General features: G+C 33.8%; 6 protein-coding genes across 7 annotated transcripts; 2 read left to right on the forward strand and 4 right to left on the reverse strand.

Moving 5' to 3' along the window:
* Nucleotides 1–6,885: 6,885 nt before the first annotated feature.
* On the forward strand, nucleotides 6,886–21,617 carry LOC129222816 (transmembrane protein 237B-like). Its single transcript, XM_054857367.1, has 4 exons — nucleotides 6,886–7,279; nucleotides 11,408–11,720; nucleotides 18,771–18,948; nucleotides 21,346–21,617. Exons 1-4 carry the CDS (start codon nucleotides 6,967–6,969, stop codon nucleotides 21,517–21,519), a joined length of 978 nt encoding a protein of 325 aa, XP_054713342.1. The 5' UTR covers nucleotides 6,886–6,966; the 3' UTR covers nucleotides 21,520–21,617.
* Nucleotides 21,618–22,368: 751 nt separating this feature from the next.
* Nucleotides 22,369–38,192, reverse strand: LOC129222298 (proteasome subunit beta type-3-like). The gene is made up of 6 exons (XM_054856785.1): nucleotides 38,067–38,192; nucleotides 33,738–33,922; nucleotides 27,355–27,462; nucleotides 24,716–24,893; nucleotides 22,598–22,692; nucleotides 22,369–22,508 (listed from the first exon to the last, which is right to left on the reverse strand). The coding sequence occupies exons 1-6, from the start codon at nucleotides 38,067–38,069 to the stop codon at nucleotides 22,460–22,462; spliced, it is 618 nt and encodes a 205-aa protein (XP_054712760.1). The 5' UTR covers nucleotides 38,070–38,192; the 3' UTR covers nucleotides 22,369–22,459.
* Nucleotides 38,193–38,810: 618 nt separating this feature from the next.
* Nucleotides 38,811–105,804, forward strand: LOC129223337 (choline transporter-like protein 2). Its single transcript, XM_054857904.1, has 23 exons — nucleotides 38,811–38,859; nucleotides 47,254–47,302; nucleotides 49,536–49,609; nucleotides 52,618–52,696; nucleotides 54,592–54,673; nucleotides 58,312–58,425; nucleotides 61,457–61,517; nucleotides 62,639–62,689; nucleotides 69,190–69,310; nucleotides 71,885–71,968; nucleotides 76,905–77,017; nucleotides 77,135–77,257; nucleotides 78,354–78,453; nucleotides 82,521–82,613; nucleotides 83,430–83,523; nucleotides 87,139–87,374; nucleotides 88,417–88,545; nucleotides 88,624–88,693; nucleotides 95,099–95,172; nucleotides 95,270–95,340; nucleotides 98,072–98,157; nucleotides 100,296–100,380; nucleotides 103,663–105,804. Exons 1-23 carry the CDS (start codon nucleotides 38,811–38,813, stop codon nucleotides 103,776–103,778), a joined length of 2,154 nt encoding a protein of 717 aa, XP_054713879.1. The 3' UTR covers nucleotides 103,779–105,804.
* A 2,296-nt stretch (nucleotides 105,805–108,100) lies between these two features.
* LOC129222116 (splicing factor C9orf78-like) lies at nucleotides 108,101–132,342 on the reverse strand. Its single transcript, XM_054856563.1, has 11 exons — nucleotides 132,210–132,342; nucleotides 128,463–128,522; nucleotides 127,353–127,407; nucleotides 123,091–123,155; nucleotides 121,341–121,424; nucleotides 119,510–119,584; nucleotides 119,198–119,254; nucleotides 116,578–116,706; nucleotides 115,660–115,793; nucleotides 114,599–114,700; nucleotides 108,101–108,352 (listed from the first exon to the last, which is right to left on the reverse strand). The coding sequence occupies exons 1-11, from the start codon at nucleotides 132,335–132,337 to the stop codon at nucleotides 108,258–108,260; spliced, it is 984 nt and encodes a 327-aa protein (XP_054712538.1). The 5' UTR covers nucleotides 132,338–132,342; the 3' UTR covers nucleotides 108,101–108,257.
* A 13,271-nt stretch (nucleotides 132,343–145,613) lies between these two features.
* Nucleotides 145,614–147,776, reverse strand: LOC129222311 (guanine nucleotide-binding protein-like 3 homolog). The gene has a single exon (XM_054856801.1). The coding sequence runs from the start codon at nucleotides 147,772–147,774 to the stop codon at nucleotides 146,137–146,139; it is 1,638 nt and encodes a 545-aa protein (XP_054712776.1). The 5' UTR covers nucleotides 147,775–147,776; the 3' UTR covers nucleotides 145,614–146,136.
* A 13,112-nt stretch (nucleotides 147,777–160,888) lies between these two features.
* LOC129222161 (alpha-crystallin B chain-like) lies at nucleotides 160,889–231,673 on the reverse strand. 2 transcript variants are annotated; one of them, XM_054856618.1, is made up of 3 exons: nucleotides 231,583–231,673; nucleotides 175,077–175,488; nucleotides 160,889–165,336 (listed from the first exon to the last, which is right to left on the reverse strand). In XM_054856618.1, exons 2-3 carry the CDS (start codon nucleotides 175,440–175,442, stop codon nucleotides 165,136–165,138), a joined length of 567 nt encoding a protein of 188 aa, XP_054712593.1. In that variant the 5' UTR covers nucleotides 175,443–175,488; nucleotides 231,583–231,673; the 3' UTR covers nucleotides 160,889–165,135. The 2 variants fall into 2 exon arrangements, with proteins under 2 accessions (XP_054712593.1, XP_054712594.1); XM_054856619.1 differs by lacking the exon at nucleotides 231,583–231,673 and adding an exon at nucleotides 229,255–229,431.
* Nucleotides 231,674–255,302: the final 23,629 nt, after the last annotated feature.

Genomic DNA, 255,302 nt, shown 5'->3' on the forward strand with positions numbered 1-255,302 from the left:
TTCACTTCCTATATTCAAAACTATAGATCATGTTTTTATTTTTTGTCTTTTTTTTTATCCAGACTAACTTTTCTCTGCACACACCCCACCTCTTAGCCGTAGGCCTCCGGTTCCATCTCACGGGGGGTCCGCGTAGCGCCCCCCCCCCCCCCCCCCCCCCCCGCGGGACTGAGTGCGGCAGTCGATAGTCGTCTGTGCTACGGACGGCCTTTATTTTGCTTTAAGCTCACTCCTTTTTCCCTTCTTCACCCTGTTTAGTTCCTGATTCCCCCTCTTTTTTTTATTACCCCCCCCCATCATAAAGTTTCATTTTTGATTGCAACTCAGTGCTCCAACCCCATGAGTTTGGAATTGGCACCAAATACTTATCTATACCAATTCACTTCAGGGTTGGCAAAATTTCAAAGGGCAGGGTTTGAAAAAAGAAAAAAAAAACCCTTGGAACTAGGGTTTTCTATTTATGTAAAACAAACAAAAAAAAGGTAACTCAGCTAAAACTAGCTTTTTTAAGGGAGGGGGGATTTTCAATGAAAAGGTGAGAGTATTTTTTAGGAAAAACACAGTAAGAGTTATTTTTCGAAAAAAAAAGTTTTTTTTTTAAATCAGGGTTGGTTTAAATCAAGTGTTTTTTTTTTTTTTTTAACCATGTGGTTTTTTTTCAAAAATATTTTTTTTTTTTTTAAAGTTTCATTGTTTCCCCAAAAAGTTTTCATAAATTTTACATGAGTAAAATCTAATTAATGTACAGTAACTAGCAAAGCTGTACAGATAAATTACAAATTTAATAAATTTAGAAAATTATATTTTTTAAGGTAATGCAAGTTTTCCAAATAGTTTTTATTTTGTTTTTTATTTTTTTTAAATTTATGCAGCTTTCCTATTAGGCACATAAATATAAGGCAGACTAACTAAGTTTTCTAAATTTACATGGAAAAAAATCCAATTAGCACTTTTCCAATTTTAACTATCGTTGTTTTTCAGTCTCTTGCATTTCAAAATACAGTAGAATACCTTTATAACACTGACCTGTATAACGCAATTCTCTATAAACCGCACAGTTTTTCAGAAGTAAACAATAAGTTTTGAAGTTTAAAAAATCCCTCTGTTTTGCCTTGCAAACATAAAAATTGTTAGGAAAATTAAATTTTGAATCAGTTTTTCATCTTAATTCAAAGCTTTTAAATGAAAATTAGCATTCACAGTAAAATGAAAATACCAGATGGTTCTTGAAAACGCAGCTGTTATGCAAATCATGAAGCTGGCAGAAGTGCAGGATATTTCACTTTCTTGTAATAAAGAAACGTATTTTTTTGTGAATGACTCATTGTATAATTAGTGCTTTAATACTCACTACAGATAAAACTCATTCTAAAGTGCTAATATACAGATATATTCTGAATATTAGTTTAAAAATTTGTGAACTGACCTATATAACGGCAAAACCTGTATAATGCAAAAACTGGTCCCAAGGTGTGCATTTTAATGGTCTTCCACTGTAGTCCAAAAAACGTATTTCAAACAAAACTTTATATGCTACCTAATTTGCTTGATTACTTAAGATATATCTTAACTCTAGAATATTGACAAGATAAAAAAAAATAACTAAAGAAGTCTGAAAACACTTAGAGTAGGTATAAAATTGCGTTTATATCTGCACACTTTTTGCATCCCCACAGATGATGCAGTCTAAGCAAGAAAAGAAAATGTTTAAAATTATGAAAAAAGAAAACATTCGTGTAACTAATGTGTTTTATAAAAGAAATGTAATGCCAAATTTTCACCTTTCAAAAAACTTTTTTTATCCCAGTACAGTGAAACCTGTGTAGAACAGTAATGTCTATAACAATAAACCTGTCTATAACGATAACCTGTCTGTAACAATATTTTTTTCGGTCCCTACAGTATCGTTGTAGATAGGTTTTACTGTATAATAAAAAAAAAGTGAGTATGAATGGTGAAAGAATCAACAAACATTATTTTTTATGAATCTTCATTATTAAAATATGTTTAAAGAATATATTAATTTAAGTTTGTACTGAGGCTTTTAATTAAAATGATGTTTTTTTCTTTGAGAAACGAATTGTGTTCCTAAATGCATTAAACTAGGAGAAATAATGTCTACAATAGAAAACATAACACTTTTCTTAAAACCTATTTGCCCTATTTCTATAATTGTTGTCACTGATACATTAGGTAAATAAATTACATGATTTGTAACTTTTTTAAAAATATTTAAACAAAATGTGCATTGATCTTTGATATTGCTCAAAATATGCATTGATCATTGTTAAAGTTGTATAATGTACATCAGACTTATGAAAGTATTTGTAGATACTGCAAAATACTTTCCATGGTTAAGAATGCATGATTTTAATTTTAATTATTTTATTTATAGTAGATAGCTATGATTATGAGGAAATTTATTTGCAAGAATTTATTCTTGGTTATTTGTAATTAATAATGTCTGAATTATCACAGTAAATTATTTCTTTGATTATATTCTTTGATACCAAGACCCTTTTACGTTTTGTATTTTTTATAATACTTGAAGATTTTCAAACAATATTCTCCTATAGAAGTCTCCAAATATGTGGAAATGAAATTACAAGATTTTACTCTCAATTATTTAATTAATGGCAGTGGTTGCAGACCCGACCGCCGGAAATGTAATGAAGCACCGACCAACTTCTGCGCATGCGCAGAGTAGAAATTACTGCCTGGGGTCGGGACTGTTTTATGAACCCGACCAAGGGGGCGTTACGATGGGCGGGATCTAATTCTAACAGCCGACCAATGATATTCTATGCGGTCGGACGAATTATGTATGGCCGACCACACAAATTAAGATACTTTCCCAATGACATTCTAAGCGGTCGGACGCGTAAGATATGGCCGACTACGCAAATTAAGATGTATACGCCGAGCAAATGATAGTTCTGGAAACAATATAGATATTAAAACAGCATACACGATCTGTAATTATGCTTTAATCATAATTCAATTATGATTAAAGCATAATTACAGATAATCATAATTATTATTATTTTTTTTTTCCAAAAAAAAAAAAAAAAAAAACGTTATACCAACCCTGTTTGAAATAAATGATAGTCCTTACCATAATTTCTGCCTCAATCAAACGGTATTTTCTACTTTCGAAAATAGATGGACAAAGCTAAGAATAGTCTTGGTGTAAACTTTAGCTTAATTGAGATATTTTTTACTTTGCATTTCCTGTTTTTCTGTTTCTTTGCTGTTTGTTAAAACAGCTGTCCACACATTGTTTTCTGCCACCACCCCCCCCCCCCCCCCCCCCCGTTTGCAATTTCTATTAATTTCTGAAAAGTCGGAAAAAATGTATAAAAAGTCTGTTTGTTCTTGATTTGGTATATTCCCTGGTTTGCAGCAAATAAGTCAGATCAAAGATTTTTGGATAATTCAGATTTCACTTAACAATTGCAAACTTTCAGAAAATAAGTAAGCATTTCTTGATCAAATACAGATGTGTTTTATTTATTTTTTTGGGGGGGAGGGGATCTATTTCATTAAGACTCTGGTATGTCACGTGAAAAAGCAAATAAAGATGAATTTTCACTCACTTATTTGCTTCTAGTTTTTTTGTTTTGTTTTTTTTAAGCAATCACGATTGCTTATTGCTTTCATTTGACTGTTTTTGGCGTGCTATCATTTTTCCCACCGGCGCGACGCCACCCTCTGCCAGCGATGCTGCTCCTCTAGCGAAAACAGTCTCCAGGTTGCGTCCATATCCTACACACACACACGCATGCGCATACATGCACCAACACACACGCACACACAAACACATACACCACCATACACACACATACCCCTACACACATACACAAACACATACGCATGCATGCATACAGACACCTACACACACACGCATACATACATACACCCCCACACACACACACACACATACCCCTACACACAAACACACATATCCCCCCACACACGAACACACACGCCTACATACACACACTCGTGATTGCGAAAAACATAATTTGAATTCAAGATATCAAAATTCAAATTATTATTTTTTTTTTTTTTTTGAGCAATCACGATTGCTTATTGTTCTCACTTGACAGTCCTTGATGTTCCGGTTCCTTTTTCAGCTTGGACCAGGGCTGCTGCAGCACCACCGTCCACCGGCGGCGGCGCGGCTGGTCCTGACCACTGTCCCCCGGAATCCACTTTTGCTGGGCGGTGGCGTCCATGTCCTACACACGCATGCTCATATACACTCCCCTACGTGCTCACACATTTACACACATACACACGCATACGTGCACACACGTAAGCCTACACACACAACTATATACACGTAAGCACCCAGGAGGAGGGACATGCTTGGGCGGGGGAGCCATTTCTAGAAACAATAACTCTAACCAGTAGAGTCTTGTCGCAACTCGTGATTGCGAAAATCATAATTTGAATACAAAGTTTCGGAATTCAAATTAGAGTTATATATATATATATATATATTTTTTAAACTATTATTTTATTTTTCTGTTTTTTAGTCTTATGTTGGAGAATTATCAAAGGCAAAATTGCAATTACTTCTTTTCGTAAAAGTCTTAGTACTGCAATATTTTTTTTTCTAGTCGATTAAGCGACTTTACGTTTTCGCACCGTACACTGGGGTAAATGCCTCAGAGTATTTTCTACGATCTTTCCAACTATACCAAGCTCAAAGCACTAAAATGAATTTTTCGTGTAAAAAGGGTAAAAAGGTTTAATTTCAAAGAAAAAACCATTGAATTTTTGAAGCTAAACTAGCATACGGGGGGGGGGGGGGTTATTGGTCACCTCTACCTCCAATTGGTCATGGGCGTGGAGGATTATGAGGCGTGACCAACTCGAAAATCCGACACTCATGAAAGGCGTTTTGAATTTCAAATTATTACTTTAAAAACACTTTACAAATTATCTCCTACTTCCTCCCAATTTTTTTTTATATCGAAAGAGTTAGTGAGCTGTTAAAAAGAACTAGTTCTTCAAAATAAGTATATTTAGATTAAAAAAAAAAAAACTAAAATTCCTTATTGCGAGTTTCAGTTTTACGTAACTGCGTATCCAAACGCTAAGCACACTGTTTAAATATGTGATAATTTTGACATGCAGGCAGTGACAGTAAACAAAACGACACTGAAAGATATGTTAATGAATTTTTTTTTTCTGCAAAATTTGCTGCTTGTCAAGCGCTTGTGACGTCAAATGGCATAGGAAGTGACGTCATGCGCTCTTTCGATAGGGGAGAAACCGAACGAAGGACGTGCATTCGACTTCTGAGACGAAACGTAAAAGGCTTATCTGCTCGCATTTAACTCCTTGTGTTTCTGGAACATTAAACCTCTCATCCTCTCGGAAATATTCGAATATCGTCATTGATGTTACTTGAGGAAGATTATTTAGATTGTGCTTTAATGAATCCGGTCTCCTTAGTGTGTTCAAAAGGATTATTGAATTCCTAAAAAATAAAAATATCAGCGCGCTCAAAATGTCCCTAAGAAAACAAGGGATCTTCGGCGAAAGGCTGCCCTAGAGCCCCTTTAACTGAAGAGGCCGACGCATCCGCCATTTTGGAGCAAGAGTACAACAGGGAAAGCTACCTTTATTGGCAATCTTTCGCCAAAAAGGGAACATAGTCGGAGAGCGAAGGTGAACATTGGCAAAATTTTGGAAACAGTTGGCGTCGTTTCCAAGCTGCAGTCACTTCGCGTGCTAGGCCCGTGTCCAGATTTTCATAAAGGGAGGGGTTTTAATCTTACCAGTAGGGGAGGGGGAGAATTCAACCCCCTTACAGCTTCTAGTTTTGCGACAAATTGCCGATCCCAGTATGGCGTTTATTCACATGTAAGGACTGCTGTATTCTTAAAGGATACCTCTAGCTGTACAAGTTACCAAAGTATTCCTTCGTTTCACAGATTCGCTTTAATCAAACTTTGCTTGCTTCTTTTTAATTAAATCTGTTTACTATGTAGTATATTGCAATGAGTATTAAAATCTTTAAAAATTCTTTTATAATATAGAATGTATATCAGGTTGTTATGTTCTGAAATAATGCTTAATAAACTAAACAAGAAAGAGCTCTTTGCCGATGCAAATTACATAGCCAAGCACAATCACTAATGCATCTTCATAGATGTAACCTATGCCAAATTCACCATAAGCTCCTTACAATAAGCAATATTCTTTCTTTGCATTGGTAGATCATTCAGCGGTTCGTCCGGCATACTTTTTCCGAAATATTACATCAGTTTGTAAGGCTTTAGCAGTTGTAAATCACAAAAAACTTCAGAGAGAAAATTAAAATAAAATAAAAACTCTGAACGCAAACTTTCTCATTAAAGTAAATTTAAGTCAAATATACATTTTCTTCATTTTGCTTCTTTTTTAAACCCATGGGAGGGGTTTAACCCCTAAAACCCTTCCCTTGGACACGGCGCTGTCGCGTGCCATCATTTATCCATTTCTTTTTTCTTCCTGCATCTCCAAAATGGCGGATGCGTCGGCTCCTCCACTATAGAGGCCTTTTATTAGTCACAATAGCATCGGTCGTTTTTCCACAGGCACTAAATTGTCACGTGGGCTTTCCCTTTCCTTTCCTCTATTGGTTGCGTCGACGAGAGCGACCGGTTAGTTAATCACGTGACAGCTAATGATCACTTGCTCCAATCAACTGCTTAGAATGGTAACCGGTTGATCATAGAACGATTCGGTTAGTAACCAGTTACTTACCGGTAGACCGGTGAGTTTCGTCGAACGCAATCATTGCTTCTACTGAAAATATAATTTTGTTGGCAACATTGCGATTGTTGCTATGACAATATATTTTATCATTTGTAAACAATCTTTCCACAATGTGTTTTTTCTCGCTTTGTATAGAAACAAATTAATGAAAATTTTCGTTATCAACTTTCGGATTACTAATTACGAATAATAATGAGTTCAACGAGCATTGCACGTCAAAATAGGAGAAAAAAACTGAAACAGCTTCCACCAATAACATCTCTAAAGGTGCCACAAGTGTTAATGTTGTCACCAGCTGCACTGGATTCGAGCACTGATTATGATGGATCTCCAAATTTATCGCAGTGTGATAGTGAACTGGATTCTGAAAGGAAATTGGAACAGAAAATTGATCAAGAGAAAGATTCTGAGGAAAAAGAAAACTTTAATGCTTCCACAGGTTGTAGTTTTGTTCAGTGCGACGTATCCAGTAGACCAGTTGGAAAGGTATTTATAGAAGAAGAAAGTAAGAATTATTGAACTTTATTCCCTTTTCTTTGGTTTCAATAATTTATAAATTTAGATAACTTGAAATAATTACTAAAGCTAGTCATTCGAACCGCCGATATTTCCTCTCTCTCTCTCTCTCTCGGGCTTTCAGTTAAAATTTTATTGGCTATCTTATTTTATTTCATACTTTTTAGTGCAGATCAGGCTTGAAAAATATTAAAGAATTAAAAAGCATGTTTCATATTTTACTTTTATTGGTGGATAATTTTATGTTTTAATGGCTTAATCCCTGACATGTTTTAAAAATTTTAATGCAAGTATTGTTTGATGTGGTTAGTTTTGTTTAAAATTAAACATGAAAAAAATTTAATTTCAGCAATAGGGTAATTCCACCATTAATTTGTGTGACATTTTTATCTTTTTTCTTTTTCAAATACTTTTCAAATTTCTTTTTCACCAGCTCAACTTTAAAAAATCAAGCATCGGTTAGTTTTGTTTTTAATTTACATACTTTTATGAAACAATTAGATTCAGTTTTTTATATGATTAGGGATTAAATCTATGAAATTTGAAACATGTGTGACAGCTGAAATCCTACATTGTTGCACACCTTACAAACTCTATAAAACTAATGATTAATTGCAAAAAAACCTTAAAATAATTATTTTGTGTATGCAGTTGTTTTATTAAAGTATGCAAATAAGCAGGGTTGCAAGTGGACTCAAGTAAAATTTTCTGAAGACAGTAAAATTTTTGAAAGCTCGTCCCCCCCCCTCCCCTGTGAAAATATGCACACAAAAATCACTGAAAAAAAAACATTTTAAAAACTTTTTTTTTTTTAAATAAAATTCTTCAGTTTAGAATTTTTCCAAACACAAATTTTCGGAGACAGCAACCCAAAATTTTCAGAAATTTCAGATCACAAACACTCCTCAAAATAAGATAATATTAATCAATGCTTGATTGTTTTTATTCTGAACCAAGGACGGATTCAAAGAATGGGGGCAATGCAAATCAAATTGTTTCTCTGAGGTTAGCAATCCTGCTATCAGAACGACTTCGGCAAAAACCAGTTAACCGTTAGCTCTATTGGAATGCTACGGTTAGTCACCAGTTAACCGCGATCGACTGGTAGCTCTATGCAAACATAACCAACATTTCCTGAAACAAATATTTAAAAACCTTACTCTTTTTAGTCAAATGTGCCAAATTTGTAATGTATAATTTTTGTTTAATGAAAACTACATGTAATGAAAACTATATATCTTGTGACAGAAATATAGTATAATGTTCCACATTATCTTAGCTTTGATTAAAAAAAAAAAAAAATGAATATTTAACATTAAACATTTAATAGTCATTTTATATTGCAATTTGTCACACAGTAGTAAAGGTTTTGTTGCAATTTCTATATCACAATTTAAAAAAAACGTTTCTATTTGTATTTTTCAGCATTAGCAAACCTTTGCTGCTGATTTCTAAAAATTAATTCATCTACCTACTGTATTAAGCAAATTATATCTATTGTATTAAGCATTTAAAAACTAATTTATCTATTGTATATATCTAATTTCATGTAATTATAAAAAGCATCAACTGACCTAGGAAGCTTGTATGTAGTGGTATTGAGCTTATACCTAATAACAGATATGAGTCACATTATTAGCACCACTGTAACTCTCATTTGAAGATAAAAAATATTATCTTACTTTAATAAACCATAGGTATGCACAGCCTGTCTCCTGTTCCACCCTTCTGCTTTTCTCAGATGAATTTTCATCCAGAAGCTCACAATTCTTTGCATTGAAAAAGGTGTTCCTTGTAGTGATGTTCCGGATATCCATATCTGTATCCGCGGATATCCGAGGAAAAATAAAGATCTGTATCCATTACTTTTTTGACGAATCTGAAACGGATCTTTTCTATTCTAAAAATTTTTAATATTTGAATAAGACTCTTAAATTCCGTTTAAATTAGGTTTTATTCCCTATTTAAATTTTAAGGTATCATTTCAGAAGCTAACAACCCTCTGAGACATGTTTTCTTTTTTAATTTTTAGTTTAATATTAGTTTTTGTTATTGATATGGGGTTTCTTTTTTTCTTCATTTTGGTTTTTTCCCGGTATCCTTCAAAAAAAGTGAGACAAAAGTCTCTATTTACTGTTTGTAAATGTGTTCCCGGCTCTGTTATTCCGTCGGTCGGAGTAATTTGGGTGGAATGGGTCAGTGCTGCATTTATGCTGAAATAAAATGCGAGAAATTATTTCTAGCCTATCCAGTAGCAACTTTACATTCTAGCTCCTGTATCCTACATCTACCGAGCAAGCTAGAAATAATTTTTCATTCTATTTAAGCATTAATGCTGCGCTGACCCGTTCCTTATAACTCTTCATCAATTTTAATGGAGATTTCTTCAAAGAGTAAATCATAGTCTTGATTATATTTTCGCCGCAGATGACATTTTTTGAAGAAGCAGTGTTATTATTTTGACGGGAATACCTTCCGCAATAAATTTTACACTTGGATAGTTGAATTGGGCAAAAACATTTTGAGATCCGTATCCGTATCCACGGATCTTGAACTAATGATCCATATCCGTATCTGTGGATCTACATTTTTAACGATCTGGCACATCACTAGTTCCTTGTAACACTGAAACACATGTCTGCAGTAATTTTGCAATTTTTGCGCTTCAAACGTTGTTTTATTGATTATTTTAATTTTCAGCACAAAGGTATTTATTCGTTATTCGTTACATGGGTAAAAAATTGCCACATGTGGTAAACTTATGTTTTTCAATTTTTCTTTGTCAAAGAACTTGTGGTCATTGCTTGAGTTGCATGTGCAGGGCCGTATTCGTAGGGGGGGTCAACGCCCCCCCCCCCCCGAAATCCAAAATGTTTTGTACCGTAAAACAGAAGAATTTTTTTTTTGCTTTCGAATGTCAGAAAAGGAAAATAACGGAAGTTTCTTACTCTTAATTTGGTAATTATTAAAAAGTGAAAATTTGAAGACAGAAAAAGTAATTCTAGTTTTCATTAGCTAAAAAGCATACTTGAAATTTAGACCCTTATTAGAACTTCCTTCTCTCTTTCCCAATTCAATTCAGGGCCGTCTAGGGACAAGGCAAACCCCCCCCCCCCCCTCTCTTACCAGTTTGGTAGATTTGCACTCCTCCCCTAAAACTTACACTGCACGGATTTGAAGCCGGGGACTCTCCAAGAGCCTGGCCCCTAGTTTCCGATTAGGCTAGTATTTGGTTACCAAGATGTGTCAGTTTCAGCTCCTTGACCTTGATACATCTTGAGTAAGAAGTGGAAAAATTATTATTCTCGCATTTTTAAGGTTATTTTTCAAAATAATTTTTTGTGACTGACACCTTCCATATCTTGCCATTTATTTAATACCGAATTCAGTATTTTCGAAGTTCTTTTGTTATTACTTGTTTTTATCTAAAGTCTAATGCATCTGTTAATATCTTAAGCATGAGTAAAAATATAGCACTTACTCTCTATTTCATTTTCTGCACTACTTGTGATTGAAAGAAAAAAAAATTTCTTCATATTATTCTTCTATAAGGCCTCAAAGTATAAATTTTTGTATCTATTTTTCAAAAATTTCCCCTGGACCCCCTGAAATTATAGATGTTCTACATCCCACTTAAAGGCCCACTCTCCTGTTATCCAAACCACTACAAGGTTAAAAAAAAAAATTGAAGGAAAAAAAAGGAAGAAAGAAATATAATAATAAAAATAACAACAGTGGAAAGCATTAAAAATCGAGACAAAAAACATCTTCTATGTTAAATATTTTTATGTGTATGTGTGTCTATATAAAGATATATACATATATGTGTGTGTTAGGGCAATGTATGACACTGGGCCCTTATGCATTATACAGGTGCTATTAAGTGTTAATATTATAAAAGATGAACTGATCATTAGTAAAAACAAAGTTCAAACAACTGTATATGAATTATATTGCAGACTTCTATGATATGCAAGCTGTTATATATATATTTTTTTGACTGTTGTTATGTTTTAAACATAGGAAATAACTAAATCACAACAAAGAAAACGTTTTATTGCATTAAGAATCATTTCCTGTTGCACTGTTTAAGACTTTTTTTTAAATATTTTTTCAGGAGGTTTTAAGGCTATTGATTTGAGCGAAAACTTCCAACCACATTTTACCAATGCTCCTCATCAGACAGAACTGAAGTCTGAATTGGGAATTGATCTTGCGTGCAGGACAGCCAGGTACTTTCATGGTATCAGTAACTTTTTACATGGAGTTCTTGGTGGCATGTCCCTTTTACATATTCTTCTGTTATTTCATCTGATATATTCTGAAAATTACGGCGAAGATCTGCTGAACCACTACAGTTTTTTATCACAACCTGTTCACAATGTTTTCAACTTTCTCTGTATTGTGTGCTGCATTTCTGCTTTTGACAGGTATGCTTTGAATATTTTACTTTGAAATTTTAGTTGAATATGCAATTATTTCAAAATTAAAGTGCGCAATAATTCTCATTTTGTTGGAAATGTTAAATGCAGGTATTTTTATAGTGAAAAAAGCAATGTATTAAAAAGAGATATAAGAATACTAAAATTACGAATATTCTTGTAAAAAAATAGCTTTTCCTATGAACTTTTTAATAAGAAAATCGAACTGCAACTGCTGAGAAAATCTATTACTACATGCTTTCATACAAGCTTGCAAAAAAAAAAAATAATAATAATAATAATAATAATAATAAAATTTAAAAAAAAAATAAATAAATAAAATAAAATAAATAAAAATAAATGAATAAAAAAAGTGCTAATGTGTAAGAATGAAAGTTGTTAAAATAAAATTTGCAACTTATCAGTTTGTTGCAGAACATGCAATATTACGAGCTGATTGTCAGTTGCAAAAGAAGAAAAACTTCTTATGAGAGATGTACCGAATATTCGGTTGCTATCCGGTATACTGCATATTCAGCAGACAAACTAAAGGTTCGGTTTAGCGGAATAGAGTAAACATAACTCATTTAAATATGACTTTAAACCAGAAAAAAAAACCTTATGTTAAACAGCAATAAATATCTAAAATCAATTTATTATGACTAAACGTTAACTGCTATTTTTTTAATATTACATAGGCAGCTTAAAAAATGAAAACAATTGGATATTAAATTTTGCAGTACTTTCAATTCTAAAGTTTCCAGGGAAGTTTCAAAGAAAGTTTCTCAGAGAACTGAAAGTTTCTCATTCAGGGTTTTCCAACTGGCGGGCCATGAGCTTAATTTCTAGAAAATAATTTGCACAGTAAAATTTCATGCTCGTAAGCAAGAAAAATAGTTTTTCGAAAATCTATATCAGCTAAAAATGCTGTCAGCAAATGAATACCACTCACTGTAAAATTCAAATCCATATATACGAAATTGTTGAGACTCTGAATGACACAGTTTGATGTGGACATCGTCTTTGGTGGTAGCAAGCCAACAACCTCTGTTGAATACATTTTATATTTTTTTTGAAAAAGTTTCTTTTTTACTTTATTTTGTAATTTATATTCATTCTGGTGTCAAGGATTTCCTCCCACAAAAAGTATTTTAGTTTTGGCTACAGTTATGTTGCGGCTAGCCTAGTGAGCCTTTGTTCTCAGCTGTGGTGTTTAAATACTCATAAGTGCGAAACCCCTGTTTTACACCATATGAAAAATTACAAATTGTTTAAATATAACAAATTAAAACTAACCAATGTAATCAAAGTTGAAAAATTCTGCTTTGTACTTAATGACAAAAAATAAAAATATCTGGCAATTTTTTAAAATTCACTCTTTAATTTTAATGATGATAAAATTATTTATCAGTTACTGAACAGTCTAAAATAGAAAAACTCACTAGAATTAATCGTAATTTGTAATAATATTTTAAACAATTTGAGTTTGTATCTGTATGTAAAACGTAAGATAAAATGCAAGATTCCCCATTTATGACACAATGAATACCATGATTCTCAGTGATCGAACCATACAGCAGGAAATAAATTCATTATTCCTTTACGCAGAATTGCAGATAAACATAAACCAAAGTAACTATTTACTTTATTTTTATTTCTTTTAAATTAATAATAATACTTTATGTAAATAAATTTATAATGTTAAATGGAAATGCATTTACATTTCACAAAACAGATGAAAATTTTTTATTTTAGTTTGCTATGAAATTCAAATATTAAAGTTAAAAATATTTAACCAAATATTCAGTATTCGGCCAAATATTCGGTACTTGTCGACTTTTTATGGTGATTTTATTCAATTGCGATTATCTTTGTGGGACATAAATTATTAAATGAAGGGATGTACACAGCGGCGTACGCAGACAAATCAGTTCGGGGGGGGGGGGGGGCTGAGCTCGAAAGTCTTTGAGCTGGGGGGGGGGATACTTATGAACTGTAGCTAAGAAAAGTTCATGTATCGCTTTTCTGATATCAATACGAATGTAAGATTTCAAAAATACATCATAAAAAAAAACTTGTTCTTTATTATAATTTTTATAATTAATTTTGAAAATTTCGGGGGGGGGGGGGCTGTAGCCCTATCAGCTCACCCCCTGGGTACGCCACTGGATGTACACAAAATCAATTACTGTAAATACTTGCATTATAGGGGAGCAAACGGACCTACCCACCTTCGAAGGTCTGAGATTGTTACACAGAGAAGTTATTTTAGAAATGTTTTCTTTTTTACAACTCACTTGAGGTTTTTATCAACTGATATGTAAAGTATCTTCTATGGTTAAATTTGGTTTTGAAGAAGTTACACATCAAAAAATTTTGGTTTTTCATCTTAATTTTTGTAAAATATACTTTTTAAAATTAACTTTTTCTTGACTACTCTATGTATAAATTTCTATATTTAATATTTTATGTAGAGAAATTAAAGTGGGGCAGTAAGAAAAAAAAAGAACAATAGAATGATATAAAGCGAGCATAAGATATAAAATTACAATGTTTTGCTCGTTCATGTGGCTTGTCTAACTGCTAGGTGCTCTTCAATAGTTTATTCCCTACAGGGATATTTATTGCATACTATTCTTATTCATATAATTGTTTTTTTTTTAAATTTAATATTTTAGTTTGTATAAGGATATAGATTAAATGATAAATCACATGATTAAATGCTTCATTGCCATTCCACATAGGGATTTTTCTTGTATTATATGAAAAATGAGTTGCTAGCTTTGTTTCTATAATTATTATTTTAAATTCATAGGTTAATATTTTTAAGAGGAATCCTCCAGCACTAGGGATTGCAATACTGTACCAAAAATGCAATACTGATATTCTGTATTTTTTTAACGTGATACCGGAATACCGGTATTAAGAAATCCCCCCCAATAACCTCCTTCAAAAACAATGTTTCGTTGCCATACTTTATTATTTTGTGCAAAAAGTGTATTACAGTTAAGCCTGCTTATTGGAATATCGGTTAAAAAAATATCCCACTTAATGTAATACGTTTTCAATGTACCAAACCATTGTAACTTGTAATTTTTATCCCGCATAATGAAATATCCCACTTATTAGAATACTTTTCAATGGCGAATTGGCTATTCCATTCAGCAGGCTCGACTGCATTTACTTATTGAACAAGTACAAAAAAAAAGAAATCAATATTATCAAGAAACATAATGTATCTTTTTGTCACTAAGTCTGGAGCACATTTTAGTGGAAAAAATTTCTGCAGTTGAAAATATTCTTTCTGAATTCAGGCAGGTGATACTGTTAATAATGCATAATACCCTGTAGTTGCCTTTCCCTTGAAATTCTTTATCTTCAAATAATTCGGTCCTTAACTTGTTTGTTTTGAAAAAAGCATTTTTGTAAGTGTTTTTTTTTTTTTTTTCATTATTATTTATAGCTGAACAGTTACTATCATGTATATAGTAATTGTTCTTCGAGCGACAGTCCTTTTCTAGTATTAACTGAAAATATATCCCGCAACTGATTATACCTTACCTCTTTACAAATGTTGAAGGTTTTATAAATATTACCTCGTTTGGTATAAAGATGAATAAGGAGACAGAGACAGAAAATTTCTGTTTGCTATACTAACAAAAAAACATTTTTTTTTCAACATTCAGTACAGAGACAAATATTTAAAGAAAACATCATAAAGAATTGCTGTCGTTGATGGTTCGAATGAATTGCTCATAGCACCAACATATTTGTAATTGCACTTAAGGTTAGTTTTCACTAGAGGGCAAGTCAAGGAAATTGAGAAAATAAAGACGTAGTTCACATGAACATAGTTTCATTTTGTAATCTTTCCACTACATTTATTCATTGATATTCTATAAATTAGTGCTTTTGAAGCCAAATTTTCACTTCAATAGATTGATTTTGAAACTGTCTCATTGAAAAAGAAATTTATATTTAAAATAAAGTAGATATCTAATTAGTTAAATTGAAAACTCTCAAATTAAAAACTATTTATTTTTTTTAGCTAATACCAAAAATACCGGCATTACAAAATTGCAAAATGGCTCCCCAGGGGCGCCGACTTGCAAAAATTATTGAGGGGGCTAGACGTCGCCGGTAATCCATGGGTTATGTAATCCCACGGCGTCCCCCCCCCCTCTTTTCCAAAAAAGAAAACAGTTCAGATTTTTTGAACCTTGAAAATGCCAATTTACATATTTTCTGGTGTATATGATTTATATAGACAAACAATATGCGGCATGGCGTTTTCAAAGTCAATCTAAGAATTTGTATACAAATTTTCTGGTTCAATTAGATCATGTCACTTGTCTTCACTGTGGGACATTTTTACAGTTCTATTTTGGGAGAAATCGTGCTGTTCCGTGGCTAGGCATTGATATAAGGTAGGGCACTTGACTTGCATGGAAGGGCACTCCCAGTGCGCCCAAATACAAAAAATATTGGGAGAGTGGGGGGCATACCACGGGTTTAACCCCGGGACATTTTTTAAATTGGAGATGGAAAAAGTAAGTTTTACAGTTTTTTAAGCATTTTAGAATAATATATTATCAACATTAGAATCCCGAAAACTCTACTCTCACTAACTCAACACATGTTTTGGCTTTGAAAAACGAAAAAAAAAAAACCACATGTACGGTATTTTTGTAAAAAGTTAATTTGATTTATAGTATTATAATTTTGTTTTTAGTCTATTACAGAATAGTGAATATATATCTAAAAAGATTGAAATTATATTTAAATAAATCTTAAATCATCATTTAAAAAATAAAGCATAAGATATTGCTGTCGCACTTTGATTAATAAGTGAAATATAGCTAATTTAAACTTGCTTTAAATAAGGCTCAGAGTTCATTAAATAAAAATAATATCCCACAGTTAATTTGTTTAATAAAGTTAATATAGTATGTAAATAGCGGGTTTTTATAGGGTCTTATATCCTAACTATATTTAAGTATTTGAAAATAACTAATGCAGTACTATAGTAATACGGTAATAAAATAGTACTAATATTTCGAAGTTTTATAAATCTAACATTCTATATGTAGTTAATTATCTATTTTACAGAGATTTTTAAAACTGCTTTAAATACCAATATTAGGGCTGTCTTTAGAAAGGTGCAAATGTCGACCACCTGACCACCACCTTTTATTACTGAATTTTACTGAATTTGAAGTCGTTGACGACTGGTCGAATATCCAATTCATCCAAAATATCTGGGTGGTTATGAAGAACAGCGAAGTTGTTCAATCGCTTCTGCCCCATTGTTGATCGAACAGACTATTCGCAGGTTCACACACTGGGACAAATTCTAAGCGCTCGCAGCAACATTACACTATCATTATTCACACAACTCGTTTTCAGTTAACATGCTTTTTACCGTAAAAATTATTTGTTGTAACCCATTACTGAATGTATTTTACAAGGTAACTAACTATCTTCAAACAAGGAAAATAAAAAATACTGAGACAAATTTGTGAGTTTTTAAAGCATTAAATAACTAATAATTTTCTTAAATTATTGAGAGGGCTCTGCCCCTCAAAATTTTTTTTTGAGGGGGCTCGGGCCCCCTCAGGTCTCATGGAGTCGGCGCCACTGTGGCTCCCAAATACTGGTATTCAGTATACCAGTATTGCAATCACTATCCAGCACAAATTTTTCATTAAGCAATTTTGTTTAAATAATGTAAAATAAGAGTTTGAAGCTTATAGAAAATTAATGCATTTTGATTTGCAAAAAAAAAAAAAAAACTTCCCTAACATCTCGTAATTAGCAAAATACATTTGATTCCACTTTTATAAAATACAAATGGATAAAAGGAAAAAAGATGAATAAAATATCTTTGAGGCAAATCTCTCATCCACTTTTCTGAAATTAGGAGCATTTGTTGGTAACTTGCTATTTGTCTGCATGCTGCATGAACCATACATATATTTATCAATAATGAAACTAAATACTTTGTTTTTGTAGGACTATATTGCAACTGCAATTATTAAAATCACTATAAGAACTTTTTAAAAGTACATATAATAGTTGTTACATTTTCTTACATTGAAATAACAAAGAATTTTAAACAAAATTAGTGTTTCAGGAATTCAAACTAAAATTTTTTACTTGATTCATAAAAGTTATGACAGTAATCTGCTTTACAAGATAAAATAACTTAGTACTGATTAACTCTCTGATGGTTTTGAATGTCTTATCAGGCCCTAGCGAGCATGTTTGAAGAATTTTACATTTCTTTTTTTTATGTTCATTGTCAAATAATCAGAGGCACAGGGCAATAGCTAGGCATTGATAGAAGGTATTGACACTTGATTTACATGGCAAATTACTCCAAAAAAAAAAAAAAAAAATCACAGGGGAGAAGTTCACACATCCTACTCATGACTCAGGACTGTCAGAGGGTTAAGTATATAACATTATATTACACAATTTCTGTTTCTAGGTTATTAATATTTTTTTTACTTGATTCTATCATAAAAGTATAAATAACATTTCCTTTTAAAAAAATTGGTGGTCAGGGCAACAAAAAGTTATAAAATTTGCCTTTGTAAAAATTGTACAAATTTAGGACAAGAAAGAGGGAACCAATAGTATATTTTCACCAAAATTCTACAAATTGATGACAAGAAAGTTAGAAATGTGCTGTTTTGAAAAATGTATGTCATGTCGCTTTCACAAATAGGTCTCCAAATAATAATCAATCATCAAGTAATTATTGTAGGATATTTCAAACAAGACTTTTTGAATGCATTGCTTATACAATGTTGAAAAAAATTCTATTAAAAAAAGTGGTAAACAAAATATTAAAAAAAAAAAAGAAGAAAAAAATCCCCATAAAAATATGTAGCTCTTTAATATTGCTATGACAGCCACACAAGTAAAATTTCAGGGGTATAGCTACATACTTGCTGCTCAATTAAACAAAAAACAATACAGTAAAACCAGAAACAATTATTTTGACAATTCATTACATAATGTAGTTTACATACAACTATGTATTTTTTTTTTCAGGTATGATATTGGTAACCCTAAGCAGTTGTATCATTCAATTAAAAGGTGTGACATAAAGGTTTTAGTGCTCATCATTTATCCCATTTGTTTAATTCTGAGTCTCAGCACAGCCAGTGTGGATGAGAAATTTTGCTTGCCACAAGCAAATTTAACAGCTTTGGAATTGCTCAAAGTGATGGTAAGTACTTATAAGTACAGCGTTAACAGACTTTCAGGGCTGTTAGAGTACACCTAAACGATGGGGAACCACTTAGCAATGTATGGTTGGAAACGCTTTCCTGGCGCGGTAGTGATGACACAAATCACCAAACGAACAAGACACGAATAAGAGAAGAAAACATATTTTACTATCCTTAGAAGAGTAAAAAAACTAAGAAAAAAGAACATGAAGAAGCCAACGATCGTCATCAAAAAAGGTGTTTGAAATTACGACCCCAAGCCATGATGCATGCCTCACATTTCCGGTTCACTGAAGATCGCATGTCAAAGGAAATGTCATGTGAAGTTGCGCATGCACCGTCATCTGATGCTTCGGTTTACGTAACAACATCTATCGTGTACACCAGACAAAAACTTACCATCATTTTTGCTGTATTAAAAATAATAAACATGTTTTCTCCTCTTATTCGTGTCCTGTCTTTGTGCTTGTGTCGTCACTATCCCGTCAGGAAAGTGTTTCCGACCATGCATTGCTATGTGTTTTCCCATCGTCTAGGTGTACTCTATCTGCCCTGTAAGTCTAAACGCTGTACTGATTCACCCCGTATAAACTAATAATAAGCATGGTTGGTTATTTTTTCCAGACGCAGGCAAAACTGGTAAAAAAAAAAATTAAATTCAAGTTATGTCTTTTCCAATCATGAATTACGATAAAACCCTACTCGTTGAGTTTCTTGTTTTTACCAATGGCTCCTATCACAATTGTAATTGCAAAAAAAGTGTGTGTGTAAAAACAATCGGCAATCATGGTAGCTCGAAAGGGAGAAGGCATCAAAATTCAGCAGTCTCCTAAATGAATCAAGAGTTTTCGCAGCTATGGCTGTACAATCGACTGCCACTGCAACGCAATTCGACTTATGCGAAATGGCTATGACGCGAATTTTTCGAATTCCTCGTCCACAACACGAATTATTTTTGAAGGAAGTATCGGCTTTGTTATTGGCTACTAAATACTGATTTCCTGAATATAATTACATATGTTTAGCATCACCGACAGCAAAAGTTCCCACACTAAATTATTCTACACATCGCGCTGTTAGTGCACCAAATAACTACTCAGTATCTTTCATTTATCTTTTTTTCATTATAAATATTAAAGTTGATGAAATATAATGGCATCTTAGTGCGCTGTTTTATCTAAAATTTATAAAGATGGGAGGAAAACCAAAGTTTCTGACAAAAAAAGGGTTAAGATTCTCAATATGCTTGAACAATTGCCAAATGTCAACGGTAGCACGACACAAATGAGTGAATCTAACCATACATACAATTAAAAAGTCGACCGTATTTTAAAATGTATTAGATAACAATCTGATCATGAAGCATTAATCTTCTTCATTTTTTACTCATAAATATTATTACTAATCCATTGTACAGTACTGCTGTAAAGCAGTATTTTATTATTACTAAACACTGTGCTTACCGTGTTGTTTTATTTAAGTCTTTGATCATTCATTTTGTGCACCTTAAAGTATTTCAATTAAAGTTGAATAAAACAGATTTTTTTTTCAAATACGGAAAAGATTACTTAAGATTAGTTCTTTAAATAAGAAACTGTAATTTACCGTTGAGGAATGCTTTAAAGCAGTTTGAGGGGTGTTTATAAGTTTCTAAAGGAATTTAGTATGCTACTAAAAAAAATTTATACCTACATTTTTCCAAAAGGCAAAATTTAAACTTATGAGAGGAGTCTTGGAATGTATCCCTCGTGTAAATCGGGACTCGACTGTACTTTGGTTAATTTTGTTTACTTTATCCTCTCTGATGTCCAGCATTTTTCTTTTATAGGAATGTCATGGTGCATCTTTAATTTTAATTGTTATTGCCAGGTTTGTTCAGTAATATAGAAAAAACTAATTTGGGAACAGCATACAGTATTTTTTTCTTTATAAAGGACTTGTATGCAAAACTGAAAATTTTGGTAAAATGAAAAAGTAATTGGCTAAATAACTAAATTAAGCCATTAAAAGGAAAATAATTTTCCAAATAAAAAAACAAGCTAGTACATAACATGGAAATTATCATTGAAATAATTTGCGATAAAACTTAAAATGCTCCTCTAACACATAAAATAATCAGCTAAATATGTATATTGAGTCACAAACATTAAATGGACAATTAGAATAAGAGGAGCAAATATTGCAACGATGAAGCATAATTTTTCAACTTCTGCCAAGGTAGAAAATAAACAAGCACCAAACCAAGTGTTCCAGTACCCATACTGGAAAATAGCTGAATTAACAAGATCATACTGTACACAGCTACAAACTAGCATTAATGCAATTTTAAATTGAATAACATTATTTCCTACAAGATCCTTTCTCTTTTCCAACAAATATTTTATTTTTCTTTATAGGAATCCCAAGATGAACTTTTTTATTGGAAAACATTGAGCCTGAGCAAATGTTTTGGAGTTCTAATAGGATGGATCATTATATCTTGGGATCCCAATAGCAATTTATTTTATAAAAAGCTCAAAGGTATTAAAGAACAGAGCCGAAAGTCTGGAGGACATTTGAGAAACAGCTGATTTAATATATGCTTTTATTTTTGATACTGAGTGAGCAATGATTATATATGAATGCAATATTTTAATTCATTATAACATCTCCGATGTTTTTATCTCGACATTAACCACCTAAAAAATGTAAATAAAATTTTATTCATTTGGATTTTTCCTGTAATAAATGATCATTTTGCATTTATTCGGTAATCACTTTCTTTTAGCAATGCTGTCCTTATGAGTGTAAAATTTTGTTTCATTCTGACAAATGATTTTCAGTGCTTCAATTTTTTTGCTATAGTGTACTATAAGGTGGTCCAAAATTTTGAAGATGAAAATATTTCTTCTTAACTCCCCCCTCCCAACATTTAGTTTCAATAAATTAGAAAATAAATGGGACAACATTTTAAACCATTTCAATGATATGAAGAGGAAGCTCAAAGCAGAAGTAGTTTTGTATTATTGTCAAATAATGAATTGACAAAGAAACTTAACTAAACAAAAATACAACTGCGATTACTGCATTATAAAATTGCTATTTTATGTACAGTTTTTTTTTTTTTGGAAGATGTTGTAGTTTATGCAGCTTTGCAGGATAAACTGCAACTTTTTGCTTTAAAAAAAATTGTTTGAATATACAAATGCCCCCCCCCCCCCCCCCACAAGATATTAGTTTGGGGCAAGAACATCAATCATTTTTCGCCATAATAAAATTCAAATTTATTTTATAGTTAATGGCTGCAACTATTATAAAATGAGCAAAATAATTAAATGGTATTCTTTTTATTAAGCAAAAATCAATTGATATGTATACCTATTACAACTCTTTCACTGTACTGTTCCTTCTAGTCTTTCATTAATAAATTTCTTACAAAGTTTATAAAAAAAGGTTTAATGATACTTTGTACATTCTGAAAACAGACATTTTTCTTCAACACTTTTGAATGCAGAAAATAACATAACTTGCTTAATCCATCCTCGTTTTTAAAATCTTAGTTGTTATTTTGTCTTTTTCACTGAAAATAAAATATAAAGAATCAATAAATAGTAACTTTAATACTGAATTTTGTTAAATAATGATAAAGAAAAAAGTAGAAAAACTTACATTACATGTACTATACCTCCCCAGCCAGAAATAGCATCCCTATCAAAAGCATTTACTAAAGCTTGAGATATTTTTTCAAAAAGATCTTCCGGTTCCTAGAGGTGAAAAATTCTAGCTTAAATAATCATAACTTGATAAGCAAAAATTAGTAACATTTACATTCATTTTGAAAATTTCACAAAAACTAGACTGAGCTGTAGAGAGTTTTAAAAGTAAAATAATTCAATGGTTTACTATATGCACAACCATAATTTTACATAATATGGTCATTGTGGTCCTTACATGTATATTGTGTTCCAGGGTATGCACTCTAGGGTGCAGGATTGCATAATTTTGGCAACGTTTCCTATAATCCCACTTAATAAAAATCCCTTTGCATGCTGTTCACCATTAGTGGACAAACATTGAAAGATTGAAAATTCTCATCTCAGGTTTTCCTATTTTTCATGGATTACAATAATTTTCAACTGTTATGAGGATAAAAGTTTTCAGTATTTTGACGGATTTCCATTTAAAAAAAAGAAAAGAATAGAAACTGTGAGAGATAGAACAAGATAAGAATCAAAAAGTAATAAATAATCTATGAGCGAGTTAAATCGGGGAAGCTGAGTTGTATTTTATGTTCATGCTTGAAAGAAATTTCTACTTGTTACCTAATACTTTAAAAAAAATCTTAAATGAAAAGAAATTTCTTATAAATATATTTCTTAAAAAATCATTTCTGCAGTGCATTTGTTAGTATTTTCTTTCTTTCTGTTGAACATTTTTCGTAGAAAATAAGTTAGAAAAAAAAGTGATGCATTCAATATTTTTTACTTACCCTTGAAAATTAAATTTGGGACCAATTAATCTTTTTGAAAAACTTCAGTCGTGAGAATTTTTGCAACTATTACCCTGACAACCACTTCATTATTGTCAATGAAAAGAAAAATCTAGCAATTAACAGGAAGAAAAAATTGAGAAGAGCTTTATTCTTTTAGTTCACTGAATGCTCTTAACACCTTTGGAACTGAGTTAATCTTCTGCTCTTTCTCGTACCAAACAAAATTTTTTTTAAGCAAAACTTTTTTGGAGGCATCAATACATTTTTTCATAACAATTGAGAGTCTTCATTAGCACACAACTCAGTAAATATTTGGTTTGCAAAAAGTATCTTTCCAATATATGAGATATTGAAAGAGAATTTCATGTTAATCATGTTAATGTCGATATGGAGAGAATAAGGGAACATTCTCTTTCGATGCTAAGCTTATTAAATAAATTTTGTGCCACATGATACGCAAATGGTTTGTTCAACTAAATATTTAAGTAAAAAAGTTTAAACAATACTTACTTTAAACAAAACTTTTGTTAAAGTTAAGTTTAAACAATACTTAACTTAAAAAAAAAAAAACTACTCCTACTTCAATTTAAAAATTTCAAATTTCCACTTGTTGGTCAGGTTGAGAAAGTCTCACCTTACTTTTTTACATAGAAACTTTTGCAGTGCTTATAATAAAGTTAGTAGTTTACAATCTCTGGCCAAATGTTTAGACGCACCATGGGATTTTATGGAAAACATTAATTATCAGGTGATACTGTACAGCTATTTGGTTTTAACAATATGGTGAAAAATATGAAATGTATTTTCATATTATTCACCACGTAAATATCTACAGGTAACATCAATGAAACATCGTAATTATAGGAAAAATATGTATTTATTAGAGTTTGAACAAAAATGAAGAAAATAATGAACAGTTAATATTTTGTTGAGCCACCTTTAGCCACTATGAGAGGTTTAATTCTGTGTGGTATGCTATCAATGCAAGACTGTACTGTCTTATGCATTTCAGGATGATGATTCCACACATGAATGATCGTTTCTAAAAGTTCAGTTTTGTTTGTAATCACATCTTTAGCCATTTCTCTTTTCATCAGCTCCCACACGTTTTCAATTGGGTTCATACCGGGGTTATTTCGCGGCCAATCCAACATATTTTTAATATCACAATACTGCATATAAATTCGTCCAAAACGTTGTTTAAAAAAAAAAAAAAAAAACAACGGAGCGTCTAATAAATTGGCTAGGGACTGTAAGTTACAGAATAAAACATTCAAATAACAATAAAAATATACCATATCAGGTTCCCACAATGCTTCACACATTCCCTGAGCTTGTTCAGTAGCTGTACCAGCAACAACAAAATCTTCTGTCATATTTATGCACCCAATGACATCCATGGCAGAGATATAAGGTTCATAAGTGATTGGGTGCAAGCCAGCTATCACGGGTTCCACAAAAAAAGGTCCAAACCTTTGAAAAAAAAAAAGTCTATTACTTCACAGAAATAATCCAAAATTAAGCATTTATTACACAAACTGTTAAATTGGATTGTATATTCAATTTAAATATGGTGCTCTATAGTGTGTAACCATTTTACTGAGGCACTGGACTAGCAGTGAAATGTGTACTTTAGAGCAGGGATGCCCACAGGGGGGGATTATGGCGCAAGTTGCGCCATCAAAATTTTTGGAAGGATTTTTAAAATTTTTTTATTGATTTATTTTTAAGTTGTTTATTTTATTTAATTTTGTTTATATTTCATTTCATTTATTTATTTAGTTTGAGTGTGTGTCTCTCATTGGTGTAGCACTGAACGTTTTTAATAAAATAATAATAATTAAAGGAGTAATAATAATAAAAAAAAATAAATAATATATATTTTTAAAAAGTAAATACAATAAAAAAGAGAACTAAAAACTAAAAAACTAATATTTTAAAAAAGTAAATAAAATTAAAAAAAAAGAAGCTAAGAATAAAAAAGGGAAAGAGTGTTGAGATTTTTTTTTTTTTTTTTTTTTTTTGGGAGGGGGGATAGGCACCTCTGCTTTAGAGCCGACTAGGCATGTTAAATTTCCGTGCAGTAGGAAAGGTTTTTCTAGAAAAATTGATTTTTTAGAAATTAAAATGCATTCAACAGCTATATTTGCTTAAAAAATATAAAAATGAGTTATATGCAATACATGTTTTATCTCCTTTTTAACAGATACATACATAAAACTTATACTATTTAAAAATTAGCCAGTAAATTTCTTTGCTCAGAACACTAAAAGTTATTGATGTTAGTCAGATCATCAGTCAACCATTAATTTTGAGTAAGGTGTGATTCTTGTATATTGTTAAATCAGATTATATAACTTTTTTTCTGCAAATTTTAAGGTTTTAAATACAGTTTTTTTTTTTTTTTTTTAAGTTGGTTATGTGCATTTATATATGTATGTTCTTGGGCTGAATTTGTAAATTTTCCTGTACCAGAATGCCAATTGAGTGCCAAGTAGTGACCAATTTAGTGTGAAACATAAATTCACTTAAAATTTTTGCTAAACATTTCTACTGATTGATATTATTGACATGCTAATTCTGTTCTGTATATAAATCTACAGTGAGAAAAGTAGCAAATAATTTTCAATTTTCCCCCAATCGGAAATCAACCCCTCTGGAAAAAAAAAAAAAAAAAAACTGGTGTTTCCAAAATTAATGGGGCTTTTCCTCGACCATTAACATCTCCAGAGCAAACCAATGACAAAATCAACTTATCAAAATACTAAAGAACAGAACTTGCAAAAAGAAATAAAATTAATAACATTGATTATAAATTAACCATATAAGATCTATATTCCTATTATGGTAACTGTATTAGTACCTAATAATTTTCTTTTATGCTAGGTTATGGCAAAGTCTAAAACGTTCATTCATGCCTTTTTTATTTCCCCAATTAAAGTACATAATTATGAGAATTCCAATCTATTTGTTTTTTGGCTTTTGTCGTACTTATATTACAGCTGGTTAATTGAGAGTCTACTGCACTTTTTTCCTTCCCAAAAATTTGTGATCCCTTCAACATATAAAGCTTGAAGGAGTACCTAACTTTTTTAAAAATTTGAATTTTAGCTAATCTTTACATGGTTAAGATATTACTATCACTATTACAGGCTGCAATTGAAAAGTAACTGAACATTTGCTGGAACAACAATTTTATTAAACTTTTTAACAAGTGCATTAATTATTCTTCGAGATACGTCCCTTGAGCTTTGATACACCAATGGTAGCGGTCTTTAAACGGTTCACAGACTTTTTAAACGTTCTTCCGGGATGGCATTTAGATTGTTGGTTACTTTTTTGAAATGTTTTTTGAAAAAGAAGTCCAGAGAGACATGTCTGGACTGTAGGGGGTGGGGAAGCACTGTGATGCCATGCTTGGCCAGTTAGGAGCTGCAGACGAACACAGTGTCAAAAGGAACCTGAAGGGAAGGCATGTCCAGTCGATAGCAGACATTCCAAAAAAAGTAACCAACATTCTAAATTCCGTCCTGGAAGACGCATTCAAAAAAATGCTTTGAACTGTAGAAGGACTGCTATCGCCAGTGTATCAAAGCCAAAGGGATGTATCTCAAAGAATATTAAGTGCATTTGTCAAAAAGTTCAATAAAATTGTTGTTCCAGCAATTTCGATCACTTTTCAATCCCACCCTGTATGACCATTTTCAAAAGCATTTTTTTTTTCAATCAACAAAATATCTGAACTGTAAAATTAAAGGAAGTATAATGAGGGTCCCTCTTTGTTGGAACATACAAAGAACTTTGCCACTGGGTATGTTGCAGCCGACGCTTTTTCTCTCCTTTGACAAGTGCAGGTGTAAAAATGTTTTTTGAATATAAGAAACTTGCATAATTTTTTTAATTTAAATAAATGTGAAGTATTGCAACAACACACCTTTGTTCATAGAGCATATTTGACACAACAGAAGCAAATGTTTTAGGTGTCATCTCTCTCCCTTCTCTAAGTTCATACATATTCAGTCGAAATTTTAGCTTTTGAGATCTGTAAAAACAATAAAGTACCTTTTAGAATACATACTAAAAACAAACATGTTATAATTTTTACATTACTAAAAATAATTACATAATGAAATATTAAAGAAAATAAATAACCAGGAAAAAACAATTTTGTGCCAGCAAAGTCATTTTTGAGTCTCTGGAGCAATCTAACTTTTATAAACAAAATAAGCACAATTTTCAGAAAAGTTATGCCAGAGAAACACATTACTAAAATAATTTTCAATATTTTTTGATCAAAATTATCATTTAAATTGGGACCAATCAAATTTTTAAACTCTTCCCAACACTTTTTAATTTGATACTGCCAGTTACAAAAAAGAAAAAAAAAATTGCTGAATGTATTGTATATACAATCTAAAATCAGTTTTAGGAGTCTGGAGATAATAAAGAATTTAGATCCTAAAAGAACTGCAGAAAGAAATGGACTAAAAAACTTTTTTTTTGTAACCATGAAGATGATTGGAAAAAGTTGCATGCCAAGTTGTAAACTCGAGTTTCATAAATTTTAATAATTTGATTTGAAAATTTTAGCATCAAACTCCATTCACTGCTTTATTATTCGTAAAAACATTGTGGTAACAACTACAACCTAAGATTTACCATGTATAGGGTCAGGTGGGGTGGAAAGGGTAGTTTATTATTCTTTGAGTTACAGGAAAAAAAATCCAACTTAAAAAAAAAAAAAAACACTTATCTTATTTACAATTGTTCACTTTAATGGCAGTCTTCTTGAAAGTTGTATTGTAAAAATCAAAACTAACTGATATCGTTGAAACTTTGTTACCAGGATTTTGTTTGAATTTAGATTGCATTCTATTAGTTATTTTCATTTAAGGAAGTCTCCTTTGTCAACTGAAAAAAATCAGAAAAGAAAAATTCTATTCATTTTAAGAAATACGTTTAAAAAAAATTAAGTGGGGTGGAATGAGTATAATATTAGGTTTAATGACATAGGCTGTGGAATTAACACGTTTTCTCATTAAAAGTTTTTCTCTAAAGTAAGTTTTTATATTCTGAAGTCCTTATGTTATGGTTGCTTATGAACCATATGAATAAGCAACTTATGCTATGAGTTGCTTATGGTTGCACTAAATCTGGTTGGATGGAATACAATCTTTGAAAAATGGTTCAAACTTTTTGCAAGGCATCTGAAAAGACATGCAAGCTGTCTGACATATGAAATGGTAAAGCATGTTATCAATAATGAAATTATCATTTGCCTAACCGCCTAATCCGAGTCATGCCCTTCAACCACTAGACAAACCCAGAGCCGACTAAATAAATTCAAAATCAGCCTGATCAAACTTCCATTCCACAAAGCTATAAATAACTAATTATGTACCAGTACATTATCTACAGGAGATTGGGTGCTAGTTGAATACATTGCTAAGAAATTTAAAAAGTATTTTATTGCTCAAGTTATAGAATCTTTAGATACTTGTGCTGATGTTGTAAAAATTCTTAAGAAGATGGGATATTTTTTCACCTTCCCCAATAATGTGAAAATGGAGATTGAAGAAGAACAGATCATCAAAAATCTGAGTCAGCCTCAGTAATCGCACACATATACCTTCAATTTGCAGTGAAATTACAGACTATATTGTTCAATGGATTTTTACCCTTTTATTAATATCTCTTAGTGAAAAAATAATAAATAAATTCATGTTTTCACTCTGAAATTTAATTTAAATATTACTACCCATTTCCCCCCACCCCATGGGGTGGAATGGATATAAAAAGACTTTGAAATAACAGCTTTTTCACCTAAACAATAAAAGGTACAGATGTGATATACCCCCCCCCCCCATTTGGCGACATCCGATTTTTTGCACAAAATTGAAATATTTTTTCTCGCCAATGAGGCGATAACTTTTTAAGCATGGCATTCCTGGCGAAATTAACCCGTGTTTTGCAACCCGAAGCAATCTAGTTCAAATTTGTTTACTTGGTTTAACGCAGGAGAGATAGGTGTTGTTTCGTGCAATATACCTTACAGGAAAGCTTATTTTGTGTTAGTATAAATTCAGAAGTTGTGTTTTGAAGTAAAAACATTAGAAAATGCCAGTTTCTTCAAACGTCAACGTTAATTAAAAGTTAACTCCAACGTGGTGTGTATCTGTAACGTGTCATTGTCTTTTAAGTATTGTTTTAGACTGAGTGTGAGGATTTATATCATAAAAAGGTAAGTTCTTTATTTTAGAATTCGAAAAAAAACTCTCACTTTCGAAATTCTTTATTTTTACAAATCCTTGAGGGGTTCTTGTAGTTTTTAACTTATTTTTACGGTATGTAAATTAATTTTACAAAAATAGTACGGTTATTTTGCTCTAAAAGTTAATTCTTATCGATGCCACGAATTATTTAGACATTCTATGAACGTGCCTCCTTCAGGTACTGAATTTCTGAAAATAAGTTGACAGCATTTTATAAAAATATAAAGGTGTTATTTTATGTAAAATATAATAGGTATTTTGAAAGCATGTCTGGATAGCAAATAAATGTATGGTATTTTTGTATTGTTTATGTTTAAGATGGTTCTGTTGAGACATTTTTTACTTTTCATACATCATACATTTGAGTAACTAAGCGCTTTTTTGGCTGAAATAGTTATTGATTTTGGGGATGTTTTCCGCTTTAAACATCGCGATTTGAATCGCTTTGCTCTTTTTTAGCAGAGTATGAGAAAAGTTTTTGTTCGATGAAATGCATATTGGAAAATAGCTTTTATTCATTGGTGAGTTGTTATAATTTGTCAATTTAAGCATTTTAAATACTTTCTAGTAATTGTTCTTTGTGTACAAAAACTTTCTAGTTTCTGGTATTTTTGAAGCGTATATTCGTGAGGTTTTTTGTTGTTGTTTTTACAGTGGCGCCGACTCCATGGGGCCTGAGGGGGCCCGAGCCCCCTCAAAAAAAATTTTGAGGGGGCAGAGCCCCCCCCAATAATTAAAGAAAATTATTTGCTATTTAATGCTCTCTAAACTCAAATTTGTCTTAGTATTTTTGTATTTTTCTTGTTTGAAGATAGTTACCTTGTAAAATACATTCCGTAATGAGTGGACTTTCCCACTTAGATTATGATTCCAGGCTTAGAAGGCTAAAAATGTACAGTCTTGAGCAAAGAAGAGACCGAGGGGACATAATTCAGCTGTTTAAATTTATTAAAACGAAAGATGTTACGGGGCTGAAGTTTAGCACTGAAAACAGGACAAGGGGTCATTGTTTTAAGCTATTTAAATCTCAGGCTGACATGGATATTAGGAAAAATTATTATTTTATCAGGGTAGTGGAACCTTGGAACAGCTTACCGGAAGAGGTGGTAATGAGCAAAGGAGTAGGCAGTTTTAAGAGGGCCATTGATCTTCACTGGGGATTGTAAATTGACTAGGACCAGTCTAGCTGGGCCAGAGCCTGTTGCTGGTCGTCACTTTTGTATTTGTATTTGTATAAAACAAATAATTATTACGGTAAAAAGCAGGTTAACTGAAAACGAGTGGTGTGGATAATAATAGTGTTATGGTGCTGCGAGCACTTAGAATTTGTCCCAGTGTGCAAACCTGGGGATAAAGTCTGTCCGATCAACAATGCGGCAGAAGCTATTGAACAACTTGACGGTTCTTCATAACCACCGAGATACTTTGGATGAATTGAATATTCGACCAGTCGTCGACTTCAAATTCAGTAATCTAGTCAGGCGGTCGACATTTGCACCTTTCTAAAGACAGCCCTAATATTGGTGTTTATAGCAATTTTAAAAATCTCTGTAAAATAGAGAATTAACTACAAACATAATGTTAGATTTAAAATTTCGAAATATTAGTACTATTTTATTACTGTATTACTATAGTACTGCATTAATTATTTTCAAATACTTAAATATTTTTAGGGTATAAGATCCTATAAAAACCGGTTATTTATATACTATATTAAGTTTATTAACTAATATTAAACAAATTAACTTTGGGATATTATTTTTATTTAATGAACTCTGAGCCTTATTCAAAGCAAGTTTAAATTAGCTGTTTCACTTATTGATCAAAGTGCGACAGCAATATTTTATGAATTAGTTTTTAATGATAGTTTAAGATATATTTAAATATAATTTCAATCTTTTTACAGATATATATTCACTGTTCTGTAATAGTCTAAAAACAAAATTATTATACTATATATTAAATTAACTTTTTACGAAAATACCATACAAGTGGGTTTTTTTTTTCTTTTGCGTTTTTCAATCCCAAAACATGTGTCGAGTTAGCGAGAGTAGAGTTTTCGGGATTCTAATGTTGATAATATATTGCTCTAAAACGCTTAAAAAACTGTAAAACTTACTTTTTCCATCTCCAATTTAGAAAATTTCCCGGGGTTAGACCTGCGGTATGTCCCCCACCCAACCAATATTTTTTGTGGGTAGCCGCCACTGGGATGCAAGTCAAATGCCCTACTTCATATCAATGTCTAGCCACGGCACTGCACGAGGACTTCCCGAAAATAGAACTGTAAAAATGTCCCTCACTGAAGACAAGTGACATGATCTAATTGAACCAGAAGATTTGTGTACCAATTTAGATTGACTTTGAAAACGTCCTGCCACGTATTGTTTGTTTGTATACATCAGAAAATATGTAAATTGGAATTTTCAAGGTTCAAAAATCTGAACTTCTATTTTTTTTTTGGAAAAAGGGCGGGGGGGGGGGGGGGGGGGGGGGGGGGGGGGGTCCGTGGGATTACATACCCCCTGGATCACCGGTGACATTTAGCCCCCCCAATAATTTTTGCAAGTCGGCGCCCCTGTGTTTTTATATATATTGTGTTCTGAAGTGCTTTGATCATGTTTTTTTTATCTGATTTTTTCCTGTTGGCGCTAAAAAAGCATTGCTAAGAACGATGTATGACATATGTCGTCGTACATCGTTTTCTTGGCGACGCTTTCTTGGCGCCAACAGGAAAAAGTCGCCAAGGGTGGGGTATATCACATCAGTTCCCAATAAAATTATTTCAATAATAATAACTATGGATATTTAAAGTGTATTGTTGAAATGTAAAAACTCATCAGTTATAGTTTTTTGATTGTTAGATATCAGATTTGAATAGCTTGATAATCATTTCAAAAAAGTCTCTTTTTATAACTATTCCACCCCACCTGACCCTACTCACATAGAAATTGGGAAATTTAATACAAAAACTAGAATTAAGAAAAAAAAATTGGATGGTCAACTTATACCCGGGGCGCGATTTAGGCACATTTTCCCTAAAAACACTAAAAACACTCAACATTTTCACGATTTTGGTTCAACCCTTTTAAACAAGTGCTCAAGACGAAAGTATTGAAACATCTTAATATAATTTCACATGGTCTGGATGAAATAAAGAAATTACAGTAAAAAACAGACTACCCGAAAAATGCTGGATTTGCTATTTTTCTCTACAGTTGGTAGTGTGGAAATTAAGGCTCATAAAAAAAATTAAAGCAATATGGCTACAACAAAGAGTGATAGTGGACTCAAGTAAAATTTTGGACTACAAGGAAGCTTTCGATATTGTGTTAGTTTGTTGGCAAAGTACTTTAATTTGACTTTTAATGCTTTTATTTGATGGATTATTTTGTTTTAAATGCTTAATTTATTTATATGACAGATTTTTCTTCCTTTTGATGGAACTTCTAGTTTTGTTTAAAAGTTAATTTAAAAGAGAATAATTTTTGGTATCACCAAACAAGTAGTTTTAAATGAAAAAATGATCAAATAAGCTTCGTTCTACCATATGATTGAAGTGAAAAACCAACATAAAAAAAGCAAATTCTCAAGAAAATACTGCAAAAACAATACATTCTCAAGAAATGCTGTCTTTTCTCAAGAATTTATGCTTTATTTACATCGTTCAACTAATTTCTATGTAATTTTGATCAAATATGGCAACAATAAACTAAAAACGATTGTCAAGACTTAATTGGGACTTGAGTTAACCTATGGTCAAAAAGTACGTTCTTTGCAAGCATAACATTTTTTTTACATTTAAAAACAAGTTTCTCTGTAACCCTAAAACAATTGCATACAATTTTTTATTTGAAAGTTTTTTACTTTTATAACATTGTAAATCATCAGTTAACGGTACATTTTTAATTTTTTCTTTGACACAAATAACTTTAGTGCACAAACTCTCATTGTTTACCGACAACTACAGAACATGCATTAGAAAGGCAACAATTTTTTTAAGAGCAGAAACACAATAATAATAAATCTATATCAGATATCTTACACAGTTGCAGCATCTGTGGCTAATCCAGGCAGCCCCATGAATAACCTTGGTCCCATTTCATAGATCTTTTGAAAATCCATAGCAACAGTTTGAGCTCTGACACCAAGCCTTCTGTCAGCTGCAATAGCAACACAGTTCTTGCCAGTCATGGCAATGACTAAACCTCCATTGTAACTGAATATACTCTGCAAAAAAAATTATACTTTCAGTAATGAAATAGATAGATAGACTTGAAGGTCGGGCATTGGCTATTGATTTCAAAGCTTATGTTCGACGACCTTGACCGATAGGTTGATCAGGTGACAGCTAATGATCACGTGCTTCAATCAACAGCTTAAAACGGTAACCGGTAGATCATAAAATGCTGCTGTTGGTAACCAGTTGAGGTTGTCGAACCAACCAAATTGTTAGGGGCCATTTATTAATTACATAAGGTTGATTGTGACCATTTTTGACCAATCTCCCTCTACCCCCCTGTAAGGGTAGGTAAGATTTTTCAAACCCCACGCCCTATTCTTACGCAAGATTTTATTTTGTTTTTCAAAATTATGAAACGTTGAAATACACCGCCAGCTCAGTCAGTTCCAGCCGAGGACTGCAGTTTCATGCTTATTAGCACTCAGCACAGCATAGAGATGACTGAGCTGGAGATGGAAAACTTCTTAAAGAAGCCAAGAGTGCCAAACAAACTGGGAGCTAATACAGAATTAGCACTGACCAGACAAGTGACCAAAGTAATGGTTTGGTTCAACTCGAAGATTGAAGGCAAGGCATCAGGGTTGGCCGGATTGGACCCAATGTTTTTTTCAGGGTTCATACTCTATTTGGATGAAAAAATTCCATGACTTTTCCAGGACTTCATAAACATTTTCATGATCTTGTTACATGAAGAGAATAGTACAACATAATATAAAACTTGCCAATTTTTTCCGGAAATTAGCATTAGCCAGGGGTGCCCCCCCCCTTTAAGGGTACACCCCTCAATATCACGCGGACCCCCCTCCCATTAAAGTCAGAGCCCTCCCAAAGATGAGAAAAATACCCCTAAAACACCCCCTTAAAAATTTCAATGGTGTAGTCTGCGCCATGACCCCCCTCCCCCAGGTGGGTATCCCTGCATTAGCAAAACTTCTACGTGAATGCCGCTACCTCATCGAAGCACTTACTTGTCATTGAAAAAATATCAGTGTAAACCTAAAGTATTGTCTTCTTCGTATAAATTTAAGTAAAGTAATAATACAGTGAATGGAATATAATGATGCTTAAATGTCTAAATTTTTTTTTGATTTTTTTTTAATAAACAGACAGAATGATAATGAATGAGGCAAAGTTTGAATAACTCATTACTAAGTTTCCATAATATTTGCTTCAAAAGTTGCCTTTTAGTCTAAACTGCATTTAATCATAATAAATTCATGTTTCTAAACCAGATAATTATTTAAAAAAAAAACATTCCTCAGTAAATAAATCTTTTGATTCAAATCCACCTTTTCAAATGTATACATAAATTAATAGAATTAGAAATTCCAGAACAAGTGTTTTATACCTGACATTGAACGTAGCAGAGTGGGTCGCATGGATTCGTTTTGCTGGCTGTACGTTTAGCACTACTGTTTTAGAGTAAGTGTTAGAATTCCCCATTTTTGTATTTTATCGACTGCCTAAAGATCTTCATTTTCCAAAACCTTCAACCAATTAAGATAAACTCTTATAAATTTAATAATGAAGTTTTTACGAGTGATGGAAATAGACTAGGATGCAATTCAATTGCGTTATTTTGACTGGGCATGACAAAATCAAGAACGTGTAAGTTCGCTACTACAGAATATTAAATTGAGAAAGTGTTGAAAAGAATAAATTCAAAATGAGTGATATCAAAGCAATAAAAACATATTGGAAAAAAAAAAAAAAAAAAACAAACGAGCGGCTGCTACAGAAATGGATGCAATGAGATTTCAAAATTCAGTTTGTTCAATTTTCCAGTTTTAATAGCATTATGTGCATTAAATCACTCAAAATTTCTAATGCTCTTTGATCTATTGTTGTTTTCTCTTTACCCAGGACATTTTTCCATGACTTTAAATAATTTTTCATGATTTTGATTGAAAATTTCAGTTTTCCATGACTTTTCCAGGTCTGAAATTGGCTTAAATTTTTTCCATGACTTTCCAGGATTTCCATGACCCGTACGAACCCTGTTTTTTTTTTGAAAAAACACATTTAAAAAAAAAAAAAAAAACATTATTTAGCCCACTTTTGGATTTTTAAAATTTTCTGAGAAGTTTTAAAAAGAAATTTATTAATTTAAATATTTTCACAATTTAAACTTCTTTTTTATTTGTTCTTCACCACAAACAATGGACATAAAAAATGAATTTTGAACTTTGATAGTATTTCTTAATTCGTCATGGCATTAAAAAAATACTTCAAAGATTTTTAATAAATATATTTAACTTTTTTCTTTAACTAGTCAATAAATAACTCGAATTATCTTAAGTCCTGTTACGTCTGATTTTCTCAATATTTGTAGATTGTACAGAGGAAACTACTGAAGTTCTAAAACTTATTGAGAGAAGGCCTTCGAATTCTTTCCTTAGTCCCCAAAGATTACCTAAAGCCGAGTTCTGAATACTTCAGCTTCGAATTTTTTTCGGGGAAGGGGGACCCTGAACCCCAAGGTCTGAAGTTGCGCTTTTAAGATTCCAGTTTCAGAATTTCGCCTAAAGAGAGCCTCCTCCCCATTGACATTGCCAAAGACAGCCTAAAAGTTTTAAGACTTAATTACAAACACTTTTCGGGAAAGTATCCCAAACTCCCTTTCTCTTAAGAAACTTAAGTATAGCCTCAAATAGTTTTTACTACATCAGCTACAAAACATTTTCAGTTTAGAACACCAAAACAATCTCATCAATTCACCAAAGATTGCATAAATTAAGTGTTTTTTAGGACTCCAGTTTTCCCGTTTTTTTTTAAACCTCCCCACTTTTACATCATTCAAGTAGGCTCAACATTTTTGACTTTTCAATTTTTTTGCAGAGGAAATCCTAAACTTCTAGCTTCAAAAATGACTTTCAATTCAGTTTTTTGATATTTTATTCTGGAGCCCTTGAGTATCTACTCCTCTCCCTCGTCTTAGATTGCCCAAAATACAAACGTTTTATGACCTTAGAATCGTGGGCTAATTTACGAACTCACTCTTTGCAAGAACAGCGTTTTTTCGTAAATTCGTATTGCCGTTATTTTTCTAGTTTCCTTTTCTTTCTCTTCTTCCTTCCCCTCATATTTCCATTCTAGCGAGTGTTAGATTTAAAGATATTAGAATTTAGCGATTTCTCAAGTCTAAGAATATTTTACCAGAAACATGTCGAAAATGCAGGAACAGTTGCCCATCGGTGTTTCAAAACCAGCTTGAAAATTTTCCCTGATTCTTTCCAAAATTCCCATTTTCACTAAAATCTTTAAAGTCCCTGATCCTGATGGTTCCGGTTTTGCCTGGTGTGTGGACGCCATTTACTGTGCGTTTCATCCTGTCAGCAATCATTCTCAATTGGGGATTCAGATTCAACTCTAGGACATTTTTTGAAAAAAAAAAAAAACGAGAGGATGATCGAAAATGGAAAGAGAAAAGGCTAAATTTTCAAATAGAGATGATAATTTCGATAAATCATGGAGAATAATGAGCAACTTCGCGGTCTGCAATGCAGTGACTTGGAATTAACATTGCAACCTAAAAAAAGGCTAATGGCGCGAGTCTAAAAGCCACTCCTCCAAAAGCACGTTGCAAACAAAACAAGCCCATGGTGGAAAATCGAGATAATGTTGATGTAAATTCGTGGTTATGGAACGGTCCAGTAATTAAAGCATATTTTTTAAATACTGAATTTTTCTTTTTTAAGCAAAAACTGTAGGAAAATCATCGAATTTCTTTCCGTCCCGACCTCCATCTCCGAAAATTTTGTCCAAGATGGAAATCTATCCTGAGACGGAAGGTCATGCAAATATGGGTATGGTAGATGATGGCACATTTATATGTGCATTTTCGCAGGTTGGCATTTAATTCTTTGCATCCTTTAACTGCTTAGCGCCAATTGTCTGTTTTGCCTAATTTTTGAGGCATCAAAACACTAGAAATTTCAGATTTTACAAGTTAAAATTTAAATCAGAAAATGTCAAACATTAAGCTAATCGCAACCAAATTTTATTATGCTTTGGACATGCAATTTGTATTTATGATTTTAAATTGAAATGACATCAAAACAGAAAAATGATTGGAGAAAACACTGAAAGTTGCTGCCGATTTAACTTCAAATCAAAGAAAAGAAAATATACCATTCTTCTTTCGAGTTACAAGGCAGAACCACCGAATTTGTGAAACTTTTCTTCCCAAACACAAATCGCCGAATCACTCTTTAACTGTGATGAAACGTAACCGTGAGACATTATTGCCAAAAAAAAAAGTTAATCTTTGATTTGAGATGTTTTTGATCTCATTCCGGAAATTTCCCCGGAAATTGCTCAAAAATAGTACGATAGGAAAGGGTATGTTTGGTCTTAAGCATTATAATAGCAGTAAATCCCTATCTTGTCTTTCAAATGTCAATATTTTTAACATTTCCGTGCAGTATTAATATAGAGCAATAAAATACGATTTGAGCTGTACGAGCGTCCTCTTGTGGCTACTTTTTCAACTATTCAAACGGCATTATTTACGATTTTCAGAATCAACATCTTTCTTTAGAATGTTTATTGATGTTCGGTGGCTGTCATCGGTCGGTCACAATCAGATGATAATGTGATAAAATATTTTGCGCGTTTAGTTTACTTTTGAATAGAAAATTGTATAGAATATTTTTCTCATTGTAGTCTATATCTCAGTACCTTTAGAGAAAACTTTATTGTTAATGAACCGTTTATAACATTTTGTTTGTGAGTTGAAAATAATTCAACAGTTTAGTTGCTTAACAAATTAGATTCAAAGTAAAAGTGTTCTATGAATTTATTATTAAAACGTTTGTTTTAAATCCTTCAGATTTAATACATGTTTTTGCATAAACTGTACGACTTCTGACAAAGATGAAGTCTAGTGAAACACCTGTTGTTAATAATTCCGAACAAAACTATGGTATGTTAACTAATTAATTATTCTATTCTGACAGAATTTAGTTTCATTATAAATTAAATGTATTTAATGCGATTCACTTGCAAAATGTAGGTACGTTCTGTTTAGTTTCAATGCATTTTCTGCTTCTTTTTTTTTAAAATTCAGAATGATTTAAAAACTTATTATTATTTTATTATCAGTTTTTTTTTTAAATTATAGATTTTATTTTTAAACCAGTTATTGTTGAAAAAGAATCGTATCATATGCATGCTTTCAAATTATGGGTGATAAAATTATGTCCCATCTCCCAAAATTCACCAACTTTTTTCTGGCTTTTAATTGTAGGGGAAGGTGGGGCACCTTATGATACTTTTTAAATAATGGTTTTTAGAAATTTTATTTTCAAACCAATTTTCACCAAACTTAGCTGAACATGCAATTTAGACACTTTTGCTTCAATGAAAATTTATTTTACTCTATTACTTCATCAAAACAAATTTTTGTAAAAAGTCATTACAATGTCCAGACCTGCCCCACTAGGTGGGGCACATTGGGAAGCCAGAATTAATCCTAATAATTGTCATCTTAAATTTTTGAACTCTTATTACTTTTAACATTTTCTACTGCTATTTTGATATTTTAAAACTTTACGGAGAAAGAAAAATCAATTTTCCGTTTAACAGTAACATTAGCCATTTTTTCAATTTTAGTTCATTTAAACTCATCAAATTTATTAAGAGTACAATGAAATAGTCTTTTTCTGTGCTGGTGACTGTGGCACCAATCAGTCAATAGACTTGGGTCAGTGCCACAACCAGCCTCACCACTGTGTGTCCCAACCTGCCCTACTTAGATTTTTGTTATATATCAACTTTTTAAAAGTTAGACGTAACAGCACAATACATTTTTTAACTTTCAAATTATTCTGAAAGGACATATTTTAATTCTCACATGCTCAATTGAAATTATTTCATTTACAACTTAAAATTTTTTATAATGAAACCATTTATTAATGCGATTCCAAACCTTTCAAAACAAAGGGAGTATTTTACATTGATTGTTGATTGATTTTTATATTGTACATATGAACGATGATAAAATAGAAATGCTCCCAAGCGCACTTTTTCATCTAAAGTGTCAAGAAAAAGAGAAAGTTTCTGAACATTAAAGAAAAGGTCAAAATTCTCAATGTGCTTGAACACTTAAAAAGTGCTTCGAAGGTAGCCTGACAATTAGGTATGAGTGAATCTTCAATATGTACAATTAAAATTTAAGAAGAGGAAATCCATAAAAGTTCAGAACTTGGTTTTAATACTGAAGCGCACGGAGTAGTGTCTGAGCAAAATGCAAACATCATGAAAATGGAAGCTGCTCTTTCAGTCTCTTAAAGAGGCCAGAAAGAGGGGTGTTCCAGGCTTGCATATAATATAGACGAACGCCCAAACAGCGTTCGCAGAAATTTTTTGGCTCTGCAGAAATATTTTTATAAACTACTAACATTAATTTAAAAAAAAAAATCTTTTTTCAGAATCTTGTGCAAAATTAATCTACAAAACAATGATTTCTTCTTGACGCAGTACGTGATCATAGTACACTAGTTGCTTAAAGACAAAGGAGTAAACGGTTGCAAATGGAAACTGCTTCTACTATGACTGTGTCTTTTCTTTTATTTTACACAGTCTGAATCGTGTGAGAGGAAAATTCAAGCTGTGTAAAATAAACAACTTTACAGACTATGGAACAGTCTGTATTGGTGAATCCTGCTGTAAATTAAGTTTCAGTGCTTTGGAGAGAGAGAAAAAAAGAGCAGACAATCCACGGCAGCATATAATCCACACCTCATTAATTTAAAACTTTTTTAACAGATAATATGCGGGAAAATACAGTATTTGTTTTTGCAGAAGTACTGAATTTTAAACAAATAAGTAGTTTTTGTTGATTTGTTTACAAAATCAAATATCTTCATAAAATTTTCAAGTAAGAAGCAGGTAGCTTATGTTGTATCAGATCCACATAAACTTTTTCATTCAAAAATGAAAATAGTGATCATGTGATTGATATTGGGCAAAAAGAAATGGCTAAGGCTATTTTCTTCAGTTGATGAAAAGTTTGCGTAAACTATATGTTATTGCAAAAAAATTGTTTAAATGATTTTTAAGGTTTTTTCCCCACTTTTTTCCTATTTTAATATTAAATAACAATCAGGCTCACATTCTTAGGAAATATCTTGGATATATATAATTGTATGGTAACAGATAAAAATTGTGACTTAGGTAAAACCCACCAGGAACTCGCTATGATGGCTACCATCCATTTACAGCAGCTTCTAACTTCACTATTTCTGGCAGAAATGACTTCAAATTGTACAAAGTGTACTTCAAAACATGAATAAAATATCCTCCAAGTTTGAACAAATTCTGATTCTTCATTCCTTGTTGAAAAAATTCACGAAAAAACATTAAAATTTCGGCCTCCTAAACCGGTTTCCTCTCTTAATTTCTCTGTGAGCTCAGCTCCTCTACTTTTTTTTTTTTTGTCACAATTTAAACTATTTACAAATACAAATACTAAAGTGGCGACCAGCAACAGGCTCTGGGCCCAGCTAGACTGGTCCTAGTCAATTTACAATCCCCAGTGCAGATCAATGGCCCTCTTAAAATTATCTACTCCCTTGCTCATTACCACCTCTTCCGGTAAGCTGTTCCAAGGTTCCACTACCCTGCTAAAATAATAATTTTTCCTACTATTCATGTTAGCCTGAGATTTAAACAGCTTAAAACAATGACCCCTTGTCCTGTTTTCAGTGCTAAACTTCAGCCTCGTAACATCTTTCATTTTAATAAATTTAAACAACTGAATCATGTCCCCTCGGTCTCTTGCTCAAGACTGTACATTTTTAGCATTCTAAGCCTGGAATCATAGTCTAAATGAGAAAGTCCATTTATTAGCCTTGTGCAGAGGCGTAGCTAGACCCGACTTTCGGGGGGGGGGGGGTTACGTCTTTTATTTTTTATATGTATATATATATATATATATATATATATATATATATATATATATATATATATATATATATATATATATATATATATATATATGTGTGTGTGTGTGAACTTTTACATACTTTGGAATGGGGTGCCCCAAGTTCGATACTTGTGTCAAACAAAACAAAATCAAAGAATTTTTTTTTAAATTTATTTTTTGTAATGTTTTGGAAATATTTAACTTTTTTTTTCCTTTTTCTCCATTTAATTTAAAGTGAAACTTTCTAGCAACAGGTCTAGTCAAAACCAGTCTATCCAAATCAGGGGGAAAATCAAATATCTGATGAGCGTGTTCCGTTCATTTCAGTGTGACTGCTTAATTTAGAGGCTAACACACATCTACAAAAGCTGGCATCCCTGAAAGCTAATAGATGGATCCATTTCCGCCTGTGAACTGGATGTTTGACTTTCAATCTCATCGGTGGTCAGACTATTTTTACAAACTTGGTTCGCACTAAAAGCATGAAATAAAATAAAAAAAACTTCTTGATTATAACCTGCAAAAAATGAAATGACTTTTCATATCGTTATATTTATATGTTGCTTTTTATATGTATTTACATTTATGCTAGTTCTAAAGCAATTAATAAAATTTGAATTAAAAAAGAGGGAAGAAATATAGGCGGTAGAAAGTTATTTGCACAAAGCTGCATACCATCTGTTCTCCTTTCAAGTTTTTATTTTTAATTTTATTACCTGCTTTAGAATTTATATAAATATCTATTTGAGAGAGCAACAGCAATTTTCGAGTGTTATAAACAGAAATCTTGTTTATTTTCTACTTTTTAATGCGACCCAAGCTAACAGAAATAGTACAGAACAGTCTCGATTCATTTCGTTTTTAAACATTTTATTCCTGTAATGCTATGCAGTTTTTCTTTTAAATTAAAATAAAATTTCCTTCAGAAGGGTGTTCGATGGAATTAATGCTGCTTCAGCACTTCGTACTCGTTTTCTTCAGAGGACGTTAACTTTCTCTTTTTAGAGCAACCATTTTCGTCATTTACATTTTTTTGGGGGGGGGGGGTTAAAAAGCTTGTTATCGGTTTTGCTCTCTTCATTATACAACAACGTTCACTTAGAATATACTATTCTAAATAGTTCAGACTAAACGTTTTTAAAAGAATACGCAGTAAATATTGGCTGACATTTTCGACAAATCGATGTGATTGCGGTGGATTTTCTGGTTAGCAAAGGCCGTTTTGACTATCACAGCACAACGCCAACAAAAACCTTATGTCTCGAATTCCGGCTATGCTATCATTTTCGGATTCGAAGCCCAATGATCTTCAAAGTAGCAAGCAAAAGCATTTTTTTCAACTCGAAACAGAAAGGGCTGAGGGGGCAAAAAAGGGAGAAATGCGTTCCGCGAATAGGTTTTTTAGGAAAATTAACGAAAGGACAGTCGTTTCGAGCACTTTCTTGGAAGAAGAGTAAAGGGGTGAAATTCACAGGTTGAGTATTAGTTGCATTATGGATGAGTATTTCAAGTTCATGGTTAAAGGTCATTCAAGTTAAAAGCCATTTTGCTCTGTTATCTGGTTTAGTACTGTTCTGTGATCGCTCTCTTTCTTAAAATTATGATTCCTTAAAGAAAACCAAGATGATAGGAGGGATGTTTAAGATTTTTTCAAGTAAAGAAAAAAGGAAAATCCTAGAATATTGGCCAGGTTAGATTTGCAGCAATTGCTAACCTCAAGAGGATAAATAATTAATCAAAAAACAAGAAAAAGAAAAAAATCAGGCACCAAAAAGCAATAAAAGACGTTTTCTTCAAAAAGATATGCTCAAAGTTTCTTTAAACTGGCAATAAAGCACATAATAATGTAATAATAGAACAAAGACCTAACAAAACTAATACAGAGGAATTTTGATCAAGAGCCCATGTTCTCTATAGTATCGATTTCAAATTTTCACCATCATATTCCAAATTTCTATAAAGTTTCTTAAAGCCCCCGTATCTTAAAACCTCTTTATCTCGATTTTTTTCCTTCCTGTGAAATTCGAAACGTACAGATTCAACTGTATGTAATATTCCCACTGCGCTGCTCATAAAATTAAACATACTTAACAATTTTCAGAATCTATGACGAAAAAAGACTACATATTCGTAGATTTAACAAATCAATCTCATTTCTAAAGAGAAGTGTGAAATTTCACTCAATTATCAAAAAAATGTTGCAGCACAGTGAGGAGTGAGGCGTCTTTACGCTTGAGGGTCACTCATTGAGCTGATTTTCAATGGCACTGGAGGGGGGGGAGGAGAACGAAGTGAAGTTTTGACCACTGTTATTCGGAAAATTTTTTTTTTTATTTTTTTTCTTTTCTTTTCTCTTCTCTTTTTTTCTCTTCTCTTTTCTTTCTCTTCTCTTTTTCTTTCTTTCTCTCTCTCTCTCTCCTTTTTTTTGGGACAAACATTTCGGGGGGGGGGGGGGTTTGTCCCCAAAACCCCCCCCTTAGCTACGTCCCTGGCCTTGTGGCCCGCCTTTGAACAATTTTTAATGCATTTAAATCTTTCTTAAGATAAGGAGACCAATTGCGTGTGAATATATATTCTGTAGAATTTAGGGCTCTCCTCTTTTGCTAGAAATTAAGTGATGCTTCTCATCTTTGTGTTTCTTTTATGGAAGAGTGCTTATGAGAAGGTGAGAAACATGGTACACTGTGCTCCATAGGAAGTTTTAGGTTAAATCTTACCCCTAGGCCCTATGGCACCTAGAGGTGCTTGGCATGGAATTTCAAAAGAGATGGAAGTTTTCCCATATTAGCAACTAAATTTGTTATAAAAAATTGTACGAGTGCTTTTATTGTAGAAAGCTAAATCACAAGAAATAAAAAAATAATGAGAATAAATTCTAAATTCATTTCTGATTTTGACATTCATTTTCCAAAATTCATCTCATTTCAGACCAAATTGCTTCTAGATCACTCGATATTATACTGTGGAATTAAGTCTTTGTGTATAAAGAGAGCGAATTGTGATGTCACTAGTCTGAGCTTCATCTGTTAAGCACAAATCTCATAATTGGATTGCCTTTTAGGCCTATGAATGGCAACATCAAATTCTGTGCGAAAACCAGGTATAAAGTTGCACAAAATATTGGCATACTTGTTAGGGTTAATGTGATTAATTTGGTTAGTATCGATGACAACTGATTGTTATTAATAACAGCCACTAGTAGTTCTTAATAATAACAGGTTATTGTTTGTGTAATAACCTAATCTCATTCACCACAACTTAGATTGCAAAAAATCGTAACATATATTGTGAACTGACAAAAATTGTTAAATCTTAAGAGCCAGGAAGAAATTTTAGGGTCCAGACAAGTTATCTCTTAGAGTTTATAAAAAAATTCAGACTAACATTGTTTCTCATAGATTAATGTCTGAAAGAACTAGTTGGCTAGGTATTTTGTTAGTTGGGCAAAAGACCTGATGCTCATAATTTGTCAACCTATATAGGGAACAGGAAAAGTTTTAATTACTTGAAAATCAGTAAATCTCGACGGTAGATAAATTAGCCATGTCCTTGCAGGGGCGCAGCGAAGATTAACCATCTTGGAAGGGTGAGAGCACTATTACTTATAAAGGTTTACCTGCAATGGAGCCCCAAGAACCCTAGTTTTAAATTGTAATTGCCAATGTTAAAAAGTTTATAGATTGTGGGATGACTAATACTGCTAGGTAACTACAAATTGTTTTTTTTTTTTTTCCATACTGCTTGCAGGTAAACTCAACAAATTAAGTTTTTCACCATTTTTGGAAAGTATGAAGACTTGACATGAAATACACCGCCAGCTCAAACAGTTCCAGCTGAGGACTGCAGTTTCGTGCTTATTAGCACTGATCAGCCGGCATAGGAAGTGACTGAGCTGGAGGTGGAAAACCTCTTAAGGAAGTCAAGAGTGCTTTGCCTCCAATCTTCGAGTTGAACCGAACCATTGCTTTGGTCACTCGTCTGGTCAGTGCTAACTCTGTATTAGCTACCAGTTTGTATGGTAGTCTTGGCTTCCTTAAGAGGTTTTCCACCTCCAGCTCTTTATTTAAGTATAAATACAAATATGAGAACCAGCATCAGCTAGGCTAATCCTGGTCAGTTTATTAGTCCCCATGAAGATCAATAGCCCTCTTAAAGCTTTCTACCTCTTTACTCACTACAGCCTCTTCCAGTTAGCTATTTCAAGAGCTCACAACCCTACTAAAGTAGTAATTTTTCTAGTAATAAATTATATTAAACTATCATTTCTAAATTTTATTTAATTAGAAGTAGTTATGCTTTCTTTGAGGACACACACATGAAACATTCCACACAAATGAAACATTCTATTTTGCAAATTTGCAACTTACCTAGTTGTAGTACTCAGCTCGTGATAATAAACCAAACTACCTGGTAAAAATTCTAGCTCTATTAGCAACCCACTGGATTTGTACACTTCTCCAATACTCCTTCAATTAGGAAAATTTTTTGAAGGGCCCTTCAAACTCCTTCGTTTTGGTTTTAACTCCTTCAAAACTGCTTAATCCTCCTCTATGACTAACTTAAAATCCTTCGATCAACAACTTTAGAAGGGCGATTTTAATGTAATTTTGTATATGTGTATTTTTTTCTTAAAGATGTGATTTACAAATTGATCATAGAAGTCATAAAAGTTGAAGATGAAAATATTATTGGATGAATAAGAAACTTCCTAAGTGAAGTAATTCAGCTTAAATGGCGCTTGTCTGTTTTTTTTTTTTTTTTCATGTTTTATGATTATTACTTTTCCATCCACCACACTCTCAGCAGCAAAATTCAGTTTGTCTAATTATTTAAATATTTAAAAATACATAAGTAGACATACTATATTAAGTGATTGTGTTAAAAAACAATTGTTTTGTAAGTTGCAGCTATGATATTGTAAAAAGGGTTACCCACAAGTGATGTCATGCCTTGAGGAGGAGACGGAATTGTGATGAAGAAAGGAGAGAGGGTGACAAAAAGGGAAATCACAATTATTATAAAAATATGTATAAAACATATGACATGTGACAAGAGGAGGCGTAAAGTGAAGTGTGACACTTTGTGACAAAGGGGGAAGGGGGTCAAATATGTTGAAAAAAACTGCAACACCATTTATAAGGATAGCCCATTAGTAACTCCTTCAAACTCCTCCAAAACTCCTTCATTTTATTTCTGAAATTGAGTATGAACCCCGAACCCAGCATGTTTCACGTTTCAATAGCTTAGCCAGAATTAACCTTCTGTGTGGTGCAGGGTCCTAACAGTTTGAAAATATATTTAAATCTTATAAAACTTGTAGTGTGTGCTTGTAAAGGGTTTAGTGATTTACATCTTAATTTTTTTTAATAAGGATTTATTTTACTTGTCTAGGTGAAAGTTTAACCTACGACCCAGAGTTTAAAGGACCAGTAAAAAACAGGTAATTGTTTAAATTTTTTTAATAAAATTTCCGTTATAAATTGAACAAAAGAGATGGAATAAAAGTTAGTGTGCCATTCCTTATATAAGTACTAAAAGTTTGTATATGATTTACTATAAAAATTCTGTAATTTCAGTATTCATTTATTTTCTTTTCTAACACTCTTAACAGCAGAACCACTCTGACTCTATTGTCAAACGCCCTAGAGCAGTCCAAATAAAATTTTATTTGCTGCCAGGAGATTTAACCGTTGCTAATGTTAAATAATTATGATATTTGTGGAAAATGTGTTTTTTACCTTTCCTTACAAACTTCAATGCAAAAAGCATTATCAGTAGAATAATTTTTCCTTCTCCCTTTTTTTTTTAAAAATTTTACTGTAGCCTTCTGCATGCATATCAATATTAAAAAAAAAAGACTGAATGGAGAAAATGCTGAACATTTTTATAAGGTATATGGCTCAGCTGAGTCCAAACAATAAAAAAATGCCTTGTTCACAGAAATGGAATAAAAATAAAAAAAACTTTTAATATTTAAAACTCACAACTTTTTTAGAGCTGAAAACACATAAAGGGGCTCCCTTGTATCATGGAAAATAAAATTTGATTTCATTACTGCCACGTGTTAATGAGAAATGGCATTTTGTGTTCAGATAACGGAAGTGAGAATTTATTGTGTGACATGACTGCTTGTCCTACCGAAACGAACTAAAACGCAATATTTGAAAAATTAAATGTACTTAAACAATTAGTATTTGAGACATTTGTAAGAGGAATAATCAATAAATATGTATATACTTTCAATTAAACAAGTTATTAAGCAATATAAACAGTCACACAAGGTGTGTGACATGCCACGGAGGTGAGAATTCACATGTTGTGAACCAAAAATATACTAAAATGAAAATTATTACTAAAAAATTGTTGACAGGTTTAAATAGATACATTTTTGATGAAATTAAAAAACATTGTTAAATGAATTGCTCTTTAAAGATTTTACTGTAACAGTCGTGTGACAGAAACACTTTTTGAAGAATGACCCATATCTGCTGTGCACATTTTCTCATGAGTTATTGTCACGATGTGATTCTTTATAAGGTATTTTACCTGTGTACAATGTTTTATAGTCATTTGTGAATCGAAAATATTTTAAAAAAAAATTTTTAAAAGCAAAATCTAATTCAAATATGGAGGTGTAAAACTTCTCATTTTTTGAGAAGCTGCAGATATGACTTTTGTGCTTTGCATGGCAGACATAATTTGTTAATTTGTAGGCTCTTAATGAAGTTATAAATTTTATGACAAATAGACTTAAAATAAACTTCCTTTGGTATTTATGTCTGTTTAGTGAATACAATGAAATTCTGTTACAACGAATACAAGACAATGAAATATCTATTACAAGAAGCAAAATGTTCAATCCCATTTTAAAACTCATTATGATCATGTATAAAAAATTTAGTTTTAATGAAGCGACCTTTTTCCAAAATTTTTTACGACGAAATGTTTTTCTCAGCATTAGTTAGAATATTTTTTTTAATGCTGTTTTCAGAAACTAAAAAACGACTTTCAAAAGTCGTAACGTGAAAACTCTGTTTGTATTTTTTAAAACAGAGCCATTCAAAGTGGAAATTCATCTGTTCATGTTGGAACGTAAGTTGATGTGTGACAACAAAAACCAGTGTTTAGCCAAGCGCAGTCTATTTCTGTGCACTAAATGTAAGGCACCTTGCAAATTGGCAAAGGGGTCAACAAGTTTTGAACTTTTTTTGCGGTGTGAGTGACGTTCAGAAATTAGAATCCATTATAATGTCCTCCGAGACCAAATCTCTCGAAAAAAATAGCACTTTTTTTAAAAATCACCAATGAATAAAAAAGTTCATTCCACAGTATTTTTCTCATTGTTTTTTGGAATAATTTATGTGTTTAATATTTTTCAGATTTTTAGTAATGGTATATGTTGCAGATTTAATTATAAAAGAGTGCAGATTTGCAAAAAAATGACTTTTATAAAAATGAAGAAAGTTTTAAGGTGATTCCGTTACAACGAATACTCCATTACAAAGAATTTTTTTAGCGTCCCTTGAAGTTTGTTGTAACGGGATTTCACTGTATTTGAAATAAATAATAATAAATATTACTTTTATTGTAAAAAAAACCTACTTTTCAAATACTATTCGTTTCTAAGTGCAATAAATTAAAACTTTCTCTAACTCCTTTAAATTATTTTACAGATATTGTACAGATATCCTTTGTCTTTTCTTTTTCGTCGCATTCATTGCAGGATGGATCGTTGTTGGATATTTTGGTAAGTAAAGGGTGTTTTCATAACTGTTTTAACTTAGTATTCTTTTGTGATATCTTCAACAGATAATGCATTGTCCTGTACTTTTCAGTTGAATGTTGCACTTTCAAAGTGGCTTACAGTTACCCCTCTGAACAAATTATTGGGTATGAGTTGTAATTCTTGCAGTGTTAGAAATGAACAGTCGTTAAATGGATTTTACAAACAAAAATTTTGATTTGATGCCGTCATTTCCAACTTTATATACCAAATTTGACGCCTAAAGTTTTAGATCGCACTGTAGCTTTTCTTTCAGGATGACTCATTATGATTAAGACACATGAGTGGTTGTATAGGAGATATTTGTAAAAGTAATTTTCAAATGTAATCTGATTTTGTCTTTAAAAAAAATCATTTCTGTTGTGTGTGTGTTTTTTTTTAACAAAAATGCTATTAGCAGTGTGTAACATACAGCAGTGCATATCCACAGTGTGTTTAATGAAAAATATGTAAGGCAGTGGGATGCAAGTGGACTGTTTCAAGTTTCGAGTAAAACGCGTTTAAAGATCAGGTCCTAAGTAGGCTTTCATTGAATTTTTTTTTTCTAAATCCTGCTGTACAGCAGCACCTACCAGGGCTACTAGTACCATCTCTTGCCCCAAGACAGAGGAGGGGTTCACCTACCACTTGTACTGGTTATCTCCAAATTTTTAATTTTGCCACTTGCATCCCTTTTACTTCTCACTCCCATATGATGCAGTAGGAAGCAAAGGGATTTCAGTGGACATTTTAAAGTTTCCTATGAAACACATTTAAAGTTCAGATCCTAGGTTCATTGGAATTTTTTTTTCTAAGTTATGCTGTGTAGCAGCACCCACCCACCAGACCAGAGCTACCAGTACCATCTCTTGCCCTTAAACAGAACAGAGGTTCTCCTACCATTTGTACTGATTATCTCCCAAGTTTTTAATTTTGGGACTTACATTCCTTTGTTTCTCACTGTCTTATATGTATTTGGATACATATAGTGGATTCATTAAAATAGCCCCTAAGTTTGTTTTGGTACCTAGAATCTTATACTAGGTACCATGTTGACACCTTTTTTATTTCTAACACTGCCTCCTGTATGTTGGCATTGAATGTTGCTCTGTACCTTTCTTTTGATAAAAATTCCACTGCTGACGAGTGCAGTGTGGTTACGATGCTCATCTTTTTCTTGTGTTTCAACAAAGATTCTGTTTTTTTTTTACTTTGTTTGATTTCCTGCTATCCTTTTTTTCCCTCCTGGTCACACAATTTCATTTTTGATTGCTCTGAATGTTTTCTTCTCAATAACTTCAATGTGCTTCATATACCTGAGATTCTTTTTATTTCAATGATTAGTAAATTAATTCATTATTTGTAAACAGATCAACATTGAACACTTTGGTTGCAGGGAATTGCTTACTGTGTTTAAGATTTTAATCCTTTTGAATCTTGTAGAAATTTTAATATTGTGGATAGTTAGAAGTTATTTTAGCATTTATTATCTAGATGAACTTTTTTTATTTTAATGATTAATGAGTTAATTTAATTTTTGCAAAATGAGTAGCAGGATAGTAATGATTAGACACTATATTTTATTTACCTTGATGGGAGTAATATGTTGACTTTTCAGTTGAAGTTCTCTGTAGTAACTTAAATGAAGGCCTTCTAAACCTCTCAGACCTCTGTAGGGTTCACCCACTTGGAATAAAAATTCTGGATCTGTGCCCAATCGAGAATCGATTGTCATTTTTCCAATAAGCATTACAGTAGACCCTCGTTTTATGCGGATTTATTTTACGCAGTTTCGATCATACACAGTTTAAGATTTGACGCCTTTATCTTATTTTATGCAGATGAGTTTCGGTTTTACTCATGTTACTACGGTACGCAAATGCGACAATGCAAACAGATAAAATTTCCCCTCTTTCAAAATCCAAACTCCTAGAGATTGCAGTTTACACGTAATCAACTGCATTTTGGCGTGCTAATAATCGAGCTTGGGCCACCGGAGACAGTTTATGTAATTGGTTCCAGAGCTTTTTCCAGAAGTAAAGTTATTAAACTCACACAGTTCAGAACTCACCGGTAAAAGAGCTTTTAGGAGTGACAAAGGAGGCCAAAATCAACGAGGATATCAACGTCAGTGACGCACAACCAAAAACGTTCACACTGAAAATGTTGAGCCATTCCTAGACAATTGAAATGACCTTTCTGATTTGTTAGTGAAGGAAGATTCTATCGTGGATGCGTTAATGCTCTGCAAAGAATTACAGAGAAAAATTCTTAATGACTGCCAAAAGACTATCACAACCAGCTCCTCCTTATCAACAGGTCAAGAAATTACTTTATGTTTTCTTTAGCATGTAGTGAATAAAAATCGATGTAAGTACACAATTAAATTATTATACAATTAGTTAGTCATCACTAGAACGAAGTAGTTTTTTAGCTACGGGACCAAACCCCTATTTTAACACTACTATTAGGTCTCAATTTACGCGGCATTTCTGTGGAACGTAACCCCTGCGTAAAATGAGGGTCTACTGTATTTCACAAGATGGTGATTGATCTTCAATAATGTGTCACAAATAAGCGGATCTGCAAAATATGCATTTGAACTGAAACTCATTTCAATGGGAAAAGATGGATTTAACTCATTAACATTCTACCTTAATCACTTCTTGTCTATTTTCTTGATTGGGCAGTGACATAGTCAACATTCTACATTTAAGGCAGTGAAAAGCAGAGGGATGCAAGTGCCAAAATTAAAAATTTAGAGATAATCACTGCAAATGGAGGAGGTCCCCCCCCCCCCTCTGGTTTGAGGAAAGAAATTGTGCTTGTAGCCCTGGTAGGTGCTGTTATACCACATGATTTAGGAAAAATAAAATTCAATAAAAGCCTGCCTATGATCTGAACTTTAAATGCGTTTTGCTGAAATTTTATTAAGTCCACATACATCTCTTCACTTCTCACAACCTCATTTGTATTCTTTTTTTCTTTTCCAGCTTTTCGGGAAGGAGACCCCAGAGTTTTGCTGTACCCGACCGATTCTGAAGGGAATATGTGTGGCATTGGAAAGTTACAGTAAGTTAACATATTTGTTACTAAATATCATTGGCTGGTATTTTTCAGGCATCAGTCCTGTTGATCTGCTGCCATAATTATTTTTTGTTTGATAATTATGTTTGTCTGGGTTGTCGCTCTTCTGAGCAACAAATCCAGTGGCATTACTTTTTTATTTAATTAATGCAACAAAAATCATTCAAAAATAGTCTGCAGGTAGCTTTCAGGCGTCAGTGATTGTATGTGTCTGATGATGGGATAGAACCCATTTGTAATAAATATTTACTTTATACACTAAATGAGAGTATAAAAAAGATTTTAAACTTTTAAAAAGAATGAATAACTTTATTTTGCTACAAATATTTAAATTAAAAGCATTCTAAATTCAAATTAATATTTCAAACGATGACTAACAGTAACAGTTAAAAATTTTGCTTTAAATCCCGAATGTTTTACGTTGACTATGTCTAATATCAGCAGTTAAATGTTTAGTGTTAATGTTTTTAATTCCCCCAAATTCTAGTTTGAAGAAGGTTTTTTTTAATATGAATTTTTGTTTTTGAAAAGTATGTCAATGCTCTCAGTTAAGTGTTTCCCTTCAAAACCTATCACTTTGTTTTGGAAAAGAAAAAAAAAAGTTCACTTATTGTTTACAGTTTAAGATTGATTGAATAAAATTGTTTATAAGTATACTAGTGGCACCTGCACGGCTTTGCCCGTAGTAGAAAATTAAAAGGTCTTTTGTTTCGCCTGTATATTTACAAATAATGTAGGGTGAATTTTTCGCCAATTGGCTTGCCCATGTTACGGTTCCATATTATGATAATTTTGTAATTTACTCATCCATCTTATGATAATTTTGCTTGGGAAAATGTTTTTTAAATTGGAGTAGAAAAGGAACCACATCAAATTTTCGAACAAATCGCTTTGAGATGCACACCCCCATGCTACAAACTAACTCTGTACAAAGTTTCATGAAAATCGGCCAAACGGTCTAGGCGCTATCCGCATCACAGAGATCCAGACAGAGAGACTTTCAGCTTTATTATTAGTAAAGATTGCTTTGAATTAAAATTAGTCATTTATAATTTTAATATTAATGTTTACCAACACAGACGTTTGTTTGTTTTTTCAATGATAAGAGTGGGGGAAGGTAGGGGTCAGTCAACCTAGAGGTGCGCAATGAACCCAAAAAGGTTGGAAACTACTGGTCTAATGCAAGTGTCAAAAGCAAAGCAAACGATTCTTTTATGCTGCCCTTCATTTCCTTATGCATCATACAAGGTCATGTAAGACATAACGGCAACGCCCACATTGATCTTTAATGGCCTAGCTGGCATCAACGAGGTAAGTCACACCCTCAGGCAATAAGTATCCTGGTGGGCCTCAAAAGAAAGAAGGCACCATGACACATGTGTTCTGAATACATTTCAGCGGAGCATTTCTATTTAATATACCTCATTGACCAGAGGCACTAAAATCTGTTTTTTCTGTGGGTTTCTCTAATTAAGAATTCAAATTTGATACTTGTAGTTATTAAAATTACTTGTAGTTTGTTAAAAAGTCTTCAACAAAAAAATCCTTTACTAATAAAGTTTTCATAACTTGAATCATAAAATTTTTGTAAATGAGTTATACGAGAAAACTCTTAGAATTTAAATTATAGAACTTTGATAAGTTTACGTCTACTTAACTTGACATGCTGTCATGTTCCCATGGTTTTTAAGAAAAAAAAAACAGTTTGAATCATGATTTATATTATGATTTTTATGAAGACTTCAAAAAAGTTTAATAACCTCAGCTTCTGGATTAAATTTAAAAAAAAAACATTTTAAAATAATTTTATTAATTCTTCTATTTTGTCTGTCTGTAGCTTGTTGCAGTATCACTTATGAATTCTGTCTTACTTTTTTCAGGAACAAATCTTTTCTTTTCTACTTTGACTTAATGAAATGTGCCAACCCATCAGTTTTAATAAATGGTTGTCCTACCCCACAGGTGTGCTATTTCTTTCCTTTTTATTTTCCTTCAATTTATAATATCAATTGTTTAAAAAATACATCCTTTAAATTTACCATTGCATTTATAATTAAAAATTTACAGGCAATTCGTTGTATAAAAAAATAGATGTATATTAGCATTTTCATGTCAAGTGGACCAATGGTCTCTGCCAGACTATCACCAATCTCGACGAAATTTTGTACACCGCTTTGAGCAATGTGAAGCTAGCTTTCATAAAATTTTAGACCTAAAATAAATAAAGATCAAATGCTTATTGCAGATATAGCTCTGTAGCTCAATCAGTTTTTGCTTGCAGTGTGAATCAAGTAGCCATGCTTGAGTGACCCTGTAGCAAGGTTCATTGGTTTAAATCAGCTTGATATTAATCATGATTAAAATCATGATTTAAATCAAGTGATTTAAAAAAAAATCATTGATTTGAATCAGGGATTTTTTTTAATAAAATCATTAATTAAAATCAGTTGATTTTATTTTTATAAATTAATTTTGCATTTTTAGAATGTATCTCTAAATTTAACTACACTGCATTATACTATCTTAACTTCAACAGGCATAACTACATAGATCCCTCTTTTTGTGTGTTTACAGATTTTCACACTTGCAGTACTCAGGGGTGATTGTGTTCCGGTATTTTCGGACGTATTTCCGGTGTTTTATGTCCGAAAATACCAGAATTATGTTTTTTTTTGTTATGCTTTTATCTCCCTACCTCCGCAGTTTATTTTAAATTATATAATACTCGTCAAATATACCTGCAAGAGCCTTAAGATGGACAACTATCCCTTAAGATGGACAAATGTCAAGATAATTTTGTATAACACCAGCTCAAAAGTAACTTTGTAACCCATTAAAATTTTAATCAAATGTACACACACTATTTTGAACTGACTATTGAACTATTTAATACTATGGCATAGGTGCACTTAAGTAATAGGCGCCAAAGATAACCCCCCCCCCGCCCCGCCCCCCATTCTCGCTTCGAAACTTTCAGGTATTTTTTGATGAACTCACAATCACCCCTGAATACTGCTTTTACTCCAAAATTAGTTTAGAACAAAATAAAAATGTGCAGGTTTTTTTTATATACCATGACTAATATAGTTAAGAAAAGTAATTGTTCAACAGATTATTTTTCACTAAAAATGTGCACAATGATGGGAACCTTATCTTTGAGCAAAGCATAAAACATAATCATATCTTACCTAAAGTATTATAACATATTTATGAATCTTAAAAATGTATTGAATAGTTAAGACCTTATCTTAATTTAAAAAATAAGCTGAGTGGTTTCATCTATTGTATGAAATATATTATGCTTATAGGTGTAATTTTGAACATTTAAAAAAATTTAAAAATCTGATTAAATACAAAAAAATCCGATTTAAATTTTAAAAAATCCGACTCTTTTGATTTTTTTAAAAAAATCAAAAAATTCACGAACCCTACCCCGTAGGGCAATTTGTTTTCTTTCTAATGGGGTTGTTATTTTTAGAGACAGTAATCTTGTGCAGACTTAGTGTGATCCCTCAATAGTGGCATCCAGACTTTCATATGCCGTTATTAAGGCCTGAGACCAGAGGCCCTTTTTTTGATGGGAAAGTGCACTAGGTATTTAATTTTTCCTAGGATATTCAAAGCCAAAGGGATCTTTTACCTGTTGCATATTCATACGACATGAGCATCGTCAATTTTCTGCATCTTGAAAATCCACTGAGTGGTCACTTAGACTGCCGGTCAGAACGTAAGATCAAAGGCTTATGAGATCATACCGTCATGCTTTCCTTCCCACAAAACCAATCAATAAAAACACCAATTTGATGTTTTCTCTAGTTTGAGGTCATTTTGTGCTTGTAGTTTTAAACCTACTGTTTGACCAGTGATGCAATCGAAAGGCAAACATCCAATTAACAGGCAGAAATGGACACATCTACTAATTTTCAAGGATACCAGCCTTTGCAGATGCATATGTGCCTCCAAATTAATCAGAGTGTCATTAAAAGGAGCAAACGACAGGCCAGACCTAAATAAAACTTAATACTGAATAAAATATGACAACGTGTATAAAGTACAAATTGAGAATGAAAAAAAGGTTAAAAAACCAGCAAACAGCTGTTTCAGCACTCTAAAATACAAGTGCCACCATCAGTGCAGTAAAACGAAGACAGGTTCACCCGACTAAAACACAGTCGAGGTGAACAATGGAATGAGAGACGAGTTGTAAAAGATATGAGAGCAGTACCGGAAACAATGACGTCAAGGTTACGTCAGAACTCCAGAGGACAGTATGTATTTGATGGCACTTGTATTTTAGAGTGCCGAAACAGCTGTTTGCTGGTTTTTTAACCTTTTTTCATTCTCAGTTTGTACTTTATACATGTTGTCATATTTTATTCACTATGCAGTACAAAGTTTTCGACTACTTTTTATGTAAAACTTAATACTGTCTGCAAACTCAAATTACTTCTTAAAAATTTTCTGCCAAAAAACACTATAAACCACCCGAGTCTTATATCGTGATCAACAGAAAAAATTTAAAGTTGAGGGTGAGAGAGAGTACTTCTAAGCAACTAGAATGTTTTTTCAATTATATTTACTCCTTTTTCAATACTATTAATTGGGGGCAACTCAAAATTGGCGATCAACATTTGTTGCTCATCGAAAAAAAATGATATTACAGAAATTTGTTTAAAAAATCAAAATTTTCTGCAAATTTTCAAATTTTTCTGCGAACGCTGTTTGCGTGTTCGTCTATATTATCTGGATCTGCGACTGGCATCAATTTTTACTTTTCCCCAGATAGACTCATTCTAACTGGACGTTTGCCAACTCCATAGCAAATGCAGCAAAGTTAAAAGAATCACAAGCTGGAGGCTTCGGAACTCTTACATGTAACTTAAGGCTGAGTCATAGTTGTTGTTAAAAAAAATGTTTTAGCAAATTTTACCTTTCTTTACATATTCATGTCTCATGAATAACCAAACTAGTTTTGTTGCTTTAAGATTAAATCAGCCTCAGTCAATTTTAAAGCTTTTGTGGTGGGGTCTCTTCATGTGGTTGAGAAAACTAGGTGAACACTTTTAAAAATTGTGTGGAAATATAAGTGGGAACTTTTATTTTATATGTTAATTTAACTTGACAAAGACACATGTATTGGGGTCATTTCACAGTAATTTGGACATTTATGTAGAATCCGTAACGGGACCTTTTTTTGCCATAACTTTTTAATCTACTGTTTGATTTGCATATTATTTTCCCACCAACACACCAACTCAAATTAAAATAATTTGCAAATCAAACAGTAAATTAAAAAGTTATGGCAAAAAAAGGTCCCATTACGGACTCTACATAAATGTCCAAATTACTGTGAAATGATAAGAGTTGGGTTCAGAACTACCAATTTATTTTTACTAAGAAAGAAATTAATGAAAAAATCTATGAAACTTGAAAATGTCATAACATAATCTGACTTGACTTACATGCATACATGGAAAGATCACTGTTTTTTCAGTTGTGTGTATAAATGAAAAGGCTGGAATGCATTTTGTATTTAAAAGGTAGCTTACTCATTGCTCAAGTCAAAGGAGTATAAGTTCTTTCATCCTCATACGCTTTAGGTTTGTGTTGAACAATGCCCAAATGAAACCTTTTTGGCACATCCTAATGATCCTCAACTGGAATTGAAGAAACCAAAATTTATCTGCAAGTATGATGCCAGAACAGATCTAAAGGTAAGATAACCTGCTTTGAGCATACCGTCTTATAATTAGCAAGATGAAAAGAGATATAAAAACATTTTAATGCATTATTTACTGCTGCTTTTAATTTGATTTCCTTCTACCTTCTTATCTTATGAGAGAAATGCTTATTAAAGTTTGCAACATTACTTTTACACTATTTTTGTTGTGCTTTTCTCAAAATGTATACTTTTAAAATTTTCTTTTTTCAGTAAAATGTCAAAAACTAGACCATCAAGAATCCCAAAATGTCAAAAATCTGAAAGCACTCCTGTGAGGTTTTAATAAACTGCTCAACAATTGCTAAAGAATAATTAAATTCCATAAAATAAAGAATTACACACAGTGATTAAAGAAATTAATATAGTTTTATGATAGAGTCAGAGTTTTATACTAACCATGTAAAATGGTACAGATTTCATCACATCAGAAATTGGAGTAAGCAAAAAATACACAGTTGGACAGTAAAAATTTTTAGGGTTCTTTAGAAACAATAACTTTAAAATCCAGTTCTTTCCAGATAAAACAAGCTCCACTTTTACCACTTAAGCATATGTTTTTCTGGGAAGGTAGGAAAAGAACTTCTAAGTTCTCTGAGTTGAAAATCAGTATTTTTTAAAAATACTTTTCTAAATGAGTACGAGTTACTTTTTCCTTACAGAAATTAATTCATTTTTCTTTGTGTAAAATCGGTGTATTTTTCAGAAGTTCATTTAATTTCTTTGTTTAATTACTGTATAATAGTCCCTCACAGAGTACATACAGTGCTGTAAATAATTTTCATTTTTCCTTTATGTTCAGTTAACAATGAGAGTTAGTTTTTGTTGAGAAATGTAATAGCACATTTTAGTGTTATGTACTGTTTTGTAAGTTATGTGCATCCATATTGTATAACTACGTTATTTGAAAAAATGACATACTATTTTCCTAAACCATATTTTCGTGGGTTATTTTCAAAACGATTAACTACCTATGGTCCCAATTTGTTCACATTTTTGACATTCAACTGTATCTTGTAAACCGCAAGATTCTGCAAACAACTCTCATTCATTTATTATGTTGCTCTTTTTTTTTTTTAAAGTTACTGCCCTTAAACCAGGGCAAAAGCAGAACTACATGCAATGTACAGACAGCCCTGTTATGCCATTCAGAGACTGCAGTTTTGCCCTTGTTATGGACTCATCAGTCTGGAATGCTTTAGACCCTCGTTTTACGCAGGGGTTACGTTCCGCGAAAATGGCGCGTAAATTGAGGCCTAATAGTAGTGTTAAAATAGGGTTATGTTCCATAGATTAAAAAAGCTACTTCATTCTAGTGCTGACTAATTGTATAATAAGTTAATTGTGTACTTACATCGATTTTTATTCTCAACATGCTAAAGAAAACATAAATTAATTTCTTGTCCTGTTTATAAGGAGCAGCTGGATGTGATAGTCTTTTGGCAGTCATTAAGAATTTTTCTCTGTAATTCTTTGCAGAGCATTAACGCATCCATGACCACTTGCGTCATTTCCATGATAGAATTTTCCTTCATGAGAACAAATCAGAAAGATTATTTCTATTGTCTAGGAATGGATCAAAATTTTCAATGTGAAGGTTTTTGGCTGTGTGTCATCGATGTCGATATCCTCGTTGGTTTTGGCCTCCTTTGTCACTCCTAAAATACTCTTCTTGCAGTGAGTTCTGAACTGTGTGAGTTTAATAACTTTACTTCTGGAAAGAGCTTTGGAACCGATTGCTTAAAATCTCTCAGGTGGCACAAGCTCGATTATTAGCAAACCAAAATGCAGTTTATTACGTGTAATCTGCAATCTTTAGGAGTTTAGATTTTGTAAGAGGGAAAAATTTTTATCTGTTTGCATTGCCGCATCCGCGTAAAAGAAAATAAAGATGTCAAACTTTAAACCGCATATAATCGAAACCACGTAAAATGAGGGTCTACTGTAGACAATAACAGAGCTGGAGGCAGATGCCATCTCATTGAAGCTGAGAGTACCAATAAACTGGTAGCCAAAATAAATTTAGCACACCAGCAAGAGTTCGCCTCAATGACACTATTCAAATTGTCAATTGAAGACAAAGCTTGGGTATTAAGCAGTAAATTGCCGCCCTCTGGGAGACATAACTCGGCTGGGTTTATATTGAATGTAGTTCTGCCTTAGCCCTGGCTAAGGGGCTCTTGGTAACTTGCTGCGTAATACCCAAACTTTGCCTTCACTTTAGCAGTTGAACCGTGGAGTGTGATAATTTTACTTTAGTTACCAGTTTGTTGACACTCTCAGTTTCAATAAGATGACATCTGCCTCCTACTGGGCTATTGTCTGTTCCAGACTGATGAGTCCGTAACAAAAACGGAACTGTTGTCTTTCAATGGCATAACTGGGCTGTAGATATATTGCATGTAGTAGTCACAAATTGGTTCTGGATTTCTAGTCTACTGGTGGTGAGATCTCTCAGCATTATAGTTGTACAAAAAGTTATTCTCATACAAAAAATAGCAGCATGTGTACTGAAGTTGGCACAAAATTAAGATTTATTTGTTTGTATAAAAAGTTGATTCTGACTGATGCAGTTCACTGGGTCATGTTGAAAATCCTTTTTGCTGTCTTTGTGGACTATTTAATTATTGAAGGAATCGAAGAAAGAGAAAGTTCAGTCAAATAAGGGCATTTATTCAGCTGGAATATGAAAAGAAAAAAAATGTTTTAATCATTTTCAGACAACTTTGACTTGACAGATAATATTGTGTTATCTAAATTTTAAGATCTACTAACTAAATCTGGTGTATTTTCTGAAGTAGTCAACTATAAAAGTCAAACAAGTTCTTAGAATAAGTAAAAAAATTAGCAATCCAGTCTTGTTAAAAATTATCCCTTTGGAGATGTAAACATCTCTTTCATTTCTAGAAATGGCTTTAAGATGTTTTGATAAAACCTTTCTGTCTGTATTTATGATTTATTCATTGCCTGTTTAGTAAAAAAAATGCTTTTGTCAATTTATAAAGTTGTTTCTTTTCCCTCCACAGAGTGCAATTGATTTAGTAAAAGATGAAGACTGTGCTATGTTATATCTCAAGAGTACTTCAGGTATAAACAGTATTTAAATCTTTAATTTTTGTATTTACTTATTTTGGAATTAATTCTGTATGTTTCTTTCAAATGTGTTTAAAAAGGTTTTTGAAAATTCAAACAACTTTTTTTTAATTTGGAAATTTCTTAATCTGTTGAGTCATGCTTTTACTTCTAATTTTTCAACACTGAAATTCAGTTGTGATTACTGTGCAAGAAAATCATCTGGTTTATGAAAGTTGAATAGCAACTTACCGAAAAGTCACAAATGATGTGTTATTTCCGAAAAAATATTTTCATCAGTCAAAATAAGGGAGAGAGGGTGGAGTTTTAATTAAAAAAAATAATAAATGAATGCATTAATTAATGCAACATCATTCTACTTGAAAGTAATTGCTTTGACTGTCATCTGGATTAATGTCTCATTCATTTGTTTAGTTCAACAACCATCAATTTAATTTCCTTTCAAAGGAAGGGAAATACCTTGCGTTTTTAAGACTTTTTTGAAATAATATGTGTACCACTATTAAAAGTTCGACTTTGTAAACTTGAATTGCTCATCAATTCTAGGACTTATCTTTTTTTCTTTTTCCATAGCATGCTTTTTTTTTCTCTTATTTTTTTTTTTTTTACACTTTAAAGAGCTTGATCTACTTTTAGCAAATTATTAAAATGTGTCATCAGCATAACAAGCTAATTGTACTTTGTCTTTCAAAGTAAAAATATATAAATTAAAATAAGATTTTTAAAAAAAAGTAAGGATTGCCTCTCAATATAACATGTTCTTCAACAGTGGTAATTTTATTGACCCCCTATGTCTTGTTTTGTCAAGATTTTACTGTATGTACATATCTCGTCGCCTCAGAGCAACAGTAGGATATCTTAGTGTTATTCCTGGGATTGGATGCCTTAGTGTTGCTCTGAGGCGACGATATGTATATGAGGGAGGAGATAGAAAGACGCAAAAGAAAAAATCAACTAATATGTTGAACTTATTATATGTTTTTTTTAATACAACAAGTAAATTTATAAATTTGTTGTTTAGCTTATGCTTCTATACAAATTTTCAATTTATATAGCGAAATATATTTATGTATAAACATGTATTATCATGTGTTTTCTTTGTATTTACCTGTCAGTGGAAGCAACACATTTTGCAGAAGATTTGCCTCATGGCATGAGAGATATTTGTGAGTAAAGTCTCTACTGTCAGCATGTGTTTTATGCACATTTTTGCATGGTTGAATCCGTCTTCATATGTTTTTTTTTTCTCTTTGAAGTAGCTATTAGCATGTTAAATGTAGGCAGTTTTAAAACTTGCACATGTTTTTTTTTAAAATTAATTTCACAAAGTTTTTAAGCAGTACTTCTTAGATTTGTAATGTACTAATGTTTTTAATCGAAAAATTCCATCAGATTGTTGTTTTCTTTGAGTGTTGTGTATTTTTTAAAACATTCTTTTCATGCTGCACCAAGTTTTATTTTACTAAGTTTATGCTTAGTATTTTTCTATTTAAGTCACCAAAAAATAATGTAACAAAAGTTGCTGTATTTTCACTTTGTAATTATCAGTTTGAATCATACAAGGTATGAAAGATGTAAGAAAAGAACTATAATCATGTCAGATATCATTGAATCATTTTTTTCATTGTTGAGGAACATATTCTTGTGAATTATTTCTTATTTTTATCAGTGTGTCATTTTTTTTTTTTTTTTTTGTGATGGTTCTTTGATACAGACAAAGTTTATTTGATAATCACTATTTGAAATTTGAGTGAATATTTATTGTGGAAAAGTAGAAAATACATACAGTACTAAGGTTTTTATTTTTATATTTTTATTAGTATTAAAAAGTGATTTCAACTCTCTAAATTGTCTCACTTTCTGCCGTTTATTGATCTTTTAAATCTTTTGTCATTGCATAATTTCCTTCTCTTAAAAAATTACATTCTCTCATACTTAATATTGTATCATGTTAAAACATATGACTGAAGTATATTTTGCCAATTGTGAGCAAGGAATTAATTTCTTTTTGGATTGGGTCTTGCCACTACCAATGGTCCTTGCGTAGATACTTCAATTTTTTTTCCATAAGGGAAGTTTTCAAAACTACCTTTTTCTTTTTGATGGGAGTGTTTTGTTCGCATTTATCTTCTATGCGTTAGGTCATACAGTTGGTTCTCTGTTTAACGACTTTCAAGGGACCACAAAAAATCATCCTTAAGTAGAAAACGTCCTTAAATAGAATGCTTTTAACACTAGTGGATCATCTGGGACCGTGAGAAGCCATCGTTAAATAGAGAAACTCGTTAAATAGAGCGTCGTTAAACAGAGAGCCAACTGTACTTTATTTCTGTTAGTTAGCATTAAAGTAACCGTATACCTGTACCCTCTTTTTAGGGGTTAGTAAAGCCTTACTATTAATAAAAACCAACAGATCTCTGCATATATTTTTTTATTATAAAAATTCTACTTTTGAAACTATTCATTCAATGTAATGTTATTCCCTAAAATAACTTTAGTGAAAAGCTTCTTTTCTGGTAATCAAAGGGGAATCACAAGTCTGCACAATCCATTTGGCTGTAGGATAAAGTAATACAATGTAGGAATTCCAAAATGTATTTTTAATTCGTTTTCAGTCCTATATTAAACATAGGCGGATTTAGGACGAAAATTTTGGGGGTGCAACAATAACAGGGATCTGGGGCGTGGGGATTTTCAACAAGGCAGTGGCGAAATCAGAAAATAATTGTAGGCCAGGGCGTACTTTTAAGTCTAAAAAAGCGAGATGTAAACCATATTTAGTAACATTAGGAGATCAGCAGTTCTTAACATTTCAAACTGCAGAAAAAGTTTTAAACAAAAGTCGATGTTAGAAGCAAGGGGCGAATCCAGCTTCTGGTTTGAAAGGGGATTCACGCCCAATAAAAAATTTGCAATAGTAGTTTTGAAAACGCAGTTTTAGAGATCTTGGTGATATTTTAGGGGAAGGAATGATACGTGGGGCTTCAAGGCTGCTTTTAGAAATTTAAGTCTTATAAAAGTAATCATATTCCATATTTATAGTTTGGGTTAGGAATGACACTCACGGACTGACCCCAATCGATTTTTTGAAAAACAGAGAGAAATATATGTCCCCCCCTACCACTACCTCTTTAATTTTTCATATTTAAAGTTCCAAAAACGCTATGGTGGACAATTTTTGATGCTGTTTCCGGACGATTTTACTGAAGCTCTTCCCTGGAAAATTTTCGAAATTGAAGTCCTACAAAGGAAGTACTTATGCAACACTCCATGGCATTAAAAAGAGGATTTCAAAGACTACTGTCCCAAAAAAAAAAAAAAAATCTTCTACTTATCACGAAAAAGATAATTAGAAAAAGGGGGTGGGAGGCCCTTGTTCGAATATTTTCCAAAATTAAAATCTTAAACACATGAGTGGAAGACAGAGGCGTAGCTAGACCCGACTTTCGGGGGGGGGGGCTTCTTCTTATATATATATATATATATATATATATATATATGAATATATATAATGTGTGTGTGTGTGTAAATTTTTTTAGTATTAAAAAAATAAGAGGGAGGTGAATCTTACATACTTTGGAATGGGGTGCCACAATTACGATACTTGTGTCAAACAAAACAAAAGCAAAGAATTTTTTATTTTTTTAATGTTATGGAAAATTTAACTTTTTTTTCTTTTCCCTCCATTTAATTTAAAGTGAAATTTTCTTGCAACGTCTTGTCAAAACCAGTCTATCCAAATCAGGGGGAAATCAAATATCTGATGAGCGTGTTCCGTTCATTTCAGTGTGACTGCTTAATTTAGAGGCTAACACACATCTACAAAAGCTGGCATCCCTGAAAGCTAATAGATAATTTCATTTCCGCCTGTAAACTGGATGTTTGGCTTTCAATCTCATCGGTGGTCAGACTATAAAGATATATCTATAAAGATATTTATTTTTAATTTTATTAGCTGCTTTAGAATTTACATAAATATCTGAGATAGCAACAGCAATTTTCGGGTATTATAAACAGAAGTCTTTTTTATTTTCTACTTTTTAATCCGAACCAAGCTAATAGAATTAATCTAGATTCATCTCGTTTTTAAACATTTTATTCATGTAATGCTATGCAGTTTTTCTTTTGAATTAAAATAAAATTACCTTCAGAAGGGTCCGATGGGACTAACGCTGCTTTGCAGACTGTACTTCGTTTTCTTCAGACGACGTTAACTTTCTTTTTTTAGAGCAATCCTTTTCGTCATTTTAATTTTTTTCTTTGAGTTGAAAAAAGCTTGTTATCGGTCTTGTTCGTTTCATTATGCAACAACTTTCACTTAGAATGTACTACTTTAAACCGACTGTACGTTTCCAAAAGAATACGCAGTAAATACTGGTTGAAGAATCAATGTGATTGCAATGGATACTCTGGTTAGCAAAGGTAGTTTTGACTATGACCTCCTATGACACACACGAGACCAGATGAACAAAAACCTCTATCGTCTCGAATTCCGGTTATGCTATCATTTTCGGATTCGAAGCCCAATGATCTTCAAAGCAGCAAACAAAAACATTTTCTTCAACTCAGAAACAGAGGAATTGTCTTCAAGAGCTGAGGAGGCAGTAAAAATGCGTTCCACGAATAGGCTTTCCAGGAAGATTAACCAAAGGACAGTCGTTTCGCGCACTTTCTTGGAAGAAGAGTTAAGGGGTGAAATTCACAGGTTTGGCATGTTAAGATGAACATTAAAGTTCATGGTTAAAGGTCATTCAAGTTAAAAGCCATTCAAGTTTATTTCGCTCTGTTATCCGGATTAGTACTGTTCTTTGGTTGCTCTCTTTCTTAAAATTGTGATTCCTTAGAAAACCGAAATGATAGGAGTGAAAAGAAAGTATAAGTTTTTTTTTCCAAGTGATGAAAAAATTAAAATCGTAGACTACTGGCCAAGTTAGATTTGCTGCAATTGCTAACCTCAAGAGGATAAATAATGAATCCAAAAAAAAAAGAAAAAAATCAGGGACCAAAAAGCAATAAGACTTTTCTTGAAAAAGATATGCTTAAAGTTTCTTTTACTGTCAAAACGATTCCTTAAACTCGCAATAAAGCACTTAATAATGTAATAATAGAATAAATACCTAACAAAACTAATAAAGAGGAATTTTAATCAAGAGCCCATATTGTCTTTAGTATCGATTTCAAATTTTCACCATCATATTTCAAATTTATGTACAAAATTTCTTAAAGCCTCCGCAATTCAAAACCTCTTTATCTCGATTTTTTTAAATGTGAAATTCGAAATATACAGATTCGACTGTATGCAATATTCCCACTGCGCGGCTCATAAAATTAAACATATTTAACAATTTGCAGAATCTATGACAAAGAAAGGCTGCCTATACGTGGATTTAACAAACAATCTCATTTCTAAAGCGAAGTGTGAAATTTCACTCAATTATCAAAAAATTGTTGCAGCAGATTGAGGCGTCTTTATACTTGAGGGTCACTCATGGAGCAGATTTTCAATGGCATTGGGGGAGGGGGGAGCGAAGTGAATTTTTGACCTTTGTTACACAGAAAAAAGTTATAGTGATTTTTTTTTCTTCTTTTTTTCTTTTTCTTCCCTCTTTTTCTCTTTTTTTTTTGAGACTAACGCTTCGGGGGGGGGGGTTGTCCCCAACCCCCCCCCTTAGCTACGCCCCTGGTGGAAGACCATAATTGTGAACGTTAGGGACACTGCAGTTTTCCAAAACTGAAACTCCGAAAACGCAATTTTAAACGATTTTCGATGTTTTTAAGTGATTATAGGATCTTCCTTGGAAATGTTGCGAAATTGAAGCCCAAAAAACGAAATTTAAGATACTCCATAATAACATTGGCAAGAGAGAGGGCATCGGTGGGAAAAAATTGAGGACTAATGGAAAAAATGAAAACGAAATAGAAAGAATGAAAAAATGAAAAAAAAGGAGGGGGAGTATGAAAGAAAGAGGATTGTGCGAGGAGGAGGGGGGAGGGAGGATACACACAATTCTCCGTCAATAATCTGAAGCTGTTGAAAAATTTAAAGGTCAATATTTCTCTTTTTGAAATAAATTAAGGTTTTTCCCCAATATTATTTATCTTTTTCTTAAAATAACTGCATTTTCCTAAAATGAGATCTTTTTTTCTCTTCAATAATGAAAAATATATTTTTTAAAAACATCAACTCAGCATTCTGTGGGAAGAGTCACAAGTATTGTGCCCCATCCCTCCTGAATGCACCACTGCAGCAAGAATTCCGGGAGTCCTCCTTCAAAATTTTTTGAAAATTTACCGGAAAAAATGTTGGTTTTTAGTTGAGTTCGGAGTAGATTTTATTAATTAAGTTTGTTGCAATTTTGTCTTTTTTTTTTTTTGACTTGATTATCTATAGTTGTTTCAAAGTAGCAGAATTCGTATTGATATACCAATAAATACACAATTACAGAGCAAACAATTATTCTATACTATAACACAGCACTAGTATAGCAGCTATGAAATTTTTTTTTACCCAACTGCGCTTCTGAGTGACAAATACTACATTAAATTTTTTTTTTTAACTCAGCCAAAAATTTGGGGGTGCGGCGCACCCCCTGGCACCCCCGTAAATCCGCCTATGATATTAAAATTCTACTTCAGTAAATTTTAAGAAATTTTTAACCTATTTTGATAATTTTTTTTTCTTGATTTTGTAGAATGCATAACGGTTAATTAGGACTTTTTTTCTTCCTCTTCTAGATATGAAATTCTAGTATATGAAAAAATGTAATGCTATTAGAATGCAGTAAAAAATGATAAAAATGTGTTTACTTTATTTACTTTTTGTCAATACTGCTTTTAAATGTTTATTGACTTGATTTTAATTTAAATCTTTTCTATTGGTTGTTTCCATACAATAGTAGATGGTGGTAAAAATCTTCCAGTATGATCTCTCATCTGCTATGCTTCCAGTCTCTTTTTTACTTCCTTTTTCAAAAAAGGAAGTATTGTATTCGCGAAAAAATTTTCACTCAAAAATCGACCTTAATTTCCATTTTACTCACCTCTGAATGAATATTGAGTTTTTTTTCGATTCGACCACACGTGGATAAGTGTCTAAGAACGTAGAGACACGCGAAATATCCATAATGACGATTCCCGAGTTAATTACAACGACTTTTCTCTTGACGTCCATATATACATATGTATGTGCGTATATATGTCGCACAACTCAAGAACAGTGAGTCCTAGAAAGTTTAAATTTGGTTCATAGACTCCTAGTGGGGTCTAGTTGTGCACCTCCCCTTTTGTTTGCTTTGGGGTGTTTCTAAAGGGGTCTTTTGCCCCTTTTTTGGGGGGAATCATTGTTAATTTCGATATACACTCAAGTAGTGTTACAATTTGGCGGACAGTTGACGATATATCGCCAGTCTTTTGGTCGCCAACTTAGCGACAATTTTGGCGATTTTTTTTAAAATCTGGTTTCAATTTGGCCACTGTTGGTGATATTTAGAGAGCGAACTATTGAATCACATTAAAATTGCCAATAATGGGGAAATGACATTAAATTGGAGTAAAAGTATTTCATGTGATGCACACATCAGCTCGTTTTCTTTCAAAAAATATCCTGCGGAATTGAATGAGATGAAAGATGTTATATATTTTCATTAAATATGAAGTTCCTTTTTAGTTGTTGGACGATGTGTTCCTGAGATTTTCTTAAAAGCTGTTCCTGATCAACCCCTCAGAGATGAATTTAACCGAACAATATCTGAAGAAATAACTACTGCGGAAGTTAAAAAAGCAGTGGGGTGAGTCCCGATCACAAGTATTCAGAATGTTTCAAAACGTAAAGCTTCATGAACTCCTTTCTATTGATCAATATAAAAAATAACTTTATTACAGGTGATTGGAACTGCATGTGTTGTGAATAAAGTAGAGGGTTCGCGCAAAAGAATGATTGGGTTTCAAACTTTATACATTGAAAACTATTATAGGTGTTAAAATAATTCATATGCAAAACTAAAGAAAAAAACACTTTTTCTAGTTTCAAATTTTAATTGCCAGAGCCTTTAGTTTCACGTGATACATTTAATCTATAATCTAGTTTGTTCCTTTAGTTTTGTGTTATTACATTTTCAATGGTTTGTGATGCTGCACATTTGCATTTTTGAAGTTCATGTAGTGTTTTCAGCGTTGGTGGTTGATAAACAATATATTTGATGTAACCCCATGAAAATAAATCACATGGTGTGTCGAATGAACAGGATTCTAGATTACATGTTAATGGCATAGCGAAAGGTCTGCACATGCTGATCATGTTTAGCAAGGGGATAATTAAAAGGGGTGCCAAAGGGACCTCTTCCTCTCTGAAATAAATTTAAAACTGCTCATTGTAAACAAGAATTTTAACTATTTTCAAACTTAAATTTGGAAATTTCCAGGAGGGACTTTGGCATCTCCCGAAATAAATTCCTATGTGTGATATGTAGCCAGAAAAAAAACTTGTGATATTTTTCATGAATTTCATGCATAAATTATTTTGTTCTGTAATAGCTTCAAAAGTGTAAATTTTAAAAATCCAGTCATTACTTTTTGCTAACCATGTCATTTAAAGACTATCATCTTTGTTGAAAAGTTACTTTTTTTCTTCATATTTTTACAAGCTCTTATTCTGACCCCATTTTACAAGAAGTGATGGTGGAAGTAAACATAAAGGGTTACTGTTTTATCCCCGATATTTTCCACATCTATCGTTCCTTGCTAAGCGGATAACTGAATGGAGGTTATTTAGCCAAATGTTTTGTTTCATTAACACCGGATTATGCTTAAGCCAATGCTTCCTCACTTTGAGAATTTACACAACTATAAAACAACTCATTATTATTTCAATGAGAACTTTTAAATTATAATAATAATGCTAAATTAGATTTTTGAATGAAATTGCCAAGTCAAGAAAGTTATATACCCTCACAAAAACAACCCTAAAAACCACAACTAAAACCCCTCAACTTCATGTTGCGCTTACGCTTGCCCTCCCTAAGAGGAATCCCTTAGCTTATCCCTGGCTATTCTTATGCTAATAGTCTTACATATTACAATTAAATAAAACAAACCAAAAGTGCTTAAAATGTAAGATTAGAGTGTTTCATAGCAGAATTAAATGCCATTCATTAATTTTTTAAAAATGCTAAATATAAATTAGGTAAGTTATGTATAAAAATTGGGAAAAAAAGCATTATATCATCAAATAAACAGTTTTGCTGTGAAAAATTGTAATGACATTTGAATATCTCTCAAGCATGCCAGTTGACTAAACACAAACCATTAAACCTTATGTGGTTATTATCTATATTTTACATTTAAAAGTAAAATAAAAGCATTGAATTTCCAAATTTTATTCACCGATTAGATTGATCAAAGCATGTGCCTAAATTGTTCTTTAAAACGTCAAAACTTGCCAAAAAGGAAAACACAAAATTTACTCCTATGAGGAGAAAGTTTCTAATATCTGAGGCATAATTTGCCCTTCTGAAATGAGGATGTAGAAAATTTGCTGTAGCATTTGTGCGAGACGATTGCAGTCTACTGTAGAAGAAGTTCAAACAAGGGCGCCCATATGCAAAATTTTTAGGGAGTGGGAGCTCAAAAATTTTCCCCATGGTTTAGCAGACTATTTTCCCCATGGAAACTGATTTCAGTAGAGATTAGAGATATTAAAATTTGACATTTTTAATCTTATTCATTAATGGCTGGAAAAGAAATTTTTATACATTTTTGCAAAGAAAAAAGCATTAAAAGCAAGGAAGTTCTCATTTCTAAGGGGGGGGGCTTGAGCCCCCCCCCCTTGCCCCCCTATATGGGCGCCCTTGAATCCAACATGGCTATGGAAATTCTATTTTTTTTACATATCTTTATTCCTTATTCCTAACTTTAAAATACATACATAGATGTAATTTTCTTTAAAAATTTGTATATCGTTGCCACAGAGCAGCAGTAAGATATCTAATCCCAGAAATAACTCTAAGATATCTTACTGTTGCTCTGAGGCGACAATATTACCATAGAACGCTTTGTTCTGTTGTACAATGAGTGCTCAAATGTAATGATTTAAAATTAAAAGTATCACTTGACCTTGATATACATCAATTTAAAATAACTTCATATGTATTTCACAAGTTTTTAATCAATTATCTGTTAATCAACAGTCTGAGAGGAAAGGAATAGGGTGGTTATTAATTTTTTTATGACTTAGTTTTTGGGTTGTTGCTTTGCTTAAAAATACACATGCAAATCAAAATGCCAACAAATGTAACTGTTTAATTTATGCTTGTATTCTTCCACAATGAAATCTTTTTTTTTTTTTTTTCTTTTTTCTTTTCTAGCTTTTTGGCGAGATTTTTAAGTGTACAAGAAGTTGGAGAAAAGTTATTTTATGATTTTAAGCTTAGCTGGTACTTTATTGTAATGTAAGTATCTTTGTTTTACACTTTTAGTTCTTCTCGGCACTTTAAATGTCAGTGTTCAATAAAAGCCATCATTTTCATTATTTGTTAAACATTATTAAAATTTATCTCACAGCTGTTATGTATAGCTGTTTAAACATAGTTGATGTTCAATTGTTGTTGTGTGCTAAAAGGATTATTAAAGTAAAGGCAACTGTCACACAACAGTGTTAGAAGATCCTTACATGCTCATTCGAATTTGGAGACGGCACTCAAAAATCTTGATATTAGTCTCTAAAAATCCTTACTTGGTTATCTAATCCTGGCAGTAAAAAAATTAAGAATTCTTGAAAAAATACCCAAAAAGGAAAATTTTTAAATCCCCTGATTACAGGGAAAGTCACAAAGCAAAAGCAAGAATTTTATTTGCCCTCACTCACAAGAAAAAATGGCAACAGATCTTTTTTTTTTCAATGATTTTATTCATTCTAATTAAAACTGAGGCTTGTGCAGAGGACAAATATCCAAATTAAAACTGATTTTTATTTACTTAAAAATGCTTACAACTTTTCTCTTGCTGAATTTAGTCCCTTGCTGGTTTCAAAACCAAAGGAAAAAAAATCTTACAAAGGGATATTTTTCATGGAATTTTGAATGAAACTAAAATTGAGATGATTCAATAATTATTTCGGGTAGAAAGAGTCATTTTAAGCCATTGTTTGGGTCCTGAAATTAAAATTTGGATGATCAATTAAGTCGTGAAGACATTACAAACATACGAACTCACTTTCGCATTTATAATATTAGTAAGGATGCTGCAAACCATGAAACATATTGAAGTACTCAGATCAAAAACGTACAAATGTGCTTATTGTACTGAATTAGCACCCCCTTTCTTAAAACAGGAAGAGCTTCTGCCTGCTCTCTTCAAGGTTTCATAACAGGAATTTTGAGATTTAGTCACATGTGACATTTCTTAACTCAAAAATACATCCAATTTAAACTTTTTAAAATTAGAGAATATTTTGGTGTTTTAATTCAAAATTTTAAGGCAGTTCTCCTCATAGAATGTACAAAAGAAATCCCGTTAATGTGCATCCCTGCAAAGCATGGGTGCAAGACCTTCCATCTTGGACAAAATTTCTGAGATGGCGGTCAGGACAGAAAGAAATTCGATGACTTTCTTTCATTTTTTACTTAAAAAGAGAAAAATTGAGTGTTTTTAAAAATTTAGCCTTATTTCTCTCTATTTTTAATCATCCTTTCATTTTTTTTTTTTTCATTTGATTTTTTTTTTTTTTTTTGCGAGCTTTGCGTGCATAAATAAACTATGTGGACTCTTAAAATGTCTTAGGGTTGAATCTGAATCACTGATTGAGAGTGATTGCTGACGAGATGAAATGTTTACACCACAGCAAAGCGTGTCCACATACCAGAAAATTTCTCCATGCTGAAGTATTGAAATGCTATATTGGCTGTTTTTGAGTGAGTTAAGAATTAGGGAATCAGGAGTCTTTCTCGAAACATTTTCGAAATTGATGTCTTAAAACTTTTGGTTGTCTTTGGCGATGTGGGAGGGAAACTGCACAAATAAATTAAGGAATCAATCTAAGTAAATAATTTTTGAAAAAATTTCAATGAATCAAAAATGTTTGATTCATTGAACAAAATGTAAAGGCATAAAACATTAAAATAAATAATTTTCAAAAAAGGACTCAATTGCATTTCTTGAAAGCACCATTATAAAATTTATTTTGTTTGACCAATCATTTATGGAAATTATGAACTCAGAAAGGCAGCTGTTTCCTTTATTTTTAACTTTAATTTAAATTGACAAATGAAGATTTTTCCTCCAACAATTTTTTTAAAAGTTATAAAATTTGTTTGGTTTTTTTTTTTTTCATTTAATTTTGCATAAAGAATGGAAAACACTGGGCAAAATGTAGAGCTGTAAGAGATAAAAATAGGCACTTAAATATTCACGTATATGAGCTGCTAATTAAAGGTTGCATCATATTTAATCTTATTATTATGTCTGAAACAAAGTAAAGTCAATGGTACAGTATTAATGTAATATTGGAATGAAAAGTACATGTGAATAGAGATAAAGAAATGTCAGATACATTAATAAATGACTCTCTTTGCCTTTTCTGGTATGGTTGTCTCGAAAAAGGACACTAATTTAAAAAATTGTTTAAAAAAAATATTCTCTTTAAAACCAAAAAAATTGCTACAGAGGTAGTATTTCGTTCCTTTTAATGCTCATAAATGACAGCATTACAAAAATGGCTTTTTCTGATGACTCAATTTCTTGTTCAAATCTCCCAATTTTCAAACCCAAAAATTGGAATTTTTGTAACATTTTTAATTTTTTAATTTGTTCTGAAACAGTCGACCATGTTTCTTCATTGTCCCTGAGGTGTTCAGTGACATTATTATAGAAGATTTAAATTCCTTTTTGAATGGATAAACAGGTTTTTTCCTGAACCAGGTGGGCGGTATCAACAAATGGCGATACCCCCCACTGCAAAAAAAAAAAAAGTAAATAGTTGTAAAATCTATGTCTAGATGATCAATTACACCCATTTATGGTGTTATCGTCTCACATTTCAAATATTTCAATATCCCATGCCAAAACGGGAGAAAATAACTCATTTTACTTTGTTTTTCACTTTCCCTATGAAATATAGTGTCCAAAGAATTTTTGTTGTATGATACTTGACAATTTTTAAATGTCACTTAAAATGTACTAGAGTTTCGAATCACCAAACCAGTAGATATTAGCTGTGCCGCCCGGCTTTGCATGGTCTACCTCAAAAATAAAAGTTATGTTAAGTTACGTGTGTTTAACAATCAGGCTTGAAGAGGGAAAAGAAAAACAGTAAAAATTGTGGCAGATTGCAGAAAAATAACCGAAAAGGAAGCATTTTAAATCCCACAATGACAGGAAAAGCCTTTAAAACAAAAGCATGAATTTTATTTGTTCATATTTGAAAAGGGTCATTCCGATGAACATGGTACTTATCAGTTTTCAAAACTTTTTTTTTCAAAGTCATCTAATCCAACAAAAATTAATGTCAAATAATGGCAAAAGGGTTTAATTTATCTGAACTATAAAAATTAATTAGCTCAACTTGGTATTAATATCCAATTTTCTCAGTTCTTTCATCAGAAATGAAAGATTTTGTCCACTCTGTTACACATTAAAAACAACAACAAATTAAAAATTTTAAATTATTTTTTGAATTTTTTTTGTTTAATATAAACAAATAGAGCATATCTTTCATACAAATGCTTAAAATGTCATTGTAAAAGGCACATTTAAGTTTTATTGCTAATTATCTTACTCAAAAATAAAAAAAATTAAAAAAATCATTTGCAAAAGTTATATGAAACAAACTTGAAAAAAGATTGAAGTTGGATTATTCTTGTTAGTAATTGTGTAGTTCTATGCAAATTAACCTTTAAATTAAACATTAAAAAAAAAATTACAGTCAAATCAGTTAAAATATTCCTGTAACAGAGTGGATATACCTGTAACTGAGTGGACACTATTATTGAAGATAGAAGTAATCTCTATGTTTAAGCATAGAAAATAGATAGACAATGTTTCATTTTTTAAAATGTTTTATTTAATTCAATTTTTCTATAACTTAGTTAAGCTAAGCTTTTTGAAAAACATCAAGAGCATATGGGACTTGTTTACTATTTCCAATTTCCATAAATATTGTCCACTCTGTTACACAAGAAGTGTAACAAAGCGGACAAATAAGTAGTTAAAAAAAATTTCTAAACCTAAACATAAAGTAACAGTTAAAATAGTAATACAAAAGCAAAGAGTAACTCTAAAATTACTACTTTATATGTAATTTAGATTTTGTTTTTAAATTTTAATTAGTAAAATTAATGTAACAGAGTGGACATTTTGTTACTCAAATTTTCTATCACAGACAAAGAATGAATCTTACCTTGCTTGTTGACTGTTGAATCCACTAGGGTTAGCTAAACATGCAGTTTTTACCATCTGGTCATCTCAAAAGTATTGCTAGTTTTTTTGTAAAAATATTTTTTTATTCTTTAATGATTGTAACAGAGTGGACATTTCAAACTTTGTAAACTGTAGGGACAATTGTAAATTCCCTGCATTTTCATTAAAAAAATATTTTTCTTAAAAAAATTTATTGTTTAAATTGTTACAATAAAGGTATGGCAATATAATTGGAAATTTTTTTTGTTATTGCATTTAAGCAATTACTTAAATCACTTTTTAACTATCTCTGTTTTGAAGCTACATCAAGATTTTGCCTTTTCGACTAGCATAATTTTTTTAAAAAAATTCCTAAACCAAAATATTAAGAAAAAAAATACTTCATGATACAAAATTGCATGAAGAATACAGAAAAAAATATGATTAATTCATATTAACTATCAAATTTTCTGTAAAAAATCCAAAAGTGCCGGACATGAAATGTACCATTTTCGTCAGAATGACCCAGAGACAAAAATGGCAACAGATGTTTGGTCTCAATGATTTTCTTCTTCACACTAAAAACTTTAATAAAAGCATTGTTACAGAAAGTTGAGATGAAGCACTGAATAATAATTTGAATGGAGGAAAGCCTTGGAGAAATAGGGATTTTATGTCGAAATCCAAGTATCATATAATTGATATCTCCGCTAATTATTATCAGAGGATAATGTTAAATAGCCAAATATAAAGACGGGAAGATTACGAATCCATTGATACTTGGTTTGATGGTCAGTTCACTGGCGCTCGGGAGAAGTAACTTGGACATGGATACATAGATACATCTGCTCAGTTTTTAATTATATAAGATAGACACCCTGTTCAATCAAGCGTGATAGAAGTGCAGATCGATTCCTGAGAAGATTTAAATTTTAATAGATGTGTTGTCTTTCTTTTTATACAAATATTAATATAGATTTTATTCATTTTTAGTGGCTTACTTTTTGCCATGCTGGTATCACTCGTTTGGATTGTCTTGATGCGATGGATAGCTGGACCCATGATTTGGTTGAGCATCGTTATTGTTCTTGGCTTCAGTGCATTTGGTATGTAAATGATTGGCTGTAGATGTTATTCTTACAGCATTAGCTGTGTAAAATGGCAAATATTTATGTGAGAAATACAAGTTATGTTGATGCTTATGTAAATTTAAATTTTTCTAGCTTGTTACTACAGCACAACTAGATATATTGCACTGAAAGATGACCCAGCAGCAGGAGGGAAGTTTCAGATAACTCTAAACCTTAAAAGTTATTTGGCCAAGAAAAACACATGGCTTGCTTTTGGTTTGTATTCTAGGGTGTGATGCTTTTATCAATTTTAATTGTTGCTTACAAATATTTTGAGTCATTGTTGTGAGTTTAAGCATTGCTAAAGTTAAATATAATAACAAAAATAGAAGTAAATAATAACAGTAATTAATAATTGTTTAAGTATTTAAAAATTAAGTTCTTTAGCCTTTATTGTTTACTAGCAGTACCCGCACAGCGATGCTTGTGCTAAAAATTTAAATAAAATCCGTTGAATTAAAGAAAAACAAATCACATCAAAGTTACATTTGCAGTAGCTTTCTAATGTAAAAAAATCCATAATTCATCACCAAATTCGCCAAGCGACTTTCTAATTAAAAAGAAAATCAATTAACGTATGCACAATGAATTTAAAATAAGGTAATAACAGTAAAATATTCATAAGCAACAGAGGCAACATTCTCCAAAATGTCCAAAAAGAAAGTAATTGAAAGATTGTCTGGAAAATGGACCTAGTGTTATAGTTGAAAATTGTCTGGAAAGTGGACCTAGTGTTATAGCAATTTCTCGAAAGAGAAGCCTTGAAAATTGGCTCAATTAGAATCGCTTATATTTCCGGTTCTAATTAATTGAGAAAAATGAAACAAACATCTTGTTTAAGAAGGAAAACCCTTTCCAACGATATATAGTGTTTGGGGGTGGGGGGATTTTTTACCCCCCAATTAGCCAAAATGTAGCTTAATTAGTAAATTAGAAAAAACTAATTCAAAATTTAGAATTCCGGCTTCAAGGTGCACGGGCCCGGGGTATGTTCGAATTTTTGTGCCATGTTTCAGGCCTGTAGGTGCTATGGGATCTTCTGACCATTGGGTACAAACAAAGAAATACCGTCACCTTTATATATATATATAGATTGTAGTTTTGAAATGTATTAAGTTTGATTTTCTATGATTTTCAATTTACATAGAAGGTTATGAAGGTGTAGGGAAGAGAATATTTATTTTGATTATTAACTTGAATATTTTTAAATTTCTTTTGAAACTGCTATGTTACTTCTAAAAACGAAATGTGCTCAGACTTTGTCTGCCCTTTCCAAGATTATTATTTATATTGTTTTGTATTTTCCTTACAGCAATTATAACAGGAGCTGTGTTTACTATATTCCTTTTGATATTGTGTTTCTTGCGAAAACGCATTCTGATTGCGATCGCACTCATCAAGGAAGCAAGCAGGTAATATTTTCCATAAATTACGTATTATGGTTAACTTATGTATTTGCAAAATCATGAAATCTTGAAGTGGTGCTTGCAGATTACCTTATTTTTCACATTCCATTACCTTGTAAAGACCTGCTAAGTGTCTGGTTTTCACTGCAGATTCCGACTTTCACCAGTTTTTTTTTTTTTTAAATCTTTGGATTATTGTTAAAAATATCTGCTGCTTCCTGTTTTGAACACTAAAAGCTGAAAAAGGAACCCCTAAGGGTGGGAGGATATTGTTGATGATTTAAAAAATATTTAGGAGGGATACTCAAATGGGATCAATAGTTCCCCCATAAATCTCCCTCATTGCTACAAAAACTTTTAAACTTCGCACCTCTACCTGTGAGAATGTTAATGGTTAATTTAATGCTTCCTTCCCCTCCAAATAAAAATAATGGTTATGAAACTCAAAAACTGATCACAATTGGATGTGCTATATCCAAAAAATGTTAGTGATGGCTAGAAATGAAAACAGTCGAAAAAAACCGGAAAATTTATAAAAAAAACGGAAAAAAAAACCGTTTTTTTCCCGAAGAAGTTAATTTTTGAAAAAAATTATTATTTTCAACTTTTCAGGGTTTTAATTGAAATTTACTGCCAAAAGTGATTAGAAATTTCTTCACTTAAATTCCGGTTCAATCCACCCCCACCCCTCTTTATGTTAAAATACCTGGACGACCGAGCCTAGCTCGGCTTTAAAAGAATTGTTTTTTGTCAACTCGTGTTTTTTTAAGGTTCAATGCTTTACCAAATATACTTGAAAAGCTTCACGTTAACGAAATATTAAGAACTACCTTCTTCTAACACTAAAGTACCAAGCAAAGAAGATTCTGAATGTAATTAAATCAACATTTTGCTTTAAAATATCTGATACATTTGTCCACTATACAATTTTCTTGTCAGTAATTAAAATATTTTGACCTTGGAGCCAGTTTTGCTATGGTGAAATCGGTTTTTAACCTAATACTTCCTTTCATACTGTGATGCGTTTCACGATTTTATCCCAATCGAGATTTTCTTTTCGAATAAGTACTTTTAGTATAGTTGGTCACTTTACGCCAGAAAATGCTACATACAGCATGATATCCATCCAAACTGATGATCCACAAACCATTCCAACAAATGATAACAACTGTCTCAACAAAACATAAACAGTCTCAAGACATACACTTCTTCGAAATAAAATTTAGATGCGTGATTTAAAAAATATGTTAAACTATTTGAAGTGTAAAAAGAAAATAAATAAATAAAATAAAATAGGACGGTCAAGCAATAGTTTCACTTAAAAAAGAAGAAAAAACCTTACATCGCTTTACATAATGCTTTTGAATTTGTTTTCAGCCAAGTGTATTTGAAATTAGCCAAAATGGTCAATATCAACCAAACCTGGCAACCCTAAGCAAGTTTGGAATTTTAAAGCAAGAAGAGACAAATTTTCATTCTTATGGTTGCAAATCGTCTGCCTGATGCGTCAATTCACAATTTACTTCAAGGCTTAACTCAATTAGACTTTGTTTTAAAAAACTTTTTTTTTGTAAAAAATCGCATTTTTACAGAAAAAACACTGATGTGGATGAACTTAAAATGCTAAACTACAATTAAATCCAAAATTTCATCCAAATCGTTAGAGCCTTTTCCGAGATAAGAAATATATATATACCCACAAGAATTGCTCGTTTAAAGATATAAGATACTGTCTAACATTAATGCAAGTTTTTGTATGATAATATAATTTGCATATAGATCAAAAAACGTTTAATAATACTTTTTGCAAAAAAGCTTAAACCAACAGCCTTAGTAAAGAATTTATTTTCCTTCTTCATGAAACAAACAAGCATAACTTTAACCACAAAACTATGTTTCTGCTGATTGTGCGAATCAAATGTACAGGGTGTGACAAAAAAAAAAAAAAACCCGGGCTATCAATTTTCTATGAAACTTGATTAAAAATAAATAAATTAACAAAACACAAAAAATAATATGAGTAGACCTTTAGCAATCAATAAATTTAATTGGTTTCAAACTAGCAGCCTTTTGCAGTAATACAGAGATGCAACTGCTTATTGAAATTTTCATTCAAGGGTCACAAGTCCTTTAATCAATCCTATAAAGCAATTGGTTTAGAGAGTTCAAACTTACGTATAACCTAGGGTAGACCTTTGCCTCCTAAATAGCCCATACAGTGTAATAAATGGGATTGAGGTCTAGCGAGTAAAGCACCCACTCAAAAGATGATATCACATTGAACAATGTGCCTTTCACCACTTTTGTCTTTTCAGCCAGCCATATGAATCGGTGTGGAGTTAAAGGAAAATGTCCAGTCTACATTGCTAAAGTGCTCTTAGGCCCACAGAAGTGCAATAACTTTTGAAATGTCCTTCTGGTTCACTTTTTGATTCATTTTACGGCACTCATCCACAAAAAACTACAGATTTTTTTTTCGTTTGTGCTGATTCCATCGCAGACCAAGCCTGATTTCGGATTTTGGCAATATTTAACATTTTCTAATGTGCTTGGCGTGTCTACAGACCAATTCCTATTGTTCTGGAGGATATGACCTGGTTCAATGGTAAATAAGTGAAAGGTATCTCTTCCAGCGTGTACTTGCGGCCCGTCTCAAACATTTCTGGCATCTATGGAGTCATACGAATGCCTGAACTTTTTGGAACTCGTAAAGCTTCTGTTTGAGCTGTTTTTTCCCTTAGTCGCACCTAATCGGTCACAAATTCCCCTCTTACGAACGACTGCTCTCGTGGAAACCCAAAGATTTCATTAAACTCACTTTTAGATGGCTGACGATTAACTCAAATATTCATTGTTCGTTTTTATGGCATACTGTTTTAAAAACTGTTTGCCGAGGCACAACAAGCAAATGAACTGTCGTTCTACTCGGTTAAACAACTTAAAATAGCAGTTATTTTGCTTAAAATTTTAAGAAAACCGAAAAACAATTCATAAACTAGGAAATATACTGTAAACTATTTTCTAAAGTGAGAAACAAAAATAAATTAGGCACTCATTAAAATAAAATTACGTTTCTTCCATTTGATGATACAATTTTTGTCAGATTTTTTTTTTTTTTTTTGCTGCACCCTGTATACTGCCGTGCTAAACAAAAAAGTGGAATTTGTAGTTGTGCACAAGCTTGTGTTCTAAAGTTTGACTTTTCCATATATTTGATTCAGATGTCTTTTTTTTTTTAAAAAGAATTTTTAAAAAGAATAGTTCTTGATTAAATGACCCTAAAACATTTTATTTATTAAGTAAAATACGAAACAGAGAACAACTTGGTTCTACTAACTCAGTTTTGTTCAAAAGTGCTGGTATGACTGCTTTTACTACTGTGCTTAGCACGGCTTTATGAATAAACTGGAGCTCCAGTTAAAGTTTTGGTTCAGCTTAAGAAAAACCAATTTAGTTTTTATTTGGACCTTTATGTGTATTTCTGTCAAACAGAAAAAGAAGATGTGTGGATAGCATATATTTTTTAATGCTTAACCCTTTATACGTTCCAAGAAACACAAAGCTGTTTATTTTATTCATAAAAAAATCAAAATTTCCATTTTTTCTAATTTTTCCCAAAAAAAAACCGTAAAAAAACCAGTTTTTTTCACCACTTCAAAAATTCCGGAAATTTTACATCTCTAGTGATGGCAAAAAATTTTGGTCATATTTGGATTCAAGGAGTCATTTTACATAAGAATCAGCAAGAATGGTGTCAGAAGCTTTTGTGGGTTTTGTTTTGAAACGCAGTGTAATTTGATCATTGAAAAAGAAAAAAAAAAGTTTTGTAACAGTTTGATTTTTGCTAGCTACCTCAATATTAAAGTTTTGGGCTGTAAATGTTTCTTTAAAATAAAAAATCCATGCTTTTACTGGTAATTACAAATCAATTTATTCATGTGTGAAATAAATTACTATACTATGCTTAAGATATTATCTAAATTAATTTATAAATTTGGTGTTGAATTTACTACAGTATACAAGTAAGTTTATATGTGTGTGAATGTTAATATATATTTACTTTTTTCTTGCAGGGCTGTGGGATCTATGTTTACAGCCTTGTTGTTTCCAGTGATTCCTTATTTATTTATGTCGGTGTTCATTGCTTTTTGGATTGCAGTGGCTTTGTATCCTTGTCTTAATTGTGAAATAAGATGAATCCAGAGCATTATGCCTGATTGAATACATGATTGTGTTTAACTTTGCATTGAATCGTGAGTTTTCAGTTGAAGAAGAATCCAAAAACTGCTTTTTGGGGAAAGTTAAGGAATATACATGTTCCCCTAACTATTAATTTCTCTTAACGTGAATAATACCAGATACCCAATATCTTTACTTGAATTATACATATATATTAAATCATATGTTCCATACATAGGGAATTTTTTTAGCATCTCAATGTAGTCTTACCCTTTTCTAGTAAGTATCAAAAACGAGTGCTTGTTAAAACAATCTACTCATTGGAAAGTTCAAAAGCATACTCTCCCACCACCCCCATTATTTGTGGTAAAAAAGAAACTAGTTGTCGTCCGTTGGTTTTAGTTATGCTCCCTTGGTTCCTTTTTTTTTTTGGTACAAGACTTCACTGCTCCCAGGGAGCTGGATTAAAGAATTTTATATCTTCTGAAAATGTATATATTCTTGTTAATAAAAAGGTAATTCATTTGCCAAAAAATAAATAAATTACAGGAGTTTCTTTGTATATAATTCATAATTTTATTCATGCTATTAGTTTATAGATGAGACTTCGGTTGAAATGTTGTTATGCTATCGATAAGTTGGTTATTAAACATCGATTATTAATGAATTTTTAAGTCATTCATATGAAAGTAAGGTATTTGTTTACTCCAAGATAACTTGAGATGCCATATGTGTAACTGCAAAACCCATTTAAAAAATGAGAATGTTTCATCTGGAATATTTATCTTTAAATGAAACCTCAGATATATTGCTTCTTCTGGAAAAGCTTCTTTTATTATTGCTGATGCTCCTGAGGGATCAGGTGTTGAAAATGGAACCATATGCAACCCAAGCAAGGTAATATTTTTTTTAAATAAATATTAATTCATTGATAGATGCATTAATTCTAAATTGAGTGATTATAAATGACACACATACACATAAATATATCCTCATATGTGTAATAGCCAATTTTCAAGTAACGCTCCTGAAATCATCAACAATGAAACTTGCGCCATGGCATGATAATTTGAGAATATGTGTTTTGTAATATTTAACATGCAAGGAAAGGCTTTATTGTGACAAGGCTGAACTGGATCCGGTCACTTAACTGTTTTACTGGTAAGACTGTGTCATTTCAGAGGAATAAAGACACAAAAAAGTGGTCAACAATAAACGCTATCTACTGGAGTTAAGGGTTAATCCACTGGAGTTAGGGTTACAATTTCAACTATCAAAATATCACCAAACAGGTAATTGCTTCATTCAAATGTAGAAACAATTTTCACCCATCATATCTCGACGAGTGATTTTCTTTTGTGTGTGTGTATATATATACTAGAGGACCCGACAGACGTTGTTCTGTTCAAACTTTGTAAATTGAAACGTTAAAAAATTTCAATAAACTATGAAGTGTTTGAACCGTTTTGTTGAAAAAAAATAAGTAAAAAGAAAATGTTTTAAGCTGCTTGGTGTCAAAATGCGTATATTTATTACAACTTGATTTATCTAATGTCCACTGAGCAGTTGTTTTATTAACTATTTTTTCCCCTGTATTTGATAATTTATTCCTTCAGCCATACTCAAAGGATAAAAAGCGTCCTCATAGATATTAAGTGTTAAAAAAATGATAAAGGTAAAAACAATTCTCTGAATAAGCGAAAATCACTCATCCCTCCCCCCCCCCCCCCAAATATTAAATAAACACATTCTTCAACTAAAATGACAAAACTCTTTAAAACAAAAAACAATTATTTGCAATTTGAAATATTTCACCAAATAAACAAAAAACACAATAAATTACATTATCAGCAACTTTAAAATGTAAACAAATGATCACACAACTCTATTGTTTACGGCCAAATTTGCCAAGCCACCACGTTACTGCAATCCAGCCGATCAGTGAGCGAAGCCAACTCCGACCGATTAGCGGTCCGATCTTTTGAACGAAAACTTTTAAAACTTCATATATTGCCTAATTTGTTCTTTCCACCAAAGATAAAGTTCTTCCACTGCACTGATCTTTTGTGTACAGAACTATACCCTGTTGTAACTTATCTGGACGAAAATAAAATTTGTCTCACCTTGAAATTCCATCTTTTCCTTTAATAATATAATGATTAGTTGGTTAGATAATCCTTAAAGTATTCTTGGCATCGGTGCCAAAACTCAGATGGATTTTAGCCAAGAATCAAATGTTGCTAGCTACATTGCTCTCTGATCATTTGGTTAGGAAAACCAGAAGCACTGATCCTGTCACATGGTTTAACTACGACGACAGAACACTCGTTTTGCGTGAACCTTCGAATACTTTACTTTAAAATATATCACGGGACCCTAAAATCGTTGCTTTCAAGAAATGAAGGGGGGGGGGCTTCACTCTCTCTCTCTACGTTTTATCTATTCCCAATTAACATATCACAGTAGGAAATTTCATTACAAAAAGCAGAACTGGCTTTCTTATTGTCCTTTGGCAACGGGTTAAATATTTATTTCAGTTCTCGCTCAACAATAGGTTAAAATAAATATTAATCATTTGGGAGGTATAACCATTCGATGTTTAAATTAATTAATTAATTAACAAAAACGTTTCCGACTCTATCCCTCGCGCTTCGAAACTATGCTTGCCACAACTTAATTACATACAAAGAATTTGATCAAAATCGGTCCAACCGTTTAAAACCTTATGGTGACAAATGTCCGCACAGAAGATTTTTATATATTAAGATATATATACATGTTATTGTGAAATTATATAATCTAGCACTTTTTTTAATTGTTTTTATATGCTTAGTTTTTTGTACTTAATTTTTCTTTGTTTTCTTTTTACAGCGGTTTATATATGTGTATAAGGATACGTATATGTATATTTCTGCATCCTTCATTTATTTATTTATTTTTTTACTGCAAGTTGACTGTGTTCATTATCCAAATCCCTGAACTTGAATTTTCTCTAGAACAAAACCACCTTTGCGACTTCAGAAAACATTTAATAAATTTTATCTGCATAAAAATGTCATTGATACAGTTTAATGCTTATTGAGTTTGCATTCAAGTTTTTTGATTCATTATTGTTTTCTTTACTTTACCCGACTGCTCACCCCCTTTTTTTTAATATAAATTCGGTGTTGAATAAGTTATATGTAGCATTTCATGGTTTAAAAAGGCATATTATAAAAATATTTGAAAAAAACATTTTTTAATTTTCATAAATTAAGTTTCGCTTGATGATATTTCACCTGATTAACTAATCAGGTTACTAAGAATAATGTTTAAGATTGCTTTGAAAGCAATCTTGAAACATTATTGAGATGTTGATCACGATTGCTTTTAATCCAAGAGTGCTTCTTTGTTGAATGTTTAGATGCATACAAATTAACTTGCTTTGCATGTTTTTTATTTATTTATTTTTAAGATTGTTTGGTAAAATTGGTTTATAAACATTGCTGGTGAGGGGACATCGTCAGTCCAGAAAATAGAATACCGCATTGTAATATGTATGTTTGGGACGCATTGTAATATTTAAGAAGAAAAGAAAAAAATTGTATGCACTGCCAATATTAAGCAGTTTAAACTTTGCTTTTTTTTTCGGATCACTACTGAGAATTTTAGCACGACAGATGTAAAAATATAAAAAGATTGCTTCAATGGGTTTGATAAAAAGTTATGAACTGTCAGTGAAATAATTACGGTATGTTTTCCCTTAAATTTGAGCAATTTAGTCAAAAAAAAAAAACTGTGTTTATAGTTGGAGGCTCGGGCTTATTTGCGAGATAAAAATTCCGATAAGTTTTACTCAAACAACATTTGAAAATCTGAGCGAAAATCAACATTTTCCTCATTTTAATTTATTCCTATTAACTCAATGCTCAAGAAATGAAACATACATCATATAGTTAGAAGACTTTAATTAAAGTGAAACCTCAACTAGGTGAAAAATGCGGGAGCACCGAATCCTGGACTCCTCAATATTTTGCAAAGATGATTGCTTTGAAATGAGCTTGATAAATAAATGCACATGAAATAATATTACAAGAAATTAAATAGGAAAATCTTAATGGTATAAATTCAGATTATAAGCAGCAATTAACATAAAAAAACAAATCGCTGAAACTACCCCATTTCAAAAGTTAGGAATTTAAAAAGTAAAACCTTGTCACAAATAAAATTGAAATTTGGACTCATTTTCCATCATTTTTGAAACAAGTGCATTACATTTCCAAAACTTAGCAAAGAGTAAAAAAAAAATCATTGTATTTGCCACAGCCACCGTATCCCTCACACTAGCAATTTTTAAATTTTATCTCACTAGTCGCTGTTGGGCTTGTGCCAAAAAAATATGGAATATTAAGAGCACTGAGCATTATGATTTTTAAATACTTGATCATTGCAATAGTCAAAAATTTTTTAAATGTTATTTTATAATTTTTAAGCTTTGAATAATTACAACTTTGCTCTTTTGGTTTATTTCAGTTCATAAACAATGCCACTACAGAAGGCATGAAATGTTTATTTCAAACCTATGGATTGAAAGACAATTTATTTTCTGCTCATGTGTATAATACTTTTGGCTTATTTTGGGGATTGTTTTTCTCGATTGGTTTGGGCCAAGTGTCGCTTGCTGGAGCCTTTGCCTCGTATTATTGGACCCAGGATAAGAAAAATGTCAGCAGTTTTTCGTGGGTTGTTGGCTTCTATCGGTGCATGCGGTAAGAACCCCATTACTTATATTGCAAGTTTTTTTGTGTATTGAATCTTTTATTGTAATTTTTGAGTAGTAGTTTTTAAGAAAAGATTAAGTTGTGGAAAAAATGTGGCATTGAACACAAACAATTACTTTTTAGGAAGGCACAGAAGGTAAAAAAGTCCAAAAAATATTGCTATTTTCTTTCCCTCCCTCAAAGTTCTCTCCAAAGATAAGTCTTGGAGATTCTCTAATGTTTGAATTTTGATCTCTGTGTCTGATAAATACTATGTTTGTGAAATGTGCAAGTACACAGCTTTTACTTTTCTGATCTTTGCAAAAGAAAGATTCATAGTACACTCAAACCTGATTTTTTTTTTTGTGCAGTATATGAAAATTTCAATCAGATTAGGACTGAATTGACAAACTTATTTATAAAACTAGTGGCGAGGTAGTATGTTCAAGTGGCAACAAGGGCACCCCGATAGGAGCTTACTGTTACCTCCTAAAATGTTTCTTATTTGGGAAATTTTGTCTGACAATTCAGCAAAATTATCATCACTTGGTTTAATTTGATTTCGTTTAAAAAAAAACAATTCCTAGTTATTTCGCAAGTTTTTGGGTAATTTTCTATGTGAGACTTTTTTTATGCCATCCCTAACCACTGCATAAAAAAATATTTTTAAATTGTGTTGCGAAAACAACTTTTTATAGCTACACATGAAGTTTCAAATGATAATTTTTTTATGCATTGTTTTTATGAAGTCCCTATCCAATGCATAATAATAAGTTTGAGTGTATAAGCATCAACTTCACAATTTTGTCACAGCATATTTATTTGAAAAAGAGGCAGTTGAAATTGACTCTTTTGATTTGGAAGCCTTTTATTCAGACTAAGCTGAATTCAAGCATGCAAAATCCTAATTGATTGTTGTAACTTTCTAGCTGGTGGGATATTACATAAGATCTGTACTACATTGCTCAAATTTTTAAATGCAATAAAAACTTAGAGCAATAGACATCATCTTTGCGTATGACATTAAATATGATTTTTTTTTTTCCCGTAGCTATCACATGGGTTCTGTGGCTTTTGGATCTTTGATCATTGCTGTTGTCAGAATGATACGTGTTATGTTAGAATATGTCGATCAGAAATGCAAGAAATATGACAACCAATTCACTAAAGTCATTCTCTGGTAAATTGCTTTTCGATAATTTAAAATAAGATTACCGTCGATGAAGCAAATGACCATTACTTTTTCTTTCATTTTCAGGTGCATGAAATGCTGCTTTTGGTGTTTAGAGAAATTTTTGAGATTTATAAGCAAGAATGCTTATATAATGGTAAGTTAACATCCAAATATTTTTCATAGAACAGTTACTTGTAAAATTCATCTTCTAAACTCATACCAAGTTTTGAGACTTTGTCTCTTAAATACAATGAAATGAATTCTGCAGCTTGTGCCGCATTATTGTAAAAATTTGCTCAATCCTTTTAACTCTTTTCCAATTTTTTTTTCCTTAATTCAGTTTTACATGCTTTGTCTTCTAAAATGTCGTTTAAAGTTTTTAAAAATATATTTATATACAAAGAGACTACTGAGTGTGCGTGTTAGGATGCTGTTCAGTTTTGGTCTCCTTATCTGTGTACATGTTTTTAATCTCAGAGCAGGAGTTTTCACCCCTTTTCATTATCTTAAGTCAAATCTGCACTTTTTTTCAAAATGGAATTACTGTCACAAGGTAGTTCTTTATATCATACAGTGAAACTTCAGTAAGCCGAATTTTGATGAGTCGAAAACTTGGATAAGCCCAAGTGAATATTTATTCCCGTCTAACTGAATGGAGAATTCATGTATTTATTTTCAATAAGCGGAATTTTGTCGAGTCGAAATATTCGATAACTCAATTTCATGATCAAAAAGAAAGAAATTGGCGCCATTGCGTAGCATCAAAAGGCATCTAGACAAATTGAATCTAATAAATGTCTGTAACTGATTATTTGCACATAATTTGGCAAGTTTTATTTTTTATTTCTTTTCATTTTAAATTATTGTTTACTTCCTTTCTTTCGGTAGAGAAGAAAAACTCTGATTTAGTGCAGTCCAAAAATGGGATGGGAAATAGAGAAGGGGATATATTCGGGCCTGTATATGTGAACCTGTACACGTTTGACATCAAATCATAGAGGTGCTGAATGTCGCAATTGAGAATAGCGTCCCATATGGCTTCAATCTGAAGCCAAAGTTCGTCTGTACCAACTTCTGGACGAGACACATGGGCGAGTTTCCGACCAACGCAATCCGAGACATGCTATATGGGGGTTATGTTCGGAGAACGGGCTGATCAAGGAAGTAGCGTAACCTGTTGTGCACCGAAAAACACTTGTACGTTACAAGCGATATGTGGACGTGCATTATCCTGCTAATACACTGCACTAGGAAAGCTCTGAAGAAACGGTAGTACTTCGCCGTCACAGAGCTCACTGAAGTAGCTCTCGCTTTTGAGGTTACCCGTAATTCAGACCAGAGGAGACTGCTCTTGATATTCAATGTCGTTTCAGACCATGACACCTGGCGTTATGCCAGTATGACGTTGGATTGCACATTCTGGGTGGTGACGTTCCCATGTGTAACGTCTGACGTTAGGGTGGTCCTTAAAAATGAAGTTTTGAAATTTGAAGGGGCCACCTTTCCATTTTTGTTTACGGTCTTAAATAAGACTACAAAAATTTCAGGTAAAACAAATGCATTTTAGGTGTCGCTACCAAGTTTCAAAGTTGTCTAAAATTCAGAATTTTTTCCCAAAATTCAAATGAACTTTACTGTAAACTAAAAAATGCATAAATAAAAATCGATACTGCCTTCTATTTACACAGGACGTCTACCTTCCTTCTGGTACAAGGTAGAAGGGAGCCAAATTCAAGTTTAATGTTTTGATATGATATTTTGCGACCATATGTTCAAAGAGCAAGACTGGTGAATTTTCTTTTCATTCATTGGGGAACAATACTGATAATGTCGCCGCTGCTCTTGTTTTTTCATACTTGAACCAGTTGACAGTATTGAAAGCAAAAGCAATTGTAATGTTAGTTCTGTCAAACACCATTATTTTGCGGATTTTTTTTCTTTCTTACTTTCTTTTCTTTTCTTTATATGTAGAAAAATTAAGGTGACAAAAGCAAATGTGCTTTAAATTTGACTCAAAAACAGATTCGACTGCAGTCTGATACTTTATGTAGTTGAATATATGTCTCTGAAAGTAGATTTCCAATATTCTTTCTTAATTTAAGGTAGACTTAATCAAAGGTTATTTAAAAATTGTTAGTCAACTGGTTTGAAATATTATCAAAGTGATACCAATGTTTTAGCTTACAACACTTCTTTTTAGTGGTATCAAGCAGCAAAACGCCCGTTTCAACAAGAAAATCTACAGATGTTTGGCTTGATGGTCAAATGTCAGCATCACTGTGCCAAACAAAACTGCCATCTATGACCTATTGAGCAATTACTTACGCTTCCGAAACTCCAATGGGGGACAGGAGAAGCAATAGCTTCGGTTGTTTGCGAAAGCATAGATTCCTGGGAAATCAGTGACCAAGTCAAATGCCTGTATTCAGGGCCGGATTTGGAAGTGTGGAGACCCCGGGGCAACGAAGGAGTGGAGGCCCTTAATCAGGGTTTGAAAAAATCATATTTTTGAAAATATCTGATAATTGGATATATATCCGAATATTTTGATATATATGTATATATCCAATATTTTCGATCAGCACTTTAATAGTAAATACATCCTGAAGTTATTGCTATTTATTTTTTATATTATTGTTTTTATAATTTATAGACTTAAAATTACTGTTTCTTATTTATATCTAAACATACATTTCATTTTAAAAGTTATGTACTTTTAAGGTTATTTTAATTTGATATTTACAATACATCATCTCTTTAACTCATAGGTACACATTACAAATTAAATGAATAAAAAAAAATATATATATATTGTCTCTAAAATGCTGGATCAAATAAAAAATTGATACTTGCAATCAGGGCTTTCTGATATATCGATAATAATATTTTTTTTGTGCAAGCATTGTTAGTAGAAATACAAAAAAAAAAAAAATGTCTGTGAGAAAAGACGTAAAATTTGCTGACCCGTGAAAGTTAGGATATTTTGTAAAAATTTTATTGTGAGGGCCCCTTTGTTGTGGAGGCCCCAGGGCAGTAGTTCTGCCTGCCCTTTCTTAAATCTAGCCCTGCCTGTATTTTGATACAACTTGGACAAACATAGGACCACAAAAAGGAACATGTGTCCTCATTGAGAAAAAATTTAACGGAGAATCACTCTGGATGGCTATCATGTTCTTGAAATAATGTTTGAGGTTGTTGTAGTTAAATCTATTGGATCATCAACAGGACCTGAAATACTAATATTAAAACTATTTAAACATTTTTGGAGCACAGTAATTTTCAAACTGCCGTACCTGACATTTTTATCCACGAGAAAATAATGCAAAATGCACCAGATATTGTTGAGTTTGCCAAGAATCAATTTGACCAATTCAAACGTCGAGAAGACTACAAAGAACTTTTTGAGTTGACCATCATATTTCTTGGAGGAATTCTCAAAGGGGGAGTACGCTTCAAAGGTCCAGGGGGTTAAATCGTGCTCAATGGTTGGCAAAGGCAATTGACGCTCTTAACATTTATTTATTTAGAGATCAATTTGAACTTTCCAAAAATGAAAAAACTGGCATTCCCAACATATGCTTGTTTGTAGTCAAATGCTACGTAAAGAGTTGGTTCAAGCAGCAACTGCTTGTTTTGCCCCAAAAAATGATTTGCAAATCTTAAAAAGCATAAAAAAGTATGAAATAATTTATTGTGAGACTTCAAAGTGTGCAATGAACAAGTTTGTTCACCATTTGTGGTATCTACTAGAGGAGCTTGTCGCTCTTGCATTTTTTCACGATTGTGTTCCTTAAGAAATGAAAGGGAAGATGGTGGACGCTTTAAAAAGAAAAGGTAATGATGAGCCTTTAAAGGGAACCCAAATGTATCCAGATGCAACACTTAAAAAGGGTTTGAATGATTTTGCATCGAGCTATGTACACAATGCAGTTTTGTAAAACTTTGAGCATATCTTTAGAAATTCTACAAAAAGTTATGACAAAATGGAAAGAAGACGAAGCCTACAAGCAAAGTAAAGAAATGATTAGTTCATTAAAAATTGTAAATAATGCAATGGAACATGGAGTTACACTAATGGAAGAATACAATAAACTTCTTACAAAAGACGAAGAACAAAAGCAGTATTAGTTGCTGCTAGTAAAACAGTTCAGAGGCAAAAATCCGGAATCACCTTTTTTGAACAAAAAGCACCTTTTTGCCTTAAGAGGTAATATACTGTGATTTGGTTTTTTATTTATATTGACTGAGAGTTTTTTAAAATCTTAATAGATGTGTTTAATTTTAATTGTAAGAAATGTTTAATAAATACTGTTGTTTTTACTGAAAATGCGAAATTTCGAAATTTTTAGCAAAAATTCAAAAGTTTCAGGTGCGGTAGCAACTTCTAAAATTTGTCTTAAAAATCTCAAAAAATTACAGTAATTCTTTTTATATGCTAGATCAAAACTAGGGGGTGGCCCGTTGAAAATTTACAATTTTATTTTTCAACCTCATATAAGGACCACCCTAGTCTGATGTGAACACATCCATCGTTAGAGCTCAGATTAAATCTGGACTCATTGGAGAAGATGATCTGTTGCTAGTTCGCAGACCATTGGATGTGTTGCTGGGCACACTGAAGCCGGAAGTGGCAATGGTGGAGAGTAAAGGGAATCCTGTATAGGGTAATCCTTTCATGCATGCCCTGGAGCAGTAGACGTCGACTCTTAACTGTGGATACAGCAAATGTGACACCTGTAGCCATCTTCAATGCTGTGCTAGCGTACAAGAGGACGCTATACAATCCATCACAGCTAGGGGGTGAGGTGTCAAGAATCCCGTGGCGTCGTTTGGTTGCGTGGGCTGGTGCGAGCCCTTTAGCTGATTTCATCGTCCTCTGTCCAATCTTTTACCAATTTGCATCACAGTTGAGTTATTAGGCCACGTGCGGGCATTGATTTCTCTCTACATAAGTTCATCCTCACACATGCAGATCATGAGGCCCCATTAGAATTCTGTCACGCGTTTGTATGACGCTCTGCGTTTTTGACAAGGCATATTGAGTACTAGAGAAACATCTACCATCAGCAGATAATCATACAATGATTCCAAAAAACCTTTACAGCCCTTTATATACAGTCTACGCCGCAGTTCAGGGGGCGTAACTCGGTCCATGCATGCGCGACGTCTCTGTTGTTAGGCATAAATGCCTGTTAATAACAACAGTAAATAATTCTATCTCATCACCTCACAACACCAATAGTAAAAGAATGCTTGTCCTTACTTATAATGTATTACCAATCATCCTGTTTGACTGGGGTAAAAGATTCTTATCAGCATTCATTCACATTGGTCGAATCGACCGAATGTTTGGTTTCACTTTCGTCCACCTTTGTCGGGAACTCCGTAGATGTCACATGGATGCTTCTAGAAGGGATCTGATGGCACGTGTGCTTAAGGATAGCAGTGATGAGTGTCCGTTCAGGTGACTCGGATATGCTTATGACCATGACCCGGGGGGGATATTTAAACTGCTTGCGGGTTGTGTTCTCTCTCTTTGATCAACTCTCGTCGTTGTAGGTGGTCGCTAGATCGGTATTCGAACTTGCTTGTTTGTGCCGCTCACCTTTTATTGAAAATGATGATCTGGAGTTAGCTTATTTCCAAATGGGTTTCTTCGTCCAAGTTTTTAGTCGATAGTCATGCAGTTTGCATTGAAGTATTAGTTATCTCGTGCAAAAGCAGCATGTGGAGAGATTATGTTCTTAGTATTTATTTTTATCATTTACAGAGTATTTTAACTATTTACATTATTGTTTAAATAAATGTCATACAAGTTAGAAATAGTTTATTAGTCGTATTTCAGAATTCACTCTACTAGTATTAAAGAAAATATTGGGGAGATATTATGAGATTAGAAATTCTCCCCAACATCTGTAATTCTAATTGTTTGCATCTTATCTTGCTATACATTTCCTGTTAATATCAGTTCATTTGCACAATTCCTTTATGGTGTTGCAATTTTCAGACATGAGTGTACAACAAGTTCATACATCACTTAAAACAACAAAAACTGCTGCACTCATATGTACTGTTTCAGTCGAAAAGTTTTGTGTAAGAACCATACCATGTTGAAAAAATTATTTAAGGTTTTACTTGGAAGAATTATATCATTAATTTTACAATCATGGCTGTGTTTAAGGGGTGGATTTTTAGGGTTTATACCCCTCCAAAATTTTTCAAGACTGTTCCAAAATATGATTTTATTATACTTTTTTTTTGTTGAAAGACATATTTTTACTGATTTATTATTTGATTTTTTTTTTCAATTTTATTTAAAAATTAAATTATTATTGATAAGTTGTACAAATTCAGTGCTTTAACTACAGTACTTATTTTTATTGTAGTTATTGCAAAGTAATTTCTTACAAAACAATAAAGCGTTTTCGTTCAGATTTGTGAGTACCTGAGACTAACAAAAACACCAAAATTCTATAAATTTGAAAGTGCCTATACATCTTTTTGTTCTTATCAAATGTTGTTTTTTAAATGTTTAAAGGTCAATTAATTCTCATTTCAGATTGCTGTTTATGGGAAAAATTTCTGCGTCTCAGCTAAGCGTGCCTTTATGCTGTTAATGAGAAATGTTGTTCGGTTAGTATATGTTCTAGCCAAATATTTTTTTTCTGCAAATTTTTTTTTTTTTTTTTTAATGTGCAATGAAGTTTGTTTTCTTGTTTTTTGTCTTTAGAGTTGTGGTTTTGGACAAAATAACGGATTTTCTGCTATTTATTGGAAAACTTGTCGTTGTTGCATTCACAGGTAAATTATTGCTGTGACTATTGTATTTTTGTGTGCTTATGAGAAGAAAGTTAGAAAATTGCTGATGTGTGGCATGCAAACTATTTTAGAAAGAAGGAAAACATAATGCAGTGAGCATGTTTGAAAAACGATTGGAAATGTTTCCAGTTTTCAATCTTTTGTATGAAATTGTTTTATTTTTACAACCTTGAATATTGAAACTGATTAGTTTCTGTGATTCCTTTCTTATGTAATCGCTGCTTTTAATCTGAGTTAATATTGTTAAAATTTTCTATTTAATTTCTTTTAGCATTGTATGATGTACATTTATTTAACAAGCTCATTTCCTAGAGATCAACTCTGCATAAAATTGATGAATTCAAGATTCAGTGTTTTTCACATTTTCACTGTAATTAAAGTATTTTAAGGATTGGGCAAGCAATATGCATTTTTGATAGATTATGTTGGTATTCGTTTCTTTAGTGCTTAGTTAAATAGAAATAAACTAAAATCGGGAACATGTTCATATTTTCCATTATTGTTTGGAAAAAAATTTCGGAACTTTCATCTTGCTACTAAGTCCTATGTTGTTAGTCCTAAGTCCTATCTTGTAAGTTTATACATTGATTTCTGAGCTAAATTGCTAAAATTTAAACTAGTCGTCATCATCAGAGTCAGCTCGACAGCCTGCTGTAGGATTTGGCCTTCTTTTAAAATTTCAGCCAGGCTGTTCTCCTGGCCATGGACCTCCAGCTTTTGATTCTGCAGGGTTTGCATGCTCTTTCAATATCCTTCATTTAAGTTTTTTTTTTTTTTTGAAGGGCCCTTCAAACTCCTTCATTTTGTTTTGAACTCCTTCAAAACTCATTCTTTTTTAACTATATAGTCTTCCTCTATGACAGTAACTTAAAATACTTTGATCGACAACCTAACTTCGTCACAAGGGTGATTTTACTGTAGTAATTTCGTATATTTATTTTTTCATAAAGATGTAATTTAGAAATTGATCATAGAAGTTATAAAAGTTCAAGTTAAAAATATTATTAGATGACCAAGACATTTTGTAAGTGAAGTAAAGCATGCTTAAATGGTGCTTGGCTATTTTTTCATATTTTATGATTATTGCTTTCCCTCCACCACACTCTCAACTGCAAAAGTCAGTTTGTCTAATTATTATTAAATATTTTAAAATACATAAGCAGATGTGCTATATTAAGTGATTGTGTAAAAAAAAAATTGTTTAGTTAATCGCAGTTATGATATTGTAAAAAGTGTCATCCACAAGTGATATCATGCCTTGAGGGGGAGATATTCATGAAATTGTCACAATGGGAAAAGAGAGGGTGACAAAAACACCACACAGTTATTATAACAATATATTTATAAAAATATCTAAAGGGGAAGGGGTCAAACATGTTGAAAAAGAAAAGTGCAATCATTTAAGGACTGCCCATTAGTATTCCTCCAAAATCTCATCTTACTCCTTCAAAACTACTCCAAAACCCCTTCATTTTATTTCTGAAATTGAGTACGAACCCTGTCCTGAGTCTTGACAGTCAACCCGCCTTTTTTACCGTCTACTCGTTGGTTGTTTTCTAGAAGGGAAGACATTGAAAGTTTCAAAGCAGCTCTGTCACTTTCGATTCTAAGATGACTGGCCCGCCTCATTCTGTTCAGCTTAATAAATTTTTAAAATCAACTTACCTAAAGAGTTTGTAAAGTTCAAAGTTGTATGTTTTTTGCCAATTTTCACTGTCATTGATACCACTAAAAATAGTTCGTAGCACTTTCTTTTCAAAGCTTTCCGACAGTTTCTCTTCTCTTGCTATTAGTGACATTGTTTCAGACGCAACTGCTGAAATCAACAAGAGTCTGCAAGCTCGATGCGGCTCATCTCGTTCAAGAAGATGACTTTGAATTTTCTGCCACTTTATTTCATTCGCCGATTTGTAAGCCGCTTATGTTTAGAGGTGTACGTACATTCACAAAGATTGGATTGCTTTATCTAAAATATTTACGAAACTATGAAAGAAGTTAATACTTTTGTATAGGGTAGACTGAGAGGGGAATGAATTCTCTTCAGTGAATGAACAGATTTTTTTTAAAGTTAGGTTTCAAAAGTTTATGCTTAGATAGAGGGTGCCCATATAGGAGGGCAAGAGGGACTCTACCCCCCCCCCTTAGAAATTAGAACTTCCTTGCTTTTAGTACTTTTTTCTTTGCAAAAATGTAAAAACATTTCTTCTCCATACATTAATGAATAATTTATTTAAAATGTCAAATTTTAGTGACTCTAATCTGTCCTGAAAAAGGTTTCCATGGGGAAAATATCCTGCTAAACCATGATTAAAATATTTGAGCCCCCCCCCCCCTCCCTTACAATTTTGCATATGGGTGCCCATGCTTAGATAAACAGCAGTTAGTAACTTCTTTCTATTCATGTCCTAAAAGAAAAGGACTAAAAAAAATTTTTTTGTCTACTAGTTAGAGGTGTTCACTCACTGGGATGATGTTATTTGTTTCATTATCAACACACAAAAATTTGACACAGAACTAGAAAAGTGCTAACGATTTTTCAAAAATAATAATTTCTTTATCAATTAAATACTTTTACGCTCATTCACCTAATTCTGCATTTTTTAATGGTATTATCAATACTTGAAAATGAAATTGTGCTAAAATGTTCATTCACTGGTCAGTCCACCCTATTTGAAATAAATTGCATTATCATAATTTTAATTAAATTTTTCAGCCACTATTTCATTTTACTTGTTTGCCACTGAACAAAAAATTTACAAAGGAATTCCTTCTCTAAACTTCAACCTGCTTCCACCTATAGTAAGTACATTTTGAAATAAAGTTATAAGTTATTATATAAGTTTACTATAAAATATAATATTGTCACCTCAGAGTATCAGTAGGATATCTTAATGTTGCTCTGAGGAGAGGATATATACGGTCGATTCTCGATACCTCGAACGTTTCATCGAATCCCAAACCCTTGAGAAGGTTGAGGACCTTTCCATAACTCAAACTCGATCAACAACTCAAAGGTTTTAGCTGGTCCTTTGGCACTTCAAGTTATCGAGAGTTGGCTGTAAAATAATAATAAATCTGCAATTTATTTGCATCCGCATATATCTAAATTCAAATAGAATGAAAACCAAAGCTTAATATCAATGTGCAATCTTTTATTTTTTAAAATAAAAATTAGGTGATCATTATTTGCCCCAGAATTATAGTTATAGTAATTAGGAATCATACTGCACTAACCTAACTATAAAAAGAAGTTGAAAAATATTTTTCCTACTTTGTGTATATTGTAAATATATTAAAAAATAAATAATTACTAATTACTTGTATGTGGTGATTGCACTTAGCAAATTTGGAGGTAGAAACATGGCAAGATTCACTTACTTCAGAACAGCATCTGTGTTGACATTTTCACTGAAGTTCATATAGGCTTTTTGATGCGCATGTTGTTGTGAATCGGGAAACACCATACTGTTCTTATGTAAAAAGGAGAAATAAGTACTGAATGAAACACATTAGGAGCAGTTTTTCAGAGCTTCATCTCATTCACTTATCAGGACATGAAAATGTGCCTTTGTTCATTCTTGATGACTCATATAAATCCTTCATAAGCATTTAGCAAAATGTATTTATGACATCATTTATAGTATTAATCCCAGAAAGAGGGAGTGTGAAAAAATGATTTAATGAAGTTCATGTCCTTGAACTTCTCCTGGCCACTAACTCAGTGTGGAAGAGGTCATTAATTCCAGTAGAATACCCATTAATTCGGTTTCCCCTGGATTAAGTATGAAAACATATGAGGTGATAAAATGCAAATTTAAAGTGAACTGCAAAAAATTTATGTTGCATTAATCTAGTTGCATTTTTGAAAATGTTCTGAATTTTTTAAAGAAATCTTTTATTGTTTTTTATGATAATGATTCTCCCCTCCCAACAACTATGTTGTAATAAAATAATTTCTTAAGAGAAAATGCTTACAATCAAGAAAATGCTGATGTTGTCAGTAGAAACTAATTATGAGGGACATTTATGAAATTCTAATAAAAGTAATGCAATGCATGAAACTGAATATGATTTCCCTTCTGTTCCTTGGCAGTGCTGTAGTTAGAAAATTTTTTTGGAGGAATTTAGCTTGGGGTTTGTGGGGGGGGGGGGGGGAGAGCTCACCTAAAAAAGTGGTTCAGACCCAATTTACATGACATTTTCATTTTTTTTTTACAGTAAAAAACTAAATATTTTAAGGGAGGACATCCCCCATGTATCCCCCCCCCCTGAACTACAGCACTGCTTCTTGAAAAGATTTTTCCTCCTTGCATGTTTTATTTTTAACAAAGACTAAAAAGTCTAATTATGTGATGCTATCCAACCTCACAGGTGAAATTCCTGAACAAATAAAAATATGCAGGAATGGCAAGTATACAGAGTGCTTGTGCCAAACATTGCATGCAAGAAATTTAAAGTACCAATAAGTTAAATATTAGCCAAAAATGTTCCATAGGTCTTGAAATAATGTAATGGTACTTTATGATACTTTTAAAGGGTTAAAACAGCTATTATGGAAGATTCAACAGCATGTATTACCTTGTAATTGAGAACATCCCAGCCTAAAAGTCTTGCTAACAGCATGCTGCAAAAAGCTGACAACTAATCATAAGAATAATTTGTTTGAATATTAATTTTAAAAAATCCATAATGCTCTGAAACATTTGTGTTATCGTGATGTCTCAATGTTTTGTTTTTTTATCACACAAAATTATATGAATACTACATAAAAGGAAACCATTTGGTTGACTCCTGTAAAAATAAAAATACATTTTAATTTATTTTAACGAGACACTATTAAAATCCTGTTTGCCATCCATGTTTCAATGTGTGCAATTATTGCATTCATTCACTCTAAGATGATTGATAGAATGTTTTTTTCTTCTAAATTTCTTTAGTTTATCACTCTTGGCTCATACCTAATTGCATCTGCATTTTTTAATGTTTATGGAATGGCTGTTGATACCCTTTTCCTATGCTTCTGTAAGTATATCTTTAATTTTCTTTTCTAATGAGTTTTTCTCTTTTCATATATGTGCATACACTGTATTATGTGACTTTGTCCTGAGTAAGGGGTGGAGATTATGATCAGAATATCCCAACTTTCATCGAAAGTCGACACGAGCTCAGTAACAAAATAAGTTTATAACATCCGTCTACAAATATAAAAAATAATATGAACAAAAATTATTTTTGTTCATATTATTGGGGGGGGGGGAGAATTTGACTTATAGAGTTATGTCAGCAAGGAAAATCTAACGACAGTCTTGAAATAAAATTTGGCTTATCAAATATATTGATTCCACAAAATTCAGCTTATCCAAAAAAAAAAAAAAACATTAATTCCCAATTCACTCAAACAGGAATCAAGAATCGCTTCTGTTTATCGAAGTTTCATTATACATGTAAAAAAATGTATGTTTCCAGATGTGCAGTAAATGAATGAATAAGAGTAGAATTTAAAATGTTGGAAATTATAACGTTTTTTCAAATATTCAGTTATGAATATGGTCGAATTTCGACCACTGGGCGAACGCTAGTATATATTAAATGACATGCCTATTGATTCAATCAGATGAAAAAAACATTCATTTGAGAAGTACAGTCAGACCTCCATATATCAAAGTAGCAAATTGTAGGAAAAAATTCGATATATAGAAATTTTGATACATAGAAATGATCTTATTTTATCCTAAAATTAAAGCTAATTTACATGTATGAAACCCAATTTCAAATTAATACGAGCATTGGATTAAATAAAAGTTAATAATTAAAAAATAATAGAAATTACATTCTTGCGCCTTCATACATACATCTTCATTATTCTTCAATTCAACTTGATCCGCAACATGAGGGGATTTTCGTTTTAACAATGTGATCGGGAGAAAAGTAAACAATCAATCTACTTAACTTGAATGATTTTTACTGCAGCTAAAAAGACTAGAATGCAACAGACAAAAGGGAGAACTTGAAACTGATTTTACAATGTTACTGGTTACAACTAAGATTTGAAATAAACTTGAGGGAATTAAGAACTCCAGAATGAAACAATGGCCTATCTACACACCCCTCAACCCCAGATTCCTTATGAGTTTCGTAGCAACCTTTAGTGAACATAATTTTCTCCCCTAACCTTCATTTTTCATGTGACAAAATGGAAAAAAGTCTAAAAGTGGAAAAAAAATCTACAAATGCCTCCAAAAAAAATCGATATATGTATAGAGATTAATTCGATATATAGAAATAATTTTTCTATGTAATGAACATAGAAATTTGCTGGGATTTCGATATATAGAAAATTTTGATATGTGGAAGTTCGATATATGAAGGTTCGACTGTACCTGTTTTTTTTTTTTTTTTTTGCATAACATACTTTTGTATTGTCTACATATAAACATATCTGCACTAACACACTCACCCTTGCATTTCTTCTTTTTTGTTTCATAGCAACCTTAAGTGAACATAATTTTCTCCCCTAACCTTCATTTTTCATGAGACAAACAGTCTAAAGTGGAAAAAAAATCTACAAATGTCTCAAAAAAAAATCGATATATAAAGATTTTTTCGATATATAGATACTATTTTTCTATGTAATGAACATATGTGGAAGTTTGATAAACGGAGGTTCAACTGTACTTGTTTTTTTTTTTTTTTTTATTTGCATAATATACTTTTGTATTGTCTACATACGAGGCGTATCCGGAAAGTAAGTACCGTTTTGAAAAAAAAGCTATAATTTTTTTTTCTTTAAAGATTATTTAATGTTTACCTGAAAGATCATACCTTAAATTATTTTCAACATAGTTTCCACCATTGTTGAGGCACTTGTCGTAGCGGCTCACCAGCTTATTTATACCTGCCTCAAAGAAACTTGCTGCCAATGAAGAGAGCCATGAATTTACAGCGTTTTTTGCGTCGTCATCACAAGCAAAGCGCGTACCTCCAAGTTCTCGTTTCATGTGCAGGAACAAGTGGAAATCAGACGGTGCCAAGTCTGGGCTGTATGGCGGGCGATTAAACTGCTCCCAACCGAACTGTCCAATTAGTATTCGAGTGTCACGAGCAGTATGGGGCCGAGCATTGTCATGCAGCAACACAATTCCTTCACTGAGCATTCCTCTACGTTTGCATTCAAAAACCGGATCACAGAACGAATTTCACAGTCGGCGGGATCATCGATTTTCTTTAAACATTATATACGGCCACAGTAAACGCAAAACACAAGACAAATCAACCGTAATGGCGCGAGTTTGTAGCCGATGAACAGAGGAAACATGTACGCTCTTGACCTAACAAATTTTGTCTAACTCCCGCAAGGAAGGTAAACACTAAGTTTAGCAGATGCCTTCTGTTTCACATTACTGTAGCTATCAAGTGAATGAAATGTCAGAATTCAAGTTGTATGGCTAAATCATTTTATTTATAATTATCCTATAATTAACAACTGTAAAACAAACTATAACATGAGTAAAATGTATAAACAAATATGAGGAATTTCAACTCTCAAAAACATCCTTCATGTTCCAAAGGAACATCCTCCAAAACAACACATTTGACACCCTAACTTGACTTATCCTAAAAATGTTTCAAAAATTTTAAGTCCCTAACTCTCATGGTGAAACTCTATAAGCCATCCCCTAAGTGCAGGACGTCGCCACAACAGCGAACGATCCTCTCAAAAATACGACCATCGTCAGTCGAAAATGAGAAACGCGGGCAGAAGAAGTGATCTCCTTCTCATTTCCCCCCGCTTATATAATACGGCGCACTCAATGCACGTCACGCCGGATATGCCTACGTAAGAGCTCAGTCTGGATGCTTCCAGAACATTCGATTTGCCGCGGAGCTATTCGGGAGATTACATCATTTCCGCTCGTGCTCTGACGTCACATCCTTCTTCCTGACGAAACACGTCGTTCGAAGTCGTTCCGATGTTTACAGGTTGATTCTCCCGTACGCGAATTGAAACAAGCGTCCTTTAAGGGACAAGATTAACTGCCTTTTCATTATTAAAGAAATACAAGTGAGTAAAAACATTTACACTTAGCTTTCACTTAGCTTTCAAATCGAATTGTTGAGAATATTTCTCAAATAGACATTTTTGGCTATCAAGCCGATGAACAGAGGAAACATGTACGCATGCACTGAGCGCCGACAGTAGCGCTGCAGCGGCATTAGAACGAAACGGTACTTACTTTCCGGATACGCCTCGTATAAACACATATCTGCACTAACACACTCACTCTTGCAATTCTTCTTTTTCAGTGGAGGATTGCGAAAGAAATGATGGCAGCCCAGAAAAACCTTATTACATGTCGAAAGAACTGATGAAGATATTGGACAAGAGGAATAAGTTCAGAGACCCAAAGAGCTCTCCTTGAGCTGAGGAAGGCAAAAGAACCATCCAAAGAGCATCCTGTTCGAGCCACTCATACAATAATGCATACATTTTCCTATTTATATCCAATGGCGGTAGTTTAGTCGAGAGATTTTCGCAATACCATTAACTTTATTTCTTTTACTTCATACATATTTTGATATACTTTATTGTGATTGTACATATGCTTAAAACATGAGTTTGACGTCTTTTACTTTTTTTAAATTTTGTGATTGAATTCTTTTCCCGCATGTTCCCAAGACGTTTTAGTAAACAGTTAGAAAATTGTTTTTAAGAATCTCAAGTACTCCATTTGCATCCATTCCCCCTCTCATTACTTAAAATGTTAATTTTGAATATATGCTTACATAAAAAATAGCATGATTTAATTGCGAGATATATAAATATTTTTTTTTATATTTAATGAAAATCATGTCACCAATATGTTTCGTAAACATATAAAATGAAGCAAATTGAAACAAACTTGCAAATAGGGGCGAAAGTTTTCAGTCTTTCGACGGATTTCCATCTTTTAAAAATAATTCAAAGCTGAGTGAGATGGTTCAAGACCAGAGCAATCAGTAAACAAGATAATTCTGGTAAGTTGAAATAGCTTGGATTTTTTATTCAATTTGTATTTTATTTAAAAGAAAACTGCTACTCATTACCTAATAATGGAAAATGAATTATGTTTAAATTAATTTAAAACAAAGTTTTGAAAAATTTTATAATTTTATTTCTAACAAAACACCACATTCTTCGGTGTATTTATATATTTTTTATTTTTGAGCACTTTTAAAGAAAATATGGTTTTTTGAGTATAAAATGCTGTATTTAAACCTTTTACTTTCTTAAAAACTAAATTTTAGACACACCCACTAGTTTTTTAAAAAGGTTTTCATCCTTATAATGAATTTTTCAAACTTTCACCCCTGCTTACAAATTTGCTCAATGCTTCAGATTATCTTGCAACTATGTCTCGGTTTCATTAACGGAAATATGTGATATGTATTATACACTTTTTTATTTGTAATATATCCATGTGTTCATTTGCACCCGACCTCAAATAACACTTTGACGAGAGCAGATCTAATATTATAAATGAATTGTACAAAGACGAACAAATAGTTTTGATTAAGAAGTTCTCTGCTTTTTATCGCACAAAATGTTTTAAATCTCTAGAATAAGAGAGATTTCTCCTAAACCTGAAATTGTGCTCTATTTCTCACATTTCTTCTCACAAAGTGATAACGCAGTGCAGCTACCAGAGGCCTTAACTTAGCAAGTTTATTAATTGTACTGCCAGTTGTGAAGCACAATTTTCGTATGATTAATATTTTCTTTAATATTTAGCAACGCTGTGCTTTTGCACAATTTTTTGCGACTGCACAAGCTATAAAACTTTCTATTATAGCAAGCTATTTAAATTTTGTACGTATTTTGCTATAGGATTTTTGTATATAATGCACTAAGCGTTCACTGCTGTGTCAGAACAATACATGCATTAGATTTTATAAGCATTCATGCTTTAAAAGCTTTATACATATATATACGTACATTTTGAAGCTGTTGAGTGTTGCTAATTTACAGATTTTTATATTTGAAATGCAATGAAATTTTTAACTGTAGCTTATGTTTCTAGTTTTATTAGCTTTTTTAATGCATTTTCTATATTACCTTTATAAAGATGCCAAATATTTATTGAGTACAACATACGGGTGATTATAAGTAGATTGGTTTTATTCTAGAGTATTTATAGTCTCAATGAAAGTTTACTTTAAAATGTACGAAAATACTTATTTTAAATATTTTAATAATTCATACTTTTGCTTGTGAAAAGATAAGTGATTTTCATTGAACTGTAACACAACTTTAATTGAGAGAACTTGTTTTGTATATAAATAGTTTATGGCATTGAACATTTCAGTATTATTTTTTATTCCATATTTCAAATATTCGGATATTGATGTTTGTAACCTTAAACTGTTGACTCTAGTGTAGAAATAAAGTTTTCTATTACTAGTGTTTAATGAATTAATTTTCTTCGTGTATGTTTGACTTTTTTTTTTTTTACAAAGGAATACGTTTTTACAAAGAAATCCGAAAAAGAACAATAAAAGGAGCTAAGTTTCTTTTAAATTAGAAGCTAGATCAAGAACATCATGTATATATATATATTTCCATCAAGTTTTTTATTTGAGGGAGTGTTGTGAATATTTTTATCGCAGTAGTTCAGATATCAAATAAAATAACATAAGAATAAACTAATTTAAAATTTATTAGAGTAAAACAACAAAAATCTAACTCTGCTATATTTACTTCAAAATGTGGATTTTTTTCTGTCCTTGTTTGTTTAATATCTAAGATACAGTAATTTAAAAATATAATTCAGGACACTTGCATTCTAAAATATAACAAAAAAGACTGTAAGTCTTGATGTATTGTTTCTTCACACATTCCTTTGTAGGATCTCTAAGAAATTGCAGTACTGTACTTATCTTTCACGATTCTGCGTAACAGAAAAATCACCATAACTTTGTTTTAGAAATATGCAAATAGGTTTTATGAAGATGAGAAATAACCCAAGTAAACCATTGCTAATTTAATATAATATAGACTTAAAATACATCAGCGCCTCAGAATACTGCCGTGTGCAGGTAAAGAGCAGTAACTGCAAATTTTGCATTTTTGTCATCTATTGTATGTTAGTTTTAGTGTACAAGCTTACTTATTCAGTTTCTGCTGGAAAAAAGGCGCGAAAAAAAGTCTAATTCCAAGATTTCCCTATGGTTAATATTGATTTTGACACACATTTCTTTAAATACAGTAGACCCTCGTCTTACGTGGGCTTATTTTACTCGGTTTAAGATTTGAACCTTTATTTTATTTTAGGCGGATTAGTTTCGGTTTTACTCGGATGCGGCAATTCAAACAGATAAAATTTTCCCCTTTTTCAAAATCCAAACTCCTAAAGATTGCAGATTGAGTTTAATCAACTGCATTTTGGCGTGCTAATCATCGAGTTTGGGCCACTGGAGACGTTTTATGCGATTTGTTCCAGAACTCTTTCCAGAAGTAAAGTTATTAAACTAACACAGTTCAGAACTCACTGGAAGAAGAGCTTTTAGGAGTGACAAAGGAGGCCAAAACCAATGAGGATATCGACGTTGGTTACGCACAACCAAAAACGTTCACATTGAAAATTTTGAGCCATGCCTAGACAATAGAAATGATCTTTCTGATTTGTTTGTGAAGGAAGATTCTATCATGGAAATGACACAAGGGATCATGGATGCGTTAATGCTCTGCAAAGAATTACGGAGAAAAATTCTTAATGACTGCCAAAAGACTATCGTAGCCAGCTCCTCTTTTTAAACAGAATACGAAATTAATTTGTTTTCTTTATACATGTTGTGTATAAAAGTCGATATAAGTACTCATCAAACTTATTATGCAATTAGTCCTAGAATGAAGTATTTGTTATTTACGGAACCAAACCCCTATTTTAATACTATTATTAGGTCTCAATTTACACAGCATTTCCATGGAACGTAATCACGAGGGTCTACTGTATCTCCAAAACTCATTCTTGCAGGTACTGCCGTTTACCTGCACACGGCAGAACGATATTGAAAGGATGTTGCTCTGAGGGGGAACGACATGATTGGTCCATTTTTTTCTTATTCGGGCACTATGAAAAGTCCTCTAATGCTGATGTACAATGCACCCAGTTTATGAATTTTAAAGCAGTCAAAACATATTTAGAGCAATATGTGACCTAAATAACATATGGATGCCACACTTACCACAATATGTGACCTAAACAACATATGGATGCCTCACTTACCAAATTGACTAACTCCTTAAAACAAAAAGTAGAGAATAGTTCTGAAGAAGACGGTGTTATTCATAGAAGTGAATGGGCCCTCGTGTTACATTTTCTGCCATCACATGGTCAGAAATATTCTGAAACAAACTTTAAAATATAAATTCACATGCATTCACAAGCATTGATTAAGTTGTATTGAAGCAAAAATGAGGATTTTTTTGAAAAGTGGAGTTAATCGATTTGGCAATTGAGGCATCCATATAATAAATCTTATTAGCAAGAGCTAAGTGTACAACAGTGCAATCACCCCTGTCCTTCTGGTAACCCCCATGATGTTATAATTGTTTATCACAATTTCATTTGCTTCAAATGAGGAGGGCAAACATTTAGTCTTTTTGTTTCAAATACGAAGACTTGTACAAGAATTTGATCCAAGTTTGAACAAATCCACTCTGCCTGAAAATAAGAGGCCAGAGAAAGTATGTAATAATGTTTTTTTCTGAATGATTTTATACATTGATTATATACATTATGAATTTCTGATGAAGGCAAATATTTACAAATATAACAAAAAGAATTCCTTCAAGTACACAATCACCAAAATGCATGATAGCTTCTATTTTAACTTATTTGATACAAACCACCAGCTTAAATCTAAAACCTTCGAAATTGCTTCTTGAATTTTTCAAAATGAAAATCGTCAGTAGCTTTTTCCTCATCTTCTGCCTTGCCTTTATTAGATTTTTGACCTATAAGAAAATTGTTGAAGTTAGGAGACATTCCCTGCCAGAGTCAATGATAAAAGTTGCTTTTAGGAGCGAACCACTTTGAATTAAAATACAACACAGAAAATAAAAACTCCATGAATGCCAGGTTGGGTTTGTCGTAACTATAATTATATAACTGCTACTTTGTTGGAGTTATATTGTTTTTAGAAGGAAAAAGAAGAAATGTATATAGCAGGCTTCTCAAACTGGGTACCACAGCACCCTGGGGTGCAGCAAGAATTCATTAGAGGTTCTGCGAAGTGTCCGGGTTTTGCGACAATTGCCTCCCAACTTGTACAATGTAGTTTCATTCTCCAGTAAAGTCAGCATTGTTGTTGAATTTGTAATACATTTGTTTCAATAAGGCTTCCAAACCACGGAGGGGGATTTTGATATGTCAAGTGAAACCTCTCTCAGCGGCCACCTTTCCGTTCCTCAAAATTTCGGCCCTTGTGAGGAAAGAAAAGGGTGGCCGCTTTAAAGGGGTTTCGTTACAGTTACAATATAATTCTATAATACACAATATAAGCAAGTCTAATACATAGAAGGAAGACTGAGACTGCTCTAAAAGGGAAATAGTATATTATTCAATTATTGTTTAAATTTTTCAAAGAAAGGATACTATTTGTGACTTAAGTTTTCAATCTTCTCCAACAATTGTTTTTAAAATCGAATCCAAATTTTTTTTTCGACTCAAAATGATAAATAAATTGCTCTAACCAATTTATCACATCTGAATTTACGACGACTTTATTTATCATCCCCAAAATCACTTCAGTTGAAAGTTTAGTTTGCTCATGATTACAAAGCGTATTAGTAAATTGATTTTCAAAGACCGAATTAGTGCCTGAAAGGCATAAAAATGTATTTGCTCAAAAGATATTACAGTCGACAGCCTCTACAACGTGATTCAACTTACGCGAAAGGGCTATAACGCAAATTTTTCACGAGCAACGAATTTTACAGCTAACGCGAATTCCTCTTCGAGAACATGAATTCTTTTGGAAGAAAGTATCGACTTCGTTATTGGCTACTAAATATTGATTTTGTGAATGTTATTGCATCTCTTTAAGCATCACTGACAGCGTAAGTTCTCACACCAAACTAGTCTTACGCATTGCGTTGTTGGTGCATCAAATAACCACTCAGCATCTTTCATTTTTTTATCTTCTACCTATTAAAGTTGTTGAAATATACTGACACCTAAGCGCGAAATTTCATCCAAAGTTTGAAGATGGGAAGAAAAAGAAAGTTACTGCCAAAAAAGAAAAAAAGGTCAAGACTCTCGATATGCTTGAACAATTACAAAACGTCGACGGTAGCACGACAATTAATATGAATGAATCTTCCATACTTACAATTAAAAGTCAAAACAAAAAGATATCCGTAAAAGTACAGAACTTTGTTTCAATATTGAAGCTTGCAGCATAATGTAAGCAAAGTAAATATGGATTATGAAAATAGAAGCTGGTCTTGTACTGTGGGTTAAAGAGATCAGGAAGAGGGGCTGTTGCCATAAATGGAAACGTTATAAAAGAAAAGGGGAAGTGATTTTTAAAAAATGTATTAGAAAAGAATAACGATCTGATCATGGAGAATAAATCATCACCACCTTTATTTTTCAACTCATGAATATTATTACTATATCTATTCTACATTACTATTATAGCACAGAATTTTATTATTACTACATAGTGTGCGTGCCATGTTGTTATGCCTTCCCCTCCCATTGATCATTCATTTTGGATCCTTAAAGATATTTTTTAATAAAACAACTTTTTTTTATTTAAAAAAAAAATAAAAGTTCAGTTCCTTATGTAAGAAACTGTAATGTATAGTTGAGGGATGCTTTAAAGCAGTTTAAGGGATGTTTAACAGTGTCTAGAAGTTGGTATGTTTCTAAAAAAATTGTATACGTACATTTTTCTACAACACAAAATTTTGACTTAAGCGAGGAGTCTTGGAACGCATCCCTCGCGTAAGTCGGGACTCAACAGTACACACAGCGAACTGATTAGTTAATTTAAAGCAATCCCAAACAAATATTAGATTTTTATTAAAAACACTTCTTTTTGCTAGCTCATTAACCAGAAAATGATTCTCTCAGTTGGCAGTGTAATTATCAAAGCTCTTCATTGCTGTTTCCTGCTGAAAAGAATTCGAAATAGTACTCTATTAACTCTCTCGCCAATTTTCCGCGTTCACATTGCTTAGAATTTCAATACGTAGTTCGAAATTCATAAAATGATCTCCGACAGTGTTTTTTGCAACCCAGATTACACATACACACTGACCAACTAATAAAATAAACATGAGTGACACTTTTACTCCAAAATTATCGGAATTCATCAAAGGCCAATAAGAACTCTCCTCTTTGAACTGAAAAGCTGCAGATTCATACTTGCAACCTTCAAAGGAAAAAAAAAAAAACAGGACATTCCACTAGAGGTATATAGATGGTTCACCAGCAACATATCTTCACGACATAATTATTAATTGTGCTCTTAAATAACATAAATACTAAATTTAAAGTGAAATGGGGATTTTTTGCAGGTGTAAGCTAATTGGTAGCAGCAAGGAAAACATACTGCAAAGGAAAACCTAATAGTTAGTAGTGAACTTGCTTAAAAAGTTCTACACATTCCCAAGTCTATTCCAGGAAAGTAGCTACCAAAATTTAATTCCTAAAATCTGAAAAAAAAAAATCAATATATAATGAAAATAATATATATAATAAGTAGGTATAGGGTAGCACATGTTAAAATAACTTCAAACTTTGAAAATAATTGAAATATTTTCAAGATGCAAAAAGATTGAAATCTGTTGCAATTTTCGGCAGAGCACGTGCTTTGTTGAACGTCCAATGTTAAAAACAGTAGAGTTGGCAAGTATGAAGATTAGAAACGGAAAGTGAATAGATTTTCCTGAAAAATGGAATGGGCGCATCCATTCGGTGGGCGTTCAGAAGGGTTGGATGGCCGTTGCAGGGTTGGATTTGGAATTGTGGAGGCCCCTAATCAAGGTTCGAAAAAATCATCATATTTTCGAAAATATCCGATACTTTGATATATATCCGAATATTTTGATATATATGCATGTATTCAATATTTTCGAACCGTGAACGCTAGGATATTTTGTACAAATTTTATTGTGGGGGGCCCCTTTGTTGGAGGCTCCGGGGTAGTAGCCCTGAATGCCCTCCCTTAAATCTGGCCCTGGGCCGTTGCTAGGGGTGTTTTTAACATTAAGTCTATGGGCTAAAAATGTAGCCATTAAGAGGGGTGGCTGCTCGGATAGGTTTCACTGTATATAATAAAGATTGACTAGTGTGCTATGAAAAATTCCATTTCTTTAAAGGGTGCTACGAGAAGGAAAAGTTTGAGAACACCTGATATATAGAACAATTTTTGGACAGAAAATTCAGGGAAAAAAGTTCCCCTCATATACAATTTAATAAATAACTACTTTTAAGTGTAAAAAAATTGATAATTTATAAAATTCACAATGACATTCTATTTATACCGAAGCTTTCAGTCTTTTGCACTCCCAAGCGAACGGAATTTGTCACTTAAAATATTGAGAGTTCTCAAAATACTGAGGAAAAAAGACATCCATAAATTCTAGTCTATCTAAAAAACTGAATGTCTAATACACTAATGCAAAACAGACTACTTACTTACATGTACTTTAGGGGTGGATGCAGACTACTATTTTAGGGGCGGGGGGGGGGGGGGGGTCATGCTGAAGAAGTTTTAGAGGGTTTGTAGCAGTTTTGTATTGAAAAAAATTAGCTAAATTTTAAAAAGGAAGAAAATCATACTTAAGAGAGAAACCCGGAGACAGCCTAAAAACTGGAAGCTCTTACAAAAAAAAATGTTTTTGAATATTATAAGTATATAAATATTTGTGAAACTATTTTTACCACAACCATTATCCTTCTATAGATAGAGCAATAATTTCTAATTAAATTTTCCTTTTTAGAAAAGGAATGATAAGCCTTATGAGAATGGAAGAGCATGACTTCTTGGTTTGTTTTTACGTCTATAAGAAGGGTAAAAAGGACAAATGATGAAAATTCTATAAAAGCCTGAACAATCTCATCCTGCACGAAAAAGAGAGAAAGAAAAGGAGACATAAGGAAGAAAAAACTTTTAAATTATTTTTACATTTCCAAATATACTTCAGATTTCAAAAATTAACCTAGGCAAAAAGCCTCTATGAATCTATGTCTTACATGGTATGTTCAAAAGTAAAAATGGTCACCCAGAAAAAAAAAGGAGAAATTAGAAGATTATATTAAATAGAAAAGTATATAATGATTATATTCTGCTTTTCTATTACTCTTTAAAAAAACTAAGAAAAATATTTATTCTCTTAGAATTTGGGAAAATCTGAAAAAAATTGAAAAATTAACTACCATATCGGCTTTTTGGTGTGTGTGGTGGTGGGGGGGGGGGGGGCTGCTTTATTAGGGTTTTTTAAGGGTTTAATTTCCGATCAGGAAAAATTCAAATTTCTAGCACAAAATAATGTGTTTAGAAATTTTAAATATTTACATTAAATACTTTTTTTTATTTTTTATTGAATGTAATTTTATGTTCAGCATCCTACATAAAAGAAGCTCAGCGGCAGCGCTTCCAGGTTGGGCATGCTCGACTCAGCTATTCATCCCTTCAGTGGGTCGATAAAATGAGTACCAAGCGTGCTTGGGAACCAAACACTGGGGGTTCCACGTTAGGCTGACCACCTAACCGGAACATCTGCATAGCACCCCGGAGCCCTTGGACAGGAAGACTGAGATGGACACAGTAAGCCTTGGCCCCAATGGGCTGTTGTGGTACTGGGTTTGGTTTTTTTCCCACATAAAACACTAACTTTGAGAATACAAGCTTCAAGTTAATTCCCCAGTACATTAAAAGCACTACATTCAACCTTTCTCACTAATACAGTAAATACAGAACCAAATAATATCAATTAGTAGGAATGTTTAAGATAAATATTCAATATTTTTTTAACAGTTGAATGATGATTCGAATAATTTGGAAAATTTCTGGTGTTTCGAACCTCAAAAGCTGCAGGCAGTTAAGAAACAGAAAGGCTAATTCTTTAATAGTAAAAATTTGATGTATATACCCTTCTGTTAAGCAAAATGATATGGATAGCATTTTTTTTTTTTAATTAGCTTTTTTTACGTTTCTGAAAAAACTTAAGTTTTTTTTAATTAAGGGGTCTAAGGACCTTTAATCTTCAGAATTTTCGATTTTCTGGAAAAAATATATGTTATGCATATTTTTATTCTGAACAATTTGATACCTTATTTATTACCATACGCCAAAAACTTTTCGAGTTATCGTAAAAATGCGTAAACTTTCCCCGTAGAGATTTATGTTAACAGCAGCTGTTTAAGCCTCTTTTTCTCGGGTGCCCATTTCTTCGGTTTTCTCGTTTTGCGCGCATGATATTTCAGAAAGTTTCTTATATATTTCCGTAAAACTTTTCATGCATGTTTTTCTGATACATCTTAACGATCTGAACCTAAATTTCAACTAAAAAATTAAAGTTAATATTTAAAAATTATTATTTTTTTACCCAAAATTTTGGAAATTTTCGATATTAACTTACCAAATTTCAAAACAATAAATAAATAATTTAAAAAAAATAAATAAATTTAGGTTCAGGTCATAAATATAAACCAGATAAACATACATTAAAAGTTTTACGGACATATATAAGAAACTTTCTGAGATATCATGCGCGCAAAACGAGAAAACCGAAGAAACTGGCACCTGAGAAAAAGAGGCTTAAACAGCTACTGTTAACATAAATATCTATGGGGAAAGTTTAGGCATTTTTACAATAACTCGAAAAGTTTTTGGCGTATAGTAATAAATAAGGTATCAAATTGTTCAGAATTAAACTGTGCATAGCATATATTTTTTCCAGAAAATCGAAAATTTTGAAGTTTAAAGGTCCTTAGACCCTAAAAAAATTATTTTTTTTCCAGAAAAAACATTTTTTTTCTATGGCTTCTAAATTAAAGAAATGTTACGTCTCTACTATTAAGTGAATCATATCTATGTTTTTAAACAAAAATGAAATCATATTTTTAATCAAACTTTATATTACACCCACTCTTTAAGGCGTCCACAATTTGTAAATAACTGCTGGTGACCATCTTAAAAACATTTCATCGTATTAATTAATGAATGAAATTTGTTATTTACAAACCTGGGTTAGGAATTACAATCCTGGCAGGGCTCTGCTTTTCAGGGGTAGCCACTTCTGTCTTTATTTTCTTTACTTTAGGTTGGTCTGCTTCTTCAATGTTAACTACAAAGTCAGAAACAGTAAATTTCAGCATTGGTTTAAAATTTAACCAGCACAGGCATTTGTTAAAATACTGCATGGATCATTAAAATTAATCCTATCCTTTACTTTTTCTTCCCGAAGCAAAAAGTCTTTCGAAGCAAAATATGAATTGAAAATAATTTAAGAGTTAAAAATGTTCATACATATGCAATAAATTACAAATAAACGGTGAACAAAAGTTAGAACAAGCTTAAATTTAAATGATTAATTTTGAGCCAGCTTCAGACAGGAAAATCCAACATCATGCCCGAATTTATAATGAAAATTGGAAAGTTGAATCAAGTTTTTTTTAATTTGCACTAGACATTTTTAAAATGGTGAATAAATATAAAACTAATTCAAGTCTCTTCTAAAGTAACAAATATTTATATTAAAAAATGATAAAATGAGGGATAGACATTTTTGTTTTTAAGAAATAAATTACGACTACACAAAAAAGTGGGTCAGAACATGGCCTCACTAGATTGTGCTGACACTTTCGGGCCTTGACAATTTAGGACTGTTCTGTGTTAAACCGATGCAACTATGATTTGCTCTGTGCATCCAAGAATCAATGACGAATTTCAAAGTTTGTTTATTTTCGATTGGACGTTGCCCATTTTGAGCGCAAGAGGCGCTAAAAGAAACCCATGCATCCACTAATCAATGGAAAACAGGGATTCCCTGTAGCGCCCTCTTTGTTGCCATGAGTTTCAGTGATTGTGATGGCCTATAAGCGTAAGTGAAATTTAGTGGGGGCCATAGTCAGAGCTAAGTGAAAGCTTCAATTTAAAAGATTACTTTTAAGCTGGCAACAGATTGAGAAATTCAACATTTTCTAGCCCAAATTTACATTAAAAATAAATTTGAGTCTAAAAATGGAGTTTTCTTTTTTATCTTACAAACAAATAAAATTGGATTGATTTAAATGAGCAACTTACATCTGTTGTGCTGCACGAAATTCACTGCCATGTTTGTAGGCACAAAGGACATACTTTTCTCTTTTTTCTTCATTCTTTCCCTCAGAACTCTTAATTTGGCTTCCTCTGTAGCTTCAATGTTACGAATTCGCTCCCTGAAAAACAAATAACTTTCAATTGTTCTATATACTAAGTAAAAACTTTTTACAAATGTATATTTTGCTAAAAAATACATTTAAAAAAATGATTTTAGAACAGTGGTCTCCAAACTTTGTCAATGCATAGAAAGCCTTAGTAAACCTACATCTCACACATTGAAAAAAAGTCTTTTTTTTTTTTTTTTTTTTTTTTTTTAAGGATAGTTAAAAATCATGTTATAGGTATTTCATGTAATTAAGTTAAAAAAAAAAACAAATTAGTAATGAGAAGAAATGTTGCATTTAATTTTCTATCATTTATATTAATACTACTATCATGAAGTATCATTCCCTTCTAAAAAATTTTTCATTTTCAGATGAGTTTTATATTATAACTACATTTGCAGGTTTAATTTGATAATAGTGTTCAATAAATTTTATAATTGTGTCAATTTTTTAAAAAAAAAATTATTAGTTGTAAATACAGGTAAAAATTTTAATTAATTTTAGATTCATACATTGGTGCATAAATTATAATGAGCAAAAACTAAGAAAATGAAAAATATCAGAATAACAGTTTTGATTTTTGGAAGATTTTATGCATTAGAGAAAGTCGATGAAATTTCCTTTAAAAAAGACATTGAAAATAATATTGGCGATGTTTGACCTCAATGATCTTGCACTAAAGAGACAACAATTCATTACAAAATGATAAAGCAAAATAAACACAGTAGTTTATGAAAAAGATTTTGATTTCTACTTATTCTCCTTAAACACAAAGAAGAAAGAAATGAAATCTCACTCTATTCCTAAATCAACTTCAGGGATACCGGAAAGCATTTGGTTAGACAACATCTCTTCTGATTTCTTGGTTGAAGGACGTCTTAAATGTTCAGGAACTTCAAACAAAACATCATCTGCTTTTAGAGGCCTTTGATGGAGGTCAAAAGAAAAAAAAATCATTAAGTGTTTTAAAAATTTATGCATTAAAACACAATTTCCTACCATCTTTAACAGTTTATTATTAATGCAGAACACATTTTTAAGAAATGTAAAATTTTCAACTTTCAAGTAAAAAAGTACATAAATTTTGTCAGCGAAATTATATGAAGTGTAATTGAAAATTGATCAGGTATTTAAAAGTGAAATAGACATTTTCAAATTAAAATAGTGAACATTATTCAAAAAAAAAAAAAAAAAACTCATGTATCAAGGTACTTTTAAAAGTAATTTTAGCAAATAGGTTAAATAATAATTTAATTATCATAATAGTTATTGTTTTGTATCTAAATCATGTAGAGGGCGCAGTGCATGCACGGTGCCCTCTACATGATTTGGATACAAAATAGGTATTACCATATTTGTCACTGCCGTAACTGACAGCATAACTATCCATTACTCCCCAGCTCAGCATATTTGTAAGAAAACCTTTCAAGTTATGCTTCTATAGCTTTTTTTTTTTTTTTTTTTTTTTTTTTTTGAGCATATTGATTTTCCAGAAGAGGACTTTTAAAGAAATAATAACTTAGTCCTGATATTTTTTATCATTAAGTTACAAGTTAATTAGGTACTAAATAAATACAACTCAAAATAACTTTAACTTTATTCCTTTCTGAAAGTAGCACCTTTATTTTATTTTTCAACTTGGATAAACATGCAGAACTTTAGGAAAGACTACCCCCTCCCGTTCCCCTCAACCGGTTCTTTTCTCGCATCTGGGGTGAAAGTTGCCAAAATTCTGAAGGAGGTTTTTTTTTAATAAAAAGGGATGTGTCTCATATTTAATTTTAAAGAAAATAAAAGATTAAATATAGAACTTTACAAAAAAGAAAAAATTGTCAACAAAATATTTTTAAACAGAAAAGATAAATGAACACACTGAAAAATTACTGTCCATTTTCAAAAGCTAAGATTAGCACTCAGGATAGATTCTATTTGAAAAAGGGGTGACAGGTTGAAGATGGACCCTTTCTGCTCGCACTTGTCATCTCTGTCTTTTTCGATGCTACTTTGGAAGAACTGCTGAACGTTATTTCGCATTTTTTTAATTCCGAGTTTGAATCCCTATTTTGATAAAATCAGCAGACCTGTCGAATGCACAAATTGGCGGGAGGTTTCGGCAAAAGAAAACAGACAGTATGATGCTTGAGAAATTAAATTATACCAACCACTAATGCGCTAATGAATTCCAGACAAATTTTCGATTCAAATCTAGCCACCCTGGTGACTACTTTTTAAATAATTGTTGTGATTATATTCAAATGTTTTCAAACAAGTCAACTGAGTATTCCAGAAAGTTTTTTGAGGTTGAAGAAACAGAGTTATTATATTATTCTAGCCATAGTGATATTTTATGTTGAAATGTTTTTCAGAGGAGATTTAAAATCATCGCCATCACAATTACATGCATTATTTCATAAATTAAAACAACGTTTTTTCCGATATTGCCGTGGTTTTTCCCACTGTCCCAATAAGAACACTTGGTCAACAAAATTATCAAACCTGATAAAATAAAATTTATCTCATTTTATTCAAGAAAAAAATATTTTTAATCATTAGGAAATGTTAAGAGTTTTAGTATTCTCTTTCATATGACTGAATAATACAATTAAAATAAAAAGCTAATTTGTATGGAATTTTCAGATTTCACTTATTCAGATTATTTTTTACTATTTTTACTTTGTTCCGCTTCAAAGTTTTTTTTGTCTTCTTTTTTTAAGTGGAAATCCCTCAAAAGATTTTCAGCCATTTTCTACAGACATCTCAAGCATAAACAGCTATGGCTTTCTAAACTATAACTTACTTTCAAAAATTTGTAAAACAGAGCACTGGGATTGTTTCCTTCAGTCAAAAGTGCTACTTTTAGTCACTGAAATTGATAGAATGAGTAAAAAAATAACAAGGACCAAGAAAATACTTTCATTTTCCCAACAGTTATTTTTTAATTAATTTTTTTTAAATGTCCGATTTTTCAAACAACTCGTGGTCTTCATAACGTCACAAATGATGCTCTTTGCCGCATCTTTCTACTGTGTTACCACGTTATGATAATCAAGAAGCGAATTAAATATTGCGCTCGACGCTTGCTATCAACCCTTTCGTTGTCAATAGACGTGAGTAAAGATGCGAATTAAATATTTTTCTCCATGAATGGCAACAATGAATGGCATTTCATCATTTGTGATGTCACACGACAGAAACGTAAACAATGAAAGTGCACCAATTTAAGAAATTTTTTAAAAATATTAAACTTAACAAATTATTCAAAAAATGGTCAGATCTTATACTTTTAAGCATGCTCTTTCAGAAAAAAATACTTTTAAATTTTTGGAAACGACCCCATTGCAGCATTCAATAAGAAATAATCAATTGTCCAATGAGCTGTAAATGAAACACGTAACATATAAAAAAAATTATCATACCCTTCACTATCAACACTATCTTCACTTTCATGAGCATTACTACTGTCAGCTTGCCTCCTAATTGGGAACAAATATTAATTACAAATATCTATACCATAAAAATTGGCTTTGTTTTAATTAGCATTTTGCATCAGAAATATACTGAGAAAAAAAAAAAAAAAAAAAAAAAAAAAAAAAAAAAAAAAACAAGTATCTTATACATGAAATACACCGCCAGCTCAGTCATCAGCACCCATCAGTCCAGCATAGGAAGTGACTGAGCTGGAGGTGGAAAATATCAAGTTCATTTCTATTATTAAACATGAAACTTACAGAGCTTCTTTCTTAGCTTCAGGAATGCTTGACAATCCTTTTCTTTTTCCAAGTTCTTCTTCAATATATTTCATCCTTTCAGAAAGAACATAAATTTAAGTGACTGTCAAATTTTAAAATAGAGTGAATTCTTTTATTTGGTTGAAAACATTTGACTGCATTTAATAATTTTGAAGTAGAAATAAATAATAACACATTGCTATGCTAAATAGTTTAAATAAAGTAAAAATTTTGTTTCAATGGGTTCAAAAAAAAAAAAAAAAAAAAAATACAAATTGTTATGAACACATAAAAGGCACTCTGACATTTCGAAATAAATTTATAAAGCAGTTGAATTTGACAATTTTCCTGAAAATGGTGTCAAAATTAAACAGCTATTTTACATAATAAGTATTTAAAAATTCTCAGTCATATTAAGGCCTATATTTCATCAATAACTGCAACAACTATTTAATTTATAGTATTTTAGTATCAGGATTAGTATAATCAAGCATTATCACTGTAATTATTTGTTTTTTTTCCCTAGAAAACAAGGTGGTACATAAGCATATAAATTGCAAAACATTAATTAAATTTTTAAAAAGAGCTTACTAACAATTGATATATTAAATGATGGAATTGTCACCAATAAAATCTTGCAATTTCTGAACCAATAAAGAAGAAAAAACTAAATTCTAAACTAAATTTAAATTTCCCTTAAAAAATAGGAGCTTGAAACAAAAATAAACTAAATACTATTTTAAACTAAAATATTCTTTTTATTATGAATTTATTTGTTTTTATTTATTAGTAACAACAATATTTATTTATTTTTTTATTTATTTATTTTTTTTTTTAATTTTAAAGAACATAGATATTTTTTTTTTCAAGCAAGTGCTGGGTTTAGATTCACACACCTTCTTGTTTTAGAAAACTAATTCAGTTGAAGCAATTTTTAATTTCTGATATAATAAATTTTCAGACATAATTTCAATAAATTCTGTCAATTCCTACTTATATTATAATACAAATAGTATTAATTTTATTTTAAATTATAAATTTTCTAAAAGCTTTAAAATCGAAAATATCTTTGCTTAATTCCTATGGAATTTATTAAAACCATAAACACGATTTTTGCTGTGTGTTGCCTTATTTCAAATTTAAAAGAGTACACATTAAAAACATTTTCAAAAATTGGTTTTTGAAATAAGTTTTAGGAAAATAAAACGGTAGCACGCAACCAACATAAACATCTTTTACATATTCTATTAACACAGTTCAAAGAGAAATACACAACTACTTCATTTCAGTTCAAACACAAGATAATAAAAAAATATATTTTTAAAATAGCAGTAAAATACAAAAAGACAATATAATGATATCTTAATAGTGAGAACTAAGCCCAATGTTAGAAATAAGAATTTAAATCTAGGAGTTATGACGACACCTAGAATAAGTTTTGAAGTGTCAAAATGAACAACCTCACTGCCATTTTTAATGAATTAAATATATATCCAAACATTAAAAAAATATATATTAAACACACTGTCGAAGCTTATTTGTAACTTATCCAAAGGAAAATTATTTTTTAATGACAAAACTGATTGCATTTGAAAATTACTTTTATAAATTTATACTTCTGGCATACCTCAGGTCTTTATCACAATGAATCAGGGGGGGGGGGGGAGTTTCAGTGTGATCCAAAAATTAGGCATCTAATTTGGCACCTAGGGTTGTAAATCTAGGGGTCAAATCAAAGCTTTTGGTCACAAAATGCGACTAATGACTGCTCATTTCTAACACTGACTTAGCCAGTAATGTGTAAAATATATATAACATAAAACAAACTTACATATCTGCGTCCTCATCCCTACGATTGGTTTCTGCTGAGAAAACACTGCCCAAATGCACTGCATCTAGTTCATCGCCACCAATCCTAGGAAGTAATTTCAATAACATGAATACTCTGAACAATAAATTATTTTACGTCTTTGTTACTTGCATAAAATTTCATAAAGGTATGATTTAAAATACCTGAAAAATCAGCTTTTTATAACTGCATTCTGCATATCTAAAACATATTGATTGATAAAGCTGACAGAATCATTTATAAATATGTTAAGGGGAGAGTCTCTGCCTCAAAGTAAACCTTTGGAATGATGCCCTTATCTGTATACATACCTAATGGGAAAAAAGCAGGAAATAGGTGCAGTCTTTCAGGGTATCCTGAACAACAGCACTTATTTTTTGCCATCCTGGAAAACTTTGTGCTACTTCAAATTTTTTTTACTATAATTTCAATCAAATTTTTTTACTATGCAAATTAAAAAAAAAAAAAAAACTAGAAGGTCCACTTGCAGCATTCAGCTGGAAAGGTTATTAAATCACTTTTATATTACATCAGGGTTGCCAACTGCTCGGTAAAAATGGCAAAACTCCGCGACTCCTCAAATAAGGTGTTTTGCTCTGCACTTCCTGGCTGAACGTTTTCAAGCTTATATTTTGCTATTATCATGCCAAACATGTAAATATGGGAAATTAAACATGCTTATACTCAAAGATTGAAACAGTGTTTGAAACTGTTTTATTAATTTAAAAATAATTATTTTTATACTAGTACTTAAGATGATTTTTAAAGCTCTAAAACAATTTTAGATAAGTGGTTTTAGTTATTTTTATTGATACAAAATACCGAACTGCTCCGCAAATTTTCAAATTGCTCCTCAAAATCACCACAGATGATTCTCATTTTGTTCCTCCAAGGTTGGCAACCCTGTTACATAATAAGTTTTCAAAAAATGTACACAGCAAATGATAAAATACAACAAATCTCAAGTTGCTAGTTGGAAGCTATTTTAGAATGCTGATTTGAAGTGGTTGAAATCTCACTAATATTTAAAAAGAAGAAACCTTACACTCATTTATCGGGCATTTTATTTTACTTATATAGTGCATTTATTAGTATCTGTAGTAACGGAAACAATAAATATTTTTCAGTAAATAGATCGTAGAACTTTGAGGCTATTAATTTCAATGTAGAATATGCTATATATTTGTGTGTTTCCTTCATCTTTATCAATATAATTTTGTAGAAAGGTGTACTTTTTATTTTAATAATTTAAAGCTGTTTCCTTCAGCTTTTTATTTTCAACACATATAATAAAAATTTCTCTCCTGAATACTGATGATTTTTATCCTTCACTCTACTTACATGTAATTATTTATACAATATAAATTTTCAGGCATAATTTAAATAAATTCTGTCAATTTCTACTTATATTATATTACAATTTATATAAAGTTTGTGATGCTACAGAAGTAAAATGGAGAGTTTTTTAATGTTTATAAATCATGTATTTTTGATTTAAAGTTTAGAAGTTAAAATATTGTGATTTCCTTTAAAATAATAATTACTTTATTTGGGTATAAAATCATCATATGACAGTTAAAAACTGAAAACACTTTCAAGATACAAATGGCTCATATAACAGAATACTATAATTTCTTTTCCAAGTAGATTTCAAAGCGAAATTCTGTCTAATTCTAATATGACTTAAACGTAAAAAATTTTTTTAAATAAAATATAATGTGCTTCAACTTACTTTCCTTTCCCTTTTAATGATTTCATGTCAATAAAACCCCCTGTTTTCAATTTAAATGGATCATCCTAAAATAAAGAAAAAGGGAGAAATATTGAATTAAAATAAAATGCATCACAATTACAAGCAATAATATGGCAAAAATGTAAATACTAGTCAATAATGTACAAGGAAAACTGACTTAGGTCACAAACACTACTATATGTGGGTCGTTCTCTAGAAAGGTGCAATTTTTTGTCCAAGACTAATAGCAACCTTAGAAGGACGTTTAACATTTCTTTTTTATTACCATTTGTTTGTCATCTTAAAAAAGAAAGAAGCATTTAACACAACAAAATAACATTTATTTATGTAAAGGCTTAATATTTTTAGTAAAATGTCATAGACATCCACTGTCCCTAATCTGATTTTCTGTCTTAAACGGTCTGCCAGAACAGTGGAGAAAAAACCAACTAAAATGCAGGGCTAGAAAAATCTTTAAAATTTTACATGCCCTACAAGACATGTTTGTCTAAAAGACACATGCCTGAATTTTTACATTCCCAGTTTTCCTTAATGTATATCAATAACAGCATTTGAATTTGTCATACAGAATTAATCAGAGGAATTGTTTTTATATAAATCATAAAAAAAATAGTTTGAATAAATAGTGCATAATAAGCCGTCGTTAAATTTAACAAAATTTAAATTATATAAGGGGAAAGATTGCTTCCACACAAACCGGAAACAGAAAACCATCTTAGCAGTAGGACTTGAAATAAATTTTGAGCTCCAACTAAGGATATGGTAATTTTTCAATAAAATAGGAAATAATAAAGTTTTAGGAAAAAATATTTGATCAAAAAATTACATGCCCGGCCGGGCATGTAAGGGTAAAAGACTCATGCCCCACAGATTTTTTTCATGCCCTGGGCATGTCGAGCAGTATAATTTTTGAGCCCTGCTAAAATGAACTTTTACGATGCTTCAAGTATCCTCATTTGAAATCAAGTTTCTTTTCTGCTTGATTGCATACGTTTATATATTTCTTGCATAGTTAAAACTTGTTCCCAAAACTTTGCATCATTACCATCTAGCAGTTTTTACAGGCTTACAGACCTTATGATCACTACATGCAACTGGTAAATCAAAAAACTTTCAGTTTTGGTAGTAGTCATCAAACATTTGCTTGAAATAAGAATTTCTTGGGTAGAAATTTCTAAGCCTGATTCGGTGTATTTAACATCAAAGTAAATGAAAGAAAATTACGGCTGTCATAACCGTCCATACTCATAATGAGGGCTTTTAACATTATTGTGCAATTTTGTTCTTTCATACTTAATATTGAACCTTTACTCAAACTGCGTAAAATTTTAATGAAGATCGCTACATTTTGCGTCTTGCCAGGTGAAATACCTAAAAATGTCATTATCATTCAGCGCAAAAGTTATAAGCATGTGGGTGGAATGACAGACAGATGACAAAATGATACTAATGCATTATTTCTAATATTTTAGATACTTGATTCTTTTTTTTAGTTAATTTTTAAACTACAGTAAACTCCCGATTATCTGCGAGCGGATTATCCGCCGAGAGGAATATCCACGATTCAATCGACATTCAGGAACATGTAATTTCGCAGCAAAACGCAAATACTAATGGCTGTACTTTTTTTCTTTTGTCAAAAAATACTAATTTGAACTCAGTTGTTTTTGTTTTACTTATTTATGTTTTTGTGCTTTCTTCACCTTACATATAGTGCAGCGCTGGTTAGTTGAGCTGTGACCTTGAATATGTTTACCTGTTTTAGGGGAGTTCAGTAAAAAAAAAGACACGTTATTGGCTCGGATTTTAGTTAGAATATTTTTGAAGAACTACTAAGAAAGTTTCTCAACTCAATTTAGCACCAACAGGGTGGCGACAGAAACTGCGAAAAAAAGTTCCCTGACTTTTCCCTGATTAAGTTCACCAAATTTCCCTGATTTACGTTACCAATGATAATGGTTTTCTTTCTTGGATCTACTTGAAATCCATTGTATGTTTGTATAAAATGCAGTAATTTAAACGTTTTAGTTGTGTAAAGTTGTTGAACTAAAGATATATTTTAAAAAGATGCTACTTTTTTAATAAAATGGTTAAAAAAACATATTAAGTCAATTTTTGGGGAGGGGGGGGGAACCTACAAAACAGTGCATTAAATTTTTCTACAATGGAAAGATTATAGAAAATTTAAAAAAAAAACTTAGCACAAGTATTTTAAGAAACTATTAAAGTTACTCTTAAAACATATGTGTATTTATGATAGAACTAAAAAGTAATTAAAATTATTTTGAATTAAGTTTTCAAACAGTATAATAATTGTTGCAAGAATAACAAGTAATAGTGAAAGAATAGAAGTAATGTAGTTATTCTTATATAACTAATTGACATATTTATACAAAACAGATGAAATCATTTGACATCCATTCATAGGGATCTTTTCTCTAATCAAGAACATAAGTTTTAATGAATGAATACAGCCTTTTAACAATGAAAAAAATAAAGATATTTACTTAAGTACACAAGTTAACTCAGTATTTCAGTATGTAACGAAAAAAAATCTTAGATTGCTTTTGTAACAAATAACTTTGAAATGCAAGAAAAAGAAAAAAAAAAGCAATTGGTTTATTTCAAAATATATAAAAGAAGAATACAACTTGGTTATAAAATTAAAGAATCACTTAGGTCGGAAGAAAAGAAAACCTTTATAATCTGGTGACAACAAATAGTATAAGGACAAAAACAAAGTTTTTTTTATTGAAAGTTCAATTTTAGCAATTAAATTAAAAACACGAAGAAGTAATAACTTTAAGCTTTTATAGTATTATTCAAAAACCAGAAATCTTGATTACAATGCGCTAATTACTTCGGGACAATGGAATAAAGGCAGGGAGCTAAGGCATTAATGAAGGCTTCCTCTTTGCGTATATGGTTGTTTATTTTATGTAGCATTGAAAGCGTAAAAGGAAATTTTAAGCTAGGTAAAATAAACAACCTAACAGACACAGAAGCAATCTTAGGAAGTTCATCCTGTGGTTAATAAGTAAGATTCAATACTTTGACGAGGATACTTTGAGGAAAAAAGATGCACTAATGAGCGGCAGTGTATAATCGCATCTCATTAATTTTACTTTTTTTTGGAACAAATAATTGGCAGAAAATGCATAGGGAATTAGAGTACTTAATTTTGTAAAGCAAAAAAAAAAAATTTTTTTCTTCATAAAATCAATTTTCCCTGATTTTTTTGTTATTTTTTCAAAATTCCCTGATATTTCCCTGACTTTTCCCTGATTAATAAAGTTCCCTGACTTTTCCCTGATCTCCCTGATTTCCCTGATCTGTCGCCACCCTGACCAATTGCCCTTCCCTATTTGGCGAAACAGAGGTAAACATTGTCAGAGTAGGAGCTCAACCTTGCAGAGCCTCACAATACTTGTTTTTTTTAATGATGCTAAGTTCTGTTGTGCAAAAATACAGAACATTTGTTCTATTTGTAGAAAGTATTACGGATCAAGACAGCTAATGTTTTGAGGAAGAAGTTTTTACCTAAGGTGTTACCACATTTTAGCCTTTTTGCAGTTTATCCGCGATTTTTCTTATCCGCGGCACCTGTGCCACCCAATTCTGCAAATAATTGGGAGTTATGAATGTTTTAAAAGGTAAGTTTAATTGAAAATCATTAGAAAAATTAGTTCATCATTATTTTAAAAAGTTTTCAATACTTTAGCACTTTTAGCACACACACACACAATCACATTAAAATTGCAAATAATGGGGAAATAACATTAAATTGGCATAAAAAGAAGTCATATGATGTACTTTTTTTTTTTAAATTTGAAATAGAAACATTCTAAACTGCTACTGAGCAAGAATAACCATTAATAATGCATTTATGCTGCATTATTATAATAATTAAATTATGTCTTCAAAGTTCATGTGGATACCTATATTATGGCAATAATAGAAAAAAAAAATTCTTAGCATGATTTACCACCAACTAAAAAAACCCTGAGATTTGCAAACTAAAAAATATCTAGATTTCAGGGGTAGAACCAGAAAAAGTCTCGCTTCTGATAATGTCATCAACAATATCTTATACATCTTGTATCCCCAAACACAATATTTCATGGAATAATAATAGTAGTAAGATGGAGGAATAAGGACTGATATTAAAAGAAATAATGCTTCACAAACAAAGCAAGACATTTTTCAAGATATTTAAATTAAATACAGAACAAAACACATACCACAGTCAATTCTTCTTGCACAGTTAGTTTTTTTCCAAGGGCTAAACCAACAGCACTAAAAAGAAAGAGCATTAGCTTTGGCCAAATAAATAAAACATGAAACACATTGAAAAATGATTAAGCCCTTGCGTATGCAGCCTGTCCTCAATCACCTTTAAACTGCCTACTGAGTTCAAGCAACAAAAGCAAGAATTTAAAAAATAATAATATGGTTGTAGAAAATTGATAGTATCTATACCAGCGGTCAACAACCTAAATTGTCTGAAGATCTACTTTCTAAGTTTAATGTGAGCACAAGATCGACTTGTGTGGGGGAGAGGAAGGGGGGGGGGCATGATGCATAGATTGCACTTAACATAGATGCACACTTAAGACTGAAATGGATGTTTTGCATACAGGGTTAAGTTGAGACTATGCCGAGTCCGAATTGTAGGTTAACTCTTATCAAATATACTTTGATACGTATTAAGTAGTTGTTTTAAATTGTGTAAAAATAATGTTTTTTAACCAATATCAAAACATTTTCAGAAACAAGTATAATATTTGCTTTAAAATTGATAAAAATGTGACTAAAGAATTCCAATGACTATAAAAAGTCTGGAAATTTTTCAAAGAACTTTCAATTTAGACACTAAACCGAATTTTTTCCATAAATTAATGTTCAATAATTCTAGTCAGAGAAAAAACATGACACAAAATATTGTCGAGATCGACTCATAATAGGCTCGAGATCGACAGGTTGCCTGCCGCTGATCTATACTATTAAAACCTGTGTGCATCTGTGCTTGTGTCTCCTTCGGACTGTCAATATCTATTAAACCATTATTGTCACTGTTGGATACAGAGCATTCAGGGGAAACCATTTCGTCCTGTCTCATCCCTCTAAACCTTAAGGGGTCGGAGATAAAGGGTCGGACATCTAGTCCTGAGGACGTCAAAAGGTAAAAGCATCAATTGCCACTTTCTGTAGGAGGCATTGAGCCATCAAAGTGGTGAACGGTGGTTGGCGAAATAATGTTCAGCAGGGTTATTGCACTGAAAATATTTGGTTTATAAGTTCACATTAATTTTTAAATATGTATTTTTAGTAATTCCTTCTATGTACCATACCTTACACCATTTGCTCTTTTCCTCAGTTTTCTCAGTTCTTTAGCATCTTCCAATAAGGCGCTGGAATTTAAAAATAAAGATGATGTTAGTAAATTTTACTAAAAGTCTTTTCCATATGAATGACAGAATTTGACAACTTCATAAAGTTTATTTTTTAAATAATACTATCATTTTATTTTGCATAAAGCAACTTCTACCCCTCCCCCCCTCCCACTGTGCTATTCTTACGTAAGATTCAATTTTGTTTTCCAAAGTAATAAAATAATGAATCCATGAATCTTGTATCACTGGAATCGTTATTAAATTAAACCTTATTGTATCAGGAATACTAAGAAGTTGGAATCAACACTAAATGTTTTTTTTTTTTTGCCTTTTTTTTTTTTTTTTGTATATGATGCGATATTAGTTGAAAATAAAACATGCCATCCATAGTGTGAATTTTTTATTTTATTTTACACTATTCCTTCTGTGTAAAACAAATAAAAAACAGCTCATCCTAATAAGTTTTTCAACTTCCAAATGCAAATGAAATATGATCCTTGCCAAACCACTTGACTGCGTGATTTCTAATGTAAAACATCGACTTGAAATCTCGACGTAAGAATGGATTCAGCCCCCCCTCCCAAGTAACAGTATGTAGAGATTTTTCCACCCCTCCCCCTTCTGGACCCTTACGTAATAAATGAATGGCCCCTAATATGCATAACGATTTTTATGCATGTATTTTTACAGTAAAAGTCGTAAAGAAAATGGTAGGAACATGTGTGGGCTTGAAACTATAGCCTAATTTACAGTAGAGATGAGTTTGGGCTCATTTTCGGAAGCCCGAGCCCGCAAATTTGAAAACCGAGCCCACGGGCATTGCTTCGTGTCAAAATCCGAGCTCGCCCGAGCCTGAGTCAAAAGCTCTCAAAACCGAGCCCACTAGAGTCCGACATGGTTTCTCAGCTGTTGTTTTATTTTAAGTCAACCAAAAATGGGTTCTTATATATCAACAGCAATTGGTTCAAAACACTTTTTACATATCTGTCTATTAATAAAGATCATTTTATTAAAACTTTTCTCAAAATGCTCTATTTCAGATGAATTAGTATATTATGTCTTGTAATAGTAATTTCAAACAAACATGTTATAAATAACAGTTAATTACTTTTTTGTCTTATTTTTTAAAAATTTTCATGTGAGGCAACATTAATTCAAATATCCTTTTTTTTTTTGTTTTTGAAAAAAAAAAAAAAAAGTATTTGTTTATTGCCCAAAAAAGAAATTCTAAAATTAAAATTGAAATTTTTTTTCCCATGGTTTAAGTTTTATGCATTTTTACACTACAGCAAAGTAAAATTAAAAAAAGAATCAATTTTTCAACAGGAAAAGTATTTGTATGGACATGGAAGATTAAAAACCTTACCATGAGCTGAGCCCTCCCGAGCCTGAAATCCATTTCAAATTCTAGAGCCCGCACCCGCTTCGGGCCCGGACTGAGCTTGTCTTATCTCTAATTTACAGACAGGCACATTGCTACGAATTGAGCTAAATTATTTTTTTAAAAGTATGTCTGGAATTTGCCTTAGTTTAATCTCATTTGTCTTTTTCATTTTGCAGCAAATTCACATTAAATATCAGAATAAGCGAATTGCTGCTTGTACAGGGTGATTCATAATTAATGGGGCAAAACGAATAGTGCAGTGTGTAATGGATTTATTCGGTCGAAACAAATTTATTCTGAAAGTACAATTATACAAGTTTTATTTGACAACAAGGAAAATCATTGAATGACGAACTCACCGCTAGAGGCCCTTTTAAACAAAAGGGTGCTCCTCCACATTTGAATAACAAGGCATGCGAGTTCTTGAACAAACGTCTACCCCCTCGCTAGATTGGCCACGCTCAGCAACGGGATTTTACATGATTGCCGAGGGCCGAGGTCACTAGATCTAATGCGCTTTTTTCTCTGGCGTTTCTTAAAGACAAGGTGTTTGCGCCTCCACTTCCTCAGGACTTAGAGATACTGAAGCAGTGGTTCAACACTGCATAACTGCAGTGATGAACTCTATCACAGGGGATATGCTATCACAAGTGTGGCAGGAGCTTGATTACCATGTAGATATTTGTCGTGTAACCGGAGGGGGCACATATTGAACATCTGTAGAAACTTGAATAATTGTAGTTTTGGGGAAATTTTGTATTTTCTAAATATATTGATTATATTGTTCAAAAACATGTTTCCTTTTTGTCCCATTCATTATGAATCACCCTCTATTTACTGGCACTTTGCCCCTCTTTGGATTTTTATTTACCTTTCCAACAAAGTCAAGTTTGGCTGTTGTTTTAGACTCAGTTGTGTCTGCTTGATTTGTCAATAAGTTTGGCCAGCTTCTCTAAAAATGTGTTTTGTAGCTCGAAATGACAGGTTAACTTTAGTGCAACTTTATTAATGAGTGAATTAAAAGTAAGGCCTCTTAATAAAAATGAGCAAGTTTGTATTTTTTCGCCAATGCCCAGGTTATTCATCAGCAACAATATACCTTTTCTATGAGTGCATTAAAGGGGAGCAACATATGAAAATGCTTTAATAACAGCTCAATTCACAGCATTCCCTTCTGCTACTTCAGAGAATGGGACACCTCAGTATGTCTGGAACAACAGGATCTATAATCACTTGAGACATTATCCTAAATAAACAGCCATTTGGCTTACTTTACTACAGGGGTGCCCATCTCCCTCCCCCCCCCCCAAAAAAAAAAGTTTTCTCAATGCTCTTTCCCTTTTTTATTTTTTATTGTTATTTTCTTTAATTTTAGTTTTTAGTTTTTTTTTTTTTTTTTTTGATTTTTTTAAAAATATTTTTTGTGAATTATTTTTTTAATGTTTTTTTTTCTTCTTTCTTTTATTTATATAATTTTAAAAGAAAAGTTGTGTGCGATGCCAAAAACATATTCACATTGCACACACAAACTAAATGAATGAATGAATTAAAATATAAACAGAATAAAAAATAAATAAAATAAACAATTTAAATAAAAAATAAATCAATACATAAATTTAATTTTTTCCATTAATAAATTTAAATAAATAAATAAATAACTTTTAAAACCCCCCCCCCCCCCACCGAAAATTTTGATGGCGCAACCTTTGCCATAATCCCCCCTGTGGACACCCCTGCTTTACTAGATAATTTGCTCTCAAAACATCACAGTGCATATAAATGTAATTGTTTTTATTATACATGCATTGAGAACATTGTTTGTACCCTGGAAATTTTTTAAATGACAAGCTTGGTGAAGGGACACTTATTATTAATCAATAGCAGTAACTACAATGAAAAGTGGCAAATGAAAGAAAAAATTATTTCAGGTGCAGAGATTTATGGGAACTTCCCTTCTACTTTCTAACGCATATTGAGGGGGGTGCAAAACAAACCCGAACATATAACACTGGTGAAATATATACTTCAAAAAAAATAAATAAATAAACCAAGCAGTTAAGACGGCATCAAGAGTATAACTGACCTAGACCCTGATATCAGTAAAACGATCTACGGAAGGACGTCATTTATTGCTAAAACATTTCCCAGCACGTTTGCAATTTCAAATGAAATTCTACATTCACTTTGAAAACAAGATCTAAGATTTCAATATCGAATTGTGGACTGACGCTACATTAACGACTGGCTGACAGACAATAATGCGTTGGCTTAACTAAACATTAACATGAAATAATAACGACAAAGTATAGAGTCTAGGTAACCTCATATCTTCTTCCTTTTCATCTTCACTTTCAGATGATGCTTTCTTAGAACGCAAGCACTTTTTTCTGTTTTTTGCACGAATTTTTTCAATTTTGTCTTTTAAACTCTGATCACTGGGCGCATCCATGTTTGTTTCTTTTTGACGTTGCCATTAACGAAACATCAAATGACTCGCTGAATTGTAAGTTACGGTCATGAGCACTGAGGTATTAACCGCATAAGCTTGGACACTTATGTGAGTTTTTTGATGCAATGTTCCCATTCCCTAAAACAGTATTAGTACTAGGGACGTAAAGTGATTTGCAGTAAGTTTTTTCAAGAGAAAAAGAGTTAAAGAACTATTTCTCAACATTAAATTTGTTTTAATTTCTTATGTTAGACAGTGAGGTTGCGTTCGCCGAAACTCACCAGTCGACCGGTAGGTAACTGGTTACTTACCGAATCGTTCTATGATCAACCGGTTACCACGGCGGTTACCACTCTTAACAATTGATTGGTTGATTGGAGCACGTGATCATTAACTGTCACGTGATTAACTAACCGGTCGCTCTCGGTCGAGCTCGTCGAACGCAACCTGAATGATTCGGTTCCTGCTCAATGCTCATTTATGTTTGAGTAAAGTAGAGAAAGTTTTACATTATTGACACAATGCAGCTACCGGCAATGTATAATGGCTTCAGGGCCGCCGAAAAAGATATGGTGATGTGAGCAATCGGGGGGGGGGGGGGGGTTAAACCCCTATACCTAGACTTGCTAGATTTCTGAAATATTCAACCGGCACACGAAAACACTCCCCCCCCCCCCCCCCCCGCCAGCGTCTTAGATCATTAACATAAACTCTCAATGGATTAAGACCAGCGTAGCAAGTATTCAAAAGAGTACACACCAATAAAAATAAATGCTGCAGATAAAACTCCTTATTCGTATTCTTATTCAATAAGGGGAGGGTCAACTGACCTCCCTGTAACAATAATTTGTTGTGATTATTATTACTTCAATTTTTTCGATCTGAAAAAGGAAGTACATGGAATGAATGTTAACCCCGTAACATCTTTCATTTTAATAAATTTAAACAACTGAATCATGTCCCCTCGGTCTCTTCTTTGCTCGAGACTGTACATTTTTAGCATTCTAAGCCTAGAACCCTAGTCTAAATGAGAAAGTTCATTTATTAGCCTTGTAGCCCGCCTTTGAACCCTTTCCAATACTAATCCAATAAATTGAGAATAAATTCCAATAAATTGAGAATAACTTGTTTAAATGTACATGTTCATTTAGACAACTTTTTATAACATGAATAAGAATTTTGAATTGTTTTTCAATTGGAAACAAAATTTGCCTGCAATCTTAATATTATGGACTGGGTTATAAGTTGTAATATATATATATTCAGGTTTTGGACAGCTATTAAAGGAATAAATAAAATACATGTGAAAATGTATAAGCAGTTCAGGGGATGCTCCATTGTAGGCAAGATTGACAGCTAGCTCAAATAGTTTTAAATTGCATTACTAACACAGGGATTCAAGTGAAACACGGCCGATCGCAATGCACCGATGCGATCGCTATTTCCCCAATTTGAATTCAAGTGTAACATTGCGATTGTCTTCAGTCCCGATTCCCTCGCAAAATTTGCAATTGCTCTCGAGCTCTTGTAAGTCTGGAAAATCCCTCGCAAGTGCAGAAAAACATCAATGGCGTCTGTTTTGAATGCAAAGTTGATTTTAGAATTAATGGAATGTTATTGTTGAAAATTTTCAATTCTAAATTGGCAACTCAATGCAAGACTCGTTTTTTGTTTACCGTAACCGTTGCATTTTTGCAGTAGCCTTCATTTTACATTGGAAGTAAAATTGGTTTTATTTACTTAAAATATGCGATACTTCTTCAATTTAACATTGTTTTCATCCACAAATGCAGTACTTATTTTAATTATGACTTAATACTTGATGGCATAATATTCTGCATAGTCATTATACTACTTCGTCGTTTTGAAGAAATCAACGGAATTTTTTTCCGGCTGAACAACAATACAAGTTGAATTACGACTGTGATGAGAAATTATAATTAAATTCTCTTCATTGTTGTAATTTTACTAGTTAGTACTATACTAGTTGAGAAAGAAAAAGAAAAGGGATTGTTGAAAGTGAGTAAATTTGTTTAACGTTCACTATCTTACTAATATAAAATCTCAATTCTAGGCTAGTATTTTTCAATTATTTGCTAAAATTGCATTTACTTGCGCATTATGGTACAATAACAAAATGCATCAAACTTAGCTACATGGCCCCAGCATAAGTTCCTACTATGACATGCATTGTACTCCCATTAAAAGGTAAATTGTGAAAGTCTGAAATCTGGTAAATGTCGACACTAGTCAGTGCATATCAACATACACATACCAAAGGCATCGGTGATATACTTAATATTTCTGGTGAATCGTCAGTAAAAGTCGACATTCTTTAATTTTGGTGTTTTGCAGTAACATATATGTACTGCATATCCATGATTTTAAAAAAAATAATTGGCAGAAACATTTTGCTGTAAATAAATGAAAAAATAAATGACAATCCAAATCCCGTTGTTTATTTTTCCAATGAGGAAAAAAATAATGGCAGTACTTCACAAAGGTGCATATGCAAAACGTAGTCAGACAAGGGGGGCAAATTTCGAATTCAGTCGTTTAATACTGGTTTGGGAGGGGGTGATAGTGAAAAGCGAGCAGTGCCAGATGTTAAATTTTTCTGTTATTTTTATATGTCTGTGGCAAATGTTGAAACTGATGCCCTCACTAGTGATGGGCATTATCGAGACCTTTTGATAATCAATATCTTTCCAAATCGAGAACTTGAGCGATTGATAATCCAGATCTTTTGAAATCGAGAACTCCAGCTGAGTCGATCAATAACCAAGAATTCGTGACAATAAGAGTTCTCGAGTGATTCGATTATGCCCATCACTAGTCCTTACCCGTCTACCTTCAAGGTTTTATATCAAGTTTGAACAAATTTGAAGAAACTAATTATGGTGAATTTTGCCACCTTTCAGAAGTTGCCGCCTGTAGCAAGGGCTTGCTCCCATATATGTAGTACAGTCCAACTCACTAAAAACAAGCGCAAAGAGACCGCAGCATTTGCTTGTTATATATACCAGAGTGCTCGTAAAAAATAAGGGTTTGTGGAAAAAATCATGAAAATTTATACATACTGAGTTATTTTTATATTTCAATATAACACCAAAGTTAGCTATTTTCTTTGAACTGTCTTATTTCTCTCTTTCTTGTTATTTTTTCAAGGATTTCGTGATATGAAGAACATCGCCAATGGCATCTGCGGCTTTAAATAGTTCGAATTTTTTCTGCACTTTAGAAACTATTGAATACTGTAAGCCCTGCTTAATCGGGTAACAGATAAACGAATAACCCGTTTATACGAATAAAACCTCCTGGAACCGAATATTTCCCCATAGATGCAATACTAAAGATCCCCGCTTAATCGAATAATTTCCCCGGATAATCGAAATTAAGTAAGAACACTTATTGTTTGCATTCGACGAACCTCACCGGTCGACCGGTGAGTAACGGGTTACTTACTGCAATGTTCTATCACCTTTCGGTTACCATTTTGTTGATTGGCTGATTAAAGCACGTGATCGGTTAACTGGTTGAGCCGGTTGCAAGCAAGCATCGAGTTAAACTATAAAGTAATATTTATTGCCAACTGTCTTTACATTAAGAAAAATAGCGCAGTCGATAACCTGATTAAATAACAGAAATAAATATTGTACACAATTTAGACGATGATAAATTGACAAATATTTAATGTAAGATATGGTAGACAAGGAGGGGGAAAAGGGTGTCAGAAAGTGTTCTCAAAAGATCATGAGCGAGCAATCGCCTATTATGAAATTTTTCAAAAAACTATGTTGTTCTGAAAAAAAGTGCCAAAAATAAAGATTTCATAACTGAAGTTGTAAGCTACTTTTTATAATTTTCATACATACTTGTAATATACTTGTTTATATAAGAAATTATTTTGTTGTTTATTTAGCTTATTTCTAAAACTTAAGAAATAACACTAATTATTTCCCTTAAAAACTTGTTTTTTTATTATTATGTTTTAAGACAAGTTGTAAATTTAAAAAGGTAAATAAAATTTCCCCGCTTAATCAAATAATATTTCTTGGAACCGACGATATTCGATTAAGCCGGTCTGACAGTATGTCCAAGGCTTAAGGCTTAGAGCTACAATATCCTTGGAAGTATATCTCGGAAATGATTTAACATTCGCTTCAACAAATATAATTTCTAAATCCTCCTAAACTCCACAATTTTTTTTAAAAAAGGCTGTGTCACTTTTTCTCAGGATTTATGTCTTTTTGTTTTAATTCAAAATGTTAATGAAATTTTTCGAGAAATAGAATAATGTTTTCTGCAGTGGAAATTGACAGAAATTTTATGACTGACAAAAATATTGCTCGCTTGAAGTGGGGTTTGCTCAATAAGGTGAGTTACGCTCTTATAGGCTTAACATTGTACCAGCCAAAGCTTTTTGATTCCCTCGCTTAATCCAAGTTCTCGTTAAATCAGGGCTCGTTATAAGCAAATTCGACTGTATTAACCAGATACACTACAAGAAATGGTTCCGTAGGTAATTTAGACCTTTTAGTAAATAGACAAGTGCTCGAACAAGATGTGCAGAAACAACTTCTGCCGTAGCCTCTGATAGGATGGAAACAGCATTGTATCCTCGTTGACTATGTTTTTGCCCATTTACTTCAAAATTTGCACAGTTGGTGGCTGCAGCTGAGTTTTGCATCTAGTTATATTACAACATGCTTCCTTCGCCCTGGATCCGGCACTTGATGTACAAGAGAATAACCTGCAATTGTACCAGACAGTCCGGTTATCACATCCAAAGACTGCAGTTTGGTTCTTATTAGAGCTCATCAGTCTGGAATAGTGTGAACATCCGAGCTGGAGGCAGATATCAACTCATTGGAGCTGAGAGCGCCAACAAACTGGTAGACAAAGTAAATTTATCTCACCAGTGGGTGTCCGCAGCATGGTGCGGTTCGACTTGTGGCGGGTTATACAGCATGTAGCGCCGTAATACTACATGAAGTACATGGCTGGTTTTAAGGCCAATGTATGCCTTTACGTGCGGCGGTGATGGGAAAATTGTATTACAGCAATGCATTTGAATTTTTAAATCTCAGACTTGTTTACGCAGGGCCAACGAGAGACCATTGCAGCCTAGTCGAAAACTAGGGATCACAGCTCAGTTTTATGAGGAGAGTGGGGGCTGGAGACCAAATTAACAACAGGTTCGCCTTGGCTCTCAGCTGCCCTGCTTTTACCCCAAAAGCAAACCAATTCCCACTATTACTCCGTATCCCTGAAACAGCTATAGTCTAGAGGGAAAAAGATTCCAAATTCTAGAATTTCAAAGCTTCCAACTCGTATCTCCTAACCTAAAATTGGCCTGACACTGCAACCCCGGTTTTAAGTAAACCTTCACCTCCATATAAAAAATTTCTCGTTATGCTACAATGCCCAAAAACACCCCTTTGTGTCCATTTCCAGGGCTAGCAGGCCCCTTGTGAGCTAGCTTCAAAGTTTTTGCCTGGCACATGGCTGTCCAAAGAGAAGGATGAGCAGGGCATCCCCCGCCGGGCGGGAGTGAAGACATGACAGCGAGCTCTAAACTGAGCTTTAGCTGCATTAAAATGTACTCTTTTTACTTTTATTCAGTACTAGTGGTACCCACACCGCTTTGCCCATAGTAGAAAATTAAAAGGTCTTTTGGTTCGCCTTTATATTTAAGTAATGTATGGTGAATTTCTCGCCAATTCACTTGCCCATGTTACAGTTCCGCGTTATGATGATTTCGTAATTTACTATTCCACATTGTGATGATTTGGTCGGAGAAATTTTCTGAAAATTGGAATAGAAAAAAAAACAAAATTGATTTTTGAAATATCGCTTCGAGGTGCACACCCTCATGCTACAAACTTTGCTAAATTTCATGAAAATTGGCCAAATGGTCTAGGTGCTATGCAAGTCACATAGATCCAGACAGAGAGACTTTCAGCTTTATTATTAGTACAGATTTAATTTAAAATACTAACACATTCCTGTCATTTTTAATAAAAGGAAAGATAACATGGTCAGTCTCTTCGGACGGCCCTGCCCCTGCTTTCCTACCCTCTGTGCGGCCTTGGTCAGGCCCGGATCTACATACTCGCAGACCCTGCAGTGTGTGTGGGGAGGGGGCATGCCACTGAAAGTGCCCCCTGGCCCTTAGTGACATAGAAATTTAGTAGGCAGTTAGCCGCCGTGCTGATTTTTGGCAGGGGGCCTCAAAATTGATAGATTCGGGCCCGACCCTGGTCATACTGTGTTCTTTCATTGTTCGTATTACAGTACATGTAGGTGTAATTAGTTTTATAATTTTGTATTTGAATAAAATTTCTTTTTTGAAGCTACACTTATTTCACGGTAACAAGAAATTAGTTTACATTTTACTGGTGAAAAAACAACTGACTTCCCTTAATAACAAAGAAGATATACTGCAATCACACCTGTTTAAACGAAATCAAAGAGACCTATTATGATCTAGATGAACTAAAATAAGTAACATACAGTAAAAATGTTTAGTTGAAGTAAAAAGAACTTATCTCTGCACAATGTGTATCAGCATTTCAAAACTGGATGTATCTTATCAATGTGATTATTTGTAACTATTCTAGAAATTGGCTCCAACTTTTGAATTTAAACTTGTACATAACCCAAACTATTAACAAAAACTCTCATTTTGCTTCATAAGTAAACATATTTTTACTTATTACTTGTGCAAATGTATTCAACGTAGGGAAAAAAAACATGTTCAAATCAAACAGATATTACAATAGGCAGTTTAAATTCAAAATTCTCTAAGTATTATTCAATTGTCGTTGTGAGAAAATTATTTGAAAATCTTTGATCCTCATGAGATTCATTCTCATCGGATGATTATCAAATCGTAATTTTCCTTTAAACATCATGCGTTTTATTCAAAACAAATACAATGTGCATGTGGAACATATAGAGCATTTCTTAAACGGCAACATTTTTTATCCAGTTTGCTTTCTTTTCCAACTGTAGAACTGAAAGTTGGAAAAAAAAATAGCACGGAACATATCCATTACGCGAGCGAACATGATTTCAACATCAAAACAAATATTGCATCACGATTTTAACCATCTCAAACCCAGGGAGCTCAAATCTAATTCTCTCATTGGTTGACATCAGTTAATCGCTCCAAGTACATGCGATTATCATCGACCAGTAGCTCCTACCCCGACTTCTCACTTGCGATTGTCCAAATTGTTTCACTTGAATTCGACTGCCAACAGCGATTGCAAATCTCGGTGATTGCGATTGTGTGTGTTTCACTTGAATCCGGCCCTAAGTGGATTTTTTTCAAAAACCACTTGGTATACGAAAGTTCAAAAAAAAAAAAAGTTTCCCGTTGTTTAAAACTTGAAAATCTCGAATTATATGTTTAAAATAAGGACTACCTCTTTAAAATTTTTATCACACCGAACTAAAATTTTGCATTTTAAATTCGTAGGCCTGTGTCTTAATTATTCAGATTTTTATTCATCTTATATAATTAAAAACTGAGCGTATGTATCTATGTATGTATGTCCAAGTTTCTTCTCCCGAACGACAGTGAACTGACCATCGAACCAGGTATCGATAGACTTCTCAGAAATTGCATCATGTGCTTGAGATTTCAATCCTATTGCATCTTGTACATATTTTAGTATTTTTGGTAATCGGAAGTTGTTTCAGCATAAGCTACTTTAAATTAGCGTATTTCAAGTTTTATTTTAATAAATAATAAATACATTTACTCTTGGAAGACATGCCGCCATTGCGCATGGGATTCGGAAAAAATTACTTCCAGTGTTTGAAATTTCAATCCTTTTGTACCTTTCAAATATTTCAAAGTTTTTGACAGTTGAGAACTATATTTTAATATCTAAAAATGAATAAATTATGTCTTATTCCACTATATTTATTATTAATTTGCCTTTGCAGAGTTTTTAGACATTATTGCAAAAACATCTCAAACTTTGGAAAAAAAAAGGGTACTTTATAGCATTTTGCAATGTCAGTAATGAAAAATGTTGTGCAGTGACCAACTGGGCCACCTCAAAATAGTGCAAAAATTACTGGATATAATGCTTTATATTACCTCTGGCAATGATGAGGTGGAGAGAGTGTGGAGTTCGAGGAAAGATATCATAGACATGAAGAGCATATCTTTTAAACGAGACACACTTGAAGCAAGATTGAGAGTCACATTTAATGGCCAAAAAATAGCTAACAAGCATTTCAGTAAGGGCAATAAACTTACAGTGGCAGGTATCCATTAAAGCTAGTCAGTCTAGGCTTCAAATTTTGCAGAATTACATTAAATTATTCAAAATGTATTAATTCTTATTTTTTTTGAGTTTTTATCACTGTAGTAGATGCTTTTTAATATTAATGTTGTAAATCTATGCTTTAAAAATATTCAAAACTAACTATCAAAGAAAATAGCTTATTTTGTTGCATTTAACAAAATATATAAATATCCCCACTATTAGAACTTTCAATAATTTATTCTTTTTGAAGAGCATAAACTAATTATGTAAATGTATCACTCAGTTTTTTACATTTTGATTCATTTTTTGACTTAAAATATGCATTACAAGTTCGAGTGCTAATTTCTCCTTCAAAAATAATATTTATAAAGTACAATTATTTCTCAACATCCAAAATATGTAATGTGACAATGGTATTCCACATGTATATATTATCACAAAGAAGCTGATTAATTACGGCAGAATATTTTCCAAAAGATTACTAAGTAGATTTACACCTGCATACTGCATTAATATATCATGTTTCAGATTGAATGGATCTGTAAACTGAAATTTTAATTAGCATATGATATTAGCAACATTATATTCAATTCATATCATACTCCAGTGAAAAAAAAAGAAAATAATGACTAGTACTGATTTTTATTGGGTAGAATAAAGATTTTTAACTTACACGTATATAAATATATATAGAGATACGTCTGTTTGTTTGACTACCAAAGTTTTTGGTATTAGTAGCCACTGCCTACCAAAGAAAAATACCAGTCTACATCTCTACTCCGCATGTGCTTCCTGTTCGAAAGTTATAAAATGGCCAAGAAACATGATTCATACTAGTACAGTAAAAAAGGAAAAATGGCAAATAAAAAACTCAAAGTGATATTTATCATTTTTTTAATAAATTTGAGAGTAGAAATAAAAGCTTTTCATTAAGTTAAGACTGCATTCCTATCTTAGTCCAATGTTTAAGATATCGAACACAATGAAAGAAACAGGTTGTGCAACAAGGCATCCACTAACAACATCTACTAGGTAGCCACGCTGCACACTCGATATATCCCTTGAATCAGCGAGAGGCGCAAGTCCAAAAGAACCTATTTTAGGGGTGCGAATTTTGTAAACGGACCTAATTTTTCTCTAGACCTAAAGGGAGATATTTTTTTCTATGTAAATTTCAGTGAATTTTCTGTTCTCCAAATTAGAATCTTTTTCGCCGAATTTACGATTTTATCGCATTGGCAAATGCTTAACTCGATCCCTGGGCAGTATGCTAAAAAATTTAGCCTTAACTTTAGTTCATGATTGGGGTTTTACAGTAATTGATGAGAAGCACGTTCTTGTTTTTTTGAGTTTGCCCGAAGTTTAAAGTGCTTAAAGTGAATTTGCATCATGAAAGTGTAAAAAAAAAAAACTGCTTCAAATAACTTGTGGGTGCTTCAAAAATGAGTTTACCTGCATACCGATTTGTAAACTGCAATGGAAAATGCTATGCATCTGCATAAATTACTTGTTAATTGAAACGTTTTAAATTACCTTCTATATAACCATTCTACGCGTCAGTTCTTAGATTTGTATTGCAATTTAGTTCTAGTTTTTGTAATAGTGAGTTATATTTCAATAAATTACTATTTTATTAACTTTATTAACATAGCACTAAACTTCTTATTGGAGTCATTGATTAGTTCTTCCTCTTAAATCCTTTAAAACTATATAACAAATGCCTCAAATCGTCCAATGAGAAAAAACTTGAAATTCGTTTTAAAGTTTTTAGTAATAAATTTTGGAGTTGTATTAGAAAAAATGTCAATGCTCAACCCCCCCCCCCCCCCCATTTTGCAAGTGCAAATAAGACTTATAAAACTGCAGAATGTGAGTGAAACTTAAAAAAATATGTGTAGTTAATTTCAAACTGTTTGAAGTTCTCTTTTTTTGTCGATAATGAAAGTTCATTTCGTTTAAACTAATCAAGGTGTTGTATTCATTCTTAAACAACAATTCAGATGTTCGTTTCAAGTTTTGAAAAATTACTAGCTTTGTTTATGAGTTTTAGTTCTAGTTAATTCTTAGTTTTGTAATCAATTTTTATCAGTAAATTTTAAAACATATCTTTGGATGTTCTAATGTTTAAGATTTCTAGGGTTCAGATTATTGGGTTCTAAAGTAAAGGAATTGATTTTGTTTAATATGGTGCTTTAAAACACCCATAAAAAATTTTTTTTTAAATGACCCCTCAGAAAATGTTAAGCACTTTGATTTTTTTTAAAGTTTTTAAAGTTATTATTAAAATTAATAGGTTTCGAGATATTTTGATGGCTTTTTATGCTTTAGTAAGCATAATGGAACTCCCAAAAAAAGATACAGTGTCTTTTTCTCTAAAAATAAAAAAGAAAAGTCGTTTTCGATTTATAACAAAATATGGCCACCAGAGGGGTTGGGGAGGGGGGGGGGGATTTTGAAAGTCTCCCTTTTCAAAAATACTTGCTTGGGAGGATTGTCTATATTCATGTGCCAAATTTCATGATTTTATCACAAAATTCATTTTATGGCCATATTTTCTACAACAGTCCCTCTACTATGAGATTAAGTTAAAAAAAATTGAATGTGAATATAATTTAAATAAAAAACAGCGATTTTATCACAAGTGCATCAATACAATGTTCCAAACTGCTCACTGTTCAAAAGAACAGTGGTTCATTTTTTAAATTAACGAACGGATGCGTTCTTTTTGACCCGTTCATTCATGAACGACACATCCCTAATAAATACTATTAAACATTTAAAATACCTTATCTTTTGTGTGCAGAGTGAAAAACAAAGTTTAAAGATCAAAATAACATATTAAATTGATTTTAATTGACAAATCATCTTTCATTAAAAAGAGCAGTATAAGCATTCACCATTAGTACACAATTTTATAAACATCAAAAAAAAAAATCAATTATTGAATTTCATGAGAAAATCAATGCAGATTAAAGTTAACAAAAGATGTATCAAATGATATCTGGGCACATAAAAGTGCTACTTTCTGCGCTTTGGAAATAGCACATTTAACGGAAGGATATGTTAACTTTTATGCACAGGTACATCAATATTTGCTGGGGAGGAAAAGCTCTTTGTTTTCTTCCTTCCATTGCATGAAATAATACCAAAAAGTAAAAATCCTGCTATACTAATACCATATATCCATACGCGTGCGCAGGGCTTCAGAAATGGGGGTACCACTGTACCAGGAGGAAGAAATTACGCTTGCAAAGGCTCCCAAACTTACTCGCTTAAGGAAATTTTCCCAAATGTTGTGAGTAAAAAAGCACTTTTAAAGCGTATGAGGTAAGATATTAATGAACCTAAAAATGTAAAATGTTAGCCACTTTCGTATTAACTTTCATTTCTATGTTCGAATAGGGGTACCATGGTCCCCCTGGTGACTTCCATGCGCACCCCTATGTAACTATATCTCAATGAAAAATTACACTAAAATAGACAGCTTTAAGTTAATATCTTTGTGTTCCAAAATCAAATATAAAAAATGAAATTTGATAATTTTAAGAAAAAATATACTTTTTTTTATTCTTTTAATCAATGATTTGTTTCATGTTGTTTCTATGTAGAATGCTTATTGGTAGAGACGTACCGAGTAGCACTTTCGCCGAGTAGCCGAGTACCGAGTACTCGGCCTTTCACTACTCGGCCGAGTTACCAAGTACCAATTACGTTTTAAGAAGAACCACCGACACACATGTGATGAGTTTTGAACTCATTTTAATAGTAGTATAGACCTCCTTGTCCATATAATAGTTTTTAAAACTAAATTCCTGCTGAAATTCAATTACGCATTATATAAACAATTTTGTTTGTGTCAAAAATTTTACAAAAAAATTATTTTTAAAATTAAAAATTAATAAATAAAAGGTATGATTAATCAAGTTGGAATTAAAACAAATTACAGTAAAATCCCTCTAATGCGGACACTAACAGGACAATTTTTTTTTGTCCGCAACAGAGAGGTGTTCGCAGGATAGGGGTTTAATAATGCTATTTGCATTGGAACTGGGGAATTAAAAATTGTCAGCATAAGAGGGGTGTCCGTTAGGAGGGGTTTCACTGTATACCAATCAATTATAGCTTTAGTCCGCCAAACATAAATAATTTTTTTAATACAACAAATGTGCAGGAACACTTCAGACACGTGTTTCTGCCGCCCCCCCCCTCCCCGTTACAAGGAACGTCTTTTTCAGTGCATAACATGTGAGCTAAAGAATGTAAAGACATTCTACAAAAAAAATCCGACTTTTGTCGGATGCCTTTAAATCCACGAGCTCCCATTTTGTGCATTGTAGAAGGAATTCCTTGTAATGCCAAAACACGTGTCTGCAGTGTTCCTGCACTGTACTTTTAACGTTGTTTTATTTCCTTTTATTTTTTAAGCAAAGATATTTTTATATTTTTTATAACTAATTTTTGTTTGTAGCAAAAATTCATTTTTAATATAAAAATTCCATATTTTCTATACTTACCTTTTTTGCATAATTTTTAAAAAATAAGTTTTATTAACTTTGGGGACATTAAAATAAAGAGTTATTCCATTAAAGCATTACAAACTTCATTATTCTCAAAATTTAAATTTGACTTATAAATTTTAATTGTAAATGATTGCAGAATACAATGCTTGCTCTTTTTTTTTATAAATTTTAATCTGCCTTGGAGAATATTCAATTTTTTGCAACTACTCGGTATTGGCCGAGTACCGAGTACTCGGTACGTCTCTACTTATTGGGCAAGAAAAATATGTTTAGTACAGGAACTTTATTATAGCATGTATTACATATTTTACTCTCAGAAAACAACTGTCTGTAAAAATTTAGAAGTATGTTTGAAGATATAAGTAGTAAAAATATGCAGATATGAAATAAATCTTTAAGTTTTTATTATCACTATTTCATAACATGTTTAACATGAGATGAAATGAATCTATAATAGGTACACAAACACTTAGAATGATTGTAATATTTATTGAGATTTAAGAGAAGAAAAACGTTTTAAAATTACAGTGGGGTAGGTTGGTCTGGTTCAACTTGCCCCACAAAGAGTGGACCAGCCTACCCGATATTCTTGGTCTGAAAAAGGTGTAACAATTTTTTTCTTTTTGACGAAAAATTTAAAAAATGCCAATAATTGTGAAGAAAAAGAACTTACTAAAAGAGAGGAATTCGAATTGCTTTTCAATCTTCAATGAAAACCATTATAAAAAATCAAGTTTTCTGAAAATTTCTCAAGCGCAGCCCTTGGGAAACATTGCTTGATAAACGGAGTCCTTTCACACTCACTATAAGAACGTTGGCTGGACCCCTGTGTGATACTCTTACGAGTTTAATTACACTCCCAATTTGAAAATTATACTATCCCAAATGAGATCAACTACATTACTAATCATTTGTTGACAGGTATTTAGGAAGGAAAAAAAAATATGAGGAAGAGAAGAAATTCATATTGAAATGAATTTATTTCATAAATCTAATCCAAACTTAATGTAGTAGTTATTTTTTCAGACAACTCAGTTGCAACTTTATCAAGCTTCTTACATCTACGTTTCATTTGCTTAAACTTCTTTTTTAAATTTTTATTCTGCTGCAATTCATTTAAGAGAGCTTTTACCTCACATTTATCTTGCACAGGCTTCTTTTTCTCTTTACCACAAAGGACAAACGTCATTGAATTTGCCAATTCTGAATCATCAGCTTCCATTTCTACAGTCTCATCAGATCTTATGCCTTCAGTCGGTTCAGTGCTTTTTACAAGCACAGCCTGACCGGGAAGAACCTTAGGTGCTTTATCCAATTCCATTTGTTCTTCCATTGAAAAGACATCAAAAGCTTTTCCCATCTCTGCAACATATTCTGCGTTTATGTGGATGAATGGTTTGTACAGCTCAGGGGGATGCGTGTAATACTTGATTTTGCCAGAGTTCCAATCATTGATCAATCGTCTAGCTCCGTCTTCAATGTTGGGTACTCCGCCCCGCTTTTTACCCATTCGTTTCGATAATAGATATAATAAATGATGAGAATCAGTAAATTCTGAAACACCATAATGCATACACAAATGAGCAGGATTTGCTCGTTGTATTATAGCTTCTGCAGGCTCCATCACATCTTCGAGTGTCTCGACTCTCACGGCATTTCTCAGTGCAAGTGTAGTAGGAGATCCATCCTTAGCAAAAACAACACCAGGACTATCTATTATCTTAATGTGTTTATCCAAAGAAATTTCTTGCACTGTTTTAGTGATTCCTGGCGTTGCACCAACAGCGCAAGATCGTGTTCGTTTCAAACTATTGATAAGACTGCTTTTCCCAACATTTGGGAATCCAACAACACCAACTTTGATAAATGTTTGAATATCTTGGTTTCGGCAATAATTTCCTAAAACTTTCATCAGAAATGAAGCGCCAACACACCGACGAGATGATTGAAGACTCTCATTGAGATGGATTGCAGCAACTTTAGATTGGGACAGATGATCCTTCTGTGTTTGAGTGCACGCTTTGAAAGCAACTGTAGGGAGTTCTTGTCGAAGCACTTTCAACCAATCCGCTAGATTTTTTCTTGGAATTAAATCAATTTTATTTAGTACTAATATTAACTTTTTACCTGAACCAATAACTGTCTGCTCTACTTGCAAACATCGGCTACCTAAAGGATCTCGAGCATCTAACACCTCAAGAATGACATCTGCAGATTCAACAACATTTTTAAATTCTTTATAATAGGATTTAAATTTATCCGTAGATGACTTCAATGCTTTTTTTTCAGTAGCTGAAGCTACGTCTCTCTTTTCAAATTTCGCATCCTTCTTCTCGACTTCAGCAACTAAATCATCAATTTCCCGGTTTTGCATTTGTAACTTCAACCGACTTGCCTTCTGTGCTTCTCGTAAGTCTTTAGCTCGCTGTTTTCGCTTTAAGGCTTCATTAATAATTTCTTCTTTGAAGGGTAAACTGTTCGGTACGCCAGGATCTTTTGGCTTTTTGATTGTAGGATTCTTTCTTTGTTCTCGCCGGAGCTTACGCCTATGATTCTGTACCTTCTTAATGATTTTATATTTCTTTCGACAACTCATTCGCTTACTCTGTTTCTTGTGAAACTTTAGCATTCTTGGCTCGTACAGAATTTGACAACACAAGCACATGCAACCAACGCAAACGCAACACGACCGTGACCGTAACCGTATATGATAATTCATTACGGTTACGATCTGCAAAAGACACAACAAGGAACAGACAGAGGTTGCGTTCGACAAACCTCACCGGTCTACCGGTAAGTAACCGGTTACAAACCGCAGCGTTCTATCATCTATCGGTAACCTCACCGGTTACCATTTTAAGCTGTTGCTTAAAGAACGTGATCATTAGTTGTCACGTGATTAACTAACCGGTCGCTCTCGGTCGTGCTCGCCGAATGCAACCAGAGATTTCAAATTTTGCTCTGCAACTTATTGATAATTTTCCAATTATTAATAAAACAGTCTTGAAAATTTTTAAATGATGCAAATACATCATGATTTAATCGAAAATATTTTTATACTGTTGTGCGAGGAAGGAAGAATGGAGTGTCTTCGCTTTTTTACTTGATTTCCTTAGAGTCTAGATTTCCTTATCGTTTATGCTGCCATCTAGCGGACAGATATATGAGTATCGATCAATATTAATTATAAAAAAAGGTTGCAAAGCCCATTTGATGAAGGATGTCTTCTTTTTTTTCTTCGTATTCATTATTTTTTATAATTAGCCAAAATATAAATATTTGAAGAATTAAAAAGGTTACCATTTAGCTTTTACGATGGAAAAAAATGAAAAATAGACTTTTTCATTTACATACATAAAAATTCAAATTGCCTATAATAATTGTTAGCAATAATAAAATTATTCAAAGAGACAAGTTTTCGCAACTCCACAGCTCAAATACCCTACCTTGCGGTGATTAATAATACTGAAGAAAAAGGTAAAACATTCCATTCCACACGTGTTTTCTCTCGGGTAAATTACAGGCTTCAGACAGTTTGTGGTGAAATGTAATTTCAGAAGAATAGAATTGAAAGCTTCCCACAAACACGATGAAAAATTACTGTCATTCAATAAGCGTCAAAGCAAGTCATAAGTTACGGCGTGTGTTTGTTTTACGTTTTTCATCCGCCATTATACAGTGGTGCAGTGCCCCCTATAGTTTATTGCGAATAGCATTATTAAACGTTTTTCCATTCGGGTTATTCTGAATAAATACATTGCGCATTTGTGTGAAACAGACTTAGGATATATAAGAGCTACGATTCATAAAAAGATTAATTTAAAATTGGACGACAAACATTGGACGTTCTTGGGAAACGGTTATTTGTTACGTTTGGAGGATGTAAAATTAATCCTCTGAACAAAAAAATTAATGTAACATCAACTGATGAAAGTATTCAATAAACTTCAGTAGAAAATATTTAAGGAATAAATTTAAAAAAAAAAGCATTAATGGAATTATTTTCATCTTTTAATTTACTTTTTACAATTTGCATTCATATTAAAATGGTTGAGGTAGTGAAAAATAACTAAATGCAATAGAATAAAAGTTATTAAACTAGTTTGTTGATAATCATATCTTTAAAAAATGAAAAGGGTGCTGAAAAAATGTCAGTTAATTAAAAGTAAACAACAAAAATTTTTGATCGGAAAAAAGAAAAAATTCAAATTTGTTTACATCAAATTAATTGATGAACATTCAAATAAAAATATAGGTTTCAGTTTTACATCAAATACAAATAAAAGCACCGAAACATTTTAGTATGCAAGACGCTCATATCGTGTCGCGACCGATTTCATGGTTTTTCAGATTCCAACATTGTCAAATAAAGGTGTTGGATACGGGTTTAGTTCATAATGAAGATATTCCTCAAGGTTTTTTTCAGTTAGTTATTCTTTGAAAGACCAGTTATTCTTTGAAAGAGTAGCAATGGATCTACAGATACTCTGCAGTCGTTAATCTTCACAGACAATTAAAAGCGGTATAACTTTATCAGAGCGTTTTAACTTTATTTCATTAAATTTTAAACAAGTTATCATAGTTTTAAAGTGTTATAGCATGGTAGTAAATTCATCTTAAGGGCATGCTCTCTATTTCAAAAACGGTAAAATTTAAAAAACAATTATATTGCAAACAAAATGTATTTAAAAAAATTTATTTACACGAATAGGTATGTGTTATTAAACAAATATATATTTGATTAATGAAAAATAATAAATATGATGTAATAAAAAATGTAAATCATCATATATGTCATAAAATTTTTGAAGGTATACAAACTTTCTTTGACGACGTTAAGCAAAAAATGGGGTTCGAATTCAAATCTCCTCCTTGGAAACTTTTCTGAATTGAAGTTTTAAAGATACAATATCAGGCGATTTTTAGTGATGTTAGGAAAAAGGAGATGGAGGTTTTCCCGGTAGATAAAGATGCCTGCCCATCCCCCAAGCATGTATAAACCAGACACGTAGTTAAGTTAAAAAATCGACCGCCCCTTCCTTGAAATTTTTCTGGATCCGTCCTTGCCTGTAATCTTTATCATGGGATTATCTTACATATTATCATTATAACTAGAACCGGCAAAAATTGTTGAATCTTAGAAGCCAGGAAAAAGTTTTAGGCATCAGACGAATTAATTCTATCAGTTTCTCTCAAGTTCTCTGTCAGGAAAATTCAGCATCTGAAAGAACTAGACGCTAAGACTTTTTGCTAGTCGCCTGGACGACCTGGTGTCCAGGATTTGACAAACCCTGGTTGTAACTATTATTTTTACTTCAATGATTCGCTTAGGGGCGCCCCGAACTTAAATTCTTGGGGACAGCCTAGATTCCCAATTTTCCGAATGGAACTCCAAATTTTGCCCAATGATGATTGTTTTGCCGGATGGAACTCGTACTTTCGTCAAATGACGATAATTTCGCCGAATGGAACTGCAAATTTCATCGAATGACGAGAATTTTGCCGAATGATGACAGGTTTCCTTCAATCAAAAGTACTTCTTTTAGTCATTGAAATGGATAGGATGAGCAAAAAAAAACATGGATCCAGAAAATACTTCTATTTTCCCAACAGTTATTTTTTAATTATTTTTTTCAAATTATTTTTTTTAACTTCAAGAAAATGGTGACAAGAGTAAGAAAGGGAAGGGAAGGGGAGAGGGGGTTTGGAAAAATGGTACACAAAACAGTTTATTGCTTATCACAGGGATGACTTTATATATTGCAGGGTTTAATTTGATTTCTCATTCATTACATTACAAGAGTTCTCTCTTATTCAAAAGAAGTAAAGGGGATTTCTGTTTTCTCGCTTTTGAGAGTAGAAAATCTATCCAACAACTTTGAATCACATGTTTGTCTATTCCTTATGGAAGGTAAGCAAATTTCATCTTCAACATTTGGTTTGGTCCCTCAACTTGGCCAAGCATAGTCTAATATTGTTTTTTAGCGTATTCAGTTTCAAATAATTCCGGTTGGAAACCTCTCCCACCTCCACTCCGTAGTCTTAACAGCGTAAAAGTTCGAATGTTTTTAGGACAGAGAGCTCTGGAATCTTTCATCTCTTTTCCTGATATCACCAAAGATAACTTAGAAATACGGTGTTAATCCTCAATGTTTAAAAATTTCTGGGTAGAACCCCGAACCCTGTCCTCTAACGCAGCAAACACAGCCAAGAAGTACATATATAGGACTTTAATTCTGAAAACTTTCCTGGAGAAAACTCGTACCCTCTGTTCTAAAGCCTCTATATATATAGCCTAAAATTACGTTTTTAAAACTTTGATACTTCAATATCAATTTTCGAAAACAGTGCTTTAATCTTGACTATGTTTTATCTCCTTACGTGATTAAAGATAGCTTAAAATACGATTTTAGGACTTCAGTTTTGGAATTTTTCTGAGAATGGTACTTTAATCCCCCCCCCTCATCTAACGTCTCCAAAGATTAAAACTGCGTTCTAAAAACTTCCATTTTGAAAAATTTCCGAGGAAGGAAAACCGAACTCCTCGGACCTTTTCCTAACGTCCACAAAGACAGGCCAATATTTTGCTCACAGAAATTAGCTTGGGTGGGTCAACTCGCTAATTTTTCCTCCTCAAAACTCCTAAAATGAACTTCAGCTTGAAGAAAGGTTTTGAGAGGGAAACCTGCCTCTGCCCCCTTTTACTCCTAGCATTATCAATATCAAACAAAACCTAAAGTCGGGCGTCAATGACGGAAATTTCTCATGAGAGCGCCTACTGACTTAACGTCACCAAAGATAGCCTATAATTGCGTTTTTGAGACTTTGGTGCTGAACAATTTTTAAAGAAAGAAGCCGAACCTTCCGCTTTCCAGTAAATCACCAAAACTATCCTTAATTGATTTAAATTTAAAAAATACTTCAGTAAGAAACCTCAGCGCCCCTCTTTCTCCTAACGCTTTACAACTGCCTTAGAATACACATGCAATGGGGAAGTTGCAACCTATTAAATGTTCATATTTTGACTATTGGATATTGTTAATTGACCCTCAAAACTAAAAAAAATTCACCATCGCCGAATTTTAAAACACCGTGATTGGTTTTTAATGAATTTTTAAAAATCTAGTCGCAAAAGTGCGCTCTTCTGAAACGTTACGAGCTTACGTCACAGGGCATTAATGGGCAGCCTTCCGCCGAAGATCCCTTGTTTTCGCTACGGACATTTTGAGCGCGCTGATATATTTTTTTTTTAGAAATTCAATAATCCTTTTGAACACACTATGGAGGCCGGATTCGTTAAAGCACAATCTAATAATCTTCCTCAAGTAATATCAATGATGGTATTCGAATATTTCCGAGAGGGTGAGAGGTTTAATGTTCCAGAAACGCGAGAAGTTAAATGCGAGGAGGGAAGCCTTACGTTTCGTCTTCGAAGCCAACTGCACGTCTTTCGGCTTCTCCCGCGGCGGAAGAGCGCATGACGTCACAATCGCTTGAACTTTAAAAATTAAATTTAATAAAAAAGTATTTATCGTATCGCAAAATTTTTTTCACCTATGATGTTCATACATGTTATACTCTATCATATAAAAATAAAATTGAAAAATCGAAAACTTCCCTATTGAGCTGCCACAGATAGCCTAAAATTGCATACTTCAGGGCTGAAAATTTTCGAATTGAGTATCCGACCGTTCCCAATTTTTTAACCTCTTCACAAAGTAGCTTAAACTGCATTTTAAAACTTTGATTTCGGAACATTTTCTTGCGGTGCCCACCGGTCCCAACGTCGACAAAGAAACATTAAGAGAATTTAGATTTAAAAAAAAAAAAAAAAAAAAAAAAACCGGAAGCAACCCAATCCGCCTTTTCCCTTCACCTTACCAAAAACTGCGTATGTTTTCGATTTTTTTAACGTAAATTTAGCAATTTTCTCCAAGAGTGCACCCCCCCCCCTTCTTTTTTTTTCTTTTGCAAGTTTGTAGAAAAATTTTATGTCTTTTTTTTTCGAAATTAAATTTCTAGTTTCAATTTAAACACCCTTGACAGTTTAATGTATTGGCTAGGTATTTCCCGATGAATGGGTGGCGAAATGAGGAACCGCCCCGGGCGGCAAACACTGTAGCTACGCAACTGCACGTGAGTAAAGATGCAAATTAAATATTTTGTTCTGTGAATGGCAACAGTGAAGGGCATTTCATCATTTGTGATGTCATCGGCAGAAGCATAAACGATAAAAGCGCACCGATTCAAGTAATTTTTTAAAAATATTAAACTTAAACAAATTATTTAAAAACTGGTCAGATTCTATGCTTTTAGGCATGTTCTTTCAGAAAAAAATACTTTTAAAGTTTTGGAAACGACCCCATTGTTTTGATCGCCAAGGCTCTTTTTAATAAGATATCTTCCCTTTTGGAGTCCTCATTATCTTTTTGAAATGCTTCGCGAATCACGTAAAAAATATAATAGTCGGACCCCGATTTAACGAACCTCTATTTAACGAATTCCGCGATTTAGCGAATTTTTCCGACTAAAATGAAGGCAAAACCCCCTATCTACCGAATAATAAACCTCGAAATAACGAATTATTTTAACAGCAAAAAAAACTTTTTTTTTTTTTCAGTTTGAGCTAGGAAATATTGGATTGTTTTCTAAATCTTACATCCATCTCCATCCATTTATAATTATGGATATTTTTGTGTAGTTGCTTAATAGTACTTTAGACAAGGCAAGTGCATTTTTTAAAATTCTTTTTATAACCCCGATGTTACGAATAACCCCGATCTAACGTATAAAAGTTTCGGTCCCGATGAATTCGTTAAACCGCGCGTGACTGTAATAATAAATTGTATACAGTGGCATGGGCGCCCATATGCAAAGTTTTTAGGGGGGGGGGGGGAACCTCAGATATTTTCCCCATGGTTTAGCAAAATATATTTTACCCGTGGAAACCAGTACAGATTAGAGTTATTAAAGTTTGACATTTTTAATAACTTATTCATTAATGGCTGGAGAAGAGATGTTCATACATTTTTGCAAAGAAAAAAGTACTAAAAGCAAGAAACTTCTAATTTCTAAGGGGAGGGGGGGGGGCTTTAGCCCCCCTCCCCTTTGGGAAGGGGGGGCTTTTAGCCCCCCCCCCTCCTTGCCCCAATGGGTGCCCTTGTACAGGGGTGAGGGTGGTCAAATATGAGACAGTGGTTGTCTCATATTTGACCACCAAACAGATTTGATTGAGTAAAGATTTTTAAAAAATGACATTGTACTCCTTGCGTATTTTCAAAAGGCGTTGATTTATTAAGTGTTAAGAAACATTAAGAAATGAGGTTACTTGTGGAATAATGTGGGTAACATAAATTATATTATTTTTGCTTTAGGAAAACTTAAAAATGCGATGATAAAACCGAATTATAAATGAGAATTGGCGAAGCTTGAGAGTAAACGCTATATGTCTAAAAAAGGTTTGAGAGTATACGGCGTATCCTATGGGAACACCCCTGTGTACGATGAAGAAAGCACAATCCTCATATATATAATAGCGAATGATCGAGTAACGCTCCTTACGTCATCAACAGTGAAACTCGCGCGACGGCATGATAATTTGATAATATTTTTTTGATTATGTTTGACATGCTGGGAAATGCTTTATTTACAAAACTAAATTATTGTTTTATTTTAATTTTTGAACTGTGCTGCCGTGCCAACCACAAAAATAGAATCTGAAGCTCAACTCAAAATGTGAAACTGCATTTTAAAGTTTTGCGCTTCCATATGTTTGATTCAAATTCCATTTTTTTCAGAATTAGTAAAAAGTATTTCACATTCATAAACGATTATAAAACAATGAATATAGGAAAAACATATTATGAAAAAACAGTAACTCAATTTTGATAAAAAGTGCAATCGCGAGTTTTTTGATTATCACTGCAGTATACTGAATATTGAATTAGGATTATCTTTTTTTAATTATTCAACTTCAATTTAATAAAGGCAAAGTAAAATGAGTTAGATTGTGATTGAAAAACATTTTTTAAAAATTGGGTCTATAACTTTGCCCACTAGTAAAAAAAAAATTAATTGAAAGAGGAAAAGAAAGAAATCAAATTTCGTGCTTCTTAATGCTAAACGCCACGCCGCACAGTGGTTCAAAACAGCAAAAAAGCGGAAAAAATTCAACAACTTTGAATATTCTCAAAAAATGCTTTGGAAAATTGTTAAAATAGTTGCATGGTAACATTTATGCTTGCTGATCTTATTCACTGCGAAACCCCGATTTTACGTCCCTCGAATCTACGTTTTCCCCACATTTTACGTATTTTATCATCAGGTCCCAGTTTTTCCATACACTAATAATATTAATTTAACCCGGATGGAAAGCTTGTGATTTATGAATTTCCCGCATTTTACGTTTTCCCTCGGTAGTTAAAAAAAAAAAGAGAAAAGATGTTTTAAAATTAAGAAAAGTGTTTCCATCTGTGCATTTTTAAACATAATCCACTCTGTTGAAAATTAATCCATGAAAATAGAAACGCTTCTCCTCCATCCGTAGCTGACCTTATGAACTTTTCGGCTGCCAATGAAGATGAACAAGAAGAAGAGGAAACACAACTCGTCCCTTCTTTCAATACTGCATTTAAGAGCTTAATAATAGTGAAAGACTATTTTCTTTATCATAAAGAGCAGGAAAAAACTTTGCAAAGTGTTCCTGGAAGATGCTGTATTTACTTTAGATTCAATAACTCATTATTGCTGACTATTTTCAACCTAAACGCCCGAATTCGTTACTTATTGTGTTAGAAGGATCTAAACTGGTGTGTACAATAACGTTCTTTTCGTAAAATATCGCATTTTTACATTTTATAAACGTCATCGTAGCAACCTTTATTACTATTTTTGTTTCCTTATCTGATTTTTGCTTTTTATACATTTCTCGTATTTTTCGTTTTCCCATATTTTATCTTTTTGGATTTGAATTGACGTTTTCCCAAATTTTATGTATTTTATGTTTGATTCAGGTCTCTGAGAAACGTGAAATCGGGGTTTCTCTGTAGTTCAAATTCATTTCTGTTTTTAGTGAAAAATATAAATTAAATCAGTCGTATGCCACACGCAAGGCTTATTTATTGCAATTGATACCCTCGAACAATATTTTCTGGCAATGTTGACAAACTGAGAACAGTTTTATACTAGAATGATTTCGAAAAAGGAAATCAGAAATTTCAAACGTTTAATGATTTTCTAATTTCATTGTTTTATGGACAGAATGGTTATTTAACTTTTTATATAGAATTCTGTATGAGTTTTAAAAATTTCTTTCTTATATGTATCTTCCTTAAAGCCAAACGGGTCCGAAAATTGTTATTTTCAGGTTACTACTGCGTTGCATGTAGAATAATGCTCCGCATTAAGCCATAACAACGTAAATCTGTTTTTAAAAAATCCTTTATATTTATTGATGAATGTTTCAAAAGCCCCAACTTTCGGAAACAGTAAACAAACGTTTTTAGGCGCTCCTGCAAAGTAGTGAAACTGTGACATACGTTATTCTGGAGTATGTCAAATTTGATGACCAATTTATTTGATAAAAAAGTAATTTACCGCCGTCATACCGTTACGAGTTATTTTCTAACTTACTATATTGGAATTCGTAAATAGCGAAGATCAAACAAAAACATTTGCCACGACTGCAGTCGCAGGTGGTCGAAGCTAAAATGTTGTTGTTTATTTACAGGAGGGTCTAAACTATTGATACATGTAAATTTTAGCCCACCGAAAGCCGCCGATAAAAGTATATTCCACAATACTTTTCATTATATTTTTAAGAAAATAATGTTTTTTTTAATTCAGGTACTTTTCAATTTTGATGAATTTTTAATTTTTAATTAGGATATACTATGCATCCTATAAGTGTGAAAAACCAATCAGAAATGACTTTTATTAAATTTTAGTCCTCCTTATTGAACGAATGAATTAAAACTGAAGTATAAGGCGTACGTCCGAAAAAAGTAAAAACATAATAGTTCAACAATCTCGGCTTATTTTTGTAAAAACGAATTTTTTTTTTCAAAAAACTCTTATGGAGTAAGTTACAACAACTCAAGGGCTAAGTAATTATGGCATGAAATATCTTTTATCCTTAATTTGAAAAATGGCTATTTTTTCCTCCCTTGAACCACTGTGCGCCGTTTACATACGCGTGGGAAGTTTTTTGTCCTATATTACCGACTCAGGGACATACAAATCGATACGGCAAAAGAGCAGTGACAGGATCTGTCCGGCGCCAAGTGACTCACAAGGAGATACTTTGCCGGATGAAGATACATCCGGATTGGGGACAGGAGGAGGAATAAAAAATAAAATATTTCTCTGCTTGTGGGAGAAGAGTTGAGACAAATGTTCCAATTCCAATCGATAAAAAGAGAACTTTTGGCCTAAAGGGATTGAGAGAAGCAATACCTTTTTTTTAGTGGAATCTCAAGGTTTTTATTTTGTTAAAACGTTTAATTGCGAAGATACATTTTCTAATACTAGTCATCGTTATATTGCTCTTGTTGGGAAACAATTAAAAAAAAAAAGTGCAATATATCAGAGTACGTGATACAAAACCGAATAGTGATTGCGATACCGGTATATCGAACATCGGTATTTCGAGTGACTTTGCAGTTTCGTAATACCGGCCTTTTCGGTATTAGCTTAAAATAATAAATAAGTTCCAATTAAAGAGTTTTCGATTTATCTTGTTAAATATCTACTGTTATTTTAAATGTGTATTTCTTTTTCGTTGAGACAGTACAGAAATCAATCTTTTGATGTAACGAATAAGTAGAATATTAATACATATAAGTAACGGAAAGTTACAAACTGGTACTTTCACCACTAGATGGTGGGATGAATTGCATTTTCATGCATTTATGTGCACCATTTTTTAGTTTTTCAATTTCCTTGATTTGTCATTTGTCTTTTTGTAAATGTTAGTTTCAAGTGCAATTACAAATGTATTTGTGCTATGGACCTTTTATTCTAACCATCAAATTCAGCAATACTTTGTGACATTAAAAAAAAAAAAAAAGAAAGAAAGGAAAAATTAATTTGAATTTTGTCATCTTGAATTCAAAATTATGTTTTTCGCAATCACGAGTGTGTGTGTTTGTATGTAGGTAGGCGTGTGTGTTTGTGTGTGGGTATGTGTGTTTGTGTGTGGGGTATGTGTGTTTGTGTGTAGGCATGTGTGTTTGTGTCTGTGTGCAGGCATGAGTGTTGGTAGTTGTGTGTATGAGTGTTTGTGTGCGTGGGGGCGGGGTATGTGTATGTGTGTGTAGGCATATGTGTCTGTGTGCAGGCATGAATGTGTGGGTAGTTGTGTGTATGAGTGTTTGTGTGCGTGGGGGCGGGGTATGTGTATGTGTGTGTAGGCATATGTGTCTGTGTGCAGGCATGAGTGTTGGTAGTTGTGTGTATGAGTGTTTGTGTGCGTGGGGGCGGGGTATGTGTATGTGTGTGTAGGCATATGTGTCTGTGTGCAGGCATGAGTGTTGGTAGTTGTGTGTATGAGTGTTTGTGTGCGTGGGGGCGGGGTATGTGTATGTGTGTGTAGGCATATGTTTGTGTGCAGGCATGAATGTGTGGGTAGTTGTGTGTATGTGTGTGTATGTGTAGGTGTCTGTATGTGTGTGTGTAGGTGTATGTATGTAGGTGTCTGTTTGTACGCGCGTGTATGTATGCGTGTAAGTGTAGGATATTGACGCAACCTGGAGACGGCTTTCGCTATATGAGCCTGCAGAGGGTGCTGGTGGGAAAATAAAATGATAGCACATCAAAACATTCAAATGAAAGCAATAAGCAATCGTGATTGCTCAAAAAAACTATTTTCTCAAAATACTGTGCAGTTGTGAGACAATCTCTTTTTGTCTGTATAAAAAATTGCAATTTTTTGTCACCGTTATCGGTGACAACGAATCGTTATCGCGAGTGCGAAAAGCATAGTTTGAATTCAAAATATCAAACATTCAATTTTATTTTGCGCATCGTAGTTCTGTGTAAACCTCACTTGAGGGCGAGCATTTAGCTGCGCCACTGTTAAATGTCATTTGATTCATTTACCTCAAAAATACTTTCCAACGGCTTCAAGTCCATGTTTACTATTTCCTACTTCCACCACACCCAGTCATTCGAAACATAATTAAGATGTATACCACATAAAAGTAGGGCAGGATAACGGCGTGTGAATTGCAGGATACCTTGGAAAAGCCTATCCATTTTCTAGACAAACTAGGGCGGACCCCGCGGTTAACTATTACGGAGATAGCACGGCACCTAGTACAAGAGGCGTGTCAAGAATGGGTAATGCATGAAGTCCGGGATATAAAATGGTGTTCTCTCTTTATCAAACAGCCATAACTCTGCAGAACTGAGTCGAGACATGGTTATATAAATATTTGATGAATATTACAAGCAGACGTGACCCGAAGAAGTTTCCTCCTAATTAATTACAATGCAGAGTAAATTCTGTAGGCATTGGCGGTGTTTGATAGTCCATGAACCACCTGCTCGATGAGGGGAACTCTCGTATATTTAAAAGGATTAATAAATTCTTCATCTTTTAGTTCGGGCAAGATGTGTTGCAGAGAAAAAAATTGTGAAATCAACTCCATGACATTAGTCCCATCCCTGTAGGAGTTACAAAAATGCACGTGATAAATATTTTGCATTACTCCGTGATAGAAACTTGTAAATCCGTTGCTGTGTAGAAAGAGAAATTTTGCACTTTGAATATTTGACAAAAAAAAAAAAAAAAAGGAAGAAAAGAATCACTATTTCAGGCGTTTGCTACCAGATTTAGGACAATTCGTAAACTTTCAAAAGATATTTCATTTTATAGTTTGATACTGAAAGGGTTGCATCCTGCTTGATGTCGAAACATGCTGTCAGAATCCCAGCTCAAACTTTGTTTTTGCAAATTTTACTCAGGGGCGGACTGACCCGCCGCCCCATTGACCCGCGAGTCGATGCTGGTAAAAAAAACATTAAAAAAAAAAAAAAAAAAACCGAAGGCGCAGAGAGGGCGTTTGAAGCGTCTTCTTTTTTTCCTTTACGCTCTTGGAACTTGTGCGCCTTCGTGTTTTTACGCCCTCGAACCTATGCTCCAAGGATGTAACTAAAGACGATGCCGAAGGGGCTCTGGCACCTCCCAAAATAAATTCCAAACCACGTGTTGTGAATAATACTTTCGTGCTTAAATTTGAAAAGTTTTCATAAAATCCGGCTTCGGTCCCTCTCAAAATAAATTCCAATATACGCTCCTAACGTGCGTCTTCGTCTCTTTTACGCCCTCGAACTTGAATGCCGTTGTTTCTCTTGCGCACTTTTTTTTTTTTTTTTTTGCGCTCTTCTCAAATTTGAGCGCCATTTTTTTCGAAAACATGCGCCTTTTTTTCATTTCATTTTATTTGTGCCCTTAAACGTGCGAGTCTTTTTTTTCCCCCGCCTTAGAGCGTCCTCGAACGTGTATGCCGCTATCTTTCTTTTTTCTTTCAACCTCGAACTTCTACGCCTTCACTTTTTTTCTCCGCCCTCAAACCTGTGTGCTTTCGCGTTTTTTCCCCCGCACTCAAAATTGGGCGCCTCTTTTTTTTTTTTTTTTTGCCTCCTTTGGGAGTCAAGGTTGACGTCCTCTTAGGGAGCCTAGTTCGCCCTTGCTTTTACTGTATGTGATGGTTAGACAAAGAAAACTCAAAAATGCACAAACATTTAACACGTAAATTTACATAGAAATTTATTCACTTTCAAATATAATTTGAAATATATATATATTAAGATCACATTATAATACATCCAAGTACACTCGCTCACAGAGCAGTTGTCGTTTAAAAGCTACCAAAATGAAAAAAAAAAAAGCTCCAAAATTTGTCCAGCAGAATGATTAGAGCTAACATCGAAGAACAATGAACAGTTGTTGCCATTTTGTAGTGGAAAAGCAAAAACATCTAATGACAGAGCGTTATGTAAGTGGAGGTGTATTGGTGGCACTTCGAAAGAATATTTTCTTCATACATAAATCACGTGATTCTGTATTCACTATTTATTGAAAGGTTATTTTGCAGTAGCAAAGATTTGCTTAGTTTGAGATAAAAAAAAATGCTATACATTATTTAGGGGAGGGGAATCCTACGCTACTTTGAGCAAATTTTAGAAATAAAGTGGTTTTTACAGTCAGACAACATGTTTCGGCTCGTTAATATCAACTGAAGTAACAAAAACATTGAAACCACATCCCCCCCCAAAAAAAAAAGGTCAATATTACGGTCATTAAAAGTCACGCGACTTAGTGTAACTGACACCTCACAGAAAGAAGTAACGTACTAATCGCTCCACTCACATAAGCTCAGTTCATCTAACTTTTCTAATGTATGATTAGAGCATCTCCTTGAATATGAGCTTCGTTCCGTACACATATTCAACAGTTATTCAACTGGCCAATGCTACTCCAAATTCAAATTGTCGTGTGATTGTATGTAGAGATTCCGTAAAGCATTAAAGTGGCGAAAATGGCTTGTTAAATCTTATTCAAATTGTTTGTACCTGAAAACATATAACGGTAACTCTAGTCTAAGCAAATTGGCAATCAATTCCCACAGTCAACAATGCCATTTTTAATCCTAATATTTTCCATGGGAAATTCTTCAGTTCTGTTAATAATGATTTGTTAAGCAACACGACAAGTACCATGTATTCAACATCAAAAATCTAAATCCCTGCATATTTGAATCAATGTACCTTGATTACACTAGTTGGAGATTTTGACAGACTAGACGACTGACCATGGCCCCACTAAATGGCGCTGACGCTTAACGGGCCTTGACAATTTATGACTTTTCTGTGTTAAGCCGATACAGCTCATGCATCCACAATCAATGTCAACGTTTCAAAGTTCGTTTATTTTTGATTGGACGTCGCCCATTTTGACCGAAAGAGGCGCTGAATGGAACCCCTGCACCCACCAAACAATGGCAACGTATGGAAAACAGGGATTCCCTGTAGCGCCCTCTTTGTTGCCATGAGTTTCAGCGATTGTTACGGCCTATAAGAGTTAAGTGAGGCCATGGACTGACGCAACGAATAAGAGATTGGCGTGTACGAAATCTGCTGTTAAGTTTTGGAACGAAGCCCACAATCTCTACAGAGACTGCACCACAGCAAGAGAGTTCATTACTATGCAAAATGTGGGGCATGAAAATAAAATGCATTGACCTCCATAAGAATGAAATAAATTATTGCATTACGCTGAATGAAATAGGATTGTGTGAATAAACACGTTTCTGATATAATAGCTCGAGACATCAGATTATCTCCCTGTATTTCTTGTATCAGACACTCCCTTCGTCTCAAATTAGTCGCTATACCTCAAAAATTTTAACCCAATCTAATTGCTACATTTGAATACTTTTGTATCAAATGACTATTTTATGCGTTTGGTTAAACATTTTTCAAATCTTTCATGTTGCTATGCCATCCATCAACGACCATTATTGTGCATTCACAACGAAATGGCACTTCGCCCCGCCATTTCGATCGCAGAGTTTATTTTAGTGCAGGGGTGATCGGTGAATACGTCCATGTGCTTGAAAGTGCAACAACCTCTTCTTTGGCGTACAATAAAATGTACGAAAAAGTACTAGTGCCCTCTACGTCACATGCTTCGCTTGTCTGCTGTTACTTTCGTTATTCTAATTTTGTTAGATACATTTCAAAAACTGAGATGGGCACAGTAGGCCTTGGCCCCCACGGGTTGTTGCGTCACTGAATTTAGAATTAAACGCATTTCAAAATTTAAAAACTGCCGCTTTTACGGCAACATGCAATGATCATAAACCTTCTCCCAAAAATAGCAATAGAACCATCGGAAACCACGTGTCGAAGGCGGATCTAAGTGCCTTCTTCTGGTAAACGAACAATATCAAGCATTACCTCCTGAAAGATAAGTACCAAATTCATTCTCAAAATCCTGGGTTCAGACTGTCTCAAACCACGCCCCATTTTTAAGGATTCGTCAATCCGTAATCGCATAAAACTAGCTTCTATCTGAATCGTAATCTCAATAGAAAGTAAACTGATCGTTCTTATATACTGATGGTAGAGTCCTCACAAAATGGGGCGTGGCTTACTAGTGTGCGAAGTTTGGACTTTTGAAACTACAAGTAATTTGACATTGATGTAAGGATAAAATGCTTGGTAAGTTTGTGTGAATCGATAGCATAGTAACCCAGAAATCTTTAAAAAATATCGGAACAAAAAAAAAATCACAAAATCAATAGCATCAACAACAAGTGCAAAAGTATTCAAATTCAGCCACTAATTGGAGATGGAGGAAGTATTCCCAAGCAGCTCAAGTAACGTTTAACCGTTTCACAAACGTTTATAAATGTTCACAACGTTGACAACCATTTCAATAGATTTATAGAGCGTTTTTAGTGCTACCTGGTTGCTCCACATTGACAAGTTGAAAAAAATTGCACTTAACATTATTAAAAACTATTGAACTGTGAGGAAATTTTAAAGCATATGTAATCCTGAGTATAAAAAGCTCTTTTTTTGTTTGAAAATTATCTGTGCATTAGTGAATTAGCAATGTAACAAAATATTCACAGCATAGCAAAAAGTAGCGGACGGAAAATAGTTTGGTAAGCAAATTTCAAGGCCTATATAGGAAACTGTGGTCCCGTGTTTAACCCTGCGTAAATCAGCACAACGAAGGAACCTCAGTTCTAATGGCATACAATTAAAAAAACTTCTTAAAATATATATGCATCATGTAATAAAAGTACAAAAATCTATACTTGGCTTTATTTTACTTTTATTTATTTATTTATTTTTTATGGTAAAAAACGTGAGAGAAAAAGTGGAGAGAATCTAGCACCTGAGAGGAAAAGGTGGGAATATATAGAATGCGGGGGGAAAAAAGTGGGTGTCTAAAACACGAAAGTAAAAGGAGGGATTATAGAACCTCCATTTTACCTGAGATCCTATATTCTGATTATTTTATACCTGCAAAAAGATTATTCCACGAAATTCACAAAATTACGAGAAAAACTCGAAGACTTGGTCATTTCTTCACTTCCATAGGTTTTTCGCCTTGCTCTGAGTGCCAAATTCATTGACGATCATTAATTGTTATTAGTTTAATTATGCTGAAGTTGTACAAAATATTTCTCGCCAAAAAGCAATAATTAGCGTTTTTATTCCATTGAAGTACGACGGAAATGACATGTAACAAGTCATAGAGTAAAACTTTTTATGTTGGCGGTTGAGAAACTACTCTATGCCTCCTCCACTAATGTCTGTTCTAAGTTCCTAACGTAGTGTTCGACGCATGGAGCCGTGTTGGCCGATCAAAAATGGCTTTAAAAATGGGAAATAAGTTGTGAAACTTAAAAAAAAAAAATAATCTAAGGGCCTGATATTCAAATAGACTGCTCTATTCGGTCTAATTCTACCAGAAACGTAGCGAGAAATTTCCTTCTGGGTAGAGTAGAGGAAATTTATGGCATCGCTATTGGTCGATACAATTGATCGTATTCGATTCGATCAAGTTCTGTCAGAGTTGAATGTGCCCCTGGGTCCGGCAGGGTTACTGAAATTTTTTTGCGCTCTAACATAGAGTATAATCGTTTTACGCACCGAAAAGAAATGAGATGACATTCCACTCCAGGGGAAGCAAAATCGCATACGTACTTTGGTTGCGTTCGTTGATCAACCGGTAGTTTACCGGTCGGTTGATCACATGACAAATAATGACGTCATCTCCAATGCTTTAGCATGCGCTGACGTCATTAGCTGTCATGTGATCAACCGTTCAGTAGCGACCGCTCGAGGTCGTCAAACATATAAGCATTCACACAATCCAATTTCAAAACCCTACGGCGGAACGGATGATCTACATCTAATGAAGTGAAGCCGCTAAAGACTGCCATTATTCTGAAAAGTAGGAGGGGCCAATTCAGCACTTGTCGATGGGGATGGTTCTCTCTCTTCCGGCCTGCAGGGCGGGCGGCAGGGGCGCCTCCACGGTGAGCAGACCGTCTTTGGACAGGGCGGATCGAATGAGCTCTGGGTCTGTTCCGGCGGGTAGCAGGAATTCTCGGTTGTACTCTCGGTAGACTGTCTTGTGGGGACTCTTTTCTTCGTGCTTGGCACTCACCTAGGAGAGAAGGAATTCATTAAGAAAAAATAATGCAATCTTTTGACAAACGAGCTATATGGAGTGTTGACTCTAAAAATTACCTCAATATTGGAATGTATCAAACTGCATCAAATATTGACTGGATGGATAGGAAAATCTAGTTGTCGACCCTGTTTTCGACTCCTCAGTCTGGCATAGTCATAAAGGAGTCGAGACAGATGCCCTATCATTGAAGCTGAGATTAGATTCAAACTGATAGCAAAAACCAATTAATCAAACCCGTGAAAGTACGCCAGCAATAGTGCGGATTAACTAGTAAAATGTTCTATCACAACTTATTAATATTAGATTAATATTAACTACCACTTTGACTGTCAGTTCAGCTTCAATGAGGGGACATGTGCCTCCAACTCGTAATGACTATGACAGAGTCCAAACCAAAAACGAAACTGTAGTCTCGGTATGTCGTAACCGAGCAGCCGGTATGAACTGCCTTAGCCTCGGCTTAAGGGCGGTAACATACAGCTTATTATTTTGATAGCATTCCCTCTAACACAGAAAGACGAAAACTACGTCATCCATTTAAAGATGGCAGCACCAGTCTTCACTTCCATAAATTGGACACAATCCTAAAAACTTTATCCAGTTGCCTGCATCCATTGTAAACTGCTTAGTGAGCGACCACAGGACTTTCAAGCTCACAGATTTTCCGAGCACGAACCCGATGTGTCTTGGGGCAGGCCCGTCATTTCGAATTTTTCCGGAGGAAAAGAGGGGCAATGAGTGTATAGTTAATGCAAATTTTATTGGAAAATACCTCAAAACAAGCCCATTTTTATGTGAAAACAGTCTTTCAAAGCCAGGGGGTAACTGACCCCCTAGAATCCCTTAAATAACTGGCCTAGTCACGGGCATAGAGACTGGGATCCTACCAAACGCGAATACGATGCCTTATGCTCTTCACCACCTTCTTTGAAAACTGGAACTTCTGTGTTCAATGACTAAGTTTGTCTGCTACAATGTGGGTGCTCATAGCATGGCTCCTTTCGCCTGATAATTTCATAAAATCGGAGTAGTTTTAAGCTTTGATATTGCCTTCTTCTCGGGTCTTTCAAGAAAAGCATCACATTTTTGCCAGAATTTTAACCTTATCTTCCTAATTTAACCTTCAGCTTAAAAATCCTGCATAAATAGTGTTTTCAATATGAGCTTTTTAATTAATAGGGAAGTTTTCGATTTTTCAATTTTATTTTTATATGATAGAGTAACATGTATGAACATCATAGGTGAAAAAAATTTTGCGATACGATAAGTATTTTTTTTTTAAATTAATTTTTAAAGTTCAAGCTCTTGTGATGTCAAATGGCATAGGAAGTGACGTCATGCGCTTTCCGATAGGAGAGAAACGCTAGCGAACCGGTTCCCATGTCATGGGAGGAACCGAAGAACGTGCTTTCGACTTGGAAGACGAAACGTAAAAGGCTTATCTCCTCGCATTTAACTCCTCGCGTTTCTGGAACAGTAAACCTCTCATCCTCTCGTAAATATTCGAATATCATCATTGATGTTACTTGAGGAAGATTATTTAGATTGTGCTTTAACGAATCCGACCTCCATAGTGTGTTTAAAAGGATTATTGAATTTCTAAAAAATAAAAATATCAGCGCGCTCAAAATGTCCCTAGCGAAAACAAGGGATCTTCGGCGGAAGGCTGCCCATTCGCGCCCTTTGACGTAGGCTCGTGACGTTTCAGAAGAGCGCACTTTTGCGCATGGATTTTTAAAAATTAATTAAAAATCAACCACGGTGTTTTAAAATTCGGCGATGGTGAATTTTTTAGTTTTGAGGGTCATTTAACAATATCCAATAGCCAAAATATGAACATTTAATAGGTTGCAACTTCCTTATTGCGGAAAATAACTATCCTGTGTAGTTATCGGCCTCACAAAGAAAGTTTGTAGTTGATTATTGCAATAATCAGGCAACAAAGATTGCATTAATTTGTGCAATACATGCACACTGTTCACTTTTTTAATTCGTATTATGTCTCTCAATCCACTATAATTCCCCCCCCCCGTAACTATTCCCTCCACCTTTAAAAAATAATGCTTTTATAAAAGTGGGCGTGATTTTTGCTGTTTTCCGATTAAATTTGCATTGAGTATTTTACACCTTTCGCCTCTTCCCCGGGAAAATTCGAAATGACGGGCCTGTTTCCTCTAACTGTAAAATTTTATCGCTCTTTATAAACATATTTCGAGCCCTTAAGATAAATGAATGTACGTAACTTAACTTTCATTGCAAACCTAGATTTTTCAACGCATTCTTTATAGCAGGAAGCTAGATTCCCTTCCAAAATACTAATACCAATTATTTAATTTTGCAAAGACCAGTGAAGGCAACAATGTTCTAAAATGGAGGAATCGGTGAAATTTGTCCACTTTATGTACCAATTATACATGGAAGCATGTTCCTGCAGTCTCGTGAGTATAAATTGGAACGCAGCGGTGTTCATTTTTTTTTTTTTTTTTTCTTCAACAAAGGATACATTTCACAAACTAATCAGCCTTTTCCGAAAGCCTTGTGTTCAATAGATGGACGTTTCCACCGATTGTGCACTGCTGTCCTTGAAATATTCTTTTTTTTTTCGAACAGAAAAATGTCCACGTTCTTCCAACAATAAATGTTCTTTTGATGGTGAATGAAATGGAGGAAAAGGTCATACTGATATTGTTAGTTTATTTTGTCAGGAAATTCATCAAGTAGACTACTAATTATTAAGTGTATAACTGAAAATTCTGCGATTACTGTCAGGAGTTCGGAAAAATTTAAAACTTATGAAATTGCCAGACCCGATGAGAGGCTATGTCAGCCTAGTGGGAAACTAGGGACCCGGGCCTTGGGGGGGAGGGGGGGGGGACAGTGGAAGCAAAAAAAAAAAAGAAAAAAAAGAAGAGAAGAAAAGAAAGAAATAAAGAAATTTAAAAGAGAAAGGAAGAAAAAAAGAAGGAGGGAGCTCTGAAGAGAAAACGTAAATATTAAGTAAAATTTACTGTTTTGGTACTCACTGTTGTGGTACTTAACATAGAATTGTTTTCTAGTACGTACCTAGTGTTTTGATTTTTTTTTGCTTTTGTTCCCTCCCCCCCTTTTTTCTTTACCCTCGTTTCTTTTCTTTTTTATTTTAGACGGGAGGGGCCCGGCGACATAACTGACAAGGGGATCCCCTCCTTGGCTGTCTGCGGCCCTGGAAACAGCAATAAACTACAATACAATCTCTTTCATCGAGACTCACAGGAATAATAAAATAATAGTTTCAAAAACTAAAAAAGCACGCTTTCGTAGCAAAATGAACTAAAAAGTGAAAAATAATCTTTGGATGATAGTAGTTGACCAATCACTTAATTTTAATGTAATACAAAAAAGCGTGGGGTGCTGTCTATTTACATTTTTGCTTGGACAACAAATGGAAGAAATTCAAGACAACTGATAAGAAGCCCCCCACGCTTTTTTTGTATTACATTAATACCCGCACGGCTTCGCCCGCAATAGAAAAATCAAAAGGTCTTTTGGTTCGCCTATATATTTACAAATAATGTATAGTGAATTTTCTCGCCAGTTGGCTTGTACCGACATTACGGTTCCACGTTATGATAATTTCGTATCTCGCCAATTGGCTTGTGCCCATGTTACGGTTCCACGTTACGATAATTTCGTAATTTATGATACTTTTTTTCTTAAAATTGGAATAAAAAAAGAACCACATCGAATTTTCGAAAAATCGCTTCGAGGTGCACACCCCCATGCTACATACTAACTTTGTGCCAAATTTCATGAAAATCGGCCGAACGGTTTAAGCGCTATGCGCGTCACAGACATCCTACGGACATCCTACAGACATCCTACAGACATCCTCCGGACAGAGAGACTTTCTGCTTTATTATTAGTAAAGAAGAAGATGATAATTTCGTATCTCGCCAATTGGCTTGTGCCCATGTTACGGTTCCACGTTATGATAATTTCGTAATTTATGATAGTTTTTTTTCTTAAAATTGGAATAAAAAAAGAACCACATCGAATTTTCGAAAAATCGCTTCGAGGTGCACACCCCCATGCTACATACTAACTTTGTGCCAAATTTCATGAAAATCGGCCGAACGGTTTAGGCGCTATGCTCGTCACAGACATCCTACAGACATCCAGACATCCTCCGGACAGAGAGACTTTCTGCTTTATTATTAGTAAAGAAAATTAAGTGATTGGTCAACTACTATCATCCAAAGATTATTTTTCACTTTTTAGTTCATTTTGCTACGAAAGCGTGCTTTTTTAGTTTTTTAAACTATTATTTTATTTTTCTGTTTTTTAGTCTTATGTTGGAGAATTATCAGGAAACTTTTTTTTTTTTTTTTTTTTTGCGGTATATGAAAATTTGAATCAGATTGGGACTTAATTGACGAAATTAATCATATTTATATTACTATTAAAATTTGAGATGCATTTGAATAAAATTTTTGTTCAACAATGGTCTGATCAGCAATGAATTTCCAATTGAAGGCTCACCTAAATTTTTGCATGAAATTAGTTAAGAACAATTATATTTCATGTTCTAATTACCTTGGAACATTGGAACAAATTTTGTCTGATGCAGAAAAATTAAAGGTTTTTGTAGATATTTTTAAATAATTTTTGCGAGCATTTTTTAATGTATTTTTTTAAATTTTTCCTTTTTCACATTGTTGGATTTATGCCAAAATATTGATTAAAATTGAAGGAAACTAACAATTAAAAAGAGTTAATTAATTAATTTGATTATAGAATATTACACTGTCATCGGATCTGAGGTCGCGTGCCAAATTTCAAAAAAATCCTATTCCGGGAAGTGGGCGAAATTTGAGCTGCAAGATTCCGTTACAAGATACATACATACATACATACAGGTGAAGCTAATAAAAGCGTGTTAAAAAGCAATCCGGATAAAGGGTAATATGGGTAATAAACAAAACAAACTCTTTAATAAGCAGACTTATCTTTTGTAACAGCAAAAAAAAAAAAAAAAAGGTTTGTAACAAAATTACATAGTAAGTATCGTTTTTATAGCAAATACGTTATCATTTATAGCTACAATGGTGTCGAACTGACACGAAGCTCCAAAGTACGCCATGCTGCTTGTTGAATTAGTATATTGTACTTTTTTGTGCGTTTTATACATGAGTTTTACGTTTAATCAAAATAAAAACAGAATAGTCAATTCCCGATAACTCGAATCTAAATGGACCGAAGGAAAACTTCGACTTATGGGAGGTTTGACTTACCGCTAGTCTAGGTTTTTGACATTTCAATATTAAAAACAATCTAATATTTTAATAAAAATGTACATATAACAGACAAAATTACAGAACTTAAAAATTTTTAAGCTTAATATGCACAGCTTCACCGTGAAAAGTTCTGAAGACAAAGTTGTGTCTGGTCTTGAACTTCTCCAGCCATACAGCACTGGCGTGGAAATTTTCTATATTCAGTATAATAGCAAAAAATTCTTTGCTTTCTCACGCAGCTAACATCTACTTATAGGAATGGCATGGTCTTGAATTCGATACTGCTGGAACCACCTGAATAGAGCTGATTCCACTTAAAGAAAGGTGCAAATCTTCATTTGTTTCAAATTCACATTCATGGATTCGAACCGCTATTGAAGTTTCTCTGTTACAGTCGGATCCCGCTACAACGCGATCCGACTTACGCGAAATGACTATAACGCGAGTTTTTCAAGAGTAATGAATTTTTTAGTGCGGACACAAATTACTCGCCTACAACATGAAATTTTTGGGAAAAGAGCAGCGGAGAGTTAGAATGGGCTTCGTTGACATTAAATATTGGTTTTGTGAATGGACTTTCATCCCTTTAGCATCACTGAAAGCGGAAGTTCACCCACTGTATTAGTCTAAACAACGCTTTGCTTTAGTTTATACAAATAACCGCTCCGAATATTGACTTTTTTTTTTCTTTTCATTTTACCTATGAACGTTGATAAAATACATTCTGATAACATTCTGATCGCGCTGCATAAACCATCTTCATTTTTTAAATTATAAATATATTTACTATATCTATACTGTTAAGTGCTATAATAATGCTGTAGTGTACATACTGTAAGTACCATACTGCTTTAAGTTTCTCTCTCCCATCAATCATAGATTTTGTGCTAAATTACAGAATTTTCTATCAAATAATAACGCTTTTTCTAAAATACAGAAAAAGTCGGTTCTTTGTAAAAGATACTGCTGTATATAGTTAATAAATGGTTTGAAACAATATGAAGGGTGTTAACAAACGTCTGAAACAATTAGGTATACTTATAAAAAATTACTAAACATACCTTGTTCTACAACGCGAAATTAGGACTTACGCGAAGTGTCTTGGAACGCATCCTTCGCGTAAGTCGGAACTCGACTGTACTATCGTTGATCGAGTATTTGGAGCCATATTTCAATGCATTATCTTTCTTTTTGATTGTTGGATTCCTTTCAATATTTTAAATACGATTTACTTTACTTTCTAAATTCAAGGCCTTTAGCTTTCGTTTAGAGATCTCAAAAAATCTCTCTCTCGGGAATTTATCAGCAAATGATCGAACTAAAGAATGAAGGGGAATACATCTTTCCTTGAATCAGCCTTTGAATAAAGGAACAATAAGTTGCCTTAGCAACTTGAAGATTCGTAGTACAACAACATGTGTTAAATGTAAACAGTACACGACAACAAATGAAAACAAGCTATACCCATTTCCGCAACTCCTTTATAGTACATTGGCTCAACAGGTGTTCTCCTTGCTTTAGAGGTCTACTGCACAGGAATTGCAAATGAAGGTGAATGAATTTTTCTCTCATAATCACTTAAACTATACAATTTTCCTTTTTTTTTTTTTTCGTTCTTTCAAAATAAATTTCAAGTCACCTTTGAAAAAAAATTTCGAGTTAAAGAATGTTAACTTCGGGATATAGAGCATAATTAGCATGAAGTTCAAGACAAAGGGATCAAGACTTTAAAAACCTCGAGATATAGTAATATTCGAGTTATCGGACTTCGAGTTATCGGGAATTGATTATATTTGGCGTATATCCTTTGCAGGGGCGCACCCCTAAATATCGCAATGACTCCCCCCCAAAGCACCATGACCCCGTCCCCCCCCTAGATGGGTACCCCTGGGTGCAGTGCAGACCTTTTTTTTCCTGTTGATTACGTTCTTGTTCTATCTTCTGCAATAAAAATTCTAAAGAGTAAAGACGAAGGGGAAAATTTTTTCTTAGGTTAAATTCTCATCTTTAAAAAGCCCAGTCACTCGTCGCTAAAAGGATGTCAACCGTATTCTAATTTTCAAGGTCTAAAAAAAGTCCGTCCGCAACGGTTTATTTCCGCATTGCAGCGTAACGTGCAACGTCCACGTTACGTCAAGACAGCAAAAGCGGAAGTCCTTCTATTCCTGTCGAGCTCTTGAGATTCCAGATTGGAGCGATCCTTCACCACAGTAGACAGGTTGGTGAATAATTTGGGGGGGGGGGGGGGCCGCGACGAAATCCAACGGCTATTTTGAGGCTCTCGGTTGACGTCAGGCTCCAAATTGACAGGTACGCGTGGAGGGACGGGGAATGTCAGACCACCTGCATAAGTACTCGAGACAGATTTAGAAAACAGATAGGGAAATAAATAAACAGAGGTGTAAACTTGAGGGTGATTAATGAGCAAGGTTTAGTCTCAAGTCTAGACTTAAGTAATTTTATTTTAAACACTGATGAAAAGGAGGGAAATACTTTGCTGGGTACTTTACAGGAAAGATAACTGAAACCAAACACACAGTGACTGTATCTAAAACTTTGTTTCCTGAAGGTTGGCTCTGTCATTTCCAAAACTGCCATGGTGAAATTAAAAAGCATTCGCACATGCAGAACACATTTTCACGCAAAATTTCCCAAAACATTTCCAAGTAAAACATATTAAAAGGCAAAATAAAATATTTTTAAAGCTGTACCCTCTCCTAAAAATTCCCATGAAAAAAAACGCCAACTGTCGCTCCAATCCCCGATCCCAAAGAAAAAAGAATCGACTTAAGAACACACATTACATTTAGAACAAAACGGAAAACTCCCTCCTCTAGAACAAAAGAGAATTTGATTGAGATATGTATTGCCATTAGAACAAAGTGTAAAACACCTTGTTACAGATATCATGATCATGCATTGACAAACCGTGGTGACCGTACGCAATTATCCAAACCGTTAACTTATATAACCAGTACTATTCATTTAATTTCTCTTAGAAGCACAAACATACCTTTGGTTATTATTGTCTAATACCTTAATGTCCTTCTCGTGGGCTTCCTTCATGGTGCACCCTGGGTAATGTGAAATGGTACAATCCATCCGCAGCTGATCAGGCTAAGACTTTAGTACTCGAATGGATGAACAGAGTTGGGGTAGGGGGGACGAGTGGCAAATGCTATTCTCTCATGTCAATATACTTTAACCTTAATGAATACGACATCGAAATTGGTCGGAATCGACACACGGAAATAGGTTACGTAAACCAAGTCCTGAAAAATCAATCTATGTACTGACGTAAGAGCTACCAAGTAAGAGGTAAGTGAGCAACAACCGATTAGTCAAAGATGAAAGTTCTTTGTCAGATGGTTTTGTGATACAAATTGAGAGAGAATATCTGTTGCTCCATCTGTATCTTAACTTCTACGGAGAAAATCGTAAAGATCTCGATGCCATAGACTGGGACACTTAGTACCCCTGTTAGTGTCCTCCACAAATGTTGTCACGCTTTGAAGGGGAGGGATGCTCGCTAAATGGTGACACGGAGGAAAAAGGGGGTAACAAGAAGTGACTTTACACATTTTGGTTGAAATAAAAGCATTCTTTGTAACAATATGCTTATGTAATAATACAACGTGACGTGCGACAAGGGTAGGTGTAAAATAGAGTGTGACAGGTTGTGACGAAAGAGGAGAGGGGAAAGAAGTGTGACATTATTTATGGGCAGCCCCCCTTTTTTTGTGGAGTAATCGCTCTTTTACGTAACTTCTGTTCTCGTTTTTGGAAAGTTGACCGAAATGCTGTATAGACTCCTTGAATTGGAATAGTCTGGTATCTCCTATCTCGTGAGGAAGGAGAGGCTTTGTCATGGAAAGGCAATGCACCCATTGGAGAAAACGTTTTAACAGTTCATCCCGCATAGTTCATACCTGGACTGAAATGGCTGCATGTTTATCGAAAATTGCCTGTGGCACCAATGCCCCCGTAATTCTAAATGCCTATCACTTTCTCGATTTAACGCAAAAATTAACTCAAAATGTGGGAACGAGGACCAGTCAATGTTGGTACTAAGGGCCACTGCCATCTATGGAATGTGTGAGAATTAATAGCGGGTAATTTAACTTTTAGTCAATTTCTAAATACAAGCTTAGAAGTTACCCAATTATCTATTTGATTTGAATTGCTTGGAGTCGTCGCCATGACAATGCCATCGTTGGATGGCCGCCGGGTAGCGCTGTTTTAAGAATTATTACCACATATGGGTATTCAGGAGGATAATGCTTGAATCCACCTACATGACAACGCCATCATTGGATTGCCGCTAGGTGGCGCTGTCCTCTGTACCGGCCGGAAGTCAACGCGGGCGATGACGGAAGTTCACTCTTTGAAGCTAATGCGACAAGCATATAGTATTACGGGGACAAGACGGCTGATGCTTACCTTCAATTTGTTGTCGATTGTTTTGACCAGTATCTCTTCTGGGGCGTAGTCGCTGACGTCAAACCTCAGCTTGAGGCTCTTTTCCCCACCGTCTCCATTCTGGGTGATGAGGGGCGAACTGAAATCATCCATCCAGGAATCGCTCTTGCGTGTGGAAGACGATTCCTCGGTGGATGACATGCGGATGGACGCACTAGATTGGAAGGAGGAGGGGCGTTCGTGTTCTTGGAGGCGTGTCCGGAGGCGGGCCATCTCCTCCTCCATGCGCTTCATCTCCGTTTCAAATCTCCCGCGCATGGAGTGGAACTCGTCGTCCAGGACGTGAAAGTCCGACTTCTCCACAGGCACCTTCCTCTCAGGAGCCATCTCGTGAGGTTGCTTCGAGGCTGGTATTTTGGAAAAGCGGAATTTGCTGCAAAAAATTAGAAATAGTTTAACGTTTTATAGCATCAAATTTGCACGAATTAAGTCTATTAACATCAAAGGACACTTATGGTACAATTAATCTATTTTTGGGAAATCAAACTAGCTTCAACCATAAATCGAGAAAACTTCATTTGCTTGTACTACAGAAATATGTTGTTGTCGCACCGAAGCACGTCAATGCCGTTTTCATAGCAGATTTGTAACTGGCAGCTTTCAACCTGTTCAGTAGCAAAGTGATCGCAAAAGAAATCTTAAGCAGTGGAAGAGAAGTCCTGCTGTCATAAATACAAACTGATTCAACTAGACAACAAATTCAAAAACATTCTTGCTGTGTAAAGCACATACGATTCGTGTTAAGGGTGGATCCAGCTTCAGGGTTAAGGGTGGAGGTCATTGTTTAAACGAGCATACAAACTGGAAGAGGAGTTACAAGTGGTATTCGGAAACAACAAACAGTAGGGTAGCTTCTTGAAGGGTAAGGCAACAAGTAGGGTAACAAAGTTATTTCTTGGAATTGAGTACCCCAAAGCGCACTTTGAAGGTAAACCTTGGCAGTAGCGTAACTATGGGGTCTAGCGTCCGCTACGAACTGAAGAAATTGCCCCCCCCCCCCGGTTCGTCCACATGGGAAGTCACCGGAGGTCATTGTGACCTCCAAAAAAAATTTTTTTTTTGGAACATACTAATTGATTCGACAAATAGGAGCCAGCACTTTAATTTTTCTTTCCTTATTTTATTTTCCAGAATTGTTTTTAATGATGCTCAATGTTCCTTCTCAGTAGATGTTATGTATGTATGTATGTATGTATAATACACACACACACACACACATATATATATATATATACACACACTATATATATATATATATACACACACACACACACACACTATATATATATATATATATATATATATATGTATACAACCTCTTGAGCTCTTTTTCTTGCGAGTTTAAAAAAAAAAATTCAAGCATTTTTTAAATTCAAAAAAAAAAACTCTTAAAAATTTTTTTTTTCATCAGTCGAAATGCCGCCCCCCTGGCTGCTGCGCCTCTGGCGAGAGTCACTCCTGCCAACCCCTAGTTAAGCTAATGATCCTTGGTCTCCTTCAGAAGAGATGCATGACCTCTATGATCCTCCCCACGGATCCATGCTTGGTCTTATGTCGCAGCTCGTAAATCTTAATGGAGAAATTAAAGTTGTATCTCGGAAAAGTAGATAAAACTGACAGAGGACTTTCACCATAACTTCATTTAGGAGGTTATTTTGTGATTCAAACAATTCTCCAAGTTAAATATTTTTTCAAAAACGTAGAAGAACTGTTTTCGTTACAACTAGGAAGTTTAAAACGTTATCCACCTTTTATGACAGACAAAAGAATAATTAAACGCAATTTTCTGACAGCCCAGTTATGGAATGCAGAGACTGCAGTTTTCGTCCTTGTTGGAATCATCAGTCTGGAGTAGCCGGTAACCGAGCTTGAGGCAGATGTCATTTCATTTCTTGAAGCTGAGAGTGCCAACAAACTGGCAGCTAAAGTAAATTTCGCACACCAATGCTAATATCAGTGTTAATGATTGCATTGTAGCTTTGAAAAATGTGTTTAATTTAAATACTAAATTATATAATATACCAGAAAATCGCCCGTCAAGGTATTACGGGAGAAAACTGCTATATTTTAACGAAGCAACCGCCTGTTTGGTGATGTTTTGATAGTTGACATTTTAACCTTTACTCCAGTGGATTAACCCTAAACTCCAATTGGTAGCGTTCATCGTTTACCTCTTTTTCGTGTCTTCATTCCCCTGAAATGACACAGTGTTACCAGCAAAACAGTTAAGTGACAGGATCGAGTTCAGCCTTGCCACAATAAAACATTTCCCTGCATGTCAAACATTACCAAAACACATTATCAAATTATCATGCCGTGGCGCGAGTTTCATTGTTGATGATGTCAGGAGCGTTACTCGATCATTGGCTATTATATATATGATGATTCCTTACAAGCATTCAGACTCTGTTTTTCGGACTCACAATTGTGTGACAAGCGCTGAGAAATTTGATAAAGAGAAATTTTTCCTTCTATTCCGGTTAAAAACCAAGAGACATAAAATCAGCAAAATGCATTTTACAGAAAGAACTTTGTGCCAAATAAATGAGTTATTTCTCCTTAACATTTCCAATGTAAATCTTTTTAATAAGCGACGTCTTTGTATATAGAAAGAAGAGTTCATGAACCGCAAAAATACATGTGCTTGCTAATAGAAATTTCATCTTTACAGCACGCTCGGTAACGTTCTATACTCGCAGTGACGTCACGTGAATAGCGTCCATTAGACCGTTTTCAGCAAATGGAATGAACACCTAAACTTATTTTTACTTCTTTTTACAAAAAAGGAAATGTTGTATTCGCGAAAAAATTCTCTCAAAAATTGGCCTTAACTTCCCTTTTGCTCACCCCCAAATGAATGTTGAGTTCATTTTTCAACCCGACCACACGTGGATACATGCCTAGGAAAGTACAGACACCCGAAATATCCGTTTTGACGATCCCCGAGCTAATTACAACGAGTTTTCTCGTGACGTCTGTATGTACGTATGTATGTATGTGCGTATGTATGTCGCATAACTCAAGAACGTAACGTCCTAGAAAGTTGAAATTTGGTACTTTGACTCCTAGTGGGGTCTAGTTGTGCACCTCCCTTTTGGTTGCATTCGGATGCTCCAAAGGGGGTCTTTTGCCACTTATTGAGGGGAAATCATTGTTAATTTCGATGTAAACTCAAGTGGTGTTATAATTTGGCGGACACTTGGCGATATATCGCCAGTCTTTTGGTCGCCAAGTTTTTTTGCCAACTTAGCGACAAATTTGGTGATTTTTAAAAAATATTTTTTTTTAAATCTGGTTTCAATTTGACAACTGTTGGTGATATTTAGAGAGTAAACTACTAAATCACATTAAAACTACCAATAATGAGAAAATGACATTAAATTGAAGTAAAAAGAAGTCATGTGATGTACACGTCAGCTCTTTTATTTAAATATCAGAATCAGGGTATTAGAATGAAGAGACTTTTGAAAGTATTCCATTATATTTTTTATGTGCAAAAAAACCCCATTTTTTTTAGTAGTCGTGTGTGCAGGTCCGTCAATTCGAATACTTCCGGGGGGTAATTGTGCTAATAAGAGTACATGCTCAATATACCTAGGAAAAAACGAAATACAAACGCAAATGTACATTTACATTTTGTTTCTAAAATTCAGAAAAACGACGTCTAAAGGTCAGCGTGTAAATACGACAGGTTCCACGCTGTCTTCAATTTAAAACTTAATAATCTCAAATTAGACATTGCTTTCATAGTTTTCAACAATGAGAAGTATTAGAACATAAAATCTCGGCTTCGAAGTGTTACAATTTTAGAAGCAGAATTTAGGAATTTTGCGAAGCGTTCGTGTTTTTCTTTATTTTTTAGCTTCTGAATTAGACATTATATTTCATGTCGTCTTTTCCTTTCATTTTCTATGATTGTTTATGAATTTCTATCAACGTGAAACAACCGTATAAAGTGACAGAGTTCCGGGTCCTCCTTACATCTATTTCTAATTATCAAAGTTTACAATAGATGTCGCCACTATTTTTTTAACAGTGAGTTCAAATTATTCAAATCTGTTTTATGGCCATGATGTGGAGGAGGAGCGTAGCAAATATGGGGGTTTAAAATACCACCAGGAAACCGAGTGTGGCATTTTATATACGTGAACTTATTGACACCCCCCCCCCCTCCTGAAGTTAAACCATTGAACTATATAAGTAATAACAATAAGTTAAACTCTGGTCACGCTAGCGTTCGACCGCAATGTTCATTCATTTTACAGCTTTAGAATCAACAATCAAAGCTAAAAAGTATCTGTTTAACGTACCCAACGCCAAGGGCGCACATATGCAAAATTGTAAAAGGGGGTGAGGGGCTCAGATATTTTCCCCATGGTTTAGCAGGATATTTTCCCTATGGGAACTGATTTCAGTGCAGATTAGAGTTATATTAAAATCTGACATTTTTAATAACTTATTCATTAACGGCTGGAGAAGAAACGATTTTATATTTTTGCAAAGAAAGAAGTACTAACAGCAAGGAAGTTCTAGATTCTAAGGCGGGAGGGAACACTTGCCCCCTTCCCTCCATTATGAACGCCCTCGCACATCGCCACATAATAAATTCAAAAAGGGCTAAAAATTATTCACAACTTCTTTTAGGGACCGTCCATAACTGATGTCCCACTTTTTTTTACACTTTTTGACCCCCTCTCACCCCTTTGTCTCAAAGTGTCAGACTTCAACATATACCCCCCCAATCCCCCCCCCCCCCTTTTTCACATGTCAAACCATTTTTTATTATATACCTTAGCTTTGCCATCAATCTTTGAGTTGAACCGCACCATTGCTGCGATCGCTCATCTGGTTTGCTAATTCTGCATTAGCTACCAGTTTGTTTGGCTCTCTTGGCTCCCTTAAGAGATTTTTCGCCTACAGCTCATGTGATTCCTATTCCGGGCTGAGGAGTGCTAAAAAGCACGAAACTGCAGTCCTCGGATGGAATAACTGAGCTGGCGGTGTATTTTAAGCATTTTTTATTACTTACTATTCTTATGGAAAAGATGTCATTTTTTTGTTACCCCTTTCCCCTCCTCCTTATCACAAACTCTCAATTTCAAGAACCCCCCCCCCCCCCAAAAGCTAGGCATCATTTGGGGACAGCCCTATGTCAGGTTTCATATTCTCAAATAATGATTAATAAACCAAACAGGAAAGCGTCTATTGCAGATGCATATAACATTACCAAACACAACACCGTAGCTCTCAACTGGTGAGCTAAATTTACTTTAACAACCAGTTTGTTGGCACTCTCAGCTTCAATGAGATGAGATCTGCCTCCAGCTTCGTTATTCACTATTCCAGGCTGATGAGTCCATAAAAAGGACATAAGTGGACGTGATGTCGGTATTTTGCATGTAATCAGGGGCGTACACGGGGGGGGGGGAGAGAAGGAACATATGTTGGTCCGGGCCCGAGCCTGAAGGGGGGGGGCGAGATTTTTAAAAAGAGAGTCAAATATATGTAGGGACGTAGGGATAAACAATATGGAGGGACTTCGTAAAAGTCATTCGCGATGGGCCCCAAAATTTCTGTGCACGTAGCGGCATATAATTCTTTTGTGCTAAAAGATTTGATCGAGAGTGTTCCGAAAGTCATACAAAGCCGGCTTTGTATGACTTTAATTACTGATGACACTAATCAAAAACCACAGAAATTGACACTTTTCCGCAAGTTTGGTAGCAAATACTTACTTACACATTTAAGTTATTAATACCAATAAAAAAATTTTGAAAAAAAAAAAAAAAATAGAACCGACTTCAAAATTGCTCTAAAAAGTGAAAAATAATTTTATTCTTTAAACACCATCGATAATACTTTTAAACATAATTTTTGAAGTTGGCGCAAAAACGATCGATAAAACCATTCACAGCCATAGCTCAACTACAAGTATAAATTTAACCACGTCCAGTTTCTTCATTACCACATGCATTACGCATTGATGACAGCATATTTGAGTAACGATATAAATGTTTCGTTCCTAAGTTTGGATGATTTTTTGATAAAAATATGAACGAAGCATGGTTACAATGGATTTTACTTTTTGTTTTTGCGCCAACTTCAAAAATTATGTTTAAAAGTATTATCGATGGTGTTTAAAGAATAAAATTATTTTTCACTTTTTAGAGCAATTTTGAAGTCGGTTCTATTTTTTTTTTTTTCAAAATTTTTTTATTTCATTCTTTTTAGTGTAAATGTAGATATTTCAGTAAAAGTAAGAAGTTACCTAGTAAGAAGTGCGGCTCTATATCACTGTATTGCTTTAGAAAAGCCTTTATTCAAAATTATCATTACAATTACTATTAATGTTACAGTTATATGGCACCAAACTTTTATAACAATGAGTTTCATATTGTCGCGTAGATCAGTGCTTCTCAACCTTTTTTACTTTGCGGCACACTTAAGAAATTTCTAGATCAACGGGGCACACTGAACTTAATTTCGCAATGGTAGTATAGAAATGGTTTTATCATTCACTGGTAAAAAGACGTGTGGGGGGGGGGGGACTTTTTTCATAGGAATGAAACAATTATAACTATCGTAGTGTATTTAAATTTATTTAAAAAGTAGAAATATTTCGAATGTATTGAGTTTGATAATGAACAACAAAAACTATCTATATTAAATTTTACAGAAATTTATGCTTCATATGTTTCAAAGCACTTCTGTCAAACATGTCATTAAAGTGCACACTGCAGTCAAACGATTTATCAAATAATGTTACATGAAAGAAGCAAGCAAGAAATTAAAACCAAGCACCCAACTTTCGTTTGACACTGAGACACTTGAGCCTACCTAAGAGGAGCAAAGACGTTTGGTATTCGGCTCTATGCTGGAAAGAGCTACACGGAGTTCTTGATCCAGGCTCCTTAGAGATGATCTATTGCTGTTTTTTTTTTTTTTTTTTAATAAATGTGAGGGCTGAGAAGCTGAGTTCACAAAGATATGTAGTTAAAAATGGTAGCAGCACATCAATAGCAAGACAGGAGATGGTGGGATACTCATTTTTAACCAGCAACCAAAATTCGTCCAGAGGCACTTCGCTCAACTTTAGTTTAAGAGTATTGTCGTTCTTGAGGTCCATAAATTCCGCTTTCCAAGAAAGGTCTTTAACTGATACATCCTGAAGTATGACTAATTGCTCTGCCACCACATTCAGCAGCTTTTCTGCCATGCCATTTCCTTCACATACCATGCATGTTGACGGTTTGTTTGAACATGTCCAATGAGCCACGATATACTTCTTCTTTCCAGAGGTGAATTTTTGATTTGAAACCGTTTAGCTTGTCCATACATGTAAACCAAATTCTGTCCTTGTTATTGCATTTTCCGATTCAATTCGTTAAGGTGTTCAAAAATGTCAACCATGTACGCTAGTTTTACCAGCCAATATTTGTCTTGCAACAAACTGGCTTACTGCATTTCGTTTTTTTAAAATCAAAAACTATCGTACCTCGTACCTCAATTCGAAAACTCTTGATAGTACCTTACCATATGAAAGCCCGCGAAGCTCTGTATGAAGAAGTAGGGACCCCAATCCTTCACAAAGTATACGGAGAAAAGGCGAGAATTGAGCCGTCTCGATTTTGTGAAATTCACGATTGTCACGACTTCCGCAAAAGCTGACTTCAGCTCATCTGGTAAGTTCTTAGCCATGAGAACTTCACGATGGAGGAAACAGTATATGGTTTTAATTTATAGTTTTGAAAAACTACGATAAAATGAAATTAGTATCGGAACAGGAAAAGAGGAAAGCAAAAGTTAAAGCTGGGGCTAAAATTCTGGGCGGGAGGGCATGACCCCTGCCTGGGGGAGGGGGTAATATTCCCGTTTGCGAAAGATTTATAAAAAATTCTGTATAATAAGTTGATTTCGTGGAAATTAGAATCCACTTTCAAAATTTGAAAGTAATAGAATCACAAGAAGATTAAAAGAGGTGAGCAGCAAATCCCCGCCGCTGCTCCCCTTCTTGGGTATGTCTTATTGCACATGATCGACAGGGTGAATTGAGAAGTTACGGAACGATACAAACGCTATTCGGTCGTAACTTTAAAATAAAATACATCAAGTGTCTTTATTTTTATATAACTACGAAAATACCGCGGCACACTGGGTTCCTTGTCGCGGCGCACCAATGTGCCGCGGCACACCGGTTGCGAAGCCCTGGCGTAGATGAAGATAGCGAAGACAATGTGAAAGCCAAATGAAGCGAATACTCGTTAGTCTCAACTCGAGATCTTAATTCAGAACCACGAATGAACGTTACATCTCCTTATATACAACTTGAAAAAGTGCTGGAACTTTCCAGACTTGAAAAGATTCAGAAATTAATAGAACATTCGAGAAAATACGGAAAACAGTAGTAATGAAATTTTAGTAAAATTCACTTCGTCCTAGTCGGGATTTGAACCCAGGTTGCTCGTGTGGGAGACGAGAATTCTACCACTGAGCCACCGTTATCCACGGATAACAAGTGCGAACTTAGCTACAATATCATTTTAATCATTTAATAGGGAATTTTACTGTTTTTTGCTCATAACTTATTTTCTAAAGAACAAATATGGTCAAACAAAGTAATGGGACCTAAGTTGAGCCATCCTCTATCCATTAAAAAAAGAATCATCAAAATCGGTTCACTAGGTGAGACGCTATGAGTGGACAAACAAAAAAAAAAAAAAAAAACATACATACGGTATGAACTGATAACCGCCTCCTTTTTGAAGTCGGTTAAAAAAAAAAGCGAATTTTTCTGCATCTGATGGAGTTTGTTTAGAACATCCAAATAGAGCTCGAATTATAAGAACTTTTCTACTAAATTTTAAATATTACTTCTAAGCCTTCATTCACGTTATTGATAATGATTTCATTGTTGAACTTGCCAAAGTTCGGTAATTCAAAATGTTTATGTGTTATCATTTCGTAATTGTTTCAAATAAAATACTAGTATCTGAATGTGGGGCAAAGTAAAATAAATGGTTTAGATAACTTACTTTTTTCAAAATGAATAAATTAGAATTTTGTTTCAAAAATTACGGTACATAAAGAAAGAACACTGTATTTTATAATAAAACTTGCACTGAAACATTATTTCTTATTTTCGACCGTAAATTTGTACCTTTAAAAAAAGGTGAAAATTTCTCCCTTCTTTTTTCCATGGGGCAAAATGGAAAATAAAATATTTTTTAATGAAATATTTTTTATTCGATTGTTAAAGATAGTTTTGATAGAATAAATAAGTAAAAAAAAGAATGAAGAAATGAAAACAAAATGAAACAATAAACTAATAAATAAAGACACATAACATAAATAACTTAATACGCGAGAAAAATTAAGTGAATGAATAAAATAGCGAATGAAGAAGAAAATAAGTAAATAAATGAACAAATAAGGGGATTTTTAAATGAAAGAATAAATGGAACACAACTAATTAACTAATACGTGAATGATTTTATAAAAGATTGAATAAGTAAATGAAATGGACTATATTTCACTTTGCCCCATCCACTTTGCCCCGCATGCTTTTGACTAACTGTACAAAGCATTTGAAATACAAATAAGCTTAATATTAAGCAAGTAAATACTGAACCGTATATTAGTAGGTCTCAATTCATATTTGAAATATTAATAACAATAACTAAATCATTAATAATAACTAAAATAATTTTTGACTTATAACAAAATATTACAATATGAGTATCAATTTTTGAAAACTGCTTTTATTATCATATTCTTTGATTTTTAGAGGTAGTTTTTTTGTTTGACTGGAATAGACTGCATGGTTAAAGTATTACTATACAGGTGGCGCTAAAAGCAGAGTAAATAATTGAATATTTCGCTTTGCCCCATTAGTGTATAAAATCGAGTCTTAAATGGATGTTCAAGTTTTCCTCTTGGTTCTGCTTTTGTGCCTAGCAAAGCTCAGTACTAGCAGTGACTATATTTTTCCGTGTTTCCCGTTCCGTCTAGAAAAAATTGAAATATGTTTAAATTTTATGCGTTCTAGCCCGCAAGGTTAATTTCGATAGGAGGTAAGACAGTAGTAGTTTTTTTTTTTTAAATTCCACATCAGTTTATCTCAAATTGATAATAACTGTCACCTATTAAGAATATAACTATTAGGTCACAGAAACAGATTGTCATCAAATTTAATTTAAAAATATATACTACTTCTCCGATCTCCGCATTCTCCCCGGAATCACAACTTAATATGTGAAGGAATTTTAAAATCTACAAAACATGATTCGCTCAGAGCTGCTGAAGCCTAGGCGTGCCCCTTTCCTAGGTAAAAAGCTATTACTTCTAATAAAGCGTGCTCCACAGGGGGGGGGGTGCTTATTAAAACATTGGTGCAGTTCCGACAAATAAGAATTTATTTTGATCTCGAAAATATATGCAAAGACTTATTTCCCTGGTGTTTCTCTCGTTTCATCAAAATTTTCTGACAGCTTATTTCAAATTTATCAAGCCACTTGATGAACAGAGGCTCTTTTTCCCCCATCCGTAAATTGATTTGTGTTATCTGCATTCAAGGGTTCCAAGGATAGGACCGGCATTCAAGGAAATTTATGAGGGGAGATGCATGTATCTCCCCTCATAAAACCGAAGAAATATGATTAAATGCTCAGAAGTGGGGGAGATCCCTTCAAGTCTCAGCCGTGGCGATTAAATGTCAGAAAGAAAGAAAAAAAAGGTTTTCAGAAACAGACAAGATTAATTTTAATCGCAATCGATATTTATCTTGTTTTTTCTTTCTAACTTACTTTTAAGAGGCTGAAATGGAAGAGAGAACAGACGATATAAAGCTTCTTGGTTGGAGAAAGAAAATGAAATGCTGCTGGGGCAACAGCATAGCCAGCATTTTCCACTGGATTGGGCTTAGACCATTTTGATCGTTTCTTAAATTGTTTTCCGCGGAACTCCAGGGTTCCAGGAAACTTGCATATTTTTTTTACAAAACGGTCAAATTAGTCACTTAAAAATTAGGTTTGTTCTAAGTGTCTAATGGAGTATTTTCCGCTGAGAAAATAACAATGAGGTTATTTCCTTCTGTCAAAAGTACTACCTTTAGTCACTGAAATTGATAGAATAAGCGAAAAAAATAACATGGACCCAGAAAATACTTTCATTTTCCCAATAGTTATTTTTTAATTAATTTTTTTAAATGTCCGATTTTGAAAATAAGGCGTGGTCTTCATGACGTCACAAATGATGCTCTTTGGCGCATTTTGTACCGCGTTTCCACGTTATGATAATCAACAAGCGAATCAAATATTGCGCTCTACGCTTGCTATCAACCCTATCGTTGCCAGTACACGTGAGTAAAGATGCGAATTAAATATTATGCTTTGTAAATGGCAACACTGAATGGCATTTCCTCATTTGTGATGTCATTCGGCAGAAGCGTAAACAATGAAAGCGCTCCGATTAAAGTAATTTTTTAAAAATATTAAACTTAATTAAATAATTTAAAAAATGGTCAGATCCTATGTTTTTAAGCATGCTCTTTCAGAAAAAAAATACATTTAAAATTTTGGAAACGACCCCATTGTGGATCAAAAGCCATTTTATCGTCAATGACCTTCAATTATGTCAGCTCTATAAAACGAATCTTTTATTGAAATGGAGAATGATCCTTCCTTCACCAGAAATGTAAAATAGTACCATCCAGTGGAATAGGGAAGTTTTCGATTTTTCAATTTTATTTTTATATGATAGAGTAACATGTATGAACATCATAGGTGAAAAAAAATTTTGCGATACGATAAGTAGTTTTTTTTAAATTAATTTTTAAAGTTCAAGCGCCTGTGACGTCAGATGGCATAGGAAGTGACGTCCGATAGGAGAAAAACGCTAGCGAACCGGTTCCCATGTCATGGGAGAAATCGAAGAACGTGCATTCGACTTCGCATAACACATAAAAGGCTTATCTCCTCGCGTTTCTGGAACATTAAACCTCTCATCCTCTCGGAAATATTCGAATATCACCATTGATATTATTTGAGGAAGATTATTTACATTGTGCTTTAACGAATCCGGCCTCCATAGTGTGTTCAAAAGGATTATTGAATTTCTAAAAAATAAAAATATCAACGCACTCAAAATGTCCCTAGCGAAAACAAGAGATCTTCGGCGGAAGGCTGCCCATTCGCGCCCTGTGACGTAGGCTCGTGACGTTTCAGAAGAGCGCACTTTTGCGCGTGGATTTTTAAAAATTCATTAAAAATCAATCACGGTGTTTCAAAAATCGGCGATGGTGAATTTTTCAATTTTGAGGGTCAATTAACAATATGCAATAGCCAAAATATGAACATTTAAGATGAATGTCCTCAACTGTCACGAAATTTCTTATTGGATTTTTACTACTTGCAACTAAATTTACGTTTTCAACTTATGTCAACGAAAACTAAACATCACGACCGACGTAGTGCTGAACCTGATCTAAGAATGCAACTTGTTATACAGCAATATTAAAAATTTTAAATTAGTGTTTTAAGCCAAAAAAATATTTTTTTTAAACAAAAAAAAAACGCTTTTATTGAAACCAAGTGGTACCCGCACGGCTTTGTCCGTAGTAGAAAATTAAAAGGTCATTTGATTCGCCTGTATATTTACAAATAATGGATGATGAATTTCTCGCCAATTTGCTATGCTTGTCCGTGTTACGGTTCCACGTAATGATAATTTGGTTATTTACTTTTCCACCTTGTGATAATTAGCTCGGAAATTTTATCTTAAAATTGGAATAGAAAAAGAACAAAATCGAATTTTCGAAAAATCGCTTCAAGGTGCACACCCCATGCTACAAACTAACTCTGCCAAATTTCATGAAAATCGGCCGAACGGTCTAGGCGCTATGCGCGTCAGAGATTGTGACAGACAGAGATCCGGTCAGAAAGACTTTCAGCTTTATTATTAGTAAAGATAAACAATTTCTAGAATTTTTCATGCAAACTATACAATTAAGGATAACACAGGGGTTTCACGGGGGGGGGACACATTCAAAAGAATTTTACTTATCAAACAAATTAAGAAACGCTGATCTAAGGGATTGGGGGAGGGGAGATTTAATCACAGCGGTTCTTACATGTTTTTATTATGGAATTGGCCCTTCAGTTGTAGAACTACAATTATTTATCGACGTTTCTTTTGTTCACTTCTAGCACATGTTTAAACTTTCACGATCACTAAAGAGGAAGGGAGAAAAATAAATTAGTTCAATTTCAAGAAACGTTGTTAAAAATTATTTAGGGAAAATGACTGCAATATGCTTTTTCATGTGATAGATACATGTCATGCATTAGATTTGTAAATAAATCATCTTTTATTCATCTTTGATTCTTTTAATATAACAACAATAAAAGGAGAAGAATCATTACGAAAAGGTAATCTCAAAATATGTCTCGAGTTTTTATTAAAAAAACTTAGTTTTAATGATGTGCAAGGTTTTTTTTTCATTTGAAACATTTACATAAGTTCATGTTGTCATTAGATCAAGCAAAAACAACGTATATTCTAATAAACTCAAGAAGACAAGGGTGCTCGCCAAGCAGGGTGGAAGGGGGGGGGGTGTCATGGCGCAGACTGCGTCATTGAAATGTTTAGGGAAGGGGGGGGGGTCTTTTAAGCATATTTTTCTCTTCTGACTCTCTTTCTTTGGGGATCTTTGTGGTACGACTTGGGGAAGATACCCTGCAGAAGCTTTGTAAAATTTTGAGCAAATAAAAAATTATATTTAAAAAAATGCACGAAATTTATAAAATATATTTACGAAAACAAATACAATATTTGTTTGCCATCAAAAAAAAAAGGTTCAAAAACTATCAATCAAACCCAAGACAATACTTTCGCGAATGCAGACTCTTAATTTTCGTCCTTCATCACTGTTGTCCGTGCATCCAAGCATGTCATCGCCGAACACGCTACTCCATTTTGTCGGCAACATAAGGCCTGAAATTCAATTGTTGGAACCGAAATCCATCCGCTTTGAATCTGCCGATGGAGTGGAAAGCAGTCGTTCTGTGGTCAAACCAGTCCGAACGACTAAGTTTTTATTTCTGATTACGAGAAAGTAGTTTCTAAGATGAGAGAAGAAGTATGAATAGGGAAGTTGCAACCTATTAAATGTTCATATTTTGACTATTGGATATTGTTAATTGACCCTCAAAATTGAAAAATTCACCATCGCCGAATTTTGAAACACCGTGATTGATTTTTAATGAACTTTTAAAAATCCAAGCGCAAAAGTGCGCTCTTCTGAAACGTCACGAGCTTACGTCACAAGGCACTAATGGGCAGCCTTCCGCCGAAGATCCCTTGTTTTCGATACGGACATTTTGGGTGTGCTGATATTTTTATTTTTTAGAAATTCAATAATCCTTTTGAACACACTATGGAGACCGGATTCGTTGAAGCACAATCTAATAATCTTCCTCAAGTAACATCAATGATGATATTCGAATATTTCCGAGAAGATGAGAGGTTTAATCTTCCAGAAACGCGAGGAGTTAAATGCGAGGAAGTAAACCCTTACGTTTTGTCTTCGAAGCCAACTGCACGTTCTTCGGCTTCTCCCGCGGCGGAAGAGCGCATGACGTCACTTCCTGTGCCATTTGACGTCACACTTGCTGGAACTTGAAAAATTAAGTTTAAAAAAACTACTTATCGTATCGCAAAAAATTTTTTCACCTATGATGTTACTCTATACATGTTACTCTATCATATAAAAATAAAATTGAAAATCGAAAACTTCCCTATTACTTCACCTAAACTTGTTTACTAGGGGAAAAGAGTTTTCTTTTCTTTTTTGCAACCCATGATTTATTTGAATGGAAAAAATTTCACAATTTCACGAGAAAAAATATAAAAAAGTAAAAAATTAAAATTAAAGTAAAATAATAATAATAAAAAAAGGTCTGAAAATGAAAGGAGAACCAATAACCATAGCAAAATCGCACTATAAAATCACGTGCCCATAACTTCGTACGGCAGCACATAAAAATTATTTTATTCAAAAACTGCTTATCAATCCAGAAAAACCTTTTCAAGCAAACTCGCCAACTTCTCAGCCTGAAAAGGGAAGGTGATTTTTCAAGTTTTTAATACTGAATACTTCAAAAGTAAATAATTCATCAATTAAAAAAAAAAGGTCGGTAATAAAGAACTACATACATTGAAAAAAAAGTTTTACAAAAAATCAAACAAGAACCAAGAACCATAGCAAGATAACACATTCAAATCACGTACTCGCACAATGGCTATCGCTCAAAAAAGCCTTTTAATAAAACAAGAAATCTATAAATATAAATTTAATAATAAAGCTGAAAGTCTCTCTGTCCGGATCTCTGTGACGCGCATAGACCGTTCGGCCAATTTTCATGAAATTTGGCACAAACTTAGTTTGGAGCATAGGGGCATGCACCTCGAAGCGATTTTTATAAAATTCGATGTTGTTCTTTTTCTATTCAAATTTTAAGAACATTTTACCGAGGAAATAATTATAACATGGACGAGTAAATTACCATAACGCGGACAAGCAAATAACCACAACAAGGGTGAGCAAATTAACATAGCTAATTGGCGAGAAATTCAACATCCATTATTTGAAAACATACAGGTGAGTCAAATGACCTTTTAATTTTCTACTACGGGCAGAGCCTTGCGGGTACCATTAGTAAAGAACTAAATATATTGAAAAAAGGTTTTACAAAAAATAAAACAAGAACCATAGCTAAATAACACATTCAAATCACGTACGCGCGCAATGACTATCGCTCAAAAAAGCCTTTTAATAAAACAAGAAATCTATAAATGTATATTTAATAAATACGCACATAAAAACTAACCTAATAATTGTAATTCAGCCGCTATGTGAAGCGGTCACCTTTCAAACATTGAACACCACTATAATTTGTCACGCCCAATGGAAAGCTATACTGGGGTATGCACAAAAGGGAGAGTTGCCGGATGATTGACAGGCGAGAGTTGAGAAGCGAGAGCGGAAAAGCCACTAATTAGGATGCGTGCGTGAGGATTTTCAAAAGATACTGTGCCCAGATTGTACGATGCAGTTTTTAGCTGCTTGAAGGAGACAATACAAAGGGGCACGCAGAGTTAGTTTCTGTTTTTGATTTTAGTTTTTGCTTTGCTCCGATCATGCTGACGCATTTTTGCTCAAAGAAAACTGCAGTTTCTGAAGAGGCCAGTGAATTTTTATTTCTTTCTACAGTTTTTGATGCGCATCCAGGAGGGCCACGATGGGAGGTCACGGGAGGTCGCTGTGACCTTCCAAAAATGCCCTTATTCGGCAAATTTTGTCTTATGATTCGGCAAAGTTGTCCCCATTCGGCAAAATCTGGAGTTTCGTTCGGCAAAATTATCGTCATTCGCAGAAATTTGAAGTTCCGTTCTACAAAATTATCCACCTTTGAGGAAGTTTGGCGTTCCATTCGGCAAAATTATCGTCATTTGACGAAACTAGGAATTCCATTCGGCAAAACTATCATCATTCGCCGAACTTTGAAGTTCCGTTCTACAAAATTATCCACCTTCGAGGAAGTTTGGCGTTCCATTCGGCAAAATTATCGTCATTTGACGAAACTAGGAATTCCATTCGGCAAAACTATCGTCATTCGCAGAAATTTTAAGTTCCGTTCTACAAAATTATCCACCTTCGAGGAAGTTTGGCGTTCCATTCGGCAAAATTATCGTCATTTGACGAAACTAGGAATTCCATTCGGCAAAACTATCATCATTCGCAGAAATTTGAAGTTCCGTTCTACAAAATTATCCACCTTCGAGGAAGTTTGGCGTTCCATTCGGCAAAATTATCGTCATTTGACGAAACTAGGAATTCCATTCGGCAAAACTATCGTCATTCGCAGAAATTTTAAGTTCCGTTCTACAAAATTATCCACCTTCGAGGAAGTTTGGCGTTCCATTCGGCAAAATTATCGTCATTTGACGAAACTAGGAATTCCATTCGGCAAAACTATCGTCATTCGCAGAAATTTGAAGTTCCATTCGACAAAATTATTGTCATTTCACGAAACTAGGAGTTCCATCCAGCAAAACTATCATCATTCGCCGAAATTTGGAGTTCGAATCGGTAAAATTATCCTCATTCGACGAATTTTGGAGTTCCATTCGGCAAAATTATCGTCATTTGCCGAAGCTAGGAGTTCCATCCAGCAAAACTATCATCATTTGCCGAAATTCGGAGTTCTACTCGGTAAAATTATCCTCATTCGACGAATTTTGGAGTTCCATTCGGCAAAATTATCGTCATTTGCCGAAGCTAGGAGTTCCATCCGGCAAAACTATCATCATTCGGCAAAGTTTTGAGCTCCATTCAGAAAATTGAGAGTTTCCGCAATCCCCAAAAATTTAAATACGGGACGCTCCCAATCCCATCATCTAAGTAAAAATAATATTTATAACTAGGGTTCGGCACGTACCGAACGCCAGGTCGTCTGGGCGACTAGGAAAAAGTTTTGGCGTCTGGTTCTTTCAGATGCCATCTTTCACTGAATTTTCCTGACTGAGAGAACGAAAGAGAAATTGAGAGAATTAATTTGTCTGATGCCTAAAAATGTTCCCTGGATTTTAAGATTTAACAATTTTTGTCAGTCGCAAGCTATAACGATCAGAATAACATCTAAGATAATCCCATGTTACAGTACCACTAGAAAAGTACAACTATGCAAAACTTTTGCATGATCGAACAGGACGCAGTATGTCATTTAAAGATGTGCTAACGGGTAGAGGGGGGTGGAGATTGGAACTGGAGCTTCATTTTGATCAATGACAATGAAGTTATAAATGAAGAAAATACAATGCATTGCAATTGAATGTAACCTGATAGCAAAACCAACGAGAAAGAGTTGGACCTTTTGCACGATGAAAAATAATGTATAGTCAAAATAACATCACCTTTTGACAACAATCTCTCTGCTGCGATATTTGTATCGCGTCCGAAAAAATTGATATTGTTGTATCGAGGTTTTATTAATGGATCGACGAAAGAGTTTAAAATCTGAATGTTGCAGTCAAAACAGTTCCACAGCGGCGGAATGGTTGGGAACCTGGTTGCGTTGCACTGATCAAAGAGAAAACTGGAGAAAGAAACGAAGGGGTAAAAATGCAATAGGGAAGTTGCAACCTATTAGATGTTCATATTTTGACTATTGGATATTGTTAATTGACCCTCAAAACTAAAAAATTCATCATCGGCGAATTTTAAAACACCGTGATTGATTTTTAATGAATTTTTAAAAATCCACGCGCAAAAGTGCGCGCTTCTGAAACGTCACGAGCTTACGTCACTGGGCACTAATGGGCAGCCTTCCGCCGAAGATCCCTTGTTTCCGCTACGGACATTTTGAGCGCGCTGATATTTTTATTTTTTAGAAATTCAATAATCCTTTTGAACACACTATGGAGGCCGGATTCGTTAAAGCACAATCTAATAATCTTCCTCAAGTAACATCAGTGATGGTATTCGAATATTTCCGAGAGGGATGAGAGGTTTAATTTTCCAGAAACGCGAGGAGTTAATTGCGAGGAGGTAAGCATTACGTTTCGTCTTCGAAGCCAACTGCACTTCCTTCGGCTTCTCCCGCGGCGGAAGAGCGCATGACGTCACTTCCTGTGCCATTTGACGTCACAATCGCTTGAGTTTTAAAAATTAAAAAAAAAAAACTAATTACCGTATCGCAAAATTTTTTCACCTATGATGTTCATACATATTACTCTTATATAAAAATAAAATTGAAAAATCGAAAACTTCCCTATTTGCAACGAACGAAACCGTGAGCCGGACAGAACGTCCAAATCCAAAACGTCAATGATCAAAACGGCTAACGAACAGAACGTCCGACGGACATAACGTCCAATGGACAAAAGGTCCGACGGACAAAAGGTCTACGGACAGAAAGTCCACATTTTTGGACAGCTACGACATAAACGTCCAGTTTTCTGAGCAGACTAAACAAAACGTCCGGATTTTAATGTTTTTCCTTTGTCTCAACTAATTTTGTTGAATTATTTGTGTAATGCGTGTTTTTAATATAGAATGAGTCTGTAGCGAACCAACGAGATGGAGATAGGGTGGCAGATCTCTTGCAGAATAAAAATTGCTTACACAGGTTTTGCAGTTGAAAAGAAATCCTTATGCAGGAAAGATGATATAATGAACCGGATATAATGAACCGGATTGTGATCTATCTAAGCCAGTGGTGCCCAACCTTTTTGTGCTCGAGGGCCACATCTCATTAAAATCATTCTCACTGGCCAGAACGTACAGGGCCGGATTTAGGGGGAGAGCAGGCGGGGCTACTGCCCCGGGGCCTCCACAACAAAGGGGCCCCCACAATAAAATGTGGAGGCTCTGGGGCCTCCACATTTCCAAATCCGGCCCTGAGAACGTACATAAAATTTCAGGATATTTCATTCTTTTCTTTACAGACATGGGGAAAAGGAAAGAAAATAAAACCAAAATTGTTATCATTACTTGATGCTTATTTTACTAAATGCATGTTTTTCAAAAACCAATTTCTTAAAATAAACTGTTTATCCTTTATAAATACATCAGTCAATTTTAAATGTCTGCGTAACTTTCAGAAAAATTTGCCTCGTAATATAAGCGTTGTTTCTCACTGTTGTAAAAATGTTACGTTAGGCACAATGTCTTTTTTGCTGAAAAAATACCTATCAGCGAATTTTTTGCTTCAAATTCTTGGTAGAAATGAAAAATAGTCACCTTGTACATTTTAAATATGCATATTAAACAACAAAATAATCTTTTCATTTCAGATTTTAAATAAAAAGAGTTAGAAAATCAGCTGCGAATGTTATGTTAGTCACTATGGAATGACCCGGGTGTGTGCGGAAAAAAAGTACTCTTCGAACGAAACGTAAGGCGCACGCTGGTGGGTTGATGTGGAGAAAAGTGCGCTTCGAACGAGTTTAACAGAACAACAATCTTCAATTCGAATCTCGTAAAATGTCCTGTTTGATAGATAGTAACTCGCTGCCCGCTGTTCCATGTTTTAAGAAACCGCCGCAGAAAAAAATTCCACCACAATCAAGTTACAACATGATAAAATGGAAATCGATGTTTATTTTACCACTGCAGTTCTATGGATGGTCGAAACGCGAAGTTTTGCGGGAAAGTTAGTTTCAGTTTTTGTTTCTCGTCGTTCCATCGTAACTCCATTGACACTCATTTGAAAGCTTTCGCGCTTCGACAGTAGGGACGCTCGAAACTTAAATTTTTGCGATGACAAAAATTATCAATTTGCCGAATGGAAATCTAATGTTTGCCGAATCGTCAGACAAAATTTGCCGAAAAAGGAAACCTTTGGGAGGTCACAATATGACATCCCGTCACCTCCCATTGAGGCGCCCCTGTTCGAAAGTGAAGTCAAAAAAAAAAAAAAAAAAAAAAAAGAGCGTATCTGTCTCGTTACAATGACAAAATTTGAAATTCTGACCATAAGGCAGAAAAAAATCCATAAAAGTGCGAAAAAAAAAATGTGTTCTGAAACTCATTACATTTTGATTTCGAGGAAATGTGCAATCAGATTTTTTTTGTTCAGGGATTAAAAAAAAACGATGATGCCACAATTTCTGGTGAAAAAGTGAAAAAGCAAATAAAGTCATAAATACCAAAAAAGTAAAATTGAGCTGCAAATACTGGCAAAAAACTTAAAATAAATGAATCTATCCTGAAAAAGAAAAAAAGAAAGAACACGAAGTTGAAAAAGAAACTAAACAATTAAAAAAGGTATTACAAAACAGACAAACGATAAAAATCAATTGTACTTTGATTTCAAGATAAACCAGACAGAAGTTTCAATAAAACCATGACATCAGATGCGTCGTCTGCCAATTCGATTGAGGCCGTGTGAAGAATATTTACGAATGCAGCAGCCATATTAAATAACGCCATAATTGCCCAATCATTTCATTATTCTATTTTGATACTTTTTATTCCGAAATGACGCATTACAACATCACGGAACTTTTTCGAGCTGTATGGAATTACATTGTTGTAAGAGAAAAATACACGAAAAAAAAAGGTGCAAGTTCGTTACGAGCGATGCAAATGTAAGTTGACCTTGAGATATTCTATTCGAACGAATTTCATTTCCTCACGCCGCGTCGGGAGCAGATTTTTTCGAAACAGGTTTCTATAATTCTCAGACGTGATTCATCCCCTGGACGTAAATAAATTTTGAAACACTCCTTTTCCTCTTCGCAGGTATCATCCCTTGCGAATTTTTCATCTATAATGAAGGATGCTTCCACGGCGCGATTCTAATTAGAGTAGTGGTTCTGAATGGAATGTGGTTTTATGACGTTGTCTTTTTCTAATTTGGTTTTATTTTTCGTAAATTTTTGTCAACGGTTACTGCATTCGAGTTTGTGATTATAAGTTGTGGTCTGGCCTTCCAATGTTGCTAGATGGTCAAATCCAGATTTCCCCAATTCTCTTCCAACTTTTCCCCAAAAAGCGATGTTTTCTATCAAAATTCCCCAAATTTAAAAATTATTTTCCCACTAATATTTTCATAAAATGAGTCGACTTCCTCTGATATTTTTGTCCCTTGAAAAAAAATTTTTTCCCCCAAATAGCCAAATTTTCTTATAAAATTCCCCAACTTTTTTTTTCCCCTTCCCATTTTCGTTTTTTTTTTTTTTTTTTTTTTTTTTTTTGTCTTCTTTATCTTTATTTCTTTTCTTTTTCTTTACCAATTATAAAGCTGAAAGTCTCTGTCCGGATCTCTCTCTCTCTCTCTGTATCAGGCTCTCTGTGACACGCATAGCACCTAGACTGTTCGACCGATTTTCATGAAATTTGGCAAAGAATTAGTTTGTAGAACCTTTCGATCGACTTATTATTATATTCGAATCGCTTATGCACCTTTAAGCGATTTTTCAAAAATACGATTTTGTTCTTTTCTATTCCAACTTAACGAGCATTTTCTCGAGCAAAATTTTCATAAGATGGACGACTAAATTAACAAGTTATCATAATGCGGAACCGTGACGTGGGCAAACCAATTGGCGAGAAATTCATGCATTATTTGTAAATATACCGGGGAACCAAAATACCTTTTAATTTAAGAACATTCTTCATCACACTTATTTTTGCCTGTTTCACGTATCAACTAGTTACTTACGTAGAAATATTAATGCGAATTCCGTAGCATAATATTCCACATAATGCGAAATGCGAATTCCATAAAGTTGAGCAAAGCTAAACCAACGCTGTTTGATACAAACAATGTAACAACCAGATGTCAAGACACGAATTTAAATACGAAAAAATATTTTTTCCCCAGGTCTTCCCCCCAAAGAAAAATTTTTTCCCCAAAGAATTCCCCTCAAAACCCATTTCCCCGAAATTTCCCCAGAGAGCACCAGATTTCCCCAAAATGGGGAAATTTCCCCCAATCTGGCAACACTGCGCCTTCAAAGTTATGAAAAAAGTCCATCAATGAAATATTCGTCGTATGGAATTCAGACTTTACGATATTAATGAACAGTCTTGGAAGAAAAACTAAACACTGCTTCTTATTTTAATACTATTTACAACAGCGGTTCCCAACCTTTTTTCTCTCGCGAACGCTTTGCAAAATGTGAAAGAATTTGGTGAGCCCCTTGCGCAGTAAAGTAACAAGCCGCCATTACAATATTATTTTCGCGAATCACCGGTTGGGAAACGAAATTTACACCACAGACATTCGCATCTCCAATAAACTATAGGGGGCGCTGCAACCACTGTCTAATGGCGGATGAAACAGGTAAAACAAACAGATTGCGTACCTTATAACTTGCTTTGACGCTTAGTGAATGACAATAATTCTTCATCGTGTTTGTGGGAAGCTTTCTTTTCTATTCTTCTGAAATTAAATTACATCATGAACTGTCTGAAGCCCATAATTTACCCCGAAGAAAACACGTGAAATGGAATGTTTTACCTTTTTCTTTAGTATTTTTAATCACCAGAAGGTAGCGTATTTGAGCTCTGGAGTTGCGAATACGATCTATGTTAATTTAAAAGGATTAATATGCAGTATTAAATCTTAATACTGAAATTGCGTAAAGGGTTCGTCTTCCTATTAAAGAGAGCATCAAATTTGAAATTTAAAATAGTAACCCCAGTTTTTAACCACAGATTGGTAATTAGCGTTACAATTTAACCTTGCATGTCCATTTCCATGTCATTCAGCTCAGCTATTCGCAACTCCAGAGCTCGAATGCGCTACCTTGCGTTGATTATCAATTCTAAAGAAAAAGGTAAAACATTCCATTCCACGTGTTTTCTTTTTGTTAAAATACAGGCTTCAGACAGTTTGTGGTGTAAAGTCATTTTAAAAGATTAGAAAAGAAAGCTTCCCACAAACACGATGAAAAGTTACTGTCATTCACTAAGCGTCAAAGCAAGTTATAAGTTGTGGCATTTATTTGTTTTACCTTTTTCATCCGCCATTAGACAGTGGCTGCAGCGCCCCCTATAGTTTATTGGAGTAGCGAATTGCTTTGCAATTAAAATTGAGAAAAATCCATTCGAAAGTTTTGATAGTTTTGTTTACAATTTTTGTATTTTATTTAAGCAAACTATAAAACAGCTTAACAGCACATACTATATTTTTTATGAAACCTGTGCTAAAATATAAAGTTGAGTTTCAGAAAAGATTAGCTGAAAATCGGAAACTCATCTTGTTGGAATGTGAAGCAAAATTGTTCGCATGATATTTTGAATTGGAAAAGCAGCCATAAAAATTTATTTCGGTGATATTTTTGGATGGCAACACATCAACGATTTATTATAGTACGAAGAAAGAATCAATAAAAGGGAGGATTTTGCAGCTGTCATGTGCATAAAAGGGCGTACAGTGGACGCGGAACGGAACTAAAACTAGACGTTTTCACATGTAAATAAAGCATTACGTGTCCCGAATAAATGACCTTACTGAATCAAGTGTTCGGTTTTGGATTTATTGGACAACTCAAAATGTATGTATGTAGTACTTAAATTTATGCGATCCTATAAATAAAAAAGAATTATGTGTCATTATTTTGGGAAAAGAAAATCTACATGTTTTAAATGGCACAGAAAAAGGGGGGAGGATCCTCAGGGTCCGTCCCCTTTCTTGAAGTCATGGGTGCCCCCTCCATGAGCAAGGGCGCACCCCACCCCCCCAAATATCATAAAGACCCTCAAGAGTCCCCCACCTGCAAAAAAGAGAAAAGTACCGCAACACAACCTCCTAAAAATTTCAATGGCGCAATCTGCACCCTGTATCCCCTCTTCCCCAGGTGGTCCCCTCTGCTGAAGTTCAAAATTATTCCTACAATAAAAATTTTAACTTGTTTTCTTCCGTTCACAAGATGTTTTTCATCAGCTAGGCGATTTTATGCAAGTACATAGGACTGTCAAATTCTCACCACTGCGTCTATTTACATTTCCTGGCTATTTTTAGTCAGGACATTCCTTTTGGGGAATTTCTTGCAATGCCTATCGCATATGATTACAACGGATTTTTAAATAAAAAAAATGGGGAAGTTTTCCAAAATGCTGCCATACTCCAGAACATTCACTAAGTGTCTGGATAGGGGGGAAAAATCAACTAAAACCATATACATACCGTTGGGGCGCACCTAACCTGGCAGCATCGTAATGAAGCGATTAGAATTCACGTAGCCTTCGCAGAACTGCTAGACTAGCTTTGCCTCAAGTACAGTCGGATACAGACTACCATTTTAGGGGAAGTCATGCTAAAGAGTGACCCCCCCCCCCCCCCCATGAATATACTTATTGTCTTTAGGATAAATAACAACGTTGTTTGTCTTACTTTATTGTCTTTGTTGAGAAAAATTTCTGAAACTGCTTAGGTGTCAATAAAAACACGTAATCGGTCAGGAATATGGCACCTAAAAGGAAAACAAACCTCACTAATTAATTTTACAAACAATTAAAAGAAGTGCTATTTCAAGTAATTACTTTTGAGAATTATTAAAGAATTGAAAAAAATTACTGAAATCTTTTCCATTTTATCCATAAAGTGTTTGAATACGATGTAAACGGTTTATATTGTCAACATTTGGGGAGGGGGGGGGGGGCATGACCTCCATGACCCTCCCCTTGTATTCGCTACTGAGTACAGTTAGTCGGGCAAAAACATTCAAGACTAGTAAAAAAACTGGATTTTTTCCCCCTCTTTCTCTAGTAGTTGCTGCTATTATCGCCGAACGCATGGAACAGGATCAATTGCCCATCCTGTTCTGCACCTGTAGCCAGACATCTCGAAACCCTTGAGTTTTTTACTTCCTTTTACAAAAAAGGAAGTATTGTATTCGCAAAAAAAAATTTCACTCAAAAATCGACCTTAATTTCCATTTTTACTCACTCCCGAATGAATGTTTTTTTTTTTTCCCCGACTCGACTACACGTGGATAATCTAAGAACGCATAGACACGCGAAATATCCATTTTCACGATTCCCGAGTTAATTACAACGCGTTTTCTCGTGACGTCTGTATGTACGTATGTGCGTGTGTATGTCGCATAACTCAAGAACGGTATGTCCTAGAAAGTTGAAATTTGGTACGTAGACTCCCACTGGGGTCTAGTTGTGCACCTCCCCTTTTGGTTGCATTCGGGTGTTTCTAAAGCGGTCTTTTGCCCCTTTTTATGGGGGAAATCATTGTTAATTTCGGAGCAAACTCAAATGGTGTTAAAATTTGGCGAGCACTTGGCGATATATCGCCAGTCTTTGGGTCGCGAAGTTTTTATATCCAAATGGCGACAAATTTGGCGATTTTTTTTAAATCTGATTTCAATTTGGCCACTGCTGGTGATATTTAGAGAGTAAACTATTGAATCCCATTAAAATTGCCAGTAATGTGGAAATGACATTAAATTGGAGCAAAAGGAAGTCATGTGATGCACACATCAGCTCGTTTTTAACTATAATGATCGTGTATTGAGAAACTCACCAACGCTTCGCATGTTTCGTCCACAGAAAGTTTTTTTTTTTTTTTTTTCATTATTTTTTTGAGCAATCACGATTGCTTATTGCTTTCATTTGACTGTTTTTGACGCTCCTTTGATTTTTCCCACCGCCACCCTCTGCAGCATCACCGTCGACCGGCTCCTCACGCTGCTGCTCCTATAGCGAAAGCCGTCTCCAGGTTGCATCCATGTCCTACACACACGCGCATACATACACAACTACACACACACATACACCTACACACATACACAAACACATACTCACACACAAACATACACACACATACACCTACACACACATACACACACATACACCTACACACACATACACCTACACACACAAACACACACATACACACAACTACCCACACATTCATGCCTGCACACACACAAACACATATGCCGACATACACACACATACACACAACTACCCACACATTCATGCCTGCACACAGGCACAAACACATATGCCTACACACACATACACATACCCCCCTCACACACCCATACACATACCCCCCCACACTTATGCCAACACACAGACATAAACACACATACCCCGTACACACAAACACCCCCCCCCCCACACACACACATGCCTACACACACACGCTCGTGATTGCGAAAAACATAATTTGAATTCAAGATGTCAAAATTCAAATTAATTTTTTTTTTTTTTTTTTTTTTTTTTTAAAGGCTAGAAGAACTGGAACGAAAAGAAATACCAAAAGACAAAATACTAGAATAGAAAAAGTTAATGTTTTGAAGGAGGAAGCACAATACATTTGAATGAGGGCCGTTGACAGGAGAGAACTTGAATCGGATTCGTTTGAAAATGTGGCATTGCAAGTTTCGTGACTTGTCCTCCACTGTGTCAATACAGTACGGTACATCACAACCTGGTTTATCCGGACTTACTGGGACCAGAGGCAATCCGAAAGATCAAAATACAGGATAATCTGGGTTATAACGGTAATTAACGAAACAAATACTTAAATAAGCAGAATTATTGTTCATTGCAACAGAAATAAGACAACAAAATCGCATACAAGCATAATTGCAAGCAGATAACCCTTGCAATTCTGGTCTCCCGTTATTTGTAACTTGATTGAAAACTTGGGGGGGGGGGGGGGAGCGACCTTGTTTGTGTAGAAAGGGAGAGGAAAGTATAAAAATTTGAAAACCACTTAAGTGAGCACTGATCAAAATTCAGGTCCCCTCATTAAGGCGATCGGGGGAGGGGGCAATTAATCTGCCCGGATTTTAAGAACAATGTAACTTTCTTTACTTAATTTGATGTTTTTTTCCTGCAAAATGCATTGATATATACTCTTTGACATATACCCTGAGTATATACCCTTTGCCCTTCCTCCTCCCCCCCCCCCCCCCACGGAGAACTCTGAAAAGACGAGCCTGTCGAAATCCCTCAAACTCGGATAGTTCCAGAGTGCAAAGCTCAGAGCTGAGGAGTCGGAGTCGAGAGCTTGACATTTCAAGAGTCAGAGTCGGTCATTTTCCCTCTAAGTCCGCAACTTTACCAGTGCTTGTGGAACCGGGGTGATTTAGGGGTAAATGAGTCAGAGTCTGTCATGTTCCCTCCGACTCCGCAGCCCTGCCAAACCTCTCGTTGTGGAAGCTCTGACATTGCAAAATATGTCTTCTCACAGACATGACGCCTATAAGTGTTCTAACAGCCTGCATCCTCCCTCCCCCTGAGTCCAGGGGCGGATACAAAAAAAACCTTTTAGGGGGTGGGTCATGCTAAAGATACGCCCTCCCCCCATAAACGAACATACGGTTTTAAGTACGAAATATTTTTGAAACTTCTCTGGGGTCAATTAAAAGCACAAAAACGACCAAGAATAAGGAACCTAATAGAGAATAAATGTTTCAAATTGATTACATTCGATTTGAAACGAAGTAATCGTTCAAATATTTACTTTCAAAATTGATTATTGAATTGAAATGATACTGTAATATTTTACATTTTATGCATTAAAGTGTTCGAACACAATGGGGATGGATACTGTTGTCGACGGTTTAAGGGGGGGGGGTATGACCCCCATGAGCCTCCCCTTGCATCCGCCAATGCCCGAGTCGGCCCTGACTCTTCTAAGACCATATCCCGCTCTTATTCTCCATTACTTTGTGAACATTCAATTAAGGCCATCGTAAATCTTTGGCACAAATGCCAGTGCTTACACCCTCCATCTTTGCAAAAAAAAAAAAAAAAAACACGACTCCTTTGCCGCCAAATAATAACGGCTACATAATCATTCGAACAACAAATTAATTCATTCTCGAGAACAATCAAACCCGCCACGACACCAAGCGCTGCCCAAAGTCGGTTTTACTTAATTGAATAATTGGGTTTTCTTTTCCACTCTCTTGATGTTCCTGTGAGAACCCTGCGACTAGGCAACAGCAGAAATTTGCTTTGCTCTCCATAACAATAATCGAGGATCAACAAGAGGATCGTCAATCATTGCGTATTATAACAGGTTGCCATGACGACAAAAGGAAGCTATTTTATCTTATGCATTTTGCCACGCCTACTTTTATGCCCGTCTTGGTAAAAGGTCGATCCGCTGGGGAATGGATCGTCAACATTGTTTATACACGATTTTTTTTTCTTTCTGTCTAAATCTTCTTATAAGGGAGGCAGAGGCGAACGCAAGCGTAAGCTTTGGCTAACAGATCATTAAAATGTACTTTTAGGAGAAGGATTGTAGTAGCTACAAGTAAAAAGAATGAAGCAATGATGCTATTTGAGAGAAAAAAAATTATAGGTAGTTGAATGGAATTTTTTTAAAACATCCTGTTCGTGATAATAAGCCTATCTTTTAGGCAGATTACTGCCTTTCTTATTAAAAGTAAGAAAGTTATAACATCAGAAATTTAAATATTTCTTTTATATTTTCTAAAGCCAATTTTGCGTCAAAAAGTTTTTTTCTATTTTGTTTGCATGATAAGAGATTATATACGTACTAAGATGGAACAAATGAACGCCCAAATCGCGAAGTGTGTGCGAATGTTATTTTTCATTAAAATTGTAAAGAAAAAAGTCCCATTAATTGGTTTTAAAAAAACGCGAAATTTTTTTAACTTGGGCTTCAACTAGGTAATTCAGTAAAATCCAGCAAAACGAACAATCCCTAAAAATCAATTCACCCAAATCAAAACATTCCTCTACTGCAAGTTGCAACTAAGTTGAGTGTGACGGTAATAAGTTCAGTTATGGCCCCGGTAGCAGAAACAGTGCCACAGATTCTTAAGGAGACCTGCAGATTATTTCTGAGTTGAAATATCTTTTTAAACCGCTTTAATCTCGAATCTGTCAAATTTAAAATATATATATATATATATATATATATATATATATATATATATATTAAAAAACAGCTCAGAACGACACATTAAGAAATAAGCGAAAAAGTTTGCCTGCCTCCAGTTCAAAGTCATGAAAAAATTCCATCAATACAATAGTCGTCGTTTGGAATTCAGACTGTACGAAGTTAATGTACTATGCACAGTTTTAGAAGAAGAAAATCTAAACACTGCTTCTTATTTGAATACTTTTTAAGCCACAGCAGTGGCGCAGCAAAGGGGGGGGGGGAGGTGTAAACACCCCCTAGAGCCATTGGTTTTAACATAAATGCAAATTCTAATGCAGTAGTTTATGCATATGAAGGGGCTGTTTCGATCAAAAAGAAAGAACCTTCAGACGGTGTTTTTAACCAAAAAATCCCCTTCAGAAGATATTTTTGATCAAAAAACCCCTTCCAGAAGGTATTTTTGATTAAAAAAAAAACTCCTCCAGAAGGTTTTTTTCATCACCCCCTCCCCCCCAGGAATTTCTGACTGCGCTAGTGCACCACAGACACACGATCTATCTTATATCTTTAAACGAGCAATTCTTGCATGTATGTATTCATAGTTATTTATATTTCCTATCTCGCAATTCAATAAAATCCAGCAAAACGAAAAATCCCTAAAAATCCATTCCACTACTTCATTTCTCTCATTTGCAAGTTGCAACTCAGAAAGAAGTGAACAGGAAACATAATCGATTGATAATAAAAGGACCGGAGCTAGGCGCTAAGTTTTCAGTTTTCTTAGAATAGAAAAGAAATCTACACAGTACAAGTTTAAATTTTAGCATTTGACTTTTCAGGTACTCCTATGGAATAATTTGCCTTGCAGACTTTTTTATATTTTTTTAATGATTTGAAATGAAAGCGCTGTTGTTATCGAATACGGACCTGTTGGAAACATGAGCAATCAATCTAGACTAGAGCAACTACATATCTCGCGAAGCGATCGGCTGTAATTAAAACTTCGACGGGGTCATGAGCCTTTGGAGTGGAGCGACCCCCGCCCCCTCCCCCCTTCGTGTCGATCGAGTGACAGGAAATCGGATCATCGAAAGTGAAGACCTGAAAGGACAAGTCCTGAATGAATAAACACTCAGGAGGAATGTCATTAACAAATGGATCGGAAAACGGACATTCCGAGTCAATTGGAAGTAAGTGGCTCAGGAGTAAGATCTATTTATAGCTAAGTAATAAGAACTATTTATAGCTGTGATGGGATTTGTGGAGAGAATAGGGAAGTTTTCGATTTTTCAATTTTATTTTTATATGATACAGTAACATGTATGAACATCATAGGTGAAAAATTTTTTGCGATACAATAAGTAGTTTTTTTTAAATTAATTTTTAAAGTTCAAGCGCTTTTGACGTCAAATGGCATAGGAAGTGATGTCATGCGCTCTTCCGATACGGGAGAAGCCGAAGGACATGCAGTTGGCTTCAAAGACGAAACGTAAAAGGCTAATCTCCTCGCATTTAACGCCTCGCGTTTCTGGAACATTAAATCTCTCATCCTCTCGGAAATATTCGAATATCATCATTGATGTTACTTGAGGAAGATTATTTAGATTGTGCTTTAACGAATCCGGCCTCCATAGTGTGTTCAGAAGGATCATTGGATTTCTAAAAAATAAAAATATCAGCGCGTTCAAAATGTCCCTAGCGAAAACAAGGGATCTTCGGCGGAAGGCTGCCCATTAGCGCCCTGTGACGTAAGCTCGTGACGTTTCAGAAGAGCACACTTTTGGGCGTGGATTTTAAAAAATTCATTAAAAATCAATCACGGTGTTTTAAAATTCGGCGATGGTGAATTTTTTAGTTTTGAGGGTCAATTAACAAAATCCAATTGTCGAAATATGAACATTTAATAGGTTGCAACTTCCCTATTGTTTCTGGGAATAAAAATTCGATTAATCACTTATTACGAACAAGGATAGCAGGATTGTTTGTTTTGCTTGTATCCATTGGCTCCCCGATAGGAGGTCACGGGAGGTTACTGTCAGGGTTGCCAGACGTCCCGGATTTCAAGGGACAGTCCCGTATTTTGAAAAATTGTCCCGCGTCCCGGGGAACATCCAAACGGGACTGCTGAAGTCCCGTATTCTAGCTGATAACAATATTTTACAGAACGAGACATTATTTTGAGGAGAAAAAATAAAAGATGCGAACAAAAAATGTGAAATAATGAGCAATAAAAAGATCATGTGTGGCAGCGAACGCAAAAGTTATTCTCCTCTTGATTTGGTTTGTATGTTTTTGTTTTGGCGACAGACCATGAGGACCGAATGGTTGCTTCTTCTTTGCTCATTGATTGATGTTGGAAATATATCTCTACGCATGCGTCGTCAATCGCAATGAAAACTATTTTTTTCAGATTTATCATGAATAGACGTCTCAAAAATACCCCCCCCCCCCCACCCTTTTCACTCCAAGAAGCCTGTCCCGTATTTACTGTTCTTAGTTCTGGCAACCCTGGTTACTGTGACCTTCCAAACATTTCCTTATTCGGCAAATTTTATCTCCCGAATTCGGAAAAATTATCACCATTTGGCGAAATTTTTAGCTTTATTCGGCAAAATTATCATCATTCGGCAAAATTTGGAGTTCCATTCCGCAAAACATTTTGCATACCGCATACATTTTAGGCTATATATGCCTTGATGAAAATTTCAGAGGTGTATCCAGAAAAGAAGGACGAGGAAATTGCCGTGGTTAAGACTCAAAAATTGTAAGAATCAAGAAAAAGGAATAACTAGATTTTCAGTTTTTTCCCCTCTGATCTTCTAAAATTTCTACGACTCCTTTAAGAATAGAAATGAGTGGTATCCTGTCTCATATCAATGCAAATGTATGTAATTTGCACGGCAATTTCGGTGACTTATATCCTTGCTCCCCCTTTGCTGGAAAAAAAAAGTTAGAACGTTCAGGTTTGGAGGAGAAAAGTAAAATAAAATTACCGTGTTAAACTCAGATTTGAAGGTTTACAGAGCACAAATGCAAGAGGTGGGGCGGGGGGCTGAATTTGAACGAAAAAGAGCTTTCTCGCCCGAAAATGTGCGTTTATTTATTTTTCTGCTGTAAACCTGCTTTTTGAAAGAGCTTTTAAGAGCCCCTGAGGTCAAAAGAAAAAGTCAAGTAAAAAAGAAAGCTTGCATTGACATTCAGACTGCACTCGTTGCCAACTTACGCTTTTAGAATGAAAGTAAAAACGAAAAATCCATCTTCATTCCATCATTGAGGAGAGGAGGTACATGGAGAGAAGAAAAGAAAAAATAAACACGAATTTTGGTGGGCGCTTGCAGCAGGGAATAGCAATAGGTAACGAAAAATAAATAAAGCTGGCGTAATGTGTTGGGTAGGGGAGGGTGGGGGGGGGGGGGTGAATGAGAAATTCTCGGGACACCAGCCAAAAAGCATCCAAATGCTTCGGTTCAATATTTATGTATCTGCTGGCACTTCAGTGGTATTGGTTTTTTCCTGTGGGAAACTCGACATATTGGATCACGCAAAACTTATGAAACAAACTTCATTGTCAATTCCAACGCGAAATTTTGATGGCGCTGAGCACGAAATTAATTTCTTGTATTAATTCCTCTTTGGTAGATGTAATGGCAAGGAAACGTTCCCCAAACCGCTGTATTTTTTCGTATGCATAAATGAAGAACAAATAGAAATTCGTGTTTCTATCATTTTTTTTAAATTCTACATGGCAATGGTCACAGCAATGGTTGATGAACTAGACGTGATTTCCCTCATCAGAACTCAAGGTGAAACCGTTGTTGAAGTAAAGGAAAAGTTCCTTTGCTATGCACTGTCGCAATGACCTTAATATAGCATAATTTTTTTCAAAAAATCATTTGAATTTTGACGCCGTGAATTCAAATTATGTTTTTTGCAATCACGAAGTGCAATAGGACCCTACTCGTTGGGTTCCTTGTTTCAACAAATGGAATGAATGGAAATGTCCTAGAAATGTGCTCCCGCCATATTATGACTGGTTTTCTAGAATAGGTAACACGGAGCACATTCTTAAACAAGAAATGGTGATTAGGATGTGGTAATAAAGATTTTATAACCAATATCTACCAGTACACTTATCGTAAAGATTATTTACAGCGTATAACGTGATTTTTTTTTCTTGTGAATCTTAAATGATGAGAATTAGTAATCTGGAAATTTTGTATTTAGATGAAGTTTTGCTGCTTAAGTTCCCCAATATAGGTGTTTTTTTTCCCTTAAAAAACAATTTTACCCAAACCCCCTTTTTTTCAATGTAAAGTCTGCTTGAGTTAAGGTGGAAGTTTTATTCATCTATTTCCCGCGGGATTGACTTGATTCTTTGTAAATTTAAATGTCAAATAGAAAAAGTTGTGCTTTTCAGGAAGGACTGCTTAAATAACTTGAATTAATAGTCTTCTTGAATTTCGTACAGCAATTGTAAAGCACTACAAAATCGGATCCTAATTAGCAATTATCGTTTGGTAAGCGAAAATGTACCGCTTGTACGGGATGTTAAAGGATTTTTGCTCTAAAAATAACGCGCTTGATGGAAATACGTGACTGTAGCTCCGCTGCAATTGGTTTTACTAACATTAAATAATTGTGAACATGTAGAAAAAGATCCGCATTAACTTCATCACTTTCGGAAATAGATTTTTCTTTTCTTATGCTAGGTTTTCGCTCAAGAATTTCGGAAAAAACGATGCTTCTTGGATATGTGTTTTTCATAAACGTTGGTCATTGTATCAGTGAATTTGATTTATTACAGCAAGAGTTGAATACTGCTTAAACTCACCATTTCACTAAGTCGTAGTCTCAGTAAAAGTATTTGGATAATTTCGTTAATTTTACCTCTCACTTTAAATAGGAAATCACAAAAACATGATCAGCTTAACTTGTTAAACTGTCATGCGAGTCATTATTCCGTGTTTCATACAACTTTCTGTCGTCCCTTTTAATGTCGTGCCGAAAGTATAAATAATGTCAGATTTTTCATTGCTTTCTTCTTTGGAGTGCACTTTTTGTAACTTAAAGGTTTTGAGTGCATTTACTAAAGCTTACAGAACTGCTCCAACATTGCATTCAGGCAACTTCAGTGGGTTTTGGAACATATAATACACTTTCTCTATATTTTCTAAAGCATAATTTAATGTATTTTAAATTTTAGTGATGGTTTTCAAAAATGCGTTCAAGTTTTGAGCATTTTCTCACTTGCTAAAGGTATGAAAACAGAAAGATCGAATGATAATACAAATTCGTTCTCAGAAACATATACTCTATTTTATTGTGTTCTTAAATGGTAAATCCATCGTTGGTCATGTGAAACACATCAGTTTTCCTTGCTCTTTTTGCAGATATACGAGAAAGAAAATTCAAACTTCAGATGATGCTTGTGAAAATGGTCGTTTTATGAGCTACAAAAGCTGGAAAACGCTTGAATGAAAGGAAAAAATAAAAATAAAAAAATGCGGGTTGAGAGTAAAATCCCGCGGGATCAATCCCGCTGAATATCCTGCGAAATCCCGTGGGATTCGGGATCGGAATTGGAAACCTTAGCCAGAACCATCAACATTTTCTCAAGAACCAGTTAAGTTCGAATTTTCTTCAGTGTCCCCGTTGCTCCTGCTAAAATATTTCTTTTCTAATTATTTTAAAATTTTTCGGATTTGTTGTCTTTTTAATGTGGACCAATGTATTCCGGCTTCTTGGTATGTAATAATCCTATAATTTTTTTTTCCTCTGTGGCAAAAAAAAAAAATCTAATAATAATAAAATAAAAAAAAAAACTCTTTAAGTACTTACAGTAGACCCTTGTTTTACGCGGGTTTATTTTAAGCGCTTTTGATTATACGCGTTTTAAGATTGAAACCTTTATTTTATTTTACGCGGATGCGGCAATGTAAACAGATAAAATTTTCCCTTCTTTCAAAATCCCAACTCCTGAGATAGCAGTTAACACGTAATAAACTGCATTTTGGCATGCTAATAATCGAGCTTGGAGGCATTTTATGCGATTTTATCCAGAGTTCTTTCCAGAAGTAAAGTTACTAAAGTCACACAGTTCAGAACTTACTGTAAGAAGACATTTAGGAGTGACAAAGGATGACAAAACCAACGAGGATACCGACATCGATAACATTCAACTAAAAACGTTCACATGGAGAATTTCGAGTCATTCCTTGACAATAGCAAATGATTTTTATGATTTGTTAGTGAAGGAAGATTCTAATGGAAATGACATAAGTGATCATGGATGCGTTAATGCTTTGCAAAAACTACAGAGAAAAATTCTTAATCACTGCCGAAAGACTATCACAGCCAGCTTCTTTTTATAAACACTAAATTAAGTTATGTTTCATTCTAGTTATCACTAGAATGAAGTATTTTTTTACTTATAGAACCAAACCCCTATTTTAACACTAATACTGTCTTAATTTTACGAGGTTTTGATTCAGGCGGCATTTCCGTAGAACGTAACTCCGGCGTAAAACGAAGGTTTGCTGTAGTTGTGAACTAGCTTACTTTAGGAAATGAAACCAGTTTATTGCTCCATTTTCTACGAGAACAGTTTTAAAAATGAAGTTGAAGATTTTGGCAAGTTTAACTCAGCTCTGCCAAAATAACACTTTCTGAAATAAAATTTGTTCAACATGTCTACCTTGTGATTTCAGTATAGGTAAATGTAGCACTAATTCAGTTTTGGATATTTGTAGGACCGTAGGCGCTAACTGTTAGCCATTGGTTAAAATAAAAAATTTTAATTATAAAATTATAGTGCCGGTTTAACGAGCCCCGACTTCCCTTTCGTTAGGGAGAAGAATTTAGAACACTTAAAGACAATATTTTTATGCTAAACAAGCCAATCATTTTTTGGAAGGGTCCCCAATTTTGTGGGCGGGTTCTTTGTGAAACGCCCATTTATGAGATAAAATGCACGTGAAAACCCAAACAAAAGCTCTGAGTCAGACCCACGGCCATCTTTCAATGACCCGTCACACAGTCTAGATTTTTCATGTTTTGTAATCATAGTCATTTCCTAGAATTTGAAAAAGCGGCGGGAAAAAATGCAACTCAAAATAAATGAAGGAAAAAAAAAAACTATAGGTAATTTGTGGAAAGGCGTAAAAGTTTCGTAAGTGGATTTTGGATTGAAAACATGAATTTGAGGTTGTCAAAAAAAGTCATTACTTGGGATCTAAAACTGGACGACAAAATGAGACTAACCCTTCGTTTATAAGGAGAATTTTATATGGAAATCAACCAAAAGTCATTGCGCTACAATGTGCACAAAATGAATCATCAACGCAAATAATTTGTGATTCGTGTATGTCCGTTATTCATCGTATTCATATGAAGAGAACTATTTTAGATAATTGATATTTCTACGGGCTGAGGGTCGGTTGAGATCCAGCATTTTAAGGGGGGATGGGAGGGATGGAGGAGTTGAAATCCAGCTGAACAAAACTATTCCAAGACTACTGAAAATTAGCAAGGTAAAATATTCTGCTCCCGCCCCCCACCTTTTCTTCTTTTATCTTATTTAGGTCAAGAGCTTTTGAGCTACTTGGACACATATATTCCCAATTTAAACATCACTTGTTTTTCTGCCATAAGCATCAATTCTGCAAACCTATTTCCCGCTTTTCCCTTCACATGAACTAATGACGAAACGACAGAGCAGCACTTGAAAGATTTCACGTTCTAACTTTAGTTACACTTCAGGCTAAAAAGTTTGTAATGGAAAAGTTTTTTTTTTTTCACTGATAAACTCATTTATGAGAACTTCTTAACTTCAAATATAAGCAAATCAATCTTCGCAGCAGTAAATATTTATTTAAAAAACTAATTTCAACGAAATTAGTTTCCAGTTTTTCAATTAAAAAAAATTCAACCAAAGTGCTGAGTAAAATATGCTGACGAACTTGAACTGTCCGGGACTTTCATTGTTTAAATTGATTATTTCCTTTGCATAATGGTTATTAAATTAATTAATTCTTTAATGGATTCAACACAATAACATCCCAATTCAGAATGGTTTACAATTATGATACGCTACAAGCGTATAAGGAATAGTATTGTATTGAGGGGGGGGGTTATATGGTGTGTACCTTCCGGTTTATTTCGAAAAATAGTGTACATCCCTACTTTTATGATGCTTAATATTTTATTTAAATGATCTGCGTGAACAAGGGCGCCCATATGCAAAATTTTAAGGGGGGGCGGGGCTCAGATATTTTCTCTATAGTTTAGCAGGATATTTTTCCCATAGAAGCCGATTTCAGTACAGATTAGAATTAATAAAATTTGACATTTTTAATAACTTATTCATTAATTGCTGGAGAAAAAAAATGTTTTTACAATTTTGCAAAGAAAAAAGTACTAACAGCAAGGAAGTTCAAATTCAAAGGGGGTGCTTGAGCTTCCACTTACTACCCCCCCCCCCTATATGGGCGCCTTTGTGCGTAAATAATGTCGCACAGAAACACTTGATAGACATCAATGTCTATTTTTCTCATTCTTATCTATTTTTCATCGGGTATTATATAAGTTTATTATAATTTTCGACCAACATCATATCTTGCTTTTCTATACATGGGATGCATTTTCAGAAAAATAAAAATTTTCATTAAAATTTTGTACATCTTAAGCTAAGATACCTATTATTTTACCAACAAAGTTTCAGCGTATGATCTCTAATTTTTTAATGTGTGCACGGTCAGGGGTGCACTAAACTAAAATTTTTGGTAGGGGGAAATTCTCAGAGTTAGTCGAATGAAATTCTAATTTTACCCCGAATGATAAAATACGAGCCTACACGCATACTCTACATGCATAACATCTAATGACACGGAATATTGTAGTGATGGGCATAATCGAGAACTTTTGATAATCGAGATCTCGGGAATTGAGCATTTCTCATAATCGAGTAGTTGACAATCGAGATCTTTCGTGACCGAGAATTCGAGCGATTGATAATAAAGATCTTTTGAAATCGAAAACTCGAGCGATTGCAATCGAGATCTTTGGAAATCCAGATCTCGATCGTTGTCTTCTCGAATATTTTGAATCCAGATCTCGGGATGTGATAATCGAGAACTCGAGATACGACAATCGAGATCTCAGGAGGTGATAATCGAGCACTCGAGATGTGATAATCGAGCACTCGAGATGTGATAATCGAGCACTCGAGATGTGATAATCGAGCACTTGTGATAATCGAGTTCTCGAATGATCTTGAAAATCGAGTGATCGAATATGAGAACTCGATTATACTCATCACTAGAACATTGTTTATCATTAAAAATCCAATTAAAAAACTAATAAAGAAAAAAAAAATATTTAAATATTGCAATATTGCCTCCAAATTTGCCGAATCGTCAACAAAATGTTCTGAATAAGGAATGTTTGGGCGGCCACAGTGACTTCCCATCGATCGAGGCGCCCCTGTGAACAGTACACCACACCATCTGCTACTTTTACGAATACAGCACTGGTAAGGCCTTTATCTGCATTAAAGGTCAAATCGTAAGTTAGGAGAAAGGATAAAAGAATTAAATCTTAAGGGTTGTTGCGATGCTATTTTGAATCATATGAAGAGTCTATTTGGAATCATATTACGCAAAGAAACATTAAAAACTCGATTCACTTGATTGTACTAAAATTTTTAAACAATTCTGTACCTGAAAACCAGAGTCATGTAAATTACACTGTCACTGCAGAGTGTGTAAGTTATACTCACACAGGAGAGCGTACAAACGTTTGTATGGTGCATACAAAGGTTAGAATTCGTGCTGTTATGACACTGGTGAATAATTGTTAAGATTTTTTTTCTTCATAGTCTTTTAATTGCTCATAATTACCCTGGGTGTACTGCACAATTATGTCTTGCAGTAGTTCAGCATTAATGAAGGTACAACGGTAATTAACGTACCAAAATAAATATTTGCAGTATCATTTTGCCAAGTATGGAATCACTACTCAGACAAGGATGGGCCTTTTTATTTTCTTCTATGTTTATGAAATAAAGGAGATCAGAAAACATTTTCGCGTCTTTGAGTGAAGAACAGATTATGTGAATTTACAGCTTGGTAAACTAAAGTGACTCACTAAGTAACAGGTGTCCTAACATACACATCAACAGGTGTGAAAATTGTTTCACTCAACTAGTTTTATCACTTAGGAAATCTTACGCATTTATCACTTAGTTCCGACAGAGGGCCAGAATTTCTGTCCTTTTCTCTGGATAATTCCCTCGCACGACGATGACAGCCCGCACGTACCGTATTTCTCCGGAAAAAAAAGACCTGATCAAAAAATAATCCGTAAAAATATTTTTCTTGATACTTCTGTAGTACGCCCTACCTTTCAAAAAAGCCCTAGTTAAAAGATCGTCATTCAAAAGAACGCCTTATGACACGATAGCCAGATTTAATTATATTCGTGTAGACAGTAATTTTAAACACACACATAAAAAAAATATGATTTTCAGATATAATGAATACAAAGAGATATAAAATGAATGCCAAGAGAATGAGTAGTGTCAGAGGAAAAGAATTGTTTATCACCTTTACGAATAAAACTCTTGCAGCTTTCTGCAACGAGCAGAAGTAAAGATCTACCAACGTCCGAAAATGGCAACCAGAAAAAATACGAAGTAAAGACGACGACATGAAAAGGCGAAAACAGAAGTGGGCCCGTCATTTCAAAACTTTTTTTTTTGGGAGGCGGGGGGGGGGGGGGGGAGCATAGGTTTTGGGTTTCATGCATTTTTAGGGTAAAACAAAATACGTGCAAAAATGCCAAATTTTACTATGTTTCTAAAATCCGGGGGGGGGGGGTCAACTGACATTCCCTGATCTCTTAAATGACGAGCTAATACAAAAGTTTTGAAAGGAGTCATTAAAATATTTCTGAAATTTTTGAATAAATGTTGCGCTTAAACCCGAATTAAATGTGTTCTTTTGAGCACGCACAATGGGATCGTTTCCGAAATTTTGAAAGTCTTTTTTTTCTGAAAGAGCATGCTTCAAAACATAGGATTTAACCATTTTTTAAATAATTTGATAAAGTTAAATATATTTTTTTAACAATTATTTTCAACGGTGCAATTTCATTGTTTCCGCTTCTGCGGATGACATCACAAATGATGAAATGCCATTTATTGATGCCATTAGCACAGAGCGCACTATTTAACTCGAATCTATACTCACGTGTACTGGCAATGATATGGTTGATAGCAAGCGTAGAGCACAAAATTTAATTCGCTACTGAATTATCATAACCTGGAAACGCGGTAAGACAGCAAGCGGAAGCATTCAACGCGCCAATGGAGATGCGTCCAAGTACATCATAAAGACCACGCCTTAATTTCAAAATCGGACATTTAAAAAAATGAATTAAAACTAAGCATTGGGAAAATGAAAGTTTTTTCACGTTCCATGTTATTATTATTATTATTTTTTTTTTTTTGCTTATCCTATCAATTTCAGTGACTAACAGTAGAAATTTTGACTGAAGGAAACAACCCCATTATCAATTATTGTGCACTTTTAAAAAGGATTCCCCTAAAATTAAGTCATCCCGTATATTTTATAACAAAAATTAATATAAGTCCGGGTCCCATTTTGGGGCAAACACTTTAAGTGAGAGTATTGAGACGGAACCAAACATGGCGGAGGCAAGTGTCTCCATCCTCTCTCCCCGACTCTCCTCGTGATTCACGCGACAGTCTTTTCACGTGGCGCTGACGTCACCACAAAAGGTCCGTCTGCCGTTTTTGTTGGCCGAGCGCCCCGCTCTATCGATTCGCCGATATATATATCTATATATAGCTCGCCGAACAAGAAACTTCCATTCCGCCAAGAATTCCCCCAAGCCCCTCAACCACTTGACGCGACGATTGGATTCTGAGTGGGATCGAACACCTAGAACCTCTTCAAGAAAACCGTTCACGCCACCTTCTGCGAATTATTTTCTCTTTTTGTACAGTTCCTTCGAATAGCTTTTGACATTAAGTGTCCGTGCACTGAGGAGGAGTGGAAAATAACAATGGGGCGAAAATTAAGTTGCCTCAGGGGGCCGCAGGGTGCACAGCAAGCGCTTTGGTGTGCACGTGTTAGTGGTAAATAGGGAGAAACTTCCATTTGAATTAATTTTGGAACAGGAAAAGAACTTCCAGCGAATTTATAAAATTTGATTCTGAAATGTGGTTGTATTTATTGTAAACTTGTGGTATCCGCAAAAAGTTTAAAGTAAAAATAAGTCAAAAAATACAAAATTTAATTTTTCATACGGGCCTCAAGTCTCCTAACTTATATTTAGAGAAATAATCTCCATTGAAAAACAATTCCAACACAAAAAGTTTGAAATGAGTACGACCAATAGTCACCGAGCTATGAAACGCAGCGTTTTGTGACTTACACCACTTTTCACTCGCCCTCAATAACACCTTTTGGGGGAAAATAAATCGGTTAACAAGTGTTTAAAATTATATGTGTGCATAGAGTGTGGTTTCTCAATTTGCTCGAGGTTTTGTAGTGTGCCTTTGTGTGTCACAGCATAACATTTGCATTTATTTTGGAATAGCAACGTAAAATAGAAATACTTTGTTTTTTTACTTCGACAACCTTTGATTTTTCTGAAAGGGCGATAAATTCCAATCTCATCTTTTGTATAGTCCCTTAAAACTTTGAATTCGAATATCTCCTTCAGTTTGTGGTAGCACAAATGTCAAATTTTTTGTGATAGTAATATTTTTCAACAGAGATTATTTCCCTGAATGTAAGTTAGGGGACCTAGGGACCGTATAAAAAGTCAAATTTCGTATTTTTTGACTCATTTTTATTTTTGCTTCAAACTTTCGATACCTTAACTCCGTCTGATTTTGAACATTTTTTGCAATTGGAAGTATACATCTAAGACTAACGGTTGCGAAAATAAAGGTCTTGCAAGTTAAAACGGAACACCCTGTATAACACCATAATCGGTAACAGTAGAAAACAGCGTAGAGATACAGCACAAGTAAGCAAATTTACTGCAGACACGTATTTCGGGGTTTCAAAGAACCCCTTTTTCATTGTAACGCGAATTGTGATCTATTGGATGTAAAGTCATCCGAAAACAGCATAAACGTACTGGAAAAAGAAAAGGAAACTAACCCAGAAATAAAAAATACACTAACAAAATACGATGAAGTATTTTTGCAAAAGAATAGTCAAATAGCTCTTTAGATGAGCTTTATGCACAAAACAGCAGCACGGCAAGAAATTTGGCGTCATTCACACAAAAGATTGACTTTTATTATGATCACGGGATGCATTACCAGTAAATGACCGTTCAGACATTGATATCATTAAACTATTGAACAGGAAAAGCATTATTTATCTAATTATGAGGAAGAAAACTTGGGAGAACTTTTAATAATTTTGTTTCAGGGGGAGGTATGAAAAGTGGTGCGGTAACTCCTAATATAAACTTATCTAACCAGTAAAAATACACAAAATCTTCTGGTAGTTTCCTGTACGGAATTGTATGGGAGGAAATGACTGTTGACTGTTGTTGCCAAGTCATCTGACAAAAAGCAAAACTAACTGGTCAATCAAGAGTTTTTATAATTTGAATAAAAACTCTTATAGAGTTCTTATAAGAGTTTTTATTCAAATATTTAAAAATTTTTAGAATAGAAAAGATCCGTTTAAGATCCGTCAAAAAAGTAACGGATACGGATCTTTATTTTCCCTCGGGATATCCGCAGATACGGATACGTATATCCGGATCATCACTAGTTTCCTGTACGGAATTGTATGGGAGGAAATGACTGTTGACTGTTGTTGCCAATTCATCTGACAAAAAGCAAAACTAACTGGTCAATCAAAAGTGAAACGAACTCAGACTACTCAACTTACAATAATAAAAGCTACAGAGAAGTAGTAAATATTGCAAAAAGTAAACTGACATGAGAAAACTTTAAAGAAAATCAAAAAAAGAAATTACAAAATTAACGTAAAAGATATCGAATGAAATGGTTTTCGATAGTTTTTACGTCAGAAAACTATTATTTTTAGAATAAGAAGTTTTTGGATGCGTTGAGGTAAAAACTTCTGAGGGCAGGTCAACTTTCCCCGCGAACCGTTGATGATAGTCTGCCGGGTCAGCGGTTGGGAACCCGGGAATTTTTTATTTATTTTTTCGTCTTCAGACTTTTGTTACACACTAATATTTTGGAATAATTTTTTCTCCCCATAGTAACAGCCACTAGAGCAACCAGAAATATCTTCTGAAGGGTTTTTTTGATCAAAACAGCTCTTTCATATGCATCAACCACTGTTTTAGAATTTGCATTTATGTTAAAACCAATGCCTCTGGGGGGTGCCCCCCCCCCCCCCCCGCTGCTCCACTGGTAACAGCCAAGATTATTTGAATCACTAAAAATTTGTCATATGAAAAGTCGTATTTGGAGCAGCGAGCCAAATATTCTAATCCATGGAAAGAAAGAATATCACGAACAGAATTTTTGCGTGCCAAAATAAAGGTCATGACCGCTTTACAGACATGGCCTGTTGTATTAATCATTCCTGCATGCATGCACGAAGGGTATAGTTGCCATCCCACGTCCTTCGCCTACTTAGTTTAACTATTAAAAATGGAAGGACTAACCAGAGATAATAAATCCCAATCGATTTTTCTGTTCGGACAGAATTAGATCGCCCGGAATAATTTTGATTCGCGATTGTTTTCTTTCGGCATTGATTTGTGAACTCGAGGTTGAATTTGTGAACCAGCAGGTAACATACACAACACACTCAAACTGAGTAGACAGAATAATTTTGATTTTCAACTGTTTCCTTTCATCATTGGTTTGTGAACTCTAGGTTGAAGTACTAAAGCCATGTAGGGGAATTATATACAGGGTGCTCCGTTTCAACGTGCAAGACCTTTATTTTCTCGACCGTTAGTCCTAGATATATACTTCCAATAGCAAAAATGTTCAAAATCAGATGCAGAGTTAAGATATTGAAAGTTTGAAGCAAAAATAAAAATGAGTCAAAAAATGCAAAATTTAAACTTTTTATACGAGCCCCAGGTCCCCTAACTTATGCATACGGAAATAATCTTCATTGAAAAATAATTCTAACACAAAAAGTTAGACATTAGTACGACTAATATTCACCGAGATATGAAACGCAGCGTTTTGTGACTTACACCACTTTTCACTCGCCGTCAATAACGACAATAGCCGTCAACCGCTATATTTTCCCCGTGGGGAAAATATAGCGGTTAACAAGTGTTTAGTGTGCAATGTGCATAGAGTGGTTTTTCAAATTGTTCGAGGTTTTTTTTGTGTGTGTGTGTTTTTGCGTATCACGACATAACATTTGCATTTATTTTTGAACAGCAACGAAAAATATAAATACTTTGTTTTTCGTACTTTGACGAACTGTCATTCTTCTTTCTGAAAGGGCGATCAGTTCCCATCTCTTCTTCTATATGGTCCCTTAAAACTTTGAACTGGAATATCACATTGAGTTTTGGTCGCCCAGTTTTTTATGTCAGTAATAGTTTTCAAAGGAGATTATTTCTCTAAGTATCAGTTAGGGGCCCTGGGGCCCGTATAAAAAGTTAAATTTTGTATTTTTTGACTCATTTATATTTTTGCTTCAAACTTTGAATATCTTAACCCGCATATGATTTTGAACATTTTTGCAGTTTGAAGTATACATCTAGGACTAAGGGTTGCGAAAATAAAGATCTTGCAGGTTAAAACGGAAAACCTCGAACACAAGTGCAATACACCACATCGTACAAGTACCCAATTTGAGTGAGCGTGTATTTTCTGAGACCTAATTAGAGGTGCGAAAAGCGGCGTGGGAAACTGTTTGAGCGACTAGAAAAAGCATCAGGAATTTTGAGAAATAAACCTGGAATTTCGGGGAATAAATTCGGAACTTTGAGGAACTGAAAATTTTTACTGTATAACAAACTCCATAATATTTCATATTGATATTAGCTCTATAACATGATTGTCCATCATATTTCATGTTGATATTAGCTTTATAACATGATTGGTGTAAAAGCACTTAACTTCGCGACTTTCACGAGCCTGTTTTCGAGGTTCTGTTTGCATTAAATTACCCATATCTTCAGTTTCACGAAAATAAAATGCTTTCACAGAAAAAGTCTTTTTTCAGATGCTATCATTTCAAAAAATTATTGTGTTTTCGTGCTCAATAATAAGCTGATATTCAGGTAAAATTGAAGACAAGTATAATTAAAAACAAATGAAATTAGAAATTTTAAAAACCCCCGAGTCGCAAATGTAGAATCACGAGGGAAAATTGAAAATCCTTAAAAAGACTAATATACTATTAAAAGACAATTACAAGTATTTTATTTGTTTACAAATAGAAACTAGCAACAGATAAAAATTTTAAATCATCGTTTTTTCTTTCCTTGTCGGCCAACAATGAATTTGGTTACCAATCGCGTGAATCAAGGTTTAGCCGTATTTAAAATCTGCTTTAAAAAAACGCTGTAATTCGAATTCTTTATAGCATGGAAGTTGCTAACACATTCTATCAGACGCAGAAAAAATTACTCTTTATTTTGCGACTAAATTTTTGAATATGTTTTCACTGAAAAAACCGCGAAAAACCTTTTAGAGGTTTTTAATTAATATATTCGTTAATTAATGTCTTCTGAAGACGTAACCTAGCAGAGAACACTCTCAACAAACTCTCCTTTCGACTTTTTTTTTCCAAAATCGGTCCATCCATTTAGATGCTAGTGTGTCGCAGACAGATACACAGACACAAACTTCTAGCCCCTTCCTTTACGTGTCGGAAATCAAAAAGCGGAAGTCAAAAAAAAAAAAATAATAATAATAATAATAATAAAAGATAAATTAATTTGAATTTTGGCTTTTCGAATTGAATTCAAATTGTTTTTCGCAATCACGAGTGTGTGTGTGTGTATGTAGGTGTGTGTGTGTGTAAAGGGGTATGTGTATGTGTGTGTGTGGGTAGTTGTGTGTATGTGTCTGTATGTATGCGTGCGTGTGTATGTATGTGTTTGAGTGTGTGTATGCGTTTGTGTATGTGTGTAGGTGTATGTATGTGTTTATGTATGCGCGTGTGTGTAGGATATGAACGCAACCTGGAGACTGTTTTCGCTATAGGAGCAGCATCGTGAGGACCCGGTCGACGGTGATGCTGGCGGGAAAATAAAATGACAGCACATCAAAACAGTCAAATGAAAGCAATAAGCAATCGTGATTGCTCAAAAAAACTCGATGAAGAAGCTTCTTCTGTGCTAAACAATAATCAATTTTGGGGTTGATGATCGAAAATAAGTGTGTAAGAGCAGGGGCGTACACAGAAATTTTGGCGGCTGCCACAAATCAGTTTTCCGGGGCCCCCTCCATTTCGTTTTCCCCTATTTTCACGCCTAGTTTTAAAAATATTGAGCCCCCTTCAGGCTCGGGCCGGGCCAACAGGTGTCCCTCCCCTCCCCCCCCTCTTGTGCAGGCCCCTGTGTAAGAGTAATTCTACAGTAACAAACGTAGCAACATGTCAGATCTCTGTTTCATTGCATAAATTTTATGAACAACACAGACTCTACTTCCCTATAATGCAATTCAATTCTGAAGGTTTCCAGAAACAATATTTAAATAACATTTTTTTTTTTTTTTGCAATCCAGCCTCACATTTATATCATTAAAACCTTTGCGCATCTTTCTGTGTGTCTATAACCTTTTCTCCTCAGGAGTGAATATCCACCAGGTCAAACCTGGCATAGTTGAGGCAGGTCATCCAGGGGAAGCCATTCCGTTCGGTCTCACTCCTCTAAACCTTGAGGGGCTGGAGATAAGAAGCCAGACATCCAGGGGTAAAAAAATTAAAATCATCAATTGTCAACCGACGTAGGTGACATTGATCCACAGCAGGTGGCGAGTGGGGGTTGGTGAGCGAAGCGAGTAGGGGGCGCAGACACCTAGTCGGAGTGACTAAACTAGGTACTTTGATTAAAAATAAAAAAAAAACTAAGTCATTCCTCTAATATAAACTAGGATGCTCAGCCACCTGCTCGCTTCGCTTGCCAACCCCCGTTCACCACCCGGGCCGGGGTGGCTAAATGCCTCTTGCGGTGGGTGACGATTGATAATTTTAATAGTTTTAACCCTGGATATCATCAGGATATCCTGGAAGTCCCTTAAGATTTAGAGGGGTGAGGCAGAGCAGAATGACTTTCCATTGGATGTCCTGTATTCGAAGGTACCAGTACTGACCTAGTAGACATTAACAGTCCAGAAGAGATAGGGTCGCAGACACACAGACACAGACAGCGCGCACATAAATCTAATGATATAGATTTGAAATAGATTAATAGTATAAATTAGCCGCCTTCGGCAACCGACTCGACCCCATCCTTATGCATATGATGTGAGCCAAATTTTAAAAATAACTGATGATTCTGTGTTTTTTAGTTTCAGAACTCGAGAATTGACAACTCAAGCCAACTTACTGGAACTACCAAAAAATGAATCTAAACACCGATCTTGATAAATTGATACCCAAGTCCCAGTAAAAGTTGTCCCAGAACCTGGTACAAGAAAATGCGCATGTTTTTAAAAGTAGTTCTCGTAATAAAACTCGAATCAAACATTCATACCTACCCATGTATGAAAACTATTAAAATGAGCACTAATCCTACTGAAATGCACATTAAAATTCTCATAATGTGAGACGCGCTAAAAATAAACAAAAGAAAATACAAGAAAACGAAGAGGAAAAAAATCATGCTAATTAAATGCCTCAAAAATTATGGTGCCCAGGCCCACGGATCGGTGGCATTAACCAGGCTCTGCTTGGAAGACGGAGAGAACGTTTAATCACTTGATTCAAAGTTATCCAAATCAATCAGCAGAACAGCGAATTAAAGAAAAACCGAAACCTCTGACCAAAAGTTGTTTATCGATTCTGAGTTCTAGAGCACATCCTGATGTAATTCCCAGCTTCATTTTTCACTGTACTTCTCAGCACGTGGTGTGTTAAATTGGGCACTATTTTCATCGGTAGTCAGCGATCCGCGACGAACCATTGTTCCTTCCGTTCTTCGAATGTTTTTATACCAGCCCCCGTGTCCACCTCCTCAAATTGAACTTCAAGGTGACTGATCTGAGCAATAACATTTTTTTTTTCTCTCTCCCTTTCCCCAACTTGCGGTAGAACATTTTCTTTTCCACACATTTTTCCCACCCCAGTCCTAGCGAGTGGATTGGAATCGTTGCCTCATCAAAAACTCATTTGCGAACTTTTTAACAGAGACCCGGAAATAGATAGGATATTCCCTCCCAGTAGCCAAGCACGATACTTTCCACTTTATGGCTAAAGTCGTCGTTAGGGAAGATTTAAAAGGTTGTGAAATGTAACAGATGCTGCCGAAAATATATACATTCGAATAACAAATGCTTTTGTGTTTTATTTCAAAACAAAAAAAAAAAAGTAATAGCCTCATTATTCTGAAATTGCTATGCAAAATAAAAGAACTGAATAGGAGTTCCGGGTAACGTTTTTTCCATTTCTTACAGAGCTGGGAACAATGAGGAATTGAGCTGTCTGCGATTGGTCAACTGATTGAGCTTCATAGGTGATGCCAAGAGAAAGAAAATAAAACTGGAATATATTGTAAGAATATTCAAGTTCAGTTAGGGCGAAGGAGTTCGGGTTCGGAGTAGCTCAGCTCTTAACACTTTTCAAGTTAGTGTGAATTTTTAGATATTGGACGATGGGCGGACTTTGGACAATTTGCAAATGAAAAGTAGTTCTGAAGATTATAGAACCCCCTCTCTCCCGGGTTTGAAAATTAATGCTTTTTACATATGAGTGGGCGGGGTTTTTGTTGTTTTCTGATAAAAATTTACATTGTGTATGCACTATTTGTGTCACTGCCCTCTCCCCCCCCCCCTCCACGCAAAAATTTGAAATGACGAGCCTGTGTAGGGGTGCATATAGGGGGAAGGTGGTCATGACGCAGACTAGGCCTTTGAAATTCTTAGGGATATTAGCTTTTTTCTTTTAGGGAGTATCCTTCTTGGAGGATAAGGGTAGGTTAGTAGGTGACTGACCTTAAAGTTACATGTCATTGTAATGAGATGGATAAAAAATGTTTAATTAAAAAAAAAAAAGAGTACACAGTTCTAGATTAGCCAAAAATGGCTAACATTTTGTTTTCTAGGACAAACTTGCATTTGAAAAAAAAAAGGAAAGAAAAAAAACTTGCCGCTTTAGCTGTTTGTCAGCATATTTAGAAATTGGCCGGGACCAAACTTGGTAGAAGAAGAAAAAAAAAAGGCAGAAGTTGTTTTGAAACTGGTCTCCTAAGCACATTATTCGTCATGAAATTTGAGCAAGGGAAATGTTTTGAATGTAATTTCGGTCTAAAAAGAAAACTTCCTAACTCGAGCAACAAAAACTCGTTTTTGCAGAAGTGCAGCTTCGCTTGGAAGAGAAAAACAAGCAAAAGACTATGAAATTCGATAGGGGAAAGGTAGGAAATTCATAGGAAAGATGTTCCGCAATTGCGTTGTATTTTATGAAATTCTTCAGAATAGTTTTGCAAGTTACATTTTCAGAATGAACGACCATTTTTGGGTAGATTTTCCCCCATTTCAAATGAAGTCGGATCTTTTCGATGAATCCACGATGTTGTGCAGATCAGAATATATATATATATATATATACACAGTCGCGTCACTACTTACTACGGGGGAGGGGGCAATCCGCCCCTGGTGTCACCCGTCTAGGGGGTGACACCCTAAGTGGAATTGCAAGTTTTTGAAGAATATGAAGCTAAAATGCATTTTTAAGACTACAAATTTGAAAATTCTCCGGAGGGTAAATCCTTCGATCCCCCTCACTTTTACTTGTTTTTTGTACATTATCTCACTTAAAAACACAAATGTAGTTTGTTTCTGAAAGTTGCATGAAGTTCATGTTTTCATATATTTTTTTTCTTTTTACGTCTGTAGGGGGAGGGGGGTTGACATCACAATTTACCGCCCCAGAACTGAATACCACCACTGAATATATTTACATACACTTTACATACTTCCACATATGGATAAAAGTTAAAATGTTCTATACAAACATTGTTTACCCAAAATGTTTTTAATGAATTTCTTAAAACGTTATTTCAATACCGCAAAGAAAAGACTCTGAAACAACTAGTTTTTTTATGGAATACATTTTCGGTAAAGTATAAATACCTTGAATCGGGTTTTGTGCGTAATATGGAATTTTTTAAACACAGTTTCGACATTACACAACTGCTGTAAATGGAAAAAGATAAACTTTTACAGCATTTTTGAAGAAATGTTTCGAGGATCTAACTTTCTATTTCAGTAAAATATATAATTGAAAATATCTGCAACCAAACAAATATTAAGTAAAAGTTTTAATTATTTTTTAAATGCCTGACTTTTTAAATAAATGAAACTACCATGTACATACAAGCGAATTATGGCAAACTTTAGAAGGGATGAAAGGGGGAAGAGAAGATAATTATTTTCAACACAGCAAATGTTTTCGCAAAATTGAAATGAGTTGGTTACATTTCTTAATTAAACAAGGTTTTCTACACAACATAGATTTTTTTAAAATAAATAGTAATGTAAGAAATTCATTCAGTTAAGAGATTGTATGCATGCTTAGTAGATGTAAAAATTTTTTATAAGAACCTACAAAGGCTCCCAAAAGTGTTCGTACACCTTAAAATTTTGTAGTAAAACCAAACTAACGCAAAACTAAATTCGAATATGAAGTCCAATTTTTTTTCAAATCATTCCTATGCCATTCAGTAGTTTTTTTTTTCCTTCAAAACATTGCCTGATTTTATTTTTGAAATTTGTCAAAAAAAAAAAAAAAAAGAAGACAGAAAAAATACGCCACAAAAGTCATCGGACACTGAAATACTTCCATATAAATTCGTGGTTAAAATTATCACATGTCGTATTTTTATTATTTTTACATTGTGTTGACACTGTAAAGTCATTCGGCTTTCATTTTTTGTTTATTTATTCCGGAATATTCTGCTTATTTTTAAATGGCTGTCATTCGTAAAAAAACAACAAACACCATTCGGAATTTGATCCCCCCCCCCCCTCACAGTAGCGGTAAATTGGTTTAAAATGTCTCTACATTAGCTAATTTATACCATTCTATAGTGCAGTGCTTGATAAAATGCTTTAAACAGAAGAATCTGATCGAAAACAAGGTAAGAAAAGGTCAACCGGCAAAGTTAACAAAGCGTGATCGGAAATTTACAGTTAAAAATTATGAAAAATACACATTTGAGTGCTGTTAAAGTTTCTGCAGAATTTAATGAAACATTTTACGTTTAATTTTCACCTAAAATTGTTCGCCAAGTTCTTTGATTAGCTGGATTAAATGGGACCTCTGCCCTCAGAAATTTTCTTGTTCGTGCGAAAAACAAAAAACTTACGGTTTTCGTCGCAAAATCAATGATAAATAAGCTCAACAATTTTTTGAGTAACGCCTTACTTACACACGAAAGTAAATTCAACATTTTTGGTTGAATTGTTGTCGAATTGTAAATAGAAGAAAAAACAAGAGGAGTTTCATCTTGAGAACTTATATGGATCATTTAATCAGGACGGTGAAGGTGTTCTTGTGTGAGGGTGCATATCAGCATCAGGACTTGATTGTTTGGAATTTTTCGATAAAATAATGAATCACGCTGTTCATTTAAATGTTTTAAAAAACAATTTTGAACTATTAGCCCAAAGTTTGGTTATTGGAAGCAACTTTGCTTTTATCAAGATAACGATAAGAAGCACACTGTTTTCAACGTTTGTGTCTGCTGCCCCAAAAATTGTCCTTAAGCTTAGAAATATCTCCTCGATCGCCAGATTTAAACTTAATGAAACATATTTAGAGATATCTGGAGGCTAGATTACAAAAATACGGCTTTAAAACGAAAAGACAGCTGGAAACAGTAAGACTCGAAGTGTGGTTGAACACTTACTCAAAAATTGCACACACACACACAAAAGAGTAAAGAACATTGAAATCTATTCGCAGACGTTCAAATGTTGTTATGGATGTTGAGTGATATTCTACTAAATAATAACTCAATAAAAAGTTTGATTATTTAATAATAAATAGACATTTTTTAAAGTGTACGAACACTTTTGTGAGATAAAATTTGCGGTACTTTTTGGTTTTTGATTTTTAAAAAATTAAGTTTTAATACGTTATTAAATTTTTTCATGTAGTTTCGTTAGAAATAGATCATAGATCTTATAATTAAATACCCAATCCGAAATATTAATTTTAACCAATAGATAGAGGGCCTATTTCATTGAAAGTCGAAGGTGTACGAACAACTTTTGGGAACCACTGTATATTCTAAGTCATAATAAAACAAATAATTATAACATTTTCCTAACACCCTTTTCAGTTTACTGTGCCGAAGAGAAGAAACTTGATCTCAAAAATAAATAAAGAAATAAATAAATAAAATAAATTAATAAAATAAATAAATAAATAAAACAATACTAATAACAATAAAACGACTCAAATGAATCATAGCTAAGAACGACAAGGACAAAGTCGTTTTTTTAAATGATCCATTCATCACATGATTTTTTTTTTACCCGTGCATTGAACTCGTTCATTTGAACGACTTCGTTCATTTTAAAAAGTTGCAGGTGATCTCATTGCGACAGTTACTCAGGTACATTGAAAATGTGTTTCACTAGATCAGTAATATTCTTTTAAGGAAGAGCAACTAAAAATATCTAACAGTAAGAAAAGATATCAAAAAAAAAAAAAAAAAAAAAATCCAAAAGTACTTTGTTTAGGTTCGGATGTACTAAACATGAGTAGCGTTCTACATTCCAAATCGTTCACCATTTGAAATAACGGTCGTATATTTTTTCGGAGACTGAAATTATTCGTCTATTTGAAAGAGTCGGTCTTAAGGTGTTGTTCGTTCATGAACGACTTATCCCTTTTTAGGAACACTCGATTAATTCCCCATTCAAACAAATAAAATCTTTACTAAAAATAAAGCTGAAAGTCTCTGTCTGTCAGGATCTCTGTGACAAGGATAGCGTTCGGCCGATTTTCATGAAATTTGGCACAAAGTAAGTTTGTAGCATGGGGGTGTGCACCTCAAAGCGATTTTTTGAAAATTCGATTTTGTTCTTTTTCTATTCTAATTTTAAGAAAATTTTCCGAGCAAATTATCACAACGTGGAATAGTAAACTACGAAATTATCATAACGTGGAACCGTAACATGGGAGCAAGACAATTGGCGAGAAAATTCATCATACATTATTTGTAAATATACAGGCGAACCAAAATACCTTTTAATTTTCTACTACGGACAAAGCCGTGCGGGTACCACTAGTAAATTTATAAAACTGCACCCCCACCCCCTTCGCACTGGGGTCAAAAAACATTACAAACATTATTTCGGAAAATTCCACAAATTCCAGGGCAACCAAATATTGCCCAAAATTCGTCACAATTCTTCAACGAAGTTTATACAGCACAATACTAAACAAACAATTAAATAACCACCGACCCCAATAGAAAAAGCAACTTCACACGTTCGAGCACTAAATCCAAGTGCAAACTTCTAGCCATTCTTCCCGATAGCTTTAAAGATTAAAAAGTAAACATACCGGCATCTTGAATACACGATCTTTATCCTCTGCTTGATGGCCGGTCACGTTTTTCCGTGTGCAGTCGTCATGGCAACAGCCACACGTCACGAAGATGCCTCTCAAGTGCGCAATAAATTTTGATCTCCGTATTCAAATTTCGTTCGGATTTTCAATCAGGCTAACTAATTAAGCTGTGCTATAAAATGAAGAGACATAAAATTGTTAGCGGCATTCGTTTGTTTGGACCTTCTATTATTCAATGAAATATTAATTCGCGTTGATTAAAAAGATCTAGGTGCGAATGGAAATTGTTCCAATATTCCCAATAACTAACTCTTTCAAATGTAAGTTACAGCCCTATAGTCAGAGCTAAGCCAGAAATACATGAAATACGCCGCCTAATTAGTCCTGGCTATAGGGCTGTAACTTACTGAGTACAGTCGACTTCCGCTACAACGCGATCCGACTTACGCGAAATGGCTATAACGCGATTATTTCTCCAATAGAGAATTTTATTCCTAACGCGAATTCTTCACCCGCAACATGAAAAAATTCCGAAGGGAATTGCGGTTTTTTCGTGAATGGACCTTCATCCCTTTGGCATCGCTGAGTGCGGAAGTTCCCACACCGTACTAGTCTAAACATCGCTTCTACAAATAACTACTCCGCATTTTCCATTTATTTTTTTCATTCTACATGGGAAAGTTGATGAAATATAATGACACCTAAGAGCGCTGTTTCATTTAAAGTTTGTGAAGATCGAAGGAAAAAGAGAAAGTTTCAACAACTGTAGTGCATTTGTTTTTCTTACTACATAATGTACGTACCGTAGTGGTTTATTTCACGTCTTCCTTTCCCATTGATCATTCTGTGCATCGTAGCAGTTTATGTTAAATAAAACTTTTTTTTTAAATACAATAAATAAAAATTCAATTCTTTGTTTAAGAAACAGTAATGTATATTTCAAAGAAATTGTTTTTAACAGTTTGAGGTGGTGTTTACAAGTGTCTTTAATCGTATGGGTATGTTTATAAAAGTTTTTACACATACCCTTTTCCACGACGCGAAATTTCAACTTACGCGAAGGGTCTTGGAACGCATCCCTCACGTAAGTCGGAACTCGACTGTATACCTGCCTTGCCTCCAATATTCGAGTTGAACCGAACCATTGTTTCGGTCACTCGTCTGGTCAGTGCTAATTCTGTATTAGCCACCAGTCTGTTTAGCACTCTAGGCTTCCTTAAGAGGTATTCCACCTCCACCTCAGTCACTCCTACGCCAGGCTGATGAGTGCTAATAAGCACGAAACTGCAGTCCTCGGTTAGAATTGACTGAGTTGGCGGTGTATTTCATGTAACTCTTTCAAATGTTCATTAGGGTTCAGTCCAGTCGAAAACTAGGGGCTCAGCTCAGAATCTGAATAGTACAAATTTATAGGGGAAAGAAGACTTGGTGACTGAACTGACAAGGGCCCCCGCCATGGTTTTCAGCGAAGGCCATGTTAACATTATTTCTCAGTCAAAGTTGAAATAAGGCCCGTCATTTCAAAATTTTCCAGGGGGACGACGACAATGAAAAAACTCGGTGCATTTTATCGGCTTAAAACAGCATACATACAAAAATGCATTTTTAAAATTATGTTCCTAAAATCGTAATTAGCAAAACCCCCCTTCCCCCCGAATAAGGGGCCAGTCTAGGAATGATTTTCATTAAGTTGTCGTTCAAATAATGTCACGCTCTGAAGGGAGGGGGGGGGGGCTGAGCAGTCAGACCAGTTATTTTGGAAATCGAGGCTGGGGAGGGGGCCAATTGACCCCACTGGATTTTTGAAACATTATGAAATTCGGCATTATGTACGTATATTTTGTTGTTTTTCCCCTGTAAAATGTGTGGAACACAAACCCTTTGCCCCGCCCTCTTAGAAAATTTTAAAATGAAGAGGCTGGGGGGAGGGGGAGGCTTTCGTGAAAGTGACAGTTTATGACGAGGGGGGGAGGGTAACAAAAATAGTTTCTGTAACAATATGCTTGTGAAAAACAGCGTGACACAGACAAGGGCAGGGGTAAGGTGAACTGTGACACTTTTTGACGCAGGGGAAGAGGATCAAATTGATTGACAAAAAGTGTGACATCATCGATAGACAACCCCTTAGTAATCAAGTCAAAAGAAATGAGCATATTTTTGTCTCTATTTCGATTCTTCAATAAGATCACTTTCAAAATGAAATATCAAAGCCATAAACAAAGTAAAATTCAACAAGTAATTAATATACCTTCGAAGATTCGAAATAAAAAAAGTCTTTTCACTCAAAATAAATAAATAAATAAAGCAGAAATGACAGCTTACCTGTTGGAATGAGACACAACGTGGTCGAATGGGGAAAACAACGTTTCTTCCACCTGGAAGAGTCGCACGCACACTGGAAGAGCACACGCGTCAAATTAAAGAGCAAACGATTGCGTCGCAGAAGACTAGCCGGCAAACCGCAGGGTTGCACCATGACGAAATCTTTTTTTCCTCGCCAAGACTTGCGCCAAAAGAGATTAAAATGATAAAGGTTTCGTTTTTGTTAGCTCTTTAAAATACAGTGAAGCGCCGTTTATACGTTTCTCTTCTATGCGTTTTTATCAATTATACGTTTTTAAAATTGATCCCTGCAAAGTCTAATACATATTAACCTATACCTATTATACGTTTTTTCGTTTGTACGCTTTTTTTCATACAGTCTTTTCATAAACGTATAAACGGTGCTTCACTGTAGTTTATGATATTTATCACACACACAGTCATAAATTGTTAATGACACGATTTATGTAATTTTCTTTCGTTTTAAATTTCAAGAAAGTTACGGGAAATTTGTGTGTGTGTGTGTGGTCTCAAAAGAAAAAAGATTTATATATATATAAAAAAGGGAACTTTAAAACAAAACCAAGTATATATTGTATGCGAAGGTATTTCACTGCACTGAAACCTTAGGAAAGATGAAAAAGTAATTTTATAATAAGGGGGGGGGGGGGGAATGCCCTAAGTAATCTCTCGTATCAAGATACTCGTACAAATTTAAATCATCTACCTACTCAGTAAATTACCAGCCCATTAGCCAGGGCTAAAGCAGAAATACGTGAAATACACCGCCAGCTCAGTAATTTCCAGCCGAGGACTGCAGTTTCGTGCTTATTAGCACTCATCAGCCCGGCATAGAAAAGTGACTGAGCTGCAAATGGAAAACCTCTTAAGGAAGCCAAGAGTGCGAAACAAACTGGTAGCTAATATAGAATTAGCGCGGTGTATTTCATGTATTTCTGCTTTAGCCCTAGCTAATGGGCGGTAATTTACTGAATATATCTTGCCTTGCCTTCAATCTTGGAGTTGAACCGAACCATTGCTTCGGTCACTCGTCTGGTCTATGCTAATTCTATATTAGCTACTAGTTTGTTAGGCACTCTTGGCTTCCTTAAGAGGTTTTCCCTCTCCAGCTCAGTCACTTTCCTATGCCGGGCTGATGAGTGCTAATAAGCACGAAACTGCAGTCCTCGGCTGGAAATGACTGAGCTGGCGGTGTATTTCATGTATCATCTACCTACTGTTTAATATATGGGGCTGTGATTCGGAATCAGACTGGTTTTGGAGTAAAAGAGTTGGAATCTGACTGATTTTGGGGTAAATGAGTCGGAGTCGGAGTCGGGAGTCAAAGGTTTAAAATTCTCGGAGTCGGTCATTTTCTCTCAAGGTTCACAACTCTGCCAGTGCTTGAGGAATTCGAGTCGGGCTGGAGTCTGACTGACTGAATAAAAAGAGACGGAGTAGAAAAAGTTTTAAAATTCCCGGAGTCGGAAGCTTTCTCTCCGACTCCGCAGCCCTGGTTCGATAGTTATTTTCCCTTTTTTCTCGAGCCCTAATCACTACTAGGACCATTCCACGAAAAAGTCAACCCTTTGTCCCGCACGCGACGGTTCATTTTTTTCATTAAAAAGAAATAATTTTAAGGGGTAATGAAATTTTTTGCTTAAAAAATCACACATAAGTTTGCAATTTGTTAAGCAGGAAAAATTTGTTCATTATTATTTTTAATTATTAATTTGATTGAAATTTATGAGGCGTCACGTGCGGGACAAAATGACCGTTTTCCGTGTGATGACCCACTATCATTAAACCCACTGGCTCTTTTACGGCACACAAAAAAAAAAAAAAAAAAAAGAAGAAGAAGAAAAAAGAAAAGAAAAAAAAAGAAAATTAATTTGAATTTTGAAATTTTGAATTCAAATTACATTTTTCGCAATCACGAACTGCGACAGGATTCTACTCATTGCAGTTATTGTTTCTAGAAACGGCTCCTGTCCCCCCAAGCCTGCACCTCCTCCTGGGCGGTTACGTGTGCATAGTTGTGTGTGTGTGTGTAGGTTTGTGTGTGTGTGTAGTCTTGTGTGTGTGCGTGGACCTGTGTGTATGCACGTCGGCGTGTGTGAGTGTATGTGTGCGAAATCATGTGTTTGTATGTGTGTGAGCGTGCGTGTGTGAAGGACATGGAAGCCTCCGACCAGGAGAAGCGGACAGCTCAGGACCGGGGGACAGCCGCGCCTGCAGAGGCCGGTGGAGGGTGGTGCTGGTGTGGCTGGTCTAAGCTGAAAAAGGAACCACAACATCAAGGACGGTCAAATGAAAGCAATAAGCAATCGTGATTGCTCAAAAATCAGGTATAAAATGTGATGTTGAGCTTTAACTCATCAGGTTGGGAGTTTTCGGTGCCAGACATTACTTATTTGAAAGTTAAATCAATATCGAATCCCGATATTCTCATTTTCTAAACTTATTTTTAAAAGAATATTGACAAAATTAATAACTCGTGAAAATTTTGGCAACCTATAACCAGTGGCGTAGCTAAGGAAAGGGTCCACGGGGTTTGGACCCTCTTCGAAATGAATAAGATGAAATGTTCATTTTCTAGCACATTGTTTTTCTAATCGTAGAGTATAACAGTATAAGAAAGCTCCGTATCTCATGGCGAGCAAGGTTCACACATTAAGGGGTAAACTCCCAGCTGGGCTGACGCCCAGCACGGGGACCTTCCCCGACGCAGTAAGTACCAAGACCGTCCGTGGCCCAGACGACTATCGACCGCCGCACCCAGCCGTGAGGGGGACCAGCTACGCGGCCCCCCCCCCGGGCGGTGGAACCTAAGGCTTACAGCTAAGTGGTGGCGTGTGTGCGGAGAAAAGTATAAGAAAGCTCGAATTTTAGTTAATGGTATACGTATATGTATGTTTTCTACCTCTTGTATACCAGAGGAAAAATCGAACTCGAAAACATACATTTTTTTCCTTTTTACATTAAAAAAACCGGATTTTTTATTATTTTACAAATAAATTCAAATTTTCCTGCAAAATAAACTGCGTTGTTTCGAGTCCTTTTGTTGAAAGACGTTTAGGGCAAAAAGTTTTTGAAGCCAGAACTACCACTTTTTAAGAAGATATATTTTAAAATTGGATTCGAGGGCATCTGTTATAGCATTGGATTCTCTCCTTTTTTTTTTTTTTTTTGGAGGGGGTAGGGGAGGGTCTATAAATTTTGGAGCCGAAATGAAATCCCGGCTGCCTATTACTGAAAGTCATTTTATTATTCAATACATGTTGACAAGAAATATTCGAACTAAAACATGCTTTTAATATTCAATTTTTAGTCAAGTCTCAAAAACTCATTTTTTTTACTCATCATTTTTACAAAACTTTTGATCAACTCTACAGAAGTTTAGTTGCAGAAAGGACATCTGGTGCAATCAATTTTAGAACTCATCCTGCTAAACTAGAAGATACAACTGAATCATTCGGCTCCGAGGGGAACAATTTGATTAGAGTAACCCCTAAAGGCTCCCCAATCGACCACTAGGGATGGAGAGAGAGGAAAAAAAATCTTTTATTAAATTTGCTCAGCGAAGACTGATAAATTCGTTTATTTATTCGCAAAAGTAAATCCTTTTTCTTTCTTTCTTGTGTTGAAATTTTTATTCTCTCTCCTCCCGTCCCCCTTCAATAAATTATAGGAAGGGGAAAATAAATAAATAAATAAATAAAAATTAATTTGAATTTTGACATCTTGAATTCAAATTATGTGTGTATGTAAGCGTGGGTGTGTGGGGGGTATGTGTGTTTGTGCAGGGGTATGTGTATGTCTGTGTAGGCATGTGTGTTTGTGTCTGTGTGCTGGTAAAAGTGCGTGGGTAGTTGTGTGTATGAATGTGTGTGGGGGGGGGATGTGTATGTGTGTGTAGGCATATGTGTTTGTGTCTGTGTGCAGGCATGAATGTGCGGGTAGTTGCGTGTATGTGTGTGTATGTGTAGGTTTCTGTATGTATGCGTGTGTATGTGTTTGTGTATGTGTGTGTATGTGTGCGTGTGTGTATAGTTGTGTGTGTATGTGTGCGTGTGTGTATAGTTGTGTGTGTATGTGTGCGTGTGTGTATAGTTGTGTATGTATGCACGTGTGTGTAGGACATGGATGCAACTTGGAGACGACTTTCGCTATAGGAGCAGCATCGAGAGGAGTCGGTCGACGGTGATGGTGCGGAGGGTGGCGATCTGAAAATAAAATGATAGCGCGCCAAAAACAGTCAAATGAAAGCAATAAGCAATCGTGATTGCTCAAAAAAAAAAAAAAAAAAACACTTGAAACAAACATTGAATTGGTCTGTAATTTTTAGAAACATGGTAGTTAATCACGTGGAAATAACTCGCTAAACTTAGGAAATATTGTTTGTAAGAACCGAGATCATAGCTGTTTCTTTTTTGTAAAAAGAGTTCTAATACGGCCTCTGACGATCTTCAAAAAACCCTTATTCGGCACATTTTGTCTGATGCTTCGGCAAATTGGAAGATGCTAGAGCAGAATTTGTCCCCCCCCCTTGACTAGCTTAATATATTTTCTGATGAGATGTTGATGTAGGTATGTGTGCTTGATTATATTTTATCATTCGGTAAAACCTGAAGTTTCTTTAGTAGGCAAATTGAGAATTCGTTCCATCCCAAAAATTTAAGTTAGGAGCGCTCCTGGGAAAGGGGAGGGGGGCAGAACACTGCCAACCCTCGATACAGTACATACTTGGGTGAAAAACGAACGAAGCGCTTGTTTTCAGCTTTCATGTGTACAGGGTGTTTCAAAATGAATAGCGGGGTTTTAACATGTTATAATATTTATTACACCAAACTTACAGCCACAAGTGATATATCAAATGAAAGAGAAACTCAAACAGTGTTACATAATAGCCTACAAGTGTTCAATGTGAGCACCACTCGGCACACGTCAAGACGATATGCGAGTTCTTCCCAAACTTGGATGAGAGTCTCATTAGTAATTGATGCAACAGCTGTTTCAATCCTGTTCCTTAATTCGGGAAGGTCGGCTGGCAGTGGAGGCACATACAACACGGTCCTTAATAAACCCGCAAAGATAGAAATCACACGGCGTTAGGCCGGGTGACCGTGGATGCCATGGGAAACAAGCCCTGTCATTAGGCTCCTTACGGCCAATCCAGCGGTCGGGTACAGTTAGGTTAAGCCAATCGCGTACCTCATTATGCCAGTGAAGCGGCGCACCATCTTGCTGGAAGATAAAACACAAAACGCTTTCCGTTCCCATCTTTGCTACAAGCGCTTTCTAGCGGATTGCAGCAGAAACATTCCATTCGCATGCGCACTGATGCCAACAAACAAAACTGAGTTTCTCTTTCATTTGATATATCACTTGTGGCTGTAAGTTTGGTGTAATAAATATTGTTACAAATCCTGTAAATAGTAATTATTGTAGGAACGTAACCTGTAAATAGTTTCCCGTAATGAATATACAACCCCTTTTTCATTCGGCTAAATTATACGACCCCTATTTTCTTTCTTTTCATTGATAACGGTCTACTACTTTACAGAAGCGTGTGGAATATTTGAGAAATTTCTTTTCGGTGTATTTAAGCCGTTAGCGATGGATAAACAGTTAGTTTCGATTGATATTTCGATAAGAGAAGATTTTTGCTCTGTTTATAGCGAGGCATTTCGCTGTGTTGTTTTCGTATTTGGAAGTAAATACGTGTGTAAACGTTGAGTTTACGGTGTTGTGTGATAATTGCTTAATTGCTGATGAATAATTTAGCAGTTGTTGACGATCTTTCCTGTACATAGTGTAAATAAACTTCCTGTGTTTTTATCAAGAACTGTGTCTTCAATTCGAGAAAGTGGAAGTCGCACCGAATCCGTTACAATATTATAACATGTTAAAACCCCGCTATTCATTTTGAAACACCCTGTACTACAGAAACATGTAAGGCATCAATCTACATCGATTTATGTCTTCATTTAAAAACACCGAATCAGAATATAGATGCGCTCTTGGACAGACTATGTTCTCAAAAATAAATGAGTTCTGTAAAAGTTTTTTTTTTTTCCTCACAGCGTCAATGCAGAGAAAACTTCCAACTCTCGCTTCCTTTCTTTTTTGGGTGAAAAACAAACCAAACTCTTGTTTTTAGCTATCATTTGTACACCCCTGTGCGAATTAATGGAATAAAGACTCTTTTTTTTTTTTTTACAAAATCACCTTTATTTACATCATTTCAATATAAAATCAAAATCACCACTACAAAAAGTCCAGCACAATTTTCAATCTACTGAACATAGAGTCAACTAGAGTTTTGCACTTTTCTTTGAATTCTTGATCTGTAAACCATGTTTTTAGAAAAGCACAAATAATTTTTTTCTTTTGCTGTGCAATCAGATTTTCACTCAATGTCACAATGGCCTGCCTCTTCGGTGGAGAAATATCCGTGGCAAACAAAAAGATAAAAAGTGACCGAATTGAGGAAAAAAAGGAAAAATATTTAAACATTTTCAACACTTAAACAAAACACAGTATTTATGACAGAAAAACGTGAGGTTATAGCACCTAATCAACTCGTAGGCTAAAAAGTTGTTACAAACAAAGATTGAACAACCAAAAAAACTTGAAAAATAAAACTTCCCAACTTAATTCCATTAATTCGCACAAGGGTGTATATTACAGAAACATGTGGAGACATCAATCGATATCGATTCATGTCTTCGCTTAGAAATACCGATTCAGGACACAGTATGTCCCCAAAAATGAATGAGTTCTGTAAAAGTGGTTTTTTAGTCAGAACGGTGTCAATGCAGAGAAAACTATCAACCGAATGTACCTTCTGTGTGGTGAGATTCAGAGCCGTGTCCAAGGGGAGGGTTTTAGGGGTTAAACCCGTTCCAGTGAAAAAAAAAATCAATGAATCATTAAACGATTTTCCAAAACGTATTTTAAGTTTTAATTAATTTTAGAGTTAAACTCTGATACAGTATTCACCCTCTTTAATATTTCCCAACTTTAACAATTAATATTTTCCTCAATTGTAGGATTCCCAAGCACCTTCGCATCTAAGTGCTTGAAAAAATGGAATGGTTGGAAAGTCCGGGAATGCTGTAAGAAATCAGGGGAAAATTATTTAAAAGAATATTAGACAATGACGTAGCCCCCTCCCCCCCCCCAAAAAAAAACTTAGGGGCTTTTACAAAATGTTCAACTGTACAAATATGATTTCATAAAAAAAAAAAAAAAAAACCCCTCAAAACGTATTAAAAAAAAAAAAAAAAAACCATATAGTTATCGAACTAAAATGAACTATTCAACACGCGTAGTTAGTTTTCCTTTGACAACGTAAGTTACAAAGGGAAAAGGTTTCAACCCCTCCCTTTATGAAATCCTGGATACGGGCCTGGTGAGATTCATAACGGTCCTAACATGTATGTAATATACAATAATAGAATTAGTAGCATTACTTAAAACCAAGGCTTCTGGGAATTAGGAACCCGCCCTCCCCCTCCCCCCTTCAACGCTACGCCCCTCACTGTGACTATTAAAGAGAAATTAATTACTTGACACACTGTTGTGTTTTCTAATAATATAATGCATGTAAGAATGAAAAACCATTGACACCAAAACCGTTCTCTTTATGAAATCCCGGGCACGGGCCTGGGGGGGGGGGGGGAGTTCATCTTTTTCCCCGAAAATGTCTGGGAACTATTTTACGTAACGATTTCACTAGACGTATTTCAAACTTTATTACTGAATATCCAACGGCAATATCAATTTTCCAGTGAATGTTGACTTAGCAATTAACGATCAAAAAAAGGATGGAGGGGAATTTTTACGATCTTTTACTTTTCAGTTCATATTGAATATCAGAAGGGGTTAAAACCCCCAATATTTGACTACGCTCCCCCCCTCCCTCCCTTCATTACAAACTTCACAGGAACACACTATGTATCTGAATTAATACCAAGCAGAATATTTTCTATAGAATATAAAGAAAGTACCTAAATAGGAGAACATTAAAAGGCGAAAGTTATTAACAGTCGTACGATTTTAGTCTCATTGCAAAGCCTGCGAAAAAACCCTTTAGAGAATTTTCTTCATTCGAATTTGAAAACTCCAAGCGCCTAAGACCTGGAAACAGAAGAGGGGCTGTTCTCTTGTTTTGAGGGCTGTTCGCCAAATTTTAATGAGGATTAGGGTCTGCTGATATTATTGTGGGACTGTTGCGTTTTTTATTTTTATTTTTTGATGAACCTTTTATCAAAATTTACCTTTATTCATTCCGGTATTTGGATATTTAGAGACTAAAGTTCAAATTTAAATAATGATTTTTAGGGACTGTTGTCATTACTCTGACGGGAAATTTTGAATTTTATTTTGCTTTTATTTAAGCCAGATTATTGAAGATACGTCACTTGGCATAACTTATTTTCGAGATAGATCGGGCAAGGCCGGGTGACTCATCACTTAGAAATAATGTTTTTTGTTTTTAAAAAAGATGTGGTACAGTATGGGCCCTCTTTATTCGGGGGCCCATATTTACACCAACTACACCTAAGAAAGATGCTCTCCCCCGCAAATTTAGCCTAAAAGTAAATGTAGTCTACATTACTTTACCTCTAATAATAAATGATTGCATAAACTTTATCATTTAGTTCGAGTGATGTGAGGCTGATGCTTCAAGAACTCCACGTTTGTTAGTGTAACAATTGTACAAATCCAGTGGCGTAGCTAGGGTGGGGCGGAGGAGCGGTCCGCCCCGGGCGGCATACTTTTGGGGGCGGCGATTCAGCATCTTTGATGAGAAAAAAAATCTAAATAAGGCACATATACTTGCAGCCTATTTCTTGGAGGCGAAAGGGGGGAAAAAAAAGCTCTTCGAAATGCAAGGTTTTGGTACAACTCTACAACTGGGTTTCTCGGAGTTCAAAGTTGAAATATTTCCGTAGTAAACCCCAAAATTTTCCTCATTCACTCAACGTTCTTTAAGATAGAGACAGACTTAAATTGAATTTTTAAAACTTAAATTTGGGAAAATATTCTAGAAAAGACCCCGACTTCCCAACGTCAATAAAGGCTACTTACTTCAGTTTTGATGAAGATTCGGGAAAGAACCCCCGAAGTCATTTTTAACACCACTTTTTGATATAAATTTAGAACAGTTCTCCTGGATAGGCGCCTCCTTTTTTTTGCAGGAAGAATACGGTTAAAATACTTTTCTTTCTCCCTCAAATTAAGTTTTCGATTTGGAGTTCAATAACTTTCGATGGTTTAATCTATTAGATTTGTTTTAATGAAAGGGCGGCAAATAGAGGCACCGCCCCGGGCGGCAAAAATTGTAACTACGCCACTGTACAAATCTGTACAGAAGCTATTCATTTAATCAAAGTAAAAATCAAAATCGGCGGGCTCATAGTTACGTTCTTCCTATCTTAAGTAATTTGTAAGTGATGTTGTATTTCACGTAAGTAATTTTTTTATTCATATTAAATTAGATTATATTTTGTACGAAAAAAATGAAGTCTTCAATTAAGATCCGGAGGATTCTGACCATCGGTGGCCAGTCGGTGGATTTTCGAGATGCAGAAAATCGTCAGTGTGAATGATTATGCGGAATGTAAAAGATCCCTTGGGTTTTCATTTGGCTTTGAATGCCCTCGGCAAAATTAAATCCCTAGAGCAGTTTCGCATCGAAGATAGCTCCAGGTGCCTCCATCTGGTGAAAACTGGGCATCAAAATTATCTGTGCCATTGACATCCCCGCTTTAATGGTGGTACATGAAAGACTGGATGCCGTATCGGGTGGTCGCAATAGGTCTGCAAAAGGCTAACGTGCCTAACGCATTATCATTAAGAAAATTGGCAAGAAAAAAAATTATTTTCTTTCTAATTTTCATCATTTAGATTAATTAGAAACACAGATATTCTAAGTATTGAAATTTTTAAGAACTTTACTAAAGAATATTAGAAAGAAAACATTAGAATAAAAAAAAATAGACCCGGATCATTTAGAAAGGGAAAAAAAAAATCCATTACAAAGAAAAAAAAAATAGTTTCGGATCATCCGGGGATGCGGAGTGACGAGGGCCGGATAAACAAGGCTCTACTGTACTCAAGTGACTACTCGGTATACTCGGATTTTGAACAAATGAAAAAAAATTCAAGCTAAACTTTCTCATTTTGATTGTCTTGGGCAAAGTTTGAGTTCAAGGAACGTAGTACACAGTCCCTTTACACATTCTGAATTTTCTTACTAGGCTGGATAGTCGGAAGTATCCCAGGGGCGGATACAGACTACCGTTTTAGGGGAGGGTGGGGTCATGTTAAAGAATGATCTCTCCCCCTAACGAACCAACGGTTTTAGGCATGAAAAATTTCTGAAAATGCTTGGGTGTGAATAAAAAACACGAAACAGGTCAGGAAGGTCTAATAGGCATAAACATTGCAAATTAATTTCATAAGTAATGAATGAAGAAATTAAAAAAAATTACTTTTTAAAATAATTAATGAATTTAAAAGACAACTGAAATCGTTTACATTTTATTCGTACAGTGTTTGAACAATGTGGACGGATACTACTGTCGACCGTTTAGGGGGGGAAGATCATGATCCCCCTTGACCCTCCCTTTGTATCTTCCACTGAAGTATCCTATGTATTAAACAAATAAAAAAAAACCTTTGTGAAGAAAATTAAAAGAACTACATTTTGTCGCACAAAATTCGCATAGCAGTGTATTGAATATATATGTGTTTCGAGAAGCTATGAATGAAAAAAATCAACAAGGAAAAAAAAATCCCAACTCAGCTGATTTTGAGCCAAATCTAGTGACCCGAACACCGAATCGATGCCTTACGTGTTCTTTTTACGGAGGCGGGGGATGATCTGGCGAAAAGAATTCGTTAGCATCCTCCTCAATCCCTGTCAGACGATTACTCTATCGTTCTCGAACAAACCGAGGGGAGGGGAGAGAAGCCCCAAAAAACACTATGTATCAGTGACGTATCATTCAAGAGTTGTGGCCTTCTTATTTTAGGAGGCAGAGCCACTTTTACGAGCGTTTTCGGAATTTTCGCGAAAACTCGTTGTTATTCCGGGAGCGGGGAGGGGTTGAGTCATTTGCTGGATGACAGCATGAAAGAGGTGTAAAAATGTATCTTCCCCGCTAACTGCGCATTTCACTACGAGCGCCCACTCAAGTTATGTTTCCTTCCGCCTGAAAAATAATGGCCGTAAAAAGGCTTGGAGTATTAATATTCTGGTAGGGTCATCCATTTTGAATTTACAAAACACAAACAGATTTAAAGGGAGAGAGGAACCTCGTTATACAACTGGGTATTGGGGCATGTTTTGCACCCACGTCATAACATAACTGTGGTACATGGATATCAAAGGCAACTTTTAATTCAGTGATGCACTACAAAACAGAAATAAAGTCGGCCAAGGTGAAGTTCGTGCGCAGGGTTTTGGAAAAAAAAAAAAAAAACCCTTGGTTATTGTTAAATGTGAGTGTTCATTTACTTGAACCCAGAGGTCTTCAACCTGGGTTCCAAAGAACGCTAGGGTACCATGTGAGCTGTGAGAAGGGTTCCACAAATATCGAATCCTTGAGGGCGTTTCTCTCTTGCAAAAATAAATGTTTCATTTGTTGCTTTTGTTTATTATTCATAGAATTTATTTTAGAGAGAGAGAAAACAAGCTTAATTAAAATGCTTGTCCTGTGTTTATTAAATATGAAACAATATTTTTTTTTAAATTTAAGTGGAATAAAGCTTTGATGTCTTTTTTTTTTCTGCTCTTTATTCAAGAGGTTCAATCTAGAAAATAAAATAAAAAGGTAAAATCAAAGGATTTCGTTCCGTGTTAAATGCTGTTTTGAATCCCCCGGCTTTAAACCGACTATTTTAAAACAAAGTCAGAGCAGAAATCCACATTTTATAAAAAGGGCGTAAAATGTATGCTTTACATATCGTAAACCGTCAAGGCAACTTACACAACTCAAAATTTGGGGAAAACGTACTGGCTATTGATTTTAAATCTAAATTTCATGCTCTTTCTTGTCAAAACTCGAAAAAGGGTCTGCCTAAAACCCAGGGAGTGAATTCCCCCCCCCCCCTACCGATCATCCAAATGACGGGCCTGGATTTAAATCCTAAAGCTGTCCTTATGTATCCTGCCTTGTGAACACGTATTAAACTTTTCTTTAAAAAATATTTATTTTCTTAAATATCGTTCATAGTCAACATTTGCCTTGTTTATTTTCGATAGTTTTGAAATGTGGTTACCTAGCTCCAAATATGAGGTAAGTATAGGCAGGGTTCGCCGATATATATCCGATATTTATTTTGAAAATATCATGCTATTTTGATATTTTCGATATTTATTTTTTTGGAATACCACATTTGCGATGTAAAAATTAAATGTACTAATCATATCATCAAAAATAATAAAAGTAATAAAGTATATTCATATAACATATTAATGTAGTGTAAATAATATTATATTCCTTCTTTATTTTCTATTCATAAAATTATTAGTATTGTAACAATTTTGACTAGTCAGAAAAAAAAAATGTTTTATGGATATGTACTGACTAATGGATATTTTTAATTTCTGAAACATATAAAATTCGTACAAGTAGTTAACCAAAGAAAAATGAGTAAAGCATCTCTTGCTTAAGTAATTTAATTAAAATTAATAGAAATTTATCAGTTATGCTACATTTTATTTCTAATAGATTAGATTATCACATTTTACAAATGATTGTAAATATCATTTATATTTAAATGCCATTCAAAGTACTTAAATTTTTACATAAAATGTATATTTATGAATGTAAATAATGAATGAAAGAAACAAAAATTTTCAAATTGATGCATTATAATAATAACATAAGAAAATAATCAGCAGTGATTTGAGGAAGCAATTACGATTTAATGACTTAAATTTGCACTGATTGAAAATATCGGATATATACCAAAATATCCGATATAATCAAAATATCGGTTATTTTCGAAAATATCATGATAATTCCGAACCCTGAGTATAGGCTTGCCAGACGTCCCGGTTTGACCGGGGCGGGGGGGGGGGGGGGGGGCAGCCCCAGTTTTCAGACAAAATTCCATATGGTTATTATAGAAGACCAGAAAAGTCTAAAAATAATTGAAGGATTATTAAGAATAATTATTTTGTCATCTGAAACTTGATTTGTAAAATTAATATCGGATTAGCGTGTGAGAAGAATTTTTACAAGATTAAAAGCAAAATATCATTCAATTTTTTATTCCTCATTCAAAGTGTTTCTCCTTAATAAAGTAACTTATAAATATTAACATTCAGAAATAAAATTTTTAAACTTATCTGCTTTATCGTTTTTTTTTACCTCTGATTTAGGCTCATAATTAGAAACCTTTTTTTGTCATACAGTTGGGAGTTAACTTTCTCTCTAAAAACCAGCCAGGGGTGTGTATCCTTTTGAATACTCATGACGCTTGAAGAGGGGGGAGGCAGCTCGGTTGAACACTTCAGAAATCTGGCAAACGTAGGTAAGTAATATAGAAAAAATAACAAATTAAAAATAAATAAATCGCGTTCTAATCGAATTATGTTGATTTATGAATCAGGAGCTTGAAAAAGCTAAATAACTTAAACGTAAACTCAGTGAGCCAATTTTTTTTTTCATCGTGTCACGTTATTTAGCAGTAAAATTGGTAAAAAAATGAATGCAAATTTCGCATTAATTTTATAAGCAAGTGCTTGGTCAGGTTTTGCATCATTGTTTTATCTGAACTGAGTATTTTCCGTAGCTCGTTAACTCCATTTTTATCAAGCGCAACTGATTCAAAGAGTTTAGTATAAATCAAAATTAAGTTGGAAATCATTAAGAACTGTTCAGAAGGCATTCAGTTCAACTTACAGGGTATCTACTACTTTTTGAGTTTTGAAATCCATGACTTTCCCTGACTTCTGCCCGTAGCTTTCCATGACTCACGTTCTTCAAATCCATGACTTTCCATGACTTACGCAAGTTACTTCATTTGACAATGACATCAAAATTGCGTATAAATATAAATAGAGACTATAAAGCAGTATAACTTTGTTTTAGGAAAATATCCTTTTTATCTCAACTACGTAAATAAATTTAAACAAATGCAGCAAAAAATATTCAACTAAATATGTATATGAAAAACAAATGATGCAACAATTTATTGAGACAAAAAATAAGTACGAGAATTTAAGAACATTTAAAATCTAAAATAACCCATTATCTCCCCAAAGCGCAGTGTGAAATTGTAAAATACAAATTTAGTATTCATTGCTGTTTAATGTAGCATTCATACATTAAACAGCAAAAAAAAAAAAAAAAAAAAAACTTCAAAATACTCAATTCCAGAGTCATCATGGCAAAAGATAAGTTAATAAAGCAAAAGATAACAAATCTGAATACGATCGGTATAATTATTCAATTGTAATGTACAAAAGCAAGCTTACCATTAAATATAGAAACTTCAAACTGCTATTTCTACTGTTTATGTGTGTTTTTTAAAACATTGTAGAAAAGCTATGATACAAAAAAAAAAAAAAAAAATCTCCAGTCACCGGAATGGGAAAACATATGATAGTACTGAGCGCGAAATCCATGACCAACAGTCAGTTTCCATGACTTTTGGACATTTTACACTGAAATTCATGACTTTCCATGACCAATTTCGATCATGTTCGAAATCCATGACTTTCCCTGACTTTCCATATGCGCGGACACCCTGAACTTATTAGCTAACCCAGGCCCGTCATTTAGGGGAGTCAGTTGCCCCTCGCAGGGGCGGCAAATAGGGGGAGCAAGTGGGGGCTGTTGCACCCCCAAATATTTTGCGCAGAATATTAAGAAATCAGGAAATTCAATTTATCTAATGCGCAAATCAGTGATCATATGCAATAAGAAGTTAAAAAAAAAAAAAAAATCTGCAGATGATCTTTAGTAAAAGTTGATGAAACTCGAGACCTGTCCAGCCACGAGCAAGTGTTTTTCGCTATTTGGATAAAAACTTTGAAATTCATGAATCATTTTCAGAACTTTCATAATAAAAAAAAAATAGATGGAGAATAAGTTTGTTTCAACTAAAGAAGAAATTTCCTCATATGGTTTAAATGCCTCATACTTGTAAGTGCAGTGTTAAGATGATGCTTCTGCTTCCAATGTGAAAGGGCAGTGCAGTGTGACTGGCCCGATTTTTACGAGAAGTTTCTTGATATTTTGAGTTCATTGTTGCGCTCATATTTTAAATATACGTTCAGTTAGTGAGTGAACATTGATTCCTCCTGCTAAGAGGCATATTTGAGCAGTTCAATACATTGTATACTTTCACGGAAACTTCTTACAAAAGACACACTATTTTTGAAAAAAATTCGTGCATCAACAGATACTTTTGCTGGATGAGGTACAAAATGGTCTTCAAAAGTTAAAGCTAAAACTCTTGATCGAGCTCCTATTAAGAGCTTCTTGTTAATTTGGATTTATTGGACATATTAAAAAATAAATAAATAAAAAAGTGACAAAAATCCACATGATGATGCAAAGTCAAATGATTGACTCAATATTTTGTATCAAATAATAGATTCATTCAGTTTCTAATGAAATTAACACAAGATTTAGTGATAAATCTAAGTTCAATATTATATGTGCAGGTTATTGAACAAGATAAATAAAATATTTCAGTTTCAAGTAAAAGTGGTTGAAAGAAGCAAAAAGAATTGTTTTGTGAAGAGCCAGTGTACTTCAATGATGAAAAATGAAGACTAGAGCACAAATTTTAAACTTGCATGGTTTTTTTTAAAGAGAAAAATTTTAAAGATGCGTTTTCTAACCTAACTTTGTAGCTTCAATTATTTTTTCACCGATTCCAATCAACTCAGCTAACTGTGAAAGATCATTTTTGTGTCTCAGAAGGTTAGAGAATTTTTTTTTTTTGGTGCATAATGGGACAAGCGAGACTTTCATCTTCAGCTATACTGCCAAGAGCATGCCGCTGGATATTGACGGAATATAGTACCAAGATTTCCTCCTCTTCTGGATTCCAAAAATCGTGCATTAAAAATTTACTTCAGAAACGGTAGTATCAAGATCTTTTCTGTTATAGCTGACTATAAAATAAATTAAAAGTGTGGATATTAAAATTTAAATTTCTTTAATGACCTAACTTAAAAAAAAATGTACTCGCATTTTATTCCACATTGAGAAAATTCATGTTTAAAAAACTCGACCCCCCAAATGAAATGTTGAAATGCCGCCCCTGTCCCCTCGGCTTTGAAAATAACGTTTTTTCCAAAAATGGAATTTCCGTTGGAATTTGCATTGACTAGAAACCCTTTGCACCCCCTCACTAGACCCATCATTTAGGGGGGGGGGCAATTGCCTTGACTTGAAAAATTTAAGTTTTCATTTTAATGGCTGTGGTTTTTGATTTTTTTCCCGATGAAATTAGTATTAAGTACATGCCCTTTGCCCCCCCCTTCCCATCATTTAGGGGGAGGGGTCAATCGCCTTCTTGGCTTTGAAAAATTGTTTTTACTTTAAGTGGGAGTGGTGTTTGTAGCTTTCAAACATCAACATCTATAATTCAAACTTTTTTTATCAGTTTGCATACACATGAGAAGTATTTCAGACAGAGAGCAAAGCAAAAACTAATGAAAATTCATGGGCATTTTTTTTTTTTTTTTTGATAATGTCCTTTAAACTTACCTAAATGCTTCTTTCACGGCAAAACTGCATTAAAGTATACTTATGAGGGTTTGTGAAGTTTTAAGAATTTCAAACTAAAAAAAAAACTGCAGATACGTGGTTTAGGGGTGGTAAGGAACCTTTTTTTTTGTTGGATGCCTTTTATCGATAAGTTAACTTTTTTTTGCATTGAAAAGGGGAATTCTGGTGGCATGAAAACACGTCAAACGTGAAATTCAAAGTGCAAATTTGCAAATAAATGCAAGTAAGTGTTTTGGCATTTCAAAAAACCCTTTTATCAATGTAGAACAAACACCTTTCTGCACTGAGAAAGGGGTTCCTCGCAACCCTGAAACACGAGTCAGCAAAAGATTTGAACAGACCATTGGTTTTTCGTACTATTACTTAGTAGCAAAAATCCACTTATTCATTTCTTACACAAACATGTGTCCAATTTTTTGAAAATTTGTGTTTCTTCAAGGCTGCTGTTCAGATTTTTACTTTCTCTTACAAGGTATTTATTTGCGTTTTGTTTATAGTATTTTGAACATACTAAGTTTTTATTCTGAAAAAAAAAGAAAAAAAAAGTAATTACATAATTAATAACAAATCAAAGAGGCAGAACGCATCAAATAAAGTATTTTTATTTCTGATATTTCAATAATTTCATCATATCTATAACATATATCTGTTTAAAACAAATTTATCTATACAAAAAAATACATGGAATTCTTTCATCACATAGACTACAATAAAAGCACTATACGAAATAAAAATCTCAAGTAACTGATGATGCCCTATAGGACCTACCGGTGCAATAATTAAACTTTGTCGAATATATAACAAACAGAACTGAAAGCACTGATTATACTTTGTCAAAACCAAATTCAATATTATCACAGCTCTCGGCAAGAAAAATGGTTCAACCACGATGAGCGTTTGCAAATCAACGAAATTTTTCACTGGTTCACGAGAGGCCTGATGTAGAAAAGACTGATGGAATGATGGTATAATATAAATATAAGTCACATCCATTAATTTCCAGACACAAAATTATATCACATACCATTTTAGTAAAGCTCTAGATCAGCGGTCACTAGTCGCCAACTGGCGACCTTTTCATTGAAAATGGCAGCCAAAAAATTGAGTCTTAGTCGCCAAAATGTGTTTTGTTATTTGTTACTAGCGGTACCTGCACGGCTTTGCCCGTAGTAGAAAAATTAAAGGTCATTTGGTTCGCCTGTATATTTACAAATAATGGATGATGAATTTCTGGCCAATATGCAATGTTCATTTGCTCGCCCATGTTACGGTAGTTTGCTCGTCCATGTTATGGTAATTTGCTCGTACATGTTGTGTTAGTTTGCTCAGTAAAATGTTCTTACATATTGGAATAGAAAAGAAACAAAATATAATTTTTGAAAAACCGCTTTGAGGTGCACACCCCCATTCTAAGAATTCATTTTGTGCCAAATTTTATGAAAATCGGCCGAATGGTCTAGGTACTATGCGCGTCACAGACATCCAGACTTTCAGCGTTATTATTAGTAAAGAAAAATCATATTGTATATCGGGCTACAACACGCTTCCAATCCTGAGACGTTTGGCGTCAACTTCAGCTTGGCAACGTAGTTCAGAGCAAACTCGCTTGAGGTTATTTATATTTTGCGATAAACATATCTTTTTTCAAATTGGCTACCAAAAGTCAAAAGTGGCTACCATTTCTTGTGGCTCAGGTAGCCAGTGGCTACTATTCAGAATTCCTAATCTAGAGCTTTACATTTTAGGCAAACTAATAGAAGGAGACTGCATTCTATGCCGTACTCAAATTTGAAGGACAAAAGCGGTTAAATTCTTCAGTCGCCAATGGTGGTTAGAAATAATTCCATTAGTAGCTACTTTTTTTTTTTTTTGAAATAGTGGCCACTATCCGTTTGCCCACAGTTCAAGAAAACGCCACAAATGAAAATCTGTCACAAAAATTCCGAAAACAATGAATTTTTTTTTTGTTATCTCTTTTGTATAGCTCTAATGTCGTTGTAACACAAGTACCATTGTAAAGCAGTACACTAGATACTTTTCAAAAAATATGGTTTTTTTTTTTTTTGACGACGATGAAGCTTTTTTCTGTTTTTATTGAGGTCACAGAAAAGTCTCGAAGATGTAACGAAATTTCACTTTTGAGATTCTTTAGACTATTTCCTGACTAATGTTACTCAATGTGCTCAAATAGATACATAAAAAAATTGTTGAAATTCCTAATCCTAAACATATAAAGTCATATAAGTAATATATTGCAATAAATTAGTTCATAAACATATCTTGATGAGGATAAAATATGGTTTTACCAATTGCTTAACGCATTTCATACACTTTAGGGTCATTGATTTATTTTTTAAGGTGGCGATTGAAACAATTTTTTTAAAAAAAATGTGAGTGGTGGTGACTTACTTGTAATGCTCTTTACTTGAACTTAGCATTCTTCAAAGCATACGTGAAAATTTGACACAATTTTTTAAGTCTAAAACTATTGTACTTAATATTTTATAAAGATTACCACACAAATAATGTTGAAAATCATAGTTACAAATAGTTACTATTTTTTTTTGAAAGGTTAAATATTTCTGCTTGAATATAAGTTCCAAACCTCTTTTTGTTTAAAGAACTAAGTGTTTAAAAACTATTACACTAATAACTTTATTATGCTTTGTTAATATAAGCCAAAAAATTATAGCATTTGCTCAAAATTCCTGTTTTACTTTTAGAAATACGATGTAATTAACTAAAACCAAGTCGTTGTTTTATAGTATTAGTTAGAGGTAGGATTAGTTGTTGGTGAAAGTCAGTTTAAGGAGAAAAAGATTACAAAATCTATTGCAAATCGCACGTTGGTCTGTTAAAAGTAAAAAAAAATAAAAATAAAATAAAATAAAGCACCCATTGCAGAGCCTACACTAGAGGTAAACACGGGTAAAAGTTGGAAAAATTTTCAAGCAATTTCAAAATAGAAAGGTGTCCCAAATTTCTGAATGAAGTAAAAGGATAGACTGCAGAATTTATACTTAAAAAAAGGAAAAATAAATAAAATATACAATAATTTTCAACATAAAATGTTCAAAAATATAATAAAATACTGATAACTTTTTTAAAGAAAGAAAAGAAATTAATTTAAAGTTTAAGAATTTACTTTTCATCATTAGGTAATAAGTAGCAATTTTCTTTTAAATATGATCACAAAATACAACTAATTAAAGAAAAAAAGAAAAAAAAAAAAAAAAAACAAGTATTTCAACCATTCAGATTTAACCCATTTACTGATCATTTATTGCTCTTAACGCCTTATTATCATTTAACTATTTATTACTCTTTAACTTACCACTCTGTTTCAAATATTTTTTAAAAAATATTTCCTGTAGTTTCTAATTTTAATAAATAAACATTTTCAGCAGTATTGAAGCATTTTTTTTTTTCAGGTATAAAAGGAAAGTACTCTTTAAAATAGTAATTTAAATTTGTTGTTTGAAATGCTAACAGAAACATTAAATTTCATTAGAAAAATGAAGCTCTACTTGAATCATAAACAGCATGATTTAAGTAGAACATTATCAATAATTTGGAAATTAATGAATGTAAAACACTTTGATAAGAAATACAAAAGATTGTAAACAAATGATTCAAATGACATAAAAAAAGAAAGAAAGAAAGAAAAAGAAAAAATAGATTTCATAAGTCACAATGATGTTCCTACAAAGTATTGTTTTCATAAATAGAAAAATACTTGATGATATCCCTGCATTTGAATTTGAAAATAAAAAAATAATAACTAATTCTCACAAAATTTAAATATTTGTAATTTCTTTTTAAAAAGCAGTACTATAAAACTGTTACATAAAGTTTAAAATATAAGTTTGATCTTTTCATAAAAATTAAATTTGTCTACGCTTAATGTAAAAAAGTTTTCCATTACTCTTTTTTCTAAATAAAAGCTCACGCCATTATTTTCAGGTAAGGTAAAATTCATACATATATTTGGTGCATAAAAATATGCAGATTAAATTTTCAACCATTTGAAATGATTATTATACTTGGGTGCTTTTATTTATAGCTTGTTAAAGTGAAGTGAAGTAATTACCTTTCGGTTGCTTTGTGATTTTTCATCGCAGAAAATGATTTAAGTAGAGTTTTATGTGTGGCGATTATAGTTACTCGTACTCTTGCCAAGTTTACCACCAAATCAGGATAATTACCACCAATCACTATGTCTGCACGCTTGGTTTGAGAAAAATGTATCATGTACTCCCAAACATCACCCATTTTTTTTCTTTAAAAACAAAGTTTTAAATTCATTTCATACTCAAAAATTTTGGAGTAAGAACTGGTCTTATCAGGGGTGATTGTGAGTTTATCAAAAAATACCTGAAAGTTTCAAAGCGAGAACGGGGGGGGGGGGGGGGGGGGGGGGGGGTAATCTTTGGCCCCTATTACTTAAGTGCACCTTTGCCATAGTATTAAATAGTTCTGAGTCAAAATATTGCGTGCACATTTAATTAAATTTTTAATGGATTACAAATACAAAGTCACTTTTGAGCTGGTGTTATACAAATTATCTTGACATTTGTCCATCTTAAGGGATAGTTGTCCATCTTAAGGCTCTTGCAGGTATATTTGACGAGTATTATATAATTTAAAATAAATTGCGGAGGTAGGGAGATAAAAGCATAACGAAAGAAGAACATAATTCCGGTATTTTCAGACATGAAAATACCGGAAATACGTCGGAAATACCGGAAATTCGATAAAATACCGGACCACAATCACCCCTGTCTTATTCCAAAACAGTAGCCATAGGTGTCCACCTAAAAAGGGTCATTCAGCAGACTGGGTCATTGAAAATTTTATGTGGAGGTTGCTTTGAGGGGTATTTTTCTCTTTTTAGGGGGGCTCTAACTTTTAGGGGGTCTTTATGATTTCAAAGGCGGGGGGGGGGGGGGGGTACCCTTGCAGTAGCACAATCAGAAATTCCTTGTGGATGAGGTTTCGGTCCTAACTACATTTATATATAAACTAGTGGTACCAGCACGGCTTTGCCCGTAGTAGAAAATTAAAAGGTCATTTGGTTCATCTGTATACTTACAAATAATGGATGATGAATTCTCACCAATTTGCTATATTCATTTGCTTGCTCATGTTACGGTTCCACGTTCTGATAATATGGTAATTTATTCGTCCTTGTTGTGATAATTGGCTCGGTAAAATGTTCTTAAAATTGGAACAGAAAAAGAACAAAATCGAATTTTCGAAAATTCACTTCGAGATGCACACCCTCATGCTACAAACTAATTTTGTACCAAATTTCATGAAAATGGGCTGAACGGTTTAGGCATTATGTGCGTCATAGAGATCCTGACAGAAAGAGATCCAGACATCCAGACAGAGAGACTTTCAGCTTTTATTAATAGTAAAGATAAACTACCAACTTAGAACTTGCTATTAGTGTCAGTCTGGCTGGGTCAGTTTTAATATCACCATTACTATAACATCACATTAGTTTTGCAACAGTAAGGGTGGTTCCAGCTTCTGATTTAGGAGGGTGTCATAATTTGAAAGTGGGGAGGGGGGTTAAAATATTTTTTTTTGGCTCAACTAGGGGGCTTGGGATAATTTTTTTTACATATAAGTATTTGGAATGCTCCTTAGGCAATAATGAGTCAGTTTAGGGGGAAGGGATCTGCCCCTAGGCAACAGTGCTGTTGTTGCTTAATGTTTGTAGTACAGTATAACCTCGATTTAACGATTGCTAAGGGACTGGAAAAATTTATCATTAAATCAAGGATATCGTTAAATCGAGGAGCATAGACAATCAATGCAGTCAAATCTGGACCAGTGAAATGTATAATTAAATTCTGGAAATCATTAATTCAGGTATCGTTAAATCAAAGTTATGCTGTATTTGGATCTCCCATATCTCCTTGCCGCATGGGATAGCAAAGAAACAGTAATGAAAACTTCCTAGAAATAGGAGATTTCGAATTCTACGAATGGCAGTAAAAATAACTCGGGGCAAATATAAATGACCAGAGTTCTGATGGCCATTCCTCTCTTAATGATGACAATCTGCGGTCCATTGATGTGGAGCTAAGATTGTGGTTTTTTTCATTTCACTTTACTGCAATTTGCAGAGGCAATGGCCATACAAGCCATACAGGCTCCAGTGCCAATAATCAGTTGGAAATATTCTCATCAACAAGCAAACAAGAAACTCCTCAAAATTTATAAGAAATACAACTTTATATGGATATTTTTCTCCTCCTCCAAAAATACTTTGAATAATATAAGGTGCAGATGCTACTTGGAGAGGCTAGTTTGTACAACAGCAAAGGGCCTGGGGAAAAAAATGTAAAATTAAAAATTTATTTTCCTAGGTATATTTTGAAGCTTAACAAAGCTAGAAGGGGGCCTTTGACATAATCTGGCAAGAGGGCTGTGAAATAAATGTGGAGGTCGTGTATTTGGGATTACATAGCACATTTTTTCCAACAGATTTTTGAAAAAGTACTTTTTTACATTATGAGAATGAATGAAATGAACTCATTTTTTGCCTACTTTTTTTACTTTGACTGAACTTGGTCAAGGTAAAGCTGACTATATCACCACCTTCATGTAGATAAATTCTTAAGTTAAAGTACCTACTGCAAACAAGTCCTGGTTGAGCACTTCCAATCTCAAAAAGTGAAATTTAGGCACCTAAGACAAGAATGCAAGTGTATGAAAAGTAATACAAACACAAACTCAAAAAATGCAATTATGAAAGATGACTTCAAATTAAAAAAAAAAAAATAACATCAAAATTAAATTTGCATTACAAAGTTTAGTACTTCTCATTTAATTCCTAAGTTTTGTATGTTAAGTTTTTTGCAGCATCAAATTAGCAATACAAATACAGTTGGTGCAACACTGTTATGATCAAACCAGATAAAACTCAAATAGGAT

This window comes from Uloborus diversus, chromosome 5 (assembly GCF_026930045.1).
Source record: "Uloborus diversus isolate 005 chromosome 5, Udiv.v.3.1, whole genome shotgun sequence".
Taxonomy (NCBI): domain Eukaryota; kingdom Metazoa; phylum Arthropoda; class Arachnida; order Araneae; family Uloboridae; genus Uloborus; species Uloborus diversus.

What these genes read in the sequence shown, in the direction of transcription:
- LOC129222816 (XM_054857367.1), top strand. Translation starts at nt 6,967, where the DNA reads ATGAGTTCAACGAGCATTGCACGTCAAAATAGGAGAAAAAAACTGAAA. An exon ending in GGTATTTATAGAAGAAGAAA is followed by an intron (nt 7,280 to 11,407) that starts GTAAGAATTATT and finishes ATATTTTTTCAG; the next exon opens with GAGGTTTTAAGGCTATTGAT. An exon ending in TGGAATTGCTCAAAGTGATG is followed by an intron (nt 18,949 to 21,345) that starts GTAAGTACTTAT and finishes TTTTCTTTATAG; the next exon opens with GAATCCCAAGATGAACTTTT.
- LOC129222298 (XM_054856785.1), bottom strand. An exon ending in GCCACAGATGCTGCAACTGT is followed by an intron (nt 27,463 to 33,737) that starts GTAAGATATCTG and finishes TTGTTTTTACAG; the next exon opens with ATCTCAAAAGCTAAAATTTC. An exon ending in GGAGGTATAGTACATGTAAT is followed by an intron (nt 22,509 to 22,597) that starts GTAAGTTTTTCT and finishes TTTTATTTTCAG; the next exon opens with TGAAAAAGACAAAATAACAA.
- LOC129223337 (XM_054857904.1), top strand. Translation starts at nt 38,811, where the DNA reads ATGAAGTCTAGTGAAACACCTGTTGTTAATAATTCCGAACAAAACTAT. An exon ending in CCATATGCAACCCAAGCAAG is followed by an intron (nt 83,524 to 87,138) that starts GTAATATTTTTT and finishes GGTTTATTTCAG; the next exon opens with TTCATAAACAATGCCACTAC. An exon ending in GGCTTCTATCGGTGCATGCG is followed by an intron (nt 87,375 to 88,416) that starts GTAAGAACCCCA and finishes TTTTTCCCGTAG; the next exon opens with CTATCACATGGGTTCTGTGG.
- LOC129222116 (XM_054856563.1), bottom strand. Translation starts at nt 132,337, where the DNA reads ATGGATGCGCCCAGTGATCAGAGTTTAAAAGACAAAATTGAAAAAATT. An exon ending in TGCAAGAAGAATTGACTGTG is followed by an intron (nt 123,156 to 127,352) that starts GTATGTGTTTTG and finishes TCTTTATTTTAG; the next exon opens with GATGATCCATTTAAATTGAA. An exon ending in AGGGATGAGGACGCAGATAT is followed by an intron (nt 119,585 to 121,340) that starts GTAAGTTTGTTT and finishes TCTTTCTGAAAG; the next exon opens with GATGAAATATATTGAAGAAG.
- LOC129222311 (XM_054856801.1), bottom strand. Translation starts at nt 147,774, where the DNA reads ATGCTAAAGTTTCACAAGAAACAGAGTAAGCGAATGAGTTGTCGAAAG.
- LOC129222161 (XM_054856618.1), bottom strand. Translation starts at nt 175,442, where the DNA reads ATGGCTCCTGAGAGGAAGGTGCCTGTGGAGAAGTCGGACTTTCACGTC. An exon ending in CAATCGACAACAAATTGAAG is followed by an intron (nt 165,337 to 175,076) that starts GTAAGCATCAGC and finishes CTTCTCTCCTAG; the next exon opens with GTGAGTGCCAAGCACGAAGA.